Source organism: Canis aureus, chromosome 13 (genome assembly GCF_053574225.1).
Source record: "Canis aureus isolate CA01 chromosome 13, VMU_Caureus_v.1.0, whole genome shotgun sequence".
Lineage (NCBI taxonomy): Eukaryota > Metazoa > Chordata > Mammalia > Carnivora > Canidae > Canis > Canis aureus.
Window position 1 is genome coordinate 24,190,283 of NC_135623.1, and position 244,862 is coordinate 24,435,144.

At 49.5% G+C, this 244,862-nt stretch overlaps 14 protein-coding genes, 5 long non-coding RNA genes and 2 other non-coding genes across 35 annotated transcripts; 10 read left to right on the plus strand and 11 right to left on the minus strand.

The window, feature by feature from the left end:
- Positions 1-2,721: 2,721 nt before the first annotated feature.
- Positions 2,722-3,714, plus strand: LOC144281578 (olfactory receptor 11H6). The gene has a single exon (XM_077844388.1). The coding sequence runs from the start codon at positions 2,722-2,724 to the stop codon at positions 3,712-3,714; it is 993 nt and encodes a 330-aa protein (XP_077700514.1).
- Positions 3,715-8,162: 4,448 nt separating this feature from the next.
- On the plus strand, positions 8,163-9,274 carry LOC144281579 (olfactory receptor 11H7-like). Its single transcript, XM_077844389.1, is given in 2 exon segments — positions 8,163-8,911; positions 8,913-9,274. Coding segments are annotated over 2 exon segments (942 nt in total). The 5' UTR covers positions 8,163-8,189; the 3' UTR covers positions 9,133-9,274.
- An 11,729-nt stretch (positions 9,275-21,003) lies between these two features.
- Positions 21,004-21,948, minus strand: LOC144281580 (olfactory receptor 11H6-like). The gene has a single exon (XM_077844390.1). It carries the CDS (start codon positions 21,946-21,948, stop codon positions 21,004-21,006), a length of 945 nt encoding a protein of 314 aa, XP_077700516.1.
- Positions 21,949-34,983: 13,035 nt separating this feature from the next.
- Positions 34,984-35,937, plus strand: LOC144281581 (olfactory receptor 11H4). Its single transcript, XM_077844391.1, has one exon. It carries the CDS (start codon positions 34,987-34,989, stop codon positions 35,935-35,937), a length of 951 nt encoding a protein of 316 aa, XP_077700517.1. The 5' UTR covers positions 34,984-34,986.
- A 27,350-nt stretch (positions 35,938-63,287) lies between these two features.
- TTC5 (tetratricopeptide repeat domain 5) lies at positions 63,288-80,987 on the minus strand. 2 transcript variants are annotated; one of them, XM_077845419.1, is made up of 10 exons: positions 80,889-80,987; positions 76,949-77,081; positions 74,884-75,095; positions 74,322-74,472; positions 73,257-73,348; positions 71,114-71,170; positions 70,450-70,596; positions 70,053-70,267; positions 66,150-66,294; positions 63,288-63,791 (listed from the first exon to the last, which is right to left on the minus strand). In XM_077845419.1, the coding sequence occupies exons 1-10, from the start codon at positions 80,934-80,936 to the stop codon at positions 63,672-63,674; spliced, it is 1,320 nt and encodes a 439-aa protein (XP_077701545.1). In that variant the 5' UTR covers positions 80,937-80,987; the 3' UTR covers positions 63,288-63,671. The 2 variants fall into 2 exon arrangements, 1 of the variants encoding a protein (XP_077701545.1); XR_013350486.1 differs by lacking the exon at positions 63,288-63,791 and having other exon boundaries at positions 66,159-66,294; positions 69,956-70,267.
- Positions 80,988-83,829: 2,842 nt separating this feature from the next.
- Positions 83,830-116,409, minus strand: CCNB1IP1 (cyclin B1 interacting protein 1). Of its 7 annotated transcripts, XM_077845424.1 has the most exons (8): positions 116,160-116,409; positions 112,242-112,382; positions 105,862-106,035; positions 99,664-99,759; positions 98,548-98,665; positions 89,768-90,095; positions 87,072-87,405; positions 83,830-84,656 (listed from the first exon to the last, which is right to left on the minus strand). In XM_077845424.1, exons 4-8 carry the CDS (start codon positions 99,689-99,691, stop codon positions 84,454-84,456), a joined length of 1,011 nt encoding a protein of 336 aa, XP_077701550.1. In that variant the 5' UTR covers positions 99,692-99,759; positions 105,862-106,035; positions 112,242-112,382; positions 116,160-116,409; the 3' UTR covers positions 83,830-84,453. The 7 variants fall into 7 exon arrangements, with proteins under 7 accessions (XP_077701550.1, XP_077701549.1, XP_077701551.1 ...); XM_077845423.1 differs by lacking the exon at positions 112,242-112,382; XM_077845425.1 differs by lacking the exons at positions 105,862-106,035; positions 112,242-112,382.
- Positions 96,976-97,124, minus strand: LOC144282741 (small nucleolar RNA SNORA79). Its single transcript, XR_013351200.1, has one exon. It is a non-coding gene; the product is annotated as a small nucleolar RNA SNORA79 (small nucleolar RNA).
- On the minus strand, positions 99,404-99,480 carry LOC144282742 (small nucleolar RNA SNORD126). Its single transcript, XR_013351201.1, has one exon. It is a non-coding gene; the product is annotated as a small nucleolar RNA SNORD126 (small nucleolar RNA).
- Positions 101,057-103,853, minus strand: LOC144282146 (ralBP1-associated Eps domain-containing protein 1-like). Its single transcript, XM_077845420.1, is given in 5 exon segments — positions 101,057-101,282; positions 101,285-101,513; positions 101,685-102,718; positions 102,721-103,700; positions 103,702-103,853. Coding segments are annotated over 5 exon segments (2,400 nt in total). The 5' UTR covers positions 103,827-103,853; the 3' UTR covers positions 101,057-101,250.
- Positions 116,410-116,583: 174 nt separating the features above from the next.
- Positions 116,584-129,147, plus strand: PARP2 (poly(ADP-ribose) polymerase 2). 2 transcript variants are annotated; one of them, XM_077845435.1, is made up of 17 exons: positions 116,584-116,662; positions 117,871-118,023; positions 118,301-118,371; positions 118,963-119,013; positions 119,442-119,538; positions 119,962-120,037; positions 120,903-121,005; positions 121,770-121,929; positions 122,392-122,530; positions 123,998-124,061; positions 124,142-124,276; positions 124,737-124,864; positions 125,012-125,111; positions 125,772-125,870; positions 126,111-126,235; positions 126,343-126,523; positions 126,947-129,147. In XM_077845435.1, exons 1-16 carry the CDS (start codon positions 116,617-116,619, stop codon positions 126,500-126,502), a joined length of 1,707 nt encoding a protein of 568 aa, XP_077701561.1. In that variant the 5' UTR covers positions 116,584-116,616; the 3' UTR covers positions 126,503-126,523; positions 126,947-129,147. The 2 variants fall into 2 exon arrangements, with proteins under 2 accessions (XP_077701561.1, XP_077701560.1); XM_077845434.1 differs by lacking the exon at positions 126,947-129,147 and having other exon boundaries at positions 126,343-126,608.
- Positions 127,405-163,094, minus strand: TEP1 (telomerase associated protein 1). 3 transcript variants are annotated; one of them, XM_077845430.1, is made up of 55 exons: positions 162,945-163,094; positions 158,193-158,684; positions 157,351-157,530; positions 157,058-157,192; positions 156,246-156,407; positions 155,724-155,885; positions 155,368-155,445; positions 153,761-153,885; positions 153,411-153,568; positions 150,247-150,356; positions 149,065-149,155; positions 148,663-148,849; positions 147,449-147,617; positions 145,817-145,981; positions 145,553-145,630; positions 144,778-144,908; positions 144,427-144,486; positions 143,072-143,230; positions 142,498-142,674; positions 142,291-142,411; positions 141,941-142,065; positions 141,597-141,710; positions 141,396-141,513; positions 141,090-141,284; positions 140,824-140,999; positions 140,555-140,711; positions 140,276-140,455; positions 139,948-140,040; positions 139,598-139,730; positions 139,326-139,476; positions 138,960-139,093; positions 138,671-138,759; positions 138,150-138,264; positions 137,482-137,722; positions 137,179-137,302; positions 135,899-136,023; positions 135,717-135,816; positions 135,404-135,559; positions 135,098-135,310; positions 134,791-134,944; positions 134,501-134,713; positions 133,079-133,239; positions 132,851-132,964; positions 132,296-132,403; positions 131,843-131,975; positions 131,691-131,767; positions 131,473-131,605; positions 131,251-131,387; positions 131,023-131,147; positions 129,634-129,777; positions 129,386-129,482; positions 128,372-128,477; positions 128,032-128,255; positions 127,837-127,941; positions 127,405-127,625 (listed from the first exon to the last, which is right to left on the minus strand). In XM_077845430.1, the coding sequence occupies exons 2-55, from the start codon at positions 158,658-158,660 to the stop codon at positions 127,503-127,505; spliced, it is 7,809 nt and encodes a 2,602-aa protein (XP_077701556.1). In that variant the 5' UTR covers positions 158,661-158,684; positions 162,945-163,094; the 3' UTR covers positions 127,405-127,502. The 3 variants fall into 3 exon arrangements, with proteins under 3 accessions (XP_077701556.1, XP_077701557.1, XP_077701558.1); XM_077845431.1 differs by lacking the exon at positions 162,945-163,094 and adding an exon at positions 158,978-158,998; XM_077845432.1 differs by lacking the exons at positions 153,411-153,568; positions 153,761-153,885; positions 155,368-155,445; ... (4 more) ...; positions 158,193-158,684; positions 162,945-163,094 and adding an exon at positions 149,631-149,730 and having other exon boundaries at positions 150,247-150,354.
- A 10-nt stretch (positions 163,095-163,104) lies between these two features.
- Positions 163,105-167,041, plus strand: LOC144282152 (uncharacterized). Of its 2 annotated transcripts, XR_013350490.1 has the most exons (4): positions 163,106-163,571; positions 165,634-166,069; positions 166,193-166,282; positions 166,891-167,041. It is a non-coding gene; the product is annotated as an uncharacterized LOC144282152 (long non-coding RNA). The 2 variants fall into 2 exon arrangements; XR_013350489.1 differs by having other exon boundaries at positions 163,105-163,571; positions 165,634-166,282.
- Positions 164,141-169,463, minus strand: LOC144282153 (uncharacterized). The gene is made up of 2 exons (XR_013350491.1): positions 168,919-169,463; positions 164,141-165,188 (listed from the first exon to the last, which is right to left on the minus strand). It is a non-coding gene; the product is annotated as an uncharacterized LOC144282153 (long non-coding RNA).
- A 2,080-nt stretch (positions 169,464-171,543) lies between these two features.
- On the minus strand, positions 171,544-180,715 carry KLHL33 (kelch like family member 33). Its single transcript, XM_077845433.1, has 4 exons — positions 179,626-180,715; positions 174,567-175,491; positions 174,200-174,367; positions 171,544-174,113 (listed from the first exon to the last, which is right to left on the minus strand). The coding sequence occupies exons 1-4, from the start codon at positions 180,566-180,568 to the stop codon at positions 173,561-173,563; spliced, it is 2,589 nt and encodes an 862-aa protein (XP_077701559.1). The 5' UTR covers positions 180,569-180,715; the 3' UTR covers positions 171,544-173,560.
- LOC144282148 (uncharacterized) lies at positions 175,912-178,966 on the plus strand. Of its 2 annotated transcripts, XR_013350488.1 has the most exons (3): positions 175,912-176,040; positions 178,406-178,497; positions 178,680-178,966. It is a non-coding gene; the product is annotated as an uncharacterized LOC144282148 (long non-coding RNA). The 2 variants fall into 2 exon arrangements; XR_013350487.1 differs by lacking the exon at positions 175,912-176,040 and having other exon boundaries at positions 178,084-178,497.
- Positions 180,716-181,864: 1,149 nt separating the features above from the next.
- On the plus strand, positions 181,865-194,836 carry LOC144282158 (uncharacterized). The gene is made up of 3 exons (XR_013350492.1): positions 181,865-182,998; positions 183,530-183,604; positions 194,256-194,836. It is a non-coding gene; the product is annotated as an uncharacterized LOC144282158 (long non-coding RNA).
- OSGEP (O-sialoglycoprotein endopeptidase) lies at positions 189,503-195,516 on the minus strand. The gene is made up of 11 exons (XM_077845436.1): positions 195,346-195,516; positions 193,457-193,576; positions 193,104-193,279; positions 191,439-191,534; positions 191,254-191,303; positions 191,058-191,136; positions 190,478-190,543; positions 190,299-190,389; positions 190,010-190,085; positions 189,812-189,910; positions 189,503-189,676 (listed from the first exon to the last, which is right to left on the minus strand). The coding sequence occupies exons 1-11, from the start codon at positions 195,458-195,460 to the stop codon at positions 189,637-189,639; spliced, it is 1,008 nt and encodes a 335-aa protein (XP_077701562.1). The 5' UTR covers positions 195,461-195,516; the 3' UTR covers positions 189,503-189,636.
- A 227-nt stretch (positions 195,517-195,743) lies between these two features.
- APEX1 (apurinic/apyrimidinic endodeoxyribonuclease 1) lies at positions 195,744-198,498 on the plus strand. Its single transcript, XM_077845437.1, has 5 exons — positions 195,744-195,898; positions 196,139-196,264; positions 196,454-196,641; positions 197,372-197,564; positions 197,701-198,498. The coding sequence occupies exons 2-5, from the start codon at positions 196,207-196,209 to the stop codon at positions 198,216-198,218; spliced, it is 957 nt and encodes a 318-aa protein (XP_077701563.1). The 5' UTR covers positions 195,744-195,898; positions 196,139-196,206; the 3' UTR covers positions 198,219-198,498.
- Positions 198,499-198,579: 81 nt separating this feature from the next.
- Positions 198,580-202,340, minus strand: PIP4P1 (phosphatidylinositol-4,5-bisphosphate 4-phosphatase 1). Of its 2 annotated transcripts, none has more exons than XM_077845439.1 (7): positions 202,113-202,340; positions 201,560-201,750; positions 201,099-201,205; positions 200,570-200,675; positions 200,311-200,363; positions 200,110-200,200; positions 198,580-199,428 (listed from the first exon to the last, which is right to left on the minus strand). In XM_077845439.1, the coding sequence occupies exons 1-7, from the start codon at positions 202,252-202,254 to the stop codon at positions 199,285-199,287; spliced, it is 834 nt and encodes a 277-aa protein (XP_077701565.1). In that variant the 5' UTR covers positions 202,255-202,340; the 3' UTR covers positions 198,580-199,284. The 2 variants fall into 2 exon arrangements, with proteins under 2 accessions (XP_077701565.1, XP_077701564.1); XM_077845438.1 differs by having other exon boundaries at positions 202,092-202,339.
- A 14,855-nt stretch (positions 202,341-217,195) lies between these two features.
- PNP (purine nucleoside phosphorylase) lies at positions 217,196-224,825 on the plus strand. Of its 2 annotated transcripts, none has more exons than XM_077845442.1 (6): positions 217,196-217,338; positions 219,200-219,369; positions 222,756-222,859; positions 223,062-223,237; positions 223,371-223,561; positions 224,229-224,825. In XM_077845442.1, exons 1-6 carry the CDS (start codon positions 217,328-217,330, stop codon positions 224,444-224,446), a joined length of 870 nt encoding a protein of 289 aa, XP_077701568.1. In that variant the 5' UTR covers positions 217,196-217,327; the 3' UTR covers positions 224,447-224,825. The 2 variants fall into 2 exon arrangements, with proteins under 2 accessions (XP_077701568.1, XP_077701567.1); XM_077845441.1 differs by lacking the exon at positions 217,196-217,338 and adding an exon at positions 218,530-218,558.
- An 8,174-nt stretch (positions 224,826-232,999) lies between these two features.
- Positions 233,000-238,307, plus strand: LOC144282160 (uncharacterized). Its single transcript, XR_013350493.1, has 2 exons — positions 233,000-235,228; positions 236,050-238,307. It is a non-coding gene; the product is annotated as an uncharacterized LOC144282160 (long non-coding RNA).
- Positions 238,308-244,862: the final 6,555 nt, after the last annotated feature.

Genomic DNA, 244,862 nt, shown 5'->3' on the forward strand with positions numbered 1-244,862 from the left:
AAAGATGAAAGAAATGAATTTAGGTTCACCCTTTGATCTACTAATGATGTACTTTGGAGGCGGAGGAAGCAGGAATGGATGCAGAGAGATTTCAAATTGTCTGTGGAGCCCATTTATCCCTTTTCCTGATCCTCTATTCCACAGGCAACTAAAATTTCAGTGCAGCACAAATGTCAAAATGTCCTGGACATCGTGAAGTCAGACGACCAGGAGGGAGTTAAGACTTATGAGGTCTGGTTCCAAGTCAAAAACCATGAATTGGAATTATATTTCTATTTCTTTCTTTCTTTCTTTCTTTCTTTCTTTCTTTCTTTCTTTCTTTCTTTCTTTCTTTCTCTTTCTTTTTCTTTTTCTTTTCCTTTTTTTTTTTTTGTCCTGGCCTGTGAGTAGAGTAAATCAGTTCATGTCTCATATCTCTGCCTACTGTCTTAAAAAGCCAAAAATATCTCATTTGTGTCAAATAAAGTTGGCAATCATGCTGCTACCCTTACTACATAGATTTATCTAACTTAATATGAGCTCAAATAAATATTGTTTTCAGGACAACGTATAATTGGGTGTGTGCTATGAAACACACAGTTCAAGACACTAATGCAGGTGGTAGTCTTGATTGCTTATAGAAGTCATAAATTCCAGAAGGGGAGAAATCTTATCTTTCATGCTTACCATTGTACCTCAGGACTTAGCTAGGAATATAATAGTGAAAAACATTTGTTAAATGCCCAAATGGAAAAAGTAAATGATAATGTGCTATAATTTATTTTTTTATTTATTTATTTTTTATTGGAGTTCAATTTGCCAACATATAGCATAACATCCAGTGCTCATCCCATCAAGTGCCCCCCTCAGTTCAGCTCAACTTTTTTTTTCTTTTAAGCCAAATAACTATATTTTCTGACCAAAAATGACAGCATGTGGTCTGGCAAATACAGGTATGGTTTGGGAAGTATATTTGAAATTATAACTCTCCTAGAAATTTTTATCTATATGGTCATAATTATAGTCCATTGAACTAACTTACTTGACAAAATTTAGATTTTCATAAAAGTCATGTTTATTACAGAGTCTTTTTCATCATTCTAAAAATGTTGTTAATCAATACAAATATCCAAAGTTACCCTGGCAATAAAATATTTACTCTCAGTTTGCTCCAGGTTTGATTAAATACTGAGAAGCAGGCCTCATGCTCCCTGAAGATTATATAAATGGCATAGGATGCAATTTTGTAAGTATCTTAACAGTAACATTAATAAATAATATGGTAAATTATCCTACTTCTATAGTCAATGTGTTACTAAATTTAAAATATTGGTGGTGTTTTTACCTAGCGAAATTGAATTTTAGCTCAGAAACCTTAGGATATGGAAATAGGCCTGGACATGGGGCATCTGGGTGGCTCAGTCAGTTAGGAAGCCAACTCTTGACTTTGGCTCAGGTCATGATCTCGGAGTCGTGAGATCTAACCCTGTGTTGGGCTCTCTGCTAAGCATGGAACCTGTCTGAGATTCTTTCTCTCCTTCTGCCCCTTCTCCCACTCATGCTTGACAAATATATAAATTTTTAAAAATAAAAATAAAGAAATAAGCCTGGACCAATAGTTCTATAGAAAGGTTGTTAGCAACATCCAAATTTATACTCACATCTCCATTCCTAATTCAGCCAATATGAGGAAGATCCTTCTGGCATATCCTAAGGTGACCTTTCTAATTCATTATTTAATTTAGATAAAAGCAAAATGATGAATGTAAAGTTATAGTGTTTAAAGCTTAATTCCTAGTAAAAGGAAGGAGGAGGAGGAGGAGGAACATTGCTTTGTATACCAGAAAAAATGGACATAACTAGCTGCAAGTTACTTCAAGAACCTAGCCATGATGTAGAAAAGTGCAGCTAAGGAGGAAACAAGCCAGGGGAAAAAATGGCATCCAAAAAATCTTGTATAGGGGAGATAGCTTCAATCTGTTATTTAAGCCCTCCCCCCCACTATCACCATAATGGAAAAGGAATGAGACTTATTCTATATAGCTTCAGCGAAGGAGAGTCCCAGATCAGTACAAAGAAGTAATAAAGAAGACAGATTTTGCTCAACATAAAGCGCTTTGAGGGAATCAAAGCTTCTCGAGAGGGAACGAGCTAGATTGTTCTACAAATCCAGATGCCACCTAGCAGAATATGACCTAGAGGGGGCTACACAAATGATTTGCTCTTACAAAATCCCAGTGTTGCTAGAGTACCTCCTTCAGGGCAGAAAAGCAAGAAGGCTCGAGACTCCCACCACACAGTTCCACTCACCTGCTTGTCACTGGACTTCTGTATATGACGCTCCAGGAAGACAATTCATTGCTTCAGATTTATATTCAGTTTTGTTTCAAAGTAAAGAGATATATCCAAAATGTATGCTTACATGTAAGGATATCCAAGAGGCAATGATGTTAACATGAAAAAAAATGAGACATTACTGAGACTCAGGGTTATGGGAATATTTGAAATGGAGTGAGTTTTGCTCCAAACCAATCTCTAAGTGGGCCAGTGTATCTAGGAGTTAATGGTTTTGCATATTTAAGTAAATCCCTTAAATTTCTCTGAACTTCAGTTTTTTTATCTGGAAAAGGGAAATGAAGCACATTTCCTTACAGCTCAAGGGTCATTTGGAAGATCAAATGAGATCATGTAAAGTAAAAATACTTTGTTCATTTACAAGTGAATTGTTAGCAAAACCTACTAATGCTCATCATTATTCACTCATTGGTTATCTCTGCTTCTCTAACAGCTTTGGAATCCCAGAACACAACAATGCGTTTTGTGTCCGAGTTTGTCCTCCTGGGTTTCCCTGGTCAAAGGGAGATGCAGAACTTTTTCTTCTCATTCATCCTGGTGATCTATCTCCTCACCCTGCTGGGGAATGGGATTATTGTCTGCATAGTGAAATGGGACAAGCAGCTTCACACACCCATGTACATCTTCTTGGGAAACTTTGCCTTCCTAGAGATCTGGTACACCTCCTCCACTGTCCCAAGTATGCTGGTCAACATCCTTTCCGAGACCAAGACCATCTCCTTCACTGGGTGCTTCCTTCAATTCTACTTCTTTTTCTCACTGGGTACAACAGAGTGTTTCTTCTTATCAGTCATGGCTTATGATCGGTACCTCGCCATCTGTCGCCCACTCCATTACCCCTCCATCATGACTGGGAAGCTCTGTGTGGCCCTGGTCTGTGTTTGCTGGGTGAGTGGATTTCTCTGCTATCCAGTCCCCATTGTCCTCATCTCCCAACTTCCATTCTGTGGACCCAACATCATTGATCACTTTGTGTGTGACCCAGGCCCACTGTTCGCACTGGCCTGCATCCCTGCTCCTTCCACTGAGCTTCTCTGTTACACCTTCAATTCACTGATTATCTTCGGGCCCTTCCTCTTCATCCTGGGATCTTACACCCTGGTTCTCAGAGCTGTGCTTCGCATTCCTTCTGGTGCAGGTCGAACTAAAGCATTCTCCACGTGTGGGTCCCATCTAATGGTGGTGTCTCTATTCTATGGAACCCTTATGGTGATGTATGTGAGCCCGACATCAGGGAATCCGACGGGAATGCAAAAGATCATCACTCTGGTATACTCGGCAGTGACTCCACTCTTAAACCCCCTTATCTATAGTCTCCGAAACAAAGACATGAAAGATGCCCTAAAGAAAGTCCTAGGATTAAGAAGTAACCAAAACTGAAACATCTTTAGAGGGCATTATGCTAAGCAAAATCAGTCAGAGAAAGACAAGTAACATATGATTTCACTCATACGTGAAATTTAAGAAACAAAACGTGAACATAGGAGAGGGGAAGGAAAAATAAAATAAGATAAAAACAGAGAGGGGGGCAAACCATAAGAGACTCTTAAGTATAGAAAACAAACTGAGGGATGCTGGAAGAGAGGTGCATGGGGGGATGGGGTTATGGAGTGACAGGCATTAAGGAGGGCACTTGATGTAAAGAGCACTGGGTGTTAATACATGCATGCAACTGATGAATCACTAAATTCTACCCCTGAAACTAATAATACACTTTAAGTTAACTAAATTGAATTTAAATAAAAAAAATTTTTAAAAAGAAAGAGAAGCAGAATGTGTCACTCCGACCTTGATTATTTATTTAAAAAACAATAGAGAATGGCTTCAGTAAGTCGTGTTATTGCTCATACTTAAGTAGAGGAAGATATTTGTTTTTTCATAGTCCCTTAGCAATTCAAGTTCAGCTCATCAATGAAACATGCTAAATAAAACATTTTAAACATGCGTTACCTTGCTAAGTAATTATATTTTGTTGTTTTATATATATTTTTTGTCTATGATGTATCTTCACTGTTTTAATCTTAGCTGGTGGAAAAAATGAAATTCATGTGTACCTGGAGCTTTTCAATAGAGGGTGCAATCTTCCAAATTTGGAAAATTAAATATTCTTAAAGGCAATGGACCAAAATGCCACCAAAAATTAAACAAATAAACCCACCCAGTAATGGACTTTTTTATTGTTTAAAGCTGTCTTTCACACTGAAAACAGAGTATCTTCATCCTTCTATCACTTAAAGTACAAATTCTCCTGCCATTCAAAGCCCTCATTCTCTAGACTGCTCCATCCAGCCTTCTAAGCCCTGCACTTCACAATAATCATCTATACGTTCTCCCAGTTGGGCATCTTCGCTCATAATGTTTTCCCAAATCAATTGTAACAATGCCACTTGTGATGTGGAATAACAATGTCCTAAACGTACTTTTATGCCTCTCAGAAACCTACAGGGCAAAGTCTCAGTTGGAAAAGTATTAAGAGAAAATTATACCAGGAACAAATCCATCTTTGTGCCCATGCTGGAACAGGAAATCCACTAGCTGAGGGGCCAATCTACTTAAAATGAAAGCATTTCCTTTTAGTTATGACCATATTGGAAATGAAATTAGGCGTACCAAGAAGATAGCCTTGCTGGTGGTGCTAGGTGATTAAATACTCTCCTACAGCATTTCTTAAACCTTTTCACCACCAAAGAATGTTTGGCAACAATGGTCAGAGAACATGGGGCATTCGGGGACAGTATTCCTTTTAAAGACAAAGTTTTATCTTAAAAATAATCACAAATTATACTTTCTGTGCCACTGTATGCATTTGGTATACTACAAAATTATCTTTATCTTCTCTGAGTAAAACTCTTTCTGGAAGACATTTAATTAGGGGCTGTGTGTATCCCATGGCACAGAATCACATACTTGTTTGAGAAACACAAACTTAAAGAGATTATGGGGTCCCCAGGGAGTCAGTGAAGCACATTATCTACTAATCACTATGGGCCAACTTGTCAGAAATATTAGTGAAACCCCCAGACAGGAAGGAAGAAGGTCCCTAGGGAAGGAATGGAAAGTTATAGGATCATACGTGAGCATTCTCAACAATGGCTAAACAGACACATAAGTTAAAACCAGCGCACAGCTTTAGCACACTCTGTTGGAAATCAGCCACTAGAATCTTATGGTGCAAGGGATGTGAAATAAATTAATACATGAAGCTCGCACACATTAAGCTTCCACATTAAGGATTAAGGGCAGTGAAGGAGAGAATCTTTGTGACCTCCCTATGGCTCTCCCCAGGATGACCTAAGAAAACTTCCTATATAGGAAACATCATCTACGATGGGCATTGCTGCTATTATGCACCACAGGTGGGCCTATGCAACTATACATTTGTTCATTCAATATGGTCAAGAGATTGAGTATCAAGGAATACTGGTCACTCACATCTCGAAAGCAAAAACAAAACTCTCAGAGTATTTAGATTACCCTGGAACTTACACTCCCCCGAAATGAGTGCACTAAGTGGTGCCAAAGTCATCCACAGATCTTCCTCTTCTCAGGAAGCAGCTGGGGCACCAGGAACGGTATGACTTTCATAGATATTTTGAACAAAACAGTATGGAACTAGCTCCATCCATTGGTGCTGAAACCAAAAGAAAACAGGGATTTGTTTTGTATGTTTTGTGTTGGTCTCCTCTCTCAGCTATCACCTCTTTGTCCATCCCATTACTCATCTCCGCCTTCAGGAGAGGTGGCATTAAAAAAGAAATTTTAAGGGTAAAATCAAATCAGTGTGTATAACGAGTAAGATTCAGATAAGATTTAACAGTGAATATGTTAGGAACAGCTTCTTATAATCATATTGAAAAGTATTTGTGAAATTCATTTACCACACTTGCCCTGTAGCTAATAGTTGTTCTGTGAGGTCTTTTTTTTTTTTTTTTTTTTTTTTTTTTAATGTCAGAGTGGTTGATAGCTCAAATACATGGATTCTTGTGTATATTGATTTGTGAATCTGATTCAAGTCATTGTTGCTGTTGTTCTAGGTGGTAAGTGGCTGCTCCCTGCATCACTGCTTTCTTGTCTTTTTGAGAAAAGAGGTCTCTTGCTTGGAAAGCATAAAGTTCCCATGGGGGGGAACCATTAGTTTCTCACAAAATGATCTATTCTATGAAACCCTGAACCAAAATGATGATCAATGCAGGTTAGCTTACTTCTTCATAATCATCCTGGTTCAAAAGATTATAAAGAATTTATCCCCATCTTTTAATATCTTTCTTTTGGTTTCTTGTCCATAAGACTACAACCTTCTTGGATTTAACCAGTCCAATAGGAAGGTTATGTTTGCTTCTAGATGAATAGGTTCATATTTCATGTTAGGCATTATTCATTTAGTGAAAATGTAACTGTTGCTTCATTATAAATACATTTATGTTGCTTAATATAACATCACTGAATAGAAGGATTTTTTCTATTAGATTATGTTCAGGGAGGACTATGAATATCCTATATACACCACTTCTATCAAAACTATTTTTAAGGAAAACTGTCCTCTTATCAAAGTTAGAAGTATCTTGTTAAAAATTTTCTGGAGATTCCAAGATGTTAAAGCTATCATTGTGCTCTCTTCTCTGAGCTGTACTTGATTCTTAAAAAGACATCATCTTTGATGATGGTGCTGTTAAGGAATAAAGACAAGTCTTGTTTTCTATTGCAATTGGGAGTATTTTTTTTTTTAAGATTTTATTTATTTATTCATGAGAGAGACACAGAGAGAGAGAGAGAGAGAGGCAGAGACACAGGCAGAGGGAGAAGCAGGCTCCACGCAGGGAGCCCGATGTGGGACTCAATCCCGGGACTCCAGGATCACGCCCTGGGCCAAGGGCAGGTGCTAAACTGCTGAGCCACCCAGCGATCCCCTGGGAGTACTTTTTAAATAAGCTAAAGTAAAAATAAAATAAAATAATAAAATAAAATAAAATAATATAAAATAAAATAAAATAAAATAAAATAAAATAAAATAAAATAATAAGCTAAAGTAAAATCTTCCAGATAGTGGATTTTAAGAAAGACTTGTCACATCAGTGAGTTTTAGAAGACAATCTCCTGGTGATTTTAATTTCATTCCCCAATATATTGCATATGTAATATTCGTCTTTAATGACATATTTTAAATGTATATGAAGCATTATAAATTGGCCATTAAGTGAATTATAGTGACTTTTCATTGTTAAAAAACAAAGCATTAAATACCAAATTATAAATGAGCTTTAGTCCACTGTAAACATCTTTAAATAGGAAATAGCAGTAAAAATCTACTATCTGAATATCCTTGTGGATTTTCTCCCAGTATCATTAAAAAAGTGATAGAAAATAAATATCCTAATGGAAATAGCTGGAGGAAAAGGTGAAGGAGACAGAGAATTTGTGATAATGTCAAAGCTCAAACCAGTCAAATCTATAAAATGTGTCTGATACAAACCTATTTTTAAATACTAGCATTTGTGTACACACATTTTGAAGTGAATTGCACTAACTGATGTATATGAACAACTTTCACTGAAAAAAATTAAATATAAAACAAGCCATTTTTGCCTCTAACTCAAGTATTTGTTTATATCAAAAGAAGATGAAATTTAACTGATTTTGCCCTCTGTCAGAGAAAGTTCAAGCAGCCTTAAATTGTACATTTACAAAGAATCAGGGCCAAATGCCTCACTCAGAATAGAGCAGGATTTATTCAACACTTCTTATAGAATGTTTAATACGTCTGCCTGCATCACTCAAACTGCCTCTCCTAAGAGAAGTCTCAAATGTGTCAGCAGCAAAATGACTTGTCACTGTCTTCTCTCCACAGTTTGGAGACCATGAATAAGTCAGAGATATCTACTGTGACACAGTTTGTCTTGTTGGGTTTTCCTGGTCCCTGGAAAATACAGATCATGCTTTTCTCAATGATTTTGTTGGTCTATATCTTGACTCTAACTGGGAATACGGCCATCATTTGTGCAGTGAGATGGGACCATCGACTCCATACCCCTATGTATGTGCTCCTGGCAAACTTCTCCTTCCTAGAAATCTGGTATGTGACTTGCACCATTCCCAACATGCTGGTCAATTTACTTTCCAAAACAAAGACCATATCGTTCTCTGGTTGCTTCGCTCAGTTCTACTTCTTCTTTTCCCTGGGCACAACTGAGTGCTTCTTCCTCTGTGTCATGGCGTATGATAGGTACCTGGCCATCTGCCATCCACTGCACTACCCCTCCATTATGACTGGGCATCTCTGTGTCATTCTGGTGTTGCTTTGTTGGCTCATTGGTTTCCTTGGACATGGGATCACTATATTCTTCATTTCTCAACTACCCTTTTGTGGTCCCAACATTATTGACCACCTTCTGTGTGATGTGGACCCACTGATCACATTGTCTTGTGCCCCCGCACCCATCATAGAGCATGTATCCCATTCTGTGAGCTCTCTTATCATCATTCTCACCATTTTGTACATTCTTGGGTCCTATGCCCTGGTGCTCAGAGCTGTGCTTCAGGTTCCTTCTTCAGCTGGACGGCAAAAGGCCTTCTCTACCTCTATCTCACTTAGTTGTGGTGTCTCTGTTTTACGGAACCATAATGGCAATGTATGTAAGTCCCACATCTGGCAACTCAGTTGCTATGCATAAGGTCATCACACTGATATACTCTGTAGTGACACCAGTCTTAAACCTCTTCATCTACAGCCTACGCAACAGGGACATGAAATTCGCCCTCCGTCAGGTCATTTGTGGAATGAAAATCCTCAAACCCTCATGAATAGATTTTGTGAAAACCAACGATTCTTTTTCTCAAAGTTGGACAGTAATCTTCTTCAAACCCGAACTGGCTTGGTTTTATTCATAATCATGATGGTCTTGTGGTGCAAAGCAAAATTCATCATGTATTTGATCATAATTTGATGTGCTTTTAGTGTCATAGATGTGTTACCCTGGAGTTTGCCACCCAACAAAGAGATCTTAAAAATCTTAATATTTACTTCCAGGGAGGCTTTGACTTTTCCAATATGCAATCTCTGTCCATACAACTTTGTTAACGATATGAATCAAACCTGTTATTTGCTTACATGGTTTTCTAGAGCTTCATTAAAAAGACACATAACACGGGCAGCCCAGGTGGCTCAGTGGTTTGGCGTGACTTTTGGCCCAGGGTGTGATCCTGGAGACCCAGGATTGAGTCCCATGTTGGGCTCCCCGCATGGAGCCTGTGTCTGCCTCTTTCTCTTTCTCTGTGTCTCTCATGAATAAATAAATAAAATCTTTTTTAAAAATTTTTAAAAAGACACATAACACATAAAATGACTTTTGCCTGGATTTTTTATAGAATACTCTGGTTTCTCTTCAGATTGTATAAATCTTTCATTCTTTACTGGATTTTTGGCAGACACCCCACACATCAATGTTGGCTACACTAAGAGACTGCAACTTCAGTTTCACAATTCTTACACATTACGCTCATCAACAGTGTACAAGGGAAGGCTAGAAATTTTGTGCAAGCCATAAGGAAAATTATCTTTGGTGAATTGTTAGTATGCAATCCCACAAAGAAAATGAATCATAACAGGAGCAAAATGAATTCCCACCAATAGTAGAGCAAATATAGAATACTCACATTTAGCCTAGATAGGGCTCATGGAAAATAACCAACTTGGACGATCTTGAAAGAGATTTCACCCATAAGCACTACTTGGAGAATAAGACAACCCCAAAAGTGAGTCTTATGGAGTGGGTCACCAGAATCCAGAAATGAAAGAAGTCATAAGAAGCTAACCAATGAAGCACTGCCTACATCAGGAAACTACAATTTAGAGAGCAACCCCCCAAAAAAGAAAGCACTCCACAAGAGAAAAATCAACATACAAACTTCTGTCAAACGATAGGGAAACAATATGCAAGGAAAAGTCTTTCATCTTTGCTTCTCTCCCACCTGCAACATAGAGTAACCAGAAGCAGTAATAATTATGCAGGGAAGACAAGTAAAAGGGCAAAGGAAAAGAAGTACATCAAGCCTGAGTCAGACCAAGTCTTAAGAAATAAGTTTTAATTTAGATAAAAAATTTAAAATTTTTAAATAAATTTTAAAGGAGATAAAGGAGACCCTGTATTAATACTAAAAGTAATCAGAAAAGCTATCACATTGGCAAAAATATTGCCCACAGATGGAGACAAATAGAACATCAGAAAGTGTTTGAAGTAGAAATGGTGAGAAAAAATAAAGTTCCTTTGTATTTATACCCTACAAGGTCCAAAACAACAATTAAATAACATATAAGTATTTTTTAAATGCTATCGCCTATGAAAGGAAGAAAACCCTCACCTAAAGACCAAAAGATAAATCTTTAAAAGTCTTCTTGAGCAAGTGGAGAGCATGATATTTCAAGGTGAGTAAAGGAACAACAACAAAAAAATGTGGGAAAGGAATCAGAAAATCTACTTGGGAAGCTACTAAGGACAGGTTTGAACTACCTACCACAGTTTTACCTTAATTCAGCACTAATATTTTAGTGATTCAGCCAAACTCACTAGCTGAAAAGGAACAAAAAGTATTTTGTATAAAATAGTACGTTTCCTACTACTGCAACTTATCAGATGATGAATATGTAGCTATACCTGTCAAACACCTATTCATTTGTTAAGATTGAATTCAGATATCACTTCCACTGTAAAGCCTTCCCAACTTCCCTAGGTTGCATTGTGAGCCCCTTCATAATACATTCAAAAAACACCCGGTAATTTTTTTATCATTGTACTCTTTCAGGTGAGTCTATTATGTGCCTGTCTCTTCCCTCAGAGTATAAATCCTTATCTTTTCATCCCCAGCCTGTAGCATGATAACTGATAAATAGTAAGCACATGAAGAGAGGAAGAGTTTTCGCAATTGGATGGGTGAACTAGTTCTTGAATTAGTCCTCACAAGAATTAAATATATTTTATTCACAAAGCCACTTACTGTTTACATTTTTTTTTTGAGAAGGACAAACATTATATTTTCTCATTCATTTGGGGAATATAAATAATAGTGAAAGGGAAAATAAGGGAAGGTAGAAGAAATGTGTGGGAAATATCAGAAAGGGAGACAGAACGTAAAGACTGCTAACTCTGGGAAACGAACTAGGGGTGGTATGAGGGGAGGAGGGCGGGGGTGGGAGTGAATGGGTGACGGGCACTGGGTGTTATTCTGTATGTTAGTAAATTGAACACCAATAAAAAAAAAAAAAGATTCAGTAGTTCTGAGTTAGCCACATGGACCTCTCCTGGACCTGGTGACTCTCTTTCCAACATGGACCTCAGCTGGATCTGGTGACTCTGGTCCTTCATTTGGCCTCACCTGGACCTGGTGTTTCTCGTCCCCACTTTGACCTAACTCAGAACTGTTTACATTTTTTTAACATTTAAAGAACTTACCTACTTTTAAAACTACATTTTGATATTTATTTTTATCTAAAAATAATATAGTCTTATTGTAAAATTTTTTAAAAATACGTAAGATGGTAAAGTCACACCCTTCTCACACTCCCACTTCCCACAAATAACGAGTTTAGTACTAGTTAAATTTCTATATGTATACAAGCATGGAAATGCATATACATATAATGGGCTTGATTTCTTTAAACTGATTATATTATACAGACTATTTCACAGCTGTTATTTATTCTAAAGTTTTGTAATTTTCTATGCAAGTATAATACTAATAGATATGCTTCATTCTTTTTCAGTTTAATAGTGCCCTCTTGTGTGAATAAATCATAACTTTAATTTTTCCCCAATTGATAGACACACATTGTTTTAAAGTGTTTTGTTCTCACATAAGTTCTGGCAAAACTGTCCTACAAAACAATGCTAAAGGGAGTCCTTCAAGGTAGAAATGAAAGGACAATAGACAGTAGCTTAAAGCCAAATGAAGATATAAAAAACATTTGTGATGAACACTGGGTATTATGTGTAAATGATGAATCACTAAATTCTACTCCTGAAACTAATATTACACTATATGTTAACTACTGGAATTTAAATAAAAACTTGAAACTAAAAAAAGATTAAAAAAACACTAATAGGGATCCCTGGGTGGTGCAGCGGTTTGGCGCCTGCCTTTGGCCCAGGGCGCGATCCTGGAGACCCGGGGTCGAATCCCACATCGGGCTCCCGGTGCATGGAGCCTGCTTCTCCCTTGGCCTGTGTCTCTGCCTCTCTCTCTCTCTCTCTCTCTGTGACTATCATAAATAAATTAAAATTTAAAAAATAAAAAAATAAAAATAATTTTTAAAAACACTAATAAAGGTAACTACATAAATAAATATAAAAGCCAGTAATATTATATTTTTTTGTTTGTAACTTTTTTTCTTCATGACATAAGGCACAAATGCAGAAAATAATTTTAAATCTATGTTCATCTTGCCTTCATGGATGTATCTTGCAAGAAGTTACTGTGGCCAAGTTCAAAAAGGGTATTGCCTGTGTTCTCCTCTGGGATTTTGATGGAATCTTGTCTCACACTTAGATCTTTTGTCCATTTTTAGTGTATCTTTGTGTCTGGTGTAAGAGAATTGTCCAGTTTCATTCTTCTGCACGTGGCTGTCCAATTTTCTCAGCACCATTTATTGAAGAGACTGTCCTTTTTCCAGTGGATAGTCTTTCCTGCTTTGATGAATATTAGTTGACCATAAAGTTGAGGGTCCACTTCTGGATTCTCTATTCTGTTCCATTGATCTGTGTGTCTGTTTTTGTGCCAGTACCACACTGTCTAGATGACCACAGCTTTGTAGGACAACCTGAAATCTGTCATTGTGATGCCCCCAGCTATGGTTTTCTTTTTTATATTCCCCTGGCTATTCGGGGTCTTTTCTGATTCCACACAAATGTTAAGATGATTCGTTCCAACTCTCTGAAGAAAGTCCATGATATTGTGATAGGGATTGCATTAAACATGTAAATTGCCCTGGGTAGGCATTTTCACAATATTAATTCTTCCAATCCATGAACATGGAATATTTTTCCATCTCTTTGTGTCTTCCTCAATTTCTTTCAGAAGTGTTCTATAGCTTTTAGGGTATAGATCCTTTACCTCTTTGGTTAGGTTTATTCCTAGGTATCTTATGCTTTTGGGTGCAGTTGTAAATGGGATTGACTCCTTAATTTCTCTTTCTTCAGTCTCATTGTTAGTGTATAGAAGTGCCACTGACTTCTGGGCATTGATTTTGTATCCTGCCACACTGCCAAATTGCTGTGTGAGTTCTAGCAATCTTGGGGTGGAGTCTTTTGGGTTTTCTATGTACAGTATCATGTCATCTGCGAAGAGAGAGACTTTGACTTGCACTGCTGGGGATCTACCCCAAAGATACAGATGCAATGAAACACCGGGACACCTGCACCCCGATGTTTATAGCAGCAATGTCCACAATAGCCAAACTGTGGAAGGAGCCTCAGTGTCCATTGAAAGATGATGGATAAAGAAGATGTGGTTTATGTATACAATGAAATATTCCTCAGCCATTAGAAACGACAAATACCCACCATTTGCTTCGATGTGGATGGAACTGGAGGGTATGATGCTGAGTGAACTAAGTCAATCAGAGAAGGACAAACATTATATGGTCTCATTCATTTGGGGAATATAAAAAATAGTGAAAGGGAATAAAGGGGAAAGGAAAAAAATGAGTGGGAAATATCAGAAAGGGAGATAGAACATGAGTGACTCCTAACCCTGGGAAACGAACTAGGGGTGGTGGAAGGGGAGGTGGGCAGGGGGTGGGGGTGACTGGGTGACGGGCACTGAGGGGGGCACTTGACGGGATGAGCACTGGGTGTTATTGATATGTTGGCAAATTGAACACCAATAAAAATTTTATTTTAAAAAGTAAATATATAAATATGTATGTATGTATGTACATACGTACATACCAAAAAGAATAAAATACCCAGGAATAAATTTAACCAAGGAGGTGAAAGACCTGCACTCTGAAACTATAAAACAATGATGGAAAAAAAAAACTAATGCTGATACAAACAAATGGGAAGATATTCCATGCTTATGTACAGGATGAACCCATATTGTTAAAATGTCCATACTACCCAAAACAATCTACAGATTCAATGCAATCCCTATCAAAATACCAAAAACATTTTTCACAGAACTAAAACAAATAATCCTAAAATTTGTATGAAACCACAAAGGACCCCCAATAGCCAAAGCAATCTTGAAAAGAATAAAGCTGGCAGTATCACAATTCCATATACTGTAAAGCTGTAGTAATCAAAGCGGTATGGTACTGACAGAAACAAAGACAAACAGACCCACAGAACAGAATAGAGTCCAGAAATAAAGCCATGCCTTCAAGGTCAATTAATTCACAAGAAAGGAGGCAAGAATATACGATTGGGAAAGACAGTGTCTCCAACAAAGGATGTTCAGAAATCTAAACAGCCATGTGCAAAAGAATGACTGAACCATTCTCTTACACTACGCACAAAAATGGATTAAAGACCTAAAAGTGGGATCCCTGGGTGGCGCAGCGGTTTGGCGCCTGCCTTTGGCCCAGGGCGCAATCCTGGAGACCTGGGATCGAATCCCACATCGGGCTCCTGGTGCATGGAGCCTGCTTCTCTCTCTGCCTGTGTCTCTGTCTCTCTCTCTCTCTCTCTCTCTCTGTGTGACTATCATAAATAAATAAAAAAATTTAAAAAAAATAAAAAATAAAAAAAAATAAAGACCTAAAAGTGAGAGGTTAAACCATAAAACTCCTAGAAGAAAGCATAGCTAGTGGGATACCCGGGGGCCTCAGTGGTTGACCATCTGCCTTGGGCTCAGCGCATGATCCCAAGTCCAGGGATCGAGTCCTGCATTGGGCTCCCCACATGGAGCCTGCTTCTCCCTCTGCCTGTGTCTCTGCCTCTCTCTGTGTTTCTCAAGAATAAATAAATAAAATGTTTTTTTTTTTAAGAAAACACTACTTCAGATACATGTATGGGCTTTTTTGCTGCACTATTTATAATATCTGAGATATGGATGCAACCCAAATTTCCCTTGATAGATTAATGAACAAAGAAGAATTGGTATATACATACACTAGAATATTATGCAGCCATAAAAAGGATGGGAAAACGTGGATGGGCCTAGAGGGTATTATGCTAAGTGAAATAAGTTAGACAGAGAAAGACTAATACCATATTTCCTTTATATGTGGAATCTAAAAAGCAAATGAATAAATAAACAAAAACCAGAATCACATCTACGGATACAGAGAACAAAACAAAGATTGCCAGGGACGAAGGGGGCGGGCAGGAGGACGGGCAAAGTGAGTAGTGGGGAGTGGAAGACACAGGCTTCCAGTTATGGAATGAGTCAGTCACGTGAATAAAAGACACGGCCCAGGGGATCCCTGGGTGGCGCAGCGGTTTGGCGCCTGCCTTTGGCCCGGGGCGCGATCCTGGAGACCCGGGATCGAGTCCCACGTCGGGCTCCCGGTGCATGGAGCCGGCTTCTCCCTCTGCCTGTTGTGTCTCTGCCTCTCTCTCTCTCTCTCTCTCTCTGTGTGACTATCATAAATAAATTTTTAAAAAATGTTTAAAAAAAAAAAAAAGACACGGCCCAGGGAAAATTGTCAATGGTTTTGTGACAGTGTCGTATGGTGACAGGTGGTGGCTGTGCTGGCGGTGAGTGCGGCACAACGTGTAGAGCTACAGCATCACCATGTGCTACATTTAAGACTAATGCCAGCTACTGTATCAATGATACTCAAACTCTAAAATATATAGAGTTTTCCAACCTATGAATAAGTTATATATTTATATTTATTGACATCTCCAATTTCCTCAGCCAAGTTTTGTAGTTTTCATTGTATAGGTCTTTCGCCTCTTCTCTAGCTTTGTCTCTATTAAATGTTTTTGTCACTTGTAAATGGTACTTTTTAATACCAACGTCTGATTGCTACTAGCAGTTGCTTATAGTAATGCAAGATTTTTGTATATAGATCTTGTATTTTGAAATCTTGAAAAACTTAATTCATACGTCTAGTAGCCATTTTTATAGGTTTCATTGAATTTTCTACATAATCATTTCATATCTCATGACAATCTTACTTCTGTCAGTCTAGATGCTATTTTTTCCTCCGCCCGATTGCACTGACACTTCCAGGAAAACGTGGAATAGAAGTGGGTGAGAGCAGACATTCTTTTCTTGTTCCTGATTTTAGAGGAAAATCATTCCTTTTCACCAGTATGATGTTAGATGCAGGTTTTTTAAAATGTCTGCTACAGATCAGAGACGTTTCCATCTGTCCTCAGTTCCTAAGAACTTTTCTTATGATGAGTGTTAGTTGGAATACAGTTTCTTATGTACAAATACAGCATGCACTAGGTTTTTATGTGCCAATTTGGGTACATAACTACATCATCTAATATAGTTTAAATGGGGAAATGTCAAATTTTCTTTAAAGGAAATTCATAACTGGGCTTGACTTTTTACCATATAAGATCTTATGAATTACAAATCTTCATCTTATTTTTTGTTTTTTAAAGATTTTTTTATTTATTTGACAGAGTGTGCACACACAAACAGGGGGAGCTGCAGGCAGAGGGAGAGGGAGAAACGGGCTCCCCACTAAGCAAGGAACCTGATGAGATGTGGGGCTCAATCCCATGACCCTGGGATCGTGCTCTGAGCCAAAGGCAAATGCTTAACCAACTGAGCCACCAGGGACTTCTCTTATTTTTTTAAAGATTATTTATTTTAGGTGGTGAGGGCAGAGAGAGGGACAAAAAGAGAGAGAGAGAGAGTCCTAAGAAGACTCTGTGCTGAGTGCAGAGCCCAACCCTGAATCAAATCCCACAACCCTGAGATCACAACCTGAGCCAAAACCAAGAGTCAGATGCCCAACTGACTGCACTACCTAGGCACCCCATTCTTTTCTTTTTATTTTTTTAAGATTTTGTTTATTTATTCGTGAAAGACACAGAGAGAGAGGCAGAGACCCAGGCAGAGGGAGAAGCAGGCTCCATGCAGGGAGCCCGACGTGGGACTCGATCCCAGGTCATGCCCTGGGCTGAAGGCAGGCGCTAAACTGTCGAGCCACCCGGGCTGCCCATTCTTTTCTTCTTAAATTAATATTTCTTTTCTTTCTTCTTGTACATTTTTGGTTGACACATCATTCCTTGATGGAACAAAGAGGAATATATGGAAGTAAATGCATTTTTTTAAAGATTTTTAGTTTTAAGTAATTTCTATACCCAATGTGGGGCTCAAATTTACAACCCTAAGATCAAGAGTCACCTGTTCTACCAAATGAGCCAGCCAGGGAACCCAATAAATGCATTTTTAATTAAACATGTTTGATTTAATTTAATTTAATTTAACTTAATTAAGTAGTTCCAAGTTAAGAATTGCTTAGAAAGTATGGCTCCTTATTAAGATGGATTTTTATTAAATTACAATTTTTATTAAGGCTTATCCTTAGTGTATAGTATTCAGCAGGCTTCCCCAGAGTTCAGATAAAATACTCTTTATTGTGACCTCGAAGGTTCTTGATAATCTCATAGTGCTCATCTCTTCAGCCTTATATACCATTTTCTTCTGGATGACCAAAATTAACCTTTATTACTTTTGAAAACTCCATAATCATACCTGTACTTATGTGGAATTCAATTCCCCTAGATTTGCGCATGGCTTGTTCCCTTAGTTTAAAATATCACATCCTCACAAAAGATACTCTCTGGCCATCTTTTTTTTTTTAAGATTTTCTTTATTTATTCACAAGAGACAGAGAGAGAGAGAGAGAGAGAGAGAGAGAGAGGCAGAGACCCAGGCAGAGGGAGAAGCAGGCTCCCTGCAGGGAGCCCGGCGCGGGTCTTGATCCCAGAACCCCGGGGTCACGCCCTGGGCTGGGGGCAGGCGCTGGGCCGCTGAGCCACCCGGGCTCCCCTCTCTGACCATCTTCTCTAAGCTATGTCCTATCATCAGGCAGGAGAAAAGATGAACACTTACCATTTATCTTGACGTGGATGGAACCAGAGGGCATTATGCTGAGCAAAATAAGTCCATTGGAGAAAGACAGTTCTCATATGGTTTCACTCATATGTGGATGACTGGAATGTCATCAGAGGGAGAAAAACCAGGAGAGATTCTTCACCATAGGAAAGAAGCTGAGGGCTGCAGAGGGGAGGCGGGTTGCGAGGTGGTGATGGGTGACGGGCTCATGACTGAGGAGCACAGGGTACTATACGCACCTAATGAATCACTGACCTCTACCTCTGAAGCTGATGATGTACTTACTACATGTTGGCTAATTGAATTTAAATCAAAAATTAATCAATGAATTATGCCCTATTCTGCCACTACAAAATTTATATTGATACTAAGTAATACAAAAGGAAAAGTGGAGAGTATCTTTTTTTATAGCTCTTTGTGTTTATCTCCTTATAAGCTGTCTCTCCCAAGAATGTCGTTTCGCAGTCTGGGATATCATAGAGGTAAATCAATGGGTGAGTAAACGTGCCAACCCCAGATGCCAACTGATTAGTCCTCGATCCAAGAGTTGGGCCTGGGACTGTCCTCGGATTCCTCTGCGTCTCTTTACCTCAGTCTCTTACAATCACCGGCTTTGCTCTCCGTCTGCTTTCACTTCCCCTTGGCTGTGCACGCATCTCAGCCTTCCTGCACGTGAGACTAACCCAAACTGCAATGCCCCTAAGTGTTGACTTTTTTTTTTTTTAAGATGTATTTATTTGCGAGAGAGACAGAGAGCAGAGGGAGGGGCAGAGGGAAGGAGAGAGAAAATCCTCAAGCTGACTTTCTCCCGAGCACTGAGCCTGACACGGGTCTTAACCCCAGCACCCCAAGATCATAACCTGAGACAAAATCAAGAGTCGCAGGCTTAACTGACTGAGCTACCCAGATTACCCCGGGAGCTAACCTTTCTTTACTTATCTATTTGAATTCAAGCAGCCGCCCCAGTCCCTGAACCCCAGCAGAGGACTCTGCAGCCGCCCCTGGAGCCCCCTCGCCTCCCAAGGTGCCGTCCCCCCAACTTCCCACCCCAGCCCTGGCCTTCCCCCTTCCATGGGCCATTTCCACGAGGAAAGGGAATCTGATTGTATGTCCCTCCACTCTTTGCACCCCTTTGCTGATGCAAGTTGGGGTGACGATCCACTTCCTGCTGGCCCTGGGGATCATAGCCACATGAGAACTGGGCAGAGAAGTGGCAGGAAGGTCCTTCCTGCTGTCCAAGGGATCGCTGATGACTATGACGAAAAGACACTAGTGGAGGTGTCCAGAAGAGGGGTGCCTGCAACGGAACTGTGACTGAGCATCAGGGGAGAGGTAACCCAGAGGGCGACCAGTGCAAGGACGCGTGCCAGTTCCTGGCAGAGACTGCACTGGCTAAGGAAGCAGCTGGGAGGTGCATGGGTTTTAAGTGCCTTTGGCTTCACGGAAGCTTAAGTGAGGATTTCCTTGCAATGAGCAGAATTTCCCTCTGTCTCTTGCCACAAGTTTAAAAACCTCACAGCTTGCATAATGTAACCACTTGGGCCCTGCATTACACTTGGACTAACTCCTTCATGCAATAAACTAAAAAAGAGCCATGAATTAATTAGTTAATCCAAAGAGCCAAAATAGAGCACATCATTAGTCTCAGATGTAGCTAATGAAATAACTCATTACTTTCATACAACACCCAGGACTCATCCCATCTCATGCCCTTCTTAAGGGCTAACGACCTTTTTAAAAATGTAAGCCTATTTCCAGTATGTTCATATTCTTGCACAGGTAAGAAAGGTAAGAAGAATATAGTCTAGTCCTTATTTTTTAAATGGAGGCTTTCAAAACTGATGCAGGAAAAGAAACTTCTATTATCATGAGTGCTTGAGTCACAGTACTCACTGTAACTTCTTTCGCTTCCCCAAAAATTAATATAAGATTTTTATTTATGTTACATATTTATCTAAAATAGTGACTCTACAAGATCAGTCTGTGGATTGGTGCTGATAGAGATGCACTAGAATCACCTGAGTAACATTAAATGGGAATTTCGGGGGTCTACTTCAAAGACTCTGATTTAGGAGCGCTGGAATAACACCTGAAAATCGTGTTTTTCTTTTAAAAAGACCCTCAAACAATTATGAGACACAGGTTTGGGAGACAGTGTTTCAGATCATTTTAGTCTTTTGGATGTCAATTAAATTTGTAAAACTTTAGTTCAGTTATGACTTATAGACTGGTACTAATTTCCTTTAGTATGAGCCAAAAATTGTGGATGTACTTCTATTAGAAGTAGACTTTCTAGCCAAATGATCTCTGCTTTAAATGTAAAAATGGATTCATGCAATAGAAGTAAAAAAAAAAAATCATGAGGTCAAGGATTAGGTAAGGGATCACAGGTAAATGAGCAAGCAGTTATTGGAGGGCAGAGTGGGAGAAGAGTCCAAAGTTCAGACATCCAGATCACTAAATTCAAGTTACCACCTATGAAGTCCTGATTCGAAGGCAAGGTCTGGTTTAATTGGGGCTACTACTGTCCTTAACTCGGCAGAAACAGATGAATTTAAGTCTGCATCTCTAGGTACAAATGAATAAAGACCTACTTTTAAGTGGGAAGATGTGGAAAAATAAATATCATGATCTTGGTCCACTCATGAATGTTCATTTGTCTTGACTAATTTCTCCGCACATATGAATTTTTCTCAAGGCAGCTTTCATGTCTTTGTTCCGTAGACTGTAGATCAGTGGGTTTATAAGTGGGGTCACTGATGAGTAGAACAGGGTTATAATCTTCTGTATCCCAGCTGGATTCGCAGAGGTTGGGCTGATGTACATAACCATGATGGATCCATAAAAAAGAGACACAACAGCCAGGTGGGAACCACAGGTAGAGAAGGCCTTACGTCGGCCAGCTGCTGAGGGGACACGCAACACTGCTCTGAGAACCAGGGTGTACGAACCAAGGATGAAGAAGAAGGTGATGAAGATAATGAGAGAGCTCAATAGAGAACAGGAAAGCTCAATTCCAGGGGCAGGGATGCAGGACAGGGCCAGAAGAGGACCGGGGTCACAGACAAAGTGGTCAATGGCGTTGGGGCCACAGAAGGGGAGCTGTGTGATAAAATAGATAGGGATCGGATAGCAGAGGAAGGCTGTGACCCAGCACAGGGCCACCAGGTTCATGCAGAGGCGGTTGTTCATGATGATAGGATAATGGAGAGGCTGGCAGATGGCCAAGTACCGATCAAAAGCCATGAGGGGCAGTAAGAGGGTCTCATTGATGCCCATGGAGAAGAAGAAGTAGAACTGGAAGAAACAGGCTGTGAAAGAGATGGTTTTGGTCTCAGATAGGAAGTTCTGTAACATATTGGGAACGGTGGTGTTGATGTAACAGATCTCCAGGAACGAGAAGTTGGCCAGCAGAAGGTACATGGGGGTGTGAAGCCTGGGATCCAGCTTCACTGCACAGACAATGGCCCCATTCCCCATCAGTGTCAGGATGTAGGACACAAAGAACAGCAGGAAGAGGAGGATCTGAACCTCTCTGGAGCACGGAAAACTCAGGAGTATGAATTCAGTCACTGTGCTGACTCCTGACACATTCATGGCTTCCTAAGGGGCAGAGAGGAAAAAGTGACAATGACAAAGATGACCTTATTCTTTAATCCTCAGAAATATTTCCTTTTTGGAGATCCCTAACTCCCTCAGATTCTATTATTCCATTAAATAAATAGCTACGCTGCTGAAGATTATAAACCTTGGGTAGGGCTTGGTGATCAGACTTTAGATATTTGTATTTTCTTATTTCTCTCTCTGAACCTTCTCGCATTAAAATGCAGGATGTTATGCAATAAGCAGCTTGGAGAAGGTTGATGGCAGTGCTCACAAATGTAAGTAGGTATGAACATCATGTATTCGTTTCTATAGATTAAGAGAGATAGACCCTTACTACCGGACAGAGTTTACTTAATTACTTACTTAAATTACTTAAATGTTTGGAATTAGAGACCCAGATGTTAGGCATCAGAAGAGGGAGAAAGGTGACAACACACGGAAACCTTCTGCATTTCACCGTTATTCTGGATCAGTGTTGAATTGTAGGTGTCAGTGTCTAAAGTTATCTGACAACTGAGACAAAAATCATCAAACATACCATCCATTCTTCAGCGTTCATCATGGTTTGTTAACTCGATAAAAATTGGAACCCCCAGACATCTACGTGATGGCTTTCATATCACTTCCATCTTCTACCTGTTGAATTCAAATGCTTCTGTAAAACCTTGGTCTAGGTTGAATCCCTACTTATAGGTCGAAAAACTGAGCAATGCAACTGGCATATTATTTAAGGATTTTTGAGGGTTTTGCCTGAAGTGTCACACAGTGTCCCGGAAAGGCCTCCATTCTTCTGGGTTAGGGATGGATGCAGATGCTCACAAATGTCAGATACTGCCCAGCAGAGGCCTCTGGGAACCGAGAGCAGTGTGGGAGCCATAACCCCTCCCTCTGACCAAGATCCCCCTCCTACTCCCTTGCCTAGTCTAGATGTGGAAGGTTGGCATTGCTTTGGGAAGTTGAAGGAGAATCTTCGCGAAAACTTCCTTCTCTGAGTAAGTCTTACGTGTCGTGTGATTGCCATGGTGAGACAAGCAAAACAAAGCCTGTGAAGTTGCCTACGTTTCTGTTGTTAGTAGTTTGGTCTTAATTTATTAATTTATTTCAGAATCCCCTCCACAGTGAGGGACAGACCTGGTTCTGACCGGATGCAGCTCCTGGTTAAGAAGGACCAACTCTCCCTTCTTCCTCATCCCCATCTCTCGGTTCCCTGACAGCCAGGCCTCTCAGGTGGAAAGATGAATCTCCTTACATTCTTCAGGTGACATGAGGGGCTATTGTTTCCAGGATCACACAGGGGCGGCGGAGCTAGGAGGCCTACCTGAGGACTGTCCTACACTTGTACCTCCTCTGAACCCACCTCCCCGTAGGTCTGGCAGGTCTGACTTGTAATCCTCTGTTTCCAGGGCAGCAGAAGGCAGGCACGATGGAGAACATGGGCTCCTTGGCAGGCAGCAGCCCAGAGAGGGCGCTTGCATTGCTGGACACTTCTGGCTTGGAGAGAAATATTGGCTCCACTACAGACTTATCTATGTTTCTCTGAAATCTGATTCCTCCTACGGGATAGTGTCTCCTGTGACTTCCAGTAGTGAGAATTGATGAGCAAGGATAGTCAGTTATATCCCCAATGTTCCCTTCCCTCAGGAGGCCCTTAATTGGCCTTTGGGACTCAGTTTCCCCAGTGTTGATCAGATACTCCCATGCAATTCTTAGAGCAGATACTTATTTTGTTGTATAGAACACGTTGCCCTTATGATAGTACCAGCACTATAGCAACACCAGCTTAGCTGGATTACCAGCTGTTTATCTTGTTCCTTTATATTCAATTTTATTCATTTTTTGAGTTTTTAATTCTCTTAAGTGTCATTATCAGAGTTCTCAATCATTCCTGTTGACTCATTCCAAGGCTTAAAAAGGCTTATTCCCTTTGGTAACAGCCTGTCTCTCTTAGGTCAGCACTGTATTTTTCGTATGACACTGATAAGTAAATTCCACTTCATGGTGAAGAGGTCCTAGGAGCATAGACCATGGGGTATGTGATGAAATGCCAAAGTTCTAGAAAATACCTCTCTATCTAGTCCTTGAGAGTATTTCCAACTATTTTTAGCTTTTTGTGTGTCCCCAAAAGCTGATATGAATGCTGAAATTTCTTGCTTCTTTTAACAAGGCGTTGTTGAGAAAGGTGTCTGAAACTTTTGGTCCCCTTTGTTTTCTTTCTTTCTTTTTTTTTTTTTTTTTTTTAGGTGTAATTGACATATTACCTTATTTTAGTTTCAGGTATAGGACACAACGATTTGATAGTTGTATGTGTTGCAAAACGATCACCACAGCCAATCCAATGAACATCCATCACCCTACATAGTGACAAGATATTTTTCTCATGATAAGAATTCTAAGATCTACTCTCTTACTTAGCAGCTTTCAAATATGCAGTACAGTCCTATTAACAACAGTCGCCATGCTGTACATTGCGTTTCAAGCCTGTACCTTTGGATACTCTTTGCCTATTTCATCCACTCCCAACCCTCACCTCTGGCAACCGTCAGTCTGTTCTATCTGGAGCTTGATTTTAGGATTTTTGTTTTGTTTTGATTTGATTTGATATTCTACATATAGGTGAGGTCATAGGGCATTTATCTTTCTCAGTCTGATTTATTTTACTTAGCATAATACCCTCAAGGTTCATCCACGTTATTGCAAATGGCAAGGTTTCCATCATTTCATGGCTCCACTCCTACATATACATTATGTTTTCTGTATCCATTCATTATATCAGTGAATCGACCATCACTTGGGTTGTTTCCATCTCCTGGCCTTTGTAAATAATGATGCATTTACATGGGGGTACAGATATCTCTTGTAAACAGTGATTTCATTTCCATCAGATATGTACCCAGAAGTAGAATTGCTGAATTATATAGTAGCTCTCATTAATTTTTTTGAGGAAACGCCATACTGTTTTTCATAGTGGCTGTACTATGTACATCCCCACCAACAGTGTATGCAGGTTCTTTTTCCTCACATTCTCACCAGGCCAGTTGTCTTTTTGATGACCATTCCAACAAGTGTGAGACTGTGTGTCACTGTGGTTTTGATTTGCATTTTCCTCATCATAAAAAGACTTGTTAAATATTCCTTCATTTTATTTAATGGAAAGTAATAAGGTAGTAATAAGGAAGGTAAATACCAAGTATAATCTCATTATATATTGGGGATTAAATAGTCCTAGTTAATACTAAAAAAGAACAATAAATTCATTAATATGATGTGCTGTATAAAAAGAGCATGGATCATGTCTCAGGCTGACCTCTATTTGTACTATAGCTCTGTCATAAACTCAACTGTGTGATCCTTGGTTTATTATTTAACTTCCTTAATCCCCAGATATTTAACCATAAATATACTAGTTAACTGTGGAAGGAGCCTCGGTGTCCATCGAAAGGTGAATGGATAGAGAAGCTGCGGTCTGTGTATACACTGGGATATTCCTCAGCCATTAGAAATGACAAATACCCACCATTTGCTTTGACGTGGATGGACCTGAGGGTATGATGCTGAGTGAAGTAAGTCAATCGGAGAAGGACAAACATTATATGGTCTCATTCGTTTGGGGAATATAAAAAATAGTGAAAGGGAATAAAGGGAAAAGGAGTGAAAATATCAGACAGGGAGACAAAACATGAGAGACTCCTAACTCTGGGAAATCAACAAGGGGTAGTGGAAGGGGAGGTGGGCAGGGGGTTGGGGTGACTGGGTGATGGGCACAGAGGGGGGCACTTGGCAGGATGAGCACTGGGTGTTATGCTATATGTTGGCACATTGAACTCCAATAAAAATAAATTAATTAAAAATAAAAATAAATTAAAAATAAAAATAAAAGCTAAGGAAAATAAATAAATAAATATACTTGTTTTTTTCTAAAAACATACTAGTTTATCCTGATTCAGTTGTGAATTGTGAAAACTAAATAATAATGTATGTAAAATGCCTACAATGCGGTAAATACTCAATAAATGAGAGTCTTAAAAATTTTTATAAATAAATAAATAAATAAATAAATAAGAGTCTTCCCCTTTTCCCTACTTTTGTGTTAAACCTCACACAAAATTTTCTCTGGAAGAAATATTTCTGTTATTTCTGTTATTTGTAATTTCTTATTTATATGAAAGAAAAAATTCATGCATAGAATGAATATGTGTATATTTTGTGTATATTTTGTGTATATTTATGTGTATATTTATACTCTACCCTTTCTGCAAAATAAAATATGTAAACCAAAAATTTAAATCTAAATGAACATAGCTAGGAGTGACCATGGGAGAAGAAAGAGATAGAGTTGTATCATAAAACTTAAGTTTAAGAAAGCTTTCACAACAGAAAGAAAGCAAGCTATCATAGCCAACATCACACTTAATCATGAGAAACTTAGTTTTCCACTAAGATCAGATACAAAGCAAAGATATCACTTCTCACCACTCCTTTTCAACATTGTACTGGAAGTCCTTGTTGATGTAATAAGACAAGAAAAGGTGTACAGATTGGGGACACATAAAACTATCGTTTTTCAAATGACATGATTGTCTATGTAGAAAATCTGAAAGAACTGTTCAAGTAGGCAGTTAGTTTTTAACAGGGTACCTGGAAGCCAGCAATAAGGAGGTCATGACCAGCTACCAGGAAAGTCAGAGACCTGTTCTGGCACACTCCACAAAAAGCCAGATCAAATGAGACAGGCTCAAGATGGTGGGTCCCAGAACAGGAAACCCCTGACCAAATTAAGAAGAAAAACTGTGAAACCCTGCATCCTTCCCACAAGTAATGAATATTCCATCCCCTACGTAACAACTGTCAATAAAAAACAGAAATCCAAACCCCACAGAGTGCATCTCTCTTTCTAGAATTTGCCCGTTCTCATTATCTCAAGAGTGTATTTTTTCAGTTTAATAGACTTTCTTGTTTGTGTTGCTCATCTGCTGTGTTGCATGCCTATCCCTGAATTCTTTTTTGAGACAAGACCAAGGACCTTCAGCAACATCTTTGGGCATGGACTGGGTCCAAACTCTAGGGCCCAGGATCTCCCCAGTTCATCCAGCAACAGAATCAACAAAAAAATTTCTGGAACTAATAAGTGGTTATAACCAGGGTGTAGGATACAAGTTCAACATACAAAATCAACTGCTTTCCTATATGCCATCAATGAGCAAGGGGAATTTGAAATTAAAAACATGATACCATTTACATCAGCACCTCAAAAAGTGAAATTATTACATATCTAAACAAAATATACATAAGAACTATGAGGAGAACAAAATCAAAGGAGAACTGAATGAATGGTGAGGTAGCCAACATTCATTAATAGGAAGATTCAGTACTGTCAAGATGTCAGTTCTTCTCAACTTGATTGACAGATTCAACACAATCCCAATTAAAATACCAGAAATTATTTTATAAACATCAACAAACTGATTCTAAAGTTTATATAAAGAGGAAAAGACCCAGAATAGTTGATAGAGTATCGAAGAAGAACAAAATAGGCAGACTAACTGGAACTAACTTTAAGACTTACTATAAAGCTACAGTAATTAAAACAGTGTGGTACTAGCAAAAGAAAAGACAAATAGATCAGTGTAACAGACTAGATCACCCAGAAATAGAGTCCCAGAAATACAGTGAACTGATCTTTGACAAAGGAGCAAAGGCAATACAACAGAACAAAGGTAGTCTCTTCAACAAACGGTGCTGGAACAACTGGACACTCACATGCAAAAAAAAAAAAAAATGAAGCTAGATTTGAACCTTTCATCCTCCACAAAAATTACTCAAAATGGATCATCTAAGTGTAAGATGCAAAATCATAAAACTCCTAGAAGATAAATAGGAAAAAAATCTAGAAGATCTTGGGTACGGTGATCCCTTTTTAGATGCCATACCAAAGACATAGTCTGTTAAAGAAATAATCGATAAGCTGGGCTTCGTTAAAATTAAAAACTTTTGCTACGCAAAAGACAATGTCCAGAGAATTAGAAGACAAGTCACAAAAGAGGAAAATCATTTGCAAAAGATATATCTGTTAAAAAAAACTGTTATTCAAAATATACAAAGAACTCTTAAAATGCAACAATATGAAAACAAACAATCCAAACAAAAAGTGGGCCAAAGACTTTAACAGATATTTCACCAAAGGAGATATCAAGATGGCAAATAAGTAGGGGCAACTGGGGGGCTCAGTGGTTCATCTGCCTTGGCTCAGGTCCTGATCCCGGGGTCCGGGGATCAAGTCCCTTACTGGGTTCCCCGCATGGAGCCTGCTTCCCCCTCTGCCTGTGTCTCCGCCAATCTCTCTCTCTCTGTGTGTCTCCCATGAATAAATAAGTGAAATATTTTTTTAAAAGATGGCAAATAAGTGTATGAAAATATGTTCCACACCATATGTAATCAGGGAAATGCAAATTAAAATATTTAGATACCACTACACACCTGAAGATATCCAGATGGCTAAAAGACATGTGAAAAGAGGCTCAAAAAAAAAAAAAAAAAAAGAGGCTCAACATCACTCCCTCATCAGGGAAATACAAATTGAAACCGTGATGAGAGGGGTCCCTGGATGGCTCAGTTAAGCGGCCACTTTGGCTCAGATCATGATCTGGAGACTTGAGATAAAGCTGCATGTTGGCCTCCCTGCTCATCAGGGAGTCTGCTTCTCCTTCTCCCCCACCTCCTGCTCCTTCTCTCTCTCTCTCTCTCCCCCTGTCTCTCTCAAATAAACAAATAAAATGTTTTATTTTTTTTTATAAAATGTTTAAAAAAAAAAACAACCATGATGAGATATCACCTCACACCTTTCAGAATGGCTAAAATTAACAGGTGGCTGTTAATGGCTAAAATGAACAATTAAAGAAACACTGGGTGTTAGCAAGGATGCAGAGGAAGAGGAACCCTCTTATACTGTCCATGGGAATGCAGACCGATGCAGACACTCTGGAAAGCACTATAGAGGTTCCTCAAAAAGTTAAAAATAGGGCTACCTTACAACCTGCAATTGTAATACTAGGTATTTACCCACAGGATACAGAAATATTAATTTGAAGGGATGTATGCACCCCAATGTTTACAGCAACATCATCAACAGTAGCCAGATTATGGAAACAGCCCAAATGTCCATTGATTGATAAATAGATAAGGAAGTGAGATATATCATTTATATATATGTACATACATACATATATAAAATAGAATATTACTCAGCCATAAAAAAGAATGATATCGGATGTGTGAAACATTTGATGGAGATTAAGTAGGATTGGAGGAGTACCAGGTGTTTTATGTAAGTGATGAATCACTAAATTCTACACTTGAAACTAACACTATAATGTATGTTAACTGGGATTTAAATTAAGAACTTTAAAAAAAGAAATGAAAAAATAAAAAAAATTAAAATTAAAAAAAAAAGAAATGAACCATCAAACAATGAAAAGATATGGGAGAAGCTTAAATGCGTTTTACTAAGGGAATAACAACCTGGAAAGGGCTACAGCCTGTGACTCCGGTGGTTAGAGTCCAGAAAGCGCGAAACTAGGGAGATGGTGAAAGGATCCACCTGAGTAAGGGGTCACCCAGTGACCCCCCCGGACCCCGATGCCCCTGGGACTCTCACCCCCCCAGGACCTCCCCAGGTGACCAGGTGACAGCACCTCGCCCTGGGGGCTGCCTGGGGCTCGGGAGGCCGCCTCAACCCCGGACCGCGGGCCCCCTAGAGGGGCGCACCTGCGAGCCCCAGGCACCTGCGGCCTCTGCACCCTCTGCTCGGTGCACCTGTTGCGCCACCCCAGCTGCTGCCCGGCACTGGGGCTTGCAGCCCTGAAGACTCTGGCTTTCCCTCTTCCCCTCCTCCCCCTCCTCCTCCTTCTCTCCATCCTCTCCTTCCTCCCCATCCTCCCCATCTTCCTCCTCCTCCCCCTCCTCCTCGTCCTCCTCATCCTCCCCCTCCTCCCCGTCCAGTTCAGTCATTTGAGTGTCCAGCTCTTGGTTTTGCCTCGGGCATGATCTCAGAGTCATGGGATTTAGCCTAATGTTGGGCTCTGTGCTCAGTCTGGAGTCTGCTTGTCCCTTTCCTTCCCTCTTTGTCCCTCTCCCTTCACTCCTCCCCCTCTAAAATAAATAAAATCTTTTTTAAGAAGACACAACAAGAAAACTACTGCCAATATCCCTGATGAATTTACATGCAAAAGTTTTCAGTAAACTATTAGGAAACCAAATTCAACAATCTATTAAAAGGATCAGACACCATGATCAATTGGGAATCATCCTTGGGATGCAAGGATGGTTTAACATAATTAAATTAATATATGTGATACACTACATTCATTAAATGAGGAATAAAAACCATATGATCATCTCAAGAGATGTAGAAAAAGCATTTGGCAAAATACAACATCCTTTCATGATTTAAAAAAAAAAAAAACTTTTAAAATGTGGGTGGAGAAGAAACATACCTCAACATAGTAAAAGCCATATATGCTCACACCAAACATCATTCTCAATGGTAAAAGGTCAAAAGTTTTTCTGCTAAGGTTAGAAACAATGTCAGAAACATGCTTACCATTTCTATACAATGTAGTACTGGAAGTCCTAGCCAAAGCAATCAGTCAAGAAAACAAAATAAAAGGCATCAAATCAGGGGGGAGAAGGTAAATTGTTTTTGCAGATGACATGATCTTATATATATAGGAAATCCTAAAGACTCCACCAAAAAAACTATTAGAACTCTCAACACATTGAGTAAAGTTGCAGGATACAAAATCAACATATGAAGATCAGTTATATTTATGTACACTATGAAATATCTGAAAAATAGATAAAGAAAATAACCCCATTTACAATAACATCAAAACAATAAAATATTTAGGAAAATATCTAATCCAAGGAGGTGAAAGATCTACACACTGAAAACTTTAAGACTTTGATGAAAAAACTGAAAAAAGGTACTGATAAATAGAAAGATATTCCCTACTTACAGATTGGAAGAGCTACTGTTGTAAAAATGTCCATACTGTCCAAAGTCATCAGTAGATTCAACACAATCCCTATCAAAACTCCAATGGCATCTTTTCACAGAAATAGGGAAGAACCCTAAATTTGAATGGAACCATAAAAGATCCTGAAAGACCCTGCGTATGCAAAGAAATCTTAAGAAAGAACAAAGCTGAAGGAATAACACTTCCTGATTACAAGCTATACTACAAAGCTATCGTAATCAAAAAATATGGTATTGGCACAAAAATAGATACACAAACCAACCGAACAGAATCAAGAGCCAAGAAATAAACCCTCACAAATATGTTCAACTAATATTTAACAAAGGAGCCAAAAATATTCAATGGAGAAATAGTGTAGGTCAGTGAGGTCCTTGAGTATCAAGTTCACATACAAACTACCCCAGGAACCAGCAATGAAGATTTTCTCATTGATCATCACCATCACCATAAGAGTCATATTTTAAAGAAGTGGTTTAAGAGGCCCCTCAGAAAACCTCAGTTTTTTTAAGAAGAAAAACAAAAGACAGATGATACAAAATCTCTTCTCATGTTTGAACTGATTTCAAATTCCCCACTCTTAGAAAGTGAAATCATAATGCAAACTGGCAATTTGACCATAGTAGGTGAATAAATGGCTCCTGCCATCTTGGATTTCAGTCACACAAGGTAGTTCCAGGTAATAGGTAATTACCAACCACCTGGTCATTACAGTGAAAGACTCCAGAAAAAATGTAGTGTGTTTAACTTTAAAGTTATCAAGAGGGCAGCCTGGGGGGCTCAGCGGTTTAGAGCCACCTGCGACCCAGGGCGTGACCCCGGGGACCTGGGATCAAGTCCCACCTCGGGCTCCCTGCATGGAGCCTGCTTCTCCCTCTGCCTGAGTCTCTGCGTCTCTCTGTGTCTCTTATGAATAAATAAATAAAATCTTTTTTTTAAGTGACCAAGAGAACATAGTTTCATGTTTCTCTGTTGCAACGCTTCACTTAAGCATTTATTCACAAACATATTTCAGTTTCAGAATTTGAGTCATGGTCAAAACTTCCATTTATTGCACTAATCCCCACAGAGGATGACTCTCTAATGGAATATAATCTCCACATTAGAAAGCCTCCTGAAATTTCTTCAGTTTTTCCCCTGGATTCTCTGTTTTCTACAAAACAGAGCTAAGCTACTAGGAGCTAATCTACTAAAACCTGGAAGAGCCCCAAAGATTGGAAAGAGGATGCACTCCAGGGAAACATGAGAAAGCCACTGAAACCACTTGGGGAGAGACATCAAGTTTCAGAGTAATCCCTGAGAGGGGTCAATCCCTGAGATTAAACACCCCTTTGCATGCTAAAATGTCTCAGTAAACACCTAGAAAACAAGCTTCTAGAGCCTCCAGAAATTAAGGCAGTCCAGTGGAGCACATATAATGCCCTTACCTGGAGTTTTCATCACCAAAGCCAATGAGGAGACAATGCCTTTCTGTTCAGCTCCACTGTGTCTATCCCTCTTTCCAGGCTGAGCCAGGAAATCCATGATCGTATGTACGAGAAAGGGACTAATTGTCCATATTACAAGCACTGCTGTGATATACTGAAGGCAAGTGAGGGACATTTGAAGGAGGCTATTTTTTTTAAAGATTTTATTTATTTATTTATTCGTGATAGACACAGAGAGAGAGAGAGACAGACACAGGCAGAGGGAGAGGGAGGCTCCCAGGACTCTGGGATCATGCCCTGAGCTGAAGGCAGACGTACGGTCACTGAGCCACCCGGCATCTAGGAAGGAGGCTATTTAATCAAACTACTCTCTCCAGATGGCCACCCAGGAATGGTGAATTTATTGGTTAGTTGGTTGGTTTCTTGTACTAGAAAGAAGTGTATGGAAAAGCTAGTCTCCTAAGATTGTGGCTCATATAGTGGTTTATGGATGCCAAAAGCATGAAACAGCATTATTAATGGTATAAAATGGTAGATTTGCCCCTCTAATACCCTACCTATCCCCAGCTAGTATTTTGGAGGCTTTCAAAGGTGAAGCCACACAGAACTTTACAGAGTCAGTTTAGTCCATCAGTGGTTAAAATAAAAACTGATTACCCCGGTTTTGCCATTAAGCTCCCCACCCTGTGATTATCCCATTACCTACCAACACTTTGACTGAGGTTATGGGGAAAATAATGTTTCTGCTAATAAATATTACCGGGTTTGGAGGTAGAAAAAAAAATGAAATTAAGTGTGAAGTTGTTGGTGTATAATGGAGAGGGTCCTAACCTGTTATTCACATTAAGCAGGCATGGTCCATTCTTCAGGAAGAAGGATAGGAGGCACAGATCTCAAGATTCTGGTTTCTAGTTTGAATTTGTGGGCCTGGACCTAGTTCCTGATCTGTAGCAGGAAACTTATTTATGCTTAATAAATAACAGTCGGAATTATCTGTTGAGCACCTTATTCAGTGAGGGTGGTAAACAAATGACTTTCAAGTTCAACATCGATTGGAAAACTGGACAATTTTAGAACTTGGGTGCCCAAACCTCCTTTTTATGCTTCCTTAAAAACCACCAACAGGAGACTAGTCGTATTGAAGCCCAAATCTCTGTTGTTATTTGCCTTTCAAATTTCTTTATCTTCCATTACTGACCAAGTTATAACTAGTGACTTCCAATAGATAAGGCAAGAGGTCTGAATTTAACCAAAAACACTCAATATTGAAACTACCATTTTTAAGGCTCCTAGTGCTTTTCAATACTAATTAATTTACAAGATTATTCTGTTGCTTTAACACAAAAATTGGTATTTTTGTTCAATTCTTAAATACTACTGAAAAGTACATGCCTATTGAAATACTTGAAAATATCCTCTCCCTTTCAGAAAACAAATTCCACCCGATAAAAGTGCAGATAAGACCCCATTCAGCCTCAGATCCCTTTGTTTTTATCATCCAAAATTACTTCCAAATGAACTAAAACTTTGTGTTGAAAACATCATTTTCTTTATTTTAACTAGGCAGGATCTGAACATGAAAAATAAGACAGTTCATTTTTTATAGTATGTGCAAAATATATGAAAATAAACACTTGCAGGAATGCCTGGGTGGCTCAGCGGTTTAGCACCTGCCTTCGGCCCAGGGCGTGATCCCGGGGTCCCGGGATCGAGTCCCACGTCGGGCTCCCTGCATGGAGCCTGCTTCTCCCTCTGCCTGTGTCTCTGCCTCTCTCTCTCTCTCTGTGTTTCTCATGAATAAATAAATAAAATCTTTAAACATAAAAATAAAAAATAAACACTTGCAAACAGAGATCATTGAAAATAATATTCCCACTTATCTTTTAGAGCAAAGATACTTAATATGGTTTGTCTTTTGTGAATTCTTTAGGTGTCACACAGCTGTTAGAGTGATATTTTAAAAGAAAATCTTTAAGGGACAATTTAAGGACAGCCTTGAGTCTCGACTGTAGTAATGTCTGTAACAATTAATTCAGTTGATTATACTATTCTGGAAAGCCAATGATCTGGAGTAAGTTTTAGCTCCATGAGTAATTTAACTAAAATTCAACTAATTTTGTTCTGTTGCCAAAGGTTTAACCACCCTCATATCAGCTGTCCTCAAAATATTTGCTTTTTTTTTTTAACAAGGTGTGTTGAATAAGAGAAAGTGGACGAGTTTGTGCATTGAAGACCCATAATTAACTTTAGGGAAACAAACCAAAATCATACAAGATATTCTTAAGAATTAAAGAAAACATAAAAGAAAGAAATTTAAAAGAAAGAAAGAAAGAAATTTGCCTGGCTGTACCACTGATGTAGAAGATTCTTGCTGCATTGGATTCTAGCAAAAGAATATAAGATTTAGAACTACGATCAATTCAAAATAAGGTGGGATTTATTCTCATCTCGTCTCAAAATATCTCACATTTTCCTGCAGAGCTTACATGCCCTTCTCACAAAAGCTCTCAAGGTGAGTAGGGAGCAGAGAGATTTGTGGTGCACTCATGTCTGTCCTCCTAGGTTTAAGACCCATGAACAGGTCAGCGACACACATTCACGTTGTAACCGAGTTTGTCCTCCTGGGATTCCCCGGTTGCTGGGAGATACAGATTTTCCTCTTCTCCTTCTTTTTGGTGGTTTATGTCTTGACCCTGCTGGGAAATGGAACCATTATCTGTGCAGTGAGATGGGAGCCGCGATTACACACCCCCATGTACTTTCTGCTGGGCAACTTCGCCTTCCTTGAGATCTGGTATGCTTCCTCCACTGTTCCCAATGTCCTGGCCAACATCCTCTCCAAAACCAAGGCCATCTCATTTTCTGGCTGCTTCCTCCAGTTCTACTTCTTCTTTTCCCTGGGCACGACTGAATGTCTCTTCCTGGCAGTAATGGCTTATGATCGTTACCTGGCCATCTGCCACCCACTGCACTACCCCACCGTCATGACTGGGAAACTCTGTAGAACTCTGGTGTCTCTCTGCTGGCTCACTGGATTCCTTGGCTACCCAATCCCCATTTTCCTCATCTCCCGACTCCCCTTCTGTGGATCCAATATCATTGATCACTTCCTGTGTGACATGGACCCCCTGATGGCCCTGTCTTGTGCTCCAGCCCCCATTACTGAACTTATTTTCTACACTCAGAGCTCCCTTGTTCTCTTTTTTACTATTATGTACATTCTTCGATCCTACATCTTGTTACTCAGAGCTGTTTTTCTGGTCCCTTCTGCAGCTGGCCGGAGAAAGGCCTTTTCCACCTGTGGTTCTCATTTAGCTGTGGTGTCTCTTTTTTATGGGACAGTCATGGTAATGTATGTGAGTCCTACATATGGCATCCCAACTTTGATGCAGAAGATTCTCACACTGGTATATTCGATAATGACGCCTCTCTTTAATCCGCTGATCTATAGTCTTCGCAATAAGGACATGAAACTCGCCCTGAGAAACATCCTGTTTAGAATGAGAATTAGTCAAAACTCTTGAGCCGAAGATGTTCAGACTTCCAAGTTCTAATAAAGAATAAGTTGGAGATGTATAAGTTTTTTAGTGGCCTTTTATTTCTTACCCTAATTAAAAGTTCTTCTTTTTCCCTGGAAGTGTGTTCAGCTTAAATACTGACACTGACTACTAAAACCTAAATTCACGGCAAGTAATTTTTCTGAAGGCTATCATTATTGGAGTGATTAAGTGGGACTGCTATATGAGAGAAGTTAGATTTCCTGAAAAATTTACCTTCATTTTTAGGACAAGTCTAATGACCTTTACCAAATAGTTAAAGGTGTAGTGACTTTTTTAGCAGTTTTGTTGATGTATAATTGATACACAAAAGGACTGCACATGTTTAATGTACATTAAAGGTGCAGTGGATTTTAACTAGCCATGAGACCTTTCTATAACTTTTAGCACACTCATTTCTTATCCCTAGCCTAACGATTTTATCTAAGCATGCTTTCCCTATATTAAAAGAGAGGCAGGGGGAATTCTCTTTGCCAATAGGAACTCTTTCAACAAATTTTCTTAGGGATGGAATTCCTCCATGGTACAATTGTAATAAATCTTGGATCCAAGCTAAAAAATCATTTGTTGAAGTTTCTATTAACAGTCCTATTATTACATGTACCACATTGTAGCATAATCTATTTATTTATGTGTACTTCCCCCTCAAGAGAGCTCCTTGAGAACAGGAATTGCCTTTTTCCTTTCTGGATCCCCAACACACAGCAACAGAGAAGAAAGCCTCTGCAACTGGGGAATTGGCCTGGCAATTGTCATCTGAGTCTTGGTGTTGCCAGGAGTCAGCCTGGTACTGTCAGTCAGGCTGTGGTGTGTAAACCTATTGAACATAAACAATCTCACAGAATACCACCCTCCAGCCAGGCCACTATGTGAACACGATGGATCAAGACAAAAGAAGACCACTCCATAATCATGTCTGAGCAAGAATATAGTACCAATTGTTTAAAAAAAAAAAAAAAAGACCAACCATCCCTCTCTCTTTTTTTTTCCATCCCTCTCTTTAGGCTAATAATATTAGTGACTGCTGCCTCTTTACCAAGTGAAGCTTTAGCCCAACTGCCTTTCAGGTAAAACTTAAGATACACAATCACAGAATTATCTTCCACTTTCTGACAACATCCAGAGAGAAATTCTATTTCTTCAAATTCTCCCCAAAGTCAACTAACAGAAGTCCAAACCGTATAATAAATCCTTTCTGACATCTTCCTTTTGGATGCCCCATGTTCCTCCTGACATATGTTCTCCCTTACTGCAAAAAGCCATTAAATTTATCTTTGTTCAGTGACAAGTGTGTTCCTGATGGCCTTTTCATGAGTGGGAGTCAACAATACTATGATACCTAGCATAGAATAAGAACTAAAAATGTTTATTAGATACTTTTACTTGATTTTTTTTTTTACTAATGAAAATAATATATAGTTGTAACAAAGTCAAGGGATGAAGAAGTATATAAAAATGATGGATTTCTCATCTTCACTGTACTCCTCAAAGTCCATATTCCTTAAATCCTCTGTCTGGCACTCAACACACTTCATAGTATGGCTCCACTAAACCTGCTGTATTTTTCTTCCCCTCCCAACTCAACCCTCAGCTCTAGGCAGGCTAGTCACCTAACTACTCCCTCTCCAGCATCTCCACACTGTTGTTTAGGCTGCTCTTTAAACCCAGGAAGCCCCACTTTGTCTTCTGCTATGCAGTTTGACAATTTCTTAGTGTCTTGTTTTGTAAAATGGCTGTAAGACTTATATCTTGATGTGGTTTATGTATACAATGGAATATTACTCAGCTATTAGAAATGACAAATACCCACCATTTGCTTCAACGTGGATGGAACTGGAGGGTATTATGCTGAGTGAAGTAAGTCAATCGGAGAAGGACAAACATATGTTCTCATTCATTTGGGGAATATAAATAATAGTGAAAGGGAATATAAGGGAAGGGAGAAGAAATGTGTGGGAAATATCAGAAAGGGAGACAGAACGTAAAGACTGCTAACTCTGGGAAACGAACTAGGGGTGGTAGAAGGGGAGGAGGGCGGGGGGTGGGAGTGAATGGGTGACGGGCACTGGGGGCTATTCTGTATGTTAGTAAATTGAACACCAATAAAAAATAAATTAAAAAAAGAAAAAAAAAGACTTATATCTTGAAAATAAAGTCATAAAGATAAATGAGACGATTTACGTAAGGACCATAGTACAATGAGAGACACATAGGAGGTTCTCAGCACATGTTTGTTCCCCTCTCCTTCCTATCTTTTAAATCTGACCATGGATGATTTGTGGATTGCTCTATTAGATGTTCAGTATGCTCATACAAGCCTCTGTTGCCAAATAATACGGATACATATGAATTCATAACCAATGCCTTAAAGTACAAACTCTAGAGTCAGACTTTATATCCTGCCTATTCTGCTAGCTGTGCAACCCTGGGCAAGTTGCTTAAATACCACAATTTCAGCTACTTTACCTGTAAAATAGGATGATGATAATAATAGCTGTCTTGTGGGGTTATTATGACTCAATACTTTTAAAAAAATGAGTCAATACTGTTAAAGCTCTTAGCATTGTGCCTGTTAAACAGTAGAACTCCCAAGACACGAAAGTCCAGGGCCAGATGCCTTTCCAGGGGAATTCTATCAAACATTTAAAGAAGAAACTATACCTACTCTACTAAAGCTGTTCAGCAAAATAGAAAGAGATGGAACACTTCCAAACTTGTTCTATGAGGCCAGCATCACCTTAATTCCAAAACCAGACAAAGACCCCACCAAAAAGGAGAATTATAGACCAATATCCCTGATGAAAATGGATGTAAAAATTCTCAACAAGATACTAGCCAATAGGATCCAACAGTACATTAAGACAATTATTCACCATGACCAAGTAGGATTTATTCCCGGGACACAAGGCTGGTTCAGCACTCGTAAAACAAACAATGTGATTGATCATATCACCAAGAGAAAAAAACAAGAACCATATGATCCTATCAATAGATGCAGAGAAGACATTTGACAAAATACAGCATCCATTCCTGATCAAAACTCTTCAGAGTGTAGGGATAGAGGGAACTTTCCTCAGCATCTTAAAAGCCATCTACGAAAAGCCCACAGCAAATATCATTCTCAATGGGGAAGCACTAGGAGCCTTTCCCCTAAGATCAGGAATAAGACAGGGATGTCCACTCTCACCACTGCTATTCAACATAGTACTAGAAGTCCTAGCCTCAGCAATCAGGCAACAAAAAGACATTAAAGGCATTCGAATTGGCAAAGAAGAAGTCCAACTCTCCCTCTTCGCCGATGACATGATACTCTACATAGAAAACCCAAAAGACTCCTCCCCAAGATTGCTAGAACTCATACAGCAATTTGGCAGCGTGGCAGGATACAAAATCAATGCCCAGAAGTCAGTGGCATTTCTATACACTAACAATGAGACTGAAGAAAGAGAAATTAAGGAGTCAATCCCATTTACAATTGCACCCAAAAGCATAAGATACCTAGGAATAAACCTAACCAAAGAGGTAAAGGATCTATACCCTAAAAACTATAGAACACTTCTGAAAGAAATTGAGGAAGACACAGAGAGATGGAAAAATATTCCATGCTCATGGATTGGCAGAATTAATATTGTGAAAATGTCCATGTTACCCAGGGCAATTTACATGTTTAATGCAATCCCTATCAAAATACCATGGACTTTCTTCAGAGAGTTAGAACAAATTATTTTAAGATTTGTGTGGAATCAGAAAAGACCCCGAATAGCCAGGGGCATTTTAAAAAAGAAAACCATATCTGGGGGCATCACAATGCCAGATTTCAGGTTGTACTACAAAGCTGTGTTCATCAAGACAGTGTGGTACTGGCACAAAAACAGACACATAGATCAATGGAACAGAATAGAGAATCCAGAAGTGGACCCTCAACTTTATGGTCAACTAATATTCGACAAAGGAGGAAAGACTATCCACTGGAAAAAAGACAGTCTCTTCAATAAATGGTGCTGGGGAAAATTGGACATCCACATGCAGAAGAATGAAACTAGACCACTCTCTTACACCAGACACAAAGACAAACTCAAAATGGATGAAAGATCTAAATGTGAGACAAGATTCCATCAAAATCCTAGAGGAGGGATCCCTGGGTGGCGCAGCGGTTTGGCGCCTGCCTTTGGCCCAGGGCGCGATCCTGGAGACCCCGGATCGAATCCCACGTCAGGCTCCCGGTGCATGGAGCCTGCTTCTCCCTCTGCCTGTGTCTCTGCGCCTCTCTCTCTCTCTGTGACTATCATAAATAAATAAAAATTTAAAAATAATTTAAAAAAATCATTTGTAAAAAAAAAAAAAATCCTAGAGGAGAACACAGGCAACACCCTTTTTGAACTTGGCCACAGTAACTTCTTGCAAGATACATCCACGAAGGCAAAAGAAACAAAAGCAAAATGGACTATTGGGACTTCATCAAGATGAGAAACGAACAAGGGATGGTGGAAAGGGAGGTGGGCTGGGGGTGGGGGTGACTGGGTGACGGGCATTGAGGGGGGCACTTGATGGGATGAGCACTGGGTGTTATGCTATATGTTGGCAAATTGAACACCAATAAATAAATAAATAAATATATAAATAAATAAATAAATAAATATCCGAGGTGAAAAAAAATAAATAAATAAACAGTGGAACTCAATAAATATTTTTAAATCAATAAAATATAATAGGATTTTAAAGTCAGTACATGTAACTTTACCTCATTCTATTTAACAGGCACAGTGTTTTCCATTATATGAACATATCACAATTTGTTTATCAATTACTCACTTAAGGCAGTTTATTGTATCCAATATTTAACGATTAAAACAATGTTGCAACTAATGTCCTTAAATATAAGTCTCTACACATTCACATCAATATTCCACAAATTAGAGGAAGGATTTCTGAGATAAAAGAAATGTGTATTTTTAATTTTGAGAAATACTGCTAAATGAGATGTCCCCAAAAAATGTTCAAATTTCCAATAAATGGTATTGGGACAACTAGATATCCACATGCAAAAGAATGAAGTTGGGCCCCTATCTCATACCACATGCAAAAATTAATTCAAAATCAATCAGAGAGATGCCTGGGTGGCTCAGCGGTTGAGCGTCTACCTTTGGCTCAAGGAGTGATCCTGGAGACCCGGATCGAGTCCCTCATCAGGATCCTTGCATGGAGCCTGTTTCTCCCTCTGCCTGTGTCTGCCTCTGTGTGTGTGTGTGTGTGTGTGTGTGTGTGTCTGTCTATCTCTCATGAATAAATAAATAAAATCGTTTAAAAAAATGAATCAGAGACCTAATTGGAAGAACTGAAAGTATGAAACTGCTAGAAGAAAACATAGATTTAAATCTGTGTGACTTTGAATTACTCAATTGTTAAGACATAAAACCAAAACTTACAAAGAATAAGAGGAAAAATAAATTGGACTTAATCAAAAGTTTAAAATTTTGTGCTTTAAAGGATACTACCAAAGTACAAGTTCACAAAATGGGGGAAAAAATATTTGCAGATCATGTATCTGATAAGAGTCTATTATCCAGAATATATCAAGGACTCTTACAACTCAACAATAAAAAAGACAAATAACTCAATTTTTTAAATGAACAAAGATCTGAGCAGACATTTCTCCAGATAAGATATACAAATGGCCAGTGAGCACATTAAGAGATGCTCAACATCATTCGTCATTAGGGAAATGCAAACCAAAACCACAATGAGATACTATTTCATACCCACTAGCACAGCTAGAATCAAAAAAGCAGACGATACCAAGTGTTGGCCAGAGTGTGGAAAGATTAGAACAGTCACACCTTGTTGGCTGATATGTAAAATGGTACAGCTGCTTCAGAAAACAATTCAGCGGTTTCTCAAATAAATGTAGTTATCATATGATCCAGCAATTTTCATACATAGGTATAAACCCAAGAGAATCAAAACCATATGTTTACATGAAATGTATATACAAATGCTCAGGGCTGCATTATTCATAATTAGTCAAAAAAGTAAAACAGTCTAAAAGTCCATCATCTGATGAATGGACAAAATGTGATATATACATAGAATAGAATCTTATTCAGCCATAAAATGGAATGAAATATGGTATTTGCTACAATGTGAATGAACTTTGAAAACATTATGCTAAGTAAAGCATGCCAGACACAAAAGGGGACGTATTGTATGATTCCATTTACATAAAATGTCAGAGTAGGTAAATCTATACAGACAGTAAGAAGATTAGCAATTATGAAGGACTAGCCAGGGGGAAGACTGGGAATGACTGGAATGGGTTCCCACTTTTGTGGGGAGTGATGAAAATATTCTACAACCAGATAGTGGTGATGATTGCACGACCTTGTGAATATACTAAAAACTACCTACACTTTAAAAGGGTGAATTTTATGCGATGTGAAGTGTATCTCACTAAAAAACTTGCATGAGAGGTTCTTTTTCCCATAGCCTCCCCAGCCCTGGATCTTCTCGCGCTGTCTCATTTGTTTGCCAATATGAGAGGTGAGATTGATATTGTGTTAATTTTCCTTCCTTGATTTGAACATTAAATGCCATAAGAACTTAGGAAAATGAGTTATTACCAGTATATGCTGTAGACAAATGTATTCAAGGAGGAAGTTGTGGTTGATCTGTGGCTTGAAGATAGGGAGAAGGGAGGAACAATATATATTTATAGACACTTCCCCCTCCAGGAGGTAGAGCTTAATCCCTTTTCCCAAAAGGTGGCCTAGACTTAGTGGCTTGCTTCCAAGGAACATAAGGGAAAGAGAAAAATAGAAACTTTACAGTGGAGAAACTAGAAAACACACCATCAACCTGGTGATGAAGGTTAACCTCCTGAGCGATGTCTTGTGGGTATCATGTCCCCTGATATGACATGACAAGAAGGGTACTTCACCTCCGTGGTATCTTCCCCTAAAATCCACAATCATAGTCTTATCATGAGGAAAAAATATCAAACCCAGGTTAGGGGCCATTCTGCAAGAGACCATGCTCAATACTCCTTAAGACTGTCAAGGTCGGGATGCCTGGGTGGCTGAGAGGTTGAGCGCCTGCCTCTGGCCCAGGGCGTGATCCTGGAGACCTGGGATCGAGTCTCGCGTGGGGCTCCCTGCATGGAGCCTGCTTCTCCCTCTGCCTGGGTCTCTGCCTTTCTCTCTCTCTATGTGTCTTTCATGAATAAATAAATAAAATCTTAAAAAAAGGAAAGAAAGAAAGAAAGAAAGAAAGAAAGAAAGAAAGAAAGAAAGAAAGAGAGAAAGAGAGAAAGAGAGAAAGAAAGAAAAAGAAAGAAAGAAAGAAAGAAAGAAAGAAAGAAAGAAAGAAAGAAAGAAAGAAAGAAACTGTCACAGACACAAAGGAGAGAGGTCACAACGTGGGTACCCTGAATTGGATCCTGGAACAAACAAAGGACATTCAGAGAAAACTGATGAAGTCCAAATAATGGAGATCTGTTACCAATAATATACAAATATTGGTTTATTTGTTTTACCAAATGTACCATATAAGATGTTAACAATGGTGGAAACTGGGTGAGTGTAATTTTAAATATCAACTTTTTTTCATCTTTAATTTATGTTATTCTATCTTGAGAGAGAGAGAGAGCATGAGTGGGAGTTGGGGGGAGGCAGAGAAAGAATCCTAAGCAGGCTCTACCCTCAACTCAAAGCCAAACGGGAAGCTCAGTCTCACCACCCTGAGATCATGACCCGAGCCAAAATCAAGAGTCAGATGCTTAACTGACTGAGCTACCTAGGCGCCTCTATATTATCTTTTAAACTTCTATGAATATAAAAAGATTCCAAAATAAAAAGTTCATTGCTTTTTAAACAGCTTACCTGATACTTATACCGCCTGAATAGTCTCATGGGAAATGCCAAGGTCCACATGAAAATACACTGGTGTACCCACAGGATGCATGGATTCTGAAAGCCTCAGACTCAGAAGTTAAAAGCCTCAATTTCAGAAAAAAGGAAGCTTTAAAGTAGGTCATTTATTTTTTTAAAATTCCCCTGGCTATTCGGGGTCTTTTCTGATTCCACACAAATCTTAAAATAATTTGTTCTAACTCTCTGAAGAAAGTCCATGGTATTTTGATAGGGATTGCATTAAACGGCGGGCACTGAGGGGGGCACTTGATGGGATAAGCACTGGGGGTTATTCTGTATGTTAGTAAATTGAACACCAATAAAAAATTTTAAAAAAATAAATAAATTTATTATAAATAAATAAATAAATAAAGTAGGTCATTTATTATGTTTAGTCCATTTTATTACTTGAATCCTGAAGAATTTATTAAGACTTAATACAGCAACATCATTGTATGCTTGAGGAAAATCTTAAACATTTTCTAAACGACTTGATAAGAGAAAGTTTAATTAGATGCTACTATAACATTTAACGTTTCCTCACAAGGTCTTTTAACATCACATTGGCAATGACCGAAAAGGATGAGCCATGAGATTTAAAGACCTGGGGCTCCTGTGAGTTCAAGCCCCACATTGGGTGTAGAGATTACAAAATAAACAAACTTAAAAGAAAGAATGATCACACCCTGAAGGATGATCCAAAGAAGTTGAATTTTCCAAGTTCTGTTAAATAGCCAGAAAGGAGAAAAAGTAACATATACCCTCTGCTGCTTGCTACTACGTATTCATGCAAAGAAAATTTCTCATCAATGATGAATACTTAGAACTTGAAGAGTTTTAATATTTAATATTTTTATTATAAATTTTAATCATATATGATTTTTTCTTTTTTTTTAATTTTTTATTTATTTATGATAGTCACACACAGAGAGAGAGAAGCAGAGACATAGGCAGAGGGAGAAGCAGGCTCCATGCACCGGGAGCCCGACGTGGGATTTGATCCCGGGTCTCCAGGATCACGCCCCGGGCCAAAGGCAGGCGCTAAACCGCTGCGCCACCCAGGGATCCCCATATATGATTTTTTCTTAAGACATAAGAAATATTGTGAATTTTTTCACCAAAATTTATAGAGCTGACTTTAAGTCCCTTCAAATGTATTCCACTTTGTCATATAAACATCATTTTCCTGGTGGACAATTTTCGAAGCACTGCCATAAGGGACAGCAAATCTGTCCAGTCAACAATTCTCTTCAACATCTTGGGGGAGTTAAGTTACTCTGACTAAATTCCTCCTCCCAGAATTGTTTGTGAAAATAAATGTTATAGTTTTAAAACTTAATGAACTCTCTGGAGGTTGATTCTACATCAATACAACTTGTCAATATCATGCTGATTTTTCTCTCTCCTCCAGTCTCTAAACATATCGTCCAAGGCAACCATCTCTATCCTTCATAATAGTACTTACTACAACCACCAATTTAATGTGCTCCTTGCTTCAAAAAGATCTTTCTCAAAATGAGTGGGAAATACCAGAAAGGGAGACAGGACATGAGAGACTCCTAACTCTGGGAAACGAACAAGGGGTGGTGGAAGGGGAGGTGGGCGGGGGGTGAGGGTGACTGGGTGACGGGCACTGAGGGGGGCACTTGATGGGATGAGCACTGGGTGTTATTCTATATGTTGGCAAATTGAACACCAATTAAAAATAAATTTATTTTTTTAAAAAAAAGATCTTTCTCATATATTTTAGAATAACATTTGCCATCATTTTGAGCTTTGACTTTGGCTGCTTATTTCTTCCTAGAGACTTGTAAGATTATTAATTTTAAAATAAACTATCACATTGCTTATGCCCCTTGTGGAGAAAAAGAAATCATCATGCACTCTTGGTGAAATCGCGAATTGGTAGAGCCATTGTGGAAAACAGGACGGAGGTTCCTTAAAAAACTGAAAATGGAATTACCATAGGACCCAGTAATCCCACTACTGGGTAATTACTCAAAGAAAATGAAAACACTAAAAAAAAAAAAAAAGAAAAGAAAAAAGAAAACACCAATACAAAAAGGTATATGTTTACTGCAGCATTATTTGCAATAGTCAAATTATGATAGCAGCCCAAGTGTCCATGAATGGATGAATGGATAATGATAGATGAATGGATAAAGAAGTAATAGAATATTATTCAGCCATAGGGTGCCTGGGTGGCTCAGTCAGTTAAGCATTTGACCTGGCTCAGGTCATGATCTCAGTGTCCTAGAATCGACCCCTGCATTGGGCTCCATACTTGGTGAGGAATCTACTTGAACCTCTCCCTCTGCCCCTGCCCTCACTTGTGCTCTCTCTGTCTCTCTCCTTCGAATTTGAAAACAATAAATAAAATAAAGAATATAACTCAGTCATTAAAAAGAAGGAAATTTTGCCATTTGCAACAACATGGATGGACCTAAAGGGTATTATGCTAAGTGAAATAAGTCAATCAGAGAAAGACAAATACCACATGATTTCACTCATATGTGGAATTTAGGAAACAAATGACCAAATAAAGAAAAAGAGACAAACAATGGTTAGGTCTTTCATATGAGCAACTATACATCAAACAGAAACGGTTTACTAAAAGGCTGGATTAATATGGCTTTATCCTCAATTATACATTTTTTGTACCAAACAAGCAAGTATAAACATTAAATATATGAAAAAATACATTTAAAAATTAAATCTAAACACCTAAGGAGAATTAGGCACTATACACACTAATGTTAACTATTAAATTTTAGTCCTTCATGGGGTGCCTGGGTGGATCGGTTGGGCATCTACCTTCAGCTTGGGTCATGGTCCTGGGGTCCTGAGATTGAGCCTCACATTGGGCTCCCTGCTCAACGGGGAGCCTGCTTCTCCTTCTCCCTCCTGCTCATGATCTCTCTCTCTCTCTCTAATAAATAAATAAAATCTTTTAAAATATCTTTAGTCCTTCCTACATTATCTTTTTGTGGGTTTAAATAAAAACACATGATTTTTCATTTTCTTTGCAATAATATCCCCACAAAACACCCCAGTATAGTGTCAAAAGCACTAGACCTGGTTTCAGATCTAAATTTAAGCTCGAGCTTATCACTCACTAGCTGTATGACATTCATCTTAAAACTTTCACACTGCTGTATCCAATACGAGAGTAGGTGTCCAATCAACGTTTATAAATTTAATCAGGAACTGAGTCCAGGAGAAACCAGGGAAGAAGTGAAAGAGGCCTCTTCTTTGCTTGCCAACTTATTAAGTGGGCTATAACAACAGGTAAGCAAATATAAGAAAGGATATAGTCCTCCCCCCAGCAATTGTTCAATCCTGGCCGGGCAAAGAAAAATGGCTTGCACCAGGAAATGAGCACAAAGGGAAGGAAAACCAACAGGGCAAAAAGACAGGTAGCCTTAGACCTTCACTAAGATTCCTTTTCCCCTGGGAAGCAGTTTTCCCTGACCACACTGGGAAGCCATGCACTCCACCATGCAGTGAGGCCATGCACTAAAATCCCAGAATTCTAGATCTGCTTCTATTCATCTGATAGAATTCTCGTTAATATTTTCTCATGACCTGAACAAAGATAAGCAAGACCATGTATCCATTTTGTTTCTCTATCAATATGAGCATGTAAAATACATGGGGAAAAAAATGAGAATCTGATCTCCTAAATCTAAAGCAAGAATAAGAAAGACATACATAAACAAAAACAGAAAAAACGTGTGTTCAGAGAATTGTAATCAACAACAGGATGATATATATTCAATTCAATATTTATTGAGTGTTTACTAGAAACAGATAACTAGAGTTAGTAACATATTTTAGAAAGACATTTCCTACCTAGAAGAGATCAAAATCTTGCAGGAAATACTTATAATACTTTACAAATCGTATACATTAGATGGTAATAAGGAGAGATAGATTATAGATAGATGATAGATGATAAATTAGATAGATAGATAGATAGATAGATAGATAGATAGATAGATGCTTTTTCTAGAACACATTCCCAATGAACAGCGATAAAGCTGTATAGACTGAGATTTCTGTCTCTTTCTTGGTCTTGTCCCAAGACACAGCCTTGTGAGCAAGTTTATCCGCAGGCTAACAACTATCCCATCGTTCAGCAGAAAGGTAACAATTCAACCCTCAGAGAAGTTTTCCGTCCTAGATCTTGACTGTGCCCTGGCCAAAGAACATTGGTAATAAGGCGCTCAAAGTCAAGTCTATGCTTTGCTTCTCCAAGGGTGAGCTGGAACCAGGACAATCCCCCTCAGCAGTATCCATTTGTTCGGAAAGAGGTCACACAAATGTGTTTGTGTATGCCAGAAGGAGACAAATTTATTCTCTAACATAGCTTTAAAATCATACTTTTAAAAATGTTTTCAAATATCATTTAAAAATGTAACCCAAAAGTCAATCCCAAAAGGCTACAGACTCTATGATTCCAACTGTATGACATTCTGGAAAAGGCAAAATTGTAAAGACAGTAAAAAGACCAGTGGTTGCTGAGAGTTAGGGAAGGAAAAGATGAATAAGAGGAGCACAAAGGATTTCTAGGACAGTGACACTATTCCGTATGATACTGTAATGGCAGATACAACATTATACATTTGTCAAAACCCACAGAATGTACGACCTCAAAAGTGAATCCTAATGGAAACCATAGATTTGGGGTGATAATAATGTATCAATGTAAGATACAATGTATCAATGTAAGCTATAACAAATGTACCCTTCTAATGTAGGATGTTGATGGTTGGGGAAGTGTGTGCGTGTGCGCGCGCGTGTGTACAGAGGGTACATGGGAACTCTGTACTTTCCACTCAATTATGCTGTGAATGTAAAAGTGCTTTAAAAAATAAATTATTTCTTTAAATAACCTTAAAAACGTAACCCAATAATAATTATTGGCCAAAACTCCATAATTCGTTTATTCTCTTTTTGGCAGTGACAAACAGAAGCAGACAAAGTAAGTTTTCTACAAGGCTTTTTGCTATAGAGAAACAGTCTGTAGACCAAAAATGTAGAGGCTCAACTAGTAAGTTTGCCTCAAATGATAGGTTTTTTTCCATTTATTCATTTACCCCATAATTCACTTTGCCCATTCTGGATGCCTCGATGCCTCAACCAAACATCATCTTCTCCTCTCTCTGCTAGCAAGAACAAAAAACTTCAGGGAAACACAGTAGTTGGCAAAGTCTTGAAGAGACTGGCACTGTTCAAGCGGCCTCTGCGAACGCAATGCCCAAAGGATCCCCGTCCCCCAGGCCTAATCCAAAGACAAAGTTGCTTTAACAGATTAGAAAGGAAACTTGAAGCAGCAGAATCATAGCAAAGATCCTGAGGTCTCCAGGTGCCAGTTTGGGTCCCTCTGCGGCAGCTCTGCCTTGGTTGATTAAAGCGGGAGTTGGAGACCCCTGAGAGTCAATTAGAAAAAAGAAGTCAGGGCGAGGAAGAGAGAAATGATTCCAGAAACTACCAATTAAAAGTGAATATGGATCCCACAGCATCGAGGGACCGTGACTCAAACTGTTGCATCAGTCAAGTGTCAGTACCAACTCCCCAAACATGAGGAGGGAGCAAACGGGAGGGAGCCAGACGAGTTCCACACCTGACAAGTGACCACTTCGTATCCCAAGTGCACACATACCTGGCAATTAGGGTGCAAGTGTTATCTCTTGATTAGCTGTGCAGAAAACCCCAAGAACATGCTATGAGGCCAACCGGCCCTGGAGGCTGGGAAACACCCCATGGAGTTATGCAGGGTGCTGCTGACACAACAGCCCTGCTACCAACTCTGAACCACGCCTGTCAGGTCAGACCACACACGGCTCACTGTCCTTCGTGCAGAACGACGGCGCTTGCACGATCACGCTCCCCTCCACCCTGTGGTTGTAAAACACCTAATGATTCTCAAGCCCGTTTACAAACAGCACTTCATTAATTGTCACCGTGTGGGTTTCGTCAAGTGTGTTTTAGTATTTCCATCTAGGAATTTAAAGAAGTTAAATTGTGCTGAAGTTCAAGAGATGTGCCTAAGATCACACAGGCAATATGATTTTTTTGTATTTTAAGTGATGTGCCACTAGACTTACATATACATAGACTCTCTCTGGAGGAAAACAGGAAAGAGGAGCGGCTACTACAGCAAGGGAACTAGAGGGCAGGAGTGGAGATGAAGCTTGCCTCTGTTACTTTTTATGTAACTTTACAATTTTACCCTGTTGTATACTTAACTTCCAGAAATTAAATGAAAAAGAAGATTATTCCCCAATTTAAAAAATAGTGAAAGGGAATAAAGGGGAAAGGAGAAAAAATGAGTGGGAAATATCAGAAAGGGAGACAGAACATGAGAGGCTCCTAACTCTGGGAAACGAACTAGGGGTGGTGGAAGGGGAGGTGCGCGGGAGGTGGGGATGGCTGGGTGACGGGCACAGAGGGGGCACTTGACGGGATGAGCACTGGATGATATGCTTTATGTTGGCAAATCAAACACCAATAAAAAATAAATTTATAAAAAAAAATAAATATGATCAGGGAGCAGAAAACCACAATGCAAACCTCGTCCCCCTGCATGATGCCGCCTCCCATGCTGGGGAAGAGGCCAGCGCAGCCGTCCTCCTCCTGCATCCCTCCACCTCCCCCTCCCTCTCCCCCATCCACATATACATACACAAGCACAATTTTCCACGAGAACGTTCCCTGCTCTGAGTCTGCCAGGAGCTGAGCGTGTGCCAAAAACCAACCAAGAGGTAAGGAAAATGAAAACATGGTTCTGGCTTGGAGGTGGAGTGATCCTAACAATACAGTTTCCTTTGGGGGAAAAAATAGCTTTTTTGTTCAATATTTTAAGGGAATAGAAATATAAAGCAACACTTCAGCATAAGGGATCGAGCGTAGAAAGAATGAAGGCCCAAAACCAGCCAGCGCCATGCCCGAGGCTCCCGCCTCCTCAGCAGGCCACACATCACTGAGCCAAGGGAGGCACGGCCTGTCCCGGACATCAGGGGAGACTTCCCCACCGGACACGGCGGGACAAGCCCCCCAGGAAGGCGAGAGGACGTAAGACACAGGGCGCCTGCAGCCACACGTCTAGCCACACTTTCTAGAGACCAAACAGACAAAGCTAAGTTGATGGGGCATGGAAGAAACTGCGTCCCACGCCACGGCAAGCAAGGACACCCCATGGTCACAAGTCACAGCTGTAGGTAGAGCAGTAAAGAGGGAAGAAAGGGCCAGGGCACGCCCAGAGGTTAGGCAGCTGAGTCTTGGCTTTGGCTCACGTCATGGGTCATGGAGGGAGCCCCCACTCTGGGCTCAGTGTGGAGTCTGCTTGAAACCCTCTCCTTCCCCCCCACCCTCACACCTGTGAGTGCACGCTCTCTCAGTAAAATAAATAAATAAATACCTCTCCCTCTGCCTGGGTCTCTGCCTCTCTCTGTGTATCTCTCATGAATAAATAAATAAAATCTTTTAAAAAGAGGGGTGCACCCTGGGGGCTCAGCGCTTGAGTGTCTGCCTTGGGCTCAGGCGTGACCCCGGGTCCTGGGATCAAGTCCCATGTCAGGCTCCCCGTGGGGAGCCTGCATCTCCCTCTGCCTGTGTCTCTGCCTCTCTGTGTCTCTCAGGAATAAATAAATAAAATATTTTTTAAAATAAAAAATAAAATATTTTTAAAGAACAGAAAATGCTGACACAATCCTGACACCGAGAGCTCTCCATTACCATGAGCTAAATAGGTGATTACCATGGGAATAGCATAAACGGTCTTTTAAAGTTTGTTCATCTGTTCCATGTAGATTTACTGAGCACCGAGCTAGGATCTAAGGCTGCAAAAATGAGAACCTTCCAAAAGCTTGCAGCTCCACTAGCAACTAATTAAAACACAATGTCCTAAGGGCTCTGAGACTATCAATATAGACACATCAAAATCTGCTTCAGGTGAGCTCAGGGGTTTTTTTTATTTAAATTTATTTTTTATTGGTGATCAATTTGCCAACATGGTTAGTACTTGAATGGGAGAGCTCAGGGTTTTTTAAGAGAGTTAAGATTTGAACTGAATCTCAAAGGACAATTAGGAACTCTCTAGCGGGGGAGACAACACATTTCAAGCAGAAGGGATCACAGGTGCAAAAGTGCTGAGGTATGAAAGAGCATGGAAAATGTCCGGATATTAAGAATATGTTGGGGGTTCCACGGATTAGGATTAAAGGAGAAAAGCAGACGCAAAATAATATAAATAAGCAGACAAACATGAACGTTGTGGCTGTGTGAAGGAATGTCTTACTGGAATTATAGGGCTGCTGAAGGTTTCTAAAAAAGGAAACAGGGCAGTTCCCCTTTACCCATCAGGATACTGTTCCTAGACCCCCAATGGAGGCCGGAAACCTGGACGGAACTGAACCCTACACACACTGTCTCTTCCTATACCCGTACATGGATGATAGAGTCAAATTTGTAAATGAGGCCCAGTAAGAGATCACCAGCAGCAGCCAAAAATACAACAGGCTGTGACTCGAGTTATGCGGGGCCTCCCAACGCAGCTTATTGCACTGTGCCTTCCCCTCTGCTTGTGATGACGTGAGCTGGTAACACGCCTACGTGATGCGATGAAGCAGGTGAATGATACGGGCCCCGTGACCTAGTGTGAGCCCACTAACGACCTTCCGACAAGTCACCAGGAGGGTCGCCTGCTTCCAGACGGCGACCGCAGGGCCTGAAACAGCAGCAAGTGGAACTGGGGGAGCGCGACCTGCAGCCAGAAGGGCCACCGGAACATGACCAGACTGAGGTTTGAGAAAGGGGAGCCTGTCGGCAGCATTTCCCATCCTGAACAGCAGAGCACGTTAGCAGAATGGACCAGACTCCCAGAGCTAGAGCCAGGGTGACAGGGTGCAAACTCCAGCTGCCCCACAGATGGAATGTCAGCATGACTGAGCGCCGTCTGCTTGCCTCTGCTCATCCATGTACCACATGGAGGACGTGCATTAACTCATTTCAATCTCCCAACAGCCCTGCAGGTAGGTAATGACACTATCTGCATCCTATAGGTGGGGACACCGAATCTCAGAGAAGAAACTTGACCAAAGCCTTTGAAGCAGAATAACAGTTATGATGTCAAATCTTGGCTCTGCTACTTACTAGTTTATAAACTGGGACAACGCTACTATTATGGTGACTATTATTAAAAAGTTTAAAAATGGGGAAAAACAATTTCCACTATAGAGAAAATAAAAAGAAGACCATTCGGGGATCCCTGGGTGGCTCAGCGGTTTGGCACCTGTCTTTGGCCCAGGGCACAATCCTGGAGTCCCAGGATCGGGTCCCACATCAGGCTCCTGGCATGGAGCCTGCTTCTCCCTCTGCCTGTGTCTCTGCCTCTCTCTCTTTCTTTCTCTATCATAAATAAATAAATAAATAAAATCTTTAAAAAAAGAAGAAGAAGAAGAAGAAGAAAAAGACCATTCATTGTAGGGGCACCTGGGTGGCTCAACCGGTTGAGCAACTGACTCTTGATTTTGACTCAGATCAAGATCTCATGGTCGTTAGGTCGAGTCCCATGTCGGGCCCTGCACTCAATGTGGAGTCTGCTTAAGATTCTTTCTCACCTTTTCTCTCCACCCCTCCTCCCCACTCACGGGCACTCCACATTCACTCTCTTGCAAAATAAAAAAATAAAATAAAATAAATAAATAAATAAAATAAAATAAAATAAAATAAAATAAAATAAAATAAAATAAAATAAATAAAATAAATAAAATAAAATAATAAAATAAAATAAAATAAAATAAATAAATAAAGAAAAGAAAAAGAAAGAAAAGAAAAGAAAAGAAAAGAAAAGAAAAGAAAAGAAAAGAAAAGAAAAGAAAAGAAGAAAAGGCCATTGCAAGAGTCAGGCAAGAATGCAGAACCACTGGACTAAGATAACAGGAATGGAAAGAAAATAAATGAGATCTTTTAAGAGGTATGATTAAAACATCCAATGACAGGCTGTATATCAGAAATGAAGAAGGAACAGTCAGAGGTGACTTCCTGAGTTTCTGGCTTGGAAGCTGAACACGTGGGGACGTCAGCCACTACTACAGACACAATAGAGGTGGCTGCCAGAGATAACGAGTTGTGTTTCAGACATGCTGGATCTAACGTGTCTGTGGCACATGCAGCCTATGAAGCTGGTGTAAATTCACTACTACTGCTTCAGGAAACTATCTGGACGTAGAGATTTAGAAAGATTCGTTTGGTAATTGAACATGTAGCTATGAGTGGAACGGTGGGAGAAAAACGTTTTGAGGCAGAGAAGCAGCAGGCCATAGGTAGAACTCCTAAGGGCACCATCATTTAAATATGGGATGAGGTGGGGCCACCTGGGTGGCTCGTTGGCTAAGATCTGCCTTGGGCTCAGGTCATGATCCCAGAACCCCAGGGGACAGAGCTTCTTCCTCTGCCCCTCCCCCTGCTTGCTCGCTCGCTCACTCTCTCTTTCAAATAAACAAAATAAATAAATATTTAATAAATATATAAAAATAAATAAATAAATATGGGATGAGGAAGGGTACGTGCAGGAAGTAGGACTTAGTAGGATTCCAACTTCACCACCAGGGCTGTGCTCACGACATCCCCAAATCGGAAACGGTGCACATTTTGGCACTGTTCACTATGCTCGTAGTTATTCTCTTAGATGTAGCACTCTGGGCATTTCTCCTCTCAGTTCTTCCCCTAATCATTGCAATTAGGCCTCTTTCCTCCCCACTGTAGAATCTAGTTTTAAGCCTCAGCTTCTGTAACCCTTGGAAGGGTGCTCCCTTCTGGAAGTCCTGTGTTGGATGGCACCGTGTCAACCTGCAGAGCTGGAACGACATTTCCAGGCATCCTCTACCCTTCACAGTTCTGGCTTGGAGTTGGCCAAAAGAGCAATTTTCACAAGACCTGAAAGGTGGAAATGAATCAGGAGGTCATTGTGGCAAGAGGCGGTGACAGACCCGGAGGTGCCAACAAGTTCCAGCAACCTGTTTTCACTCTCCCTCACTCTGCCCCGCTCTTCGTTATTACTGACTGGCCGGCAGCGGGCAGGCCCTCAGAGACCGTCCAGTGGCCCGGCCTCCCACAGACACAACCTGCAACACACACCGGCCTTCCCTCTGCGGTCAGTCCCATTTCAGTGGTTGGAAGTGAGGGACTCCTAACTTCCTCCTGGATCTTCACCTCTCCAGCCCCTCTGACAGTTGCATAAGGTCTAATTCATATAATAAATCTTTTATCCTGTAACTCATAAAGGTCCTGCTCCCTGTTTAAAACATGCTCCATCCTTTCTTCCCTCGCCCTGACCTCCATGCTCCATATACTGATAAAGAATATCACAATTTCCACTGTCTCTTTGAAAGGCTACAGACCACATTGACTTACAAGAGGAGCAACTATCAAAGCAGGAGCCCTGCACTGCAGGCTCTTCACGCCAATAGAATACGGGTTCAACATTATTCTTATTCTGCAAACAAGGTGTCAACGCCCTCTCTATTAGTTGAATATACCCTACTTTCCTAATCCACCATCTATCCAGCCACCCATCTATTTGGTAGAGTCAGACAATGTCTAACCTTCCAATGCATGTGATAGTGTCTAAAACTCAAAGATAAGTATGAATTCGTGTCTGTCCTTAAAGAGTTCAAACCATGTAACCAAGCGATTCTAATACGATAAAACACGTATCATATAACATAGAATGTACACAGTGCTATATCATTCCCTAAACATATGTCCCTAAATTTTTTTAAGATTTTTTATTTATTCATTCATGAGAGACACAGAGAGGGAGAGAGAGGCAGAGACACAGGCAGAGGGAGAAGCAGGCTCCATGCAGGGAGCCCCATGTGGGACTCGATCCCGGGACTCCAGGATCATGCCCTGGGCTGAAGACAGCGCTAAACCACTGAGCCACCCAGGGATCCCCCTCTAAATTTTTTTAATACAGTTTCCTCAGTCTTGGATGTCATCTGTTACATTTCACATCAAATTCACAAGTAACTAACAAATATGTTGTTAGACTATGCTCAATATCACAGATAAAGAAATATAAATTTAAAAGAATAAAGTGTCACGTTGCCTATCAGATATAAAAGCTATTTCCCAGGTTATGAATAGCCATTCTTATAACATTTGGGAAGGGAGAAAATCAATAGTATGAAGATACAAATAAAAATTAATAAAATGGAAAAAAAATACGGCAGCCCGGGTGGCTCAGCGGTTTAGCACCACCTTCAGCCCAGGGCGTGATCCTGGAGTCCCGAGATCAAATCCCACATCAGGCTCCCTGCATGGAGCCTGCTTCTCCCTCTGCCTGTGTCTCTGCCTCTCTCTCTCTCTCTGTTTCTTTCATGAATAAATAAAATCTTTTAAAAAATGGAAAAAAATACAAAAGATGGGGGTAAACAAAGTCAAGTTCCTTGAAGACTAGTAAGAGACAAACTTCGGAAAGAAAAGACACAATAGAGAAAAAGAGAACAAAAAATCTGATACCACAAAGAATAAATAAATAAGGAACATATAAATAATTTAGATTTGAAAACTTAAATGAAGTGAATAAATTACTAAAAAATATAAAATATCAAAATCAAATCAAGAGAAAAATAAACATTAGATTTAAATCGTTAATCTTTCCATTTAAAAATGCCAGGTAGTAGAAGACACGTATGGACATTTTTCCAAACACGACACCCAGATGGCCAACAGATGTGTCTACATGAAAAGATGCTCAACATCACTCATCATCAAGGAAATACAAATCAAAACCACATGAGATACCTCCTCACACCTCAGAATGGCTAAAATTAGCAACACAGGAAGCAACAGATGTTGGCCAGGAGGAGAAAGGGGAAACCCCAAGATGCTGCTGGCTGGAACGCAAGCTGGTGCAGCCACCCTGGAGAACAACGTGGAGCATCCTCAGAAAGTTAAATAGACAATCGCACCACTGGGCACTTACCCAAAGGGCACAAAAATACAGATTCGAAGGAACACATGCATCCCAGTGTTTATTGCACAATGTCCACGAGAGCCAAACTATGAAGAGAGCCTGAATGTCCATTGACTGGAGAATGGATAAAGGAGATGTGTGTGAGTGTACAATATTACACACACGACACACACACACTGGAACAGGACGCAGCCATAAAAAAGAATGAAATATTGCCACTTGTAACAATGTGGATGGAACTAGAGGGTATTATGCTAAATGAAATAAGTCAGAGAAAGACTAATACCATATGATTTCACTCACGTGACGAACTTAAGAAGCAAAACAGATGAACACAGGGGAAGGAAGAAAAAAAAGAGGGAAGCAAATCATAAACTCTTAATTACAGAGGAAAACTGAGGGTTGCTGGAGGGGAAGGCAGGGGGCCTGGCCTGAGGGGTGCAGGGTATTATGGAGGGCACTTGCAATGATCAGCACTGGATGTTGTATGTAAGTGATGAGTCACTAAATTCTATTCCTGAAATCAATATTATACGATATGCTAATTAACTAGAATTTTTTTTTAAGATTTTATTTATTCATGAGGGACCCAGAGAGAGAGAGAGACGCAGAGACCCAGGCAGAGGGAGAAGCAGACTCCATGCAGGGAGCCCGACGCGGGACTCGATACCAGGTCTCCAGGATCATGCCCTGGGCCGAAGGCGGCACTAAACCGCTGAACCACCCGGGCTGCCCAATTAACTAGAATTTAAATAAAAACTTGAAACAACAATGAAAACAGCCAGGTGCTGATAACTGTATATGCAAGTTTTACCAAGAAAAAGATAAACTGATTTAAAACAAACTTTGCAAATAAATGAGTAAAAGAACCACTCTTTACTCATTGTGTGAGGCTAGTGTAACTTTTATAAATTAATAAATGGCAAATAATTTTTCTCCTTTAATCTGCTAATGTGAAATAGAACATTCAACTTTTGTTTAATGAACCAAACTTGCATTCTTGATACAAACCTTCCTTAGTCAGGATATATATTCAGGATATATATTTTTATATGCTGTTAGATTCAGTTGTGTAGCATTTAGGATTTTATACCTGTGGGTCACAAGCGATATTAGTTTTTGAGTCTACATTTTTCATCAGACATTGAAAATATTTCCTTCAAATACAGGAATAAGACAAGGACGCTTATAATCATTACTTGTATTCAGCATACTAGAGCTCATAGCTATCCTGGAAAAAAAAAGGTAAAAAGATTGGAAAGGAAGATACAAAACAGTCATTACTTGTATATAGAAAACTCAACAGAGGCAACAAATTATTAGAATGAGAGATTCTAAAAAGATCACAGCTACAAAAAAAAATACATAAAACAGCCAGTTGTATTTCTATCCCCAAACATAGCAAAAGTATTTGTTAAAATGATACAATTTACAATAGCACTGAAAACTATAAAGTATCTAGGAATGAATTTAATAAAATATATGTAATACTGCTCTGGGGAAAATGTGTAATTATACTCAAAGACATTGAAGAAGACTTCAAAAATGAAGGAAGTCATGGATACAAGATTCAAAGTCATAAAGATGTCTATTCTTCCTAAATTGATCTATAAACTAAATGCCATCCAATCAAAATCCCAGAGTTTTTTGTGAAAATGTACAAGGTGAGGGGATCCCTGGGTGGCTCAGTGGTTTAGCGCCTGCCTTCGGCCCAGGGCATGATCCTGGAGTCCCGGGATCAAGTCCCGTGTTGGGCTCCCGTCATGGAGCCTGCTTCTGCCTCTGCCTGTGTCTCTGCCTCTCTCTCTCTGTGTCTTTCATGAATAAATAAAAAGTAAAAAATAAAATATTTTTAAAAAAAGAGAAAAAAGAAAATGTACAAGCTGATTCTAAATATAAACAGGCTGCTTATTCAGAACAAACATCAAGGAGCTTGTCTGTCAGATATGGACTTTTTATAAAGCTATAAGACAATGTGATCTGGGTAGAGAAATAAACCAATAGATCAGAGTAAGTCACAATAGAGAGCTCAGAAACAAACCTGCATATATATATATATATGGAAAGTTGGTTTAAGACAGATTGGGCTTTAAAGATCAGTGGTTAAAAGATGGATTCCTTAATAAAAGACGCTGGGCCAATTAATCATACGATAAAAAAAAAGTATATACCTATAACACAACATAAATGTCATAATGAAAGAAAAAAAAAAAAACCAAAGGATAAAACTTCATAAAACAATAGAGGACAGATGTCTTTACGACTTCCAGATAGGGAAGGACTTCTAAAAACACAAAAGACACCAACCATAAAAGATTGACAAGTTCAGTACGACTGGAATGAAGAACTCTGTTCAACAAAAGCTCCAACACAGAGATTACACACCGAGCACCTGTTAGATGATGTCTGCAGCACATAAAATGACAAAAGATTATTACGGAGGATAAATAAGTAAGTCCTACAAATCCATTTGAAATCCAAAGAGAAGTAGGCAAAGACACAAGTAGTCCTTTCACCATGAGAAAATATTAGTGGAGAAAATATTAGTTCATAAACATGTGAGAAGAGGCTCAAGCCCATTAATAGAGAAATGCAGCCTAGGGCCGCAGGGGGCATCGTTGAAGCCTCCTCTATTTGTGACCCTAAACAATAAGACATAGAGGAGAGTAAGGAGGACCAGGGAGACACACCCGCTGAGTCTCGTAGACGCATAAATCGGAATAGTCACCCTGGAAATGCTTGGTATTTCTCAAAAAAAGTTGAGCGTGTTTCCACCCTGTGTGCGCTGCTGTGCTAATGCTGCGGCACCGCTTCTCACGCGCTACATGCGGCGGAATTCCTGGGACGGTTCCTTAAACATGGGTTATCGGACTCTGACCCTGAGCGTCTAATTCAGGGATTGGGGCCTAAGAATTTGCACTAAAAGGGGCGCCTGGGTGACTCGGCTGGTTGAGCATCTGCCGTCACTCAGGTGGTGATCCCAGCCCCGAGACAGAGCCCCACGTGGAGCTCTCTGCTCAGCGGGCAGCCAGCTTCTCCCTCTCCCCGCTGCTCAAGCTCTCCCTCCCTCTCAAATAAATAAATAAATAAAATCTTAAAAAAATGTTTTTGGGCGACTTCCCTGACTCTGGCCACCTCTCCGAGTCATGGAACCTCGCCCAGGAGCGCTCCCCATTAAAGCACTCTCCAACCTAAAAAAAATAAAAAAATAAAAATAAAAAAATGTTTTTGGAATTAAAAGAGGCTCCCAGGGCACCTGAGTGGCTCAATCATTTAAGCGCCTGATGCTTGGTTTTGGCCCAGGTAGTCATCTCAGGGCAGTAAGTTGAGCCCTGACACAGGCTCCGGGCTCAAGGTGAAACCTGCTTAAGATTCTCTCCCTCTGCCCCTTCCTCCTCTGGCCCCCTTCTCGTGCATTCTCTCTGAAAAAAAAAAAAAAAAAGAGATGCCCAGGTGGTTCAGCAGTTGAGCACCTGCCTTCGGCCCAGGGCGTGACCCTGGGGTCCTGGGATCGAATCCCACGTCAGGCTCCCTGCATGGAGCCTGCTTCTCCCTCTGCCTGGGTCTCTGCCTCTCTCTCTCTCATGAATAAGTAAATAAAATCTTTTTTAAAAATCTAAAAAGTAAAAGAATTAAAATGCAGTTCCAGATGATGTTGTTGGTGAGGGACCAGTCTTTTAGAACCGCGGCTACTAAGGGAACCCTCACACTTGCCATTCAGGGCAGGATATTAACACTGTCCTGCTTGCAGCAGGGAACCCAGAACCCAGGCATCCTGGGGCAGAAGGATGGTCTAAGTGGCATTACCGTACAATGAGCTCCCCGAGAGGACCAGGGCTTCTAAGACACCGGTGACACCCCAGTTTTTAAGCCAGGGGCACATGCCCACAGGCATCCCGTGAACTGTACACACGTGTGCGTGCTCACGTGTACGTGTGCTTCGTCGTGAATCTCTGAAGTCCCGCTTCACCTCACCGTAGAGGTCTTTAGGCCGCTGCCGGGGAAGGCAGGAAAGGCCGCAGCGGCCCCCACGCAGGCCCTGGGGGCACCTCCAAACCTCCACAGGCCCTGCCCGGTGGGCTACCTCAGCCGGCACCGTCACCAGACAAGGGAACATCCCGACCACCACAGCGCCCGCTCCCACGCGTGGTCGGGGCGCACCTCGGTGTCCTGCCTGCTGCTCTCTGGCAGTGCCTCCAAAAGCTTCTCTCCTTTTTCTGCCCCAGGTGAATGCTTTCAGCACCTGTGCCCCCAGCTTCCACCCAAGGGTCGCCCCATGTGGGGCCCCTCTCCGACCAATGCACCCCATGTGGGTGCCCCATCCACCACCTATGGGCCATTTCCCTGCTGTCCGGCCCTACGGCCGGGGTGGAATCACACTCAGGATTTGAGTGATGGGGGAACGGTGACTGGTCTCATCTCTCTTCTGACCCTAAGGCGCACATCACCCCCCGCTTCCTCCCCATTGCTCGCAAACACTTCTCAAGGCGCCTCCAAGCTCCTCGTTGCCCTTCGGTGACCGTAGGCCTCAAAATCAACACCGAGTCATGCACAAAGCTCCACGTGTGGGCAGACGGACGCTGCATTAACACCTCCTTCCCACCAGATCAATAGGCTTATTAGAAGGATGAACTCAGGTATCTACCATGATCATTTTTGTAATCTGGTCAGTTAATAAATGACTACGTTCAAGTGGAAAAATAGAAAAATAAAAAATAAATAAAACCTTCCCTGGTTACTAGCCACGTTGGGATGGTAGAAAAAGTGTTTTTGCAACTATGTCGTTAACAACTACTCATACGAACTTTATTAGAATTCCCAGGAACGTTTCACACGCGATGCTTAAGATACACCTAGAAAGTTGGCCCTCGGGAACTAAAACAATGGCCTTCAAGCTTTTCTCTTGGATCCAGCCCTTAAAACTTCCTTCGTGTTGTTGTCCATTTAGCTTATTTTATCATCATTCTCTGACCTCTGTGCTTTATAATCTTCATAAAATGAATAAGTCACCAATGATGTTCAAGCGACGGATCAAGAGTCCGGCAGGACCAAGGTGCCTGCATGGCTCCGCCAGTTAAGTCTCCAACTCTTGATTCCGACTCCGGTCGGGAGGTCGGATGTGAGACCGAACCCTGCGCTGGGCTCCTCCCTCAGCAGGGAATCTGCTTGTTCCTCTCCCTCCTCCTCTGCCCCTCCCCTGCTCGCTGCACAAGGTTTCTCTAAAATAAATAAATAAATAAATAAATAAATAAATAAATAAATAAATAAATAAATAATCTCTCTTTTTTTTTTTTAAGATTTATTTACTTATTAGTAAGAGACACAGAGAGAGAGGGAGGCAGAAGCAGAAGCAGGCTCCATGCAGGGAGCCCGATGTGGGACTCGATCCCAGGTGTCCAGGATCAGGCCCTGGGCTGAAGGCGGCGCTCAACTGCTGAGCCACCCGGGCTGCCCTAATAAATAAATCTTTAAAAAAAAAAAAAGAGAGAGAGAGAGAGAGAGTTCAACAGGACCAGACAAGTAGAGAGACCTAAGGCAGATCACTGGACCTCTTCCAGATTTATCTGTATCCACGAACGTACTCTCTGGTTACAGCCATCCAGCTGGGCATTAATCCTCCTTCATGTTTTTCTATTTTTCCATACGAACATTAAAGGAAACTATTACGGGGGCCCCAGGGTCTCAGTCAGTTAGGCACCCGACTCGTGGTTTCGGCCCAGGTCATGATCCCCAGTCACGCTCTACACTCGGCAGAGAGTCTGCTTCCAGGTTCTCTCCCCCATCCTACCCCCACTCACGTGGGTCTGCATTCTCTCTCAAATAAATAAATCTTAAAAAAAAAAAAAAAGAGAGAGAGAAACTATTACATAGTTTCTATAGATTCCCCTATATGTTACCACTATAGGGGATCCCTGGGTGGCTCGGCGGTTTAGTGCCGCCTTCAGCCCAGGGCGTGACCCTGGGGTCCTGGGATCGAGTCCCGCGTCAGGCTCCCTGCATGGAGCCTGATTCTCCCTCTGCCTGGGTCTCTGCCTCTCTCTCTGTCTGTATCTCTCATGAATAGATAAATATAATCTTTAAAAAAAAAAGTCACCATTATAATCTGAAGGGACTGAGCACGTAGCTCCGAGGTCTCTCAGCCCGGGACGCCACTGGGACACCACTGATGGTATCTGGCACCGTGACGAGGGCCGCCTGCAGGGAAGACAGGAGGAGGAGATGCTGGGTAACTGCTTCCCGGCGACTCTGTGGGGTCGCTGTTCCTGCCCTGGGCTGCCTGTTGCCAGAATCCTTGTAACTGGGACCGAAGTGAACTGTTTCATGTAAGGAAAGAAAGAGGCAGGGTGCGGGGAGATGACTCCAGGGGCCTGGAGTGACCCTAAAGCCAGGATCCAAGCTGGGAGAGAATGAAGCCAAACGACACGGTATTTTTTTTTTCTCCAAATGAATTTAATTCTCTTCCAGCCCCAAAGAAGGGGAAGGACATAAAGTTTAAAAACAAAAATTGCAAAAAAAAAAAAAAAATACACAAGCCATTAAAAAATTAAGTCCCCTCCCTCAGCAATAAATACTGAAATGATATATACACAGGAGCCCGGGAAGGAGGCAAGAACAGGGGCCCGGGCCTCGGTCCCGGAGGGACCCCCACGCTCCGCCGACACCACTCCTTGCCTGAACCGTGGGGGGCACAGGAGGCGGCAGCAGAGGCGGGCACAGGCTGGGGGCCTCGAGCACCCCGCCAGCGGGGTCCCTGGGGTGCTGCGGCCGGCCGAGCTGCTCAGGGCCCGTCCTCGCAGCCACGTCCAGGCCGGTCACTCGCACTGCGGCCGTGATGCCACGGTGGCCGCAGCCTGACTGCTGGGGCCCTGAGGCTTCCCGTTCACCACGAGCAGCACGGGGGTCTCCACGCGGACGCTGGCAAAGGAGAAGTCCTGTGGGAGACAAGCACACGGAGGTCCACCTCGGGCCCCCCGGCCCGGCCCCCCAGCACCCCTCAACAGGGCAAAGGCAGCAGAGGGATGGGACTCCCCACACTTCCCAGCTTTGGAAGGAAACGTCTGCGGCGGGGGGGGGGGGGATGGGAGGGGAGCCAGTGATTCCACGAGAACGGGACAATTGTCTGAAAAAAGGCGGGCCCGGCGCAGCCCGACCCTCGGGTGCCCCGGCCTCCACACCGTGGGCCCGTCCCCAGCGTTTCTCCGCAGCGGAAGCCAGGGACACGGGGCACCCGCTGGCTCAGCCAGGGTGGCGGGACCCCCAGGGCCACCCAATAATGAGGCCCTGACCCCAAGACCAGACACGCGGCCGCCACGAGGCCGCTCAGTCCAAGTGTCCCCAAGGCCCGACACTAATGCGCCAGACGTAAATTCAAGCCACTTCTCTTCTCGTATGAGAAGGAAGACAGAGAAGGCACAGTGCAGACATTCTGATAACAGAAATCTCCCTCTAGCACTTCAAATGTGCTTTAAGTCATGAAGTTCTAGGACTTCAAGTTTTATGACTTTAGTTATGAAGTTTTATCACTTGAAGTCATAAAGTAATAAAACACGGTAAAAGATCTCCATCCAAAGCATATTGTCCCACTCCTGGGAGTGTGAAGGCATGAATTAAAGAGGCCTCATAAATCAAATTTTTTTAACATCCTACCAGGAACACAGGCAGTGACAAAAAAAAAAAAAAAAAAAAAAGCCAATTTATATAAGGGTCTGGAGTGACCCTAAAGCCAGGATCCAAGCTGGGAGAGAATGAGAGAATTCCTTATATAAGGAATATAAATAGCCAATAAACATATGATAAACTAGTCAACTTCAAATATAATCAAGAAACCAAAGCAAGAGAGCGGTGATGCTGTGTTCTTCACGTGAAAGCAGCACCCGACGTTTCAGAGGCTTCTCCCCTGAGCTGAGACGACTCAGGCAAGCTGTGGCACACACCTCTAGGGGGAGGCACGGCCTCCCAGGACCAGGCGGCAGCACCGGAGGCCCAGCCCCTGCGCCCTCTGGAGCCTGAACCCCTCAGAAGTTCACGGAAGTAAATCATCCCAGATTTGGACAGGTGCCCGCTCTGGAGCTGGATGCCTCTACAACAGGGAGAGTGTAGAGACGGCCTAGATCCAGGGGCAGCAAACTGTCTCCCGTAGGCCTTGGGGTCCTGCGGCCGCCACCAAGGACTCGTGCCCTCCAACGCCGTGGCCCGGGAAGCAGCCGTGCGAGCCCGGCTATGCTCCCGAAGGAGTTCGCTTGTGGACGCTGACGTTCAAATCTGCTGTAACGTGCAGGCTTCACCAACTATCATCACTCCTCCAACTGTTTTCGTTTAAAAATACGGACACACTTGTCTTGCCGGCCACACAGGATAGGCAGGGAGCCGGGTCTGGCCACCAGGCCGCTACCTGCCAACCCCTGATGGGCACGACGAACGAGTGGACCGACAGGTCCTCTTACGAGGTTTCCGGGACTATGACATGAGCCCGCATGGGCCACAAAAGCTATCGGCACAGCGTCCCGTGGTCGTGTTCTATAAACATGAGCCATCGTCGTCACCTTCATCACCACCGGAGTGTGTGTCGATTCAAAACAAAGTTGCAAAAAAAAAAAAAAAAAAGCCACAAAGTTGCAAAAGTTGCAGAATAGAGACTGGGGGCATCCATAAGGAGCTGCTAAGAGTGACAGCATCTGAGGGAAGGTATTTCAGCCCATTTAAAAAAAAAAATTTTTTTATTACGAGAACCAGCATCTGACGCTGTGTAAGTTCGAGGTGTGCAACGTGCTTGTGTACTTCGCATCTCCACTGGAAGGAGACGAGCACCAGGTGTCAGTGAGCACGTCCACCAGGTCGGAGGACTGTTGCTGGCAACAGTTAGGATCTAGCCCATTGGCGACTAAAGTACGCAGGACCGTCCTGTTGTGACTGCTGTCCTGTACGGTAGCTCTCCAGGTGTGTCTGTCCAGTCACCGCAAGTCTGCAACCTGAACAACCTCCCCCCAACCCCTGGCGACCACTATTCCATTCCCTGTTCTCATGAGTCCAGCCTTACTAGATTCCATATAGAACTGATATCATACAACATTTGTCTTTCTCTGTCCGGTCCATTTTTAAAATTCTTTTTAACAGTAGTTTCCCTTTTTAGTAAAAAAAAAAAAAAAAAAAAGTGTATGCACATCATAGATCTGTGTATTGTGTATACACACATGTGTGTTCATGTATCACTTTGCATATTTGCTAAAAGACATAAATTGGTCCCGCTTTCAGAGCCTACGAGCTACGAGAAAATCCTGACCGTCACTCACTTTTCCTTTGTGCTGGATTCGGTGAAGCCGGAGGCTGGGCTCAGGGATGGCGACAGAGTCCCCAATGAGCACTCCCCAGCTCTGCACCATGTTGTACACCATCACGGCACAGCACGGTCCATCAGAGTCCACCAGGCCGAACGTGCTGCCAGGGGGAGGAAGGAGGGCCAGGAGGGGTGGGGAGGACAGCGGGCAGGAGAGAAGAGCAAAGACAGTGGTTTTAAAATACCAACGAAACGAACAGAAGCTTTCTCGGTTGCTTAGTGAGCTTGCGGCAGGCACCGTCACGCACGGTGCGTGTCTGCGTCCTCACTCCTTACACGGACAGCATCTCTGGTAAAGCACAGATGCACCAGACCCGCCGGTCACTTTGCCACAAACTGGAGACATGTGTTCACCGCGACCACTCGGCAGGTGTTGGTGATGAGCCCGCCCCAAATGCTGTAGCTGCAACGTTATTCCTGGTCCATCCACATCACCGCCACAACCGTCCAGCCCTCGCACGAGTACCTATCGTGCGTCAAGCTCCGTGCTCAGCAAGTCAACAGTGATCCACTACGAGTGAGCTCACAGTCCAGCAGGAGTCTGACCCCTCAATGGTCACAAGTGTGAGAGGCTCCAGAACAGCTTTTCCCCTGTGCTGAGTTCAGTGGGGCCGAAGCTGAGACCACGGGAACCCAGAGGAGAAATGTCCAAAACTAGAAGGCACGGAGGCGCCTTGAGGAGCCCCTCAAACTGAATGGTAAAGGATGAATATTTATCCGGGCTACGAAAGGAAAACTAATCCTCAGTGGGAATAAAAAACCTCCGGGGGAATGTGGACAGGGATTAACCGGGGGGGGCGGGGGGGGGGGGGGGACAAGAGAACTTTCCGAGGTGCTGGTAATTCATGTTCTCTGTCTTGACGGGTGTTTAGGTCACTCACACGGGCTATGTACTAGTCAAAACTTGGCAAATATAGGGGATCCCTGGGGGACTCAGCGGTTTAGCGCCGCCTTCAGCCCAGGGCGTGATCCTGGGGACCCAGCATCGAGTCCCGCATCGGGCTCCCTGCATGGAGACTGCTTCTCCCCCTGCCTGTGTCTCTGCCTCTCTCCCTCTCTGTCTCTCATGAATAAATAAATAAAATCTTAAAAAAAAAAACCTTAGCAAATATACACTAAGGTTCGTGTATTTCATTCTATATAAATTTTACGTAAAAGAAAACTAAACAAATCAAGCTCTAGTTAAAGACTACATGCTAAAGTATTCACAGGAAAGATACTGATCTCTGCAATTTCTTCAGCACTGCACCAAAAATAAGATGGATCAATGGATGAATTAAGGGACAGACAGATACGTGACAAACCAGCACAGTAAAATATTAGCAGAATATAGGTGGTTGGGTACAAAGATGTTCACCGCAAAATTTTTCCAATTGTATTATATGCTTGAAAATTTTTATACTAAAATGCTAGGGGGCAGGAGGGCGGGGAACATGAGCTATATCAAGAAGCAGCCAAAGAATTATCCAGACAGACACGAACTGTGTGTAAAGGTATGGAGGCATGAAAATAGCTGTTCTGAAACCTAAAAAATTAGGCCAAGAGGCTCAAGTGGGAAAGTAAAAGAGGAGAATGGAAGGAGGCAGGCAGGGAGCAGAGTACGAAGGGCTCTGCATGAGTTCCAACTTTATCCTAAAAGCAAGCACGGTAGTAGTAAGGGAGGGATTTTACGTAAGGAATGGCAGTGGTCAGCTCTGCGTCCAGCAGACGTTGCTCTGCACCGTGGAGCACTGGGCAGAAACCAGGGAGCTGGAAGATGTGTCTGCAGAAGCAATGAGGTGCGAGACTGAATCTGTAGAGACAGAAAAGAGGCGCGCACAAAACAAGTGCTGAACTGGGTGAGCGTCACAATGCAGGAGAAAGGAGACTTGCAGAACGACTTCCAGAAGCCTCTGTTAGGGGACTGAGCAGACGAGCTACCACCAACTGACAAGGAAATCAGGGAGGACAAACAGTTTGGAGAGAAAGAGGAAGCAAGGGTGGCCCAGGTGGCTTAGCAGTTTAGCGCCGCCTTCAGCCCAGGGCATGATCCTGGAGACCCGGGTTCGAGTCCCACATCAGGCTCCCTGCATGGAGCCTGCTTCTCCCTCTGCCTGGGTCTCTGCCTCTCTCTCTCTCTGATGAATAAATAAATAAAATCTTTAAAAAAGAAAGGGGAAGCAAGTAATTTTGACGATACTGAGTTAGAGATTTCTGACTGGAGCCCAGAGGTAGTTGGACACAGAAACCTAGAACTTAGAGATGAGCCCCGGACTGCAGATACGCCTGTGGGCACAGCGGAGGCCGCCAAAGCCTTCAGTTGTGTAACATCACCAAGAGATGACCGTACGTGAGATGGTGAAGAACTGGTGCTCATGCCATCCCTTGGCACACCCGAATCCCCAACCAACGCCCCAAACAAGCCCAGCATTCTCCTGGAGAATCCGATCGAGGCCTCAGAATCCTCCTACACGGTACGTTGGGCAGCCACTACCAAGTGGTAAAAGTTGGCACCCATTTGCCGTCCTGAGAAAGAGAAAAGAGCAAAGGAACAAAAACAGAGTCCTCCTGGAACCTAACAGTGAGAATTTAAGAAAAAGAGAAACCAAGGAGCGACAAAATATTTGTTCTCAAGGCCCCCACCTCTGTCTACATCTCCTTTTCTTCTTCTTAGGGCTACGGTCTGCTCTAGGTAACCGAACTTTTCTCAACTATCCTCTTGTTCTCCAATTCCTAGGTCTCTAGAGAATGCCACGCAGAGAGCTCAGGCATCTAATGGGAAGTATTTCAGTTTGGATGAGGTAGAAGGGATATGAAAGAGCACAGTGAGGGACAGGTCCGAGCGTTCTGGAGCCACGCGGCGGAAGCCACAGGAGCAGATGCGGCAATGCTAGGAAAAACCACCTCAGTAGAAAACAGAAAAAGGAAACCAGTCAGTGAGGCTTTAGGAGGTGAGTGAGGACAGGGGGTGACAGCATGGACCAAACCCTAATTTCTCAAGAGTTAAAAAATTTCCTGAACAAGGGGTGCCTGGGTGGCTCAGGAGGTTGAGAGCACAACTCATGATCTCAGGGCTGTGGTTTCAAGCCCTGCACCGCGTGGTTAAATTAATTAAATTAATATAAATTAAAATCAAACAAATCTTGGGACGCCTGGGGGGCTCAGCAGCTGAGCGTCTGCCTTTGGCTCAGGGCGTGACCCCGGGGTTCCAGGATCGAGTCCCGCATCGGGCTCCCTGCGTGGAGCCTGCTTTCCCCCTGCCTGGGTCTCTGCCTCTCTCTGTGTGTGAATAAATAAAATCTTTAAAACACTAAAAAATAAAAATAAATAGACAAAATCTTTAAAAAAGAAATTTTCTAGGTAATTGATCTTGACTCATTTCCTCCGCTAGACTGTGAGCACCTTCACCCGGATCCTCTGTATTACACTCCCTACCATACAGAGAGCAGACACTCGATAAATATTTGTTGAATAACATCTAAGACAATCTCCCCTCAGGTCTTAAACTCTGACTCAAAGCCAACCTTCCAGAACTCCCTCGGCACACCTAAATCCAAACAGGACTGAAAATTCATTCTCCTCCAAATTCTGTCATCATGAAATCACAAAGAGGCAGGATAATTTCAGAATTCCGTAACTTTCCACATGCCTGTCCGACTGCAGCTGTGATGCAGGAACCCGAGCACCGAGCTCCAGAAGACAAAGCAGACGGCAAAGCAGACGGTGGGGCATCGCCCGGACCACACCTGCTCAGGGGAGCCACGGCGGGGAGAGCTCACTCACCTGCGACCCCTGAGCACGTCCTCGGCGGCAGAGAAAGGGCAGGAAGTGAGATGGGTTAGCTCCAAGAATGACAAAGAGGAAAGGCGGGGGGACTCACAAGGGGACCTTCTCCTCCGTGGTGAGGCTGAACACCACCTTCCCCAGGACCACGGCTCCGCTGTTCACTCCCGGCTGCAGCGCGCTCAGCGGCTTGAGCTCCAGGCTCAGCTTCTGCCCAGAGGCCGACTGGTAGCGCCCATCAGCACAGGGGCCCAGGTGGGCCGGGCGCAAGCTTCCCAGCATGCTCTGCAACTTTTTGGTCTTCACCTTTCCCTGCAAAAGAGAAAAAGAAAGGAAAAGTAGGAAGCTAAGACTAGTCCGTCTCGCTGAGGGTCTACTCCTCCTCCCGCCTGCCCGCATCCCTGGACAGCATCACCACTGCCGAAGCCTACTTGATTCTACTTCATGCACCCCCGAGAGAATAAAACCAGGACCCTGCCCTCCGACGGCGTTACCTTGCTCTCCAGGAGGCTGGTCAGTCTACTGAGGAACTCCAGCAGCTGCTGCTCCCGCTGCCGGGGCTCTGGCCAGCCAGGGTCCAGTGCTGCAGCCCGAGAGAAGCCCTCCAGGGCCTCCCCATAGTTCTCTTCGTACTTATGTAACTGCATAAGAAGTAACCGAAAAGCTCCTGATTACGTGTGTATTTAACCCAAACTCTGCCGGGGCAGTAATGGCGCCACGGGCCAGGAACCTGCAGAAATAAACTGTTTCCCTTCCCGTTCCATGGTGACCAACCTGAAGAAACAGTAATGCTTTCCCCCCTCATCCTGCCTAAGGAGATCACAAACCCCAAAGATGGGGTCATTTCACAGAAGCTCACTCCCAAATCCTGTACAAGCCACGCCGCATGGGCCGTGTCACTCTATATTTATACTTATAATGAACGTTTCAGAAAAGTCTTCTAAGCCGTTCCTCCACCCTCTGCGTGCCCTCCCACCTCCTCGGCCCCTTCTCCTTTCCCACCAGAGACTCCATCAGATCCCAAAGTCAAATAGCCAGGTCTTCCTCGAAACAACCCGGCTGTCCTCGGGCAAAGGAATACGCCGGTATTGGCCAGGCTAGGCCCACGTGTCACCCGCTGGACTGTCAGACAGACGGCCACCCGCCCACAGGTCTTACCGTTGCCCGGTTCAGATGAAGGTCAGGATTGCTGCAAGCTGTCCGGTCAACCTTCTCCTATCGTGGGAGAAAGAGACGATCAGTGGATGGCGCCTCACTCTCTGGGATGGCTGTGCCCAACATGGCCCAGGCCTCTGCCCCCTGGAAAACGCAGGTTCCGTCACTGTCAAAATGCTAGCTGTACCCCTGCCCCCCACCCCCATTACACAGTACCTGCCTGAGTGGGGTTACTCAGCCCCTGACGCCTCCAGGAGGTAATAAGGGTTCCGTGTGTGCATAAAACTCTGACATATGATAATCATTTCTCCGTGCAACAGTACAGAGATAAAAGTATAAAAGCATTTTGATAAAAAAAAAGGAAAAAAAAAAAGAAAAAGTTTTAATGGTGAGAGAATGGTAAAAATGAGGAAGGCTAGAAATGTCCTCCAATACATTTCCTCTGCCCATGAGCCCGGCTCATATACAGGTACATTCAAGCCCCCTTCAAACACCCACTGAAAGTCAAATTCTGATTCTGGAATTTAAATAAATGGGTGGCCAAACAGCATGAAGAGCAGACCGATGTGCCATGAACAAGCTGCCAGGTCCCTGGCTGCGCTCATTTTCCTTTTCTAATTATGTTCATTGCCTAGCACATTACAAAAGTACATACAACATGGATTAAAATGGTTTAAATGGTTGGTTCAAATATGTTTAAAAATGCAGGTTTGGGGCAGCCCAGGTGGCTCAGCGGTTTAGCACCTGCCTTCAGCCCAGGGTGGGACCCCAGGGTCCCGGGATCGAGTCCCGTGTCGGGCTCCCTGTGTGGAGCCTGCTTCCCCCTCTGCCTGTGTCTCTGCCTCTCTCTCTCTCTCTCTATCATAAATAAATAAATAAATAAATAAATAAATAAATAAATAAATAAATAAATAAAATCTTTAAAAAGATGCAGGTTTGGGTGAAGAAATTACGAGTCAAAAGCAACAATTTGGTGGGAGCCAAATATAAAAATTTTAAAGAGTGCACTGTTACTATTTTTTTAAACATAAACATCCACCAAAGTAAAAAATTAGACTAAACTATAATTCCTCTGCCTTCAAATTCCCTGATTGGAAAAAAAAAAAAAAAGTCAGTCCCTAAACGACAAACATAAATATAAGGCAGCTGCGTTCTTCATTCTGCACACCGAACAAAGTAAGTAGTGGTTAAGAAGCAGCTCTCTATGTCAAGAGAAGAAAGGTGAATGCGAGGCCCAAATAAAAACTGCTCCGAGGCCAAGGGGAACTTTCTTACAACGAGGCATCAGGAACTCCAGCCTGAAGGAAATCTCCCACGTAAGCAGTTACTGATGGAAAAACGGCCTGAAGGCCCAAGCAAAGCAGGAGCTCCAGTGGATTAATCCTGACGAGATGATGTCCGATGGACTATATGCTGTTTTCTATTTTAAAGATTTTCTTTTGAATCAACCTCTACAGCCAACATGGGGCTCGAATTCACAATGCTGAGATCAAGAGTCGCATGCTCATAAAATCTTTAAAAAAGGCGGGGGGGAGCGGGGAATCCCTGGGTGGCTCAGCAGTTTGGTGCCTGCCTTTGGCCCAGGGCGGGATCCTGGAGTCCCAGGATCGAGTCCCAAGTCGGGCTCCCTGCATGGAGCCTGCTTCTCCCTCCTCCTGTGTCTCTGCCTCTCTCTGTGTCTCTCTGAATAAATAAATAAATTAAAAAAAAAAAAAAAAAGAGTCGCGAGCTCTACCCACCGAGCCAGCTGGGTGTTCCCACTGTCTCCGATTTTAGCCTATGGAAAATCCAGAGCCACAGTATCTCATGGGATAAGCACTTAATTTATACATAAGCATCAGAGCTTTCGTTTTTCTTTAAAAACGTACACAAATATTAACAGACGTTATTTTAACGTGGACTCTTTTCCCATGACGAGAGATGGACATGTGGGGACGGGCTCCATGACTCGGTCAGGAGCGCCCGCAGGAGACTGGATAGCTCGAAGACCCCTCTACCTTGCAGGTGGTGCCTAACACTGCGGTTATTGGGGGAAACAAGTCGCCCCTGCACACGGCGGAGGCCGCCAACCATGGCCTGTGCTGCTTGAAGGGCCACGCACAACACTGACGGACACTCTGGCCTCCGTCGTGGCCACAGTACTTACTGCTTGGGCATAGGCGCTGAGGGCCTGCTGGGAGATCTTGGGGTTCTGGCCCGTGTTGAAGTAGAGAGAAAGATACGCATTCCCCAGGATATCTGAAAGAGAAGCAAAGGGCTTCCGGTGGGCAGGGGCTTGGAGCCGCCACTGCATCCCGACGGACTGAAAACTCGGCAACATTTCCCGTCCCTGTCCTCTAGGGCCATAGGATGTACCCATGTCCAGGCAAACAGCGACTTCTGGCTCCGCAGGGCTGCAAGTCACGAGCCACGGGACCCGGGGCCAAGGCAGGAAGAGCTGAACTATAATCCCCCACGAGCTGGAGGCCCAGCATGGACAAGTCGGGGAGTCCCCGGCATGAGGAGGCCCCACAGCACCGTGAGATTCACCCCCAGAAGCTTAACCAAGTCCCACGGCACGCATCCAACAAAACTCCCCAATCCTGCCAACAGGGGGAAGGGGCAAAAGGACTGCTCCCAAGTATGTGGAGCACCTGCTCTTCACAAGGCCGCCGCCCAGGACACACTACCCAACCAGCACTACCGAACCCACAGGGGGACAACATCCCCCTGGCCGTCCCTGTCCCCGGGGCCCGGGAGCCCGCAGCTGCCACCCACGCTAGCCATCCTGCCCCCCTCAGTGCCCCCTGGGAACACGCTGGTGAGTCATCCCGGAGGCCAGGCTCAAGATACAACCTCCCTGGGTCACCCCGAACAGTCTATTCGAAAGGCCCCGCAGCTGCAAGACCCCCCGATAACACCAGATTTAGCAGCTTCCAAATGCCACGGGCCCAAGGGGCAGACGCAGACCCAGAGCAGAGTCCTGGGCACGCCGCACAACGGCCCTGCCCAGCTGATGTGGAAGCACAAGCATCGTCTCTTGGAGGAAAAGATCCAAGACCCCCTAGAACAGTGGTTCATCCAAACCCCTTCCACGCCTCCTCAAGACTAAGGTGCCCGGGCCTGACCCTCAGGACAGACTCTACAGCTGGGCTCCAGACAAGTGTGGCGCGTAGCCGTGCTGAGCACCACTGCTCCAGAAACCTGCTGGAGAGCCTTTGGGAGCACTCACACCAGGAGCGGCCGTCGTGGACGTCCATCTGCACAGCCAACTTGGCCTGGCGGACGCTGTCCATTACGTGCCGAGAATGTTCGTCTCCGGTGTCGGCCCGCAGCTGGCGCAGCACCATGGACAGGTTCTGAAGCGACACTTTGTTCTTGCACTGCAAATGCAGAAGTCATACTCAACCCTCCTGACTCTATTTCCCCTTTCCAGATCTTTCCTATCGTAACCTTGCAAATCCAATTTTTCATCTTGGTTCTTACAGTCATCTCTACATGTTCGGCCCCCGTCTACAAGGATCAGCTTGGTTGTTAATTTGTATTTATGAATTGTATTAATTTGGTTGATTCTCCTCTATCCCTGAACCTGATGCCATCGTCTTCTTCCTTCCTCGGGCCCGTCCCTGTTTTCCTCAGCAGCAGGTCCGCCCCCCTCTCCCCCTCCCCTCTGATTCCGTTCTCCCGGTTCCAGTACAGTTCTGTTCTGGGATGCGTATCCTGGGGAAAGTCACGGAACCAGAGGAGTCTCAGCCTTCCCATCTGTGCTTCCCGAGCGGTAGTAGACGGCTCACGTGGGTGAGGGCTCCCGAGAAGCAGGTGTGGGCAGCCGCAATATCCCCTTTCTTCCAGTACACCTCACCCAGCTGGTTCCAGGCTTCCACCAGCTTGGGTTCCAGCTTCACAGCCTTTGACAGAAGCTCCTCAGCCTTCGGGCTGTAGTCAGGAGTCACATTCAGTGCCTTCCCAGTCAGCATCAGCACCTGTGCCTTGCCCTGGACAGAACCTAAGAGGAAGGGGAAGGCAGAGGAGGTTGGGAAGACCAGGACACTTCCTCTCAAGAAGCCACCTCAGGTCAGCCCTAGGAGTGAAACAGCGGAAGAAAACCCTGGGAACAAAGAACTCACTGAACGCCTACCATCCGCAGACCCCTCCCACGGTAGGCAACGGGGTGGCGACCGGAGCACTCTCCCTGCCTTGGAGGGGCCTACAGTCTAGGGGAGAGGACAGGGCATAATTGCGCAAAATTAAAACAACCATGAAATACCCAATGAATGCACCCAGCGAACGGGCTTTAAAGAGCGAAAAGGGGATCCCTGGGTGGCGCAGCGGTTTGGCGCCTGCCTTTGGCCCAGGGCGTGATCCTGGAGACCGGGATCAAATCCCACATCGGGCTCCCGGTGCTGGAGCCTGCTTCTCCCTCTGCCTGTGTCTCTGCCTCTCTCTCTCTCTGTAACTATCATGAATAAATAAAAAATTTTAAAAAAAAATTAAAAAAAAAAAAATAAAGAGCGAAAAGGAGGGGCATCTGGACGGCTCCGTCGGGTAAGCGTCCAAGTCCTGATTTCAGCTCAGGTCATGGCCTCAGGGCCGTGAGATCAAGCCCCACATCACACTCCACGCTCATCAGAGAGTCCACTTGGGATTCTCTCTCTCCCTCTCCCTCTGCTCCTCCTCTAACCCCTGTGCTTGCTCTCTCTCAAATAAAAAGATAAATCTTTTAAAAAATGTTTTTTAAAAAAAAGTGAAAAAAAAATGAAAAAATAAATAAATAAAATAAATAAAAATTTTTAAAAAGTGAAAAGGAAAAAAGACAAGACCCTCTGGTTAAGAAAATGATGTACACAAAGACAGCGAGGCTGAAAGCCATGCGGCACGCTCAAGGGAGAACGGACACCCAGCCTGATAGGCCTCACTTACAGCTCCTCTGTGAGCAGTGGCCGGGGGCGGGGGGAGGGAAATACGGACAAAAATGGTCAGACGGTGGAGACTGGAGCACCGAGTTAGGGTGCGCAGACTACAACCAGTCAGTAGCAGGAATCTCCGAATAACGTGAGCAGCAAGGCAGGCACGAGGGAAGACTCCACGCAGGAGGTGACATTTAGAAATTTAATAGCATGATCGGTACATACATGAATTTGAAGTAAAAGAACTTGGAGGAAAAAAGGCCAGCTAAGAAGAACAGCTTAGGGGGCGCCTGGGGGGCGCTCAGATGGCCGAGCATATGCCTCCAGCTGCGGTCACGATCCCGGGGTCCTGGGGTCAAGCCCCACGTCAGGCTCCCTGCTCAGCGTGGAGACGGCTCCTCCCTCTGCCGCCACCCACCCTGCTCGTGCTCTCTCTCTCTCTCTCTCAAATAAATAAAATCTTTAAAAAAAAAAAAAAAGAAGAAGAAGAACAGTTTGGAGGCATCTGGGTGGCTCCGTCAATTGAGAGTCCATCCCACTCTTGGTGTCAGTTCAGGCCATGATCCTGGAGCCTGGACACGGAGCCTCGAGGGAGGCTCCACGCTCAGCCCGGGGGGAGTCTGCTCCCCTTCTCCTTCTCCCTTGGCCCCTACCCTGCTCTCACGAGCGCTCTCTCTCTCCCCATCTTAAATAAGTAAATCTTAAAAAAAAAAAAAAAAAGAATAGTTTAAGCAACAGGTATGTTATTTCATGCCATTGCTGTCATCAAACTTCAGGCAATGTCGTTGGAGGACCCAAAGGCAGCCGGCCACAGGGGCGCTCGGAGGACGCGCTCTGCTGAGCCTCGGCGGCAGAGTTTCCCACGAGTGAGAAACCAGAGGGTCCACAGAAAAAGAGCAAACTCCTGCGTTTCGGCGAAGGGCAGGGGTCACGGGCTCCTTGCCCCTCATACCCACGACTTCCTCCATCCGCTGCAGGGTCTTCTCCATCTCCTCCCGCACGTCCCGCTGCTTCCTTCCAGCATCCTCGACACCGTGGGTCTCGAAGTAGCACTCTCGAAAGGAATACAGCTGATCCACCAGGTCCTAGGAGAGTAGGAACGGTGCCGGTGCCGTAGGAGGAGAGCAGCTGGCCCGGGGCGGAGTGGGCTAGCCCTGTGGCTCCCGCCTAGCAAGCCGACCTGACCCCTACCCCAGGACGGACAGACGCCACGGGTCATAAAGGAAGTGGCCGGGTCCCAGCGCCCACCCCTGCCCCGCGGCCACAGCTCCTCCCGTCCGGGCGCCAGCAGGGCCTCCAGCAGGACTACACCCCTCGGCAGCCCACACGCCAGGGGACAGATGCTTTGCAACTTGAGATGAAATGTCATTAAGATAACCTTAGGTTCCTGGTCCCCAGAGCACCAAACCTTGAAATTCACCCTTAAACCCAGACGTGCTAACAAAAACAATCTTACTCCCAGTTTTGCCTGTGCTGGTACTTTGTGGTCATGAAAACGCGGAGAGCCACTGCTTTCCGCAGCAGGGACCAATTTAAGTTTGAGAACCTTGGTGTCCTTACAGGATCGTTTCCTTAAACACTCGTGGTTTTTTTATTTTGTTTTTGTCATCGGTTGGCTCTCTTGCCTTCGTCCCAAGTAAATGCTCCATTTCCTATTTTAAATACCTGTGTCCGAGCCCTCCTGTGCACCAAAGCCTTTCCATTATCTATTCTCTCCTAAAATGGACAGCGGCAAAAATATGTAACACAATTGCGTGTCATCCTAACTACGTCCGCAGCCCCCACCCCGCCCCCAGGCCGTGATGGACCAAATCAGCCTCGTTTCTGGTCCCACCGCTGCAGGGGCCTCTCGCTTTGTTTCTACCCCCCCATTCCCCGCCCTTAGACACAATGACCCTACCAAGGTGTTCACCACGGCCCACGCTCTCCGATCCCCAGGCCGGCAAAGGTCTACCTCCTATCGCAGCCTGAAGACTGTAGGATCCGACCTGGCACCCTGCAGGCAGCCCCAAACCCCACCTGGCACCTCCCTTCTTCAGCAGCCAAGGCACCGGCCTTCCCTGTGCCCCCAGACCCAGCACGCTCGGCCCACCTGCCCGGGGGGGCTGCCCTCGGGCCTCCCTCCCTGTCCTCACCTAGACTTTGGTGCCCTTAACTTCAGACCCCACCCGGAGGAAAAGGCCGAGCAGAACCCCCTGTAGCACCAAGGTGGCTCCGGGGTATTACTGTCCGGCCTCAGGCTGCAGATTCTGACTTCAGAAGCGTCAGCAGAACTCAGACACCCTTGCCAAGCGCCCCAGATGACTGCGGGGAAAACGGTCCCTAAAACACGCTGAGAGAAACACTCTTTTATTACACTCCTTCTGCCCTAAAACGACCACGAAATCCGAACGTAGCGCCAGTCCCACGGACCAGCAAGGTCCGCGTCCTCCTCCCCGCTGCTGGGTCCCTGCAGCACCCTGCCCGCCCCCCAAGACGCCCGCACCCCCTGCCGAGCCCACATAGCACAGATGGGCCCAGGAAGGCAGGTCTGGGGGGACGCACCTGGTGCCCCCCAATCAGCTTGGTTGCATGTTGGGGATTCTAGGGGGTCTCACAGCCTGTTTTCCCGCCGTGAAAGCAAATATGCGTGAAATTGTGTGGCTTTGTTTTGCTGCAGTGAACATTCTTGTCTCGTGGAAAAAATCAACATAAGTTGCTAAAATTCAAACAGGCGCGCGTGAACCCACAGAGCTAAAACTCCTCCTCGTCACCCCACGTGGCAGGGAGAACCCCGCGGAGGGCGTCCGCAGCCCTTGTTCTACACGTTCACACACAAACACACAGTGTTTGTAACACAGACCGGGCCTGCGACTCGCTTCCCCGGCCTGGCCTGGGGAACGAGATTAAGGAAATCCGGGTCAACTGGAGGAGAAATGCAGGCCACGCTCTAAGGGTGTTGTTCTTTGAACACGTTCAAGAGACAGACAGGTGTCTCCCTGCGCGGGCCTCTGCGCCCTAAGCTCCAGGCAGGTGCCAGCCGGCCCGGTGTGAGGTCGCTGCAGGCCGGGGCCGGGGGCACGGGGTCGGAGCCCCACACCGGTAGGGAGGTGACAAATACCCACAACAGTAAAAAAAATAAAATAAAAACTACATTCTGGGCTGTCCTAGAACACACGGAACTGAGTTTCTGAGGTTTAAGGACAATCTTGGTCCTGGGCAGAAGGTGAAGGGCGGGCACCCAGGCAGCGCCCACCTGCCAAGTCCCACGGGAGCCGCCAACCGGGAACAGGGCGGGGCCGCCCCGCATCACCCCCCACGCGGGGGCCGAGGACAAGAACCAAACCCGGAGAGTCCTGAGGGCAGTGACCGGCTACGGCGGGGCACTCGGTCATCGAGCTGCCCACGGCGGGGGAGCAGGGCGAGGAGGTGGCCCCCGTGGGAACGGGGACGCCCGTGGGAAGGAGGACCCCGCGGCGACAGCTGCTGCACACCCGGACCCGCGGCGCCCGGATAGGCGAGCCCAGGGGGAAACAACCCCGAGAAGGAGCAGGACAAAGTCAGGGGCCAACAGCGTCCTGTACCCGCTAGTGAACCAAGTGACCCAGGGCAGCGGGGGGTCCCCAGCAGCCGGGAGACCCGGGGAGGGCGTGGGGGGGGTCCCCAGGAGCCGGGAGACCCGGGGAGGGGCGGGGGGTCCCCAGGAGCCGGCTGACCCGGGGAGGGGCGGGGGGGTCCCAGGAGCCGGCTGACCCGGGGAGGGGCGGGGTGGTCCCCAGGAGCCGGGTGACCCGGGGAGGGCGGAGGGGGGGTCCCCAGGAGCCGGGTGACCCGGGGAGGGGCGGGGGGTCCCCAGGAGCCGGCTGACCCGGGGAGGGGCGGGGTGGTCCCCAGGAGACGGGTGACCCGGGGAGGGGCGGGGGTCCCCAGGAGCCGGGTGACCCGGGGAGGGCGGAGGGGGGGTCCCCAGGAGCCGGGTGACCCGGGGAGGGGCGGGGGGTCCCCAGGAGCCGGGTGACCCGGGGAGGGGCGGGGGGTCCCCAGGAGCCGGCTGACCCGGGGAGGGGCGGGGTGGTCCCCAGGAGACGGGTGACCCGGGGAGGGGCGGGGGTCCCCAGGAGCCGGGTGACCCGGGGAGGGCGGAGGGGGGGTCCCCAGGAGCCGGGTGACCCGGGGAGGGGCGGGGGGTCCCCAGGAGCCGGCTGACCCGGGGAGGGGCGGGGTGGTCCCCAGGAGCCGGGTGACCCGGGGAGGGCGGAGGGGGGGTCCCCAGGAGCCGGGTGACCCGGGGAGGGGCAGGGGGTCCCCACGAGCCGGGTGACCCGGGGAGGGGCGGGGGGGTCCCAGGAGCCGGGTGACCCGGGGAGGGGCAGGGGGTCCCCAGGAGCCGGGTGACCCGGGGAGGGGCGGGGCGTCCCCAGGAGCCGGGTGACCCGGGGAGGGGCGGGGCGTCCCCAGGAGCCGGGTGACCCGGGGAGGGGCGGGGGGTCCCCACGAGCCGGGTGACCCGGGGAGGGGCGGGGGGTCCCCACGAGCCGGGTGACCCGGGGAGGGGCGGGGCGTCCCCAGGAGCCGGGTGACCCGGGGAGGGGCGGGGGGTCCCCAGGAGCCGGGTGACCCGGGGAGGGGCGGGGGGGTCCCCAGGAGCCGGCTGACCCGGGGAGGGGCGGGGGGTCCCCAGGAGCCGGGTGACCCGGGGAGGGGCGGGGGGTCCCCACGAGCCGGGTGACCCGGGGAGGGGCGAGGGGTCCCCACGAGCCGGGTGACCCGGGGGGAGGGGGGGGCCCCAGGAGCCGAGTGACCCTGGGGCGGAGGGTCCCCAAGAGCCGGGTGACCCGGGCAGCGGGGCTCCCTGCCTCCCCTCCCTTCCCCCTCCCCCTGCACCGCCGCCGTCCCCTCCCCGCCCGGCCCACCTGCAGCGCCTCCAGGCCCCGCCGCCCGCCCGCGTCCTGCTCGGCCATCGCGTCCCCGCCGCCCGCCCGCCGCGACCACAGAGACGGGCCCGTCCGCGAGCACCGTGCCCCCTGGCGGCCCGGAGGCCCCGCTGCAGCCGGCGGTCCCGGAGCCCGGAGCCCGGAGCCCGGAGCTGGGCGGGGCGGGGCGGGGCGGGGGGGGCGGGGTCAGCTATGCAAACCCCTTCTTTTTTCTTTTTTTTTTAATAAATTTCTTTTTTATTGGTGTTCAATTTACCAACATACAGAATAACACCCAGTGCTCATCCCATCAAGTGGCCCCCTCAGTGCCCGTCACCCAGTCACCCCCACCCCCCACCCTCCTTCCCTTCCACCACCCCTAGTTCAGCAAACCCCTTCTTGAATCAAAAAACATGTATATGGACTGATTATGCATTTGCCAGACCCAAGGGATGACTTCTGATTGCAAGAAAACACCGGCTTTCTTATAGGATCACTCTATACGGTTATAACATAAATACGCTATTTATTGTGAAAAGTCATAAATGTCCTTTCTAGACAACTCGCCATTTATCCATCATGCACAGGGATTACATCTGTAAGGCCCTAGAGGAAATAGGATTCTTGAGGGAAAACAGCCAAATCCAAGGCCTCATCGAGGAAAAACATGGATAGTAGACAATGAATTCTACAGAGGACAAAGGCCCTAATTTCACATAATTTAAGCCCATTAGTCCCTGACAGGGTTCTCTACACAGAGTTTCTCACTGAGCGAGGAGCAAATGGACTTACTGGATAAATTGGCAACTATGGAGCTGCCTGACAACAGTATAAATGGTAATTCACAGGATCCTGATAAATCTGCTACACTTGGGATGGTATCATGAAAGCCGTGATTAATAAACGAATAGTTTAGCAGTAAAAACCCCCAACATATTGATAGACTATCTATCTAGAAGGATACATAAGAAACAATGACTTCTCTGTAAAGGGAAAGGGGGACCAAGAGTTGTCAGTAGGCAAAGAACATTATTTTGCTGTGTACACATTTGAACTCATCATGTACATGTACCACCTATTTAAAAATAAACATAATTTTTCGATAAAATACTAGTTGCTTTCACACAGATTATCTCTGAAAGAGATGCAAGATACAACAGTAGTTGCTTTCAGAAAAGTGAAGTGAGGGACTGGGGGACAGAGGTGAAAGGGAGACCTTATTTATTCTATGCCTGTTTTTTTCCACCTTTTGAATTTGTGACATGAATATGTTAAACTCTACAATAAGTAACTTTTTAAAAGTAGCATGTAATAGTCCTAATAGTCTCTCTTTACCTTTTAATTATAGCTTACTTGTATTTCAAACTAATCCTGAGAAACAAACACAAGAAGCAAAGGCGCAAGGCAGAAACATGAATATACCTAAAATTATTTCCCCACACCATTTTTCAACAAACTTTAAAACTGCATAGAGAAAAACACTTTGTAATGTCATCTATAAAATCTGTATCAACAAGAAGGGGAGGTGGGCGGAGGGTGGGGGTGACTGGGTGACGGGCACTGAGGTGGGCACTTGACAGGATGAGCATTGGGTGTTATTCTATATGTTGGCTAATTGAACACCAATAAAAAATAAATTTATAAAAATAAAAAAATCTGTATTAAGAGATACTATGGGGCAGCCCCAGTGGCGCAGCAGTTTAGCGCCGCCTGCAGCTCAGGGTGTGATCCTGGAGACCTGGATCGAGTCCCACGTCAGGCTCCCTGCATGGAGCCTGCTCCTCCCTCTGCCTGTGTCTCTGCCTGTCTCTCTAGCTGTGTCTCTATGAATAAATAAATAAAATCTTTAAAAAAAAAAAAAAGATACTATGAATTAGGAAGAGATGTTTTAAAACTTGTAGGTCAACATGATGAAATGAGCACTGGGTGTTTTATGTTGGCAAATTGAATTTAAATAAAATATTTAAAGATTTTTTTCAAAATAAACTTTGAAGTCAAGATTTTTCATCCTCTTTCTCAGACACCATTTTGACTTTGAGATACAGTAAAAAATGTTGAAGAGATTTTATATTCCATACTAAGGAAGAAAACATTACTTACTATCCAATTATGTAAAGCAAGGATAATCACTTGCCTTTCTAGGACTATAAAAGATCCTCAAATGCTTACCCAAATGACAATGGGATTTAGTATTTAGGGTAATTCCACTGTAATTACTCCCAAACCAATAAAAATAAATAATAAAATTTGAGTTAGAAAAGGTTTACAGGATAATTTAATCCAGTCCCTCATTTTACAGATTTAGAAACAGTCTCAGAAAGTTTAACCCAAACTCATAACCAATATATGGGAAAACAACATAATTAGAACCCAGGTGTCCTACTTCTGCAACAGGTATGCTTTTAAGATTTATTAGAGAGTCTACGCCCAGAGGGCGGGGGTGGCAGAGGGAAACAGGAATCCTAAAGCAGACTCCTCGCTGAGCAAGGGGCTGAGAACATGACCTGAGCTGAAATCAAGAGTCCCACACCTAACCAACTGAGCCACCCAGGTGCCCTGGCTCTACATTTTAAATAAGGTATTTGTGATAGTGGTCAGAAATGCTATTTAATAAAGGAAAACAAGGGCAGCCTGGGTGGCTCAGCAGTTTAGCGCCACCTTCGGCCCAGGGTGTTATCCTGGAGACCTGGGATCGAGTCCCACGTCGGGCTCCCTGTATGGAGCCCTCTGCCCCTCTCTCTGTGTGTCTCTCATGGATAAATAAAGTCAAAAAAAAATTTAATAAAGGAAAACAAGAAATAAATCTTTAAAAGTATTTTAATTAACATAATCTCTTGAGATCAATAACATATTGTTGTTTTCTATGGTAAAAGTACATTTCTAAGTAAGTAGGTTCAAGACAAAAAGATAGCCATTTCATTTTAAAACAAATGCCAAAAAATCAACTTATAAAATAACTTTATTAAATAGAAATACAGACAACATACAAGCGTCAAATTGTCTTCTTATTCGCCCACATGAGCGTACCTCCAAACAAATTAATACAAGGGCAAATACATACAAATAGATAAACATACCCAAATAACAAACTGTAGATTCACCTGCCATTTCCTGAGACCAAAATCTTCACACAAATATACTTGCAAATACAACAAAATATCAATATAAAGGAATATACATATATACATATATGCATAAATACGAGAACACAAAGTGACAAGCAGACATGTAACATAGGTGCTTATATACATAAACACCTAGTTTAGTCAGAAATAACATAGAAAACAAATGGAGATCCACAAAACACGCAATAATAATGTAACATTTTCACTACAGGTGAAAACTCAACAATTCACAGTAAAGGTGACTTTAATATAATGCTCATGCATTAAATAATGGAAACAGGAAAAGAAACCAGACTCTAAAGCCACTCCTACCTACACTGAGTTTCTCCTAAGTTGAAAATGTAACAGTACACAGAGATCGGTGACTCCTAACTAGAATAAAAGTTTATTTGCTAAATGAGATCACTGATAGTGAAGAGAGAAATACTTTGTAAAGTGAGCTAAATTCTTTTTACTTTAAAGGCCCTGCTAGAGATTTGCTGCTGTTCTAACTCACGACTTGGGGAGGCAAAACTAAAAAAGCTGTTGCTGGGTTCCGGTGCTGTGGGAGAAGCCACAAAAAATGGTCTGAACTGAAAATCTCCATCTCCGCCACCCCGATTTCGTACTGGTGTACCATCCAGAGGAAATTTGGAGTTGTTCCCTAGTTTAAAAATAAGGGGAAAAAAGTAAGCATCTATTTCCTTACAGATCTTTAGGAACAAAAACACAAAATTCATTTAATAAATATTTTAACAGAACTCAATTCCTATGAAACAGTAAAATATAAACCTAATATTGGGTAAAGACAAGGACTATGATCGCTCCCACTCCCTCCCATGACCACAGTATATACGATACCTTCTGCTCCAATGCAGTTTCCAATAATGAGCCATGACCTCATCACCAAAAATAATGACACAATGAAATACGTTTTTAGTAAAGCTAGAACTTACAATTCATAATTTTATTCGTTATCTGGGTGATCTATTTCAAAGGAATATTGTATGCACATAGAATCTTTTGTCCCAAGTTAAGAATAATTTTTCTTTTAAAGATTGCCATAAACATGCTAGAAAATATATGACAACTGTGAGAAACTGGCATATACTCATGATGCAAGAATAACCTTAAGAAAAATCAGACAACAGATCTGATTAAATTAACACCTAACTTCCACTGAGCCATTCTTTGGCTTCTACAAGTTGTTTTTTTTTTTTTGTTTTTTTTGTTTTTTTATGATAGTCACAGAGAGAGAGAGAGGCAGAGACACAGGCAGAGGGAGAAGCAGGCTCCATGCACCGGGAGCCCGATGTGGGATTCAATCCCGGAGCCCGATGTGGGATTCAATCCCGGGTCTCCAGGATCACGCCCTGGGCCAAAGGCAGGCGCCAAACCGCTGCGCCACCCAGGGATCCCCTGGCTTCTACAAGTTTTAAAGGGAACATGTAATTAAAGGAGAATGTGGACTATACCTGCTTCAAGCCAACGAATGTAGCAACAAGTAAAAGTAAAAAGGTAAGTGTGCATAAAAAGTGGAACAAGAAAGAACTAGTGAATATGAAAGAAATAAAAATAAATGTGAATCATGTAACAAGGAAAAATACCTATAATGATAATATACAATAACACATTGAAAGACTAAATTACAATTATGATTAACTGAAAGTTAAGCAAAAATCTGTTTTTGTTTCAGTTCTTATATCTGATACTCCTCATCTCATTACTTCCTGCCTTTTCTAGGACATCTCCTCCCCTACCAAATCTTTTTCCTCAGCCTATAATTTAAAAAATGCATTTTTAGGAAAATCAAGTACAAGAAACTTCACTTTTTTATATGCAAAAATAATTTATATTAATAGCATAGCAAAAATCTATTGGAATCTGTTGTATCAAGAGTAGTATAAAGAGGAGAACTCAGGAAGAGATGTGTATGAGCTCACTGCATTCGCCAAAGCACCTAGTGAGCAGGAAAGAAGTGGTATCTTCCTAGATGGGCACTTCCAGAAGGCAGGAATTCTATCTGGATAATCCTTATATTCTCACTGCCAAGATTATGTCTAGCCGCCTACCAAATGAAGTATGTTTGATGAACATTTGGTGAATGATTACACAAAAGTGAACCAACCAACCAACAACTTAAGAACTGTGCAATCAGTATTGCCATGTGAAAGAAACTGAACATGGCCTTCTTGAGGAAGGAAATGGGGTTGAGTGTGAGCTCCGAAGGTAGTTCTGTGACCTTGATCAATTTACTTAAACTTTCTGTGTCTCAGTTTTCTCATCTGTAAAATAAAGATAATAACAATAACTACATCATAAAATTCTGAAAATAACATGAAAAAAATTGTAACTGTGGCTAGCACAGTAAGGACTCAATAAATGGCAGCTAATATTATTACTGCAAGGAAATAACTTTTCACTTAAAGCACCAATTTGAAAACTTTTACTTTGGAGAGATTTACTCTCTGTTTACATTAAAGATGCAATTTAACCACAAGTCAATAAAATAGACAAAAGCAAAGATGTACATGCTGGGACATGGATGAAGAATCTGGAGCTGGGGGGGCAGCCCGGATGGCTCAGTGGTTTAGTGCCGCCTTCAGCCCTGGGCCTGATCCTGGAGACCTGGGATCAAGTCCCATGTTGGGCTCCCTGCATGGAGCCTGCCTCTCCCTCTGGCTGTATCTCTGCCTCTGTGTGTGTGTGTGTCTCTCTCATGAATAAATAAATAAAATCTTTAAAAAAAAAAAAAAAAGAAACTGGAGCTGGGACGCCTGAGTGGCTCAGCAGCTGAACATCTGCCTTTGGCTTGGATCATGATACTGGGATCCTGGGATCGAGTCTCACATCAGGCTCCCTGCAGGGAGCCTGCTTCTCCCTCTGCCTGTGTCTCTGCCTGTCTCTCTCTCTCTCTCATGAATAAATTTTTTAAAAATCTAAACAAACAAACAAAAAAGAATCTGGAGCCTACCACCACTGTAGGCCTTTGGAGTCTCCACTGCCTTCCTGGAGCTACACAGAACATAACGTGAAAGATTTAAAGGACAGTTATTGGATATTATATGCCCCTTCTTACCTAATGGAAAGCCAAAAACACCAGATTGTGCAATCATGGATGGTTCAAGGGTGCTTTCTTGGTTAGCAATACTGATGTTTCGCAGCCTAAGGCTATCATAGAGGCCTTGGAGCTTTTGATACTGACGATTTCGCTCCATAAGTTTCTCAGAGATGTCACTGAACTTTTTCTTATATTCTTCTAGCACTTTCTTCATGGAGGTGACCTCCCCCTTCATAGAGGTCAATTCAACATCCTTGCTCTGTATTTGCTGAGTATATATCTTCTCCATCTGTTTCAGATGGCCCTCAGCCTTGCTGAAATTGTATTCCTGATAGAGACGCTCCTGATGTACCTGTCTCAAAAGAGAAAAAAAAAGGTAATAAATACAAAGTTACATATTATAAACCTTTAAATGCAAAAGGAAAAGAAAGACTTACACACTGGGATGTTATTAATTTAACATTTAGAACCAGGTTAAGAAGCAATCTAGATGTACAGCAGGATGGTTATTCTGGAAAATAATACAGTGTCACTAAATGCATAGGAAAAAATTCTGGGGGAATACTCTCAAACTGTTACCATTATACTAACAAAGGAAGTATACCTCTCTAACCTTAACAACTGACATGTAGTCTTAAGATTTTTTATTTCTTTTTTTTTCTTTTTTTTTTTATTTATTTATGATAGTCACAGAGAGAGAGAGAGAGGCAGAGACACAGGCAGAGGGAGAAGCAGGCTCCATGCACCGGGAGCCCGATGTGGGATTCGATCCTGGGTCTCCAGGATCGCGCCCTGGGCCAAAGGCAGGCGCCAAACCGCTTCGCCACCCAGGGATCCCCTTAAGGTTTTTTAGAGATAGTTTCCTATTTCCAGTAATCCTGAGTGTGGAGAACAGATTATAAAAGAGCCTCCACTTATCCCTACCTCCTTTACACAGATCCTCCCCTTGAATGTGGACAGAAACTATGACTAGAATACAGGAAAAATGACAGGATGCTGCTGCATGAGTACATTACGTAAGACTATAAAGTCTGCCTTAGTAGTGCACTCTCTCTCTTACTGGCTTTGTAGAGGCAAGTAGCCACCCTGCAACGGTCGACAAAGCAAGTAAATGATAGCAGCCTTGGGGCAACAGCCAGCAAAGTAGGGAGGTCACAATGAATCTAAACATAGACTGTACAACCTGCACAAAAATTAACTCAAAATAAATCATAGACTTAAATGTAAACACAAAACTCTAAGATTCCTATAACACAGGAGAAAATCTAAATGATCTCGGGTTTGATAGCAACTTTTTAGATACAACACCAGAAGGCACAATGTACAAAAGAAAGAATTGATAAGCTAGACTTCATTAAAATTAAAAATTTGTGCTCTGCAAAGACAATGTCAGGAGAATGAAAAGACAAGACATAGACTGAGAGAAAATATTTATAAAAGACATATCTGATAAAAGACTGCTATCCAAAACACACAAAGAATTCTTAGAACTCAACAATTTAAAAAAATTAAAAATCAGAATAAAAGATAAGTGAAAAAGGAGAAAATTTCTTGCAAAATCAGAGTTAAACATATAGAGAATTCTTAACAACAATAAGAAAAAAAACTACAGCAACTAAAATAAGCAAATTGAAACAGGCAATTCATAAAAAAAAAATACATGAAAAAAATACAAGAAAATGTTTTCATCTAAAAGTCATCCAAGAAAGGCATATTTAAAGAATAATGAGATCCTACTTTATTCATATCTAACTGGTGAGTAGAAAGTATGGAGAATCAAGCACCCTCATAAACTAAGGGAACACAAAATGATATGGCCTAAGTGGAGGGCAGTATTAAATACTGCAATTTTGGGGGGTGCCTGGCTGGCTCAGAGCACACAACTCTTGATCTTGGGGTTATGAGTTCAAGCCCCACATTGGATACAGAGATTACTTAAAAATGAAATATCCAAAAAAAAAAAAAAGAAACAAAATACTACAATTTCTTATTTTTTTATTTTTTTAATACTACAATTTTTTTTTAATTTTTTTTGAGAGAGAGAGAAGTGCACACAGGGGACGGGCAGAGGGAGAATCTTAAGCAGACTCCACAACTCAGTGAGGAGCCCAAATCAGGGTTTGATCTCGAGATCCTGAGATTATGACCTCAGCTACGGTCAAGAATAGGATGCTTAACTGACTGAGCCACCCGGTGTCACAAAATACTATAATTTTTACAACTTTGAAATGTACTCATTCACTTTCAGGAATTTATTCTTAGCCAAGAATTAAATATGTGAATTTGATGATAAGAAAGCTCATCACTTTTATAGCTTGAAAATAAATTATGATGCAATACAACTATTTAAATTATGATAGGACAACTAATTTAAAAATATTTAATAAAATATTCATAATAAGCATAATATACCGTCAGCTTTAAGTGATATTACCCATATTTTTGGATAAAATATATATTCACATATATAATACATATGCACAAAAAAAGTCCAGTAATACACAAACAAAAATACCAACAATGATCTTTGACCAATGGCATTATGGTCAATTTTTTTATTTTCTTTCAGATTTCAAAAAACAAAATTATTTTTAAAAAAGTTTTCTATATATTCATGAAAAATGAATACAAACACAGTGAATAAAAAAACAAACATTAGAAGCTTCCACATACGCCTCAAATCCTGCTGTCTAGAAACTGTCCTGAGCACTAACCTGGTACGTCCAGAAGGCCAGTGCTCGGGAGCTGATGTCCAACACGATCTCCGGTCGGAGTCCAGCCAGCACCATGGCTTTGTACTCCTCTGAGGGACTGAGTTCCGTGCGGACAATGTCCAGCTTTCCAGAAAGGGTACTGTTGCAGGCAGGGCAGATAGCTGGGGAACGACTGAACTCTCCACTGCCGTGCTGATCGCAGAAGATGTGGGAGCAGGCAGTGACCCAGGCATAGCCAGAGAGTTTGAGTCGACACCTGCGGTAGTTACACAGCAGCATGTCTTCACACAGAGACATAGCAGAAAGTCTCCCGAAGCTGAAAGGAAACCTAACAAGGGGTAAATATGAAGGTCAAAAGAATCAAATGTCAGTGAAAATGAAATAGAGCATGTTTTCATTTTATTATAAAATATTGTACTTTGTTGTTTGTATTTATTATAATCAATATATCATATACATTTTACTCAGTCATATTAACTGTGCTCCTCTGTGTAAACCTCTAGAAAGCCCATGAAAAAAATTTTTAGAGACAAATTTTTTTTAAGATTTTATTTATTTATTTATTCATGAGAGACACAGAGAGAGAGAGATCGAGAGGCAGAGAGAAGCAGGTTCCCTACAGGGAGCCCGACGGGGGACTTGATCCCAGGACCCCGGGGTCATGACCTGGGCCGAAGGCAGGCGCTAAACCACTGAGCCACTCAGGTGTCCCTTAGAAACAAATTAAAGACACAAGTAGTCCAAATCTTATTAAAGCCAAAAATAATATGTATATGTTAAATAAACTTTAGGAACATTTTCAAAATACAAATAATAATTAGTGTCTTTTGCCATTCCTCAACACCTAAACAAAAAAGCCAAATTTATCACCCATCTGTAGTTTGCTAGAATATTTTACTATCACTTCTCACACTTGGCAGATAGAAGTCCAGGTACCAATTTCAGCCATTCTTTTTTCTTTTTTTAAAAAGGTTTTATTTATTAATTCATGACAGAGGGAGAGAGAGGGAGGGAGAGGGAGAGACAGAGACAGAGACAGAGAGACAGGCAGAGGGAGAAGCAGGCTCCACACAGGGAGCCCGATGGGGTACTCGATCCCAGGACCCCGGGGGTCATGCCCTGGGCTGGAGGCAGATGCTCAGCCGCTGAGCCACCCAGGCGCCCCAATTTTCAGCCATTCTTTAGTGCAAAGTGTTTTTTAAGTTGCACTTTTAGGTTTTTCATATCCTCAGATTGTTTACCTGTGTTGCCTTACCTAAAAAAGAGTAGTGATCTGATAGCATTTAGTGGAAAATAACCAGTCCAAGCAAATAACCATTTATATAAAAGCTGATTCATTTTTACCACCAAATAACTCACCTATTAATATAAATACTATTGAATATTATACTTTCCGGGGGGGAAAAAAAAGTTGTTAGAACTAAAGCTCTTACACAAATAAATACCCTTAAGTTACTTTTCAATGTAACGTCCCCACTCCCTGGCTTTACCGGCCCAGGCTGTACAGCGACATCCTGGATGTACCAAAATCATGCATTATATGAGAAAATTGCGACGCCCCGACTATACGCCAAGGAAAATGCTCCCACCAAACACACCTCTTAACCAACGGATTCCGTCAAGAACGTTACTTTGATGAAAGAAAGAAAAAGAGAAGAGAAAAAAGAAAAGATGCCGAGGTCACAGGGTCGAGGGCACTCCGACACCTGACCCCGCAGGGACTGGCTGAGTTGTCTCCACGGCTGGGCGGCCCCGCGGCCTGAGTGTCAGGCCCGGTTCCCCCCGCGGGGTAAGGGGCACAGGCAGCCGGGAGGGTCGGGCCCGGCCGGACCGGAAGGAGGACCGGGAAGGGGGTCGGGAGGGGCGCCGGGAGGGAGGCGCGGCCCGTCCAGCGGCGCCGCGTGCAGGCGAGGGAAGGCGAAGGGCGGGGGCGTCGCGCCCGCCGACCAGCCCGGGCTTCCGCCTCCCCGTGGCCCCTACGGCAACACCCCGACACCGCCGATTCCAGCCGCGCGTCTGACCTGAGGCCCAGGAAAAGCGCGGGAACACGCCGTCGTGTCCACAGCCCTAGGCGCCGAGCCCTCGCCGTCCCGCCTCTGCTCCGCCAGCCGCGCATGCGCAGTCCCGCCCCTCCACCGGCGCCGGCACGGGCTTCCGGCCGCTCAGCATGCTGGGCCCGTGGGGCTGTGGCCCACACGCAGGCGCACGTGCCCCACACATGCGCGTCTCTGGCGCTGAGGCGCGGGTCCCGCTGCGCGGTCGAGGGGTCGCGGCGGGAAGGCCGTGGTGCTGCGCTCGCGAGCTTGCTCCTTCCCGGCACCGAGGCCCCGTCGGCAGGGCCGGTGCGGCGCGGAGGTCGGTGCCCGGGCGGCGCAGGGCTTGTCCCGGGACGGCGCGCGCTGGTCAGTGGCTGGTGCAGAAGCGCGGAGACGCGAGGTGCCGCCCTGGGGAGACCCGGGCTCCGCCGCGGTGCTGTGCCGCCCGCGCCAGGGACACCTGTGAGCACCTGCGCAGGACACGGAACTGCTCCTTGCTTCACCTGTGTCGGAACGTGCCCAGCGGCGCTGCGAGGCGGAGGAGGACCGCGTCCGCCTGCCCCACAGCTGCCAGCGCTCCCGACGCCTGCCCCACACCTGCCTGAGGCCTGCCCCACACCTGCCTGAGGCCTGCCCCACACCTGCCCGGCGCCTGCCCGACACCTGCCCGACACCCGCCCGAGGCCTCCGGACACCTGCCGAGGCCTGCCCCACACCTACCCAAGGCCTGCCCGACACCCGCCCGAGGCCTCCTGACATCTGCCCGAGGCCTGCCCCACACCTGCCTGACTCCTTCCCCACACCTGCCCGCCACATGTTGCACATCTGCCCGACACCTGCCCCACACCTGCCCACACTCCCAACACCTGCCCGAGGCCTGCTCAACACCTGCCCGACACCTGCCCGCACTCCCGGGACCTACTTAGAATCGTTCAGAGGTTTGCCCGCGTCTTACCCTCGTGCTGTTACCTGCTGCTCTCTGTGCAAACTGCGTGATTTCCTGTGCAATCCATAGGAGTCTGTGAGAATCGATATAGGTTCTAACAGATCAGTAGAGAAACTATATTGATCAGGAGCCGAGGGTTTGAGGGGTCCCAGGAATACAGGCCTTACTGCGGGCTTCATCACGGCCACGGGCGACCCCACCGTGAAAGACGGACATGGCCCAACAGAGCAGCACACGACGAGCACCACCGCCCCGCAGACCCCCGTCCTGAGTCCTGAGCTCTAATCCTGACACCAGGGCCCCGCATCCCCCCTGCATCCTGAGCTCTAATGCTGACCCATGCTTCACACACACCCGTCCTAAGTAAACAGCTTCCTGCTAGTTTTCTTCTGCTTGCAGAGGCTCCCTAGTAGCTAGAGTCCTCCTGGCCTTTGCAGACAGTCCTTAAAACCTCCCGGGGAGTTTACCGTGGTCCCAACTGGGCTCAACAGAAGTAAAGCTCCGTGTGTGAACCCGCAACAGCGCCGTTGGCCGTCCGAGCCTTCGTGCAGTTTCTGATTGTGACAGTGCCAGACATAGTACAACAAAAGGGCACGAGCTCATTGAAAGTTAGGAAACACAAAGCAATTCAGCCAGGACCTAACCTTGTGATCTCACTTTGGTTTGTACTAGAAAACCATCTCTTCCTGCTCCTGAATCAAGACCTGATTCCCCAGACCTTAGTGTTCCCCACAGCACTTCCGCACTAAATCCGTTCCAAATTCCTGACCCACTCGGCTGTAGGACCGTAGGACTATGTTAACATCTCCATATATACATCTATTTATGTATACTTTTTGTTTTTGCCAATGAGTTTTGCCAGATAGAATAAAAGGGGCGAGGTGCTATAAAATCTTAATATTCCTGGGACACCAGGAACTGAACTAACCTGCTTCTTAGTGGCATTGTGTCCTCTTTTATTATGGCATAGACAAACCCTCCCTTGACTCCCAGTGCTCCTGGGAATGAGATTACTGAAATCAATCAAGGCTGAGACAGAGACCCATCTACCAAAAAGAGCTTTTTAAAATATTGGCCATCACTCAGCTTTAATGAACAGAAACCTTTCTCATATTTGACATTTTTTTATTTTTTTTAAGATTTTTTTTTTAATTTTTTTTATTTATTTATGATAGTCACACAGAGAGAGAGAGGCAGAGACACAGGCAGAGGGAGAAGCAGGCTCCATGCACCGGGAGCCCGACGTGGGATTTGATCCCGGGTCTACCAGGATCGCGCCCTGGGCCAAAGGCAGGCGCCAAACCGCTGCGCCACCCAGGGATCCCAGATTTATTTATTTATTTATTCATGATAGACACAGAGAGAGAGAGAGGCAGAGACACAGGAGGAGGGAGAAGCAGGCTCCATGCCGGGAGCCCGACGTGGGACTCAATCCCAGGACTCCAGGATTGCGCCCTGGGCCAAAGGCAGGCACTAAACTGCTGAGCCACCCAGGGATCCCCCTACATTTGACATTTTTTTAATGGAGTAACACATTACAAATACAGCTGAAGCCTCCACATTTTCCTCCTACCTCTCCAGAGGTAAACAAGCCAGATACTGGTATTTATCATTCTTTTATATTTTTAGTGCATATGTATACATCAATATTCTTTTGCATTTCCCTAAAACTACTAAACCTTATCACACAGCACCTATCACTTCATTAACTCCATTTTTGAGATGTAGCCAAGTAAATACACATACCTTGCACAATTCATTTTAACAGCCAAATACTACAAATATACCAGTTTATCCACTTTTCTAATGAACATTTCTTCCAGGTTTTTACGATTAAAAACACTGTGATAAACCTTCGTACATGTCTCCTTGAGTGCACATGGTGAGAATTCCTATAAAATGTAGTACCCAGAGACTGGGTTTGTGTAAAGCAGCATCAAATAAATTTCACTGCCACCGGAGTACGTTGCTTCAGACTCAGCAACATATACCAGTGTCATTTTTTGGTTTCATTTTATTTTCATTCTTGCCCTTATGATGGCAGTGAAATGGTATCTGAATGTTGTTTTAATGTGCAACTCTTTGATTATTAGTGAGATTAAGCATCTTTTTAGGTGAATTACTCAGGGATCCACATCTGTGAATTACTCATTCATACCCTTTGATCATTTTCTGGATTTAAACGGAGTCCTTTGTTGGCCACATGGCAGGCAAACATAAGTCTGAATTTTAATGTACACAATTTTATCAATCTTTCCTTTTTGTACTTATGTCTACTCCAATGTCGTTATATTCTTTGTTTTCTATAGGTTTAAAGTTTTGCATTTCATTTAGAGATTTACTCTTCCTAACATAGGGTCTGAATAAATTTTGACTGTACAATTTGTGCTTACATATCACTTATACCATTTAACTACAGGTTATTTTCACTTTCCAAAAATGATTTTTTTTACCATAAAGTTTGATACTGATCTCGTGTAGATATTCTAAGTACCTAACAGTTATATTGAGTATTTATAGGCCACACTTCTCTAAGAATTTCAAGATAGTAATTTCCCCTATTATCACTGAAACTTAAGAATGTTAGCATGATATACTCTAAAATTAATTTGGTGCTTATATTCATTTTAATAGAAGAATTTTAATCTAATAAAATGATTTCAAATTCTAACAAGTTATTATAGTGACATACCATTTGTATAATTCTAGTATAAGCACGAGTATTAAATCACATTTCAAAATACAGAGATAAAGCTGACACGTTGTGTTTCGGCGACAGGCAGACAGACAGACAGGCAGACGCAAAATACAGAGATATGTACTAGACTTCCAATATTTGAAGTTGTATTTTATATCTTTTGCATGTAAAATATAACCTCAGGTATATAAGATTTGTTTGTTTATTTATTCATGAGAGACACAGGAAGATAGAGAGAGAGAGGCAGAGACACAGGCAGAGGGAGAAGCAGGCTCCATGCAGGGAGCCCGACGCGGGACTCAATCCCGGGACTCCAGGATCGCGCCGGGCCAAAGGCAGGTGCTAAACCGCTGAGCCACTCAGGGATCCCACCTCAGGGATATAAATATACTATGTAGAGCAAAAAAGTCTCTGAAGTATAATTTAGCCAAAACAACTGAAAATAAATTTATAAATATAAGGCAGAAATAATAACTTTTTAACCATACCTGAGTGGTATGTAAAACTCAAATCAATGACAAATGTCCAAAAGAGCTATAAAATGTTTATAATAAAAGATTTCCTATTAAATATCAGCAAGCTTTTATATAATTATTCTTCCCATACCCAGGTTGTTCTGGTGGCTATTCTTCATTGACTCTTAATGGATCAAGCATCATAATCTGGTATTAAAGAATTTAGGGCTTTTTTTAAGATTTTATTTTTAAGTAATCTCTACACTCAATAGGGGGCTTGAACTCACAACCCTGAGATCAAGAGATGCATGCTTTACCAACTGAGCTGTCCAATCACCCCAAGTATTAAGAGTTTTAAGTAGACACTGGTATCCAGATAGTTAAATGTTATATCCATCAATATCCATCAGACTCAAAATCTAAGTTCTAATTATTACATGTAAAAAAAAATGTCTTGCTAAATGCCATTAAAATGGTTACCACTTTCCAGAGACTTGAAAAAAAAAATATAATGCAAGTTTCAATTCACTTCACATATTTTTTAGTATTTTGAGTATCTCTTCTGGCTTAACACATAAGGAAGCTTTCTTGTTTTCATGGAGTTAATAATTTAGCAAAGAATGTAAGAATGATAAAAATATATATATATCTTGGTCTTTTCTTTGCTGCCTCTTACATTTTTGCAAGTTGATTCTATAAACCATTTCTGGTGAGAGAAGTCAGATTCTATCTTTAATTTGAAGAATCATGTACCTTCATGTTGTAAAGAAAAAGACATTTTTAATATTAACCTGAAATGTGTAAACAGCCACTCAGTAGAAAACTGATCACTAGAAACTCATCAGTAGAAAACTGATTAAACCACTTAAAATTTAATGACTTCAGAGTATAATGTTTCAGTAACTCTCAGAATCCGTTTACTAGACCTCCTTCTATCATAGGCCCAGGTAGGTGCTATTCAAATATTTATTGTAGTCGAAGGGTTTTCTAAGAACAATATCCTCATATTTTCATATCAGTTTTATTTTTCAGTTACAGGTACATTCTTAATCCAGAATCACCACCTGCTTTGTAATTGTTTGACTCTGCAAATATCAGAAGACACTCACGGATGGCCAACCCATCCCCCATGGTGCCCTGAGTGAAGACAAGTCAGCTTTGATATATGATGGACTAAAATCCCACTATGTAAGGCTCCAAGCAGTAAGAGGAACAGCCATCAACATTTATCTCCAACCATTTTTAAAAATGCTTTGAGAAACATTTTTAAAGATAAAGCAATCAAGTCACTTTTTTTTTTCTTTTGGTCATCTCTTTCATTCATGATTTTATTTCTCTTTTCTTTTTTTTATAAATTTATTTTTTATTGGTGTTCAATTTGTCAACATATAGAGTAATACCCAGTGCTCATCCCGTCAAGTGCCCACCTCAGTGCCCATGAGCCAGTCACCCTCACCCCCCGCCCACCTCCCTTTCTACCACCCCTAGTTCATTTCCCAGAGTTAGGAGTCTCTCATCTTCTGTCTCCCTACCTGATATTTCCCACTTATTTTTTCTCCTTTCCCCTTTATTCCCTTTCACTATTTTTTATATTCCCCAAATGAATGAGACCATATAATGTTTGTCCTTCTCCGACTGACTTATTTCACTCAGCATAATACCCTCCAGGTCCATCCACATCAAAGCAAATGGTGGGTATTTGTCATTTCTAATGGCTGAGTAATATTCCATTGTATTCAAGTCACTCTTAATAGGAATCACTACATCTAAATTCTTAAGAAGTCCATTAAGAACCAGAAGAACCATGGGATCCCTGGGTGGCTCAGCCCTTTAGCACCTGCCTTTGGCCCAGGGCGTAATCCTGGAGTCCCAGAATCGATTCCCCCATCAGGCTCCCTGCCTTGAGCCTGCTTCTCCTCCCTCTGCCTGTGCCTCTGCCTCTCTCTCTGTGTCTCTCATGAATGAATAAATAAAATCTTTAAAAAAAAAAAAAAAAAAGAACTAGAAGATCCAGCTAAATAGACAAAGTGAAGAATAAGGTGATAAATAAATTGGTGCCAAAACAAGATCAATCAACTACAAATGTTATTATAACAGTTATACAGTTATATAGAGATACACACTATAGTCCTTACTACCATACTTTGCCTAATTATAGAACTAAATTAGGCTTTGTGTGCTGGAGATAAAGAGAAGCTATAGGCCAGTTGGCGGAAAGACGCACGTAAGCAGACACTGCACATGGACTTTGAGGATAAAACAGCTAACATCTATCGAGCAATTACCATATGCTTAAACAATGTTCTAAGCCCACCCACTTACCATTTATTATGTAATTTTCAAAGTCAAGTACTATTCTTTTGACAACATTACTTTATTCTCATCTTCTAAGTTATAAGGACACTGATGTGTCAGGAAATGTGCCAAGGTTACATAGAGATTAAGTGACAAAGGATGGGTTTGAACCCAGTCTGACTCCAGAATCCATGTGTAACTATTATCATATGCCAGCTTTCAGCATCTTTAGTTGACTTTTTTAAAAAATAAAATTTGTAGCAACTTAGCAACTGGCCATGAAGACACAAGGCTGAATTTTCAAAGATTCATATGTATTCAAAGCTTCTCAATTTCAACATAGGCCTTACCATAAAAGAAAAATGTTGTCATCATCTATTGTATATCCAGGACTTGTAGCACCCAAGAATTCCAGGCTGGGAGAGAAGTGAGACTTAGCTCTAGTTTTGGTCTCCTGAAACTTCATTTCTGCAAAAGAGATAGCCAAAACTATTTCAAGTGCTGCTGTTACTTTGAATTATTTGCATTTCCTGTGTTTCTCCCTCATATGTACCCCATTCTCTGCTGAAATATGCAGGCACGGGTAAAGAATAGAAGCCGGTTCTGTGTAGGCTCATTATACAATACATAAATATAATAAAATCAGAAAATACAGATTAACAAGGCCCCCCTTAGAATCCAATTCTAGAGACAAGAACCCCTGGTATTTGAGTATATCCTTTCAGATAATTTCTGAAATAAATGTAAGTTTATGAAAATGTTTAAGCATAAAAAGGATTACACATACTGCACTATAACTAGTTTTTAACTTAATGTATCATGAATACCCTTCCATTTCAAGAAAAATAAACCTGTATCGTCACATTTCTATGATCTTGACAAAATTGATTCAACCAACTCTGGGATTCTCTTGATCTTACAGATAGATTAATAAAATAGTGGTAAGTTTAAAACTGCCAAATAAAGTGATTGATAGGATTATACCAGTCATCAGTGCTTTTTCTGTGGTGTTTGGATGTTTAGATGGAGGATTCTTGACCCTGGTTCTATCCATCTCAAGAAGATAGCACAAAAGATCACAGCACAACAGAGTGCTGTAGTATCGGATCCAAAATTCAAAGATTTAAGAACTACCTGAGCCTGAGGGCTAAATCCCAGTAAGAATCCCAAGAAGCAGAATTCAACTCCGGTGTTTGCCCTAGCCTTAGTCTGCTCAGAGCATGTGTTTGACCAGGGTGATCAGCTGAAACACGGACTCACCATGCATTTCATCATGGCAAACTGCGAGTGACCGATGAAGGGCAAACCACCACTGGCTCCTCATCTCAACCAAGATAACCAAGGGGTGGGGTGAGAACTAAGGCTTTTTCAAACTATCAAATTCCAACCACTAAGAACACTGAGCCCTGAAACAGCAGGTGACTAGAAATCCAAATGAAGTAAAAATAATTTTCTTTTGCACTTACTTCTGGTAACAGATGAATCAACTTCCATCTGGGAATTAGTTGAACTACGCCATCTACCAACTAACTACCGGAGCATCTTCTTTCCAGATGTATCATCTATGGAAAATGAAAAGTAAGTAAATAAATAAATAAAGGTCATTATCACATGACCCAAAGGCACACTAATCTACTCCCAAGTCATAACCCTATAGCCTCAAAGAAAATTAACCTCAAGGAAAACTTCATTCTTTATATGAACCTACAGTCAATACTATAAAGTGACCCATCTATTTGGAGATTGTCATAAAATGCCCAAGCTCAATATTACATTAGAGCAGGACTTCTTACACAAGCTCAGCTTTTCCTATAAATTTAAAAGTTTGGGTAAAACTGTGCAGTAAGTCCAACTAAACTCTGAAAGATTACAAAGTTAGTAGTCTCACAGGAAGAGAATAGGTGTGGAAGAGGAAGGAGCCGCGTGCTGGCTGCAGCTAGAGCTCAGCAGCTGTGGGAGCAAATTCAGAGACACAGGGCACAAATGGCACCGGATGCTGCGAACCTCACCAAGTGCACAGGGTTGGTAACTACAGAAAACCCTGTACCCACAGAATCCTCTTAAAAAAAAAAAAAGGAAGGAGCCATAAATTCATAAGATAAATAAAAAGGTAATCTAGGGCCCTGACTTGCCCAGTCAGTAGCACATGCAACTCTATCTCGAGGTTACAAGTTCAAGCCCCACGTTGGGTGTGGAGCCTACTTTAAAATTCCCAGGGGGGGAAATCCCTGGGTGGCTCAGCGGTTTAGCGCTTGCCTTTGGCCCTGGCCCAGGGCTTGATCCTGGAGACCCTGGAGACCTGGGATTGAGAACCACATCGGGCTCCCTGCTTGGAGCCTGCTTCTCTCTCTGCCTCTCTCTCTCTCTCGGTCTCTCATGAATAAGTAAATAAAATCTTTAAAAAAAATAAAATACTTTTTTTTTCAAAGCACGTATTAATTTCATTTCAGCCAATGCTAATTGTATTTAACCTTTACTCTTGGTAAAAATTTATTACAATAAACTAAAGAAAACCTTCCTCTGACAGCAAAATTGAATTGGCATCATTTGGAGCCAATTGAATTGGCATCATTTGGAGCCCAAGCTGGCCACAAGATGGCGATACAAGAAAAAGCGTGATTTCATCTTCAACACTTGAGAGTCATCTACAGGCTGTTCATCACTGCAGGCAACCTTCAGACTATTCCCCATTCACCAAATTGCTAACTAGGAAGTTTCTTGTATTACATTTTTTTAATAATTTTTTTCTTTTATTACATTTAATTGTAATTTAAAACTTACTAAAATTATTACAACTATATATTTTTTATTATTATTTCTATTATTTTTATTATTACAACTATATTTTTTTCCTCCAGGAAAAGTCATCCTGACCCTTTTATTGTTGAAATTAAAAAATAAAAGATACTTAAATACAGGTGAACATATAGGGCAAAACAGACTCATAAAATTTAACGTTGAATTAAGCAGTGAGCTGAATGTTTGGGTCTCCAAATTGGCTTGAACCCAAAACTGCTTAAAAATAGGTATGTTCACAGTTAACAGCAATTGGCTTATAGGTGAGAGAATGGTCGAAGCTGTTCCATTGAACTTCCAGAGAAATTCTCTCCTCAAGAACATCCTTTAATTGTTGCTGCAATTCACTGTTCAATCTGGCCAAAACTGTGTTGGTTTCCTTATTGCGTCTAATTGATGCCAGAATTGCTTTCTTATCTTTCCCAACAGACCTAGGAATAGAAGGCTGTGAAGCAAGCACAGCAGCTAAGACACCTGTCTTTTGCGTATGTTCGTCAACTTTTTTTTTTTTTTTTAATTACTTATGATAGTCACACAGACAGAGAGAGAGGCAGAGACACAGGCAGAGGGAGAAGCAGGCTCATGCACCGGGAGCCCGATGTGGGATTCGATCCCGGGTCTCCAGGATCGCGCCCTGGGCCAAAGGCAGGCGCCAAACCACTGCGCCACCCAGGGATCCCTGTTCGTCAACTTCTGACCTTAATTCATCTTCTGATTTTAATCTTCTTCGAACAGGTTTAGGTGGTGGAGCGAGAGGTGTTGTGCCTTTGCTCACATTGGCGGGAACACTAGCAGCTGTCTTTTCTTCAATTTTACTATCTGTTTTGGCAACTCGAAGAGAACTTGCAGGATCTGAAGCTTTTTCAACCGGCAAGACCTCTGGATGTTTCTCAGCTTCATCATCTTGTTCTTCATTTACATTTGATGCAGCAAATACTTCAAATTGGCTGAAATCTGCAAAATTTGGTTGTTCTGGCATCTGCTGAGGTGAGGTACTAATGTGAGTTATCAGGCCATCAGCATCCACTGGGCGATGCACAACGGGACCAGGAGCCTGTGAGGGCTGTGGTCTTGGAGGCACTGCAGGAGGATGGGCAACAACTCCAGCCTGTTGTTGTCCTGTGGTGACTGCAAAGGTCCGATTCATATCTAAAGATGATGATCTAGAATGAGAAGGCTGTGGTCTTGGAGGAGGAGGTGGTGGTGCAGTGTTATCAGGAGATGTTCCTGAATGAGACCTTTGATGAGTTACGTTGTTTCCAATCTGTTCTGGGTCCGAAGTAAAAGAATCTGAACTACTGTACCCATCTGCTACAGTATTTCCAGAAGCAAATTTCACTGATGAATTTATCTTACTTTCCTCCGACAGGTCGGATGTTTTCACCAGTAATGGGCTAGTGGGATTAGTATGATCACTGCCAGTTCTTTTCAGTTCCATTTCCTGCATGTGGATTTTGCTTGGAGTCATACGAATGGGAACTGGATGAACAATAGCAGTATCAGGATCAGTTGGTGCAATGTTAGAATCAAATGGGGTCAGAGTTTGTGAGCTTGAAGAGCGTTCACTAAATGTCTCCCACTGCTCACTGCTCTGATTCAACTCAGGCCAAGTCTGGTTTAGTGATGGCATTGATGGTAACTTGCTTGGAGGTGCTTCTGCAGGAGAGCCTGAATAACCTACCTCACCTGGCTGATCTCCAACATCTGCTGAGTCCTCCAAATCAATTTGGGCATTAGGCTTTCAGGGAGTTTTTCTGGTAAGTCACAGCCATTCTTCCTAGCAACTACCAGATGAAAAGCAGCACAAAACTCATCCAGTGTCAATGCTCCATCTTTATCAAAGTCTGAAAGTTCCCAAATATGAGAAAGTTCAAGAATAGGAAGTTTTGATTTTGTAAAAAACTCTTTAGCTGCAGATCCTGGAATAAATCCGTTTAGATCAGGCTGAATGGTTTTTAATTGATTTACATAATACTGCCTTTGTTCATCTCTTATTTTCCAGGGATCATCATAACTACTGGATTGCCTACAAACTTCATTGGCAGCGGTAGCTGATGCTACAGTCCGTACTGTTGTCTGGTCCTGGACAGAAGCAGGATGCATGGTTAAAAGAGTACTGGTTGGTGGAGTATCTGCAAAACTGACCCAAGTTTCTTGCGGTGGAGGTGGAGAATGCCCTGACCACACTGCATCACCAGCAGAAGAACCTGATTGTGCTTCACCAAAGGGAGACCAAAATGGTCCAGGTCCTGCAAGAGGCCTCTCGCTATTTCCCCCACTGGGGTGACGGCTGTGCTTCCTCCATGTGTGTGGAGAAGTTGGTGGGGACTGCTGGGGTGAAACTACTGGAGATGCAGGTTCCTGCTGATCTGCAGATGTACGAGGCTGGACAGTATCATGGTTTACAGATCCCTTTTTCACTTGCCCCCTGCCAGGTGGTGGTGGAATTACACCAGAGTAAGACCCTTGATTTTCAGAATCTGAAGAATATGAGGCTGCATGGCGAGATTCCTGTTCATTCTTTGAAGCAACAAATCTTGGCAGAGGAAGGTCCTTTACTGTATTTATACTTTCCACTCCTAAAGGGAAACCAGACTGGGCAACAGCTACAAGTTTCAAAGCAATATAGAACTGACTTCTTCCAAAGTAACCAAGCCTCGTTGCACCACAAAGCTCCATAATCTGGAGGATCACGTCGTTGGGCATGCGCGGCCTGGAATAGCTCCAGCACCCGCCCGTTGGCCGCCACCTTCTTGGTGCTCTCAATGTTGCAGTAGGAGAAGAGATCCCAGTAGTATTTCTGCTCCGCATCGCTCAGCGTTAAGCCTTCCATCTTCGCCTCCAGCTCACGCCGCCCCGCCCCGCCCCGCATGCAAGACCCGAGGCCGGCCCCACGACCCCAGGATGGCAGGAGCCGAGCGCGCCCGCCCCGGCTTCCTCCTCGCCCCGCGAAGCCGCGCGGAGCCCCCGCCTCCGGCGCGCGGGGGGGGGGCGCGCGAGCCTACAACTATATTTTTATCATGTTTGTGTTACAGCAGTGTGATACAGCAGTGTGAAGATTTAAAAATCCATAATAGCAGATACGATGGAGCTAGAAAGACAAGATTCATGAAAATTACTGTCCAAAAAAAAAAAAAAGAAGAAAAAAAAAGAAAATTACTGTCCATGGGAAGTACCAAATAAGTGATAGAATAAGAATCATTGGGCACAGAAGTCTTCATGAAGAAAAAAGGTACAGGTCTTGAATGAGCTTTAAAATGACACTTAAAATAATACTGTATAGTATAGTTGCAAGTTGCTAAGAGATCTTAAAAGCTCTCATCACAAGTGAAAAAAAAAAAACAACTGCACTGTCCAATAGATAACACTACATTCAGCCATTAAAATTAAATTAAAAATTAAATTCCTCAGTCACACCAGTCACATTGTCATTGCTCCAACAGCCACAGTGTGGCTAATAGGCACCAAATTGAACAATACAACTAGAGAACATTTCCGTCATCACAGAAAGTTCTGTTGGACAGCAGTGCCTTAAAGGATCAGTATAGGGGTGCACGGGTGGCTCAGCGGTTGAGCGTCTGCCTCCTGCTCAGGGCGTGACCCCCGGGTCCCGGGATCGAGTCCGGAGTCCCGCTCCCTGTGTGGAGCCTGCTCCTCCCTCTGCCTGTGTCTCTGCCTCTCTCTGTGTGTCTCTCATGAATAAGTCAATAAAATCTTTAAGAAAAAAAAAAAAGGAGGAATACAACTAAAGTAAGCTGACAGAAAGGAAGTAGTAGCTACCATTCTTAAAAATTCCTACAATCTGTCAAGAACTGTAGAAATCATTTCACTCAAACTTTATAGTCTCATATTTCCAGGGAAACTTGAGGCTCAGAGAAGTTAAATAAATTTCCCAAGGCCACCTAGCTATTAAGAGCTAGGACAGAAATCCAGTTCTGTCAAAACTCCCCAATTTTTACTTCTCCATGCCACTTCCTATGCAAAATAAGAGGCGGAGCTACAGAAGACGGTTTGTTTTGGCAGATCATGAGAACGCTGTGCCAGCTCAGGTCAGAAAGAGTGAGGTGTTTTAAGTACTTGAGACACATAATCAAAGTGTTAGTTGAACTCCCATCCTATAGTTGAATAATGCTTTCGTTACGTAAGTGGTTTTCGGACGAGCGCCTATTCAATTAATTAATAAGGGAACATAGACAGGAAGTAAGGCCTGAAGTGCCAGGTTCCTGCAGTTTTAACAATGTCTACCTCGAAACTCCATGATCTCCTCACAGGAGAACAATTCTGTATCTAAAGGTGCAACGTCTCAATTCGAACCACCTCACAAACAACCTCGGTTGCAAAAGCTCTGGTCTCTGCATCCTTGGCACGTGAGCTGAAGCGTAAGACCTAAATCCTGATGTGAAGCCTACGACACCTCTCCCACGATGTGCTGCTCCCTGCAGGTTCTAGCTGTGCTTCAGCCACATGAAAGCCACTTCATATGTACTGAGCATTTAGGGAGCTCAAGTAAATATTCTGTAAATACCCCAAGAACTATCAATGACCCACTCCTTTTGTTCCCTATGAGAGGTAAATGCTACTAAGTGCTAATGCTCATGGCCAAAATGTACATTTTACATATGCGAAGGTCTACACAAACGACAAATGGATAATACCCATCATCTGACGTTTCTAAGATTACTACTACTGCTCAGTTTTACTCGGTTCCACGCCGATGACTCCGTGCCCTTGCTGTGTCTAGCATTATGCGATACACCAGTAACTCAAAGAACCTATCTTTTTTCGCTAGAAAAGACACAAATAACACTAAGAGACACAGAGACACAGAGAACACTAAGGCCTATCGTAGTCAAAGCTCAAATACTTGCTTTATGGTCCCATCAGCCTCTGACCATCCCCACTGAGAATGTCCGAATCCAAGCCCACTTGGTTGGCGGGGAGTCTACGGTAATGTTGCGGATGCTTCCATGTGCCTCTTCGGGGCTGGCACGCAGGCCTCTGAGGACCCAGGCCTGCCTTCCTCTGTGGACTCTATCCTCAACCTGAAGCAAAAGGAAAACAATACAGAACTTCGTATAGGAAATAAATGCTGAATCATCACTTGGCGGAGTTTTCTTTTAGGGATGGCCCTATAAGGCGCTGCTATCAGAACAGATTCCAAGTTTTGCTTCCGGCGCGGCGCATGGTCAACTATGTTAGATACTGCTCTCAGTGCAGGAGGAATCCACTCACAGCATTTAGAAAATAAAAGTGGGGAGCTCAGAAACTCCCCAGAAATGCAGAACCATGCAGCTCATTCATGCCAAGAGAACAGAATTTCACGCAGCCCCAGTCCCACTGCTCGTGTAACAAAGGAAAACACAGTATCTGACCGCTTCAGGTCAAAACAGCGGGAAAGAATAACTTGAAATGAGGATAGAAGAAGCAATAACACCGCTACTCGGTTAACTTGATATTTTACCTATTTCATAATACTTGGTCCATCTCAGAACTTATAAAGCTCTTTCTATATTTACCTCATTTTTGCAAATACTATGTCATCTCCATTTTATAGGTCAGCAAGCAAGGTTTGAAGACTAAATGGCAGGCAGCCTAGTGGTTAAGATCATGAATTTTTTTTTCAAGATTTTATTTATTCACGAGAGACACACAGAGAGGCAGAGACACAGGCAGAGGGAGAAGCAGGCTCCATGCAGGGAGCCCGATGCAGGACCAATCCTGGGACCCTGGGGTCACACCCTGGGCCGAAGGCAGACGCTCAACTGTTGAGCCCCCCAAGCGCCCCAGATAATGAATTTTGAAGTCAAGACAAAACTGGATTTGAATCTTTGACTCCCCAGCATATTTGCAACTTCTCTAAGCTTCTGATTCCCCTTCTCTAAAATGAAAACAAATACCACCTACCTTAGGACTGTTGGGAAGATTAAATGAGGTAAAATAAACATAAAATACTTTGCACAGTAGCTTGCATGTAGTTAGTAAGTTAAATGTTTAATGTGCTGTTTTTATTATTGTGTCCAAGCTCAACCAGCTAATAGAGTAGGAACCCAGATACTCCGCCAAACAATTTCACTTTTCAAAATAATCTTGAAGCCAGGAAAGTCATTCATACCCCTCATAAGGCCCTTCCAAATCCGAGATACTTCTAATTGGAAAACTGGTTGTTTCACAAGACATGATTTTAGTCTTTTAAGACTAAGACCTAGGGATCCCTGGGTGGCGCAGCGGTTTAGTGCCTGCCTTTGGCCCAGGGCGCGATCCTGGAGACCTGGGATTGAATCCCACGTTGGGCTCCCGGTGCATGGAGCCTGCTTCTCCCTCTGCCTGTGTCTCTGCCTCTCTCTCTCTCTCTCTGTGACTATCATAAATAAATAAATTTAAAAAAAAAAAGACTAAGACCTAAAAGAAAAAGATATATATTTATACCTTTAGTGGGATTCCCAAAAGCTCGTTTTGCATGTTTACATCCCAAAAAAATTACCATTTTCCCTAACTTAATGCTAAAATACAAGTTTACCCCCTCAACACCATAATTTCGGGAAGCTATCCAACACAGTTTGCTATGTAACCCCTGGAACATGCCCCTTCTGCCCTTGGTGAACACAACCATGTGGTTTCTCTGGTTCTTGCTGCCATTCTTTCTCAACATTAGATACATGCTCACAGCAAAATAAACCATCCCTTACCTAAACTGAAGTGGGCTAAGGTATATTCACATAAAAGCCATAAACACGGTTTTGCTTTTTATAGAAAATCCTTTATTGCTCAGTCAAGATATTTATGGTGCTGGTTGGTTTCTAGTCATCATTGTGTACAAAATAAATATATGTAAAGGGAAGAACTGCACATTTAGAGTCCTGATAAACAATATATCAAAACCCACCTGAACTGTCACATGTGACAACTGACATGCACACTCATTTTGGGGCAAACAACAAGACTGTAAACTACCTAAATGTTGACAATAAAGGTTAAATAAATCATGGTATGCACATACATTAGATTGCTGTATAACCATTATAAGGAATGTGGATGGCGGTGCCCAGGTGGCTCGGTCCGTTGAACATCTGCCTTGAGCCTCGGGTCACGATCCCAGGGTCCTGGGATGGAGCCTGCATCAGTGGAGAATCTGCTTTTCTCCCCCTCTGCCTCTCCCCACTCTGCTCATACTTACTCACTCTCTCTCTCTCTCAAATAAATAAATAAATATATTTTTTAAAAAGTGTGGATGTTCTTTATTTACTTATTTGGAAATCTTTTTTTTCCCCCAATTTGGAAATCTTAACTGGGAAAAAATACCTGCTAGAGTATGTAAAGAAGAGAGGAGGGTGAAATGCATGTATTTGCTTATACTTACATAAAATATCTCAGAAAGGATACATAAGAAACTGTTAATGCTGTTACTGGGGAGGGGAATTAGGTGGCGTAGGAGACTTGGTGATAACACTTTGGTCCCTTTTTAATTTTGAACCATAGCATTAAATTAACAATAAAGCTTGAGAATTATAAGGATTATGAGATATCTACAACCATCTATTACCACATTCCACCCACTAGTTTATTTCTGTCACACCTCTGCCCGTTAGAATAACATTATATTATATTCAAACTGATGCAGGATACAAAATCAATGTCCAGAAGTCAGTGGCATTTCTATACACTAACAATGAGACTGAAGAAAGAGAAATTAAGGAGTCAATCCCATTTACAATTGCGCCCAAAAGCATAAGATACCTGGACTAAACCTAACCAAAGAGGTAAAGGATCTATACCCTAAAAACCACAGAACACTTCTGAAAGAAATTGAGGAAGACACAAAGAGACGGAAAAACATTGCATGCTCATGGATTGGAAGAATTAATATTGTGAAAATATCTATGCTACCCAGGGCAATTTACACGTTCAATGCGATCCCTATCAAAATACCATGAACTTTCTCCAGAGAGTTGGAACAAATCTCAATGGAACAGCATAGAGAATCCAAAAGTGGACCCTCAACTCATGGTCAACTAATATTCGACAAAGCAGGAAAGAGTATCCACTGGAGAAAGGACAGTCTCTTCAATAAATAGTGCTGGGAACATTGGACATTCACATGCAGAAGAATGAAACTAGACCACTCTCTTACATCAGACACAAAGACAAACTCAAAATGGATGAAAGATCTAAATGTGAGACAAGAATCATCAAAATCCTGGAGGAGAACACAGGGAACTCCCTTTATGAACTCGGCCACAGCAACTTCTTGCAAGACACATCCATGAAGGCAAGAGAAACAAAAGCAAAAATGAACTATTGGGACTTCATCAAGGTAAGAAGCTTTTGCACAGCAAAGGATACAGTTAACAAAACTACAAGACAATCTACAGATGGGAGAAGAGATTCAAACTGATGTAGATCAAGGAGAAAAATGGAAATCAATTTACACTCAAGGTCACTAGGCAAAAGTTTTTATAAGAAAAAAGATAGGGGCAGCCCTGGTGGCTCAGCCGTTTAGCGCTGCCTTCAGCCCAGGACGTGACCCTGGGGACCCAGAATCGAGTCCCACGTCGGGCTCCCTGCACGGAGCCTGCTTCTCCCTCTGCCTGTGTCTCTGCCTCTCTCTGTGTCTCTCTCTCATGAATAAATAAATAAAATCTTAAAAATCTTTTCAAAAAAAGATACGCAAAATAAATGTAGCATTTACTTCTAGAAGGTATCAAACATTTATTTTAATACCTGGCCTTCATATATCTTGATTTTCAAAAGCAGAGCCTCGTAACGGTTATGGACTCACCCAAGGTCACTGGAGGAGTCAACTGTGACGCCAGTATGTGACTTAGGCTTGGCCTGAGCTAAGGCCCTTGATTTTTGTTTAGTATTTCTTAGGCCTTTTAGGGCACCCTCACTACCGTGGTGACATTAAAATTGGGAGCTCCTCTTAGGGTCACTAAAATCATCAAACTTCAGACGTGGTGGCCTAGGCTCACCAAGGAAGCGGAAATGCTCGGAGCAAAGGCTAGGGCAAAGAACATTTGCTGCAGCCCCCCACAAATCCAGCAAGGCCCTGGGCCCCACGGCCACAAAGGAAGTGAGGTGCACTGGCCTGAGCCTCCTCCCAAGGTCTAGCCTCTCACCCGGGGAGGCAGGGGTGGAAACAGCCTTGGGACACTAGCGGCACTGTCCCTTCAAGCAGAATGAAGCCGGGCACCTCCAGGAGCCGGGCTCCTCCACAGGAGGCACAGCCTGTGGCTTCTGGGTCCCTTGCCCGCGCCAGGGCTCGCCGGGACGCAGGGTTCAAGGGCCAGAGGAGTCCCGAACAACCAGGGAGCCAAACCAAGTGCAGGCTCAGCAGCCCGCCTCCCCGTGGGGGGAGCAAGAGCAGAGACCGGAGGCCCCGGGAAGTGGCCTCCACCTGACGGGCTAAGGAGCTACAGGGACGCCCTCCTCCTCTACCTTGAAAGGCCCCTCGGGAGGCAAGCCCCCTTCACTGCCCTGACCCCAGGGAACAGTGAGGCACTGCTTTTAGACTGAACTTTTAAACCAAGTTTCCTTGTGAGTTAATGTGCTTATCACAAGTGGACTCCTGTGTGTCCTTGTCCCGGTTTAGGTGGCCCTACTGTCAACGACTTTCATTTCCTTAGGATAATTTCCTAATCTTTGTGACCTCAAAGTGGGGAATTTGTGCAAAGCAACAGGTTTCATTACGCCCGGCCTAGACCTAGACCCGTTCCCATCAGAACTTCCCTCCAGGGCCTTATTCCAGCTAATAGACCTATGAATAAAAGAGGCCGTGACTAAGGCTTCAGGCTTGGCGGGAACATCCAAGGTATAACCCCTTCCTCAACTAGCCCCTACCTTCTCAGCGTTCTGCATCGTGACTATCACTAGTTCAAACTCCTTTGTCTTTTCTCAGTTCCTCACAAATTTACCAGTGCTCCATCTAAAGATATAAAAGCTTCCTGCTCGGGTCGCTTCTTCAGGGCTTCCTTCTCTTGCAAAGGCTCCCATGTAAATTAAAAATTCAGCGAAATCCGTATGTTTTTCTCCTGTTCATCTGTCACTTTAATTTTCAGACCCTGCCAGGGACTCTAAGAAGGTTCCCTTAGAGTAGCAGATGAAAATCTCTATTTCAAAAAAAAAAAAGAACATCTCTATTTCAAGGTGCTGCACAGGGGTATTCTAGGACATTTCACACAAGTTGTGATAGTTTCCAAGAAACTTTCTAGCTGCGCGATCTGGAATAAATTTCTTAAACTCTGAGACTCAATTTTCCCCTCTGTACCATGGGGATAGTAATACCTACGTCCCTAACATACAAATATATGATAGAGTCTAGCATAATGACCGGTCATAGTACATGCTCAATTCATGGGATCCTTCCTTCTTTGCTCATTCCTCATTCTTATATAGACAGAACAGGAAAAAGTAAGTAACCACTTGCATGAGTTTACTAATATACTATTATATTATACAGTAATTAATTCATCTACATATCATATAATTTTTTCTAGATACAAGTAAATCAATGAAAATTAGCTTCTGCTCCTAAATTTTGTGATTACAGACATATAGTTACCCATAATTTCCTGCTTCTTAATAGTGGCAAGGTTACATTGCAGATTTTCTTTTTTTTTTAAGATTTTATTTATTCATGAGAGAGAGAGAGAGAGAGAGGCAGAGACACAGGCAGAGGGAGAAGCAGGCTCCATGCACCGGGAGCCCGACGCGGGACTCGATACCGGGTCTCCAGGATCACGCCCTGGGCTGAAGGAGGTGCTAAACTGCTGAGGCACCCGGGCTGCCCTACACTGCAGATTTTCTTCCTCTGCAGTAAGAGATACGAGTGGATCATTCTGGAAAGCCAGAAAGATGAACGTAGGGCTCTCTGAAATCATTGTGAAAAGAACAACTTTAGTAAAGGGCTTTGGAACACCAAGATTACATACAAAGACAGAGATGTATTTTAAGGATTAAAAAGGAAAGGCTGGCCCATCTCTAAAGTGGGGAATGAAGAATCTGGGTCCTGGATCCACCGGGTTGCAGATGCTGAAATCAGCTGACTCTACAATCCTGCAAGAGAGCATTAAAAAATGTGGAGCCTGAGTTGCTCTAAGTAGGACCTTTTGGGCCACTTAGTGGGATCATCTGTCCTCAAAGAACCTTACTGACCTGTGCAATGATCTACTTGAACAAGATCATCATTGCAGCACCATAAGGTAGCACAGCCACATCATGTGAGTGAAAAGCAATGGAGTCAAGAACTTACCAGACTGTGTTTTGGGATGGATGTGGGAGTCAAGCTGTCCCTCCCCGAAGCCTTAAGTCTTTTGGGATGATTTGGGGGAATAGAGAGGCATGTTTTTCTTAGTAAGGCGTCGGGAGACCATGTCCCTCCTCCATGCGCACCCTGAATTCATGGGAGACTTCAGGTCAGTTATAACTACAGGTAGCAAATGATGCGAAGATCATACCATATCACAGATTTATTAGCCCGCTATCCCCGATTCTTGATGTTAACATTATAATCAAAACCAAAAAAAAAAGCTAAAGAAAGCAAACAAATCTCCCCCCAAATCACCCTTTTGCAGAAACCTCCTTCCTCATCCCCCGCTCTAGTCACCTCCTGCGGAGGTGACTCTGATGAGACCTCCTGTGCGCCTAATATTTCTCTTTATCTCTTCCCCACTTTCATTCTTCCATAGGACTCATCTTCTTGCATAAAGTCCCTGACCTTGAGACCCCTGGGATAAATATTACACCTCTGCCTTAGTCACAATCTTTCTTCAGGTTTTCAGCCGGTTCTTCCCTTCTCTGCACCTGGAACCCCTTCCTCTTCCCATCTTATCCCATCAGTACCCATGATAACACCTCTTCCCTTTTTTCCCCACTGGTCAGGCTCTGCGAGTCTTCTAAAACTTTGTTACCGTTTCGTTTCCCAGAAGTCGAACAAATTTATGATGCCAGAGCAATAGGAATATTGCTAGTCTATATGTGAAAAATATACAAAAAATATCATAACGATTACAAGACCAAGCAGTGAACTCATATTTACATTCTGTAAATGTTTAGGACACCTGGGTGGCTCCGTCAGTAAACATCTCAGGTCATGATCTTAGGGTCCTGTGATCAAGTCCCCCAGTGGGCCCCTTACTCAGCAAGGAGCCTGCTTCCGCCTCTCCCTCTGCCGGCTGCTCACTTGCTCGCTCGCGCTCTCTGTCAAACAAATTAATAAAATCTTTTTTAAAAAATAAAAGAAAAAATGTTAATTAATATATTTCTTTGAGAGTTAGAGAGAGAGAGAGGGCACAGGATGGGGTAGGGCAGAGGGACAGGGAGAAAGAAACTCTACGCAGACTACTGAGTGCAGGGTCCCACTCCAGGCTGGATCCCATGACCCTGAGCTTGATCATGACCTGTGCCAAAACCAAGAGTTGGCTGCTTAGCCAACTGCACCACTCAGATGCCCCCAATTATTAAGATATTTATGCCTTCTTTTCCCTTTTCTTTTCTTCTCTTCCTCCTCCCTTTTCTTCTTCATTTTTCTTCTGCTCCTGCTATTTCTCCCACATATTTTATATATTCTGAGATATCAGAAATGCTTTTTTTCTTTTTTTTTCTTTCTCTTTTTTTTTTCCAGAAATGTTTTTAGATACTACTTCTATACCTTCTTGGAACCCAAATAAAGAAAATAAGATCGCACCTATTGCTAGGTTCTTTCAGCCATTTGAGGTTTGCAAGATCTTGTATACGAACTAAACGATTCTTATCAGGGTGTGGATGCTAGTTGCTCAGTCCAATGTGATACAAACCCAAATTGGTCATAAGGAGAACTCCTTTCTATTTTATTATATTTTATATTTATTTATTTATTAGCCGACTAAAACTTTCGTTGAGAGCCAAAATACCAAGAGGCTGTCTTCTGGAGGTTCTTGGGCCTCAGACCTTAGGAAGTAGGGCCCCTCAACCCATGATGTTAGAAGAAGGCTAGAACTAAGTTCCACAGCCAGGCCACTTTCTGTGTCTCCGACGCCAGGCTGAGCGGCAAGTGCTGTGCCCCTGTCTCCAGGTTGAGGCCTGGCCTGTGGACTCACAGCCAAGGTTCGCAGGCCGCACAGCTTGGTCCTCAGCTGGCCCCACGGGCGAGTGTGCACAGTCGAGGGCACAGCCGCCGCTGAGGCCCACCTGGGGGAGCACCTGCCATGGGCAGGTCCATGCTGCCAGGTGCATGAGGACATCACTAAGCTCCTCTCGGAGGGCTGCCCGTCCCTGGGGGACCAGGCTTGGGGGCCAGGCTCCCCTTCAGGCTTCCACCTCCCCCACCGAAGCCAGGAGCAGGTTGGTGGGATTGGTGGAATTGGCCCCAGCCTCGTTCTGCAGCAAACTCAGCACGCACACGGCAGGTGCCCTCAGGTGTGGGCGGGGGGGCGAAGGCAAAGGGGCTGGCAGCCGCACCATCTGCCCCCGTGTTCCCACACGCGTCCCACCCACCAGAGACGGCTGCCCGCCACGCACCAGCCGGAATGCACCTGCCAGGATGCACCAGCCGCCATGCACCTGCCGGGATGCACGGGACAACACCGCCACCCCTTTCTATTAGAAAGGCCTATCTGCTTTTGCTTGGGTATCACAAATCCATTTTTCGTATATTTATTTTCTGAAATAGATAGACTTCCCCAGAAAGCATGTACCTTACAGAGTAGCTTGATTAATCCATTTTTCCCGTCCTTATGGTATGATAGAAAATGTAAGGAAATCTTAGGAATATCACATTATAATCAACACTACCTAAAATGTTCACTTACCAGGATAGGAAGTCTTGATTTGCAGTTAACTCTTCTTTTTAGTGACACGTATTTTGACTAATTCATCATTTTTTCCCCTAAGATATCTTCAATGTATTATGACAATTTTAAGCATCCAGACAACCAGAGAATAGAATATAATGGACATCTAGGGACACCTGGGTAGCTCAGCAACTGAGGGTCCACCTGGGGCCCAGGGTGTGATCCCGGTGGGTCGGGAATTCAGTCTCATTCCGCTCTGCGCAGGGCACCTGCTTCTCCCTCCACCTGTGAGTCGGCCTCTTTTTTTCTTCCTCTCATGAATAAATAAATAAAATCTTTAAAAATTAATATAATGGACACCTCTACATAAGTTTCCTAGATTTAAGAATTGTCTGTTTGCTTCATTTGATTATTTTGGCTGGAGTACTTCAAAGCAAATTGCAGATACATTTCACCCTTACATATTATTTTCAAAGGAATTTTTTAAAAATCATAACTACCATACTATTGCCACAACTAACAAATATGTTTTAACCCTTCAGGAGCTCAGAATGGGATTGTATTTGGAGGTAGAACCTTTAAAGAATTAGGGGCGCCCGAGGGGCTCAGCGGTTGAGCATCTGCCTTGGGCTCAGGGCGTGACCCGGGGGGTGCCGGGATCGAGTCCCACGTTGGGCTCCCTGCGTGGAGCCTGCTTCTCCCTCTGCCTGTGTCTCTGCCCCCCTCTCTCTCTCTCTGTGTCTCTGTCTCTCTGTGTCTCTGTCTCTGTGTCTCTGTGTCTCTCTGTCTCTGTCTCTCTGCCTCTTTCGGTGTCTCTGCCTCTGTTTCTTTTTCTGTCTCCCTGTTTCTCCCTGTCTCTGTCTCTGTCTCCCTGTCTCTCTCTGTGTCTCTCTCCGTGTCTCTCTGTGTCTCTATCTCCCTATCTCTGTCTCTGTGTGTCTGTCTGTCTCTCTGGCTCTGCCTGTCTCTCTCTCTCTCTGCCTCTCACTGTCTCTCTGCCTGTTTCTTTCTCTGTCTCCCTGTCTCTCTCTCTGTCTCTCCCTGTGTGTGTGTCTCTCTGTCTCTCAGGAATAAATAAGGGCTAAGGGCACCCGGGAGGTCAAGCGTGTGGCTTCGGCCCAGGCCACGGCGCGGCCCCACCCGGCGAGGAACCCCCTTACACACGCGCACACACATGCACGCACACCCCGCTCCTGCGCGCTCTCCTCGCTCCTCCAGGAGATAGTTCTTCTAAAGTAGAAATAGAAGAAAGGAAGACTCAGCGCGTCTAGGACGCCCCCATGCCAGGGCGGGGTCGGGGGGGCAAAAGCGGGCGGGGGAGAGTAGTCTGAATTGGGTTCCGGAGCCCCGCGGCCCGACGCCGGCCTGCTCGGGTGCCCCGGCCCAGCCATTGAACTCACCGTGCCGGCCGTGAGTCTATTCCAAGCCCCGGGGAGGGGGCATCCGCCGCGCGCGCGGCCTCTCCTGCCCGAAGGCCCTCTCCGGGGCCCGCTCTCTGGGAACTCACCCCCCCGCGCGCGGGGAGGGCCCTGCTAGGGCCGCTGCTGGCCCGAGTCTCAGACCTTCCCAGGGGCCGAGAGAGTGACGCGCACTCCGCGCGTGGCCCCACCGCTGAGCTTCCCGCCGCCCTGCGCAGCGCCGCCCTCCCGCCGCTTATAAGGTGCCGCCCGCACGGCCCTTCTCGCTCACGGCGACTTCCCATAACACACAGCAGCATGCAAATATCGCGGGGAGCCCCGCCCCGCCCCGGCCCCCGCACCGCCTCGGGACGCATGCGCCGGCGCTCCGTTCCCGCCTTGGGCCGACGGCGGGCGGGCGAGCGGGCGGGAGCGGCTCCGGCGGGGACGAGCGGGCGCCATGGCGGCGCGGCGGCGGGGGACGCGCGGCGGCGGCGGGGCGAGAGGTGCAGGCGCGGGGGCGGGAGGGCGGGGCGGGGCGGACGCCAGGTGGGCGGGGACGCCAGGTGCGGGGCGGGCGCCAGGTGGGCGGGGGGGGGCGCTCTCTGCTGCGCTTCCCCGCGCCCGCGTCCCGCCTCCGAGCTCAGCGGGTCGCGGCGTGGCTGCGGGCAGGGCCTCGGGTCGCGGGCACCCTCCTTCCCCAGCTGCCGTCACCGACTCCAAGAAGCCAGTCGGGGGGTGCGCGAATGTGGCATCGGGAGAGGCCGGACAACTCCTGCCCGCGCGTCACCCGCCGTACCGTGCACGTGTCACCCGCTGTACGATGCACACTACGTGTCACCCACCGTACCGTGCACGTGTCACCCGCTATACAGCGCACACTGCGTGTCACCCACCGTATTGTGCACGTGTCACCTACTGTACCGTGCATACGCGTGTCACCCGCTGTACCGTGCACGTGTCACCTGCTGTATGGTGCACTCTACATGTCACCCACCGTACCGTGCACGTGTTACCGGCTGTATGGTGTACGCCGCATGTCACCCACTGTACAGTGTACGTGTCACCCACTGTACCGTGCACACCGCGTGTCACCCGCTGTACAGTGCACACCGCGTGTCACCCACCGTACCACACACAGTGCGTCCCACTCTCAGATGTTGCCATCAACATTCAGGCCTCAGGGTTGGTGGGTACCATCCTCTCTCTCTTACGCACCTAAGTGCAGAGGTCCATCCTACAAATTCGGTATCATCGCTGTCAGCCTCTGGATTTTACAGTCAGGGCAACTGAGGTTCAAAGAGGTGACGTGACTTCCGCAAGTTCCCGCCGCTGGAAGGGAAGGGACGGGGCTCCTAACAGGAGACCGCAGAGCACTGTGTGGTTTGCCTCTGGGTACTGGGAAGGCTCGGGGCACAAGTACACGAGCAGCGGGGACACTCCTGCCTCCCCTGCGAGCTCGAGCTCCCAAGAGCCCCGGGGCTCCATTTTACTTTGTTTAGGTTTTTGGCTACAATTGCAATTTAGGAAGGGATTTCCCCAGACTACCACCAGACCAGCGGCTTGGCAGTTCTCATTTCTTTATAAATTTACGAAGCCGTCCTGGACCATTTCTTTAAAAAGATGATGTTTTCTTCAAAGTAGGACCGTGTTCGGGGGTACTCATTCCTCCCTTTGGTTCTTTGCCCACTTTTCGTGCCCGTGGCTTCTGCAGCATTCGACAAAGCTGGAAGAGTTCATAATGGCAACACGGCTGAAGAAGACCCTCCTCCTGCAAAGAAAACTCGGAGATGCCAGAGGCAGGGGGTGAAAAGGGGGCCTTTGACTGCAGGAGGGGCCGGTAATGGCAGCACGGAAGACAAGCCAGGTCAGCTCCGGGCGGTGGGCCCGCGGGAGTGTCTCCAGGAGAGGTGGGGCGAGGGACGCCTTGTCCTCTCCACTCACGTCTTCCTTTCCTGAAGATGTCACTAGTTTCCTATCCTGTGGGCGAACCACAGTGCGCCTCTCCTGTCTCCGAATCTTCGGTTTTGTGTCGTTTAGACAGATTGACACCTGGACAGATGGGGATTGCTCGGGGAGGACAGAGTTCATTAGGACACTGATTCCCGCACACATAGCTCCCATATGTGTCTGTCTTCCCCCAGAGTCTGTGAAGACCCTGCTGTTAAAAGGCAGAGCTCCCGTGGACCCCGAGTGCGCAGCCAAGGTGGGGAAGGTGAGACTCCTCGCCCCTCGGTTTCTCAGCGCGTGTTCCCGGGCTGCTGGGACTCCTGCCCCCAAGCTGCTGGCATTCAGTTCGGAGCCCTCGCCGAGATACTCCTGGCGATGACTTGTCTCCAAGGCTAAGAGAGGGGAGCAGGGGAGTCTGGGGCTAATAATCCACATGTCTTTGACTTCTGGGGTTGTCATCAGCTTTCCACGCTTCGTTCTCGTTCTCGGAAAATAATCCCGTTCTCAGGGAAGATCCATCTTTGTTCTAATGAGAAACTGCCCTGCTCTGGCACGGGTCACTGACGACTGTGGAAAGGCTTTGAAGAATACGCAAGAAAGGCTTCTTTTGGAGCAGGTTTCCTTTAGCCATTAGAATCCTTGGTTTTTCTATAATTACAAAAAAGCAACATGTGTTCATCATAGGATAATCATAGCTAATGTGTAGAAGACCTAGTGTGGCAGTTCCTTCCCCGGAAGGTGGATATTGGTAGTGCTGGGGAATGACATGTTGAGACACAAGAAAATCTAGAGCGTCATGGAGGATTTCATGAAGCCTGAGGTTACGCTACCATCAGTTTTTTCCTTCTCTCCCCAGGCCCACGTGTACTGTGAAGGGAGCGATGTCTATGATGTCATGCTAAACCAGGTAACGGGGGATGCCTGGGTGGCTCAGCGGTTTGGCGCCTGCCTTTGGCCCAGGGCACGATCCTGGAGTCCCGGGATCGAGTCCCACGTCGGGCTCCCGGCATGGAGCCTGCTTCTCCCTCTGCCTGTGTCTCTGTCTCTCTCTCTCTCTCTATCTGAATAAATAAATAAAATCTTAAGAATATATATTTTTAAAAAAATAAACCAGGTAACGGGAGGAGCTGTTCTACGTATGGGGATTTTTTTCTTGGTAGTTACTGATGACAGGGTCCCGATGCCCAGATCTTTGATTCTGAGGTCCCTATGTCAGCCTTACATTAGCCCTCTCCCTGGAGCCGTTACTGGTACCCGTGCCTGAGGAAGAGGCCTCAGCTTCTGTGGCTTCCACTTGTAGACCTCTCTCTCAGGTTCGTATTTTCTTCCTTGTAGACCAATCTTCAGTTCAACAACAACAAGTACTATTTGATTCAGCTGTTGGAAGATGATGCCCAGAGGCACTTCAGTGTCTGGATGAGATGGGGCCGAGGTAATGACTTTTATTATGGGTTTTCTGATTTGTCATTCAGAAAGCCAGAAGCAGGATAGTGAGTAACCAGAAGATCCTCCGGGTTTAAGTTGGTGGGATGGAGGCTCCATCACCTGGGAGGGACTTGGAAGTGGGGAATGGCAAGCATCTTCATTAGGAAGTTCCCATTGGCAAAACTAAGAACAGCCTGTCAGCTGGGAAGTGTCCGGTGGGTCTCCTCGTGCTGCTCAGGGACCGTGGCAGTTGGCCAGCAACTCATATCAACAGGACCCGCTTCCTGGGCCCTTCACCGTCCCTCTCGCCTTCCTGCCCACCTGCCAGATGCTGTGCAGGGAGACCTTAGAGAACTGGCCAATGAACTGAGAAAGCTCTTGCTGGATTGGGAGGCAGGAAACCATCTTATGTGTGTCATTTACTTTGCAGTTGGGAAAATGGGGCAGCACAGCTTGGTGGCTTGCTCGGGGGACCTCAACAAAGCCAAGGAAATCTTCCAGAAGAAGTGAGTGCTCGAAACGAGTGCCAAACAAATAACATTCTTCTTCTTGGGTGTATGTTCTTTAAGAATTTTACAGTTTGTGTGATTTGACCTCCATGTTAACATATTTTCACTGTGGCGCTCTATGACTGGAACACCAAACTGCAGACTCAGTCAGTGATCATGTCACCTGGAACCCTGAAACTGACTAAAAAAAAAACCAGAAGAATCTAATATATTTAGCACATGGCTAGTAATTTAGGAAATTGGGGGAAAGTGGGTGCGAATGAGAATGCTCAGCTAGAGTTTTAAAAAAATCTTTCACTATGATATGGATGCAGAGCCTTCTGGAGTCTGTGGGAATCTGTCAGAGAAAGGGATCAAACAAGGATCTTTTGTCTGAAATCTTAAAGGTTTTTGTGGTATTTTGGGGCCTTTGGGAAGCTCGAATCCTTTTCTCCCCATTTTTTGTTCCCATTGTCTCCAGAGCTTTTTTTTTTTTTTTTTTCTAATAAGCATCCTAATTTAGAATCCAGAGTTTTGGAAAGTCAGATATAAAAAGAGTTCTAAGAGGGCAGTTTGAGAAAAAAGACAAGGTGGGCGCCTGGGTGGCTCAGTCAGTTAAGTGTCTGCCTTCATCTCAGGTCGTGACCCCGGGGTCCTGGGATGGAGCCCCAGGTCAGGCCCCCTGCTCAGCGGGGAGCCTGCTTCTCCTTCTCCTCTTGTTCTTGCCTCCTCCCCCCACCCATGCTTTCTGTCAAATAAATAAAATCTTTAAGAAAAAGAGAAAAAGAAATCGTTTGGAGATGTTCTGAGGAAATAATTATAAGCTCACTCCTAGTAGTGGACTCTGATTTGTAAGATTTTCTCGCCATCCTGGACCCCACAGATTCCTTGACAAAACAAAAAACAATTGGGAGGATCGTGAGAAGTTTGAGAAGGTGCCTGGAAAATATGATATGCTAGAAATGGACTATGCTACCAATACTCAGGTAAACTCTGACCACACATTTGGGGAGAAAACTTACTTCCTCTGAACCAGGGTGAAATCTATCAGAATGGCTTAGATCAGGCCCCAGACTGGAACAGGTCAGAGCATCTTGAGTCTTGCTGTTTCTCACCTAAATAAAAGTAACAGTTCCCTCAGAGGTACCTTTCATGGATCTTTGTAGTCTTGATGGGACTGGAGACTAAAGACAGAATGTGCTCTCTTGTCTCCATTATTTAGTATCATTCTTATAAAATCCTTGGCCCTATTTTCAGAAGTTTAATATACGGATCAAGAAAGGACTAATACATAGTCACACTGACGAAACCGCATGTAAAGTGGTCTTCACTTTTGGTTATATACATTTTTTATACATAAAAAAATTAATTTCAACAAATTGAGTTGTACCAGGATGCTGAAAATTGTCTTATACGGTATCTGAGAAATGGGAAAATCTTAGTTTTTTTAAGATGAGAAGATCTGAGACATGATAGCTGTCTTTACATACTTACCGATGAATTAGGAGAGCCTTTTAGACTTATTCTGGGAGTTTACCTGTGGGAGGCACATGTAGGAGGAGAAGGCGGGATCACATCAGGTACTCTAACTGGGTTAGTAACAGAACGAGCCTATGTTCAAGCAGAAGCCAACTGATGCTCACCAAGGGAACAGGGATATTGTAGAGTCAGCCCTTGCAGGGACCTTAAAATATATCCTTTTAGATTTTATATGATTCTTTTTTTTTTTTTTTTTTTTTTTTGGCTGTAGAGTGAAGAGGAAACAAAAAAGGAGTCTCTTAAACTCCCCTTCAAACCAGAATCACAGCTAGATCTTCGAGTGCAGGAGCTGATAGAGTTGATCTGTAATGTCCAGGCCATGGAAGAGACGATGGTAGAAATGAAATACGACACCAAGAAAGCCCCACTTGGTAGGACTTCAGATCCTGTCCTACAGTCTGACTTTATATTTGCTAGTTTCTTTAATGGGCTATCTCATCACCGCCGTGACTTAAAGCTTGCTGATACTGTGAATCAAGAAAAGGAGGGATCCCTGGGTGGCGCAGCGGTTTGGCGCCTGCCTTTGGCCCAGGGCGTGATCCTGGAGACCTGGGATCAAATCCCACATCAGGCTCCCGGTGCATGGAGCCTGCTTCTCCCTCTGCCTATGTCTCTGCCTCTCTCTCCTTCTCTCTCTGTGACTATCATAAATAAATAAAAATTAAAAAAAAAAAAAAAAAAGAAAAGGAGATTTTGGGTGAGAGGTGGCGTGAGGGGAGAAGGAGCTGTTTTGAGAGTTGAAGGTGGGGGTCTTTGTGGGGAGGCTCACGAATACAGTTTTCAGGATAGTGCCCTAAGTTGTGAGGTCTGAGGGTCTCTGGTTGCGCCTGCAGGGAAGCTGACAGTGGCACAAATCAAGGCAGGCTACCAGTCTCTCAAGAAGATTGAGGACTGTATTCGGGCTGGCCAGCATGGACGAGCTCTTGTGGAAGCTTGCAATGAATTCTACACCAGGATCCCACATGACTTTGGGTAAGGCCTGTGCTGTTACTTCTCCTTCGTCCTCCACCTGACCGTCTCCTCCTCACTCAGCAACAACTATAGTCTTTTTATTCCCATTTTTAATGAAATGATCATCTTGGATAGATCATCAAAAGCCAAAAATGATTTGTAGTAGCCTTCGTAGTCAACAGACAAGTTTGGGATGCGAGCTCCTGGCCTGATTATCATCATGTTTTCGGACCGAGTAGAAGTCACCAATAGAAAACAGGTCTAGGTATCTAACCAACAGGTGAAAAAATAGCTTCAGACATAGAACTCCCCCTAGTTCCTATTCAAATGATAGTAGGTGTATAAAATACAATTTATCTTTGTCCATTCTATATTCTGGTGCTTGTTCTGTTCTTATTCCTTTTATTTTTATAGCGCTCTGTGACCGAAAGATAACTTTTGATTGGTCAACGGGTCTACTTCTGTTTCTAGACAGGACTGTATCCAAGCTGTTCAAAAACAAGATTCGGCTATTGTCAAAAACAGGAAATGACAAGTGTTGGAGAGGATGTAGAGGAAAGGGAACCCTCCTGTACCGTTAGTGGAATTGTCAAGGAGCACAGCCACTGTAGGAAACAGGATGGAGGTTCCTCAAAGAAATAAGAAAAGAACTTCAGTATGACCCAGCTATTCTACTTCTGGGCATTTAATCTGAAAAATGTGAATAAAACACTAATTCAGAAAGATATGCATCCTTATGTTCATTGCAGTATTACTTAAAATAGCCAAGATAGGGCAGCCCCGGTGGCGCAGCAGTTTAGGGCCACCTGCAGCCCAGGGTGTGATCCTGGAGACCCGGGATTGAATCCCGTTTCGGGCTCCCTGCGTGGAGCCTGCTTCTCCCTCTCCCTGTGTCTCTGCCTCTCTCTCTTTCTGTATGTCTCTCATGAATAAATAAATAAAATATAAAAAATAAAATAGCCAAGATATGGAAACAACCTAGGTGTCCACTGACAGATGACCAGATAAAGAAGAGGTGGTATATTATACGATGGTATATACTACTCAAGCATAAAAAAAAGAATGAAATCTTGCCATTTGCAGCAACATGAATGGATGGATCTTGATCGTATTATACTACACAAAATAAATCAACAGCATAAGACAAACACCATGACTTCACTCATGTGGAATCTAAAAAAAACAAAAAAAAAATCATAAATACAGAGAACAGACAGGGGAAGGGGGCTAGGGTGGGTGATATGGGTGAAGGGGATCAGCTGTATAGTGAGGGATGGTAACTGGACTTGGAGCGGTCACTTTCAAATTATAAAGCTGTGCATCTGAAACACGTCTATATGAAATAAACTCATAAAAAGGAATTTCATTTCTATCAAGTCCCAGATATCAAAACCTATACGGTGTGTTTATCTTTAGTCTGTTACTTTGAGTCCTGTGTCATTGGCCACATCTCAGAGAACTGATCGTGGATTTTATCTCTGTCCTTAGGCTCCGCACCCCTCCTTTAATCCGGACAGAGAAAGAGCTGTCAGACAAAGTACAGCTACTGGAGGTGAGACATGCATGGATTGGGAAGCATTAACTGTCTTGTCCCAAGTTCCTACACATTGATCCTGTATCTCATCTCCCCAGGCTTTAGGAGACATTGAAATCGCCATTAAGCTGGTGAAGACCGCGCTGCAAAGCCCAGAACACCCACTGGACCAACACTATAGAAAACTACACTGTGCCTTGCATCCTCTAGACCATGAAAGTCACGAGTTCAAAGTAAGAAAAATGATCACTTATTTTCCTACCTTTAAGACCCATCCCCGGGATCCCTGGGTGGCGCAGCGTTTTGGCGCCTGCCTTTGGCCCAGGGCGCAATCCTGGAGACCCGGGATCGAATCCCACATCGGGCTCCCAGTGCATGGAGCCTGCTTCTCCCTCTGCCTATGTCTCTGCCTCTCTCTCTCTCTCTCTCTCTGTGTGACTATCATAAAAAAAAAAAGACCCATCCCCGTAGCCCCACTGTTCTGTGACCACTTCTGGTTAAGAGCAAACCTTTATGTAGAACAGAATTTCACTTTACCGGGATCTTGGGGAGGTAGAGCTCTTTCTCACTGTCTGGTGAGACTGTCGGGGAGCGAAAAGTCTGCTGGCTTCACCAGAGGCCCTGAGGTTCTCCAGCTCAGTCCGGTGTCTTGTAGGGCCCACACCGGCCGTTTCTTTCATTTTCTTTTCACAGGTGATTTCCCAGTACCTACAGTCTACTCATGCTCCCACACACAAGGACTACACCATGACCTTGCTGGACGTTTTTGAAGTGGAGAAGGAGGGTGAAAAAGAAGCCTTCAGAGAGGACCTTCATAACAGGTGTCAGTTTAGCTTTGGGTTTGGGAAGACACCCCTTGCCGGAAGTGCAGTTATGGGACTTCTGGAAAATGCAGGAAATGGCTTTTTTATGTTTATGTCCTAACTGCTGGAGAGCAACAGAGTACAGTAATAATGGCTTTCCCCTAGGATGCTGCTGTGGCACGGCTCCAGGCTTAGTAATTGGGTGGGAATCCTGAGCCACGGCCTTCGAATTGCCCCCCCTGAAGCTCCCGTCACAGGTTACATGGTGAGTAGAAATTGAATCCTGGAAGGAGGCACAAGGGCAGGGGATACAGTCATTTTTTTTCCAGTTCTTTTTTTTTTCCTTTTTTTTTCAGTTCTTTTTTTTTTTCCTTTTTTTTTCTAGATTAGGATTCTATAGTACCCTTCCCAAGAATTAAACCCGCTCATGGATAATCCTGACATTTTTCTTTTTTTTTTTTTTTTTTTTTTTGACCCTGACATTTACTATGTCTCCCTTTAAATTCCCAAAGATTGGGGATCCCTGGGTGGCTCAGCGGTTTAGCACCTGCTTTTGGCCCAGGGCGCGATCCTGGAGTCCCAGGACTGAGTCCCTCATCGGGCTCCCAGCATGGAGCCTGCTTCTCCCTCTTCCTGTGTCTCTGCTTCTCTCTCTCTATGTCTATGATAAATAAATAAATAAGCAAGCAAACAAAAAAATAAATAAATCTATCTTTAAAAATAATAAATTCCCAAAGATATCCCTCCTACCCCCTCAGAAAGTAGAGATTCACCAATATCCCTGCTTCTCTGGGAAGTAATCGCAAGGGGACGTGGAGAAGGGTCCGAATTGTGTTTAAGATCATGGGAACACAGGGTCGGTGGTGCAGGCCTTTCCAACACAGCGGGTTAAGCAGCTGACCTTCATGTTTGTCTATATGCTCAGTTTGGGAAAGGAATCTACTTTGCTGACATGTCTTCTAAGAGCGCCAATTACTGCTTCGCTTCTCGCGTGAAGGACATTGGGCTGCTGCTTCTATCAGAGGTGAGACAAGCCTGTTTATGATCTCTAGATGATTATTAGTTCCTATTTTCTAGAGAGAAAAGTCTGACTCCAGAACCAAGAGATTCACCTGAGAGAACTTGAGGGGGCGGCCGAAGGCAATTTCCATCCCATTCCTCTGCAGGAGGAGGGGAAGAAAGTACTGGTGGGATTTGCTGTTTGGCCTTCGAGCCATCCAGTGCTCAGGAGGATGTGGGTGTTCAAAGATCTTCTGCTTTGCAGGTCGCTCTGGGTCAGTGTAATGAGCTGCTAGAGGCCAATCCTGAGGCGGAAAGATTACTTCAGGGCAAACACAGCACCAAGGGACTGGGCAAGACGGCTCCCAGTCCCGCCTCCTTCATCACCCTGTAAGTACTCAGAGCCTGTACACGCTCAGGCTGGAAGACTCCTTATGACCAGACAAGACTCTCCTTTCCTTATTCCACCTTCTGACCCAGAGTTTTCCATTTGGCAGGAATGGGAGTACGGTTCCTTTAGGACCAGCAAGTGACACAGGAATTCTGAATCCAGATGGTTATACTCTCAACTACAATGAATTTATTGTCTATAGCCCCAACCAAGTCCGTATGCGGTACCTTCTGAAGGTTCGGTTTAATTTCCTGCAGCTGTGGTGAAATTGATATTAAATAAACTGGGTAAGATCTGATCTTCAAACAAGGAAATAGATAATGTACTTTTGGATTTTCTGATCTTTTATGTAATAAAAATAACACAAATCTACCACTGGCTTCTTTGGGCTCGATTTCTCCAAGTGCATATTTCTTCTCATGGTCGTACTTCCTCATTTTCAGGACGGGAGGTACTCATTGCTCTACATACCCCACAACTAGCTGCAGGTTACGCAGGATCCTATTCCCTCTCAGCCGAATAGCCTCTGCGCATTGGAGGATGCTAATGGACACCAATGGTTTTCCCCATTTAAGTCAATTTTTCTGCAAACTGGAGTTTGTTGGGTATTATTACAAGGAGGGAAGAGGCAACAGAGGCTGGATTGTTCCCTTGCTCCCACCCAAATCCTCTAACTTGCCTCTTTCTCCTGTTTACCAACTGCGGACCAGGTCTCCCACCACTTATCCTAGGACAGCAGATACCCAAAAGTCTGGAAGCACTTAAAGAGAGGATCCCTTCCTGAGCGAGCTGTTCCACGCCCCGATGGCGACACCCCCGGCTTGTCCTCCCCTGGCGGCGGCGGGAAACCACTGGCCCTGAAGGCCGCTCTCGAGGACCATCCGCGGCGGATCCGGCCCGCATCAGGGTTGGGATTGAAGCAGAAAACAAACAGGGGCACCTGCATATGCCACTTGCCCCACATCCCCATCAGAGCGCGGGCAAGGGCAGCCCGTGGCTCAGAGGCCGAACGCCGCCTTCGGCCCGGGCGTGACCCTGGGCCCCAGGATCGAGTCCCCATCGGGCTCCCTGCATGGAGCCTGCTTCTCCCTCGGCCTGGGTCTCTGCCTCTCTCTGTGTCTCATGAATAAAATCTTAAAAAAAAAAAAAAACACGGGCAGGACAGCACTTGAGGTTTTCTGACACTTTATTTTTAAAATCCAACCAAGAGAGGAGCCGCTGGGATCTTCCAGCCTCGCATCCCGAGCACCTGGGGCTGGCGCGCCTTCACTCCCAGGCCAGGAAGTACACGTTGCCCAGCGTGTCTCCCACGGCGAGCCGCAGGGTAGAGGCCGGGCCCAGCCAAGGCTCCAGGCAGCTCACGGCCCCTTCGCACTGGAACAGACCCAGCTACACGGGGGACAAAGGAGGGGAGGTGAAGCCCACGGGCCCAGGCCTACCAGCGACCTTGCGTTGCTCTCCCGTCTACGCCTTTTATTTGGGGACAGGCTGGCTGCACACCACAGCAGGACAGAAGGACATGGGACCTTGATCTCTTGTACACTCTGGCCAAGTTTCCCCGCGCCGCCCCTTCAGCTTCCCTGCGCCTGGACACACATACCAGCTGCATACTTGGCCTCTCCCACAGCTTGACTTCTCTGTCCTTGGACGCTGTCACCAGCAGCCCAGGCAGCACGTGGAGGGCTGTGACGGGGCCCGAGTGGACCTTGGAGGGATGGAGACGTGCGGTGAGCCTCCCAGCGGCCAGACCTGGAGCCCTCCCTCCCTCCGCCTGCGAGCGGGGCCTCAGCCCCACCTTCCTGCGCTGCTGCGTGGTCAGCTCGGTGGGTGGGGACCAGCCCCCCGCACTGCTGCTGCTGCTGCTGCTGCCGCCCCCCTCGGATGGCGCGCTCCCCGGGCTCGGGGCCTCCGGCGCCTCAGCCTTCTGCCAGATGTTGCCCGTGGCCCATTCTCCCGCAGCCGTGCCCTTGGCAAGTTTCCAGAGCGTCCCGTCGGCGCCAGCGACCAAAAATGAGGACTCTGCGATTTCAAGGGCAGACGTCAGAGCCAGGCTGCGGCTTCTCGGGGCTGGCCTCCGCCCACAAGGCATCTCCGCATCCAGGCCCCCCCCTCAACACACACACACACACACTCACCAGATTCCGGCTTGGCCTGCGTCACCAACACGAAGGTCCCCCGAGGACTCTCCAACTTCACGGTAAACTCGAGCCTCTCTTCAAACTCTCCTGACTCCTTCTGCCTCTGTGAAGACAAGGCTCACCCTGTGTGGCCAACCCCGTGCCTACCGCCCAGCCGAGCAGCTGCTTTTGGCCCCGCGCCGCTCAGGACGTCCTTACCTGTAACTCAGACATAGCCACGTGCGTGCATCCCATGCACAGCTCAGGGAACTTTTGCATCTGCACCCCTGCAGTCAGTGCCCACATCAAGATGCAAACATCTCCAGCGCCCTGGAAACGCCTTCCTGCCCCCTCCCGGTCAATAACCAGACCCCTACGCTAGAGCTCACAATAGTCTCAGTTCTGGAGACGCTGGGGGGGGAGAGGGGCTCAGCGGTTGAGCATCCACCTTGGCCCCAGGGCGTGACCCCGGGATCCCGGGATCGAGTCCCACGTCGGGCTCCCTGCATGGAGCCTGCTTCTCCCTCGGCCTGGGTCTCTGCCTCTCTCTGTGTCGCTCGTGAATAAATAGATACAAATCTAATATATATATATATAATACATATATGACCGAGTTCGGCCACCATAAATTAGTTCTGCTTGTTCTTTAACTTTACTCGAATGAAATCACGTAGCATGTACTCGTTCGTGCCTGGCTTCCTTCACCCAGTGCAATGCCTGTCCTGTTCCAGACTCTACTACTCTCGGTGGCAAGACGAGACGTGGGGGGTAAATAAATGCAATTAAGAAAACTATACTGATGGTTTCCCATGATTTTTGTAAACACGGGAATCCTTTTTTGTGTCAATAAAATCCTACAGGGAAGCTGAACCCCGTTATAGAAGGCTCGTAAGTAGAGCTGCTCCAGTGGAAGGAAGAGAAAGGAATTTGGAACCAACGCGTTGCCCTTCCTCTTATCCTCAGTCATGGCCCCAAGGCCTTAGAAGCATCGGTCCAGACAAACACGTTAACACACACTCCGGCAGGACTTACTAAGACGGAAAGGCTTCCTGAGTCCGTCGACTGCAGGACAAACACACCGTAGTCCTGATGGGTAGACAACAGCACAGGGCGTTCGGAATAGCTGTCCCTGGTTTCCAGGAAAGACAGAGGCCGAACCCGTGAGCAACCCCCTGTAAGACCCCAGTGCTTCCTTCCACGTGAGCCCCAGGTTCAGGGTCCCCACGAGCCCACTTTCCCTTTAGCTGCAGCCTGAGAGGCAACGGCTAGTTGGCTCCTACCAGATCATAGAGGGAGCATCCCCTGGCTTCATGCACTGTAACCGCAGCCGCGCCTCGGCCAAGATGAGGGAGCCGCCGTCCGGAGCCAGGGCCACAGCTGTCAGGAACCCTAAGTCCTCCTGCAGAACTCGGTTCAGGTGAAGGCTGCAACTCAAAGAAGGTCCACGGGTCAAGAAAGATCCCCCTTAACTGCACCTCCTCCCCGGTCACCCGGCTGCCCATGAATTCCTCGGGAGTGAGGAACAAGCACAATCACCTGCCCTATGAACTCTCTTCTTCTCTGTTTCTCTCCCATCAGGACCTCTGTCATTGTCACCATCCTGCACCTGCTCACCTGGGGCTCTCTTACCTCCTTGTCTTTTCTCTCCCTTCTGGCCTCCAGCTGATCAACAGACTGTGGAATCTCCTTGCAGCGCATGCCCAGCTCTCTGTCCCCTCACCCACCACCTGGCCCAGGGCCCACCCTACGTTTCCCCTGCACTAGAGCAACCGCCGTGAGGGCAGTCTCCCTGCCTCTACTGTCCCCTTCCATACTGCCACTAGAGTTCTCTTCCTAAACTGCACATAATTATTCTCAAAATCCTTTATTTTTAAGATTTATTTATTTATTTATTTATTTATTTATTTATGAATGACAGAGAGAGAGAGAGAGAGAGAGGCAGAGACACAGGCAGAGGGAGAAGCAGGCTCCATGCAGGGAGCCCGACGTGGGACTCGATCCCGGGACCCAGGGTCACGCCCTGGGCCAAAGGCGGATGCTCAACCACTGAGCCACCCAGGGATCCCCAATTATTCTCAAAATCCTTAACACCATGTCCTGCTTGATCTTTTCAGTCCAACCCCCTGCAGCCCCGCCCTCACTCCCACCAGGAACCCAGAGCCTCGGCTGTGCCCAGGACACACCATGCACGCTCACGACTCCTCGCCTATCGTCAATGCTACCTCCTCTTCCTAAAGCACCATTCCCTTCCCCTGTGGGTCCGGGAAACTCCTACTCATCCCTTAAGCCCAATCTCAAATAGCAACTCTTTTGTAAACTACGAATTTCTCAAATTCTGGGAACTGTAGCCTCCGTCTTCCTCACAGCACGAGTCCCTCCGCCTACTGCCGGCGGTTTACTTACGCGCACGTTCATCGACTGTGCTTCCTAAGTTAAAAGGTAATTCCAACCTGGTTCCCACAGCCTGGCTCAGAGCTTAGCACAAAGCAGGCACTTGACAATTACTATTTACGTCGACATGACCGGGAGCCGAAAACGATTTCCCAGGGACTTTTTCCCACTTACTAACATCCCGTTGACCTAGTGCAAAGTACGGGTGGAGTGATCTGCACAAAACCCTGGGTATGAGACCATCAGTGTATCGCGTTAGCCCAGCTTCCCCTTCTCACCTGAACTTTCCGGGCATCGAACCCTCCTGCAGTTCCACTCGCCACTCGCTGACCTTGTCATCGGCACTGAGGACAATCAAGGTGCGCGCCGAGAACCACGTCAGGGCGCCGATGTGGCCTGGAGCCTGGGGAGCATCCATCCATTTCAGGCTCCGTCCTTCTCGGCCAGGCGTCGGTGCGCGGCACACAGGACCCCGTGGGCAAGGAAGGGAGGCTGCTCCCGCTCACCTGCGCCGTGGCCACGGCCTTAGCTTCATGCCATAAGGTCAGTTCCCCGGTTCGACTCCCGGACGCTGCCACAGAACCGTCTGGGGCCCAGGCCACAGCAGCCACGGTTGCGGGACTCCTGGGCGCACACGTGTCATCTGGAGGAGGAGGGCAATGACGCCCTGCATGCTGGGCCGCCCTCGCCCTCGCCCCCTCTTCCATACACAGGCTCGCCCCACTCACCGGCTTCCTCGGGGACCTGCCAGAGCCGAACGGAGCCGTCCTCCGAGGCCGTCAACAGGAGGCCTGAGGCCTCTGAAACTGCCGCTGCGCTGATTGGGCCACTGTGTCCCAGAAGCGTGTGTGTCTGCGACACCTAGGAAGAGCGGAGGGTAGCGGCGCAAGGGGTGCCCCACCCTGCCTCTGCCCCCTGCCCACCCTGGTCCTTCCAGGGAGCTCACCAGCAGCGGATGCCACAACCGTGTGGCCCCATCCAGTCCGACAGTCGCCACCAGAAGCTCTGAGCCAGGCTGCCCGGCTGGTGAGGCACAGAGGCTAAGTCAGGGCGGGGAGGGCGGGAGGGCGGGCAGGGCGGGGGCGCTCGCGTCCTCACCTGCCCGGGGCTCCAGGGCCACCGCGCACTGGCTGATAGGTCCAGAGTGCGCAGGGATGCTCGTCAGCTCCACGCCCCGATGATCCCACACTTTCAGGGTCCCGTCTCGGCCCACGGACACCACGTGTGCGTCCTGCCCCAGAGCCCGGGATCAGAGCACCGTCGCCTGAGCAGGGCCGGGGGGGGGGGGCTCCCGCCACCAAGGGGAGGGCTCAGGCTACGTACGGGCGTAGGGGCCACCCAAGAGGGCCAAGAACCTGGGGCCCCCAGCAGCCGTCCCGCGTGGGGCCTGCTCCCCACAGCCCCCCACCTTGATGCCCTCGTCCTGCTCCCATCCAGGCCTGAGCGTCTCATTCTTTACCCGCCTCTCGCCCTTGGGAGCGGCGGCCCGGTGCGCCGCGGCCCCACGCGTGCTTAGCCTTGCACCCTGTGAGCCCCCCGCGGCTTCCTCACCACGGCAGCCACGGCGCTCACAGCACTCTGATGACCCAGGAACAGGCCCAGCCGCTGCTGCCGCTCGGGGTCCCACAGCCCCACGGAGCCGTCGCTGGAGCAGGACACCTGCGGAGTTGGAGGCTGGTGACGGGCGGGGGCGCTGCAAGCCACGGGCTAGCCCGAGCCCGGGTGAGGACAAGGGCGGTGCTGCCCCTCCCCTCGGGCTCCGGCTCCGGGCCTCCCCGGTCTGGCGGCATCAGCTGTGCCTCTGGGTTTGTCTGCTTGCCCAGCCCTTGGCCGCAGGGTGCAGGGTCACAGCCTGGCCTCTAGCGCGGGGAGCCCGCACTGTCCCCGCTGTGGGACCTTGGGGCGCTCCCGAGGCTTCGGGCCTGCCTGTCCCCCAGGAGACACAGCCCGCGGCGCCCGCCTACAGGGGTGGCGAGACGAGGCCACGTGGCGCCAGCGAGCTCCAGGCCCCACTCGCACTGCGCGCCGGGAGACCCACCGAGGCAGGGTCAGGGCAGCCCCCCGGGCCCCCCAGTAGCCAGGCACCGCGTGCACGCCCTTGCTCACCAGCAGGTCGTCCCTGGTCCACGCACAGCCGGTGACCCAGTCACGGTGACAGGCCAGGAAGGAGCAAATCACGACAGGGCCTTGGGGCTTCCGCACGTCCCAGCAGAAGAGATTCTGGGTGGGTCCCGAGGGCGGTCAGGAGCGTGGAGGGGACATGCCGGGGCCTCGGCGCGCAACAAGCCGTGAGGGGAGGGGATGGGGCGCCCAGGACCCCAGGAGGGGGCTCACCCGGTCCCTGCCCCCCGTGGCCAGCCTGCCTCCGTCGGCGCTGAAGCCGCAGCAGCTCACGGGCCCCTGGTGCTCCCGGAGCTCAGCGCCGCGTGGGAAGTCGGCCTCCTGCAGGGGCAGCATCAGCGGCTGCCTGGGCCACAGCCGCACGGGGAGGGCCTCTGCGTGGGAAACGGGAGACATGGAGAAAGGAAGACCTCCGCAGAGGGGAGGTGAGGCAGGACCCCGGGCAGAGGCGCGCCCCAGGGGGTGAGGGTGGCGGGCAGGGGAAGGGGGGGGAGAAACGGCAAGAGGGCAGGGGTCAGGGGAGGGTGGCGGGCACAGGGGAAGAGGGCGGCAGGCACAGGAGCGGCCCTCACCATCCCCAGCAGAGATGCCTGCCCCTGCTCGGCCTCCGCGGCCTCCCTCCTCCACGCCCCCCACCGAGGGCGGGCCCCTCCACATTTCACGTCAACCTCTTTCCCCTCCATCTACACAGCAGACTCCCCTGGGGCCGGAACTCGACTAGAGAGGTCACGGAAGGCCCCAGGATCAGGGCGGGAAACAAACCGCCCAGACTGCTGATGGAAGACACATGCGCTTGCAGCCCTTTGACAGTCGTCTGGACCCTGCACGTGTGCATGCAGCACAGGTGTGCATGCGGCACAGGTGCGCGTGTTAGACAGGTGCGCATGTGGCACAGGTGCGCATGTCGGACAGGTGTGCATGTTGGACAGGTGCACGTGTGGCACAGGTGCGTGGGCGGCTGGGGCAGGGTGTTGGCGCAGGTGCGCATGTCAGGTGCATGTAGCACAGGTGTGCGTGTTGGACAGATGCGTGTGTGGCACAGGTGCACATGTGGCACAGATGCGCATGTCAGGTGCGTGTTGGACAGGTGCGCGTGTGGCACAGGTACACGTGTGGCACAAGTGTGTGGACGGCTGGGGCAGGGTGTCGGCGCAGGTATGCATGACAGGTGCATGGGGCACAGGTGCGTGTCGGCACAGGTGCATGTGCGTCACAGGTGCGTATGTTGGACAGATGCATGTGTGGCACAGGTGCACGTGCAGTACAGGTGCACGTGTCAGGCGCATGTTGGACAGGTGTGCGTGTGGCACAAGTGCGCGGGCAGCTGGGGCAGGGTGTCGGCGCAGGTGTGTGTGACAGGTGCGTGCAGCACAGGTGCACGTGCGGCACAGGTGCGTGTGTTGGACAGGTGTGTGTGTGGCACAGGTGCGCATGCGGCACAGGTGCACATCAGACAAGTGCGTGTTGGACAGGTGCACGTGCAGCACAGGTGTGTGTGTTGGACAGGTGTGCATGTGGCACAGGTGCACGTGTCGTGTCAGATAGGAACACGTCCGGCACAGGTACATGTCCGGCACAGGTGCATGGGAGGCGCAGGTGCGCCGGCAGCTGGGGCAGGGGGGCGGCCCGCCGTACCTGAAGTGGAAGCCAGGAACTCTCCGGACACAGCCAGTCCCCACACGGGCCCCTGGCGTCCGGGCAGCAGCCAGAGTGGCCGCAGGGAACGTGCCTCGAGGACCCAGCCCTGCAGGGACCCATCCTCCGCGCCGCTCACCAACACCCCGGGGCTGAGCCACACCAGCGCCCACACGGCCGCGGCCACGGCCCCGCAGCGGACCTCCCGGGAGCCTGCACAGCGGACAAGCGCCAGGGTCAGGCGGCGGACGCGCCTCCACGGCTCCAGCCCCCACGGGTCCCCACAGCACCTGAAGCCACCTCGTAGGTCCTGATGCCGTCCTCCCGGTAGCCGACGGCTACCCAATCACCGTCCGGGCTGAGAGCCACGCAGAGGGCCGCCGACAGAGGAAGGGGACCCAGGAGGCCCCGGAGGCGACCCAGGGCCCCGGACCACACCTGCACCTGAGAGCCAAGAACAGGAGCCCAGGTGCGGCACTCGCCCAGGAACAGCCGCCAGCACGAGGGCCCCGCCCCGAGGATTCCGGGCGACAGGGCGGCCCCTGCACCCCCCGCACCCTCCCCCGGGTCACCCGCCCCGCGCCTGTGCCCGCTAACCTCGCCATCCTCGCCAGCCGTCACCAGCTGGCAGCCATCCTGCAGGGGGAGCGCAGCGACCACCACACCCCGATGTGCAGGGAAGGCGGCCAGCCGCACCCCCTCCCGCCAGGACCACAGCTCCACCGTGCCGTCCAGGCGGCCCACGGCCACCACCCGCCCAGGGGCCCGGAAGGCCAGGGCGCGGACGGACGCCCCCGGGGCCCCCAGCTCCTGCGGGAGCAGGTGCACGGCGATGCGTCAGGAGCCGCCGTCCACCCGGCCCCGCGTCCCGTGTCCCCTCCCCGGGCCCGCGGGGCCTGTCACCTTGGCAGCTGTGAGCCCGTCCACACCGAAGAAGCTGCAAGTGCCCGCCCAGCTGCCTACGGCTACCACGTGCCCGTCGGGGTGGAAGGCGGCGCAGTTCAGGGGCCTGGCGCACGTGTGCTGGAAGGCTAGCTGCCCGCGGGCCGTGTCCCACAGCTGGAGGAGCAGAGGGGACAAGGCCAGGTGCCGGGACTCGCGCCTGGGCTTCTCTGCCCCGGAGGCTGCCCTGTCCGGCCCCCTGCCGTCCGCAAGCACGGCCCCCCAGCTGGCCTGACCTGGGAGGCCGCCGTGTCGCCCCAGCCCCCGGCGTTACCTTCAGGCACCCCCCCAGGCACACAGTGGCCAGCAGCCGGCAGTCCGGGCTTAGGCAGCAGCCGGTGATTTGGGACTGATGAGCGCTGGTCTGGAGCACCCTGGCGGGGGGAGACAAGGGTCGGCCTCCGCCACCCGCGGCCGGGGAGGGCCCCACTGCAAGGCCCGCCCGGGCGCCCTTACCGGCAGCCCTGCTGCAGATCCCAGAGCTCCAGGAGCCCGTCGAAGGCAGTGAGGAAGAGGGCGCTGGCGGAGAGGAAGGCGCAAGAGGAGACCCCGTCGCAGCCGCTCACCAAAGACTTCTCCTCCTGTGCCGACGAGCAGGGGCACACGCTCGACCCGACCTCCGCGGCCCGCTGCACAGGCCAAGCTCCAACCAAAAAGGAGGCCAAGGCGAGAAGGGCGGGGCCAGCTCCCTCTGGCCCCACCTCAGGAACACTTAGAAACGTGAGGAGCTCTGGGGACGCCTGGGGGGCTCGTCAGTTCACCCTCCGCCTCTGGCTCGGGGCATGATCCTGGGGTCCTGGACGGAGCCCCCTGTCCTGCCCCCTGCCCAGTGGGGAGTCTCTCTTCCCTCTCCCTCTGCTCGTGCTCTCTTTCTCTCAAATAAATAAATAAAATCTTTAAAGAAAAAGAAAGTGGGGGATCCCTGGGTGGCGCAGCAGTTTGGCGCCTGCCTTTGGCCCAGGGCGCGATCCTGGAGACCCGGGATCGAATCCCACGTCAGGCTCCTGGCATGGAGCCTGCTTCTCCCTCTGCCTATGTCTCTGCCTCTCTCTCTCTCTCTCTCTCTGTGACTATCACAAATAAATAAAAATTAATAAAAAAAAAAAAAAAAGAAAAAGAAAGTGGAAAGCTCTGGGCCCCCCTCCAGACACAGGCCAAGCTCAGGCTCCAGGGGAGCCCCATCTCCTCACCTACTGCAAACCGCACCTGTATCCCCAGGTCACAGACCTTGACGGGTCAGAGGAGGGAATGACGTTCCGCACATGCATGTATGTGCGGTGGCGGGGGGCACGCCCGATATGGGGGGGCACCCGTGCTGCCGTCGTCCCCAGCAATCCCCTGTGCCGTCCCCCCAGCTCGCCTGTCCTGGGCTCCCCAGTCAGTAGCCTACACTCTCAGCTCTCGTCTACATCGCATGGCTGAGTTTTGGCTCCTTTTCCCCTCCTATGTTGTATCTTTTGACAAAAACGCCCATTGCTGGGCAGACAAGGCTCCAAGCCCGGGCTCCCAGCGAGACCCAGTACGGGCAGAGCCTTGGGACAGCCTTGAATGGAACAGATGCAGCACAGTCGGAAGGCAACAGGGATTCAATAACAAGCCTTGATCCGATGTGAGGGGGGAAAGGGGCTGAGTGCAGCGGGCAGCTGGGGTGGGGGGGCACGTGGGGCCGCCTTGCCTGAGGCCTGAGGGGGTCTGTGGGGCCTCTGGAGGCAGTTGACCCGCCCTCAGTGTCCTACCTGCCAGGTCCTCAGGTCCAGCAGGTAAACCATCCCATCGGCAGTGCCCACGGCAGCCCTGTGCCCGCTGGGGGACAGGGCCACCGCCGTGGGGGATGAGGGGATGGCCAGCGACAGCCTGGGGCTAGAAGAAGGGCCGGAGAGAGGGAAGAGACAGGGAACTCAGGAAGGAAGTGAAGGAACTCTGGCTTGCACTCCTGTGCTTGAAGCCCCCTCCGCGCTGGCTCCGGGCTGCCCACCCCGCTCTGGTTGCAGCTGCAGCTTGACCTCCGGCGGGGCCGCCAGCGTCTGGCCCGGGCTCACCTCGGCTGGCCCTCCACGGTGCACGGTTTATTAAGCCACCGCAACACGCGCTGCAGGCGCCATCGCCCGAAAAGCTGTGGGGCCTGGCGGCAAAGAGGCGAGTCCAGGGGCTGGTTGGCGGCCTGCTGGGGCAGGAGCAGCGGGTAGCGGCCGAGGACTGGAGCCTGCTGTCTCAGGAACGTGTGAAACACGGCAGGGTCCGTCTCACAGAGACCCTGCTCCTCTGCAGGGCCCGAGGAAGCTGCAGGAGAGATGCAGAATGTCACTGCGGAGCCAGCCCGGACCCCCCTAAGCCCCAGCACCAAAGACAGTCGGATGATGTGTCTAAAGCGTGAAGTCTTGAGGTCTTCCGGCCCCACATCAGGAACACCCGTTAGAAGTACAAAGCCTCAGGCCCCACTCCGGACCTAGGGAACCAGAATCTGGGGTCCCAGAGACCTGCAATTTGAACATTCCCAGGTAATTTTAGACCCGTTAAATAAAGCTTGAAAACCTATGGCCTAAGAGATCTGGGCAGAAGGTCCCCCTGAAAATCACCCGCCTACCCTCTTGCACTTCCAGCCTGGAACAGAAATTTAATGGTTGTTTGCATTACACCCCCAGCCTGACCCCGTGCACACACCCAGGAGCCCCGTATCTCAGAGAGGCCACCTCCTCATGTATCTCACCGTAGAGGGCGTGGGCCTCCAGGAGCCGAGAGACCAGACCCAGTTCTAGGTGTGCGGCCACCACATGGAGATTGGTGAGGAATTTTGCAAGAAGGCCATGGTTCCCGCTCTGGAGCTGGGAAGGTCAGACTGGACTCATTAGGGTGTAGAGAGGCAGGTGAGGAGGAACAGTCTAGTTTTAGATCCTGCCTGTGCAGCCAAGACCTCGACCCAGAAGCTGGACAAAGGGCCTGAAGGGAAAGGGCGGGAAACCCGGGTGGAGAAAGGTAGAGATGGTGGTGATGGTGGTGATGACGGTGGTGGTGATGGTGATGGCAGTGGTGATAACAGTGGTGATGGCAGTGGTGATGGCAGTGGTGATGGTGGTGGTGGTGGTGGTAATGACGGTGGTGATGGTGGTGGTGATGGTGGTGTGGTGATGGTGGTGATGGTGGTGGTGGCAGTGGTGATGGTGATGGTGGTGCTGGCAGTGGTGGTCCAGGGGACGTGGGGACTAAGGTGCCTGGGAGCTGGAGACTAACCAGGTGGTGGGGCAGGTCGGCCAGAGCCTCAGGAAGGCAGCTGCGGAAGGAGCCCGAGGCATCAGGGTCGCACGTCTTCCAGAGCTGAGCTGCAGGTGTGGGTCAGGGAGCAGATATGGAGACTACTGAGCCCCAGAGCATCTCCCAAGATCGCACCCCCCAGGCTGCAGCAAAAGCCAGCCACCCCCCAGGCTGGCCGAATGGGAGCACCAGCGGGTGGTCCTGGCCCTGGGGGGAGGCCCCACGCGCGGTGCCCTAGCCAGGGCAGGCCAGTCCTGGCCGTCATCACCTGCGATGAGGACGTGTGCGGTCTTCTGCAGCCCCCACCTCTTCCCATATCGACACTGAGCTGCTGTCCTCAGGGGCCCAGCAGGAAGGCAGAGTCGGGCACCAGCACGTTCCAGGGGCCCCTCCCCCAGCAGACTGTCCTCACGTGAGGGAGAGGGCGGGGCGGGGGGGGCTGTCAGTAAGCGGCCAGCATAGCCGCGGGCTCCCATCCCACCCTGCAGGGTGGTAAATCGGGTGGCAGCCGTTTGGGGGCCCAGGAGACAGGGGTCGGGGCCCAGCCCAGGACGGGTAGGATGGAGAAAGGATCTCGAGGATGAGAAGGGAAGGCACAGGGATTGGTGGGAGCCAAGCGGGGGGGCAGGTGCACCTGCGCAGACTCTGGACGAGGTAGGCAAATGGGCCCATGGGGTAGGCGTCCCCACTGCTCCCAGCAGCCATGGCCTCTTCCCAGCCCTCGGCCCCCCTGGGAAGCGCGCGCCACGCGCTCAGCACCGCGTGCAGCTGCTCCGAAGTCAGACCTGGAATCGCAGCTCTCTGAGGCTCTCGAGCACACAGCACACCCCTCCCTGACACCTGCTGCCCCCACACGGTCCCAGAGACCCCCCCATGCTCTCAGGCCCCTCGGCCCTGAGCACGGACCACTACGCGTAGCCTCCAGGGCGGCCAAGGCTTGGGGAAGGACATCAGGGCCGTGCTCTTGCTCCAGGGTGCCCAGGATGTGCTGCAGCAGTAGGGGGACAGTGGCGGGCAGGGCCCGGAGCCGCTCGGACACCTGGGAGGGGAGGAGCCTGGGCTTCAGTCAGTGGGGCAGGCGGGGGGGGGGGGGGGGGGCAGCTCTCGTGGGGGGGCAGTGGGCAGCAGGAGGAACTGTGGGAGAGGATGGAGAAGGGGAGAGAGAGAGCGGAGGGAGAAGGGGGGCAGAGGGGTGGGAGGTGGAAGCTGCCCGGGCATCAGGGCAGAGCAAACCAGGAGGCGTCCCCGTAGCCAACCTGCTCGTGCAGTGCGTAGAGCCTCAGGTGGTCGGTGACCAAGCGCAGGTACAGCGGCAGGGAGGACCCCCGCTTCACCAGCAGCAGCTGCATCTGCCAGCGCAGGGGCCTCAGCGCGGGAAGCAGGCGCCTGCCCCCCAGCCCCCGCCCCGCTCCACCCCGACGCCACCTGCCAGGCTCCTTCCCCCCAAGGCCCTGCCAGCCCTGCTCCCCGGAGGTCGGGCCTGCTCCACCCGGACAAGGACCCCCCAGTCACGTCAGGGGCAGCTTCCCCTCCCCGGGCCCCGTTGCAGGTGAGGAGTGGGGCTGCGCGGGGCCCACGTCCAACCTGGTTGTTGAAGGGGGACTCCTCCAGCCGCTTCCCATACAGAGCCAGCTCGTCTCTCACCAGCTGGGCCCGGGCACGGGGCTGCAGAGGCCCCAGGGCCACCACTCGGGCCCCTGGGCTCTGCGCAAGGGTCTCAGCTAGGCCCCCCTCAGCAGACACGCTCAGTACCAGGTGCACCCGCTGTGATATTTGGGCAAAAGGAGGGGGAGGTAGGAGGACAGGGAAGGGCCTGGAGGCCCCCCCTCACTGGTGTGTCTCACCCCCTCCCCTCACGCTCACCGGGGGAAGGGTCTTCGGGATCCAGTCTGAGACCTGCTGGCCCTGTGGACCCACCAGCCTGTCAGCCCCGTCGACGATCAGCACCAGGCCCCGGCCAGCCTTCGGGGACCGGGCAGACGCAGGCAGCAGCCTCTGCTGCAGCTCCCACACCAGGCCCCTGAGTGCAGGGAGGGGGCGGGCAGGCCCAGGTCAGCAGGACATGGGGGCACAGGTGCCGTCCTGCAGCCTCAATAGGCGGGGGGGGGGGGTGGCGGGGGAGGGACACACACCGGTAGGAGGTAGGGAGGGCACCCGGCTCGCCCAGTCGGCGACGCAGGTAGGCACAGAGGCGTTTGAGCAAGGTGAGGGCGAGGCCCTGGTCCGGGCGGGCCCCCGAAAAGTGGAAGAAGACCCCAGGGGCCTCCTGGACCCCATCGGGAGCCTGCAGGGCTGACACCAGGGACGCCTGCGTGGAAAGCGAGGACACAACATGGTCAGTGTTCCACACGCAGCTCCCGGAGGCCACCCCGCCCACCCGGGCTCTGAGACCACGCACCAGGAAGGCCGTCTTGCCCTGGCCCGACCGCCCAGTCACCAGGCTCAGCCCCCCCCGGGGCAGCGTCAGCTGCTGCACTGCGTCCCGGAGCAGGCGTGGCCGGGCGGGACTCGGCGGGGTCTGTAGCTGCTGGAAGGCGGCCTGGACCGAGTTGTCCTCCGGGGTGGGCGCTGGCTCTTCCGGCTGGGCCCCTGGCTGAGGGCACGCGACGGGGACATGGACAGTGTTTGCACACCCAGGAGCGCTGGGCTGAAGGCCCCAGGGCCTCCAGCCCCCCGCCCCACCCCCCAGGGCACTCCTGCTGACCTGTAGGTAGAGCTTCTGGATCACGCTCCACACATCCTGCAGAACTAGCTGCCCAAACTCCTCCAGCCCCGCAGCGTAGGGCCGGCCAGCTGCCACCCCGCCCCACTCGCAGGGGTAACTGCGGGCAAAGTGAGCACGAGCAGTCAGAGTGGGCCTGGCCCCCCTATATCTCCCTGCAGGACTCTCCCGCCCCCAGCCCACCTGCGACAGGTAACCCCTTGCTGTCTGCTCAGAAAGCTCTTCAGTTCGGCGATCCGACGTGCAGCTTCTTCAGACTCAGAAGTAAAGTCGGATTTCCAAGCATCTGGCACAGAGCTGACCCCCAACAACACCCCAAGGGTGGAGCTCCGCTCAGACCCCGTCTCTTTTCACCCCCAGCCATCACACCTGCCCGCCATCCCGAAACCCCACCAGCGAGACTTCGGGCTCCGGGGCAAGGCTGACGGGGGCCGCGGGCGCGCTCTCCGAGCCCTGTGCCCCCCGCGTCCCCCCTCTGCCGCCCCAATGCTGGGAGAGCACCGAGGCCCAGGGGCAACAGCAGGCACCTGAGGAAGCTGGAGTCCCGCAGGTAGATGAGAGCCTGGGCAGACGGCTGCAGGCGCCGCGCCCGGTCCAGGAACTGCATCACCTCCATCTCTGTCACGGAGCGGCCCGGGGGGTACTGCTGCGTCTGCGGCCAGAGGGGGCAGGGGTCAGTGCCCGGCCTGCTGCCCCCGGCCTCGAGCCCCAGGGCCCCTGCAGGCCAGGAACGTCCCCCCGGACACAGGCGCAGAGGCACAGCCGAAGCTCACATGACTCCGTGCCTGGCACGCGCCTCTTGGCCGACGGAAAGCGACTCCTCGGAGGAGGCCCCCCCATGCCCTCTGAAGCCCCCCGCGGCCCCGGCCTGCCTCACCCAGCGGAAGTGAGGGTGCTCGGGCAGGTTGTAGTCGGTGGGGACGTAGCCATAGCGGGAGCCCAGGATGCCCACGAACAGCTGCGAGCTCTCCACCTCCCCGAGGCACACTTCCAGCTGCCTGCAGACAAGGGCGCCAGCCTGGCTCACCGTGGGCGCCCCGAGCAGCCCCCTGCCCCCCGCGGCCTCCCCGCGGCCGGCCCTCACCTGTTCCTGCGCGTCTCCTCCTCTGGGATGCCCCAGCGCAGGTCGATGGCCCGAAGGCCCAGGCGGCGGGGGGCGGCTCGGGCCTGCAGAGCGGGCAGCACGGCCCTCAGCAGCAGGTCCCGCTCCCCGTGCATGTCCCGGAACGTGGAGGAGATGAAAAGGCGGACGCTGCACCACCTGGGGGGGCGGGCGAGTGGCTGGGCCCAAGCACAGGCCCGCCCAGACAGCTACGGCAGGGCCAAGGCCCCGGAGCTCGACCCCGCCTGCCCTCTCGCTCGCCTTTGTCGGCGCTTCTTAGAGGCCTACTACCCGCCCCTGGTGCGCGGGTAAATAAATAAATACAACCTTTTTATTTAAAAAAACTAAAATTTGGGGCAGCCCGGGTGGCTCAGCGGTTTAGCGCCACCTTCAGACCAGGGCGTGACCCTGGGTCCCGGGATCAAGTCCCACGTCGGGCTCCCTGCATGGAGGGGGACGCACCCTCCGTGAGCAGCAGCAGCACCTCCACAGCCAGGACTGCGGCCGCCCGCCCGAGCCTCTCCCAACTCACAGAGCCATAGAAACGTGCACTAACCCAGGCGGGGAAATTGGGGCCAGGGGGCTTAAAGTGCTCTCTTCCAGCGGCCGGAGGGACAGCTCCCCTGTCTTCCCTGGGGGCGGTGGTATCTTGAATATTTTGTCCATTTGGCCTACGTGTTCTAGAAGACGAGAGGCCCCACGCTCTGCGATGAACCTGACATAAATGTGAGCAAATAAGAGCAAAGAAAAGGGGCGAATCCGATCTCCCAAGTGGGAAGAGGACAGAGATAGAGCTAGGGACGGTCCCCCAGTTCCCTGGGGCTTCTCAAGAAAGGACCGTAGAGGGTGGGTGTGGACTTAAACCTGCGGTTCCCCCACAGGAATGAAGCAGAGGACAAGGAGGAGGAGTGGGCGTGAGGCTCCCTAAAGCAGCTGGGGCAACCGGGGCATACAAAGGAAAAGGCAGAGGGGGATCCCTGGGTGGCGCAGCGGTTTAGCGCCTGCCTTTGGCCCAGGGCGCAATCCTGGAGACCCGGGATCGAATCCCACGTCGGGCTCCCGGTGCATGGAGCCTGCTTCTCCCTCTCCCTCTGCCTATGTCTCTGCCTCTCTCTCTCTCTCTCTCTCTGTGTGTGACTATCATAAATAAATAAAAATTAAAAAAAAAAAAAAAGGAAAAGGCAGAAAAATAAAATAAAATAAATAAATAAATAAAATAAGGGGGGATCCCTGGGTGGCGCAGCGGTTTGGCGCCTGCCTTTGGCCCAGGGCGCGATCCTGGAGACCCGGAATCGAATCCCACATCAGGCTCCCGGTGCATGGAGCCTGCTTCTCCCTCTGCCTGTGTCTCTGCCTCTCTCTCTCTGTGACTATCATAAATAAATAAAAATTTAAAAAATAAATAAAATAAAAAAATAAAATAAAAAGGAAAAGTCAGGAGAGAGGACAAGTCAGTGAGACGGCATGGAGAGCACAAGGAAGACGACTGCTGTGAACGTGCCGTCTGGAGATAATTCAGTGCCCGGAGATCTCTGGGTCAAGAGGGGAAGAGGCCACGACGAATGAATAGAAATGACGGGACCAAGTCCTGAGCTGCTCCCTTAAAAGCAAATGGTGCAACGCCCCCTGTCCCTTTCCCGTCTTCCTTGTAGATGAAACACAAAAACGAGGGCCGGAGCTGGAGCAGCTCTTTTGAGCCATGAGGCAGAAGCAGAGTGTTTGAGGACGAAGGAGCCGTGAGACACGAGGGCCTGGGTCCCTCTAACACTGTCGCTGCGATGGCAGGACAGCTGCAAGGGCAACGGGCTTCTCTCTCATTTGGAAAGAGACACGCACGGCGCACAGGCCAGGTAGTCTCTGAGAGGTGACCTAACAAGCCCCCAGCCCGCTCGGTGCCTGTCCCGTACTCACTTCAGGATCCCGTCACTGTAGCCTGAGAGCGTCACGTCGTTGGGGTTCGAGTCGGGTAATCTGGCAGAGGAAAAAACCGCAGCCACCCATCAGAGGCAGCACCAGCAAGAGGCACCGCTGTCTAGGATGGATACCCTGCCCCCACCTACGACCAGGGTCACGCGGGCGACGGGCTGGGCTGGACCCTACAGAGGGGCCTGGGGAGGTCGGTCTCGCACCTGAAGTGCAGGAGCTGAGGGGCAGACGCGGGGACGTGCCTGCTGAGTGGCGGCGTCCCAAACTCGAGCGGGGGTGGGGGAGGAACTGCGGAAACCATCCTCTGGGGCCAGACCTGGGTCGGAGCATCCTTACATGTTGTACGTCCTTTCCAGGGGGACAGAGACGAACAGGCACTTGGGGTTCACGTGCTGCCAGAAGAGCTGCTTGGCCTCGTTCACCAGGCTGCCATACATGGTGTTGCCAAACAGGACCACCCTGTCCAGCTGCGGATGCAGAGGAAGGCGCTGAGGCCAGGGAGCAGAGGGCAGGGGATACTGGGGCTCGGGACGTCGGAGCGATCCCGGGGACCAGGACAGCTCTGGGGGGTGGACGTCACCTCCCCGGAGGGCGTGAGGGTGGGGGAGCCTCTGCACCCCGACAGTGGGGCGGGGGGAGTGGGCTGTAGCTGGCTCTCCCGGCCGCGGCAGCTGCTGCTACACTGTTGGGAATTTCGCGAGCCAGCTGTCAAGCCCAGCTGCTATTAAACACTAAATCGTATAAATTTAAAATAAATCATATTAAAAATGAAGGTGACAGACGCTGAGGCCCTCACATCCTAGTCGCCGCATCTCACACTGAGCCTGACACCAGCCCATGCACGCTGTCCACGTGCTGCGGGGCGTCACGTCCCCACCCTGCCCACGCCGTCGTGTCCGTCGCCTGAACTCAGCAGCGACAGCAGGACCCACGCCGCGGAAATCCGCGAACGTTACTAACCGAGCCTGAGTTTTTCCGGCGAGCCAGTTGCCAGACAGTCGCCGGCGCGGCACCGTCAGGGAGCTGCAGCCAGCAGGGGCAGAAGGCAGCCTCTGAGGGGTCAGGGCCATCACTGGGGGGTTGGGGGGTCCCCGGGATGGGAAGCACTCACAGGGACCCTCTGGGCAGCCAGAGACAGCAGGTACTTCCCGAAAGTGTGCACGGACCATTCACCCTCCTTATTCAACTCCTGCAGGAAAAAGTCTTGCGTCCTTGCTGGCCCAGGGTCCGGGCACAGGATACGGGGCACAGGGCGTGGGGCACAGGCACGGGGGATGGGGCACAGGCACAGGGCACGGGGCACAGGGTATGGGGCATGGGCATGGGGCACAGGCACAGGGCACAGGCACCCCGCAGGTTGGGGGGGGGGGCTGACCTGGGCCTGAGCCTGAGCCTGGAGCATGCCGGCGGTCCTCAGGACACCTTCCTCCGCCCTGGCGTCAGCGACCATCACGGTGCCACGTCCGCACAGCAGGACGGACACCTGCTCTGCCCGGGCCATCACCATCCCCAGCAGCAGCAGCACGTAGTTCAGGGGGGGCTGGTGGGACGCACATCACGGTGAAACACACTCACCACCACCCCTTCTTTCAGGTAAGCTCCATGCCCAATGTGTGGCTTGGCCTCCCCACCCCGAGCCCCGAGCTGCATGCGGGCCAGATGCCCAGCTCCCCATTTGGGACCCTGCCTCTGCCCCTCCTGCCTAGAGCCCAAACACCTCACCGGGTGGGGAGAAGGGTCAAAGGGCCCCACCAGGAGGGGCGGCCCTGCAGCCCTGGGAGGAGGAGCAGCCCGGGAGGGAGCAGCCTGGGAGGAGGAGCAGCCTGGGGGGAGCGGCCCGGGAGGGAGCAGCCTGGAAGGAGGAGCAGCCTGGGAGGAGTGGGCTGGGAGGAGCAGCTTGGGAGGAGCAGCCTGGGAGGACTGGGCTGGGAGAAGCGGCCTAGGAGGGAGCAGCCTGGGAGGAGCAGCCCCGGGAGGAGAAGCGGCCCGGGAGGGAGCCGCCTAGGAGGAGTGGCCCGGGAGGGAGCAGCCTCAGAGGAGCAGCCTGGGAGGAGGAGCAGCCCGGGAGGAGCGGCCAGGGAGGGAGCCGCCTGGGAGGAGGAGCAGCCTGGGAGGAGCAGCCTGGGAGGAGGAGCAGCCTGAGAGGAGTGGGCTGGGAGGAGCAGCCTGGGAGGAGTGGACTGGGAGGAGCAGCCTAGGAGGAGGAGCAGCCTGAGAGGAGTGGGCTGGGAGGAGCAGCCTGGGAGGAGTGGACTGGGAGGAGTGGACTGGGAGGAGGAGCAGCCTGAGAGGAGCGGGCTGGGAGGAGCAGCCTGGCAGGAGTGGGCTGGGAGGAGCAGCCTGGGAGGAGGAGCAGCTTGGGAGGAGGAGCAGCCTGGCAGGAGTGGGCTGGGAGGAGCAGCCCCGGGAGGAGGAGCAGCCTGGGAGGAGCAGCCTGGGAGGAGTGGGCTGGGAGGAGAAGCCTGGGAGGAGGAGCAGCCCGGGAGGGAGCAGCCTGGGAGGAAGAGCAGCCTGGGAGGAGTGGGCTGGGAGGAGCGGCCTGGGAGGGAGCAGCCTGGTAGGAGCAGCCCCGGGAGGAGGAGAAGCCAGGGAGGAGTGGGCTGGGAGGAGCAGACTGGGAGGAGCAGCCTGGGAGGAGGAGCAGCTCAGGAGGAGCTGCCCAGGAGGAGGAGCAGCCTGGGAGGAGCAGCCCTGGGAGGAGGAGCAGCCCGGGAGGAGCGGCCCGGGAGGGCCCTGGGGTGCAGGGAAGTAAACGGCAGGCGCCCTCGGGTGACAGAAATTGAGAGAGAACTGAAGCCAGCCAAGCGGGAAGCACAGAAGCGCCGCCATCCACGAGCAGGCCACGTCCTGGGGACCGTCCCTGGGAAGCCGGGCCCCACCCCAGACGCCAACCAGGCCACTTTTTTCAGTTCCGGGCACTTCTCTCAGAAGACCATGTCTGGGAACAGGACAGCTCTCAGGGCCCCCAGGATCGTCCCGACCCCCACCTTATGATTGTTATTTTTACCCCTTGGGGGTTGCTCTTCGGACACAACTCGTCCGTCCCGACATCTGTCAGGTAGGCCAAGAGGGTGCGGCCCGGCAGCGGCGGCAGGTTGTGCTTCACGGAGATGTTCACAGCCGTTTCCAGGGCCTGCCGGTACCGCGCCAGCAGCTCACCGGCACATCTGCCCCGTCTGTGGGCCGAAAAGACAGACGGCGGCTCGGGGGCTTGCCCCCTGCGTCCGCAGGACACGCACACCGGGACCGGGCACCCCCTTCCCCAGCCCGTCTCCACTGCGGAAGGCGGGACTGGGGCAGGTGCCCGGCCCCAGCCTACGGGACACGTGGGACCCCTGCCCATGGCCCAAGAGGACCCGCTCTCTGACATCGTGTGTCACTCTTGCCACTTACTTCAGGAGGCAAGATTTAACTGCCACCTATTTTTTAATTGTATTTTTTTTAAGATTTTATTTATTTATTCATGAGAGACACATACACAGAGAGAGAGAGAGAGAGAGAGGCAGAGACACAGGCAGAGGGAGAAGCAGGCTCCCTGCAGGGAGCCCGACACAGGACTCGATCCCGGGACCCTGGGGTCACGCCCTGGGCCGAAGGCAGGTGCCAAACCACTGAGTCACCCAGGCTGCCTATGATAATGTTTTTAATCTAAGAAAATCCAATATTCTCTACCAATGTTACCCAACAGAATTAAGTCACAGTTAAAGAAAAAAATGTGACGGGCACTGAGGGGGGCACTGGGCGGGATGAGCCCTGAGTGTTACGCTCTATGTTGGCAAATCGATCTCCAATTAAAAAAAAAATTTTTTTAGTAAAAAAAAGCAAACGGGTCAGGAAATAGAGACACAAAAAGAACAAACGGGTATCATGGAGAAGAAAAAGAAACTCGGATCAGGAAAAAGCAGAGGACACAAGCATACGCTAAGACAAAGGGGAAGGCCGCACACGTTCCCAGGACCCACAGAAACCAATAAAACGATCCCAGATAATAAACCGGAGGCCCAGAGGTTGTTTTTTTTTTCTCATGATTTCTCCATAGGACAACGTTAAGGACAAGGTTTGCTGTGCAAAGTTGGAACCAGGCAAGTCTGAGCCCCTGGGGCAAGCATGTTTTCACAGAACAGAGGTTGGGGTTCCCGGATGACCCCCCGGCCCCATAAGGGGCCAGCTAGTTGCCCACCCTTTGCTCCAGGCAGCACGCACACGCACACGCACACGCACCTGGCCTTCTCTAGCTTCAGCTTTTCCCACTTGAGCTGCTGATACACCACCGGCACCCTCATCGTGTTCCGAAGCTGCCGGCGACTGGGGTTGTAAGGGTACCTCCGGTAGGTCCAGGTCTTGTCCTGTTTGGCGTTCCTACTCATTATCAGACGCATCAGTTTTGTGTTGGAAGGGAGTGGCGACGCTGTGTGGCGACAGGGAAGGGTCCGTCAGCTTCTGCTGCCTCCTCTCGCTTTCCCATCAATACCTGCCCTCAGCCCTGAGCGCGGCGCTGGCAAGTGTCCCACCCTGCCCACCCCACACCCGGAGACTGGACGCCAGAGGCCACAGTACACCCAGTGCTTCTATTTCATCTACTTAGACACGGGAGACAAAACGGATTCGGGAGGCGGACATTACCTTTATTTTTGAGTTGGGCCTCCAAGTTATTGATGGCGTCATGGGCATTAAGGAATCTGAATGGAAACTGCCGACTGTGGATCACTGATTTCTGGGAAGCAAGAGAAGGGGTCCTGAGCAAAGTATCAGGGAGTGTGGGGGTGGGGTGGTCAGGGGCCTCGGGGACCAGGAATAGGAGACAACCGCTGCAGGATGCAAACGGGTGCAGCCACTCTGGAAAAGCGTGCGGAGGGTCCTCAAAAGAGTTAAACGTAGAGCTGCCCTATGCCCCCGCAGCTGCACTGCTGGGGATTTACCCCAAAGGTACAGATGCAGGGAAACACCAAACCATGAGCCACTCCTACCTCTGGGAAACAAACAAGGGGTCGTGGAAGGGGAGGCGGGCGGGGGGGACGGGGTGACAGGGTGACAGGCACTGAGGGGGGCACTTGGCGGGATGAGCACTGGGGGATAGGCTAAATGTTGGCAAATTGAATTTAAATTAAAAAAAAAAAAAAAAAAAGAGGGCAGCCCCGGTGGCGCAGCAGTTAAGCGCCGCCTTCAGCCCAGCGTATGATCCTGGAGACCTGGGATCGAGTCCCACGTCGGGCTCCCTGCATGGAGCCTGCTTCTCCTGCTGCCTGTGTCTCTGCCTCTCAGTCTCTCTCTCTTTCTGAATAAATTAATCTTTAAAAAAACAAAAAATAAATTTAAAAAAAGGAGACAACCACTCCATTAGATTTGCAGGACACTGAGGAAGAATAAGATGGGTCGTAGGAAAGGGCTATAGAGAGGGGTGGAGAAGAATCGAGAAAAGCTGGCAGGTAAGGATACGAGAGGAGGTAAAGAAGGGAGAGGACGCAGGGAAGGGGCCTGCTGTCTTGTCTCCGGCCTCCTCTGAAGTCAGCTGCATCACAAAAGTGCCTCTTCTTGATCAATCGGTGACCCAGGGAAGTCCCTGTACTCGGTGTTTGGGGGCTGTCACCCAGACCCGTCTCCTATGGCCTACCACGTTTCCCCCCCCGCCATGGCCTACCACGTCCCCCCTACCCCATGGCCTACCACATCTCCCCAACCCCGTGGCCTACCACGTCCCCCCCAACCCCGTGGCCTACCACGTCCCTCCCACCCCGTGGCCTACCACATCCCTGTTCCCCCCCCCCATTTACAGCCCACGTGGCCCAGCCGGGCACCCACGCATACCTCCTGCTGCAGCATCTGGAGGGTGAGCTCGTGGTGCCGGGCGCTGACTCCAACCCGCAGCAGGTTGCACAGGTTCCGAAGCAGGGCCATGAAGGGAAGCTTCCCGTGGTCTGTGGAAGGCCCACCGCAGGGCCAGAGGGCAGACAAGGGACAAGTGAGAGGTCACAGGGCCTCAGGGAACATCGGGGTGCGGGGGGGGCCTAGCACAGGATCGCCCTGCTCAAAACGTCTTAGTATCTGCAAACACGAAAACAGGACGGGCCCAAAGTGCAGAGCGAGAGTTATCCGACCGTGTTGCAAGAACAACTCCTATCACTGCTCCGCCGCCCACTGGTCCCGCCGCGACCCTGGGCGCTCCCCCTGCAAAATGGGTCTTCTAACCCGGAGTAGCGACCTCCAAACACTGCAGACAGCAAGACGCTAAGTTTCCCAGCGTAAGTTCACTTCTTTATAAATCGTACACACGGAGCGCGACCACTGGTTAGTGTTCAAGGCACAACGTACCCCCAACGTAAGGTTCACCTTTAACGACAGCGAACGTAAATCCGTATTTCACATCATCCTCCCGGCCAACTTCTTGTGAGATCTGATTAAATATCGTTATTTCTCACCAAGGTAGAGGTCAAAAGGACTTGCACTAAAGCTGACCTTTACCCCGTCACCTTCGTATTGTCCATTTTTGCTCTGTGATATCGGCGGCGTCATAGCTGCTTCATAATAGTATCTTTACAGCCCTTGTCAACTTTCGACGGTTTCGGTAGGGCTAAATATTAATTCTAGATCCACTCTCCATTCAAGGATAAGTTTTGGTAAGTCCCTACGCAGAAGCCAAAAAAACGTGACGGGCTCTGCGGTGCCCTCAGCCCGGGGAACCCTGAAGCCCTCGATAAGCCTGAACCCTCGCGTGCGCCGTGTGGACCGAATCCATACGATGAACATTGGGAAAACGCTTTCTTTCTTTTAAATAAGAGAAAACACAAGTAGGAGGTGTGATATTTTTCCTGGGTGTCCCCGGAGGTGCATTCAGGCCACTGCAGGGACAGGGCCTCCTGGCCCCAGCCCCACCCCGGCCCCAGCCCGGGAGGCATCACCAGCTTCCGTCAAGACACTCGCGGTGCCTTTTTTTGAAGCTGATGTAAGTCTCATTTGGATTACAGCTAGAAGCTTTCAGCCTCTAGGAGTCCTATGGTTCTCAAATCAGAATTCTGACTCACAAAAAAAAAAAAAAAAAAAGAATTCTGACTCACAAACTGTAATAGAAAAATTAAGTTGTGTTCACCACATACACGATGAAGGACAACTCACAAACTATTACATTCTCTGTCAACTCATAAACTGTTCTCAATTATTGCTACATCGGGAGGGTTTTCTGGATCACCTGGATATGAAGTTAAGTCCAAAAACATATTTATGATACTGGATAATAAATTGAACATTTGTCCTTTAGACTGAGAAGTTCACGGATTTCATCCCAAAAAAACTGTTAATGAGTTTCTTTTTTTTAGAGATTTTATTTACTTATTCATGAGAGACACAGACAGAGAGAGAGAGAGAGGGGCAGAGACACAGGCAGAGGGAGAAGCAGGCTCCATGCAGGGAGCCCGAGGCGGGACTCGATCCCAGGACCCCGGGGTCATGCCCTGGGCTGAAGGCAGATGCTCAACCGCTGAGCCACCCAGGCATCCCTGGATAGGAGTTATTAATGAGCCCTGTGGTCTCCAAAGCAAAGAGGGGTCTGTATATCTAATGACATTTTGTCTTATGTTTTATTCTTATATTTATATTTTTATACATACTTTCAGATCTATATTCATAAAATTATATTTTATGTATTTCCTAAAGTACATAATTCATTAGCATGCATATAAAATCGTTTAAGGGACACCAGGTGGCTCAGCGGTGGAGCGTCTGTCTGCCTTGGGCCCAAGGCGTGACCCCAGGGTCCTGGGATCTAGTCCTGCCTTGGGCTCCCTACAGGGAGCCTGCTTCTCCCTCTGCCTGGGTCTCTGCCTCTCTCTCTCTCTCTCTCTCTGTGTCTCTCATGAATAAATAAATATCTTTTAAAAATAAAATAATAAATAATTATAAATAAATAAATAAATAAATAAATAAATAAATAAATAAATAAATAAAATTGTTTAGATTATATATACATACATTCTGGTATATTCCAAAACTATTTTTGCAAGATATGATCAAAAAACTCCGGAGACAACTGGATCAGACTATGAGCATTAGTCTTAGCCTCGACACATGACACAGTTTTTAATTTCAGGGCCTGAGGGAGGAGTGGAAATGATGCAAACCAGAACCATCTACGCATCCAGGCTGCTGCGTCCTGTTCCACCCAGAGTATCAAATGTTGGGCAAGCGGTTGTCAGGCACGGGCATGTGCACACATGTGTTTTAATTCCCACGTGACCCTGATGCCTTCCCCCCCAGCGACAACCACGCAGCGAGAGCAGTGACAGGTGCTGAGGGTCCGGGCTCCCCTGAGCACCATCCGTACATGAGAGCAAAGAGAAACAGATGAAAAAAAAACAACTGGAGCTTCTGAAGCCCCGAAATACAAAGTCTCCAGAACTCAAGCAGTAGAAAGCTCTCCAGAAAGATGTTTTTCAACATAAGGAAGTTAACTTGAAATCTTCAGAGATTAATGGAAACATTAAAAAACAACAGCAAGAAGCTTCTACAGGTAACAATAAAGTAACCAGAACAAAAAGAGACAACCGGGAGACTGAAATACCTTGGCCCTCCCGATTTCGGCCTTTCCCTCTCTCACTGCGGGCAAGTCACCGCCAACGTCCATGCCCTAAACGTGGGCCCCTGTGCGCACGCCCTGTGCCAGGCCTCCCTCGCCAGGATGACGTCCCCTCGCCAGGATGACATCCCCCCAACCCCAAGGACAGTGAGATCCAAAGGCGGCACAGCCCCGTGCGCCACCCACTCTGCAGTAACGCCCGCCCTGAGACGCAGGGCCACCCAAAGCAGGTGCCGCAGGTGCCCCATGGGCCCGCTGGGCGTGGTCACCGGCCAAGCCCCTCAGTCCAGCCCCAACAGGCAGGACAGGGACCGCATTGGGCCACGGAAATTACGTCCAGGCCCCAAGCACAGAGGCGTGAGTGGGGAAGCGAGGAGGGGACCGTGAGGCCGAGGCCACTCACCAATGAGCTCCTCCCACACAGCAGCTCTGTTCCCCCGCAGGCTGACCTCCCGCTCCCAGGTCTCTGGCCGCAGCAGCTTCATCCGCTTCCCGGCTCTGCTGGGGTCCCACGGCCCAGGGAGGCGACTTCGAGAAAACCTCTGTAGGTCGGAGGGGTATCTGGGACAGAGGAGGAAAAGCCCCCGTCTCAACGCCCGCTCAGAATAACGCGGAAAGCAAAGGTCGAAGCCGGCCGGTCAAAGCCGGCCAGTCGCACCTGAGACTCCTGCTGCTGGGCCCACGCACAGGTGCCGGTCATGGAAGTGGGGGGCCCCGGGGCCGGGCGGGGGTCCGTCGGGGCACGTCTCCTACCTGTAGCCCAGCAGGGCCTGGACATGCTGAGCAGGCTCCCGGATGCGCAGTCGCTGCACCAACTTCTTCAGGGTGAGCCTCGGCCGCTGCTTTCTCTCTGGCACTGCGTTGTAGGTGTCCTCAAACTGTGGAGACCCCAAGTCCATGGGGGCCGTTTAATCTACGGCCACAGCCGCTGGCCTCAGCAACAGAGCCGCATGCCTCCTCTGCCCGGGGCCTGACTTCTCCCCCAACAGCAGATCTGGGCAGACAGGGGACAGGGGCACAGGGGCTCCGGCACCAGGAGCTCCGCGGTGAGCACAGGGCAGCACTCCGGGCCACTGCCTGTCATTCACAGGAGATTGAACCACGCAGAGTTGACGTGGGATGACTGGCTCATGAAAAGCAAGATGGGGGTGGAAGGGCCAGAGAACATTCTAGAGGGACAGAATGGAAAAGGCAGCCTTTACTTAAATCGGAGACTTGGAGGAGGAGGTAAACGGAGGAAGCCGCACAGTCCAAGCTGTGACGACTGCAAACACCAAAAGAAGTCAGCTTTCAGAATCTTCTATGGGGCAAGAGCTAAAGTTGGCAGGCGTTATTAGGGTGAAGAGGTCGGTTGACCAACTGAGGATGTGTTCTCCTGTAACATCACCACATCATTTTCCGGGGAAGCTATCTTAATGGTGATGATGATGATGATGATGATGATGACAGGTAACGCTTCCTCAACGCCACGGATCGTTAGAAACACTTTAAATTCAGTGACTGATTTAATCCTCGCAAAAACCCCATGAGGTGCTGCTACTATTCCCATTGCATATCTGAGGAACCTGAGGTCAGACGGGGGAAGTTGTCGATTCAAACCCAGTCGAAATCCTAACTACGCCCTTAACCACCAAGTGCGTGGCCTCATTATTTCTCACTAATGCAGAAAGGTCTGGTGTGTTTTAAGAACTTCGTATGAGGGGATCCCTGGGTGGCGCAGCAGTTTGGCGCCTGCAGGGCGCGATCCTAGAGACCCGGGATCGAATCCCACGTCGGGCTCCCGGTGCATGGAGCCTGCTTCTCCCTCTGCCTATGTCTCTGCCTCTCTCTCTCTCTCTCTCTCTCTCTTTCTGTGACTATCATAAATAAATTAATTAATTAAAAAAAAAAGAACTTCGTATGAAAGGTAGACATTTCATACATTATTTATTTATTGAGAGAAAGAGAGAGTATACAGGGGCGGAGCAGCAGGGGGAGAGGGAGAGAGAGAGAACCTCGAGCGACTCCTTGCTGAACGAGGAGCCCAACTTGGGGCTCCATCCCACGACCTTGAGATCATGACCTGAGCTGAAATCGAGGGTTGGATGCTTAACTGACTGAGCCACCCAGGTGCCCCTGGTTCCAGCTGGTCACGCCGGTGGTCAGGAGATAGGATAGGGAGCCAGATGGGAGATAAAAGGAGCCTTTCCCAGGGCTCTCAAAAACCTGACCCTAGAATCAAAACTGAGAATTCCCCAGGCGGGTAACTGGCACATGTCCACCTCGCCATTCGTATTTCCCAACCAAATGGAACCCATTCCTAAATATTAGCTGAGGAAAGGTTTTCCGTGTGCATACGGAAGCCCCAAACAGGCACTCACCTTCTTCTGTTCATCCGTAAGAACCCTAAGGTAGCTTGGCAAGTGTTTTTGGGTCTCAGAAAACGGGCGCCCCGTCTTCTGTAGGGACAGGAGAAGCGGTTTCAAGATGGGAAACGGCCCTGGCCCCTGGGGAGGTCCACCCTGATAGCTCCTAAAGGCCACCTCTGCCAAAACGGACGCCGGTCCAGGAAGAGGTAGGCCCTGCCCTCTGCCCCCGAGCTCTGCTCGGCTCCCCGCCCCTCTCTAACTCTTTGCATTTCTGGTGGTAGGAACATGTCAGAGGCGCAGCACGGGACCCCCCCTCCCCGGGGCAACGGGGCTTGGGCTGTGCATGACCAGGTGGCGCAGGGACTGACGGGAGGGCGGGGAGGCGGGCGGGGACGCCTCTTGGCCCGGTGCTTCCAAAGGTTGTACTTAGCCAGCTGGTACTCATCAAACTGGGCAAATTTGTCCGTCAGAGCAGCTCGCAGGCAGGCAGGCAGGGGCACTGGCTTGTCCTCCTCTCGCCCAGCCAGCTCCTGTCGGACAGGGAGGAGGGCCCATCGGGACAGAGTCCCCCATCACGGGCCTGAACGAGAGAGAGGATGGGAGGCGGCCCGTAGCCCCGGCTCTAAAGCGATCATTTCTAGGATCCTGGGCCAGTCAACACACTTCCCCGTCCTCATCTCCTGCATCAAGAACACCAGGACGTCTCCCAAGCTGTGGGCCCTCGGCCGCGACATTCCCGTCTCGGGCAGTGCGGTGCAGGGAGGAGCCCCCGTCGGAAGCAAGGCTGAAGACCCCCGAGGGGAGGCAAACTGGCCCTGAACTTCCCCTGGGGGCGACAGCACAGGAGGGGGAACGAGCGAGCACCCAAGCCCAGCGGAGCGGGACCCTACCTCGTACAGCGCGACCACCTGGAGCCAATCGGAAGGCAGCTGGACGATGGCACAGAAATAGCGTCGCAGGTAGGGGCGGCAAACGGGCAGCAAAGCAGCAATGGCCACCACCTTGTTGGCCACAGTCCGCAAGTTCAGCTGCTGCCTGGCGTACAGAGATGCCTGGGCACAGGGTGGGGAGAGCCCATCTCAGCCCCCGAGCAGGGGCCCAGCCTGCACATCTCCCCGGGGCCCCTCATGCTGTCCTTAGACTAGAGCCCGGGGCTCCAGCCGGCACCCCGCGCCCTTGCCTGCCTCGCAGCGCCCTCCTTCGGGGCTGCTCCTCACCTTCCAAGGCAAAACCAGGCACTTGGCTGACTAAACCGCCGTGGACCGCAGCCTCACAGGAAGCACCATCCCCACCCCTCCACCGCGCCCCCACCCCTGCTTTGGAAGCATGCACTACCCACTGCTCCATCTGCATGCAAGTGATACTCGAAAGTGCTCTGCTTCCCCAAACGTATCAAGCCCCCCCGAGAGCCAGACCCGAGCTGCAGGACATCTGTTGAAATCACGCTCAAGGCCCAGCATTGCGTCCTTAGCCCATGTACTCACCAAACAGGTGAGCCCTGGGCTATTCTCGCCCCATCTCCCCTTGCACTGCTCCTCAGAGGGCCCCAGCCCTGGCTCCCCCGGGATCCCACTCCCTCCCCACTGCAGCGCCTCCTTCCCACCCTGGGATGGAGCTGGCCAACGTCCTGTCCCACACCACAGCCTCGGGCCTCAGTCCCCACCTCCCAGCTTCCCACTCACTCGCCTTCACACCATGGTACCTTGAGGATGAACTCGGGCTCCAGGGGCGCCAGGTCTCTGCAGGCTTCAAAGAGGGGCCCCGAGGCCCCATCAGCAGCATCTTCTGCGTCTACCTTCGATGTCAGCGTGGAGCACAGCAAGCTCATGAGAACCAGCTGAGAATTGGGAAACAAGGGAGAGAGGATGAAAGAGGCAACCGTGATGCGCGCTCCGTCCCCCTCCATCCGAAGAGCGGATCTGCCTCGGCCTTTGCTCACCACCCATGCCCGTCCCTCCACCATCAGCAGTCTCGCCCCAGCCCTGGGACTTTTACCTTCTTGTCCTTAAGGGCCTGGTCAGCAGGCTCAGGATGGGATTCAGAGTCCTCCGCGCTGAGCTTCAGGACAGGGCCCTCCACCTCCGTCTCCTCGCCCAAGCTCAGATTATAAAAAGGCATTTCAACCTCTACCAGTTCCGTCTCTGGCATTTTCTCTTCTGAAGAGGAACGATGACCCTGGGGATAGTGGCCGTTGTGAATCACATTGGTCTGAAGGGCGAAGGCAGATCCCAAGCCCACGAAGAGTCTACATCTGCCTTCTGGCCCCGAAACCCTTCCGGTCACCCCAGCATCCATCTCTCGGGGTGGCTGTGCTGACCCCTCCCTGTCACCCACACCACCTTTCGCAACTCGACCTCCTGATCCTTTGCTCAGACGCTTCAGGATCCTCCCCTGCTTTCACCTCCTATTGATGCCACAGCCTAGGAGCCGGGGCCCCTCACAACCCATGTCCTATAACGCTATTAAGGTATCCTGGATTCAGAAAAGGGTCACATCCCAGATCAATCCCCCAGCAACCGTGAGCTGCCTGACTCCCGAGTCTCGGCTCTCCCGTTCCCTACTACCTTCTAATGGTGGACTACGTGACAAAACATATATATGTACACATGTGGCTTTTTGCAAATTATAAAACCCTAAATAAATGTAAGATGGCGGAAAAAAAAAAAAAAAAAAAAGGAAGACTGCTGAAGAAGACAGCCCGGGGTAAAGGGCAGCTCAGGAAGAGGCTCGGAGGACAGAAGGGACATAGACATGGAGGAGAGACTGGGCTCCAAAGGCTGGGAACCAGAGCATCAGCAGACGCGGGAGGAGTCAGGATGAGTGCCTGGAGCCATTACCAAAGCTGCTGCGGAGGCGCTCGCTGTGGCAGAGATGGGTTGCAAGGCCCTCGGGGAGGTCAGACAGTCCGACCCCTCAGAGAGGCGCTCGGCCCCCCGGCTCAGAGGCCCGGAGAGCGCGCCGTCGCAGATGCTCAGGCTCCGTAGATCAGCTTGCAGCGGGCCAGCTGTCTGGAGACCGTGGGCCAAGGGGCCAGCAGACACAGTACGCTTTAGACCGGGGAGCGTGGCCAGGCACCGGTTCTCCAAGGAGAGGACATCAGGGTGGGACACATGGCCTAGGGACTTCTCCAGGGTCTTCAGGTCCGGGAGCGTGGCCAGACACCGGTTCTCCAAGGAGAGGACATCGGGTTGGGACACATGCCCCCAGGGCCTCTCCAGGGTCTTCAGGTCCGGGAGCATGGCCAGGCACCGGTTCTCCAAGGAAAGGACGTCAAGATGGGACACATGGCCCCGAGGCTTCTCCATAGCTGGACCCAAAGCACTATATGCCTAGACGGAGAAAGAGACAAGTGATGAGCCCTTGGCTGCACTAGAGGGTGAGGGTGCTCACACTGGGCATCTGTCTTTCCCGTGGTCCCCCTGGTAAGGCCTGTGACTTGCAGGCAAGGAACAACCAGTATTCCTTTTCCCAAGACTGGGTTCATCCTAAGGATGCATTCGGAAAACATCACACGGACAGAATGCAGGGAGTGTTCTGAGAGGAGTAGGGAAAAGAAAGACAGAAACTGAAGAGCAGAGAAATTAAAAAAAAAAAAAAAAGTGCTGGAGATGAAGGGACATACCTCCTCATGAAGGGGTAAAGGAGCCCCCTAGGGCTACTGGTGTGATCCCAACCAAGTAGAGGGGTCACACTTGTAATCTGGACTCTAGGTTCTTAGCTCTAGAGAAACACTCTGATCAAAATGTCCATATTCACCAACTTCGACTTCCTTGCCTCCTACTCACGGTTCAACCAACTATATGGGATTCCAGGCCCCGTTCCTCCAAGACTGCCCTCTTGCTTAACCAACCGAATTCCTCTGGGTTGGGCCCTCATCTCGCCTCATCCCTCAAGCAGAATATGACACTGCTGCCCGCTCGCTCCTTGAAACTCACTTTCTCTTTGCTGCCTCGGTGCCACTGTCCTGATTTCCCCTTACCTGTCCGACCACCCCCTTCAGGAAGGCTCTTTCTCTGCCATCCTTTGAATGTTGAAGCTCCTAAGAACTCTCATCTGATCCTTCTATATACACTCGCAGGTAGTCTCACCTGTCTCACCTGCTGTGTGGTTCCAAACAGATTTCTGTGCTGGCAACTCACACATTTATCCCTTAACCTAGATCTCATGTGAGCTTCTATCCATTTATCCATTTGCCTGTTGGACATCTCCACTTGGACGACTCCAAGGTACCCAAAACTCTAGACCCCAAATGTGTCATCTTTCCCCCACTCTTCCTCAACTCCATTCCCTCTCTTTTCCCTTCTCTGCTTATAGGGGTATGGAGTGGAACAGACTTGAGTTTGAATCCTGATGGGATCCTGAATCTACTTGGGCTGGTTATGTAAACTCTGTGCCTCAGTTTCCTCATCTACAAAATTGAGATAAATGCCTACCTTACAGAATCGTTACGGGAATAAATAAAAACGTATTAAGCATTTAGAGCAGGGCCTGGTAACTAGCAAGGGTTCGATAAATGGAAGCTATCGCTATTTGTTATTATTACCATCCAGTAAGACACCAGATCCTATAGGTTCTACCCCTTCAATGTCTCTCAAATCTGTCCAGTTCTCTCTCCATCCTGCCTCCACCACCCTTGTCAAAGCCCTCGCATCCACACGGCACACAGCACGTAGATCCGTCTAAAGGAACTCCCCAGTAGATACCCCGGCCATGATAAAAAAGAATTGTGTTTGCTTACTTGCCGCCTTGCTCACTGTTTCTCCTTCCTGAAATAAAGCTCACTGAGGTCGGGGAGCTTCTCTGACTGGGTCACTTTTTTTTTTTTTTTTAAGACTTTTTATTTATTCATGAGAGACACAGAGAGAGGCAGAGACACAGGCAGAGGGAGAAGCAGGCTCCCTGCAGGGACCCTGACGTGGGCCTCGATCCAGGGACCCCAAGGTCACGCCCGGAGCTGAAGGCGGACGCCCACCTGCTGAGCCCCCCGGGCACCCCTTGACTTTGGGTCTTCACACAGACGGAGGCCTAAAACACTCTTCCTTCCACCTGGACCCCCCAGCCCCCCCCCCTCGCCAGTCCAAATTCTATCCTGTCACTCCGCAAGCCGCAGTTGGACAGTTCCTTCGAGGACCTAGGCTGACTTACGCCGCGGTCTCTAGGTTCTCACAACGACGCCACCCTCCTCTGTCACTTTGGTCATATTGTAACTGCCTCTTTGTCCTCCCCCCACACCAAACTGTACGCTCCTGAGGACAGAGGCCCTTCCTGCCATGGTCACCATAGTTGCCGCAATGTCTAGTCGGGGGGATTTAGGGGCTTTTGAGACTCTGGAGAGAGCTGTGTGGCTTTCTGAGTGTATACCATGTTGCACTCAGTTTCCCCGGAGTCCGCGCCTGGATCTCCTGGGCTCCCTACAAACTGCAAACTAAGAGGCTCTGCCGGAGAAGGTGCTTAAATCGACATCATTAGGAGTGTACTTACTTGCTTATTTGGACAAGTGCTTGGCTCCTGTTTCTGTTTAAGTATTTTAGGAACAACCATGTTGGTAAGTCAGTTGTCTAGTGTGTAGTGGTACCCAGGAGCCTGGGGACGGGGACGCAGAATGCTTCCAGAGGACAACCCAGGACGAGAAAAGATGGTATTGCACAGACAGCAGGGCTTCGGTGCGAACAAGTCGCATCCACAACAACAGCCTCTGCGCCCTGCCCGTGTCCCTCTGTCCTGGCAAGTTAGAAGCCCCCGGGAAAGGAGCGGGAGATCTCAGAACTGACTCAGGGTCCATGGAAACAAATCAAGACAGAAAGCCATACAACAAAAACTAAGGTAACGGGAAGTCTGTGCGGCCCAGACTGTGGAGCATCTGCCTTTGGCTCAGGTCGTGATCCCAGGGTCCTGAGATCAGGCCGCATTGCAGTCCCTGCTTCCCCCTCCCTGCTGGGCTCTCTCTGGGTGGAATGAATCAATAAAGTCTTTAAAAACTAAACCTAAAGGGATCCCTGGGTGGCGCAGCGGTTTAGCGCCTGCCTTTGGCCCAGGGTGCGATCCTGGAGACCCGGATTCGAATCCCACGTCGGGCTCCCAGTGCATGGAGCCTACTTCTCCCTCTGCCTATGTCTCTGCCCCTCTCTCTCTGTGACTATCATAAATAAATAAAAATAAAAAAAAAAAAAAACAAAATTACAGTTAACAAAAATACAGTGAAGTGTTCCTGGCAGCCTGGAGTTTGTGAAGACGTTCGGCTGCACCACAATTGAAAAGGAAACATCCAGGCTCCAAGTCCCTCCTCCGGGGACAACCAGCGCCCACAGGTCTGCGGAACAGGTCCCAGACATTCCCAACCCGCGTTCACACACGTCTCCCTGCTGCATTGCACAGAGGAGCATGCTTCACACGGTGCTCCCTCCCGGACCCCCAAGGCACCCCCTGCCCCCAGGTCAGCGGTGGCCGCCCCCTCCCCAGGGCGCCCCCTGCACCCAGGTCAGCGGTGGCTGCCACACCCCCGGGGCGCCCCCTGCACCCAGGTCAGCGGTGGCCGCCCCCTGCACCCAGGTCAGCGGTGGACGCCCCCTCCCCAGGGCGCCCCCTGCACCCAGGTCAGCAGTGGCCGCCACCCCCCCAGGGCGCCCCCTGCACCCGGGTCAGCGGTGGCCGCCACCCCCCCAGGGCGCCCCCTGCACCCGGGTCAGCGGTGGCCGCCCCCTCCCCAGGGCGCCCCCTGCACCCGGGTCAGCGGTGGCCGCCACCCCCCCAGGGCGCCCCCTGCACCCGGGTCAGCGGTGGCCGCCACCCCCCCAGGGCGCCCCCTGCACCCGGGTCAGCGGTGGCCGCCCCCTCCCCAGGGCGCCCCCTGCACCCGGGTCAGCGGTGGCCGCCACCCCCCCAGGGCGCCCCCTGCACCCGGGTCAGCGGTGGCCACCACCCCCCCAGGGCGCCCCCTGCACCCGGGTCAGCGGTGGCCGCCCCCTCCCCAGGGCGCCCCCTGCACCCGGGTCAGCGGTGGCCGCCACCCCCCCAGGGCGCCCCCTGCACCCGGGTCAGCGGTGGCCGCCCCCTCCCCAGGGCGCCCCCTGCACCCGGGTCAGCGGTGGCCGCCACCCCCCCAGGGCGCCCCCTGCACCCGGGTCAGCGGTGGCCACCACCCCCCCAGGGCGCCCCCAGCACCCGGGTCAGCGGTGGCCGTCCCCTCCCCAGGGCGCCCCCTGCACCCAGGTCAGCGGTGGCCGCCCCCTCCCCAGGGCGCCCCCAGCACCCGGGTCAGCGGTGGCCACCACCCCCCCAGGGCGCCCCCTGCACCCAGGTCAGCGGTGGCCGCCACCCCCCCAGGGCGCCCCCTGCACCCAGGTCAGCGGTGGCCGCCCCCCCCCCAGGGCGCCGGGAGCCGCGGCCGCCTCCCTCCCACGGTCTCCCCGCGGGGTCCCCTCCCTCCCTCCCTCCCTCTCCCCTGCCCCCCCCAGGCCGGGGACGCTCCTCCTTCCGGGGCCGCCGCACCCGCGACTCTCCGCGTCCGAAGCGCCCTCCCCGACTCCCCCTGCCGAGCGCAGCCCCTGGGGGGGACCCGGGGGCGGGGGACCAGGGCCGGGCCGCCCTACCTGCAGCCGGCGTCCCCCGGGGGTCCCCGGAGCCAGCGGAGACTCGGGCCGCAGCCGCGGGACGTCCCGGCGCTCCAGGCCGGAAGCGGGAGCTGCGTCGGCTCCGCCCGGGGGGGAGTGGAGGCCGGAGCCGGGGCGGGCGGGGGGAAGGGGAGGAGGGGGTCAGGGAGGGCGGGGTGCGGAGAGGGGAGCGGGGAGGACGGAGGGCGGGGAGGGGAGGTCGCGGAGGGGACCCGGGTGCCGTCCCGCCTGCCCCCTGCGGCAAGCTCTCCGCCCCCGACCCTGAGGCGTCCCAGCTCGTCGGGCTCCTAACTGGTCCGAAGGGACTCGGTGACCGTGGGAACCGGGGGAGGGAGCAGGTGTAGACCCGGCGTAAAGAAGGCCGAGGGCGCTGGGCGGACGCCGGTGGGTCCGGGAGCGACTGTGTCCGTCGGGACGTCCCGAAAGGCTGAGCAGAACGTGTCCCAGGAGGTGGGACCAGGCTCCAGAAGGACACGGGCGACCCCGGGACAGGGGTGCTGGGGCCATTTCATAGAGAGCAGAGCAAAAGGAGAGCAGCGGGCGAAAACCGCGTCTCTGTCTTCTGGAAAATACCCCGCGCCTTAGAGAGGCCCCCTTCCTTCCCAGGTAAGCACAGGAGCTTCAGCTCCGACTTTTATATTCTTAGTTTCAGAGGCAGAGGTCAGTGATTCATGAGCCTTGCACACCCCCCAGTGCTCCGGCCTCCCCAGCGACCCCATCCCTCACCCCCTTCCCTCCACATCCCTCAGGCCGGTCCTAGGATTAAGGGTCTCATGGTTGGTCTCCCTCTCTGATGTCATCTTGTTTTTATTTTTCCCTCCCTTCCTCTAGGCTCCTCTGTTTTGTTACTAAAATTCCACACGTGAGTGAGATCCTGTCTTTCTCTGATTGACCTATGTTGCTCAGCATAATACCCTCTAGTTCCATCCACGTCATTCCAAATGGCAAGATTTCTTTTTTGTTTGTTTGTTTGTTTTTGTTTTTTTTTTTTTTTTTTTTAATTTTTTTTTTATTTATTTATGATAGTTACAGAGAGAGAGAGAGGCAGAGACACAGGCAGAGGGAGAAGCAGGCTCCATGCACCGGGAGCCCGACGTGGGATTCGATCCCGGGTCTCCAGGATCGCGCCCTGGGCCAAAGGCAGGCGCCAAACCGCTGCGCCACCCAGGGATCCCTGTTTGTTTGTTTTTGATAGCTGAATAGCAGCCCATTCTTTATCTTCTTCTTTATCCATTCTTCTCTCAGTGGATATCTGGGCTCTTTCCACAGTTTGGCTTCTGTGGACATTGCTGTTACAAACATTGGGGTGCAGGTGCCCCTTGAGATCACTACATTTGTATCTTTGGGGTAATTGCTGGGTCATAGGGAAGCTCTATTTTCAACTTTTGGAGGAACCTCCATACTGTTTTCCAGACTGGCAAGAGCATCCCATCTTCTCAAATTATTGAGCCAGATTCCAGTGTCTTCAGTAGTTTCCTTGCTTACCTGCCTTAACAGTCCCAACACCCCCTTCTTATAATGAATATTTTTAGCCCCTTTATAACCCTGAACTATAATATATAAATAATGCATTTATTTATATTATATTTATTTATATATATATTTATATTTATTTTTTTACCTACACACACAATTTAAAAACTTATAAAATGTCTATGAGATATAAAAAAATAGAAAGAAGATGATTTATTATAAAACACTACGTGTTTATATATGTAGATACTTGGGCACAACATTCAAGAAGCCAATACAGGACTCAGATGCCCGCGGCTCAGTATAGAATCACCTTGACTGTAACAGCTACTCTCAGCCTCCACCCCGGACCTATGAATCACAAACTATAATTTAACAAGATTCCCAGATTATTCCCTCTCACATTAAACTCTGAGAAGCTCTAATCCTGACAGGTGGAATGGGCCCTGGAGTCTTCATTTCCCTGGTGGCCAGGCCTGGGAATTGGTGATCTTATTTTTCTCATTTCCCAGTTCTTAGAGAGCACTCAGTTTTTTCTTCTCAGCTTACATCCCCAACTGCCGGTCGATGGCATTGAGCTGCGGCGTCTCTCCCGGGGTGAAGGAGTGCCAGCCTCTCAGCCTTAGAAGTGCCTTTAGTAAGGGCCCAGCACCTATGACAGCTGTTCATCTCTTCTTGTCCATCTTCTTGCACACTTCTTGTCCTCCCCCATTTTGATTTGACAAACACCTGTTCACTATGTCAGCTACACTGCAATGAAAAATGGTTAAATCCGTTAAGCATCTACCAAATGCAAATGACAGCTTGTAAAACGTATAAAACCCGCATTCTTCTCAAAACGCATTTATGATCTCATGAAGGGGACAGACACATGCGGAAAGTTGCAAAAATAATACGTGGATTATGAGAAATGCTATATTCCACTAGGAAACAAACCACAGGGTTATGTGGGGAAGGGACTTTGATAACTTCCTGAAGGAACAGGACTTTGAACCGGGAAGGGCAAGCCTCCTCTGATACAGAGCTGAGGGGAGTGAGAGCCTTGGGAGTGTAAAGGCCACTGGTTTCAATGGATTTGTTCTCCTTTGTGAATAATTACCTTTGGGTTTATAGCTCGTGTTTCCATTCAGTGTAACTACTGCCAAATTCAAAACAACTTTATTTTTTTTTATTTTTTTTTATTTATTTATGATAGGCACACAGTGAGAGACAGAGACAGAGACATAGGCAGAGGGAGAAGCAGGCTCCATGCACCGGGAGCCCGACGTGGGATTCGATCCCCGGTCTCCAGGATCACGCCCTGGGTCAAAGGCAGGCGCTAAACCGCTGCGCCACCCAGGGATCCCACTACTGCCAAATTCAAAACATAGTAGGAGTTGCAGTACGTAGACCAGCACTTACCCAGTAGCGCCTGACATCCCAACGGAGGCCTTCCGGGCTACCTGAGAGCCACAGAAGCCCATCAGGGGGCTACAAGAACTTCAGGCCATTGGCCCTTCTGACGCCTCTGACTCAAAACAAGTGTGCATTTGGCCTCTGGCCTGTTGATATTTGCTGCTGCCTCTGCTCACCTTCCTTCAAGGATGTTCCCCACTGTAAGCCCTCCTCCTCTGCCCAGTCTCCCTTACCAGGTATAGCAGATTAAAGTAGACCACAAACTTTTTTCTCCTCCTGCCACTGAGAAATGGAGTCTGATTTCTCCCTTATTGAACCTGGGATGACCTGGTGACTTGCTTGACCAATATACATTGCAGGGTATCGTTCTGGGACTTCTGGGGCTAGGTCGAAGGAACTTCACACCTTCCACCCAGGACTCTTGGAATACTCCCTCTGGAGGCTGCCAGGTAAGTTCAGCTACCCTTCGACTACCCCACGGAAGAGGGGCCACATGCATATGCTTCAGTGAACAATCTCAGCTGAGCTTAGTTTTCCAGCCAACCCCCCTCCCGCCCTGCCCCCGCCAGGATGCCGAACACGTGAACCCAGCTGTCTTGGGGACTCCCGATCGGTGCCCTGACCAGCTGGATACAACCGAGTAACTTCATCAGTGAACATAGAGCAGAAAATTCATCTAGCTAAACCCTGCCTGAATTTAAGTGAAACTAATGACACATAAAATCATGAGAAATATAGTAGAATATTGTTTTAAGTCACTAAGTTTTGAATACTTTGCATCATCAGAGCATTGGAAAACTAAGCCTGCAACATTTAAGAGTAGTTTATATCGGATTACATTGTAGTCAACCCACCCTCCTTAAACCCGTTAAATCATGGGAATCCCTGGGTGGCTCAGTGGTTGAGCGTCTGCCTCCAGCTCAGGGCGTGATCCTAGAGACTCAGGATCGAGTCCCACATTGGGCTCCCTGCATGGAGCCTGCTTCTCCCTCTGCCTCTCTCTCTCTGTGTCTTTCATGAATAAATGAATAAAATCTTTTTTTTTTTAATATTTTAGGGATCCCTGGGTGGCGCAGTGGTTTGGCGCCTGCCTTTGGCCCAAGGCGCAATCCTGGAGACCCGGGATCGAATCCCACGTCAGGCTCCCGGTGCATGGAGCCTGCTTCTCCCTCTGCCTGTGTCTCTGCCCCTCTCTCTCTCTCTCTCTCTCTGTGACTATCATAAATAAATAAATAAAAATTAAAATTAAAAAATCTTTTAAATCACTTCCTAACACATTGACTTGTGCAATAGTTCCTTGTAGTGGACTTGCTCATCCTGGGAGGTAGATTAGCTGAAATAGATGCCAATCTACGTGGCTAGCTTCTCTGCCTAGACAAGGAGCCTCATATCTATGGGATTGATTACACTCTCTCATCATTCACCCAACAAATATTCATTCATTGATATCAAATTAATCAACATCAAAGCCAACCTCTGGGATGTACGCCGTGAAGTCATGTTTCCCTGATTGCTGTATGGCCCCAGGGTTACGGTCACCAAATACAGGGAGACACTGGTGTCTTCCCAAGTTAGCACTCCTTCCCACCCTTGTGCCCTGGTACCTGTCTGGTTGTCATAGTCGGGGAGTGGCCCTACTTCTCAGCCTACAGAGAGGTATCGGGAAGAGGTCTTGATGGAAGTCAATGAACAGATTCAATATATTGTTCCCGCATGTTCTTCCACCTTTTGCATAAAAATATACTATCAACTTTCATAACATTTGGGGTCATTTGTTAAAGAGTATTAGTGCTAAATAATCTCTGCCAGCTAAAACTCAGTGGACAGGTAACTTCAACACCTGCTTCCTGCGTCTTAGCAAACATGGGTTGAACAGACCACAAGTGGTCAGGGGCCGTTTGGGGTGGCCACGTTCTTAGACACTCAGCCCTGACAAAGACTTCCCCAGGTTCACTACAGGAGGTACTGTGGCCAGGGACTCTAGCCCTTAGCATGCATCCCATAGCAGTGCTTCTCGTGAGGGCCTGGGAAGAGGAGTCCGTGCTGTGGCTCGGTGATCCTGGAGGCTCTAAACAGGGCCTGGACCATCCTGCCTGCAGCTCGCCAGCCACATTTTAGCAGTTGGAGAAAAGCAGCTCTTATCATTTTCCTAACTCATCACTAATTTCTCACTTGACAGCCCAAAAGTTTCAAACGACTTGCCCGGGTTAAAAGAACCGTCAGAGAAGGAGCTAGAACTAGACCACAAGTCCCTTGACTCCCAGTCCCCACCCTGGCCGCAGTAGCACCTGCTCCCGTGGCCACGTCTTTAGCATTACTGCCTACAGAAGGCCACTGTTACAATGAACTGTTGCCCTGGAGGCCTTTTTCATAAACACATTAAAAGAGTATGTCAGCGTCCATAAGTATTGAAGATGGGACCTGTCTAAGGAGTTCGGGCTTGGGACGCCCGGGGGGCTCAGCGGTTGAGCCCCTGCCTTCGGCTCAGGGCCTGATCCTGGGGTCCCGGGATCGAGTCCTACATCGGGCTCCCTGCATGGAGCCTGCTTCTCCCTCTGCCTCTCTGTGTGTGTGTCTCTCATGAGTAAATAAATAAAATTTTAAAAATAAACAAATAAAGAGTTCAGACTATGTCAAAAAAGTAGTCATACTGAAAACATGATCAGGACACCTGGTCTCACATAGGACTGGAGTGTTTCTTCTGGGTGGACGGGGCATTTCAAAGTAAACTTTGGATGTCAAAATAGTGGACTTGGGGACTCTTCTAATGGCTGGTAGGAATAATGAAACAAAACATGGAAACTGGGATCCCTGGGTGGCGCAGCGGTTTGGCGCCTGCCTTTGGCCCAGGGCGCGATCCTGGAGACCCAGGATCAAATCCCACATCGGGCTCCCGGTGCATGGAGCCTGCTTCTCGCTCTGCCTATGTCTCTCTCTTTCTCTCTCTCCCTCTGTGACTATCATGAATAAATAAATAAAATCTTTAGAAAAAAAAAAAACATGGAAATTAGGACAGCCCCAGGAGGATGGAGTCCTTGGCCACCGTGTTAATCTAAGATGGGGATGGAGATGCTTAGAACGGTACCTAAATGTGCACGCTGGAGTCCAGGAGATCTGTGGCTAAACTCTGCTCTGCTGTTAATGAGCCGAGGGACCTAGACTGCAGAAGAAAATAAGGTAAATAGTCTCATAGACCCTGAATAAGGTAAGAGACTGGTCCTTGAGTCTGCAGCAAGACCGGATGATGCTGATAAGGTAAAGGGGCCTGTCAAGGTCCCCTGTTGGAAAAGCTTCACCTGGTGTATTGTACTCCTAACAACCCCCGGCTCAAGGCAACCTAGCAAATGAAACAACCTACTGGAAGGAAGAGCCCCTGAGCTTCTCTGAAACTCCCAACCAGTCTGTGCCATAGCTTACAGACCCCTTGGGACTGCCTCCAGTCTCTAATGCTATTTATGCCTGAGGAGACACGAGGGAGGCCAGAAAAAGACAAGTAGTTAGGACTTTCCTGCCTATAGACCTATACTGTGATGCTCGTCCAAGCCAACCTCTTGGTCCTTGTGTACGGATATGTCACCTGGAAACTGCTCTCATAAAAAGCTTTCCTCTTCATTATCCAGGCTGTGCCAAATGCCTTGGCTTCCTGCACTTTATAAAGAAGTGTTTGGGCAGCCCGGGGGTGGGGGGGGGGAGCGGTGGGGGGGGCTCAGCCGTTTGGCGCCACCTTCGGCCCGGGGCCTGATCCTGGGGACCCGGGACCCAGTCCCACGTCGGGCTCCCTGCGTGGAGCCTGCTTCTCCCTCTGCCTGTGTCTCTGCCTCTCTCTCTCTCTCTCTCATGAATAAATAAATAAAATCTTAAAAAAAAAAAAGGAGTGTTTGAATGACATGATCTCTAAAATCTCTTCATTCCAAGATTCTTCTTCACTTGACTCATCTTGTGATTCTGAACTACTGACATAGAAATCTAACTGGTTTCTTGTCCCAGTGTTTTCACATTCCATGTATTTTGCCCTGGACACCTGCAAAGTTGGTAACAGAGAAGGTTTAAAATGGAAAAAAAAAAAAAAAAGGAAGGTGAAAGTGACATGAAAATCCTAGTAGATACAAAACCAAGTATCCTTATTTGCCCACACAGAGTCTAGGCTGAAGGAGCGACAATGCAGAAGAGTGGAAAACTGCACACATCTACCCATATTTCTTCAAGTGAAGAAGAAAGATAAGGGGAGAACAAACTCAAATGATTTCAATGCTTTGTGTCTAGGAAAAAGGGAAAATGATAGTCTCAAAAAAGCCTGTAGAGTCTGAAGTCATGATGATGGTACATCCAAGGAGACATGAGGGAGGCTAGGAAAAAAAAAAAAACTAGAACCCACATTAAGTTATTATGACTTTAGGTGGAAGAGAGGAGAGCTTTCTCAAGAAGAACATAAAGCAAAAAAAAAAAAAAAAAAAAAAAAGCAATAAATAAGTAAATAAAATAAAAAATAAAAATAAAAAATAAAAAAGAAGAAGAACATAACGCAAGGTAAAAGAAGAATATGAACAATCTAGAATGAGGCGCAGAAGACAAAGGACCCAGGTAGTCCAATGCGTTTACTGATACTAGACATTCCCTGCATGCCCAGTCCCACCCAGTTCCTGAGTCAGTCTTGAAATGATGGAAACGATGGAAGCAATAGCAGAAATTCCGCCCTCACCCACAAAGGAGGTTGAGGGAAGAGTGTGGAGGCAGCTAGCAGCGGAATATGTAAAACACCTTGGCTCATTATCTGAGGGGCCCGATGTAAGAATCCTGGGCCTCTACCCACTCACCAACCCGTGGCCTGATCCCTGGATTGCCGTGATTATGCACTCTGTGTGAGTGTTTTCCATCCCAATTGCTGACTCTCACCCTGCTTCCTTTCTGGAGTCGCAATATTACACTGAATCAATCACACACCACTTGGCTCGAGCCCCAGCCTGTTACCGGGCCTAGATCAGGTCTTTCTCACCAAAGGGTAGACCACTGACTAGTGTCCTCCTACAAATCCAAGGCCTCCTTCTCTCTTCTCACTCCATCTGCGATTCAAAAACTGAATAGTGAGGAGGGCCTGGTGGCTCAGTTGGTTGGATGTCCAACTCTTGAGCTGAGGGGCATGGGTTCACAGCCTGCATAGGGCTCCATGCTGAATGTGGAGTCTGCATTAAAAAAAAAAAGACCAAACTAAATAGTAAAATCTGGAGACTTCTGTAACCAGCCCTATCCACGTACTTTTGGACCCTTGGCTCTCAGCTCCACCTGGGATGGAGCCATGTCCGTTTGGACAATAGGATTCAGCTTTCTGCCGCCTCTCTGGGTTTTTTAAAATAGTTTTTTAAAGTTCTTTATGTACTTATTTATTTAAGTATTCTCTACACCCAACATGGAGCTTGAACTCACAACCGTGAGACCAAGAGTCACATGCTCCTCTGACCGAGCCAGCTGGGCATCCCGTCTGCCACCTCTTTGGAGAAATAAGAGAAGGCTCAGAAGAGTGTCCTCTCCGGAGCCAGGGAAGAAATATTTAGGATAAGGGCCCAGTTTTCAAGCCAAGCCAGTCAATCCTGCAGAAAGATGGAGAATGAGGACGGCCTCGGGTTACTTGGTGAGAAGTCCGTCCTAGGCGGAGATAGGACCGAACTACAGGCACTTGCATGTGCTTTTTAAAATAGAGAAACTCAGGCAGGAATCGTTCAACAACGATGAAACCTTTATTTAGGCTGGTCTTGGCCTACAAACCACAAAGAGCACGTTCACAGAAGTTTATCCTGAAGACCCAAGCCTCATAGGTTCTCAGGACCCTCAATTTCCCTCTCTGGCTTCTTCACTCTGTCTTTCCTTTCCTCACGTATCTCCCACTTATCCCTCCTCGTGCTCATCTAGGCTCCAAAACAGAGAGATGGGTAAAAAAGAACTTACTAATGAAATCTCAAAAAAAGAAAAGAAGACAGAAACCAAAGCCCGCCAAGCACCTCAGGCCAGGATGAAGAAAGGTCAAAGAGAGGCTCCTCTATCTCACCCTCAGGAAGATGAGAACCCTAATAAACCGTGATAATAGAAAAGTGACCTATACACATAACTGACCCTTCTCTGCCCTCGGCTGCTTGCTCAGGGGTCCGGCAGGAAGGACCAAGGGGAGTTGTGAATCGAGAGAAGACACAACTAGGTGAAAGCTGCCATCTTCAGAAAAGCTCCAGAGACGAGGGTGGGCGGGCAACAACAGTAGAAGGCCCTGAAGAACCCTCTGGAACACTGACCTCCCTTCTGCTAGAGAGACACAGGGCACTGCATGTCTCACTTGCTTCTCTTCTCTGACTGGTGACTTTCCAAGGAGTCTTCAAAATCCAACTCAAACTACAGCCATCTGGCAACGACCTCCCTAGCGGAGGCCTGGCAGGGGTCCCCCCTCCATCGTCTGGGCTGCCACACCTCTACGAGCGAGGAGCGAGGTACAGGGAGGACCAGCTCGGTGTCCCCACTCCAAGACCACCGCAAGCCCGCCCACTGCTCAGGGCCTCCCCGGTCGGTGTCCTTCCTGCCTCGCTTAGTGCCTGGCACCTGGGAGGTGACCGATCACCGTGACGGAGAAAGGAGAAGAGAAAAGAAAAGGAAGGAAGAGCAGGGTGGAGGAAAGGAGAAAGGAAGCATCTGACTGAACTTTGCCTGGCCCAAAAAAAAAAAAAAAAAAGGAAACGGATCTTAAAAACTCTAGAGGAAAGGGAAAGGAAGCGGGAAGCCCCTCCGGAGTCCTCTTGGCCTCTCCCTTTCTCTCTCGGCCTCCTCCTCTCAACTAGGCCCTTGGGTCGCCACTCCCGATCCCCAAACCCTCCCCAGAGGAAGGAGAGGCCCGTCAGGCTTCTGGCTCCTTCCATGCCCCCCAACCTCAGCTACCACAGTCCCACTGCGGGCACCTCTCTGCCCCGCCCATGCCTCATCATCATCCCCACGCACAGCACCCCTCCTCCTGGCCCTGGCAGTGCCCCCGACAAGGACTTGTGCCTCAGATCCAAGACCAAAAGGGGGCGCCTGGGGGGCTCAGCAGGGAGCACCTGCCTTGGGCTCAGGGCGTGACCCCGGGGTCCCCCACGAGGTCCCCTCTGCCCGGGTCTCCCATGAGTAAATAAGAAAAGAAAAGAACGCCAGAGGCTCTTCGGCGCAGCCTGCGGTGTGGGGGCTGAGGAGGCGCTGGCGTGGGCCTGCGAGTCACCCGAGAAGGACAATCACCAAGGGGGCTTGGGTGTCCCATGGATTGATTGGAGGGCAGGTCCTGAAAAAGCGAAGAGCATGAAATGTCCGGTCCTCGTGTCCTCAAACTCAAACTCCTTGGCCTTCCCACGTTTTTCATCTTGGTCCTTGGGTCAGAGGCGCGGTTGTTGGGACGGTCCCCTCGTGGCCCCTGCATGCCAACGCCCGGAGCTTCCTGTCTCCGAACCCGATGCACTTGCCCATCAGCCATGTCACGGTCCCGACACCTGGTAGGGCCGCTCCGGGCCTCCTCTCCGCATCCCGGCATCCAGCTGCCTCCCCGTCGGCAATAGCCTTTTCCAGGAATCCTGGGCCACCTCTTGCTCAGCAGAGATCATATGCGCAAAAGCAGATCATACGACCCTGTGCTCTCACGACACAGCTTGTCCTCGTCCCCCCACAATCTCCATGCTTCTCTGTTTCTGCTCCTTTCCTCCCCGCCACCCACCGCTGCTGCCCGCTCACCCTGCAGGTTTGCTCTGCTGCTGGGAGGGGAGCAAGTCTGCGTGCTGCACAGCAGGCAGCTCCAGGACACAGGCGGGCATCTCGGCCCGGGGCCTTGGCAGTGTTCCCAGGCAGAGCCAGCGGTCCAGGCCGGGGCAGTAGGCGTGGACCAGGTGTGACAGTGCATAGGTCCGGTGACTGTAGCCCCCCAGCACCAGCAGCTCCCCCTGTAGCGCGGCCCCCGCGGCCCCCACGTGCGGGGAGGGCAGAGGGGCCAGGTGGGCCCAGCTGTCAGTCCGCGGGTCATAGGCCTCCAAGCTCAGCAGGTCCCCTGTGTCCCCGAGGCCGCCAGCCACATACAACCGGCCCTGCAGAGCAGCCATGACGTGGCCAGCCCGGGCTTCGCCCATGGGGCTCAGCAGTGTCCCCGGCTTCTCCTGTTTGGGGTCGTAGAGCAGCAGGGAGGCCAGGTAGCCGCCCGCCCCGTCGCAGCCCCCGCTCAGGTACAGGCGGCCCTCAGACTCGGCGGCCGCGTGGGCAAAGCGCGGTGCTGGCAGGGCTGGCGCGGGCCTGGGGGAGAGAGGGAGGCTCAGGCCCAGGCCTCCTGCAGCTCCCGGCCTCCCCCCCAACCCGCCCGGCAGGGGCAGCCCCCTCACCTCCACCCGTCGCGCTCGGGGTCGTAGGCCTCCACGGAGCTGAGAGCCACGTCCCCACTCCTGCCGCCGAGCGCGTACAGCAGCCCGCCCAGTGCCACCAGCGGGAACAGGCTCCTGGCCTGGGCCAGAGGCGCCATCTCCTCCCAGCCGCCTCGGCCGGGGTCCCACCTGCAGGGAGCAGAGCACGGGACAGGTGGCGGGGCTGCATCCCTCCCTCTGCCCCTCCCCAGCGTCCCACCTGCAGGGACCGGGCCGCATCCCCCCTCCGCCCTCCCCGGGGTCCCACCAGCAGGGGATCAGACCACGGGACAGGTGGCCGGGCGCATCCCCGCCACCCCACCCCCCCACCCCCGCGCCCAGGCCGTACCTGATCGTGGACGCCAGCGTGTTGGCGGGGCCGTAGAAGTCCTGGCCGCCGCACACGTAGAGCGCGCGGCCCTGCGGGCTGGCGGCCCCGTGGCGGAAGCGCGCCCCGGGCAGCGCGGGCAGGCGGCCCCACTCCACGGTGCGCACCCGGCCGGTGCCGCAGCAGAAGGCCCGCGCCCAGCACACGCCGCGCGCCGGCCGCCCGGCCGCCAGGTCCGCCGACAGCCCGTCCCCGCCGGGCAGCACGAGCGCGCCGTCGGGCTCCCTCCGCCGGCCGCGAGCCGGGGCCGCCGCCGCCTCCTCCAGCAGGCGCGCCAGCAGGTCGGGCGGCAGCGGCGGGGGCAGCCCGGCCGCGCGCACCCGCCGCAGCTCGCGCGTGGACATGCGGCCGAAGCGCACACCGCGCAGCAGGGCCCGCGCCTCGACCTCGGCCGCCTCGGGGTGGGCCGCCAGCCAGCGCCGCGCCGCCGCGAAGGCCTCCAGCTCCTCCCGCAGGTGCAGCGCGTCGCTGCGCAGGAGCTCGGCCAGCAGCGCGGGCGGCAGCGACGCGAAGGCGGGGCTGCGGGCGGCGGCCGGCAGGTGGCCCAGCAGGTAGAGCCGCGCCCGGCGGCCGAGCGCCTCGAGCCCCGCGGCCTCCGCGGCGGGCAGCAGGGCCAGGCAGCGCGCGGGGCTCAGGCCGCGGCCCAGGGCGCGCTCGCACAGCGCCAGGCACGCCGCGCTCTGGTACCGCGCCGCGGCCCGCGCCGCCCCCAGCAGCCGCCGCCACCGCGCCCGCACGGCGCCCGAGTAGGCGAAGGACACGAGCAGCCGCAGGTCCCGTGCCGACATGCTGCGCAGCCGCACCGCGGCGCCCCGGGACTCCCGCATGCCGCTCAGCAGCATCGCGCCGAAGAACTCGCTGCCGCACGCCAGGGCCGCCCGGTGCACTGCGGGGGGAGGGCGCGGTGAGCCGGGCTGCGGGGGCCGGGCGGACCGCACCCCGCACCCCGCCCGGGGACCCGTAGAGGGGAGGAGCACTGCGGGGGGGAGAGGGTAGGAGGGGCACCGCGGGGGTGGTGGAGAGGACAGGGAGGGGCACTGCGGGAGAGAGAGGAGGGGGAGGGGCACTGCAGGGGGGAGAGAGGAGGGGGAGGGGCACCGCAGGGGGGGGAGAGGAGGGGAAGGGGCACCGCAGGGGGAGAGAGGAGGGGGAGGGGCACCGCAGGCGGGAGAGAGGAGGGGGAGGGGCACCGCATGGGGGAGAGAGGAGGGGAAGGGGCACTGCAGGGGGGAGAGGGGAGGTGGAGGGCACCGTAGGGGGAGGGTGCGGGTGAGCGGGACTGCGGGGGCCCGGACCCGCCCCCCCCCACCCCGCCCGGTGCACCGCAGGTTGGAGAAGCCCAGGGGAAGGGGCACCGCGGGGAGAAGAAGCCAGGGTGGCCGGCCCGCCTCTGCTCCCACCCCGGGCAGCGGCGCAAAGCCCCAGGCAAGCGCTGGTGAGCACAGGGTACCGCCGCAGGGGCCTGTGACAATGCAGGTTACAGACATGCGATTCATTAGGGGGGATGGACCCAACTGCAAAGAGCAATGTGCAACTGGCTCGGGTTTCTATCCTGCACTAAAGAAAGCGCTTTCCTTTACCATCGTAAGAGCCACTGGCATCCGCTACCCTGTTGGTCCAATTTTTCTTAGAAAATGGTGCCACGCTCAGGAATGCCTGTGACCTCATCTCACCCACTGCCATCTCCTGCTTCCGATGTCCCGTGTGCAGGGTTCTGCTCACACCCCCCCCTCATCTCAGTACAGTTCACGGAATCACATTTTAAACTAGAAACCTTTGAAACCATCCGGTTCAATTGCCCGTTTTAAGAAAAGGAAACTGAGTCCTAGAGAAAGGAAGGGATTTATTTTCTAGCCCATACGGTGACTCTCTGAGTGGATCTTCACTGCCTCCTGTCACCAACGTCAGGTTGCAGGGTATACTTGGGTATCAGTTGCCTTCCTGTCTGCATGGCCCTCATGACGCTGAAACTACCCTATTGGCAAATGCTATTAGATAACTAAACTCACGTGCTTCCTAACATAACTCAATTTGAGATGTTTGGCATCAAGTATGGACTACTCTTACCAAAATATTTAACCTAAATCTAATTGAAACTTTAGCTCTAGAGACATCTGGGGGGCTCAGTGGTTGAGCATCTGCCTTTGGCTCAGGGTGTGATCCTGGGGTCCTGGAATCAAGTCCCACATCGGGCTCCCCACCGGGAGCCTGCTTCTCCTGCCTGTGTCTCTACCTCTTTGTGTGTGCCTTTCATGAACAAAAAAAATTAAAAATCTTAAAAAAAAGAAACTTTAGCTCTAAAGTCAAATTTATAAGAAATTGAGAAGCTAACCCTACGACCCAGCAATTGCACTGCTGGGGCTTTACCCCAAAGATACAGATGCAGTGAAACGCTGGGACACCTGCACCCCGATGTTTACAGCAGCGTCCACAATAGCCACACTGTGGGAGGAGCCTCGGTGTCCATCGACAGATGATGGATAGAGAAGCTGTGGTCTATGTGTACAGTGGGATATTCCTTAGCCATTAGAAACGACAAATACCCACCATTTGCTTCGACGTGGATGGAACTGGAGAGTATGATGCTGAGTGAAATAAGTCTGTCGGAGAAGGACAAACATTATATGGTCTCATTCATTTGGGGAATATAAGAAATAGTGAAAGGGATTATAGGGAAAAGGAGAGAAAATAAGTGGGAAAAATCAGAAAGAGAGACAGAACATGAGAGACTCCTAACTCTGGGAAACGAACAAGGGGTAGTGGAAGGGGAGGGGGGCGGGGGGTGACTGGGTGACGGGCACTGAGGGGGGCACTTGATGGGATGAGCACTGGGTTTATGCTATATGTTGGCAAATCAAGCTCCAATAAAAAAATATACAAAAAAAAAAGAAAGAAATTGAGAAGCTAAAGGAAAAAGTTAAAACCATGACAGAAAACATACACAAATCTAGAAAATGGAGCATTCTATATAACTAATCTTGTTTGTTCACTTAAGCCATAAAAAAAGGACACCGAACTGTACAAGAGTAAAGGCAGCCTCAGAGATGTGTATGTGAGCACAGCAGAGTTCTCAATCGGCTCCTGGTTTGAGTGAAGCAGCTGTAGGCAAGTGGAAAGATTTTTTGGAAAAGTGGGAAAATTTCAACCTGGACTAGGTGAAACTAAGGAATTATTGTTCATCTTGTGAGACAGGAGTATTGTGGCAATGTCCTCTTTTAAAGAGACACAAACCCAAGTATTTATGAGCAAAATGTCACAGACTTACTTTAAACCTCAGTGATATGGGATCCCTGGGTGGCGCAGCGGTTTGGCGCCTGCCTTTGGCCCAGGGCGCGATCCTGGAGACCCAGGATCGAATCCCACGTCAGGCTCCCGGTGCATGGAGCCTGCTTCTCCCTCTGCCTGTGTCTCTGCCTCTCTCTCTCTCACTGTTGCCTATCATAAATAAATAAAAAACTTAAAAAAATATATATAAACCTCAGTGATAAATAAAGAGATGAAACAAATATCATAAGAGTGTTAATTGTTAAGTCTGGGAGCAAGCAGGATGTTCGAGTGTTTACGGTAGTATTTTCTTAATTTGCCATGTGTTGGAGGTGCTTCATAATAATTTAAAAAAAAAAAAAAAAAAAAAAAAAGGTAGTGGGGTAATGCTGCTGGAAGTCCTCTGGGCAGGGAGCACAGCTGAACTCCCAGGGAAGCTTAGGAGCTCCAGCCTCGCAGACCATCTGTGGCAGGTTGGCCTCCCCGCAGGGACAGATGATGTTGATGTGGCTTTCCATTGTCTTTTTGAGCACCAGGTAGGGAGCATCTCGGTGCTTCCCAAGTAGTGAGCATCAGTGACAGCTTTCAAATACATGTTGCCTGAGAAAATCTGCCTTCTTCCAAGCAGGTAAGCCACTTCAGTTCCTAAATAATCAACCGACTTCAGTATGTTGAAGCCCTAGTCCCCAGGGTGGTGATATTTGTAGGTGGGACCTTTGGGAGGTAATTAGCTGTGGGGGCGGAACCCTCATGAATAGGATTACTGCCATATAAGAGGAACAAGAGCGAGGTAACCTCTCCCTGCACCAGGTGAGGATACAGTGAGGAGGTGGCCCTCTGCCAACCAGGACCCTACGGGCACCCTGATCTTCGACTTCCGGGCTCCAGAGCTGTAAAAACTACATTTGTGGTGTCCAACTGCCCAGTCTACGGTCCTTTTGTTAAAGCCGTGCAAGCTAAGCAGGATGCTTTTTCCCCTGGGAGTCCCAGAAGTACTTTGGACTCCGCTCATTCTAATGGGCAGTCGCTGTAGGCCTCTGGACATGTCTTGGAGTCTCGTTTCTTCATGAGTAAAGTCTAAGAGCTGAACTGGAGAATCTCTCAATCGACACCTTTTAATCTAACACTTTTATATGCCTGCATCCCAACTGGCATTTGTCGGATCCTGTGTGTCTTTGGTTTGGTGGCATGGGAGGGAGCACATGGCCCCCCCGCAGGCGCAGACCCGGCTAGCCAACATTGGCTTGTGTCAGGTGGTCGCAGGGTCACATCTCCGAGTTTAACCCTCTTGCCCTGCGCCTGGGATAACGTTAGCTGCCTCGCTAGTTTGCAGGGAGCACAAAAAGAGGCGATGTGCCTACAAGTGCCTGGACCCCAGGACCTCAGGGAATGTCGGCAGCACCTGCATAATCCGCCACTGAGTGCACCCTCCTTAGCGTTCCCGGTGATGCGTGCAGTTAAGTTCAGGTGCCGCGGCCTGGTGGCCCCAGGATTGCAGGAGGCCAAAGCGGGCCTGTGGGTTAGCTGCAGGCCTCGTGTCTACCACGCCTGGGGTCAGGACACACGGAGTTTTTGCACCCTATTCCTCGGGCTGCCCTGCGTCCTCAACAGGAGAGGCCGGGGCGTGGGAGGCCCTGGGTTGGGCCCCGGGTTGGGCCCTCACCTCCTGCTCGCGGTCCCGGTCCCCCCGTGCCCCCCGCAGCAGCCAGCGGGCTAAGGGGTCGCCCCCCGCCCCCCCGCCCCGGCCCGCGCTCACCCCGCAGCCGGCAGCCGCCCGCCTGCAGCTCCAGGTCGCAGCCGGCACCCTCCCGGTACAGCAGCTCGATGCTCCGCAGCGTCTCCCGCAGCTCGGCTTCCGCACTGGGCGCCTCCGCCCCGGGCCCCTCCGCCCCCGGCCCCGCGCCGCCGGCTTCGCAGCTGCACCTGCGCCGGGCGGCCGCACTGACCCGGGGCGCGCGCAGGGCCTCGGCCGCCGCCAGCACGTCGCGCCCCGGGGCCGGGCCCAGGCGGCCCTCGTAGGCGAAGGTCAGCACTGCCTCCCAGGCGGCGGGGGCCACAGCCAGGCCGAGCGGCGACCCCGGGCCCCCGCCCCGCAGCCGCGCGCGGAACACGCCGCTCACGGCCGCCAGGACCACGCGGTGCAGCCCGTAGGCGCGGCCGCCCACGCGCACGCGCTCGTCCAGGAGCTGCCCCTGCGCCCGCAGCCGCTGCGCCGCCGCGAAGAACAGGCCCGGGTGCTCCTCGCTGAGCAGCGCCTGCTCCTCCTCGTCCTCCTCGTCCTCCTCGTCCTCCTCGTCCTCCTCGTCCTCCTCGTCCTCCTCCTGCTCCTGCTCCTCCTCCTGCTCCTGCTCCTCCTTATGCTCCTCCTTCTGCTCCTCCTCTTGCTCCTCCTCGTCCTCGTCCTCCTCTTCCTGCTCCTCCTTCTCCTCCTTCTGCTCCTTCTGCTCCTCCTTCTGCTCCTCCTCCTCCTCCTCCTCCTCCTCCGCCTCGTCCTCCTCTTCTGCCTCCTCCTCCTGTTCCTCCTGACACCGAAGCTTCCCCAGGGCCAGGACAACCGGGGGCGACCCGCTGTCCTCCGCGGAGGAAGGAGGCCGGGAGGGGGGTCTCTGCTCGGGCCCAGGGAGGCCCAGGTGCTGCCCCCCGCCGGGAACACCGACCCCCAGGGCCGAGGCCGGCAGTGTGGGCTCCAGGGCGCTCATGGTCCCCCGCTGTTGGCAGCAGCGAGGGGAGAAAGGAGGGGCTCAGAGCTGGGCCCCAAGGGGCCGTGGAGTGCTGACTGCAGCCCCTCCCCGTGCTTTCCCCCAGCCCGTCCCCAGGCCCTCACACCAGGGTCAGCATCCAGGCCTCAGCACCCAGGCTCACCCCCACCCCATCCCCAGGCCCCAGCACCCAGGCCCCAGCACCCAGGCTCTCCCCCCACCCCCATCCCCAGGCCCCAGCACCCAGGCTCTGCTCCCACCCCCATCCCCAACACCCAGGCCCCAGCACCAGTCCCTACTCCTCATCCCATCCCCAGGCCCCAGTACCCAGGGCCCAGCACCCACACTCAGCCCCCACCTCGCCCCCAGGCCCCAGCACCCAGGCCCCGGCACCCAGGCTCAGCCCCCACCCCGTCCCCAGAACCCAGGCTCAGCCCCCACCCCACCCCCAGGCCCCAGCACCCGGGCTCTGCCCCCACACCCCTGGCCCCAGGCCAAAGCACCCAGGCTCAGACCCCACCCCCTTCCCCAGGCCCCAGCACCAGGCTCCAGCACCCAGGCTCTGCCCCGACACCCGTTCCCAGGCCAAAGCACCCAGGCCCTGGCACCCAGGCTCAGCCACCATCCCTGGCCCCAGGCCCCAGCACCCAGGCTCAGCCCCCACCCCATCCCCAGGCCCCAGCACCCAGGCTCAGCCCCCACCCCGCACCCAGGCTCCAGCACCCAGGCCCTGGCACCCATGCTCTCCCCCCAACTCGTCCCCAGGCCCTGACAGCCTGGCCCTACGCCCAACTCTGGGATTCACCAAGGGCAGCAAAGCATGCGGGAAGCACATGTACAGATCCAGCGCCGGCCCCGTGTCCCGCCTGACTTGCCACCATCATACCGATCTCCACCCTCCCGAGACACCGGCGCTCCCCTGACTCGCAGTGGAACCTTCTCAGCTTGGACTGGGTGGCAGAGAGAACTTGCCCCTCACCGGGTCAGCGGCCCCACCCGACTAATTATAGCAGGTGCTGGCGGGCTCGGGGACTGGGCTCCGGGTGCCCAATCTCTGACACTCAATCCCCCCCCCCCCCCCCCCCCCCCCCCCCCCGGCCTCGTCCCCAGATGCCCTCCTCCCCCCTTCCACCTGTAGGGCCATCCTGCTGAGCGGCCAATTCCAAAGCCAAGGAGGATGTGGGACAGGACAGGAGGGACAGGCTGGGTGAGTGACCCGGGAGGGGGGGGCGGGGGGGGAGCCTGGGCTGTGCAGGGGCCAGAAGAGGGGAGGGAGGGTTTGGGGTCAGTCCCAGGCCCTGGCCGCCCGCCGGTGTCCTGTGCACAGGCTGGTCCCCGGGCCGGAGGGGAGGAGCCGGGGCTGCGGGCCGCCTGCCATCCACCCGGACTACGGCTTCCTCACTGTCCCGAGGGGGGTCCGCGTGAGAAAGGGCGAAAGGGAGGCTCAAACCCACGGTCTGCAGCCGTCTCACCACCCCACGGGCTCTGGGGGGAGGACTGGACAGTGTGGCATGGGGTGATCTCCGCTGCCGCCAGGACCAAAGTCCTGCGGGGCCGGCGAGCAAGGTCACGGAGGCGGGAGGGGACGGCGCTCCCTCTGCCCCATGACTCCTCTTTCTCACCTCGAGGCGGGGCCCCTGCATCAGGGTGTTTTCCACTGCGGTTCTGGATGTCTTCTCGGGGAAGAACCAGGGAAGGGGCAGTGATGCGACACCCCCCCCCCCAGCAGGACAGGCGGGGCTGCTGCGGTGGGTCCCGTCCCCTAAAGGGATTGGTCCGGCTGCAGAGGTGGCCCTGCAGGGACCGGCGCTCTGCTCCCTAAGGACCTGGGTGCGAGCCGCGCCGAACCTCCCCACCCCGGCAGCCGGTGGTGCCCCCTCCCTGCCCGCCTGGGTCGGGAGCTGGGGCTCCACCCACATCCCTGTCACTGTCATCGCAGCGACGCTCCGTCACAAGGTGGCCTCTCGGAGATCTTCCCGCCCCACTGCTGCCCAGATCTTCCCGCCCCGCTGCTGCCCAAGATGCTCACGGCTCTGCTCGCGCCCCCCCCCCCCGCCCCCGTCGGCTGCCGTCTTAGGAACCCGGGAGGCATCGCATCAGCGGGGAACGTCCCGGTGGCCGGCCGCCACCTGCTGTGGGCCCTGCGGGGCCAGGGGCGCAGCCGCCTAGTGGAGCCGGTTGGAGGGGGCGGGGCACGGCTCATCCACCCCGTCCTCCTGCGTTTCCCAAAGGCCCCAGGCAGGGCCGGGCAGCCGAGGGGACACGCGGTGACAGTGCGCAGATCTGCAGGGCCCAGCTGCCGTGTGCACGCCCGTGTGCACCCAGGCGTGTGTCTCGCTGGCACAGCGGGTTCTCGGAGACTCAGCCCGACACTGAACAGCTTTGCTGGAACTGCTCCACGCACCGGCTCTTCCAGGGACAGAGCCCCAGGTGAGACCAGTGGCAGGGATGCCATTTCCTCTTCCAGATCCTCACCATCTGGAGGTCACCCCCCTGGAAGGGGAAGGGACACTTTGCAGTTTGAGGCCAGAGGAAAAGGACACCGTTTGGCTAGACTCCTCTGTGGGGAGAGGCTGATGGGAAAGGGAACTTAGAGGGTGGGAGGGGGGAGTGAGGAGGAGGAGGAGTTCTTCCTCCCCTGCCCTCACTCTGTGTGTGTGTGTGTGAGAGAGACACACAGCTCTCCCGGCCCAGGTCATCTTCCCAATCCTCCCATTTGGCCACCAGCAGCCCAAGGCCACTTGCTTCTTTGGGGTTTTTTTCTGTTCTTTTACATATAGCAGCTTCTTGGGAAATACAGTCCCATGGTGGGGTGTCCAGAGGGCAGTCTCTGGCATGTTTTCCATCTCCCCTCCTCAGCTACTGGGGTACCTAAGGGGACCAGATCCCGGGGGACCTCGTGGTGAGAACCGTGCCCAGGCAGGGAGTGCTGTCGTCACCTGCCCCCTTTTCTCCCCCTAGCAACGCCGCTTCCGTGTCCAGGACCCTCTACAGCCATCGCGTGCACACACTTCACCTGGGCGTCCTCACCACCGGGTAAGGCCCTCCGCTCCAGCCTTTTGTTATTATTGTTATTTATTTCCTGAGAGACGCAGAGAGAGGCAGGGACCCAGGTAGAGGGAGACGAAGGCTCCCTGCGGGGAGCCCAACGCGGGACTTGATCCTGGGACCCCGGGGTCACACCCGACCCGAAGGCAGACGCTCAACGGCTGAGGTGGCCGGGGGCCCCATTCCAGCCCTTCTGTGAGAATGACTCGGAGCCCTGGCTTCTGCCTCTGAGGGCTGACGTACAGGTGGTGAAAGGAGAAGAGGCAAACCTTACCCAGCCCATTGCTCAAAAACCAGTAGTGACTTAAGGGGATTCACGTGGGTGGAGTAAAACCTTCAAAGACAGGAGAGAATTTAATATGTCCACGACTTCAAGGAAAGCTAGTTGAAAATATGACGGGATGCAGCGCTTCTGCGACGCATTGATTTCTGCCTCTGACCGCCCTTCTCCGTGGGCCAGGAGTGTGGGGTCTGCCCCCGGCCCTGATGTCTCAGTGCCATTCTGTCCTCTGCCCTTTTTCCTGCTTTGGTTCAACCCCCCAAGTCTTCCCAGTAGTTGGTATCTCACCAAGAGCCTTGGTGGAAAAAGGAGAAGATGTAGGGGGAGTCTAGGGCCATCCTACGAGCAAGGTTTCTGGAGGCGGAGGAGTACGGGAGGCCTCCGTGTCAGCAGCCAGGAGCTAGATGGCACTTTAGAGAGGTGATGCCTGGGGTTGCCTGGGGTTGAAGAGTCCAAGCTCCCGTAGCAAAATTCAAAGTCTGCCTCAACACAAGGCAAAGCTTGGGGAGGGTCTCTCTCTCTCCCATCTGCCTCCTGTTTGCCATCCCACAGCGGGAGGCTGACGCCCCAAAAAAGTCCAGAACTGGGCAGCCCGGGGTGGCTCACAGGGGGTCAAATGCAGGGCGTGGGAAGGAGCCAGCAGGAGGGGAGATTGTCCCAGTAGGAATGACCGTGGCGCCCACCCATCCTCCGCTCATTCTCCCTACCCGTGTGTTCGAGCGGCACGTACCTTCATCAAGTCCTATGGCAATAGCCCCGGGATGCCACCCTCCTGCGTCTGGGGAAATCCCAAGCCACAGAGCAGAGATCCCAGGGGCAGAGCTAGCCCCGGGCGAGGCCGAGGAGCAGGCTCCCTGCCCCACAGTGCCCTCTGTAACAGGAGCCCGCCTCCGGGCCTGCAGCCAGCCAGCCCCGGGGCCCTGGACAAGACGCTGCTGGACGCTGTCCGGGGCCTCAATCCCCCGCCACCATCGTTCGTGCATGTCAGCAGGACATACTGACCCTGCGCCGCCAATAAGACACTCGGGAGAGACCGACCGAGGAGAGGGCCACGATTTAGGAACCAAGGAGCCATGATTTTAGTCTTTTGGTTTTACAAACGGTGAGGCTATCTTGAGAAGCCTCCACCAAGAGCCCAAAGCTGCCTAAAGAAGTTAGTGTCCCACTAAGGTACCAGCTGGGTCTATGGTGCTAAAGAAGGTTCTCCCTCCAAGATCCATTCCATCCCACAATATGAGTAAAAACTTACAAATAGGGCAGCCCGGGTGGCTCAGTGGTTGAGCGGCTGCCTTCGGCCCAGGGCATGATCCTGGGGTCCTGGGATCGAGTCCCACATCGGGCTCCCTGCATGGAACCTGCTTCTCCCTCTGCCTATGTCTCTGCCTCTCTCTCTCTGTGTCTCTCATGAATAAATAAATAAAATCTTAAAAAAAAAAAACTTACAAATACCTGCGCCAAACCGCTGCGCCACCCAGGGATCCCTCATCCCAAAATTTCTGATTGTAAACATCCAGGTCTTAATGAATCTTCAACCTATTTATGGGTCTATCCTTCGTCACTGAAAAAAAGTGTTAATCAGCACTTTCTACTTAGTCACCAGAAAGCTCCTCTTTTCCCAAGTGCACATAATCCCAATTCTTTTAGGGGATCCCTGGGTGGCTCAGAGGTTTGGCGCCTGCCTTTGGCCCAGGGCACGATCCTGGAGACCCGGGATCGAGTCCCGCATCGGGCTCCCTGCATGGAGCCTGCTTCTCCTTCCTCCTGTGTCTCTGTCTCTCTCTATATATATCATAAATAAATACATTAATCTTTTTTAAAAATCCCAATTCTTTTTATCTTTTGACCCAAGTCTTACTTTATAGCCTTTGGTTGTCTCTTTGGTTTACCCCTGCATCGATTTATTTATTCATTCAGCAAATGCCGAGTGTCCACCCTATTCTAAGCGGGAGAATTTAGGGAGGTTATACGGCAATGAATAGAACATGATGACAATCCCTTGACCTCATGGAGTTTGTATTCTAAAGGAAGGAGTCAAACCATGAGCACAGAACTACGGGATTACACAGTGGTAAGTGCTACGAAGAGAAATAAAACCAGGAAGGGGGCTAGAAAGTGCTGGAAGAGTGCAATTCTAAGTAGGTTTGTCAGGAAAGCCTCCCCGAAAAAAGAAAACACGTTGAACAAAGACTTAAAGATTACGAGGCTGAGCAAGCTCCAGCTGACGGACCAGCCTCGCAGGCAGGAGCACCCAGTGTGAGGACCTGGAGGGGTCAGTGCACAGTCAGCGATTGGGGAGAAACAGGCCACTGCTGCTGGAGCGGAGCCGACAAGGTGAGGGACAGGCAGTGAGATCGAAGCAGTAAGTGGGGCGGGCGGGGAGGGTCAGGCCTCCCGCTCTCGCTTTCACTCGGAACAGGAAGACACGGAGGGTCTTGAGCAACAGGGTGACAGCGTCTGGCTTCTCTGGGAACGTGGTTCCCTCGGCTGCTGTGCTGGGAGCTGCCTCTGAGTGGAGGCTCGTAGGAGGGGACACAGCAGCTCCTGCCTTAACCCCGGGGAGGCTCCCGGCTACGTCCAGGGGGCAGCACTGCAAGAAAGAAGAAACGGGATCCGGGATATATGTAAAGACAAGGTCCATGCGACTTGATGACCTGGCGGAGAGGAGAAGAGGTGTCCGAGACACCAGGGCGCTTTTGATGCGAGCAACTGGGACGGGGTTGTCATTCACTGACATAGGGAGGTCTACCGCTGGAGGAAGGGGAGAAACAAGGTTGTTTTGTGTGTGTTAAGTTTGAGACGTCTGTTAGGCACCCAGGTTGAGATACCCATCAACAGCTAGATGTTCAGAGCAGAAGTCTAGGTTAGAGCTAAAAAATTGGGAGTCATCCACCTTGAAATGGTTTTTATTTTTATCTATTTATTTACTTATTTATTTATTATTTAGAAATGGTTTTAATGTATGAAAGTGGATAAAATCACTGCAGGTATGTGTGTAAATAGAGGAGTGGTCCAAGGACCAAACCCTAGTTTGGGGAAATGAGGAGAAAACAGCAAACCAGATGAAGAAAGAGCGGTCGGTAAAGTAAGAGGCGAAACAGAGAGCATGGCCTAGAGCCAGGTAAAGAAAACGTCTCAGGAGGGAGCGTGAGACGCCGTGGACTGGCTATGTGGGGTGCGCGGGGAGCGCCGTGGGGCGGCTGTGTCAAGCCCCTGGGGATGGTTTGGAGAGCGGCCTTAACAGGGAGCCGGGGCAGAGAATTGGAAAGGACAGTTTGAAAATGTCTAAAATGTCTTGTTATAAAGTGGAGCGGAAAAACAGGAAGCCACTGAAAGGGGAAATGGAGCCATGAGGAGCCCACGTCTGTAAGATGAGGACGATGATGGTGTATCCATGTGCTGAGAGGAAGATCTAGGAAAGAAAGGGAAATGTTGACTGCAGAAAAGGAGAGAAAACTGTTGAGAGGTGTCCTGAAGGGCTGGAGGGATGGGATTGACCATAGAAGTTGTTGGACGGGAGCATGGACAGGTTTTTTTTTTTTTTTTTTTAAGATTTTTATTTATTTATTCATGAGAGAGAGAGAGAGAGGCAGGATCCCTGCAGGGCAGGGGGCCCAACACGGGACTCGATTCTGGGACCCTGGAATCAGGACCTGAGCGGAAGGCTGACGCTTGGCTGCTTAGCCACCCAGGCGCCCAGGATGGAGTGTTGATAGCGGTCTCAACCTTGACACCACTGCCCTCTGGGCCTAGGGAATTCTGTGCGGGGGAGCTATTCTCTACCCTGCAGGGCCCTTTGGGGCCTCCCCAGCCCCTCCCAGCAGCCCCGCCCGCCTCCCAGATGTGACAACAGCCATCCTCTGTGGAGCCAGATGGAGCCCAGCTGAGCGGGTAGCCGGAGGTAGTACCAGGATGCTGCTAATGGGCAGCCGAGGCCAGCGAGTACTGGAAGGTGGTTAGATGTCGCGGGGAGGGCCCGTCAGTGCTCTGGCTGCTTCTATCTTCCCATCAAAATAGGAGCTGAAGGAAGCGTGAGGATCGGGGCAGATACAGGAGATTTGAGGGGCCAGAAGGTATAAAACAAGTATCGAGAAGAGGGAGAGTGAGAGGGCTAGGGACCAGCTGAGGATGATGGATTTAAGCACGAGGCAGGGCCTGGCGCGTAGCCCCTCCAGCTGCGCGGCCCCAGGAATTGAGCCCGGGGAGACTCGGAGCAGGACCAGAGCAGGGGGCAGCGGCTCAGGACTGGGATTCAGCTGGAGGCAAATGAAGACACGCAGGCAATGAGGCCAGCAGAGGGGAGGCCCACAGACTGGAGGGCCCGACCAAGAGACGAGGCTGCTGGATCCAGCGCAGTAAGGGGAGAGCTGGAAAGACAGCGGACGTCGGACATGGGGATACAGAGGAGCCGTGGTCTAGACCAGGACCGAGGGAACGAGCGCCATCGGGGTGCAGGCCAAGGTTCCGGGAGGGGCACGAGCCGAGAGCGCAGAGGACAGGGACCCCCGCGGGTCCTAGGATGGAGACCTGACGGGTGGGGGTGGTGGCCCTTGACCTCAGAGACCCTTAGGACCCGGGTCCCTAAGCTGTGTGGTCGGGAGGCGTGGGCCCCAACTGAACTCAGCTGGGGGTGGGGAGCGAGGACGGCCACCCCCCAGGGCCAGCGGTACGGCGGGGGCGGGAGCGAGACAGCAGCCCCAACAGAGGCCGTGGGAGCAGCACAGTCCTGGGGCCCAGGCTCGCAGCGGGGCGGGCCAGGGGCTCAGGCGGTCCAGCGGCCGTGTGCCTTCACTCCGTCCCTGCGTTGTGATCCCAGGGGTCTCCCAGCCCGGTGGGGAGCCTGCCTCTCCCTCTGCCACTCGCCCTGTCGGTCTCTACCTGTCAAATAAATAAAATCTTAAATACATTTGAAAAAGAAAAAGATAAGACATGGAGAAGATGACTTTACTGATCACCAGCTCGTAGCTCAAGGTTGCACAGGATTCCAGGAGGAAGAAGGGGTGGAGAGGAAGGGTCACTGGAGCACAGCGCTAGGAGGGGACGCGGTCACTGGGGACTTGTGACGGACAGGCGAGGTAAAGGGCAGGAGGACCCGTGAGCCGGCAGCCAGGGGCTCAGGGGACCCCGCAGGCCTGCACGTGGGTGCTGGGAGCACAGTCCTGCTGGAGGCACAAGCCAGTAGCGTGCGAGCTGGCTCAGGCTCCCCGCGGGAGCGCAGCGCCGTGAGCAACACAAGCGGGCAGCCCAGAGCAGGGCACACCTGGCCGCCGGTTAGGGCACCACGGTTAAGACTCTCAGAGGACAGAGCCTCAGGCCGATCTCCCGAGCCGTACCCCTGCTCTGGCCCTCCTACCTGAGCTCCCCAGCTGCACCCCTGCTCTGGCCCTCCCCACTGAGCTCCTGAGCTGTACCCCTGCTCTGGCCCTCCTCCCTGAGTTCCCCAGCCGTGGCCCTGCTCTGGCCCTCCCCCCTGAGCTCCCCAGCCGCACCCCTGTGCACGCAGCCGCGGCCCTGCTCTGGCCCTCCTTCCTCCCTGTCCACACGGCCCATCAACAAGAGTTTAGCCGGTGCCCACTCCAGATCACTCCTCGTTCACACGAGCCAATTACTAACATACAAAACCAGAAATATTTTATTGCGGAGTCAACTTGAGGTTCAGATGATGGGGGCCAGGAGCGCCCAGGCTGGGACGGAGAGCAGGCCCAGCTTCCACAGGCTCCCAGAGGCTACTATCTGCTCCCTGTTAGTCCCTCCAGGTCACTTCCACTTCATCTGTCCGGTACCTGTGAAGCAGCACAGAAGGCTCGCTGGACACCTTGCCCTGAGAGCCCCCCATCCCCCTATGATTCTGGGCCCTCCACCGGCTGATTTCTGCCTCCCTCCCACATAACCCACTGCCCCCCCAGGAGGGTATCCACCTCTGCGTGATCCCAGAGTCACTGAGGGGGGTCCTGTGCCCTGCTCGAAACATCTCCCAGCCGGCCTGGGCTATCATGGCCCCGTTGTCAATGCAGAATCTGGGAAGGAAACGAGACATGGAATTTGGGAACTAAGGGTAGAAAATCACAGTATTGGAGAAAAAAAAGAAGAAACCAACACAGGGGAAGGGCCTTCACCTCTCGTCTGTGGCAAAAAGCCGGGCTCCACGTTCCTGGCACATGGTCTCCATCATCTCCTGTAGCCTCAAATTACCTACAAGGACGGAGGGTTAGGGCTGGCTCGGCTTCAGCTGTTTCTGCGAGGTCCAGCTATAGCTCAAGCGTGTGACTCACAAAAACGAAGCAGGCATTCAGGGGGCAAGGGCTGGGAAGCAGAAACTTGTCATTTCCCCAGACCCTTAGATTTAGGGAGGAGGATGCTAACGCCCAGGAGTAGGAAAGAGGGGCGTGGTTGGACGATACATACAGCCCACACCTCCCACGATGAGGGCCTCCTGGGAGCCGCAATGTGCCATGGCTCGCTCTGTGATCTCGACCAGCATGGCGAACACGGTCTCCTGCGGGGCACAGAGAAGGTGAGGACGGGGTCTCAGCATCGTTCTGCTACATACAAGTCCCCCCACGCCCAACGCTCCATCCCATTACCTGCAGAGAGAAACACAAATCCTCAGGCGTGCACTCGCCTGTGGCCAGCATGCGCTGGGCGGCATCCTACGAGCAAAGAAAACACAGGTGAGACAGGGAACTGCGGTCTGGGGATGACCAGACAGCAAGGCTCAGGGCACCTGGAGGGCCACAGCTCACCTCAACACAGTGTAGCGGCACATCTACCCCACGCCCAGCCTCTCACCGGCACTACACTGAGCGACGGCCACAGGCATCGGGGCTCCAGTTACAGCCCGCCCTGGCCCCACCGCCCCCCAGCCCCTCACTCGGCTTCGCTTTCCTCCGTGACGCTTGTTACCACCGGACCCTTTTTATGTTATTACTACCCTCCCCCACCAGCTCCTCTGTCTCTGTCTCACACACGCGCACACGAGAATTAGGCTACTGCCCAGAACAGCGCCGGGCACACAGAAGACATTTAATAAATACTCGCTAAATGGATTTACGCAGCATCCAGCGTAGACCACAACCACACTCTAGGCAAGAGAGACAATGGTGAACCAAACGTATGCCTCATTGAAGAGCAGGACAGCGCTGTCCTCACCTGCCCCACACTCACCTCTATGAAAGACAGGATCCCCGAGAACGAGACGTCCATCCCCTTTACGGTATAGGGCAGCTCAACCAGCTTCTTGCCTCTACGTGGGAGTGAGCGTTTGAGACGCTAAGCCTTCAAAGCCACCCAACCTCCTTAATGCTCCTAGGGGAATCCTGGAAGCCCTACAGCCAGCCTCCTCCCACCTTACGGCCCTTACCGCTTTGCCATCTGCTCGATATTGTAGCCTGGACTTGGGTCATTGGAAATCTAGCAGAGGGAAAAAGAGAATGGAGTCAGATATCCAGGAAGCCTAAGAAGCTAACTTCCTCCATTCTCCCTCCGCTTCCACGGCTCCCCAGAAACCCACCCGCACCTTCTGTTTCCCCAGCCCCAGTCGCTCACCTTCAGCACTCGAGCAAAACGATCCAGACAATTCCCCACAGCGATGTCGATGGTTTCCCCAAAGATGCGGTAGCGACGTTCTGAGTATGCGATCACCTAAGGGTGATGAGGGTGTCCGTGAAACCTCACATCTGTAAAGAGGAGTATTTGGCTTCGGGGAGGAGCATAGCAGAGAATCAACGGCCTCAGCAGCTTTCCATAAGAGACGGAACAAAAGCACTCACCCGCACCCTGCAGAGAGACTTTTTCACACTCTCCTCTCAAAAGCCTGGGAATCTGAGGATTCCCAGAGCAGATTCCTAACCTACAGAAGGCAGCCTCGGCCGGGGAAGAAGCAACTCTCATCTCGAATACGTCTTCCTAGCTTGGAGGTTCCTAGTATGTCCTTTAAAGACCTCTGGATAGCATAGACTAACGGGCTTTCGAGCCTGGGGGCAGGGAACCAGTCCTTCTAGGTCATCCTACCCAGGCAGTGCCATTTGGAAACCAGACGAGTAGCAGAGTTCAAACACTGGAAAACCCCATATAGGGTCACGCTCACGGGATGCCCAGCTCTGTGTAGTCATCAGCTTATGTTCATTCTGCACGTCTGACTGACTTCTACCGCAGAGAATATTTACCGCCCACTGACCCGTACGCTTCCAACAGTGGGCGCTTCCTTGGGACCCTAAGAAGTCCCTTTCCCTTTCTGGTGCTAAGGGTCTCCCTCCACTCCAGGGTAGACTGCATTCTGCTGTTAAAAGGCTGGCCACGGAGGGGGAAGGAAACAAACCCTGCCTCTCTGCGCCTGTCATCTGCTCGTCTCCCCAACTGTCTTCCCTCGTTTTCCCACCCACACAGGTCTTAAGAGGTCAGAGGATGAGCAAACCATCACCGCTCCTCTTCCTTACCTGCTACTTTCCACAAGCCAAGTCCCTAATTTTGTGAGTCATCCTTCAGGCCCCAGCCAGCTATATGCCTTCTATCTGTAAAAGTTCCCACGTCATTTTCATGGGAAGCAGTGCTTCATCCTAAGTAACTATTTTGCAAAATGAAATTCTAAGCCTTTCGTAAGCTGGGGACGAGGACTTTTTCTGACAGTAACCCCATCAGGTGTTCTGCAGGAAAGGAAGGCTGGCATTCTCCAATCACCACCTCAAAAGGTTCTGTAAGATACCCCGAGCCACTCTGTCTTCCACTATAAACCTACAACGCCTTCTGCTACTTGTAAAGCATTCTTGAAATTACCTATGTTTGTACACTCTTGGGAGAACAACTTGTTTATTTACCCCCCAGGAACGCAGACAAAACATGCAATTATCGTAAAGAAACAAATCACGGTGCCCCTTAGTGTTTTTTTTTCCCTTAGTTTTAACTGCTAAGACAGAGAAAAGATAAGTTCCAAAATAATAAAAATAAAAATCCTTTCGTTACTTTATTTTTTTTTCTTTTGTTAGTTTAAAGGCCTCAATCCTTCCTATTCTTTTTTGAAATTGGAAAGTTCTCTTTAGCACCACACGTCTAAGAATCATCTAACACGGTGACCATCTCACCCAATCTGCAAGGACGCCAACTTTTTTGTGGTTTTCCAGCACGTGAGGTTTTAGGTTCAGATGAGGGATGACATGGGAGCTGCTGGCACAGTGCCCTGGAAACGAGGGGGGCAGGAAGGAGTCCTCCAAGTACCTGCGTGTTTCCTCCGCTGACATATAGCACAGTCGGGCTGGTGGCTCCGGTGATGAGGCGACCCATCTCAATGTGGCCTATACAGTGGTTGACACCCAGCAATGGCTTGTTCCACAACTGGGCCACGGTACGGGCCACAACAGCCACAGAAACCAGCGGGGCACCCATGCCAGGGCCTAGGGGAACAAAAACGAGAGTCAGGTTCCTAAGGATGCTGGGAAAAATAGAGCCGGGAAAGTGAGGGATGTGAGAGGTGGGGCAGGGGTCGAGGGGGCAGCGGGGGGCAGCATCGGGCTGGACCTAGCCAGGCCCCAGGTGTGTATTTCCACTGTCAGCTGCTCTCCCAGCTGTACCTTTGGTGTAGGCAACACAGTCGATCTCCTGGGACGTCAGTCCAGCCTCTGTGAGCGCCTCCTGTAGTAGGTCCAAGATAACCGCCCGGTGATGCCTAGCAGTATCCCCTGGAAGGAACCCTAGGGATAGACGCAGGCCACAGATTATGGGGTTTTCCTATAGCAAAGGTAGGCAGAAGCCAAATGCAGGGGTTTCAGTAGCTGCGACACCAAATAAAAGAAATCGTCTCTAAAATGGAGTCAGGAGGCCAAGAGGGGAGGCTTTCATATCCAGCCGCTCCCTCTGAACTGCAGACCCCAATGGCAAGAGGAATACCTTGCATCCCCGACAGGAAGAAGCCTCTAACTCCACACCCCAGCAAGAGGAAAAGATTTTCCAGCCAATGAAAAGCAACTGCACTTGATACTCTCAGTTTATCTCAATGCACTTTTTAAGGTTTTTTTTCTTAAGTCTTATTTATTTAAATAATCTCTATTTAACTCAACACGGGGCTCAAACTCACGACCTCGAGATCAAGAGTCACACACTTCTGACCCTGAGCCAGGCAGCTGCCCCGTCAATGACCTTTTTATAATCACAGCCCCTCCCAATGACCCCGTCCTCCCTGTAAAAGATCAGTCCTGCTTGTTCTCTGGACTTGCCTATGGTCTTGCCACAGCTTCCCGGATCCAAACTGCCATCCTCTACTACTCCTGAATAAACCCATTTTACCGGGAAAACAGAGGGCTGTGTGGCTTTTAGCGTCTACAAAGCGTGGGAAAAGTCCCTTCCACTCCCCTCAAGCATCCTGTCTTCCAGGTTCTCGGATGCACGCTCTCGAGCCCCCAGCGAGTCCGACCAGCTCTCAGGAAGGCCCTTCTTCAAACCCAACTCCTACACCACCTTCAGGACTCCGTTCCAGTGGTGCCTACCTATGTCCTGCCCTTAGGTGACCTTCTCTGCGGCCCTACAGGCCCCACGCGACCACATCGTCGTCCTTCACGCAACATTAGATAGATTACAATCAAAGCATCATAAAACGCTGGCTACCCTAATTCCGTGCTCCCGGGGCCAAAACTACCTGGAAGAGTGAACGCAGAACAAAGTCCTGTTTCCTAGCGAGCCCCCCACCGTAACAGGGCGCTTCAGAGAGGCTTTCCAGGTACATGCACTAAACTCGTCTTTTCCCATAGGTGCCGGAGTTTAAGGGAGAGCGAAGGACAACATGGAAATTTAGGAACAATGTTGGTTAAAAGTCGTGCTATGTTCAGTGCTCCCGTCTGCTCTCGAGACCCAACAATGAGGCGTTGCCATCTGCATCTTAAAAGCAGGAACCACGAGTCCAAGACACGTACTGATGACCGCGAATGCCCTTGCTCCTAACCCTCCCGGCCACCTGGGGGGAGCTGCCTGCCCGTGGCCCTGCACATTACCCTGCCTGCCCATCGCCCTGGCCATCGCCCGCCCTGCCCGTCGCCCGCCCTGCCCTGCCCATCACCCTGCCCGCTCATCACCCTGCCCATCGCCCGCCCTGCCCATCACCCTGCCCATCACTCTGCTTGCCCATCGCCCTGGCCATCTCCCGCCCTGCCCATCGCCCGCCCTGCCCATCCTCCTGCTCATCACCCCACCTGCCCATCGCCCTGGCCATCGCCCGCCCTGCCCATCGCCCTGCCTATCACCCCGCCTGCCCATCGCCCTGCCTATCACCCTGCCTGCCCATCGCCCTGTCTGCCCATCGCCCGCCCTGCCCATCACTCTGCCCGTCGCCCCGCCCTCGCCCGTTGCCCCGCCCACCACTCCGCCCGTCGCCCCGCCCCCCGCCCCGCCCCGCCCGGTGTGGCTCCCGCGGCGACCGTGCAGCGGCGCCCACCTCCCCGCCCGGCCCGGCCGCGGGTCCCGCGCGCACCTGTGCCCGGGGGCGTGACGTAGGTCCGCCGCGGGTTCGCCAGCACCGCGCCGTCGCGCACCACCCCCACGCCGACCTTGTTGGCGCTGCCCTCCAGGCCCAGCACCGCCGGCATGGCCGCGCCTGCTTGGAGCCCCGGGGCGCACGCGGCCGGAAGCCGAGGGCCCCTAGGGACCCGCCCTCCCAGCTGCCGGGCCCGGAGCGCGCCCGCTCCTCCCAGTGTGGCCCCGCCCCGCTTCCCGCCGGGGCCCGCCCCTCCCCTCCCCCCCTCTCCCCCTCCCCCCTCCCCGCGGGCTTCCTCCGCTCCCTTCTGCTTCCCCGCGGCGGCCGGAAGCGCGCGTCTGGCACATCAGTGAACAGCCCCGGGTGGAAGGTGGGGGCCTCGGCGGGGGCGGGGCCTCGGCGTCACGTGTCCCCGACGGCCCAATCACGCACAGTCCCCGCCCGAGGCGGGCCGGCCCGGCTCACGTGACAGCCCGGGTCGCCCACGTGGGGGCCGAGCGCGCCCCAGTCTTTGTGTCGGGAGAGGAGCACCGGGCCGCGGCCCGAGCAGGTCAGCCGCGGGGTGGCCACGGGGGCGCCCGGGCCCTAGGTCCGGGCCTCGATCGGCCGGAAGGCAGCGCTCGCGCGGACGGCCCCGGGGGCCCGGGATGCTTGGGATGCTCGGGGTCGGGGGCTCGGGGCTCCGCGGCCTGCGGCGCGGGGGACGTGAAAGGGCGCCGGGAGCGGGCCGGCGGGGGGGGCCGGCCTCGCCCTCGCGCTCACCCGGTGCACGACGCCGTTTCGCTTGCAGGTCACGCGGTGCAGACCCTGCTCCGGTGGGCGGCGCGGGACGCGCTCAGGAGGCCGTGGAGCTCAGTGATGCCGAAGCGGGGGAAGAAGGCAGCCGCGGCGGAGGACGGCGAGCAGCCCGGGCCGGGTAAGAGCCCCGGGGCCCCGGCCGTGCAGGCGGCGGGCCGTCGGGCCCCTCGGCGGACGGAGGTTGGCGCAGCGGGTGTAGAGGCCGCAGCCCCGCAGCGTCTCGACGGGGCCCGGCGGGGTCGGGGCATCCAGCCCCTCGGCGGGGCCTCGCACAGCGCCCGTTCCTCGTCTGTTCTTTATCTTTAAGAGCCGGAAGCCAAGAAGAGCAAGACTGCAGCCAAGAAAAGCGAAAAAGAGGCAGCCGGGGAGGGGCCGGCCCTGTACGAGGACCCCCCGGATCAGAAGACGGCGCCCAGCGGCAAGTCGGCCACCCTCAAGATCTGCTCTTGGAACGTGGACGGGCTTCGAGCCTGGATCAAGAAGAAGGGTCTCGACGTGAGTTGGACTCGCGGAGGAGGACGTCCGCGCTCTGCGCTGTCGGGCCTCGCGACCGCGCCCCCTTTCGGCCCCAGCGGCGGGTCTCGCCTGCTGCCTGCAATTTGCTTGTTGTGGGAGCGTTGAAAGGCGCGGCGTAGCCGAGTTGGGACTGTCCCAGGGGCCGGGTGTCGCGCGCCATGGCTCCGCCTCCCGGCAGGTTGCAGGACCTGCTCCCTGGGCTGACTGCGTTCCATCTCCAGCGTCTTCTCCAGTTAACTACTGCGTAGCGGTGCCGGGCTGCGTAGGCTGGGCGTCAGGGGTTGGAGCTCCGCCTTTAGTTCACTTAAGATTTTAAAAGTACTGCTTACACAGCTTAGGTGGCCATCCACTATGAAACAGGCTCCTCGGTGTTGCCTGTAACCGCGCCCTTTATCTCTCTCCATTAGTTGTCAGTTACCGAATTTGACGCTTAAATATCATGCTTACTAGACTTAAAAAAAAAAAAAAAAAAAACTTGAGAGATTGCGTACAAGCAGGGGTGGGGGGCGTAGAAGGGGACGGACAACATGGGGCCCCTCCCGGGACCGTGGCACCTGAGCTGAGCTGACGGCAGATGCTGAGCACCCAGGTGCCCCGGCTTGCTAGTCTTCCCATTTAAGCGTAGGGACTTGGTGGCTCTAGGACTTGGCACTGGGTCCTCAGTAAACGTCTCAACTGATAGTTTTACTGCTACTCATCTTGCTTACAGTGGGTAAAGGAAGAGGCGCCAGATATCCTCTGCCTCCAGGAGACCAAATGTTCAGAGAACAAACTACCCGCTGAACTTCAGGAGCTACCTGGACTGCCCCACCAGTACTGGTCGGCTCCGTCAGACAAGGAGGGGTACAGCGGTGTGGGCCTGCTGTCCCGCCAGTGCCCGCTCAAAGTCTCCTATGGCATCGGTGAGACCCGGCGGATGCCTAGTCCCTGAGCTCTTCCAGACCAACCGCCAGTACCCCACTCTGGCCCCTGATCCGGATTCCTTGGCTTTCCCTTTTCTCTAACTTCTCAATGCTGATTGTTTCCTCCCTCGTGCAGGTGAGGAGGAGCACGATCAGGAAGGCCGAGTGATTGTGGCTGAGTTCGACACGTTCGTGCTGGTGACCGCCTATGTGCCTAACGCAGGCCGAGGTCTGGTGCGCTTGGAGTACCGGCAGCGCTGGGACGAAGCCTTCCGCAAGTTTCTGAAGGGCTTGGCTTCCCGCAAGCCCCTCGTGCTATGTGGGGACCTCAACGTGGCTCACGAAGAAATCGACCTGCGTAACCCCAAGGGAAACAAGAAGAATGCCGGCTTCACTCCCCAAGAACGCCAAGGCTTTGGGGAATTGCTGCAGGCTGTGCCGCTGGCTGACAGTTTCCGGCACCTCTACCCCAACACGGCCTACGCATATACCTTTTGGACCTACATGATGAATGCGCGATCCAAAAATGTTGGTTGGCGCCTTGACTACTTCTTGTTGTCTCACTCTCTCTTACCTGCATTGTGTGACAGCAAGATCCGTTCCAAGGCCCTGGGCAGTGACCACTGTCCTATCACCTTATACCTAGCGCTGTGACATGCTCCCAAATGACTGGAAGCCTGGGAAATAAGTCCCCCCTCCCCAAGCTAGCTTTAAAACTTAACCTCCACAAACTTCTTTAAAAACTGCTCTCTAGACATATCTGCACTGTATTTCCCTTCTAAAAACACAAATCCTTCAACCAGGCTCCTAGTGATGCTTTCTTTTAACCCCCTCCCCCAATTTTTTGCCTTTTTTTATGTTTTACGTTAAGCAAAAGCTACTACTGATGACTTCTTTTGAACTGTCCACATGAAAATAAAGAGCCATAGTTTCAGCCTCGCGTTCTTTGTATTTGACCCCTTGGTGGGGCTACAAACTGCCTTCGTCTTTTCACATATAAAGATAAACAACTGGAGAAGGATAGTCACGACCTTCTTTATTTACAAGCACAGGATGACTCCCTAGCCTCCCCCAAGACAGAGCAACCCTACCCAGCCCAGTTCAACACCGCAACTAGGGAGTAAGGTTGGAAGGAGGAATTAAGGGAAATTACAGGACTAGGGGAACGTATCCCACTTTAAATAATTATATACACATCAGTTCCTGTAGTTCTGTACAGAGCAGCGGCTGACCCCACCCCCCTAGGACACCGGAATGGGGGGAGAGGAGACTGAGGGTACTGAGGCCAGAGCCAGCCCCTGGTGAAGTGCAATAGCAGCAGCAAGGTCCTAATGGTGCACAAGAGGGAGGGAACCCCCAGGGCTACCCACCCCCACCCTGCCCTGGAATGTTTAAGGGACAGGAATGGCTCTCAGGGAGCATATTAGGAAGGACAAGGCTAGGACCCTCTTTTAGGACCCAGGTTTAGGGGCAACGTCCTGCCTGCTACACCCTAAACACAGCAGCCCTTGGAGGAAAGCAGATGGCCAGCAGTGGTCTTCTCCACCCCTCCAAACCTAGGTGAGGGCCTGGTTCCTTCCTACCTCTCCCCAGGGAAAAGGAAGGCAGCTGCTTGGCTCCCCTCATAGAGGCCGAGGGAGCCTTTGACCATGGTTCCCTTTGTAGTGTCACTGTCCCCACCAGGGAGGGGCCAGGCACAGTCTGTGGGTCATCGTGGAGCTCAGGAGAAGTTCTGGACAGGGTGGCTGACCTTCATACAGGCCCAGTAAAGGGCCCGGCCCAAACACAGCACAGCCAACAGGATGACGAACGCCCAGGACGCGTAGATGCCTCCATATCGCCGTGCGTGCTTCCACGTGCCAAACTGAGGAAGGAGGAGGGAGATGGAATTACTGTTGCTTTCTCACCACTTTCTAGAAACACTGGTAAGAGGATAGAAACTTCAATCCCTGGTTCCCTATCCATGTGTATCCACCTTCGAGGGACCTCCTTAAAGACCCAGTTGTTGCTCCCTCCTCTACAAAGATACATTAAGTCCCAGACACCCAGGGACTTACATTAAGTCCCGGATACAATCCCAGACACCTATCAGTTCCTCTTAGCGTCTGACAAGTGAGCAACTTTTAACCCACGTCTCTACTGCCCTATCTTCTGCACAAAGACGACGGCTGGCTTTTACTCCTTTTTTAAAAAATATTTATTTATTCATGAGAGACACAAAGAGAGAGGCAGAGACATAGGCAGAGGGAGAAACAGGCTCCATGCAGGGAGCCTGATGTGGGACTCGATCCCGGAACTCCAGGATCACACACTGGGCCAAAGGCAGATGCTCAACTGCTGAGCCACCCAGGCGTCCCTGGCTTTTACTCCTATAGCAATAATCAAGTTTATCAGTTACCTGCCAATTTCAGCTCACCTACACGTTAAAACAAGACAAAACCACCAAAATCCGTTTCTTTCACTTTTTTTAGGGTAGCTGTTTCCCATATCTTACGCTACAGAGAGGAGACTGAAGAATGAAACGGGTTGGGTCAAGGTTACTCACAGCAAGGCCAGTGGCAGTGACGGCCAAGAGTAAGCCAAGCAAGAAACAGCAGATACATCTCTTTCGTGGATATCTGCGCCCAATAGATGACCTGTGGGGAGGCAAACAAATGGACGCTTGCCACGGCCCTGCAGGTTGTCCTGTACCTGTTCCCGTGTTACACAGCAGCTAGTTCAACAATGTCACTCTCCAATCACTTACACTTTCCTGCAGTGAGGGCAACGGGCCAAGGTTCGGTCTGTGAACTCTGTCCACTACGGAGAACAAAAAAAGGGGAAGCCAATTAATAGAAGCAGCGTCACGTCCAGTGAAGGCCCTGTGGCAGGGGAGGGCAGGAAATGGGAACAGAAGAGAAATCAGAGCAGACCTCCTAAGGACTCATTATTATAACTCAGAAATACGTTCACCATTACTTCTGTTTCTCCCTCTCTGTCCAAGGCTTCCCAATACTCCTCCTCACCAGGAAAGTATTCTTGCAGTGTCCACAGATGACCCTGACACCCACAGGTTGTGGTTCTGGACTCAGAGGTCCTGGATGCACAGGCCCCAGGTTGATGATTCTTTTGCTGTAAAGAAAAAAATGGACGACGTGTAAGTAACATTTAATCCTAAGGATCTATTACCCGTCCTCGAACCCTCCACTCCCTCTACTCTGTACACGTAACATACCCCACCTCCCCCCAACCCTACCCCCAGGGAATCTAGATAAACAGCACTGCTTAAACTTCAGATCTCTAATTTCCCTTTTATCCCCCGATAATTCACCTAGTCCCCTAGACTCTCTATTTCCCTAAAGGACACCATTTCATCCCAGTGACAGAAGACAAATGTGGCTACATCCTAAGACCACACTAGTCTGCAGCTTTTCCTCCTCCTGGATAAATACCAGGCTCTCTTACCTTTGTGTTCTCTGCAAACAATCATCCTAAGGCTTTCCAATTTTTCCCCACTGATGCCCTTCCCTCCCCACCCCACCATACGCCTCTTACCAGTAGGGCCGAGGGCAGGCAATCCGCTGGGAAGTCACTTTGCAGATAAGGAGACAGTTACACGGGCATCGGACGTATTTTTTCCCTGGAGGTGCATTCTTAATTGGCTAGACAACAAGGAGGACATCGGTAAGCAAACCTCGAATTCCAAACCCTTCCACTTCCTCCAAAAAAAAACCTTCCGAGGAGAGATCAGAGAGACGAGGTCTCAGCTAGGACAGAATAACGGAGAAAAGCCGAGCGCGTGAGACCGGGCTGAGCATCCGGGATGGGGGTCAAGGTGCGGGATGCTGAACTGGCTTTGGCGGGCGGCGTCCGGGGGACGGTGAGGAGACTCCTGAAACTGAAACTCGGGTTTCATGGCCAGCCCTCGGCTGAGGCCCGGCGGCCGGGCTCTAGAGTCGAGGACCAGAAAGAGGATCTAGGAAACGGGGCCCGATTCGCAGATGCGCGTAACTCACAGTGGCTTCATTGCAGACGCCACATTTGACTACATGCTGATGCATCTTGCCTTCCACGTTGATGAGAGACTGGCAGACACGGCAGGTGATCATCGGGGCACTCCCGCTGTCCGGGCTGGTCAGGGGCGAGTAGGGGGGCGGGTCCTCGCCGGGGAGCACGGCCGGGTGTCCCTCGGGGAACGGGGGGAACGCTGCACAGGAAAGGGGGGTTGGGGGGCACCAGCTGCAGGCCCCCCCCCGACGGGCCTCGCAAGCCCTCCCCCCGGGGGCCGCGGCGCCACCGGGCGCAGGTGCCCCCGGCCCCGCCTGCACCTGGCGCTGGGGTCCCGCCCCGCCCCCGGCGCAGGTGCCCCCCCCCGCCCCGCCCCCGCACCTGGCGCTGGGGTCCCGCCCCGCCCCCGCCCGGTGCAGGTGCCCCCTACCGCACCTGGTGCCGGGCCCCGCCCCCGGCGCCGAGGCCCCGCCCCCGCTCCGCCCCGCCCCTCCCGCTCCCGGCGGCCCCCGGGGACGCCCCGGGCCCACCCCGGCTTACCCTGGGGCGGGGCATGTTTACCGGCTCCGTACGGCGGCGCGGAGGGCGTCAGGCCGCCCCCGGGCCCGGCCCCACTCCCGCCCGGCCCGACGAGCCCGTTGCCGCCGGCGCCCCCGTCGACGGGCTCGGAGAGCAGCGGGGATCGCTCTCCGTCTGCCGCCATGGCCGCCGCCGCCTCCGGCCCAGGATCCGGGTCCGGCCGCTGCCGCCGCCGCCGCTACCGGGTCCCCAGGGCGCCTGCGCGCCCGCTCGCCCCGCGACCAGCGGCCTACCCCGCCCGAGGCCGCCCCGCAGGCACGTGACGAGCCGGCCCCACCCCGGCCGCGCCGTAATTCGCGGCGACGAATCCATGCTGCGTCCGGCCGAGGCGGCTCTGCTTCTCCATTGGGGCGCGTCGCGCTGACGTCAGCCGTCACATGACCTCCCGGAGGCCGCGGGGCCCGCAACGCCCGCACGTGACGAGAGACGCTGCGAGCCATTGGCAGCGTGGCCATCGCGCTACCGCCAGCCCAGGGGGCGGGGCCGGGCCGCGGCGGGCGCGGGTCACGTGCTCAGGACACCGCGCGTCCGCAGTTACGCTCCCGCGCGGGGGCGCTCTGCCCGGCTCTTCATTGGGCCGGAGGCACGGCTGCGGGGCCCCGCCTCTGCGGCCGGGCTTGGCCTCCTATTGACTGGCCTCCGGTTACGTCACGGGCGGGGTGCCGCTGTATTGGTCCGAACGCGAGGCCGGGGGCGTGGCTTCAGGAGCGGGCGGGGGGCAGGTGGCCCGGGCGGCTGCGCGCGGGGACGTGAGTGTGTGGGGGCGGGCGCAGGTGCGCGGGTGCCGCCTGGTGCCCGAGAGCCGACGGTCAGCGCGGGGACGCCTGGCCCCTGTGTAGCGGGACCCACTCGCGGGTGCGGCCGAGCCCCAGGCGCGGTCCCTACTGCCCGAGGTCACGGCGACGGCCCGGGAACCCCGCCAGCAGCCCGGGCGGCCGCGCCGTTTCCCGCCCTGACCCCACTTCGCCTCCGCCGCCCTGGTGCCTCCGCACACCCCTCCCGCCCGGGCCCAGGCTGCGCGGCCCTGGACGCCGCGCCTCGTCCCGGGAGGCTCCGGCTGGCGGCCGCCTCCTGCGGAACCCCCAGCTGCTGCTCCGCTTTTTTGGTTTTTTTTTGGGGGGGGGGGGTTGCTTTTTTTTTTTTTTTTTTTTTCAAAAAATGGAAACCCTCCAGATTTTTTTTTTCCCCGCTTGGGGAGAGTAATTACAGACACACTTTGTTTCCCTGCGCTTGGCTTTATTGCTCCTCGCAGGTATTGCGGTTTGGTTGGGGTTTTTTGGTTTTTGGGTTTTTTTTTTTTGTACATTGAAGGTTGTGGCGACCCCATGTCAAGCAGATTACTCCGCGCCCTTTTCCCAACAGCATTTGTTCACTTAGGGTCTGAGTCACGTTTTGGTCATTCTTGCGATATTTCAAACTTTCCCATTAATTTTTTTCCCCCATTATTATCCTTGCACTGGTTGAGGTGACCTGTGATCCGTCACTGCAATTTACCAGAAGCTCCGGTGATTGTTGAGCCCCCCCTTTTTTTTTTCACCAGGTGGGAAATTTTGTTCCATGGTTGGATGCCGCATGCAAACCATCCCTTCCAAAAGCAACACTAATAAATCACGACGTTACGAAATTTTCAAAACTATGAGTAAGCCTCATTACGGAAATAACCTTGGGTTAAGATACCAAGGGCTCCTCCCTTCTCAGCTCCTCCTTAGGTGGAAACGGATCCTAGGAATTTAAAGTTATTTTTTTACACTCCTTCTTGAATGCATGTTTGAGTTGGTTTCACCTCCTTTGGATTATTTCTATCTCCAACTAAGCATGTTGTTCCAAAAATAAATCACATTTACATTTTCTTTACTGCATTATGAGGACAAAGTACATGTCTTTGGGGTTTTTTTTAATTACTATTAATGGTTTAGCATTTTTCAGTATTTAAGTAAAATGTGTACTTTTGCTGTTGTACACTTGATAAGCTACAGTTGTGTAAATATATATTTTATATACATTGGGTGTTAAGTTTTTTAGTAACTAGATGGAAATGAGACCGCCAAGGCAAGCGAGGGTCCAAGAACAGATTTTATTGCAGGCACCCTCGGAGGAGGTTCCACGACTCAGGGGAAAAGAGAGTGAGTCGAAGTCGCGCCAAGACAAGGTGGTCGGGGGTTTCCATAACGTTGTAAGGCAGAACGGTTTCCTATTGGTTGGCTCATATGCAAAGGAAGGATTGCAATCCAACCAGTCAGAGTGACCCTCACTATGCAAAGGAAGGATTGCAATTCGACCAAAGGCGACTTCCTCCTCTGGGGTTTGAAGGGCATTGGGTTCGGTTGGGGAAGTCCAAAGGGGAGGTGTAAGGGTCTGCTCAAGCTGTCGTCCCAAGTGGAGGTGGTGACAGGAACCTCAGCCATTTTGGCGTATCCACCATCTTGAGGAGTTTCCCTTCCCGCCTGGCCCCAACATTGGGAAACCAAAAAACTCATTTGTGTCACTTTGTTGTGATATTCTCCTTGTTTCAGTGGCCTGGAACTGAACCCGCGGTATTTCTGAGGGATACCTGTACTGATGTAGGTCTTATCATAATAGCAAAGAGGCCTAACTTGACCTTGCAAAAAAAACGAGGGGATACCTGCAATTTTCAAACCTCTCAAAGTGCCTTACTAAATGGTTACCAAGGCAGAGATAAATGTGTAGGATTCTCCCCCTTAGGGGGAACTTTTTTCTTTGTTCTTTCAACTTTGTTTGGTGTTTCGAGGTACAGCAGGGTCATAAGTCAAGGTGAATGACCCGTTGTTATGTAAAGAACAATGTGGGAGGATTTCCTTAATTATGTAAATATAGGGTGAGTAGGCTACTGTTCTGGGATTAATGATGGAGGATAGAATGAAGGTGAGTCACCTTGAAGAGATCATCTTTGTTTTAAGTGTTACTAAAATAATTTCCTCTAATTATGCAAGTACTGATGAGAAGGACCCCGTTGCCGAAGGAAGAGGAAATACAGGGAAGTCCAGGAAGACAGTTCCAGCTGAAAGTCCTGGTAAATGTCTGCTGGAGACCGATGGAACGTTCTAGCTCAGGTCTGTTAAGTGTAGAGTCTCCTTGACTGAAAATAATACCGGAATGGCTGCCTTTTCCGGAAGAACCCTTGAGATGAGAGTTCTGCGTTAGCCCCAGAAACCAGAGAACTGGGACGTCTCCTGGTAACCTCTGAACCCAACCTTTACGGGCAGTGTCCCCACCAGCCTCCTCTCCAGCCTCGTGTAGTCTCTACGGGAGCCTGAACCACACCTGGATTTTCCCCACGTCATAGCTGAAATTGTAACTGCCTTCCATCTGGGAGGCAGCGAGGAATCTGGGGCTCACAGCCGATTTAGCCAGAGGCCTCTCCACGGAGCCTAACATGGAAGGAAGAACAACCCACCCCAAGTATATGATGGTAAAGGAATTGCTGCTGACCTCGCACTTGTGGCTGCTGCAGGAGCTGGAGCCTTCACCTGGGTTCTGATTTTGAGACACAACTTTCCCAAGGCAGCTGCTACTTAGATGCTGGGTCCTACAGACACAAAACGGGGAAGGGTTTGTATGTCTACAAGGGGACAGGTCAGTCTGCTGCTCCTTCTGCTGTTTCTGGTACACCAATGCAAGTGCTGTTCTAGAATGGAGCAGGGTTAAAAAAAAAAAAAAAGAATGGAGCAGGGTTCGTTAATATGTGCCGTGGTTACACTTACACTCCAAAACCTTCCTTTTATGACTGTCCACCTTCACTCAAGCCATACTTGGTATCTCTTAGATCTGCTTTTGTCTTTTTTTTTTTTTTGAGACAAGCAGAGAGACAGAGAGAGTGTATGTATAAGTGGGGAGGGGAGGCAGAGGGAGAAGTAGGCTCCCCAATGGGCAGGGAGCCTCTGGCGAGGCTTGATCCCAGATCCTGACCTGAGCTGAGGACAAACCCTTAACCAGCTGAGCCACCCAGGTGAAAACTTTGTTAACAGAATCAGGCAGTGGTCCCATGTGGCCTGTGGGCTTTAGTTTGCCAAGCCCTGGCCTAGAGGATGAGCTAAAGGATACAGAGGATGAACTGTAGGTTGGGAGATAAGGGCGGGATGAAGTTCCAGAATGTGATGATGAAGTTCTCGAAGAGGAAATGGGCAGGAGGTCCCAGTAGTTTTCATGACCTTGAATTCCAGCTGACGCAGGGAATCCTCTTCCTGCCTCAGATAGTCTCCGGTTGTCAACAGTAGAGCACAGCTGGGGTCACACCAAGCACGAAAGGGCAGGACTCAGAAAGAAATACCTACGGTCTGCTGGAAGAAGGGCTCCTTACTCATGGATCTGATCTGCGGGAGGGGGAGGGACGGGATATTATTCAAGGGAGGAGAAAGGGATCAGAGGCCAGGCAGTAGGAGCAAAAAATATCCAAGCATCAGAGCTAGGGTGGCCTGAGGAAGTGAGACCATTAAAAGATACAAGCAGCAGCAGCCGGAGGGCTGTGGGGCTCCTGGGAGCTCACGGTCCAGGCCTTAGCGCCCGATGGGGCTGCTCTTTAGGCGGCTAGGGTGCAGTTTGCCTGGGTTGGGGGGTAGGTAGGATGTGATCATCGCTGTGGTCCTAAGAGTCTGCCAATTTAGGACTCTGTTACAGAAGGTCAGGCCCACCAATATGTTTCATAAAACGTATAAGCAGTGTCTGCCACACAGAGGAATGCATGTTAGGAGTCCGGAGAGTTCCACTATTAACGGACTTCTTCTAAAAGAAGGGGATGCGTAGCTGGAAGAAAATACAGAAGAGAGGAACAGTTTTATGTGTCAGGAGTAAATTCATCATTTTGAAAAATTTATTTACAAAAGGAGCATCCTAGGTAAAAAAAAAAAAAAGCCTTTGAAGATTTCAGTTGCTTAACGTGAGCCTATGACACTGTGTAGCCACTAATAGGGTCTTTGTCCATATTCCGTGCCCGGTGCTGAGACAGTGTTGAGATTATGGGAGGTCCGCATTGTTCTGCAGCCTGCGCAGTTCAAGGCACGCGTGGAGACTTCTAGTTTTTGGCTCTGGGTGCCGCACCCTAAAGGATAAAGCTGGATAAGGCTATGTCAAGAGGACAGTGGCCAGGGAGTGGAGAATACGTCCGTGATGTGCTACATAAGTGTGTTCGCCACGTAATTCATTGTCCAAACCGGGATGTGTTAGGAGAATGAAAGAGGGCTCTTAAGAAAAATTACCCCCAACCTGGACATCAGGCAGGAGAGTGACTTGAGTATCCTTTTCCCAGCGTACCGGGACATTTAAATAAATTTTCGTTTGCTGCGCGGCTTCATTGCAAATTCTGTTTGACGTTACGCGGTATCTCAAGTGGGCCTGCAGAGCCCCTCACCTCCTTCCTCGCCCTACACAGCCCTACGTGGCCCTACACTGATTCAGATAAGGTACCTGCACAGTCAGTTGTGCCTCGTTATTTCCCCAGTGGTCCCAGGCAGAGTCTGTGAGTCTTGTGATCTGAACTTCCCACGTTGAGGTCCTGCTCTACTGGAGTGTTCTCTGCCCCGCTGGCCTCAGGACCTCACTTCCTGCTGTTGCTGGGTGAGTACTCGGTCTCTCTTGAAAATGGAAAGATTGGGGCACCTGGCTGGCTCGGATGGTTAAGCATCTGCCTTCACCTCAGGTCGTGACCTCCAGGTCCTGAGGTCAAGCTCCATGTCAGGCTCCTGGCTCAATGGGTAGCCTGCTTCTCCCTTGGCCTGGGCCTCGGCCTCTCCCCCTGCTAATGTGTTCTCTCGTTCTCTCTCTCTCTCTGTCTCTCTGTCTCAAATGAATAAATAAGAAAAAAAACTTTAAAAAAAATGGAAGGATTGCTTTCTGAGGCATACGCTGCTAGGCAGTCTTCTCCTTGAAATCTCGATGGTTTTATTTTTTTTTAAGATTTTATTTATTTATTCATGAAAGACGCAGAGACACAGGCAGAGGGTAGAAGCAGGCTCCATGCGGGGAGCCCGACGTGGGACTCGATCCTGGGTCTTCAGGATCACGCCCTAGGCTGCAGGTGGCGCTAAACTGCTGAGCCCCCCCCCCCCCCCCCCCCCCCCCCGGCTGCCCTGGATGGTTTTATGTGTAAAAATTACTGGCCTTCATCCTGCAAAGTCCTGCCTGTCTGGACAATGTTGACCTGGGATGATTTAAAATTTAATTGGCCAACTTGGGCTCTTTCAAGATTCCCAAATTAATCTGTGCAATCAGTGCAACCAAGAAAGGGTATAAGCCTAAACAGCAACCCAAATGGGAAGCTTATTTTAATTAGCATTTCAAGGCCTCAAAATGTTAATGACTCAAAACCTGCTTCCTTCCCGGACACTAGTTCTAAACCAAGGCAAATGCTCAATTGTCTCAGAGACTTTCTGAACTAGAAGAATCCCCGGCTGCTCCACCCTTCCTCCAGCTGCTTCAGCCCCTGTTTACTTGTGCACCATCCCTCCCTCCCCGGCCTGCTGAACTTCCCTTCTACGATAATTATCTGGAGCCTCTTCAGGAAATACCCCTGTTAAAGTTAAGCCAGGAGACGACATTTTAGGACGCCTGGTGTCTCATTCTTCTTGGACTAAAACTGAGCCCTGAGCTATTACCAAGGAGTTCCCCAACCCTAAGGAAAACCCTGTTGGGTTTGCTAGAAAATTCTTGATTGTAGTCCAAATTTATAAGCCAGGATTCTCTGATCTTTATCAGCTCTTTCACATGTTCGAAGGTGAAAGACTTGCCAGAGAATGGATGCAAAAAAAGGGACGGACAGATCCTCTATTGGACTTCCCCACAAAAAGGCTCTCGACATGAAAGAAGCCTCAAAATTAGCTAAAAGACCACAAAAAGATTCCTGCTGGTTTCCCGCATACTATCGACCAGAAAATTAAAAAATCCAAAAATGTGTTCAAAGATCTGATGAATGTGTTTTTTATTATTTTGCAAGATTTTAGAAAAATTTTAAACAATTGTCCGGCATTGAAGAAGTTGACTATTATACTTCCACCCTTTTAAATTCTGCTTTTATTAGAGGTTTGAAAGAGAAACTTGAAACTCAAAACACTGCAATTTAACTGGGCTGCTAAGCAACCAACCCCCTGACCTAGTTAATTATTGCTGGGCAGCTCTTCCAGGCTATTCAAAACGATACAAAAAGGAAACTCACACAAGCCCTAAATACCCAAATATAAGCAACGTAGGTTATGTACCTGCAATTAAAAAAAAATTTTTTTTTGCAATTAAAAAAATTAATTAAACTTTCCTACCAAAACTCTCCAGGCACATCACCCCCTAAGGGATTGCCACTACTGTGAAAAAGCCTGGACATTGGAAGAACTGTCTCAAATTTGAGAGGCTATGACAGTTTGATTAGCCCCCAAATTTCACTGCATCTTTCCCAGGAAAACAAGCCAAATTTCAACATTAGGGCCATTCTCGGCCCCCAAAGGGTTTTTGTTTATTTTTCCACCCTCCAGATTAAAATTTTGGAGGAGATGGATTTCACTGTGGGAAATGAAGTGACCAGAGTCCCTGTAGACACCTAGACAACACTGCTTGTCCTTAACCCCACTGCCCCCCCCCCACCCTCTGCCCCAGGGTACTGGAACTACTCAGATGGTAGCAGTTTCTAATATACCTATAACTAGTTTAAAATTATCACCAGTCCTCTTTCAAAGGGACTGAGTCCCTCTTCAAGGGACTGGCCAATTCCTTTTAGTCCTTCAGTGGTAATTCATCTTTTAGGAGATTTCCTTGAGGCCCCTGAGGCACACATATCTTTTTCCCAAAAGAGGAGAATATTTTTACATCTGAACCTGATAAAAAACCTCAGGAATATTTCTTGGTTACTGTTTCTGTGTTTTTTATGGTTTTTTGTGTTTGTTTGTTTGTTTTTAAGATTTCTATATGTTTAAGTAATCTCTACATCTAGTGTGGGGCTCCAACTTAAAACCCTGAGATGGGGCAGCCTGGGTGGCTCAGCCTTTTAGCGCCGCCTTCAGCCCAGGGCGCGATCCTAGAGACCCGGGATCAAGTCCCGCGTCGGGCTCCCTGCATGGAGCCTGCTTCTCCCTCTGCCTGTGTCTCTGCTTCTCTCTCTCTCTCTCTCTCTCTGTCTCTCATGAATAAATAAATAAAACCTTTAAATAAAAAATAAAGGCAGCCTTCATGACCTCCCTGCGTTGGGTCACCTAAACCGCAAGTTGCTTTTTCCTTTCTGTCCACCAAAGAAAGAGAAGGGCCCTAGGCGTACTTTCTCAGTGCCATGGGGGTCAACACAGGTCCACGGGATACTAGAGCCAACAGTTAGACCGGGCACTTCCCTCCTTGATGGAGGGGAACTGCAGCTACTGCCAACTTGCCACAATGCATAAAGGGCACCTGGTTAAGCGTCTGCTTTCAGCTCAGGTCATGGTCCCAGGGTCTTGGGACCCTGCCCCACACTGGGCTCCCTGCTCTCAGCCTGGCGCTCCCTGCCCAGCTCCTGCTGCTTGGGCTTGCTCTCTGTCAAGGAAATAAATTCACCTTTAAACAGGAACAGCGATGGGCTCTGTCCTTACCATCTATGTGCCCTGCTCGCTAGAAGATTTGTTAGCTCTCCTCACACTCAGCTCTTACCTATACTGGCAGGGTCACCTACAAAATTCTTTTGCTCCCCACCCACCTATGGTCCCTGCAATGAGACCATCGCCCTTAAACCCTGTCATTCTTCCTCTGACAAGTGATGAAAACTCTCATGACCGTTTAATGCTGCCTAACCAACTCCTAACCCCTTGAATTGCTGAACAGGAAATGCCCCCTCAAGAATGCTGAATTAGGGGCACCTGGGTAGCTCAGTCCACAAAGTGTCCGATTCTTGATTTCTGCTCAGGGTGTGATCTCGGAGTTGTGAGACTGAGCCCCGCGTGGGCTCCACACTCGGCGTGGAGTCTGCTTGTCCCTCTCCCTGTGCTCCTCCCCGCCCCCGCTCACACACACTGTCTCTCTCAAATAAATAAATACAATCCTTAAAAAGAAAAAAAAAAAGAATGCTGGATTAACCTGGTTTACTGACAGATCCTACTTAAAGGATGAAGCCAGTGACTACTGAGCCAGTGATGCTGTAACATCCTTAACTGAAACCCTGAGGCTACAACCATACCGGAGGCCGGAGGCTGCTTCTGCTCAGCAGGCAGGGCTCTCTGGCATGAACTAGAGCCTATTTTCTAGGTAAAGAGAAAGCTGCTAACCTTTATACCAATAGTAGATAGGCCTTTGGTGTGCTCATGATTTTGGTATGCTCTGGAAATAAAGAGGTTTCCTGACTTCTGAACAGAAAACAAAAAATAGTTTTTACAAATTAGATCCTTTATTTATTTATTTGTTTATTTATTTATGTATTTTAAAGATTTTATTTATTTATTCATGAGAGACACACAGAGAGAAGCAGAGACACGGGCAGAGGGAGAAGCAGGCTCCCTGCGGGGAAGCGTGATGCGGGACTCGATCCCAGGACTTCTGGGATCATGACCTGAGTCAAAGGCAGATGCTCAACCACTGAGCCACCCAGGTGTCCCTATTTTTTTTTTTTTTAAGATTTTATTAATTTATTTGAGAGAGAGAAAGCATGACCGGGGGTAAAAGGAGGGACACAGGATGAAGCAGGCTCCCGCTGAGCTAGGAGTCCTGTGCTGGGTTTGATCCTAGTACCCTGGGATCATGACCTGAGCTGAAGGTAAACACTTAACCATCTGAGCCACTCAGGCACCCCATATTAGATCTTTTTTTTTTCATATTAGATTTTTTTTTTAATTTTTTATTATTTATTTATGATAGTCATACAGAGAGAGAGAGAGAGAGAGAGAGAGGCAGAGACACAGGCAGAGACACAGGCAGAGGGAGAAGCAGGCTCCATGCACCGGGAGCCTGACGTGGGACTCAATCCTGGGTCTCCAGGATCATGCCCTGGGCCAAAGGCAGGCGCCAAACCGCTGCGCCACCCAGGGATCCCTCATATTAGATCTTTTAAATGCTTTCCAAACTGCCCAAATCTTTGGTGATTATTAAAATTCCAGGACATGCTATGGCAAACATAGGGAAAAGCAAAGGAAATCATTTGGTTGATACAGCTACTAAGCTGCTTTAAGTCAGCCCCTACCTTATTACTCATTACCTGCAAATATCCATGTGTCCTGAATTTGCTGATGATCAAAAAGATAAAATAACAGAAGTCCAACCGTTAACTGTTTGACAACATAGAAGGAAATGGGCATAACAAGGTTGTAAATTTGACCCCACATGAAATTTATGGAAAGGTCCTAACAATCAGTCCTCTCTCCCTGATTGTCTACAGAGACATGTCCTGCAATATATACGTGATCTGACACATTAGAATGGTGATAAGAGGGGCAGCCCGGGTGGCTCAGCGGTTCAGCACCTGCCTTCGGCCCAGGGCATAGACCTAGGGTCCTAGAATCGAGTCCTGCATCGGGCTCCCCGCATGGAACCTGCTTCTCCCTCTGCCTGTGTCTCTGTGTCTCTCATGAATAAATAAATAAAGTCTTTTTAAAAAAATAGAAAAGCCTCCTAAATGGTCATCTCTGCCTACCATAGACCTACAACTAAGAATTTCCAGAAAACTTAACCTATTCCAAGTCACTCTTCGAGACTTAGACCAGAAGCCATCACCTGGTGTAGAGCGCTTTCCCAGGAGTCAGGACCAGACCAGTTACGGATCCTTCTCCTAGAGATAACACTCTGTTTAACCCTTCGGTTTCCCTTCATCACCTAAGCTCTTTAATTTACTGTAATCGCATTATTGTTTGCCATTTCCCAAAACAAAACACCCCATAGATGCCAATTATTGCAGTGATAATAGGAAGGACAATTAAGCTGGTTGAAATACTTAGATTATTGTCCTCTTGTTGGAATCTTTATGATCTTTGCTCTTTCACACAAAGTTGGGGGTAAAATCTCTCCTTTGGCTAAACAAACATTCCTACTACTGTAGTGACTTCTGGCTCTTAAACTGATGCCACTATTACCCTCCTTTAAATTAGGTTCTTTTCAGGCACCTAGGTGGCTCAGTTGATTAAGTGTCTGCTTTTGGCTTAGGTCATGATCCCAGGGTGCTGGAATAAGTCTTGCATTGGGCTCCTTGCTCAGTGGGGAGTCTGCTTCTCCCTCTGCCCCTCCCCCTGCTCCTGCTTGCGCTCTCTTTTTCTCTCTCTCAAATAAATAAATAAAATATTTTTAAAATAGGGCAGCCCGGGTGGTTCAGTGGTTTAGCGCCTGCCTTCAGCCCAAGGCCTGATCCTGGAGACCCGGAATCGAGTCCCACGTCAGGCTCCCTGCAGGGAGCCTGCTTCTCCCTCTGCCTATGTTTCTGCCTCTCCCTCACTCTCTGTCTCTCATGAATGAATAAATAAAATCTTTTTTTAAAAGATTTTATTTATTTATTCATAGAGGCACAGAGAGAGAGAGAGAGAGAGACGCAGAGACACAGGCAGAGGGAGAAGCAGGCTCCATGCAACGAGCCTGATGTGGGACTTGATCCCGGGTCTCCAGGACCACACCCCGGGCTGCAGGCGGCGCTAAACCGCTGCGCCACCAGGGCTGCCCAAAAATCTTTTTAAAATATTAGTTTCAAAAAAAAAAATAAAAATAAGATATTAGTTTTTTTTTCCTTTCTCTCCCTTAAAGAGATGATTTTCCTGACTTAATGCCTCCTCCCTGTTTTCTCCCTGAGGAAACAATCATATAAACATCCTAGGGATCCCTGGGTGGCGCCAGCGGCTTAGCGCCTGCCTTTGGCCCAGGGCGCGATCCTGGAGACCCGGGATCGAATCCCACGTCGGGCTCCCGGTGCATGGAGCCTGCTTCTCCCTCTCTTTGTGTGTGTGACTATCGTAGATTTAAAAAAAATTTTTTTTAATTAAAAAAATAAAAAAATAAACATCCTAGAGCCTAGCACAGGTAGGAAATCTTCCCAATTGTTGGATCTGCCACCATCAAGCAACTACAGGCTATGGAAGATAAAATACACCTTTGGTCATCCATGGTTACAACCTCTGGTCACTCTTAAACTTCCTAAATCAAACCTCTTCTGATTTTACTCACTGTGTTAAAACAGTCTTACCTCCTTGCTTTACCCTAACCTCTGCCCAAGAACTGACCTGGTCAACACCTCTCACGGAAAAATTCACTCTCCCACCCTGTTCTAAACTTCATCAAGAACTACCTGCTGGAAAAAATAAATAAATAAATAAATAAATAAATAAATAAATAAATAAATAAATAAATAAATAAAACTACCTGCCGCTTACACTTGGCTCATAAAAACACATCGGAGCCTAACTGGTTTTCCAATAGACACTTCTGGCCGTGAGTTTTTCTTTTTCTTTTCTTTTCTTTTTTCTTTTTTCTTTTCTTTTCTTTTCTTTCTTTTCTTTTCTTTTTTTTCTTTTCTTCCTTTTTTTCCTTTTTTTTTTGTAAGATTTTCCTACGCAAAAGGTTCTTTCAACTAAGTTTGCTATCAAAAGAAGCATTTACCCGCTGCTTAAACAAAACAGATTTGATTGTCTCCTGTCTTACCTCCCATACTCACAGTGAGTCTATGGATAATCAGACATGAAAAGGAATATTTACCCTCCCACAGGTTATATTTTTGTCCATGCCTGTAGGCAACCTTGGACATTTGACTGCCTGGATAACGTAGTTTTTGAATGTTGGTGAAGTCTGAAGCCAATGGCCAGGAAATAATTCTTGAGACCTCTTTGGTGCAAAAAAGGTGCTTTTTTTTTTTTTTTAAGATTTATTTATTTATTGAGAGAGGGGCGGGGGGGGGGGGCAGAAGCAGGCTCCACGCAGGAAGCCCAACATGGGACTCGATCCCAGGTCTCCAGGATCACACCCCAGGCTGCAGGCGGCGCTAAACCCTAAAAAGGTGCTTTTGTGAAAGCAGGGACAGGACCCTTGGGCAGGAAGAGCTGCTACACTGGGGTTGTGAGGAATGGCTGATTCTATACTCAGGAGTCAGGGGAAGTAAGGAAAAAGTGAGATGTCCAAAAGGACTTTGATGTGCTAAGGGAGGTTCTTAGGATGCTGGAGGCCTAGCTATTGTCAAGCGGGATTGTTTTTCATTCTAGTAAAGCATTAACATGAAGACAGACAGTTGGGAGCTTCCTGGAGGAATGTCCTACTCTCCTAGTCAATGGGCTGCGGGTCATAAAGACATTTAATTGTTTACCTTCCCTTCGGCCTCTGTTTCCTCAAGGGAAGGGAAAGTGATATTAGGGATCCAGGAAATTGAATTCTGTTTTTCTGGGAGTTAGGCTATTGATAAGAAGGCTTTTCCTTGTAATAAGACGTTGGAAAATGAGAGACTCCTGTCTTGCGGGACTGTGATCTGTATTAGTTAACCATTTGTTTTTCCCTTCCCTTAGTTTTAGGGCAGCCAATAATGCCTGAGGAATGTCACACATATCCCACCTTGGGGTGGTGGTGCAGGTTGTCAGCTTGTGCTTTGTCCTCAGCTTGCCTTCAGCTCCCTCATCGTAGACAGTCAGAGAGGGACAGGACACCGTCTCCTAAAAACTCCAGTTTCTCCACTGTATTTCACTTGGTCACAGGGATCTCTCCCGCCCTAAATACTCACCACAGAAGCAAGCAAGCTCCATCCTTTATCAATGACCACCCAGGTGAAGAAGACAATTGTTAGGGACATTCTCAGGACTGTGACCTCCCACAGGGTACAGGATGTATCCTTCATCACAGGATGAAGGAATGGATTTCCTTAGAACTGGGGATTTTTTTTTCTGGGAGGATCTGCTACAAATGAGGCCACGATTAGGAATCTGTCCTGGACTGTTAATAGAACGGCCAGGTCCATGGCGAGGGCCATAGAGTGCAATGGTCTCTAGGTTCTCGGGCGTGAGTCGTGCTAGGCGGCAGAGGCCTTTGGGCTTCTTGCTCCGGGAGTCTGGGTCACCCCGGGACTTCCTGATGCACCAGGTAACACTTCACAGACAGACTCAGTGGAAAACCACCGGAGTGCTTAAACTTGCCCTTATTAAAAGGAGTTTCTTTGAGCTCTAGAAGTCGATTTAGCTTTTAAGTTTTCAGACCTTTTCAGTGGAGCCCCCACAGGACGTGGAGCCCATGCAGGATCCAGATTACAAATAATATATATTATTGTACTTATGTTCTCCTTTCTTATTATAATCAAATTACTGATGCTCTGTTTTTTCGCCATTGCTTGGCCAAAGGCTTCGCATGACCTTCCGCATCTGTGACCTTTGCCTTCCCTCCTCTGCGGGATGTGGATTGTAGGAAGGGGTCTTCGAGCCCAGCCCGGTAGACCCAGATGGCCCGAGGGCGAGCACGAGGGTCAAGGGGGGCAGCACGGGGCGATCCCTGAAGGGGGAGGACGGAGTCCGGAGCCCGACGGCGCCCAGGGCCCCAGGGCAGCGGGGCCTCGCACCTGCCGCGGGGCTGTGGGCGGCTCCTGGGCCCTGGCGGTCCCGGGGCGCAGGTGGACGTCCAGCGGGGACCACGGCCCTGAGCCAGCCGTCACCTTGCGAGGCGGCTCGTTGTCAGCCTGCGCGGATGCCCCTCCTGGTCCCCGTCCCCTCCGGCCCCTCCGCGGGGCGCTCGCTCCGCCGCCCCCGAGTCTCCCGGGTCTGCGCTCGCTCCTCTCCGCTGTGCACGCGGGCGCCGCCTCGGGCTCCGGCTCTGGCTCCGTCCTTCGGCCCCGGCGGCGGTGGCTGCTGTGGCCGCGAGCTGGAGCGGGCCTCGGGCTGCAGCGGCGCAGGGGCTTCCGCGGGGGAAGGCGAGGTGGGGGGGAGGGGAGAGGAGGGAGGAGGCAGGGGGAGGAGGAAGGAGGGGGAGGGGAGGGAGGGAGAGGAAGCAGGGGGAGGGAGGAGAGGGAGGAGGAAGGAGGGGGAGGGGACGGGGGAAAGGAGAGGAAGCAGGGGGAGGGTGGGAGGGGGAGGAGAGGAAGGCAGGGAGGGAGAGGAGGGGAAAGAGGAGGAGGGAGCAGGAGGAGGGAGAGGGAGGAGGGAAAGAGGGAGGAGGCGGGGGGAGGGGAGGAGGCAGGAGGGAGGAGGGAGAAGGAGGGGAGAGGAGGGCGGGGCGGGGCGGGGCGGGGCGGGGCGGGGCTCTGGGGCCGGGGCTCTGGGCTCTGCGCCCTGCCGGAGTCCCGGGAGCTCGGCGGCGGCACCATGGAGAACGGGTGAGTAGGCGGCGCGGGGAGCGAGCCCGAGGGGGCGCGGGGGGCGCCCCAGCGCGACCCGGCCCCCCTCCCCTCCCCGTCCCTCTCCCTCTCCCTCCCCTTCCCTCCGGGGGCCGGGACCGCCGCCGGGTCTCGCAGGCCGGAGTTCAGGGTCCGCCCCGGCCGCGGAGCCCACTGACACTTAACGCTTTTTTTTAAGGAAATTAAGATCCGGGGCGCCCGCCTGCGGCCCAGGGCGTGACCCCGGGGTCCGGGACCGAGCCCCTCGTCCGCCCCGGGGGGGGGGCTCCTCCTCGGCCCGGGTCTCCCGCCCGCGTGTCTGACGGGAGGGCGCGGACGGTCTTTAGGAACAAAACGTGCGGTTTTAGGTTCGAGCGCGCGGGAGGGGGCGGAGCGAGGACCGAGCCCCGCGCAGCAGGTCGGGGCCGGGGGGGTGGGGGGGACGGGGGGTGCGCAGGGGTGCGGGGGGTTGGGGCCCAAGGAGGACGGCGTTGCTGGTCCGCTGGGTGCCTGGCCCGCTGGGTGCCGTCTGGGTGACCCCCGCGGTCCCTCCCCCTCCATGATCCACCCCCCTCCCTGGACCCTCCATGGTGCCCCCCCCGCCGTCCACACTCCGTGGTCCCCCCCATCCTGGTCCCCTCCCTCCCCCCCCGTGGTCCTCCCCTCCCCCCCCGCCTGGTCCCCCCCAGTCCCCCCCAGCGTGTGGGGCGGAGCAGGGTTGGGAGAGGGCGGGGCGCACGTCCTGGCAGGGCAGGGCGGGGGTAGGGCAGGGGCTGGGCTGGGCGCCCAGGCCCGCGTCGGTGGGGTCAAGGCCCTGGGGCGCCCCCCCACCAGAAGCGCCCCCTCCCGGGGCACCCCTGGCACGGGCGGGCAGGGGAAGACTTTGAAACAGGTTATTGGCTTGAAAAGATACAACTGAGACTAGAAGCCAGGGTGAGTTGTGCTTCCTCTAGGCCAGAAATTCCTAAACCTGTTTGTTTTTTAAAGCTGGTTTTTAATAAGAATTTCCTAAAACGCTTTTGTGAAAAATAGAGCCCTTGGGGGGCTCAGCAGTGGAGCATCTGCCTTCAGCCCAGGGCGTGACCCTGGGGTCCCACGTCGGGCTCCCTGCATGGAGCCTGCTTCTCCCTCTGCCTGGGTCTCTGCCTCTCTCCGGTGTCTCTCATGAATAAATAAAATGTTAAAGAAAAAAAGGAAATTGGATTTATGCCTGCCCTCAGGTTAGTCTTAACTACATTTTGAGTATCTTAGTGATGGAAGGGGTAGGAGGATTGCGTTGGGCTTGTCGCTGCCCTAAATAGGTCTTAATCCTTAGACCCACCCTTTCATCTCCTTGATTTGATTATTCCACTGTACTCCTCTGTGGGCTCTGGTCCCTTCCTCTCGTGCGGAGGTATCAAACCTGCCACTGAGGGCGCCTGGGGGATTCAGCTGGTTGAGCTGGCTGCAGGGGGCGGGGAGTGTGTGTCCTGGGATGAGCCCCTTCTCAGCCAGGAGCCTGCTTCTCCCTCTCCCTCTGCCGCCTTCCTGCTTACTCTGTGTGTCCAACAAACCTGCCAGTGGTAGTAAAACAGAAGTAGGGCTGGGGGATGGAAACGTAAGTGTCATTAACTTTTGCAGGGCCCTGGAATGCGGAGGGAGTTTCCTGGGGCTTTTGGGTGGGTGTGATGCATGAAAGGGAGTGGGGGGGGCTAGCGCGGCCCCTCTGAGAGCAGCGATGTGGGCCTCGGCAGCTCTGCAGCTAGCTTCGGTGACCCCGGCCACCCGGCACAGCCACCAGGCCTTCGTGCACTGAGGGTCATGAGTCTGCGACACCCTTGGGACGGGAGAGAAACTTACTTGGTTTTTCCTCTTCTCCTAGATTTACGTATGAAGACTATCAGAACACCGCCAAGTGGCTTCTGTGCCGCACCAAGCACCGGCCGCAGGTGGCGGTCATCTGTGGGTCCGGGTTGGGAAATCTGGCGGACAGACTGACGGAGGCCCAGAGCTTTGACTACAGCGAGATACCAAACTTCCCCCGTAGTACAGGTATGGCTGGGCTGGGCCACGCTCGGGCTGCGGGTCCCTGGGGCCGCGGGAGGCAGCGCCTGCCCACACGCAGGCCGTCCTCTGCAGCCGTTCACTGGGGACAGTGGCTTTGGTGAGGACCAGCCCTCCAGGAGCCGGGGGGACTGCAGAAGGAAACTCCCGCGGGAGTGATTTCACAGTAGACGGGGCGTGTGCGTGGGGGGTACCACGCGGTGACAGGCTTCCGTGCTGCCCTGATCACCACCCCCAGAAAGCTCCGCAGAACCTGGCCCACCTGCTCCCCGCCCCACCACGAGGTTGCCGCATCCATGAGGTTGCCCCATCCACACGGCCCCTCTCCCCGCTTTCCGGCTGCAGATTAGACGGGTACAATGGTGCCTGCAGCCCCAACAGTCTGGCAAGCCCTGCCCCGCGTCTTCCTGCCCTTTGCAGCCCCCCCTCCCCTGCTCCAGCCCCAGGTCAAGGCACCCGCTGGTGCCGAGCAGCAAAAGAACACACGGGCTGCCGTGTTCCTGCTGACAAAAGACACATAATGCGTGACTAGGCGAGACCTGATGCCACTGACCCTTTGGAGGGGGAGAGGAGCAGACTCCTGGACGCTCTGCAGGTAGCATATCAGCATCCCAGGAGCGGCCGGGACAGGCTAAGGCTCCCCCCGAAAAGAGGCAGGTGGGGGAACCTGGTGTATGCAACACTTGGTCACGGGGCAGGACCTCGAGTCCCACGTTGGGGTGGAGTTTACTTAAAACTGGGGAGAGGCCCTGCCTTCAACTTAGGAGCAAGAAAAATAACCATGTGGGGCAACACCCAAGTCCTCATTGCTAATAGGAGATGGACTTTTGAGCAGGTAAAGTTGCCCCTAGGTGACCCAGCCCCCTGCAGGATGCCGCGGTGTCGAGATCCGCTCCTGCCCGTCCCTCTTTCACACTGAGAGACTAGACTGGAGTGAAAGCCATAAACGAGGTTGAGTCGGAGCCTGTTACATATAAGAAATCGGATTAGCCCTTCCGGGTTTAGGGGTCCCCTGTGGGCGAGCCCCGGAGCAGCCCCGCACTTCCCTTTGCTGCTCTGGGTGTTGGCTCAATCTTCTCCGTTTCCCCGACCTTTTTCTATTTATGGCCTCTGAAAGCGTGCTTTCACCTAGGGTTCGTGAACCTTAAACTAATGACCTTAGCCAGTTCTCGGCCGGGGGTGGGGGTGGACCATGGAAGGCGTGAGGGCCAGGTAAAATACGGGCAGAGGTAGTTTATTTGGTTTACTTATTAATTCTCAGATAACTGGCTTCAATTACTTTATTCTGTACACTTCCACCGTCCTAACTCTTTTCTCTATAGAGCTAAAACTTTCCACAGTTGTTTTTCAAACACTTTGAAGCAAGATGGGGCGACCAGAGCAGGGAGGTGGCAATGGGGATCGGGAAAAGAAATATTAAAGAGAGAGAGGGCCAGCTGGTTTCAGCTCAGGTCTGATCTCGAGGTCGTGAGCTACGAGCCCAGCACCTCCTGGCCGTCGATGCACAGTCTGCCTAAGACTGATCAATCGATCGAATCTCTAAGAAGAGACGGAGTGAGGGCAAAATTTTCTAAGAGGGATAGCAATGACCCTGGCTCCGTTCCATCCTACCCTCCACCCAAGGGCGCCGTACTTCAGTGATTAGTAGATTGACTTTTAAACTTTATCAACTTTTTTTTGAGCCTGCTTCTCCCTCTGCCTGTGTCTCTGCCTCTCTCTCCCTCTCTCTGTGTGACTATCATAAATAAATAAAAATAAAAAAAAAGATTTTATTTATTTATGGGAAACAGAGAGAGGCAGAGACACAGGCAGAGGGAGAAGCAGGCTCCCTGCAGGGAGCCCGATGTCAGACTCGATCCCAGGACCCTGGGGTCATGACCTGAGCCAAAGGCAGATGCTCAACCGCTGAGCCACCCAGGCGTCCCATAGGGGAATTTTTTTTAGAAATTTCTTTTTTTTTTTAAGATTTTATTTATTCATTCATGAGAGAGACAGAGAGAGAGACAGAGACACAGGCAGAGGGAGAAGCAGGCTCCATGCAGGGAGCCTGACGTGGGACTCAATCCTTGATCTCCAGGATCACGCCCTGGGCCGAAGGCAGTGCTAAACTGCTGAGCCACCCGGGCTGCCCTAGAAATATCTTTTTTTAGAATAAAGACCTGCTGAGCAGGGAGCCCTATGCGGGGATCTATCCCAGGCCCCCAGCAGACAACTTAACCAACAGAGCCACCTGGGTGTCCCTCAACCTATTATTTTTTTTAATACTCAGGGTTTCCTAACTCATTTCCGCTGTATTACTGGTAAATTTTTTTTTATAAGGTTTTTTGTCTCTGGTCCCTCAACTCTTCTTCTTGATTTTGGTTCCTCTCTCTCACCACCCATTCCCCCGGGGGATGGGTGGCCGAGGCCATCAGAGGAGAAATGCCAGATAGGGAGGCGGTAATAGCGGCTATTATGTCTGCGTGGGGAGCGGACCCACACCCCTGCGGGCCCCACCAGGGGCCTGTATTCCCACATTTGTCCTGTGGGTCCAGACTCAGCGCCTTTGCCCGCTGTTCAGTAGCCTCTTTAGGGAGCTAGAATATACCACGAGCTCCCTTTCAAGAGTGAGGAGGCACATGGTCTAGTGAGAGTAACTGGTAAGAATATACATTTTGAGCGACGTCCCGGTGGCTCAGCGGTTTAGCACCACCTTCGGCCCAGGGCGTGACCCGGGGTCCTGGGATCGAGTCCCGTGTCGGGCTCCCCGCATGGAACCTGCTTCTCCCTCTGCCTGTGTCTCTGCCTCTCTCTCTCTCTCTCTCTCTGTCTATCATGAATAAATAAATAAATCTTTAAAAAAAAAACAATATACATTTTGAGAATCTTAAGTTCTTGGAAAAGTGATCTAGGATGACTACATTCACTGCAACTATTATTGCTCACTTGTTCTGTTTTTACTCACTTTTATTCTCTGTAGTATGGCTTTCTCATTCTTTTCAAATTTCTTTAAAAAAACCTTTCCTCCTTTCCTTTGATACTTTGTTCACACAGAACATTCATATTCCCATAGCCTAGCTCATAGGATGTACTTACATACTTAGTAGGCTTATGATTGATTTTTTTTCCTAGTATTTAAAAAAGATTTTATTTATGCATGAGAGGCAGAGGGAGAAGCAGGCCCCGTGCAGGGAGCCCGATGCTGAGCCACCCGGGCTGCCCTGATTGATTTATTTCTACCTCCACCAAATTTCAGCTTTCCGGACGAGATCATGTGTTGCTTGTCTGCATTATACCTCACACGTTGAGCACAATGAGTTGGCTCGTAGTGGTGCTCCGTGCACATGTTCCATGAAAGCATCACCCCATTTTTTTCTCCTCTGTTTTGCATCCAGTGCCGGGTCATGCTGGTCGGCTGGTGTTTGGGTTCCTGAATGGCAAAGTCTGCGTGATGATGCAGGGCAGGTTCCACATGTATGAAGGCTACTCGCTCTCGAAGGTGAATTGGGAGCGTCAGCCTGGAAGGTTGCGGAAGGGGGGCAGAGAGGTCTCAGTCTTGTTTTATCTCTGAGCTACCTGGGCTATGTAGATTTGGGCCCCCTCCTTTTTCTTCTCCCGTGATAGACACCTTGCACAGCCGTGTGGCTGAATTGGTGAAATTTTAAAAAACCCTTTCTGATCTTTTATCGTGTACCTGTAAGGTGACGTTCCCCGTGAGAGTTTTCTTCCTCATGGGTGTGGACACCCTCGTGGTCACCAATGCAGCCGGAGGACTCAACCGTGAGTTTGAGGTTGGAGATATTATGCTGATCCGTGATCACATCAACCTACCAGGCTTCAGTGGTTGGAACCCCCTTCAAGGGCCCAATGATGAAAGGTGCGTATCTGTCTGTTGAATTGAATTTAACTTCATTATTTTCTTATAGCTGGATAGGGTCTAAGGATGTGGGTGCGAGTTAGGAGAGAGCTCATGTGGTTCCAGTAACCTGAGATTGCAACCTGTGCCCTAGGTTCGGAGTCCGTTTCCTTGCCATGTCTGATGCCTATGACCGGGACATGAGGCAGAAGGCTCACAGTACCTGGAAACAGATGGGGGAGCAGAGAGAGCTGAAGGAAGGCACCTATGTGATGGTGACAGGCCCCAGCTATGAGACCGTGGCCGAGTGTTCCCTGCTGCAGCAGCTGGGGGCAGATGCTGTTGGTGAGACGGGGGTCGCGGCTGGAGGGCTGAGACGGAGGGACCTACCAAACAGGGACGGAAGGGGGTAAAAGATTTGAGACCTAGGTGGCGGTCTGAGAGACTGACTCAGGGAAAATTGAGTTAAACTGTTCTGGGGGGTTTTAAAAAGATTTTATCTATTTATTCATGAGGGAGAGACAGAGAGAGGCAGAGACACAGGCAGAGGGAGAAGCAGGCTCCCTGCGGGGGGGCCCGATGCAGGACTCGATCCCGGGACCCTGGGGTCACGCCCTGGGCCAGAGGCTGACGCTCAACCGCTGAGCCCCCCCGGGCCTCCCTCCATGACTGTTTCTAAAGATTATCCTAAAAAGATATATTATTAATAGCCACTCTGTACCTGGAAGATGGAACTGCATCATTAGAACTGATGCATTCAGTTCGAAATGACCAGAAACAGGTCTAGAAATAACGGTAACTTTGTAAGAAGTGTGTAAGGCCCTCCAGGCCCTCCGAGGCCCCACACTTGCTTAAGCAATACAGAGAAACCTAAGCTGGGTAGGAAACGAGCCGCTTCTGTGGAGGACTTTTTTGAGCCGTTAAATGGCCAGTGGGTCACGAGTGGAGATGAGGCCAAAAGCTGAAGAGTCGTTCGAGGATCCTGACGGTGGTTTCCCTTTCTCCTCATCAGGCATGAGCACGGTGCCAGAAGTCATAGTCGCGAGGCACTGTGGACTCCGGGTGTTTGGCTTCTCTCTCATCACTAACAAAGTCATCCTGGATTATGAAACCCGGGAGAGGGTGAATCATGAGGAAGTGCTAGAGGCGGGGAAACAAGCTGCACGAAAACTGGAACAGTTTGTCTCCCTTCTCATGACCAGTATCCCACCTCCCGGCAAAGCCGGCTAACCGGCCGTGCAGCGCCTGGCCTCCCCCATGGGATCCAGCGCCTACTACCTACTTGGGCCCTTGCGGGGTCCCGTGCCTCTGTCCTTAAGTAGTAGGAGAAAGGAGAGGAGGATCCCCGTCTTTCGCCCTCCCCGTTGCTGTCACCCCCCTTCTTCTCCGAGAGCTAGTGCCAAGGCCTGCCTCGCACACGCCCGGGCTGGTGAGCCTGTTGAGCTTGGCGCGGTAGCTACTGCTGCCCTTCAGAGACGCGCTTTCACATTCCCGGGCCCGTGGTGCCCCCTGCAAAGCACCAGAGCCCGCACAAGGGCCGGTCCAGCCCAATACCTCGTGGGCTTTAATATCACTGTATTCCGAGAATAAAAAGAAGGATGAAATGGCATCTTCATTTTTGTGCCGTTTGGGGTGAGACGAGGGGCCCAGGTCCAGGTTGGTGGGAAAGACTGAGGTGACCGTGTGGTGTGACGGCTTCTGACACTGGCCGCGGGGGGCTGGGAAGAGGTGGTGTCGGAACACGGGGAAGAGCGGCCAAGCCAGGGAGGAGACCTCTGGATGTTGGGAGCTGAAGGAGGGGCTGACGTCTGACACCAGAAGGAGGAGGGGAAGCCCGCTGTACCCCACCTCACCGTTGCGCCTCTGTCCTCCGTGTCCCCGTCTGTGCTCCCGTGGAACCTGACTTGGTTCCCTGACCTCAGCTGTTCCCTGGGTGCCACTGCCTCCTTAAGCCCCGACGGTATTTCCTGTCGGGATCTGCCCCTCTGGACCCTCACCTCCCTGTAGTTCTCAGCACCCCTCGTTCCTTCTCTCTCTCCACCATCAGCCACCCCCCAGATCAGAGTCCCGCCAGCCCAGGCCAGTCTGGACCCTTGGCTCCTCCCTCCTCCTCTTTGAGGGCCTCCTTCCCTCCTGTTGCTTCCTCCTGGGTTCTAACCCTCCTCCTCACTTGTCCCTCGAGCCTCCCTGTGACCCCGTTGGGGCATTGCCCTTGGCCGGCTCACTGTGCTGTTACCTGGCTGTTACCTGCGCAGAGCAGTTTGCTGCAGAACCACACCATCTTCGCCTTTTGAGAAAAGATCAAGTTGGATGAGCCACTCACTATGATATGTCAGTTGTCCATTGGAAATTTCGAAAACCTCTCAAATCATCCTTGGTTTGGTAAATGACCTGTCAACCTGAGCCCAGCACGAGGAAAAAAGCTTCTGGAGTCGCCCCTGTCCCCACTCTTTGTTTTGTCATTTCTTTGTACCTCCACCAGCTCTAAAACCCTACGTGGGGGGATCTCCGGGGGGCTCAGCGGTTGAGCATCTGCCTTCAGCCCAGGGCGGGACCCCGGGGTCCTGGGATCAAGTCTCACGTCTCCCTGCAGGGAGCCTGCTTCTCCCTCTGCCTGTGCCTGTGCCTCTCTCTCTGTCTCTCTCATGAATAAATAAATAAAATCTTAAATAAATAAATAGATAAATAGATAAATCCCTATGTGGACCTTTAGGCACTCTGCTAGCATCTGTCATGTGTCCATTAGAGAGCTGGTTTAGAGGGAAATACTATGTGTCCTTTAAATAATATACGGCTCTAACTTGTTCATCTAAGGAGACAGTTTATAAACATTTTTTTAAATCAAGTTAATGAATTCTATAACTCAGCCAAGAAAATGTTAAATTGGGAATATGACAATGGTCCTCTCAACCACCCTTCAATCTTAAGACACATACATGAAACCATTAACTTAATGTAAGCTGGTATAGAACATGTATGAGTTCCACAGAATGGAGCCCGAAGGATAAGCCAGTTGTATATACTGTACCTTGAGGATTGGGTCGTGGGACTCGATCCCGGGGCTCCAGGATCACACCCTGGGCCGAAGGCAGACGCTCAACTGTTGAGCCACCCAGGCATCCCTAAATGTTCTTATTTTATTTTATTTTATTTTATTATTTTATTTTATTTTATTTTTTAATGTTATTTTTTTAAACAAAAATGCATTTAGTGCCTTAATTCAAGAGTCTTAAGTTTTTTTAATTCTAAGTTAAAGTATGTAAAATGAGATTTACACAAGTGTTTCTTATTATATTCATGTTGGGACTTTAAATATGCCCCCGTGGTGACAGAAAACGAACATTGTTCACAGTAACTACTATAAACTAGGGTGTGATAAGGATAGCAGGTGTAGGCACGTAATATCTAATCGTAAGTAATGAGTACTCTGCATTCAGGTAGAGTTCAAGGTGTAGGAGTTGAAGGGAGAAAACCTGAACACAGAATGCTTTCTGTTTCATTTTTAGAAGCAGCTTTATTGAGATAATTCACATGTATTAATATTCATTTAAGAGAAATAATTCAATGGTGTCTAGTAGAGATAGATAACATATCAGGTAACAGAATGGTGCTTAGTAGCACTGATAACAGATAAGTGCAGTCATCCCCACTTTTAGGTGAATTTTAGAATATTTTCATCAACTCAAAGGGAAATCTTGTACTTATTTACTCTGCCCCCAACACAACCTAGCCCCAAGCAGCCACTAATCTATTTTCAGCTCCATAGATAGAACTCCCATGGACTTTCAAGTATATATGGGATCATGTGGCCTTTCTATCTGGCTTCTCTCACTTAGCATGTTTTCAAGATTCACCCAAGTTTTTTTTTTTTTTTTTTTAAAGATTTTTATTTTTTCATGAGAGACACAGAGAGAGAGAGAGGCAGAGGGAGAAGCAGGCTCCATGCAGGGAGCCCGACAAGGGACTCGATCCCAGGTCTCCAGGATCACACCCCAGGCTGCAGGCATCACTAAACCACTGCGCCACCAGAGCTGCCCAAGATTCACCCAAGTTGTAGCATGTTATCCATGCTTCATTCTTATGACCAAGTAAGACTCCACTGCATGGAAACACTGCGTTTGGGGATGCCCAGGTGGCTCAGCGGTTAGCGCCGCCTTCAGTCCAGGGTGTGACCCTGGAGACCCGGGATCGAGTCCCACATCGGGCATCCCTGCATGGATCCTGCTTCTCCCTCTGCCTGTGTGTCTCTGCCTCTCTCTGTCTCTCCATTTCTCTCATGTATAAATTAAAAAAAAAGAAAGAAACACTGTTTTATCAACTCTTCAAAGTGTCAACCAATTGGATCAGTTTAGGTGAGCAAGAGAATAAAAGCAGAAAGTCAAGGGGTATAGGTCTGGGGATCCTCTCCAGGGAAGGGTAGTTCTTGAAAACAGCCCGTGATGAGTCTACTGCTCTCTAGAGAGGCCTGGAAAATGGGTCGATTTTCTTACATCTCAGGACAGGTGTCAAAACACACTGCAAGGCAGGCTTCCTGCCCTGGCCCTATCATGGTCATCTTCATCAACACCAATAATGATCATTAATCATGTACTTTGTATAGAACATTGTCCTAAAAGCCATACAATAAATTGGTAAAAAGACAAGGGCTTCCAATCTAAGCAGGAGACCGGATACATCTGAATCAGGGACAGCTGTGTGGCTCAGTTAAGCGTCTGCCTTTGGCTCAGGTCATGATCCCAGGGTCCTAGAATAGAGCCCTGCGTCAGGCTCCCCGCTCAGCCTCTGCTGCTTCCCCTGCTTGTACTCTCTCACTCTTCTCTCTGTCAAATAAATCTTAAAAAATAAAAGCTGAATCCAGTGTGCCCTCTAGACCTACTTTTAGTCTTTTCCTATGTTGTCATCATTTGGAAAATTTTTGGAAAAGGAACATGTGAAAAGTAGTATATGCTAAGTGCCAATGATAACATGTGCTGCAGGGATTCAAAGAGAACCAGCGTGGCTGGGAGGGGGAGGGCACCGTGAGACTTGGATTAGGCCTTGCAGGAAAAATACGACAGAAGGCACCCCACGCAGGCAAATTCAGGAATGTTTGACGACCGAACAGAATAAAATGGCAAAATTGAAGAATTTGTGAGTGGGAGCAGTGGGAGATAAGGTGGATGGGGCTGGATTGTTCAGGGGTGTGATTCCAGGCTGGGTGAGATCCACCTTCTCTAGGCAAAACGGCCAACCATGGAAGGCTTTTTAAGTAGGGTTGATGGGGATTCCTGGGTGGCTCAGCCGTTTAGGGCCTGCTCTTGGCCCAGGGCTTGATCCTGGAGACCTGGGGTTGAGTCTCACATCGGGCTCCCTGCATAGAGCCTGTGTCTCTGCCTCTCTCTCTCTCTCTCTGTGTGTGTCTCTCGTGAATAAATAAATAAAATCTTTAAACAAAAAATAAGTAGGGACTGATGAGTGAAAATCACACTACTGTTTTGATGGATAGAAGTCAGACTGGAAAAAAAAAAGAAGTCAGACTGGAAGCAGAAATGGTTGCTTCGGTGTTAGAAAAACTTTCACCCCAAATTAGCTAAATACAATAGCATAATTGGTGGTATTAAGTATTTAATTTTTAATCAGGTTGGTCTTTTGTAGTGCTTAAAAGAATACAGTGTTATAAAATATAAAGGCAAAAGTACAAGCAACTTAGAAATGAAAATATAGGGCAGCCCGGGTGACTCAGCGGTTGAGCGCCGCCTTCAGCCTGGGGTGTGATCCTGGAGACCCTGGATCGAGTCCCGCATCGGGCTCCCTGCCGGGAGCCTGCTTCTCCCTCTGCCTGTGTCTCTGCCTCTCTCTCTCTCTCTCTCTGTGTGTCTCTCATGAAAAAATAAAATCTTAAAAAAAAGAAAATATACACCGAAGTCAAGTTAGTGGTTTTCTTTTTTTTTTTTTAGATTAAAAGTTTGAACATAGTTAAAAACCTAAGTGACGTAAGATGTGCACAGTGAAGTTTCAGTTCCATCCTGTTCTCTATCTGCCTTTCTTCCCCACCCCACTGGTAACCCCGTAATAGTTTCTAGTGCATTCTTCCTGGATCTATTAAAAAAATTAACAAATGCAAATACATATTTCTTATTTTGGCCCCTTATCATCCATGGAAGTCCATACATTATGTGCGTTGTTATGCATCTTACTAGTTTTTTTTACATCTTGGAGGGATTTTGCATCCTTAGTGTGCTTCCTGGATGACTTAGATCAGTGCTGTCAAGGGCACATGTTTGTCACCTCAGGGTTTGTAGAAGCGAGGAAGAACATGGCCTTACTGAGTTTTTTTTTTTTTTTTAAGATTTTATTTATTTATTCATGATAGTCACACAGAGAGAGACAGAGAGGCAGAGACACAGGCAGAGGGAGAAGCAGGCTCCATACTGGGAGCCCGACGTGGGACTCGATCCAGGGTCTCCAGGATCGCGCCCCGGGCCAAAGGCAGGCGCCAAACCACTATGCCACCCAGGGATCCCGGCCTTACTGAGTTTTAGCCGCTTCCGGTCCATTTGCTGCTTGCCATTAGGATAGAGACAGAGATACCACTACCTGCTGTCCCTTTAAAACAAGAGGGTGGTAGAGAACAGAACTGTTTCCTCTGCACGGTGCCCTCTGTCTAAATCTGATTTGGCTTGGATTTTCATTCCTTTTTCCTTTGTAAACTGGCATCTGCTTTTCATGACTCCTTTGTGTTTCTAAAGGACATCTTCTGAACAAACACTGGCTCTCTGCCTGGTTTTTCTGTTGTTGTACACTTGGACTTTAATGGAAATGGAAAATTTCCAGACCTTAATCTTTTTTTTCCAGATTTTTAGTTTTGGACTCAATAAGATGTGATATTGTTTGGAATGAGTCCTTATTCTCCGGTTTTTAGGTCAAACACCCCCCCCCCCGCCCCACCCCCCCCAATGCCCTGACACTCCATTTGTTTTTCAAATTCACTTCCATTCTGAGTTGTTGTTTTTTTTTTAGGAAGTTTACTGTCTCACTTGCCAATCTCTTTTTTTCTTGTTTTCTTTCTCTTCTCTGTTATTCATGTTTTTTTTTTTAAATGCCATTTTGTTTGTTGGCTATTTGATTTTCACCGTAGTCTTCCTTTTTCATATTTTATTTTGGGCGATTTCTACCAAGCTCCTGCTAATAATTTTACAACAAAAGATTAATAGGAATCGGAGTGCCTGGGTGGTTCAGTTGATGAAGTGTCCGACACTGGATTTTGGCTCAGGTCATGATCACAGGGTTGTGAGGCCGAGCCCAGTGCTGGGCGTGGAGTCTGCTTAGGATTCTCTCTCTCCCTCAGAAGAAAAACAAAACAAAAACAGGGGTGCCTGGGGGACTCAGTGGTTGAACATCTGCCTTTGGCCCAGGGTCCTGGATTGAGTCCCACGTCAGGCTCCCTGCATGGAGCCTGCTTCTCCCTCTGCCTGTGTCTCTGCCTCTCTCTCTCTCTCTCTCTGTATGTCTCTCATGAATAAATAAAATCTTAGAAAAGAAAAACAAAAACTTTAGTAGGAATATAGTACTACTCTATGTGTAGTACTATCTGTTCTAGTTCTATCAATACAACCATTGAAAGGTGTCTAAGGTCAGTTCCAGCTCACAATAGCTCACTGCTCCCTGCCCTCAGATAATTATATGCAGTCACTATCATCCTTAGTATACCACCAAGTCCATCAAACAAAGTATGGAAATAATTTAATTGCTGTCAGCAATCAAGTTGATATTTGGCACGGTGGTTGTTTATGATACACGTGTTTTCAGTGGAAAGGTCCTCGCTCTGAACACCCATAGGTAGGATGTGAGTGCCTGAGCACCTGAGCTTGGGGGCCAGGAGAAAGTCATTGCCTTGGATGCTTACTTTGCCGGCTCTCCCACCTCCCTCACAGGTGGGTAAGAACCTCTAGTGTTTAAAAAAAAACAAGAATGGGGGCAGCCCCAGTGGTGCAGCTGTTTAGTGCTGCCTGCAGCCCAGGGTGTGATCCTGGGGACCTGGGATCAAGTCCCACATTGGGCTCCTTGCATGGAGCCTGCTTCTCCCTCTGCCTGTGTCTCTGTGTCTCTCATGAATAAATTAAAAATATACATATATATAAAAGAAACAAGAATGGAATTATGGTAGGAGTAATTTTGGGTATTTTCTGCTGATCTGTCATTCTTTATGGCTGTCCAGCTTCTGAAATATTTCCTACCTCCTGACTCTTCACCAAAACAGCGTATGGCCGGTCTAAGGACTTGTTAGCAGGATTCCCAGAGATCGAGGAAACTGATCCCTGTTTTGGTTCCACAACACTTGATGGAGGAATGTTCGTAGACCAGGATCCACTAGCCTGGAGAGCCCGAGAGGGCTGCCTTCCACGACCAAACCACATCCGGCAGTAGTGGTGTGTATGTGCAACCTTCAGACACGTGAGGTGCCTCCAGCCACGGAGGGGCTCCTGGCGTAGTCACACCTGTGTATGAGTACAACGAGGCGGGCCGGAGACATCCTGTTGTGACCCTCACTTAGCGTTTTCAATAACAATGCACTATTCTGCTAAAGGCATTGGATTCACGATGTTTGTAGTCCTGAGTTGGAAAATGTGTTCATCTCTCTGATTGAGTTATTTTGTGCCCTTTGGATAAATAATCCCACTCGTTTTTCCATCAAGGAAAAGGTCTTGGTGTCGGTGTCAGGGCTTGGTGTCAATCCATACCTTGTATTGACATTTATCACCATAACGGCCACTCAGATAATCATAACTTCTACCTGACAACCCTGGATTGCATCTGTTTGTGCATTTTTTTCTCCATTTGTTTTGAACTTTGTCCTTTTGTTAATCAAGTGTATTAAGCCAGAGATGCTGCGATATGTGTGTGTGGGTGTGCACCTTGCACGTGTGTGCATATGCATGTGTATGCAAAAACCAAAATTATCAACTTATAAGCTATCATCTGCCCATAAAACCTTGAAAAAGCTTGAGGCTTTTCAACATCTCAGACAGGGCACTCTTCACATGTATTCTTCTGGGTTGCAGAGGAAGAAATGAACACACGAGGGAGGCATGTTTATTCGTTTACTTAATAAATGTTCCACGGACTAGGGAACAGAGAGGAACAGGGCAATGTTCCAGCCTTCACGGAGCTTACACTGGGGGATTTAGTTTACAAATAAATACAAATGTAAAAAAAAAACTCTAAGGAAATGGTAAACGTTAAGAAGAAATAAAGTGAGGGAATGGATGGCAATAGAGGAAGGAATACCATTCCACACTCTGCAGGACATCTGTAATAAGGCAGACGTTAATGAATGTTGGCGAGACAGAAACAGGAACGCTCGTGTATTGCTCATGGGATCGTAAAATGTTGTTGCCACTTTCTCAGAAAGTTAAGCTAAAACTACCATAGGACCCAGCAATTTATGTCTGAGTATCTACCAAAGAGAAATAAAAACATTCACCCAGGGATGCCTGCCTGCCTCGGTTGGTAGAGCTTGATCTTGAGGTTGTGAGTTCAAGCCCCACACTGGGTGTAGAGATTCCTTAAAAATAAAATATTAAAAAAGTAAAAAAACCGGGATCCCTGGGTGGCGCAGCGGTTTGGCACCTGCCTTTGGCCCAGGGCGCGATCCTGGAGACCCGGGATTGAATCCCACGTCGGGCTCCCGGTGCATGGAGCCTGCTTCTCCCTCTGCCTGTGTCTCTGCCTCTCTCTCTCTCTCTCTCTCTCTGTGACTATCATAAATAAATAAAAATTTTTAATAAAAAAAAAATAAATAAATAAAAAATAAAAAAGTAAAAAAACCTCACTATATCCACATAAAGCCTTCCACACAAATGTTCACAGCAACATTACTTATAATAATCAAAAAATGAAATAACCGGTAAACAATATATATCCACATAATGGAGTATTATTCATCTATAAAAAGAAACAAACCACTGACACCTGTTATGTCATGGATGAACCTCAAGAACATGCTGAGTAAAATAATTCAGATACAAAAGAACGTGCATGCTATGAATCTATTTATGTGATATGTCCAGAAAACACAAACCTGTAGAGACAGAAAGTAGATGAGTGGTTTCCTGGGGCTCAGCGTGGAAATGGAAATGAGATGGGTATAAGGGATCTTATTTAGGGTGTGAAAATGTTCCAGAACCGATTTATGGTGATGGGTGCATCGCTGAGAAAAGTACTAAAAGCCATTGAATTGTACACTTGAAATGGGTGCATTTTATGATATGTAAAATATACTTCGGTAGGTTATTGGGTTTTTTTTTCTTTTTTTAAATAAAGTAATAAAGGAACGAGAGAGTGGGTTAGTGCAGGCAAGGCCTTCCTGGGGAGCTGGCATTTGACCAGAAGCCTGGATAAATGAGGGAGCCAGCGATGCAATGATTGGGGAATAGTGTAGATGCATAAAGTTTCCAAGGAGACTTAGCAATTTAGGTGGAGCAAGAAGGCCACGGTATTTGAGTAGAGTGAACAACAGGAATTATGGGAAGTAAGGTTGAAGATGTAGGCAGGTATTGTAGGGCATGGTATGAAGTTCAGGTTTTCGTTTGAGCATGACGGCACTTTGAAAGGATTTTTAACTGGTTTACCTTAAAAAACAAAAAAACAAAAACAAAAACAAAAAAACAAAACCCTCACTACCTGCTTCATAGAAAATCAGTGGTATGGGGCAAAAATAGAAGTAGGGAGACCCGAAAGGGGACTACTGCAGTAGACAAGGCTAAGAGTTGGCTTTGGCTTGTACCAATGGTGGTGATGAAGCTGGTAGGAGGAAGTCGGATTCTGGAGATATTTTGGAGATGGAGCAGATAGGACTTGTTAGTTTATTAGAAGTTGAGTGTGATAAAAAGGGAAGAATCAAGAATCGCTCCTAAGTTTTTGGCCTGATATATTGGGTAAATGGAATTGCCCTCTACTGAGATGAAACCCTTATTATTATTATTATTATTATTATTATTTTTTTTTTTTTTTAGAGATGAGACCCTTAAAAGTGGAGCAGTTTGGGTGGGTAATCAAGAGTTTGCTTTTACAGCTGTTAAGTTGGTCTAGACCTCCAGGTGGACACGAGGGGTATTCAGTTGGATAAAGGAGTCTGGAATCAAAGAAGGCTGTAGGCTAGATAAAGACCTTTGGAAGTCATTGGCATACAGATGGCATTAAAGCAAATCATCTAGATCCCATATAGGAACAGAAATCAGGGTGAGGGGAAGGATCCAGCAAATAGCTGAGAATGATCATTAGTAAGGAAGTAGGAAAATCAGAAGTAGGATGTCTTGGAGGGCAAGTGAAGAGAGCGGTCAAGGTCACTGCTTGACAAGGAGTCTCAGGGCAGCAACGATGGTTGGATGGGACATCAGAAGGAATGAGAGAACGAGGAAGTAGAGACAACATGTACTACCTCTTTGAGCAATTTTCCTATGTAGGGAAGTGCTTGGCTGGAGGAAGGATGTGGGGTCAAGGAAAGGGGCTTAAAATTTTTATTTTTTATTTATTTTTTTTAAAGATTATTTATTTATTCATGATAGACAGAGAGAGAGAGAGAGAGAGGCAGAGACACAGGCAGAGGAAGAAGCAGGCTCCATGCAAGGAGCCCGATGCGGCATTCGATTCTGGGACTCCAGGATCACACCCTGGGCCAAAGGCAGGCACTAAACCACTGAGCCACCCAGGGATCCCCGGGGTTTAAATTTTTTTTTTTTTTTTAAGCTTTTTAACAATGGGAGACATTTTGAAATGGAAAGAACCCAACAGGCCTTGGCTATGATGAGGGAGGAGACAAGAGGGGTAGTACTACTGTCTGGGAGCTAAATGGGACCTTTACTTGATAACTGATACCTTATAACTTGCTACAGTTGCAGGACAATAGGGACCCCTGGGCTGTGCAATAGGGACCCCTGATAGTGAAAGGATATGAGTCCACCCTAGGAGCTTGGCTTCATAGGTGTCCATAAGAGAGCAGGAGAGAAAGTTCTGCAAGGTGGTCCCTGCCAGGTAAGTACTGCTACGTACTCTTCAAAGATACTGGAAAGAGGGATCCCTGGGTGGCGCAGTGGTTTGGCGCCTGCCTTTGGCCCAGGGTGCGATCCTGGAGACCCGGGATCGAGTCCCACATCAGGCTCCCGGTGCATGGAGCCTGCTTCTCCCTCTGCCTATGTCTCTGCCTCTCTCTCTCTCTCTCTGTATGACTATCATAAATTAAAAAAAAAAAAAAAAAGATACTGGAAAGAATCTGACCTGTCTTCCTTGGAACCTCAACACTCAAATCCAGGTTAGAGACCCCAAAGCCTCCAGATTTTGGGGGCGTACTTGAATAATGTGGCCAGGTTTTGAGATGTGGAGGGAAGGGAGCAGTTATAAAGCTGGTTGAGTATGGAGGAAACGCCAGTACAGAGGGAAGTTGTGGTTATTATTTTGAAGTTTTTTTTTTTAATTAGGTTGGGCCATTGTTATTATAAATAGACTGAATCCCCTGGAGTAACCGCTGCCATAATTGTTCTAAAAAAACCATCGATGCTGGATGTCCAAAGTTTGTAGCCAAATTTTAAGGAAAAAAAAAAAAAAAAAAGCTAGAGAAAAGGACCTAATCTATGGTCTATGGTGAGAGGGAGGAAAATACCCCAACTACGGCTGGATCTTTTTTTTTTTTTTTTTTTTATGGCTGGATCTTTAATGTGAGTAACTACAGCGTGTGACGCGTACACAGTACCTTGCAGCCTACAGAAGATTTTGCATTCTTTGGGTTTTTTCCTTTTGGTATTTATAGAGCCCATTGAGCAAGTATCTCTAATGTTATTTTCATTTTCACTTTTCAGATGAAAAAAGAGAGGCTTAGAGAAATGTCACCTGACTTCTCCACCATCACCTAGCTAAGGAATGGTTAATGGAGGACTCAGACTCAGGACTTTCCATATCTGTGCATCTACAGAGAGTGACGTGGGGGGTATTGTGTGAAAACATCACCTGTTTAGATTGGATATGAGAGGTCTGAGAGGAGTTAAGCTTGATGTCAAATTGGAGATGAAATTTGGGCAGAGAGGAGCAGTCTCCTACCGTCTGAAAAGGATTATTGATGCCGATGTAGAAGAATCAAATTTATGCTGTGCAGCTTTGGAGAGTTAAGCCAAGCACAGGGAGAGAGACTCCACTCAGTGAAGACCCCACAGAAAAGAAATCGTTGAGTTGAATTCTTGAAATGTTGAAGCAGGGGCCAGCAGAGTATCTGGCAAGCCTGGAGAGGGAAATCTTCCATCTAACCACCTCTAAAATTCTATTCAAATGAAGTCACTTGGAACAAAAGGGCTTGCTTGCAAAAAGCTTGAGTAGTGCCCTTTCCCCGGCATTCCAGTTACCTGGAGGGAAGGGGGAGGTTACTCGGTACTTTCATGTTGCAATGACCACGTATCCAGGCGTGTGCATTTCCGCTTGACTTGCTCCAGGACGGGAACTGCGAGGTGGGAGAACTAGCTCGGGAGAGGTGGGAGCTGATCCCAGACAAGAGTGGGAGCAATTCCGGCAGGTAGACCAGGCGGGTAGACCAACCCTTTGCCTTAGCCGTTGAGAAATCTTGGGCGGCACACCAGGAGGGATTCACCAGGGGACTGACGCAGAGAGGGTGGGTGGAGTGAGTGCTCCCTGGCCCCTTGGTGGTTTATGTGGTTTATGGGTGGGAGCTTTGCGCAGAGGAGCAGTCAGCGGTGAAAGAAGCCGTTTGTTCCAGGAGAGCAGTTTAGAGGAAGGAGGTTTGTGTGGGCAGTGGCGTATGAGCAAAGCGTTTGTGTGGAAGCAGGTTACGGAGCCAGTGATGCGCATGGGAGCACTCCTGAGAAACAGGGTCTGGAGGGAGCTTGCCCAGCCGGTCTGGGTGCTGCGGGGTGACAGCAGGGGTCTGGTGCGGTGAGGAGGGCCACAGGGGTAGAAGGAAGAGTCCTTGCTGTGGCCTTTAAAAATAGATGAACAGGGCAGCCCCGGTGGCTCAGCGGTTTAGTGCCACCTGCAGCTCAGGGCGTGATCCTGGGGACCTGGGATCGAGTCCCACGTCAGGCTCCCTGCATGGAGCCTGCTTCTCCCTCTGCCTGTGTCTCTGCCTCTCTCTCTCTCTCTCTCTCTCTGTCTCTCATGAATAAATAAATAAAATCTTTAAAAAAAAATAGATGAACAGTTCTGGGGCCCCTGGGTGGCTTAGTCGATTGAGTGTCTAGCTCTTGATCTCAGCTCAGGTCTTTTATTTTTTTTTTTTTAATTTTTTATTTATTTATGACAGTCACACACACACAGAGAGAGACAGAGGCAGAGACACAGGCAGAGGGAGAAGCAGGCTCCATGCACCGGGAGCCCGATGTGGGATTCGATTCCGGGTCTCCAGATCGCGCCCTGGGCCAAAGGCAGGCGCCAAACTGCTGCGCCACCCAGGGATCCCTCAGCTCAGGTCTTTTATTGATTTTTAATTTTTTTAGATTTTATCTATTTATTCATTAGAGACACCCAGAAAGAGAGAGGCAGAGGGAGAAGCAGAGCCCATTGGCGGGGTGTGGGGGGACTGAGGTCTTGATCTTGAGGTCATGAGTTTTAGCCCTGTGTAAAGAAAATATACAGTTTTAAAATAATTTTATTTTTAATCTTTATTTTATTATTAAAAATAATTTTTTTTAAAGACTTTATTTATTTATTCATGAGAGACAGAGAGAGAGAGAGAGAGAGAGGCAGAGACACAGGCAGAGGGAGAAGCAGGCTCCGTGCAGGGAGCCCGACGTGGGACTTGATCCCAGGACTCCAGGATCACACCCTGGGCCAAAGGCAGGCACTAAACCACTGAGCCACCCAGGGATTCCCCTAAAAATAATTTTTAATTAAGATTTTATTTATTTTTTTGAGAGAGCGAGGGAGAGAGAAAGAGTTCGGGGGGGTGGGGAGGGAAAGGGGAAGGAGGGAGATTCTTAGACAGAATCTAAGCACGGAGCTCATGTGGGGCTCGATTTCAGGACCCTGAGATCATGACCTGAACCGAAATCAAGAGTCAGTCACTCAACTGACCAAGCTACCTAGATACCCCTAAAAATAATTTTTTTTTAAATTTATTATTTATGATAGTCACAGAGAGAGAGAGGCAGAGACACAGGCAGAGGGAGAAGCAGGCTCCATGCACCGGGAGCCCGACGTGGGATTCGATCCCGGGTCTCCAGGATCGCGCCCTGGGCCAAAGGCAGGCGCCAAACCACTGCGCCACCCAGGGATCCCCTAAAAATAAATTTTAAATAAAAATAAATAAAATTAGAATCTTACATGAGGCACCTGGGTGGCCCAGTGGTTGAGCATCTCTACCTGACTCAGGGCGTGACCCCAGGTCCTGGGATGGAGCCCGGCATTGGGGTCCCTGTAGGGAGCCTGTTTCTCCCTCTGCCTGTGGCTCTGGCTCTGTGTCTCATGAATAAGTAAATAAAATCTTTAAAGATAAATAAATAAAAATAATATCTTACATGTTTACAAAAACAATACAGATTAATGTAGAACAATTGGACAATATAAAGAACAAGAGCAAGAAAAAGGAACCCTTCAGCCCAAGATAGGCACTGTTACCAGTTTTGTGTACTTACAATGATGTGATATGTTTCTTGGGGATTTTAACATTCACTTTGTCCCCAGTTTTTTACTTTGAAAACCTTCAAGCCTATAGAGAAGTTGAAAAAATAACGTAATGAGAGCTAGTGTCTTCCACCATCAGTTGTTAGCATCATACCACAGCTGTACTTCTTTTTTCCTGAGCCATTTGAAAGTAAGTTGTTGCTGATATTATATCAGTTCACTTTTTAAAAAATTATTTATGAGAGAGAGAGGCAGAGACCCAGGCAGAGGGAGAAGCAGACTCCCCCGGGGAGCCCGATGCGGGACTTGATCCCAGGACCCCGGGGTCACACCCTGGGCCAAAGGCAGACGCTCCACTGCTGAGCTCCCCGGGCGTCCCATTATTTCAGAAATCTTAATGAAAGCCACAAGTTTATTGTAAATAAGACTGCAACACAATAACAAAAACTAAGTTTATTTGAATAGTATCAATGCATTGAGGCAACCCTGGTTATCTCCTTCTTATTGGAAACTCTTTGGTAAATTTTGTTGTTGTTGGGATCCCTGGGTGGCGCAGCGGTTTGGCGCCTGCCTTTGGCCCAGGGCGCGATCCTGGAGACCCGGGATTGAATCCCACGTCGGGCTCCCTGCATGGAGCCTGCTTCTCCCTCTGCCTGTGTCTCTGCCTCTCTCTCTCTCTCTCTCTGTGACTATCATAAATAAATAAAAATAAAAAAAAAAAGTTTTGTTGTTGTTGTTTTTTTTTAATCCAAATGGGAAGATTAAATTGTGGTGATTTGTAAATGTCATGGCAAAATCTCAAAATTTTTGGTGCCATCTTAGAATTAGGTCAGGTCAGATCAGCATTTGGTAAATAGGAACCACCAATTGTGAAATCAAACTCCTAATCTACCCAAATGCCTAATCTGTCAAGGGTGGGTGCTGAGAACCCACACACTCCAGCTTTGGGGATCAAAATGCAGGCTCAGGCACGCACAGTGATCTGAGCATCCCCACAACTGAAGTTCAGGGGATCAAACTATATTCTCTTTGCTTTCACCTGAATTGGAGTCATGCTGTCATTCACTGTAGACCATTTCATGAACTGCCTTTAATCCTTTCTGGGAACAAGGTAAAGTATAAAAGGATACAAACTAGCAGGCTTGCAAATATACTTTTTAATTTAAATTCAATTAATTAATACATAATGTATCATTAGTTTCAGAGGTAGGGTTTAGTGCTTCATCAGTTGCAGGTAACCCCCCGGGACTGGGGCGCCGGGGGCTCAGCGGAGGGGCGGCTGCCTTGGGCCCAGGGCGGGACCCCGGGGTCCCCTGCTTCTCCCTCGGCCTGTGTCTCTGCCTCTCTCTGTGTCTCTCATGAATAAATAAATAAAATCTTAAACAAACAAACAAACACCAGGGCTCGTAGCCTCAGGCGCCCTCATTCAGTTACCCCATTGCCTGCCCGCCGCCCCCCAACCCTCAGTTGGTTTCCTATGATTGAGAAAGAGTCTCTTCCCGTTTGCCTTCTTCTCTGGCTTCATCTTATTTTATTTTTCCCTCCCTTCCCCGATGATTCTTTGTTTTGATTCTTAAATTCCACACGAGTGAAATAATATAATTGTGTTTCTCTGACTGACTTATTTTGCTGAGCAAAGTACCCTCTAGTTCCGTCCATGTCGTTGCAAATGGTAAAATCTCGTTTTCCTTTTTTCTTTCCTTGGGTGGCTGAGTAATAGCGCATGCAAGTGTATTTCAAGAAGGAGACTGGGGTCGGGGCTGGAAGGGGCAAGAGAAATTCGGAGTCTTGGACTTGCTTCCTCAGCAGCCACCGCGGCTCAGGGCCCGGGCGCTCCTCGGTCCTTAGGCTGGAGTCGCGCTGGTTCCTGTCACCCCGGCCTGACCGAACCCCAGGGCCACCTGCCGCCCCTGCCAACCCCGCGACCAGCTCCTCGAGGCCCGTTGTCTTACGTCCTTGGCGGTTCATCTTTATTTCCCACGGTACAGATTTTTCAGTGCAGCTCTTGTTTATAGTTTCCTTTTGGAAGCAGTTAGTCTGCGTCAGTCCCTCCAGACAGAAAAACGTCAGGTGTGCAGACACGACCGTGTGTGTCAGACACGACCGTGTGTGGACCCGTGAGCCGGGGACAGGCCCTGAGGACAGGCCCCGACAACAGGATGACAGGCCCCGAGGGGGCGAGAGGGCAGTTGTGGTGCCTCCCGACCACAGGGTCTTTGCAGCAGCCTCTGTGATCTCTTCTCTAAGCAAGAAAAGTAGGTGCACTTTGCGAGTGTGGCCTCAAGGGACTCCAGGGGACTGGGAATAGGAAGACGTGTCCCTGGCCACGGGAAGGCCAGAAGCCGTCAGTTTAGCAGGTGAATCTCTCTTGGCTCCGGGGCTTTCTGCCAGTTGAATGAAGTGTGGACCCACTGGAACTTGTTGCACTGCCTCAGGGTGAGGTGTCACGCAGGGACAGTCGTCTGAGGGTTCAGTCCCTGCTCCACGTAGTTGGGGGGCCGGTGTCGTGCGGCCATTCGGCAGGAGGCCAAACGCTGTCCCCGTCGCTCACTGGCCGCACGTTCCTGGGTGTCTCCCAGCAGGTTCCGCGTGGACGGGGGTGGGGTGGGGGGTGGGAATCACCCATGGTGGCCCCTGGGCCCATGGCGCTCCGTGGCTCCTGGGGATGGACCGGTGCGTTGGTGTCAGGGAACCACACCAAGTAGCTAGTGACTCGAGCCCAGTTAAGTGTGTGAAGCCTTTCGGGGGTAATTTCATTAAAAACCCTCAAAAGCAGGGAAAGCAGGTGAATGTTAAGGGGTGGGTCCCCCCGGCAGAGGCTTGCACAGTGTGCCCCGCTGGCAGCGGGAGCTCCGGGGACCGCGACACAAGCAGGCCTCCCAGCCCCGCATCCTGGGGCGACGCTTACCTGCGTGGCGGTGGCACTGGCCGCGCAGCCCTGCCGACCCCAGGAGGACCTGAAGGAGAGGGGCGCCGTCCTTCCCTGGGCTCCCTCCCTCCTGGGACAGGCTGGCTCCCTCGGGGGCAGGGCGCACGATGGGGCAGGGAGTGACACGGGGACCCAGAGCTTCCCACCTGCCGGCACACCACTCTGGTCTGCAGCACCCACCCCCCCCAGAACATTACATCGCATGCTGCTCTCGGCAATGTCTGAGGCTGTTGGGTTGAAGACCAGGTGGGTGAAGGTGAGGTCAGGCTGAGGTCAGGCTGGAGGTCAGGCTGAGGTCGGGGGGTGAGGTCGAGGTGAGGTCACACTGAGGTCAGAGTGAGGGGCTGAGGTCAGGCTAAGATCGGGCTGAGGTCGGGGTGAGGTCAGACTGAGGTCAAGGTGAGGTCAGGGTGAGGGGATTAGGTCGGGGTGAGGTCCGACTGAGGTCAGGCGGAGGTCGGGCTGAGGTCGCCGCCCGGGTGCCCCCGAGCAACGGGCGCACGCACAGCCAGGGGGGCAGCCAGGTGCTGGGGGGGCCTCAGGGCCGGGGCGCAAAGCCCAGATCACCCCCCACTGCCCGACTCGCTCACCCCTCATTCCCCCCGCCCTCCGACTGCTCCGCATGGTTGGCTGCCCCTTAGGGCGACTCTTATGATCTCTTTCTGTGGCAAAGCTCCCAAGGCCGCAGCCCGGTGGCGGCAGCGCTGTTAGCCCCGCGCCCAGGCCTGGTAAGGGCTTTGGCGGCAGCTCCCTCCTGTGGGTGCCCGGGCCTCCCAGCCCCCGCCTCCCAGCCCTCCAGAGTCAGGCCGGCCCGGCTGTACCCTTCCGGGAAATACTGCTGCCCACCGTCTTCGTGCCAGACCCTGTGCTGGGCACGGAGGGCAGGGGACGGGTAGGAAGTTCTCAGTGTGACAGCAAAGGAAGAGAGCAGGGGCAAGACGGTCAGTGTGGCCTGGTTATTACGTCCTTGCTGCGACACCGCTCCTTTTACCGCACATTCCTCTCAACCTGCTTGGTGAATCTAGAGCCATACGTTATCGACAAGGCCACCAAGTTCACTTCTTTCCAGAAGTTTTCCTTCTTCTTCCAGAAGAATCTCAGATCGGGATTTTAAGAGCCTCTATTATTCGCTACCTTGCGTTTAGAAAGAGCAAGTGGGGGGGGTACCCTCCGCCAGGTTACCCACTGTGCCTATGCATTGGAGCGAATGCCTTTTTCTCAAGGTCCCCAGGATTGGGATCCCTGGGTGGCGCAGCGGTTTGGCGCCTGCCTTTGGCCCAGGGCGCGATCCTGGAGACCCGGGATCGAATCCCACATCAGGCTCCCGGTGCATGGAGCCTGCTTCTCCCTCTGCCTGTGTCTCTGCCCCTCTCTCTCTCTCTCTCTGTGACTATCATAAATAAATAAAAAATTAAAAAAAAAAAAAAAAGGTCCCCAGGATTTCCTAGAGTTCCCGGCCTGCGAGAGCCGACCGTCCTCATCTGCCTCAGAACTGGGATCCCGTCGGGGATCCCTGGGTGGCGCAGCGGTTTGGCGCCTGCCTTTGGCCCAGGGCCCGATCCTGGAGACCCGGGATCGAATCCCACATCGGGCTCCCGGTGCATGGAGCCTGCTTCTCCCTCTGCCTATGTCTCTGCCTCTCTCTCTCTCTCTGTGTGTGACTATCATAAATAAATAAAAAAAAAAAAAAAAAAAAAGAACTGGGATCCCGTCAACCAGGTCCTAAGCAGCCTTTCCCGAGAGGATTTTGTAGACCTCATCACAGTGGATCAAACAAGCATCATTCTCAAAAGTGACTCCTGGGCAAGGCCTTGCTTGCAGACCCTTTCTCCAGTATATCCCAGTAAGGAGGAGGACAAAAGCTTACTGAACTCACGCAAATAACTATGCGCTGTTGAACAGTAAGAAGACTTCCTAAGCTTCTGACTTCTTGGGATGGTGAGTGAGTGACAATCAGACACCCTTTCAGGATGTTTATTTCAGGGGCACCGGGGTGGCTCAGCCGGCTCAGTGTCCGCTTGCGGCTGGGTTGCTGATCTCAGGCTCCTGGGGGGGCTCCCACCTGCGTCACCCCCTGCTCAGCCGAGTCCACTCCTCCCTCTACCCTCCCTCCTACTCCCGTGCACTCTCCCTCTCTCAAATCAGAAAATAAAACCTTTTTTTTAAAAAAAAGAATGTTTATTTCAGTTTTAAAAAAAACAGAATCTAGTAACTTGTTTTAGATCACAGAGAGTTTGAGAAGAAAGAAAAAAGCCTTATTCTGATATTCAGAATAGAACATTAAAACATTGAAGTAGAACATTAAAGCAATATTCTTTTTTTTTTTAAGATTTAATTTATTTGTTCTTGAGAGACACAGAGAGAGAGGCAGAGACACAGGCAGAGGGAGAAGCAGGGCCTGCAGGGAGTCTGACGCGGGACTCGATCCTGGGACCCTCGGGTCACGCCCTGGGCCAAAGGCAGCCGCTCCGCCGCTGAGACCCCCGGGCGTCCCTAAAACAATATTCTAAACAAATTTCCCTCATCAATTCCTCCAGTCCCATACAATTAACTCTTTTTTTTTTAAGATTTAATTTATTTATTTGACAGAGAGACAGCACAAGCAAGGGGAGCAACAGAGGGAGAAGCAGGCTCCCCTCTGAGCAGTGAGCCCCCAACTCATTCTTGTCCTGCTGGATCTTGAGTAGCAGTTCCATGAAGCTGTCTGCTTATTGACTAAAAAAAGTTCTGGAAATCTTGGCTCAGTCCGTGGTTTTGGTATGAAAATTGTCTAAATGATGTTAACTCAAAAAGGTGTCCTTAAGAATTTATCCTTTAGGGGCCCCCAGGTGGCTCAGTGGTTGAGCGCTGCCTTGGGCTCAGGTCGTGACCTCAGGTCCTGGGATCGAGCCCCACTTTGGGCTCCCTGCTCAGCGCGGAGTCTGCTTCTCCCCCTCACTCTGCCCCTTTCCTCCCTCCCCCCACTCATGCTGTGTCTTTCTCAAATAAATAAATAAATAAATAAGTAAATAAATAAATAAAATCTTTAAAATAAATTTAGACAATATGTCTATAAAGACGATTAAATCTATTCCAAAGAAGTCACTGAATGTTACTTATGCTGATTGATAAAAATGA

Bases quoted from the DNA above. Each gene is read 5' to 3' on its own strand.
- LOC144281578 (XM_077844388.1), top strand. From the start codon at position 2,722: ATGCTCATCATTATTCACTCATTGGTTATCTCTGCTTCTCTAACAGCT.
- LOC144281580 (XM_077844390.1), bottom strand. From the start codon at position 21,948: ATGAATGTGTCAGGAGTCAGCACAGTGACTGAATTCATACTCCTGAGT.
- LOC144281581 (XM_077844391.1), top strand. From the start codon at position 34,987: ATGAACAGGTCAGCGACACACATTCACGTTGTAACCGAGTTTGTCCTC.
- TTC5 (XM_077845419.1), bottom strand. From the start codon at position 80,936: ATGGCCGAGCAGGACGCGGGCGGGCGGCGGGGCCTGGAGGCGCTGCAG. The intron at 77,082-80,888 runs GTGGGCCGGGCG...CTACTCTCCTAG, and splicing joins GGGGCCTGGAGGCGCTGCAG to GACCTGGTGGATCAGCTGTA. The intron at 75,096-76,948 runs GTATGAGGGGCA...CCTTCCTCTTAG, and splicing joins GCGGATGGAGGAAGTCGTGG to GTTCTGTCCAGGGCAAGGCA.
- CCNB1IP1 (XM_077845425.1), bottom strand. From the start codon at position 99,691: ATGGAAGTTGATTCATCTGTTACCAGAA. The intron at 98,666-99,663 runs GTAAGTGCAAAA...TCTCTTTTGCAG, and splicing joins TGATTCATCTGTTACCAGAA to AAATGAAGTTTCAGGAGACC. The intron at 84,657-87,071 runs GTAAGAAGGGGC...TTTTTAAACTAG, and splicing joins TGTTTTTGGCTTTCCATTAG to GGAACAACTCCAAATTTCCT.
- PARP2 (XM_077845435.1), top strand. From the start codon at position 116,617: ATGGCGGCGCGGCGGCGGGGGACGCGCGGCGGCGGCGGGGCGAGAG. The intron at 118,024-118,300 runs GTCAGCTCCGGG...GTCTTCCCCCAG, and splicing joins CAGCACGGAAGACAAGCCAG to AGTCTGTGAAGACCCTGCTG. The intron at 119,539-119,961 runs GTAATGACTTTT...TTTACTTTGCAG, and splicing joins CTGGATGAGATGGGGCCGAG to TTGGGAAAATGGGGCAGCAC.
- TEP1 (XM_077845430.1), bottom strand. From the start codon at position 158,660: ATGGAGAAGCCTCGGGGCCATGTGTCCCATCTTGACGTCCTTTCCTTG. The intron at 153,569-153,760 runs GTAGGAGACGTG...CCTCTGTCCCAG, and splicing joins CAGGCCCTGCTGGGCTACAG to ATACCCCTCCGACCTACAGA. The intron at 147,618-148,662 runs GTGCGTGTGCGT...TTCGGCCCACAG, and splicing joins CTGAAGCTAGAGAAGGCCAG to ACGGGGCAGATGTGCCGGTG.
- KLHL33 (XM_077845433.1), bottom strand. From the start codon at position 180,568: ATGAGCGCCCTGGAGCCCACACTGCCGGCCTCGGCCCTGGGGGTCGGT. The intron at 175,492-179,625 runs GTGAGCGCGGGC...CTCCCCCCGCAG, and splicing joins GGGCGGCTGCCGGCTGCGGG to TGCACCGGGCGGCCCTGGCG. The intron at 174,114-174,199 runs GTGAGGGGGCTG...TCTCTCCCCCAG, and splicing joins CCCGAGCGCGACGGGTGGAG to GCCCGCGCCAGCCCTGCCAG.
- OSGEP (XM_077845436.1), bottom strand. From the start codon at position 195,460: ATGCCGGCGGTGCTGGGCCTGGAGGGCAGCGCCAACAAGGTCGGCGTG. The intron at 193,280-193,456 runs GTACAGCTGGGA...TTGTTCCCCTAG, and splicing joins CTGTGTTGCCTACACCAAAG to GCCCTGGCATGGGTGCCCCG. The intron at 191,137-191,253 runs GTAAGGGCCGTA...ACTCCCACGTAG, and splicing joins ATCGAGCAGATGGCAAAGCG to AGGCAAGAAGCTGGTTGAGC.
- APEX1 (XM_077845437.1), top strand. From the start codon at position 196,207: ATGCCGAAGCGGGGGAAGAAGGCAGCCGCGGCGGAGGACGGCGAGCAG. The intron at 196,642-197,371 runs GTGAGTTGGACT...TCTTGCTTACAG, and splicing joins TCAAGAAGAAGGGTCTCGAC to TGGGTAAAGGAAGAGGCGCC. The intron at 197,565-197,700 runs GTGAGACCCGGC...TCCCTCGTGCAG, and splicing joins CAAAGTCTCCTATGGCATCG to GTGAGGAGGAGCACGATCAG.
- PIP4P1 (XM_077845438.1), bottom strand. From the start codon at position 202,254: ATGGCGGCAGACGGAGAGCGATCCCCGCTGCTCTCCGAGCCCGTCGAC. The intron at 201,206-201,559 runs GTGAGTTACGCG...CTTGTTGTCTAG, and splicing joins GCGTCTGCAATGAAGCCACT to CCAATTAAGAATGCACCTCC. The intron at 200,201-200,310 runs GTAAGTGATTGG...GCCTCCCCACAG, and splicing joins TGCCCTCACTGCAGGAAAGT to GTCATCTATTGGGCGCAGAT.
- PNP (XM_077845441.1), top strand. The intron at 222,860-223,061 runs GTGAATTGGGAG...TGTACCTGTAAG, and splicing joins AAGGCTACTCGCTCTCGAAG to GTGACGTTCCCCGTGAGAGT. The intron at 223,238-223,370 runs GTGCGTATCTGT...CCTGTGCCCTAG, and splicing joins CAAGGGCCCAATGATGAAAG to GTTCGGAGTCCGTTTCCTTG.